Below are 227,988 nucleotides of genomic sequence, written 5' to 3'. Positions count from 1 at the left end.
CTTGCCACCTTTCCCTCCACTTAAGCCAAATTGACTTAAGTTAGCCTCTATCAAACATCTTTGTGTAAAACCAGTGAGAATTTTTTTTGTAGTACAAGTATTACTCTGATACAGAAATTGTTGCTAGAAAAAGAATGTTCCTATGACAAAAATCCAAAATATACTTAGCATTGGTCCACTATACAGTCAAGATGGAAACTAATAATCCAAGGCTATAAAACTGGAGATTTGTGCATGCAATGACAAGACATTTTTTTAAATGGTTATTTGCAATTGCTTAAAAGGTAGATGACGTGTTTATTGACCTCATAGTACTAAGGAGAGAGGCTGGAGAATGGAATGGTGGTATTGAGTGTTGATTGTTACTCTGGACTTAACAGGGTGATGGGGGGGAAAAAATGGGATTTAGTAAAAATCTATTAGTTCGAAAGCAGAAAAAAAAAGATGAAAAAGCCATGACTTCTAGTCCCAAATAATAAGAGATAATGGACAAATGTCCACTGAGACTTCTGGGTCTACACAGACCTAAGATGTGGCATTTCCTCCTAAGCATGATAGCTTTAAGCCATGTTGGCAAATGGAAAAAATAAGTTGGGCTTGAGAATTATATTTAGGAAAGAACTTTGAAGGATACTATTAGCATATGTAAGTGAATAGATACCTCTCCCTCAAAAATAGTGGTTTGCTTTTTTGTAATGCCAACAAAATTGGAAGTCTGGATTTCAGTAGCCTTTGAATTTTCTTTCATTATGAGTGGGGGATCCCAAACTTGCTTAGAGAAGAGATGAGTTGCAAAAACTAAAGGCTCCCAGGAAAGTCAATATCCCCATCATTTATTTCAAATTTAATAATGGACCAAACAGTCTCCAGAAAGGTAGATTCAGAGCTATGAAGAACACTGTATAAGTAGTTCCTTCTAGATAGAAAAGCTGCTATCAGGAAAGTGGCCCACTACCAGAAAGAGGGATCTCAAAATGCCTGCCAGAAGGATATCATAACCAGTGCCTTCTGTGTGTCTCCCATATTCCTTTTACCAGATGGCAATTTATATCACAAACCTCCTGTCCATGCTTTATCATTGTAAATTGGGTCTGGTGGCAATAGAGAGGTTTCTGTAACTTTATTGTTAGTGCAAGTATCACTGGAACCTCAAGTGGCCATATCCAGAACTGGTGGAAAGAACCACACATTCAGAGATCTTGGCCTTTGAGCTGTTTGCAATAACTGAATGGAATTTTGAGTTTTCTCTCTTGGGGAAGGAGGGAGTATGCTTTATGAGGTAGGGCACCTGGTAACCAGAAGGACATACTATGTTAGAAACTGGCTAAGAAGTGTTCATTTAATCTATTTCTTCTTTTAGTTAGGTACCTGTCTAAATTACACTTCCCAGCCTCCTTGAAGTTGGCAAATGCTGGCCAGAAGAATGTGGGTACATGATTTTCACCTTCCCTATAGAACTTCCCAGGGAATCTCCACATTTCTCTCTTTGTTTTCCAGCTAGATGTTAAACATCTTGGGCAGCCTTACAAGACAGATTTACAAGATGGTGAAATTTCTGTTAATATCAGCCAGGGTCCCTGCTTGGTTGTATCCAGCCACCGATTGAACTTCACATGAGCAAGAGCTAAGTAAGTATTTGGTTATGTCACTGAGATTTAGAGTGTTAGCTGTTACTGCAGCTAAGAATTATTGTAAAACATATGTGTGATTGGTACCTTACTATTCTAGTTTTTCCAAAATACATATTGTTCTAATGCCTTTTGGGAATAGTTGGGTTGTCTGTCCTTCTCTACTGATTTGAAATGTCACTGTATATTCAGTCCATTGTTCATAGACTCACTCCCTTTGCTGCTTATCTGTTTCTCTGACCAAATACTGCATTTTAAATTATTATAGCCTTGTAATTTATTTAGACACTGAGTAGCTGTTTTTACTTAACAAGGTTTTTTTTTTTTTCCCCTCAGAATTTTCTTAGCAAGACTTATATCTTTTCTTTAGCAACAGATTTTAAAATCAGCTTGTAGGTTTTATTTCAAAAAATTGTCTTGGAATATTAATTTTGATTCCTTTTAGAAATTTTTTTGTAACCTGGAAGGTATTTGTATTTCAGAAGTGTTCTCATTGTTGTTCTGTAGTTATATAAAATGATGGGTCTCTTTCCATGGATGGCCCTAAAATGTGGAACTACAGGAGAAATGATATGAACAGGAGCAAGCTCAGTAGTCTTAAATATGACATCATTGTGCAGAAATTAAGTAGCCTTAAGTTGGAAACTGGAATGTTGTTTGTACTTTGAACATGAGTTTTCCCTCAAGGGAAAACTGGTTGTGAAAGAAAGTCATTCTCCATGCTGTTTTCAGGATATAATTAAAAGGATGTTTTTCAGTAAAGACAGCCAAAACTTAGAGGATCAGTGAATGGCGGAGTGTTATTTGTGTTTGTTTTTAAACTAAACATGATATGAATATTCTTTGTTTAGCTTAGCTCTCTTATGGACAGAAGTTCACAGTCTTCACATACACCAACAATAAACAATTTAGCTCAAGTCTGAAGTAAGTGTGAACTAGTTCTGATTATTTTTTAAATCATAGGTACCACCTGTGATAAAGGAGAAATTTATAAGCCCTATCAAAATTTTAAGGTCTGTATGTGCTATGTATACAATCTGAAAGTTCTTGTCCTTCCTCTTTCTAATCATCATCTTTATCAGTTTGAATTCCTACTCTGCTTTTCTCTTTCTTTTCTTTAATCTGTCCTTTTCTAAACAAAGCACTTAAAAATCTAAGAATAGAAGTTTAATTTCTCAGCATAAAAAGGAGTGTCTTACACTAATAATCCAAGTAATGCATTTCAGACTCTTTTGTTGACCATGATGGCTACTCCATTTCTTCTAAGGGAATCTTGCCCACAGTAGTAGATATAATGGTCATCTGAGTTAAATTCACCCATTCCAGTCCATTTTAGTTCGCTGATTCCTATAATGTCGACGTTCACTCTTGCCATCTTCTGTTTGACCACTTCCAATTTGCCTTGATTCATGGACCTGACATTCCAGGTTCCTATGCAATAATGCTCTTTACAGCATCAGACCTTGTGTCTATCAACAGTCACATCCTCAACTGGGTATTGCTTTTGCTTTGGCTTCATCCCTTCATTATTTCTGGAGTTATTTCTCCACTGATCTCCAGTAGCATATTGGGCACCTACCGACTGGGGGAGTTCCTCTTTCAGTATCCTATCATTTTGCCTTTTCATACTGTTCATGGGGTTCTCAAGGCAAGAAAACTGAAGTGGTTTGCCATTCCCTTCTCCAGTGGACCACATTCTGTCAGACCTCTCCAGCATGACCCTCCCATCCTGGGTGACCCCACAGGGCATGGCTTAGTTTCATTGAGTTAGACAAGGCTGTGGTCTGTGTGATCAGATTGGCTAGTTTTCCGTGATTATGGTTTTAGTGTGTCTACCCTCTGATGCCCTCTCACAACACCTACCATCTTACTTGGGAACACTGAAGAAGCTGAGGTTGAACGGTTCTATGAAGACCTACAAGACCTTTTAGAACTAACACCCAAAAAAGATGTCCTTTTCATTATAGGGGACTGGAATGCAAAAGTAGGAAGTCAAGAAACACCTGGAGTAACAGGCAAATTTGTTCTTGGAGTATGGAATGAAGCAGGGCAAAGTCTAATAGAGTTTTGCCAAGAGAATGCACTGGTCATAGCAAACACCCTCTTCCAACAACACAAGAGAAGACTCTACACATGGACATCACCAGATGGTCAACACCAAAATCAGATTGATTATATTCTTTGCAGCCAAAGATGGAGAAGCTATATAAAGTCAGCAAAAACAAGACCAGGAGCTGACTGTGGCTCAGATCATGAACTCCTTATTGCCAAATTGACACTGAAATTGAAGAAAGTAGGGAGAACCACTAGACCATCAGGTATGACCTAAATCAAATCCCTTATGATTATACAGTGGAAGTGAGAAATAGATTTAAGGGACTAGATCTGATAGCATGCCTGATGAACTATGGACGGAGGTTCGTGACATTGTACAGGAGACAGGGATCAAGACCATCCACATGGAAAACAAATGCAAAAAAGCAAAATGGCTGTCTGAGGATGCCTCACAAATAGCTGTGAAAAGAGAAGCGAAAAGAAAAGGAGAAAAGGAATGATACAAGCATCTGAATGCAGAGTTCCAAAAAATAGCAAGGAGAGATAAGAAAGCCTTCCTCAGTGATCAATGCAAAGAAATAGAGGAAAACAACAGAATGGGGAAGACTAGAGATCTCTTCAAGAAAATTAGAGACACCAAGGGAATATTTCATGGAAAGATGGGCTCAATAAAGTACAGAAATGGTATGGACCTAACAGAAGCAGAAAATATTAAGAAGAAGTGGCAAGAATACACAGGAGAACTGTACAAAAAAGAGTTTAACGACCAAGATAATCACGATGGTGTGATCACTCACCTAGAGCCAGACATTCCGGAATGTGAAGTCAAGTGGGCCTTAGAAAGCATCACTATAAACAAAGCTAGTGGAGGTGATAGAATTCCAGTTGAGCTCTTTCAAATCCTGAAAGGTAATGCTATGACAGTGCTTCACTCAATATGCCAGCAAATTTGGAAAACTCAGCAGTGGCCACAGGACTGGAAAAGGTCAGTTTTCATTCCAATCCCAAAGGCAATGCCAAAGAATGCTCAAACTACCGCACAATTGCACTCTTCTCACACACTAGTAAAGTAATGCTCAAAATTCTCCAAGTCAGGCTTCAGCAATACGTGAACTGTGAACTTCCAGATGTTCAAGCTGGTTTTAGAAAAGGCAGAGGAACCAGAGCTCAAATTGCCAACATCTGCTGGGTCATCAAAAAAGCAAGAAAGTTCCAGAAAAACATCTATTTCTGCTTTATTGACTATGCCAAAGCCTTTGACTGTGTGGATCACAATGAACTGTGGAAGATTCTTCAAGAGATGGGAATACCAGACCACCTGACCTGCCTCTTGAGAAATCTGTATGCAGGTCAGGAAGCAACAGTTAGAACTGGACATGGAACAACAAACTGGTTCCAAATAGGAAAAGGAGTTCGTCAAGGCTGTATATTGTCACCCTGTTTATTTAACTCATACACAGAGTACATCATGAGAAACGCTGGGCTGGAAAAAACACAAGCTGGAATCAAGATTGCCAGGAGAAATATCAATAACCTCAGATATGCAGATGACACCACCCTTATGGCAGAAAGTGAAGAGGAACTGATGAAAGTGAAAGAGGAGAGTGGAAAAGTTGGCTTAAAGCTCAACGTTCAGAAAACGAAGATCATGGCATCTGGTCCCATCACTTCATGGGAAATAGATGGGGAAATAGTGGAAACAGTGTCAGACTTTATTTTTTTTTGGCTCCAAGATCACTGCAGATGGTAACTGCAGCCATGAAATTAAAAGATGCTTACTCCTTGGAAGAAAAGTTGTGACCAACCTAGATAGCATATTAAAAAGCAGAGACATTACTTTGCCAACAATTGTCCGTCTAGTCAAGGCTATGGTTTTTCCAGTGGTCATGTATGGATGTGAGAGTTGGACTGTGAAGAAAGCTGAGCACCAGAGAAGATGCTTTTGAACTGTGGTGTTGGAGAAGACTCGTGAGGGTCCCTTGGACTGCAAGGAGATCTAACCAGTCCATCCTAAAGGAAATCAGTCCTGGGTGTTCATTGGAAGGACTGATGCTAAAGCTGAAACTCCAATACTTTGACCACCTCATACGAAGAGTTGACTGTAAAAGACCCTGATGCTGGGAGGGAATGGGGACAGGAGGAGAAGGGGACGACAGAGGATGGGATGGCTAAATGGCATTACCGACTCAATGGATGTGAGTTTGAGTGAACTCCGGGAGTTGGTGATGGACAGGGAAGCCTGGCGTTCTGCAATTCATGGGGTCGCAGAGAGTCAGAAGTGACTGAGGGACTGAACTGACTGACTGACACTAATAATCAGTATTTCACTTAGTGGAGAAATATTGGAAGTTAGAAACATAACAAGGATGGCTCTCATTATAGTGTTACTACATTTTCACTTATCATTGTTTTAAAAGTTGAAGCCAGTGCAGTTAGAAATGGAAAGGAAGAAATAAAATTAACATCGGTTCTACCTCTGCTTTATTTACAGTATATTTCCCATTCATTTTATTCCAGTTTTATTGTGGTTACAGTAAGGATGGTTTTGTTTGTTTTTTATCCTCATCTTCGTGTAAGGTATCCGAATTCCCTCACCCCTTTCTCCAGGAGGACCCACAAGTGTCCAGGACTGTTGAATGAGAGGTTGTGTGTGTGCTTAGTCACTCAGTTGTATCCAGCTTTTGCAACCCCATGGACTGTAGCCCTCCGCCCATGGGATTCTCCAGACAAGAACACTGGAGTAGGTTGCCATTCTCCTCTCCAGAGGATTTTCCCAACACCAGGATTGAACCTGGGTCTTCTGCATTGACAGGCATATTCTTTACCATCTGAGCCACTGGGGAAGCCTGAATGACAAGTTACCTGTAGGTAAAAAGTCAGAAAACCTTTCATGCTGCTTCCCAAAACTCTGAAAATTTTTGTTCTTCCTCTTTCTAACCATCTTCCTTATCAGTTTGAATTCCTACTCTACTTTTCTCTTTCTCCCAGACCCTGTTTTATTTGAGGCCAGAGAAAACAGCCCTACAAGTATGGCTATAAGAACTCATCAGGCACTTTAGGAGTAAGGTTTTTTTGAATGTTTGTTCCTAAGTGAATATGAACTGGGAGTAAAGAAATGACCAATTGAGGCTAAGTGAGAAAGAAAAGGTGAGAAAAAGCCTGAAAACAACAAAATAAATACTTCATGGATTGCATACATACTATATAGGGTTTCTTGGCAGGCACTCAGTAAATAATAACTATTAGTTCTTGAGAAACTCATCTGACTGCTGATTAATCATTTATAAACATTGTCAATCTTTTAGTCACTTTGCTGACAATTAACATTTTAGGGAGAAGGTGTCTTTTAATTCATTCAACATGGGATCTGGAGCTGTGTCCTGCTTGATGTAGGATATCATGGTTAGCAATGCCATGTGGGCAAAGTATTCTCCCCCAAAGGAAATCAAGGCGCTAATATCTCTTAAATAGTAGAAAGACATGGTGTTAGCCAAGAAAGAGTAGCTGTCCTGTACAAGTCTAGTAAGAGACCATGAATATATGTGAATCTGTTAATAGAAAGAAATGAAACACCTTAAGAGAGAAGTAAACTCCCCATGTGTACCCCAGGGAAGTACTTGACTCCTGGAGAGACAGGAGGAGTAAGGGGAATAATCAGTTGTCCAGTTTGGTTACAGAAGAGAATGCAGAAAAGTGGTAGATATGAAACTGATGAACTGGAGAATTAAGGCTAAAGGAAGGCCTTGAATGTCATTTAAGGTTCTTGAAATTTAATTTACAGGAAATTGAGAAACTCAATTGGAAATTGAAAAATCTGAGGATGGAGAAAGCTATGTACTTGTGTGAGATTTGAAGCATGTAATATAACCACCTTGCCAAGTATCCTTAGCTTTTTTGTATTTCCAGTAACTAACCTCTTTGAAAATGTTCTAAGTCAAAGTTTTCCCATGATATTTCAAATCAACAGATCATTTGTGTAAGGTTAAAATTACCTTTAACAATAATGGGAGAAAAATACACACGCACATGGGAAAAACAGCTCCAAAAACAACGTTTTGGCTTTTCTTGTGAAAGAGCACAGCACCTTGAATGTCTTTTATAAGGTTCCAGAAGTATCTCAAATTACTAAAAGGAGGGGAAATAAATATCAGTTAATAAGTTTCATGTTAAATGTTATTTAATTAGTAAAGTGCGTTAATGAAATAAACAGTCCCATTCAAATTAAAAAGCATGTATACCATTATGAAATACTCAACATTTCTTTTTTTTAGAAAATCAGCTAATATGGAAATTTGATAATAGATCTAGCAATGATCATCAATGACTGCTAAAACGAGTAGGTAAGAATCTATTGGGGATTTCTATAGTGGATGTATCAGACTGACAATGCTGAGCCCACTGATCATTTTTAACATCACAAAAAGATAGATGGTAGAGACATCCTGGGCTTCCTCGTATGATGGAGTTATGAAGATCATGATAGATGTCCTTCATAACTCCATCATACGAGGAAGCCCAGGATGTCTCTACCATCTATCCATCCATAGGTGGATCATGTCTTGTTGCACCCCCAAATCAAACCTAACCTACATCTGGTCAAGCCTCCAGATTTGATGTTTCATTGGAAATACAAGGAACAGAAGAATGTGTTAATATTAAATGACACCACCAGTATCCAGTCTTCAAAATCTAGAATGTGGAAAATTCTATAAGATAGTAGGTGTTCTATATAAAAAAAAAAAAAATTCACACACTTTAATAGCAACACAAAAAATGATAAAAGGAAATATATAGATTTTAAAAAGATTTAACTTCTATGCAGAGTACATCATGAGAAACGCTGGGCTGGAAGAAGCACAAGCTGGAATCAAGATTGCTAGGAGAAATATCAATAACCTCAGATATGCAGATGACACCACCCTTATGGCAGAAAGTGAAGAGGAACGAAAAAGCCTCTTGATGAAAGTGAAAGAGGAGAGTGAAAAAGTTGGCTTAAAGCTCAACATTCAGAAAACGAAGATCATGACATCTGGTCCCATCACTTCATGGGAAATAGATGGGGAAAGAGTGGAAACAGTGTCAGACTCTATTTTTGGGGGCTCCAAAATCACTGCAGATGGTGACTGCAGCCATGAAATTAAAAGATGCTTACTCTTGGAAGAAAAGTTATGACCAACCTAGATAGCATATTGAAAAGCAGAGACATTACTTTGCCAACAAAGGTCCGTCTAGTCAAGGCTATGGGTTTTTCCAGTGGTCATGTGTGGATGCAAGATTTGGACTGTGGAGAAAGCTGAGTGCCAAAGAATTGATGCTTTTGAACTGTGGTGTTGGAGAAAACTCTTGAGAGTCACTTGGACTGCAAGGAGATCCAACCAGTCCATTCTAAAGGAGATCAGCCCTAGAATTTCTTTGGCCACCTCATGCGAAGAGTTGACTCATTGGAAAAGACTCTGATGCTGGGAGGGATTGGGGGCAGGAGGAAAAGGGGACGACAGGATGAGATGGCTGGATGGCATCACTGACTCGATGGACGTGAGTCTGAGTGAACTCCGGGAGTTGGTGATGGACAGGGAGGCCTGCCATGCTGCGATTCATGGGGTCGCAAAGAGTCAGACACGACCGAGCGACTGAACTGAACTGAACTGAAAACACGTAATAACTAAGTCATTGTGTCCTTGTTTGATCCTGAATCAAACAAATCAACTTAAAAAAAAATTTTAAGACAATCAGTGAAATTTGAATGCTAACTAGGTATTTGATGCTATTAAGGAACTGTTACATTAATTTTACTGCAGTGAAAGGAACATTATTTATTGATGACAATCAACTTTAAATAACTTCATAATGGAAGTATTGAATGAATATCTAAAATATTCTGATAAGGCAAACTCAACCCTAAGATGTTTTTCTAAGCACATTCAAATGAGACTACTGTTTGAGGTTAAAACTCTTATTGGCCTCTTGTTGATCATCAAAAGAGAAAAAAAAAAAATCACGGAGGACCACCTGTTGCTAAATTGTGGAATCCTATACATGAAAGAGAAAAGGAGGATGACCTTTTTTTCCCATGTTTCTAATACTCAGAAGTATTCCTTTTAGAAAATTGGGGAGCAAGGGGCGGAAAATAAGGCTTTGTATGCTTAGCTCCTGATAAGCCTTCTCAAACTCTGAAAGAGTAACAGGATAACTCCCTGTGGACGAAAAGCTATCTCTGGTCAGCCTGGGCCTTGGAGAAAATCTTGACATTGTAGGTCACTTTCCAGAGAACCAGTTGCCAAAATTAGGGAAGAAGTTGCACCATTTATGTGTTTTCCATCCCATTCCTCTTACTTCATCCCCTCAGATCTCTCATCTGCAAAGCAAATTTAACCCAGTTGCTGATGCTCTTGGACTCAGGCGCAGAAACGTCAGGAATGAGTTGCGCCATTCTTGCCTCACCCCAGCATCAACCACATGTGAATTTTTCTATATCATGGATTAAAAAGTGGTGAAAACACTAAGATAATACTGCAAGAGGGAGGGGTACAGCTGACTACTGTTCCTCTCCCCCAACCCTCTCATTACAGCTGCATTTCTTCCAGAACACTAATATTTTGCTGTGTTTTTCTCTGAGGTTTTCTGCCATTGAATTGTACCCACTCTAGAGGGACTGTGACTACTTAGAATGTATGTTTGATTAATGAACTAATAATAATGAACAGTGCCTGAAACAGCGAACACTGGATGACACCAAAGTAATCGTCTTTTACACTAATACCTTTCCATGAGCAGGTGAGAAAAGCAGGAAATCGGTGGTTTCAAGTGTCGCTAATGTCCTGCTGCTGCTGCTAAGTCGCTTCAGTCATGTCTGACTCTGTGCGACCCCATAGACGGCAGCCCACCAGGCTCCCCCGTCCCTGGTACTGTCAAAAATGAAAACTGCCAGCCACAAGCCTACGTCTATTTTACCTGCAAGAGCTCCTTAAAGGTAAATTGTTTGTGGATTAATTATTCTTCTCCCAAAACACTTGCTCACAGTTTGGGGCCTGTCTGTCTTCTTAGGCTACTAGCTTCAGGTTAATCTGGTACACATTTAAATAAGGATTACTGTGATAGCAATGTTTCTCTTCATATAAATAATTTGTATCTTGAGCCAGATGTGTCCCCTGGGTGCACATATGCTCATGAGCATTTCTAAGATGCGAATCAAAACAGAGGGCAGTTATTCTTTCTGTGCCTGTTCCGCATCCTTGGAAGTGGTTGGTAATGATGACAAAAGTTAGAATCTGTTCCGGTATGATAGTTTCTTTTTAAAATATCAGCTAGATTTTTATCCATCATAGACAAGTTTCAAGTCGTGTGAGCTTGATAAACAGTTTGTTAATATAAAAGGCAATTAAGCAAAATCACCAACCATACACATGGCTTTAAGATCTTAATCTAAGTGAAATTCATATCATTTATTTATATGTAACAACAAATGACCACTCTAGACACTTGAAATCATTTATTCAAGGCATTTTTACATAATCTTGCAATCATAGTATAGGCATATAATAAAAGAATGTGCGAGTGTAAAGAAGATTATAAAGCCAGTGTCTGGGCATTTAAAATAAGAGCTCTTCAAAAAAAAAGTTAAAAATGTTTTACAACTAGTATTCCTGAAAAATTTGGAAGAAACTAAAACGTCATTAAAAACATTACAATACCAAATCACATGTTACGTAGTTCATAGCAAGCAGTTATATATTAAATGTTTATATCCTGTGAGCTAAGACAACACATTTTACATTCAAGTTGAAATAATTCAGCACCATTTTGATTAGAAGGATAAATGACATGCTTTAAGCATTCAAAAGTGGCCCAAGACTTTTGGTAGCTGGGAATGAAATGTGGCTATTGATTGTGATATATAGAAAAGGGTAGTTTTACTTATTAGTTATACTGTTAGTATCAAAACAAGTTATTTTTAAAACAAAATGTCTTCTGATCAGAAGTTCAGTATTTTAACATAATTTGGTAAAGAGGAATTCTTAGTACCATGATTTTAGTGAACTGCATTTCCTCTACAGTCTGAATATTGAGAAAGATTATGAGTGTGATGATCTCCTATGAGGTCAAGGAGAAAAAACATTTGTTCTTCATTATTAAAAATAATGTCTAGTGAATGATTAGCAATTGTGAATGTCATTATGTAAAAATATAAAGATTTCCTGGAAATAGGAAAGCTATGTGAGACTGAATCCTAGCCTTAGAAGGCAAGACCTCTTTAATACAAACTGTGGTCTGAATAATTATGAGGCCACTAATATGGCATGTGGAAGACTCACTAAGTTATCTTCCTATTTTTTTCACAGTCTGTGTTTAAAAACCAGTCTCTTTTCAGTACTCAAAATTCTTTGTTTCATTTCTACTTCCTATTTAAAAGATTTTTTTATTTAGAGTTTGGTAAGGCTGGATTATATTTTTTATTAATGGATACATTTTACCAACTAATCATTATCTGTGAGTTTTCGTGGTTATTCAGAGAAGAGATTCTTTGAGGTTCAAAAATACTGAGTGTTAAATCAATATTTGTGAGTTATTTGAGAGTGTTTAGGAGTGATTAAGGGGGGAGGAATATTTATATAAGGAATAAGTGAGAATATTTAACCTTTTAATTGAATTTTTTTCCCAAAATCAATGAAATAGTATGTGTTATATTTAAAAGGCAGAGATTTCAGGGATTAGAAAGATAGTTTTAATTATTAGTAACACATACATGCATATATGTATTCATTTTAAACTTATTTTTTAATAAAATATGGTCATGAAAAACAATAGTGCTTAAAATAGAAATTTTCTAGACATGTACTTATGATGTTAAAAATGAGATAAGTTGAACCTAATGAGTAATAATGGCATTTTGAATACTTAATGAGGTTAGGGACAGCCTTTTTCATATCGTAATGCCTAGCATGTTAGTCCCTAGCATATTTTAGGCCCTAAAATGATGGATTTACAGGCAGATGGAAGGCCAATGGAATGATAGTAAACACATCTCATACGTATCCAAAGGCCATGATATTAGCTAGCTTTTAGTATGGGGGTGAGAATCTTGATGAAATGATAGGTCGTAAATCTGTAGATGCCAGTCTGGCTCAGTATTATACTGACAGTAGTTTTTGTTTTTTAAAAAAGCAAGTATATTAAAATATCTCTATTAGAAAAGATTACAATTTTAAAGGATCATTCTACAATCTTAAAACTAAAAGCAATCGAAGGCAAAGAGGTACATCAAAGAAGCTATTCCATAGCTCAGATACTAGCTCAATGGAAATTCTGGGTCTCTATCAAGCTGTCTGTATTGTCTCATGGTAAGTGTGTGCCTGGCAGATGAGGCTCCTGCAGCCCGCTCTATCTCCCCTGACGACTGCCCACCTCTAGCCCTTCTTACAGTGCAGAGCACTCGGTGAGTGAAGAATGGTTGGTAGTTGGTGCTAACTTTACAACTGTATGACACAATATAGGGATGCCACTCATTTTAAAATTCTACCTAATGTGTCTTGGCACTGGAAATACCTTGCTTGGGATTTGAATACTGGTTGAGAGAGGAAAACTTCTGCTTCAGCACCACTAACTTAAAAACTGTAATTTGATCTCTTTCTACATCTTTTGAATCTAGGAAAAAAAGAAATTCTCCAAATTCTGATGTGGCACATGGTTTCACAGTTTAAAATAAAATCACAGCTGTCTCATTATGCAACACACTCCTTGGTTTTGCAGAAAGCTGTTCTCTTTTGGTCCCCCTTATTCACCAACGTCTCAAGTATGTAATGCTATGTGCTTTGCTAGTTTGTATTATATTTCAGATACACACACAAAAAACACAGATGACTGATTCCTAGATGACCTAGAATAAGGTTTGTGTATTCATATACATTATGTCATCTATTCTGGATAATTTAAAAAATGTTAGTCTTACTCTTTTTAAAGCTGATCATTTAAAAAAGTGTAGAAAAGTTGAAAATCCTAAGTTTCTCACTAATATTCCTAAGTATTTTAGAGACAGTTGTGGTCTGGGGGACTTTTTTGTATGATTTTTATGTCAGCAAGGGCATTTTTTTGGCTAATAGTTAAAGATACTAAAGTGCATACTGTCTTTGAATGTATCACATCTATCATCAGAACGACTTCCCATTGATACAGTTGTCCTATGTCTAGCAGATCCCCAGAACAGTAATTTTAAGAATGTCACTGAAAAGGTCTCTGCCCATAGAAAGATTAAAGAATAGAGGGGCGCATCAACAAATGTCAGACACAAGTTGGGCAGCTCAATTACTTAATTTGTTCCACAACAAAAGCTGACTTAAGTCAGAATGAACTTGTACACTTGACAGAAAGAAAGGAGTTTATCTACTAATTTTTAAAATGTAAACAAATTTTATATAGGGATGTAACTATCTGAATACATACATTGCCATTTCTCTGCTATATAGTAACATTTCTTGACACCAATGGTAACCTGTTTATTCCTCCCTCAGTACCAAATGTGTCCATATCTATTTAAACAGTAGGAGCTTCATTTCTAAAGTGATCTATGCTAGGACATATATAAGCCAGTTATTATTAAGGTTCACTAAAGTTTTAGAACTTTAGAAAATTCTCAGTTTAAAATAATTTTGACTCATTCATCGAATTTTTTTTTCCTTTTGCACTATAATTTCAGAAGAAGCATAAGAAATTTGGATTTCTCAGAAAGAGCCAAGTGTGCAATTACAGAATTGAAACACTGTGTTAATTCACAAAGTAATGTGAATAATAATATTAAAAATTTCCCAAATAATGCCGATTGAAATGTTCAAAATCCAGTTATGTGCTTTGTTATAAAACAGTCCAAACAAAAATTCTTTTGTTGTTTTCTGTTCTCTCTTTCAAAATACATAAATCCTACTGAAGTTAATCTATTTTTTTCCACTTCAGAACACCAGGCACTGATATATCCTTTGGGAGTTTTGGCTTGCTTTCTAATACCTAGATTAAGAAAACAAAATAAAACAAGTTATTAACCTGATAATACTCTGAATGAGTATAGTAGACAAGTTTAAAGTCATCTTAAAAAAAAATATATATATATATATGACAATTTCCCTCCACCTATGCAACAGTCACCTTCTGAAATTATCCATTAATACATTATTTAATACATGATTTGAAGATGGTGACTATGTCAATAGGAGAAAGTTTATGCCTGATACCTACAAACTTGATGTTTAGAGTTAAAAGAAACACCCTCTGAAACATGTAAGAATAAAGCAGGGCTTACAGGACCACCAGCCCTGGCCAAGTGAATTCACTCTGTGCAGCTAGTGTGGCAGGCCCACCAAGAAGCAGGTTCATGACCTCCATACTGTCCGGCATTGGTTGTTTCCCAGCAAGGTTCTGGATGTAGAATGTTACACTAATAGGCCAAGACTGGGTCAAAGCCAATAAATCAAATACTGTATTTATACTGTGATCACAGATCCCTATGTACATGAAATAAGAATCACTTAGTCCAGATTATAAACCATCAGTTTCCAAATAATTTCTGTGAATTTATTCCCAAGTAGTTTCTGTGAAGAAAGAACTTAATGATGGTATCTTAGAACTGAGCTGGGCCACAGAGTCACCTGGGTCATTCACTGGGTTTACAGAAAGGAAAATGAGAGAGAGGGGATACACCCAAGGCACACACTTTTTTACACACCGATACCTAGTGGCTCAGATGGTAAAGAATCTTCCTGCAATGCAGGAGACCCAGGTTCAATTTCTAGGTCATGAAGATCCCCTGGAGAAGGAAATGGCAACCTACTCCAGTATTTTTGCCTGGGAAATCCCATGGACAGAGGAGCCTGGCGGGCTATAGTCCATAGGGTCACAAAGAGTTGGACATGACTGAAGCGACGAACACAAACACACACATGCGCTCAGATATTTGATTAGCATGAAAAACAACCAGTGAACTAAGAGATGATATGTCTTTAAGAGTTTTGTTTTTTTTTAATTACAATAACATTACCAAGGGAATCACACACACACTGCTGCTTACAGAGTCACTGAGCGACCACATGGCTTTAGGCAAGATACACACCTTGCTCAAGAAACCTCAGAGACTCCCCATGGTCACTAGGATGAAGCTGAGACTTTTCAGCTTGCTCTTCAGTGCTCACTTTGATCTCGTCCCAACTTTTCCATTCTTTTTGCCCATGAAATTTATGCCTTAGCCAGGCTAACTTGCTTTTCCAAACATGCCCTGCAATTTCTTCTTGCCATGTAGTTGCGGGTGATGTTGACTCCTCCTAGCATGGCCCTCCTTAACCCTCTCCAGTGCAGTCCTCCTCAGCCCTCAAGGCCCAATTCAAGTGCTGTCCTAAAGCTATAGCCAGAGAAAATTTCTTCCTCTGAACTCTGATCCCTATCAAGGGAGGTGGAACTGAGAGCCAATATAAGAGGCGAGCATCATTCTCCTGAAGGTGGGGGTTTAAGTCAAGGTTTTTGTACTTTTCCCATTATTTTCCATTCATAGATATGTATGAGATTGTTATTTAATTACAAATCACTACCCATGCGTCCTTTAACTTTTGCATATTTTCATCTGATCCGTATTGGTCATTAAAGTTTTTCATCAACCACTCTTAAAATTTACAGTCAATGACAACTGGCTAAAATGAAAAAAAGAGAAAGAAACTCTCTGCTGGAACAGAGTAACAGTTTTTATTTGCTCTAAATGTCTGTCAATATCCAACCCAATGGATTCTACTGATGATAAACAAGCAAGTCACTTTCTATACAACAATAGAATCACCTCTCAGACTTTTTCCTCATAGGAGATCAGCAGTTGTACCTGAGAGTCACTTAGCTTATCATCATAGAGGTCCTCCTGTTTCTAATGCATTTTATTTTAGCACCCCCCCATGCAATTTAAGCATTATATCAAAAAGTGCCAGTGAATAATGAGTGAATAAATTATGGAATTATAAAAATTAAGAGAAATTAATAATTTTAAATTAAGTTATATTCCTTTTCTGGGGATTTTCAGTTATACTGTGATCAGTTCCACACAGTGTGGGCCATAAACCCTGCCAGGTTTTCTGTATTTCAGGCATGTTCAGAAGAATTTACTTGATAATCTTCTTTCAGTCCTACACCTTTGTTTGTCATAGACTACATATGTCTCTAATGCTATAATGACACTTAAAAAACACAGGTTTTGCTCCTTCATGGAAATAAGGAGCATAAGGAAATAATTTCCTTCATGGAAATTCACCTCTCCAAGGTGAATGTAGCCCAGTCCACAGTGCACAGCATGGGCTGCTTTAAGCTCCATCTTTCCCTTGGCTATTAGCCCCCGAGTAGTTGACAAAATATGCACAACCAGACAGGTTCATGTGGAGTTTGGAAAGCCCACAAACTACAGGTCCATGTGCAGTAATCATTGCCCTGGTTTGTGTAACAGGGAAAATTTTCTATTATGTTTCCAGTGTGGTTCTGTTAGACACCTTTCTACTAACTCATGCCTCTCTCACATCACAGCAAACCTGGCTTGTGTTCAGTATCACTCTAATGGTATTCTTATTGTTGGGAAGGTATCCCTCCCAGGTGGCATATGAGTTAGAATCTATAACCCAGCATCACTGGGGCAGGCAGTGCCACAGGTCAGGGTGGGACAGAGACACAAGAAGGCAAAACTGCCCAACTTTCTTTCATTACTCTCGTCAAAGCACCATGTCTATAGTAACTGCTGGGATTCCTTCTAAAATTTCATCCAAAGAAGGGCTTTTGGACTAGAAAAATTATGAAGGCATCTCCACACAGCCCTTCTTTTGAAAGGTATTTCCCTATTACTTGTGTTTGTAGAACTCAAATATGTGGAATCTTGATTTCTACAGAACAGGTGGTCTGACCTCTTCAGTTGTTTACTTTAAGGTAGTGACTTTCAAAATGTATTTTGAAGAATTCTAGGAATTTTTTCAGGGCTCCTTCATGGACTATGAGGAAGAGGCCAGAAACCCAACTCTTTGGGCTCCCACAAGGTCACCCACACTGCATATTTTACAGATTCAGCTGCCACACAGGCTTTGTGGGTAAATACATGTGTTCTGTGTCTTGTCTTAAAAGCTAAGTTTCAGGGTGATTAAAAACCTGAGCATATCTGCTCCTCCATCCTCTTGTTTTTGTTTAGTCCATTAAGTTGTATCCATCTCTTTTGTAATCCCATGGACTATATAGCTCACCAGGCTCCTCTGTCCATTGGATCTCCCACTCAAGAATACTGGAATGGGTTGCCATTTCCTTCTCCAGGAGATCTTCCAGGGATCAAATCTGTGACTCTGTTTTCTAGCATTATCAAAAAAGGATCAGCTCCCATTATATGATAGTGCAGACTCGCTATCATTTTCTACCTTTGACCTATTTTACAAGGAAGCTGCAGTAGTAGTGAAAACAGATGTATGTGTAGAATGCCTATCAATGAATTGAAACTCATCGTCAAGAGAATTACTTAGCTAGGCAAATGGGACTCACGGTGAAATTGTGCAGCCCGAGGCATATGCGTGATGTCCTGTGTAGCGAATTTCACAGCGGACGACATTGTTGGAATAATCCGACTCAGGCACCAAATAGCTGGGATTCACACTGACCTAGGCAAAACAGACATCATCTGTGTTTCAGATTTCATCAGCAGTGTTTACTGGTTAATTTTTTTCCTCTTTCCAGAATGGAGGCTAAAATAGAGACAGCATAATTCAACTAAATCAGGCAAGGAAGAGGGTGTAAGTTAGGCATGTGTTTCAACTCTGGAGTTTTTGAAGGAGGCTGGATCTTTTTCCATAAAGTTCTTTCAAATAAGAATTTTTAAAATATATCTAGGTTGGTTTAGAAGTAGTTTTAGAAGATGTATAATTGTTTGCAGGACCATGAATATTTAACATTTGACTCCAGAGAATAAGCCCACTGAGTCACAATTGAAATACATTATGGGTATATGTTCAAAGTTCTCTACCTTGAGAATATAGTTTCCAGGTTTGACATCAGTGATATCAATCCATTGGCAGTCTATGTCTGCATTATAGGTATCATAGCAGCCAGGACTCAAGCCCTGAAACAAATAAAATTCAAAAATTAAAAGGATGGTATATGGTTAGAGTATGCTAAAGAATATGCTTAGTATTTGCAAATTAAATTTTAATTTAGTACTTACAAGAGTTTGACATAAAACTATACTTATATTGCATCTCCTTTGAGAAGTATATATTACTCAGCCTTATAGCACCTCCAGCTAAAAAAAATACAGGACTAATATAAGTAGTAGTACATCTCGCTTAAAAGTGTAATAAATCACTAGTGATAAATACAATCTTAAGTGACAAAATAGGCCTCCACCAAAATCCTTGAATATTACCAGTTCAGGAATAAAGGCCACATAATAATTTAGCTCAAATGTCTTGTCATCGGTGGAACTCTCTCCAATTTCTGTTCTTGGAAATTACCTTCCTATACTGTGAAAGCCCATGATACACAATTTGTGTATACATTTTATGCTATTTATCCTTCTATTCTCTATATTAAAATCATCCTATGTAAGAATGAATCTACTAGAGATTGTAAGCTCCCTAAGGATGGAGTCTTACTGCATTTTTGAATAGTTAACCCTTATGAAGTATGTATTATGTGCCAGGAGCAATTTTAAGCATGTTATATATATATATATAAATTTAATTCTCACAACTACACAAGGGAGAGGGTAGTATTAACACATTTTATGAATGAAGAAACTAAGGCTGTATAAGGTCAAATAGCTCATCCGAGAATAAATAGCTGGTAAGTGGCTGAGCTGGTTTTGAGTTCAGGCATTTGGGGTCCAGGGTCCCTGTTTGTAACCACCACGCTGTAATCTTTCTCACGTCGTCACTGAATATTTTGTTGTTGTGTTAAAGGGATGAATGCCACGTCAACTCTACTTGCTCAGATACTCACTTCAGTAGTAAATGAGTGCCTTCTAGCGGCTGAGAGGAGAAAAACACCACTAAAATATGGTTCTTGCCCTCCAGCAAGTTAGTCTGGAGAAATTTGCTCAAAGTGGAATCCATAGGTATATTCTTGATTCCACTGGTTCTTTATCAGAAGTTTTCACTGTTGTATTTTCATTCTAATACTAATCAAAGTAAATTTAAAAGAATAGGCTGCAGTCCTTTAAACTCGATATTGTTTGGTGCTTAAGATCACCTTGGCCACCAGAGAGAGGGCAGAATCATCTGGAGCATGCTGTGCCAGTGCTGGTTTGTGGGGGAGCACTGTGTTCTCATATAGTACGCAATAGTACAGACAGGCCAAACTCAGAAAGGACCTGTGCCACTGCAGTGAGAAGTGTTTTCCCATGCTGGTCCATACCAACCTGCAATCATTCATTAACCTTATGCTGCGTAGTCAATATATTGTGAAGAATTTTCAGTTTCTGATTCCCAGCACATAATTCTTACTCTGGCACAGAGCATATACTCAGTGTTAGCTACTATCGTTGCTACTTCTACTACTAGTACCACCTTCATGGCACTGTAAGGGATTCACCAAATTAGATACCTATTTAAGACTGGTTTCAATAATGCTTATCTTACCCTCAAGTGAACAAGAGCACTTTAAAGAATGCTGACATTGGCACTCTACCTTACTCAGATGGCAGAATTTAAGTATAAGTTTTGATTATTTGAACTGGCAAACAAAAAAAAAGGGTTTTTCAGGGCAGTAAGCAAACAGGCATTTCCTGTATTCAAACTTGAAAAACTTAAAAAATGTAGAACCACAGCCAAGACTACATAAATTATTTGGTTTTAGCCAAATGTAACTATTACATGAATGAGGTTAATGTAATTTCTAGCTTCATATATATTTAATATGCAAATTCTTTGCAGCCCCATGGATTATACAGTCCATGGAATTCTCCAGGCCAGAATACTGAAGTGGGTAGCCTTTCCCTTCTCCACGGGATCTTCTCAGCTCAAGGATCGAACCCAGGTCTCCCACATTGCAGGCAGATTCTTTACCAGCTGAGGGAAGGGAAGCCCAAGAATTTATATGAGAGTATAAATATAAAGAAGTTATATCTAATTTTATATTTGGATACATTTAAAAGGGTCATAATATAACTAAGTCAACACTGGGGCTTTGTGAAAATTTTTTTTCCCTTTAAAGGAAGCCCGTGTTCAAGAGACAACCAGTGTAGTGAAAAACACAAATACATTAGTCATTTGCAGTGCAAGATCTAGTGAACAGTGGTTAAACAGGATATAAAATGGAGGGTAATTAATCAGAAAGCTACCACATAAAATGAAGTAGGGTCACCAGCCAAGGAGTTGGGGGATTCACATGCTGCCTATAGTCTTAGATTCAAATACTTCAGCACTGAGCTGTTCAGAGTGCCTCTTTTCCTAAGTTAAGAGAGTAAACTCAAGGTACCCTGCACTGGCAGGTGCTGTGGGACTTGGGGATCACTGTGTGAAAAGGGAATCTACACAAACATACGTGTAATGTGAGGTTACATCTTCTTGTTCTTAGAGTAAGCGCTGCCCCAGGTGAGAGGAACTGAACCTTTTGCCTTCCAATTGCTATGATGTTTTAAGTCCAGAGAAAGAAGCAGTGATAATATTTAGGTCACCAGAAAGCTTCCTGCCACAGGCCTGGAATTTGCTTCCCAAGATGCCAGCTGCTGATCTTTGTGCCCTGAGTTACATATATTCACTACTCCCTGCCAAGATTTCTGCTGGAGTAAAATTATAATGTCCTTTTACAAATTAGGGTTTCTTATGGAAATACTGGCGCGGCTTTTAACTGACACACATTTTCCCATTATAAGACATACAAACTGCTTAGGACAGCACTATTTTTAAAAATCCATCCAAAGAACATCTGACATCAATTATACCGTAGGTTTAAATATATATGCATGGAGAAAGAAACTGTCCTTCTGCTCTTCTCTGCATGATTAAAAGAGACATTTTTTTAAGTGCTCTTTAAGAAACTTATTTCTGTCCTTTTGTTAACCCCAACCACCATTCTGTTTTTAGCTCAGATGGAGAGAGAGTTTTACAGGTGACAAAACATCTCTCTCCTACAGTTACTTACCAGTTGAGTTGAGTGCAAAAATGGGAAACCCTTCCGATCTTTTCAGATAATAGACTACTGCTCTTCATTGTGGAACATACCAAATATACACCTTGACCTTCTGTGATGATGGAATACTTTTTAAAAGTAATTTGGATCATCAAGCCATCACTTTCCTTTTCCCAATAGTTTACCGTTTGGACTAGATGACCCCCCGAGTAAACTAGTTTTTCACAAAGATGGGCAGGAGGAAAGAAGATAGATGGCTGTTTTCTCTCTGAAGCGTGTGGGTTGCCATCCTACCTGTGTGTGTGCAGTACATGCAAATCGCCTGTGGTAGCCGTAGTCACACGATGTGTCCTCAAGACAGAAACTCGCTTTATGGCCCTCAGCCACTCTCCTCTGGGTGCTGGCATCAAGCAGGTCATAGTGGCTGAATTCATCCATGCTGTGGTAATGCCTAATGTCCCACACGACACAGAGACAGCAGTCAGTAACATACAGAGACAGCAGTGAGGATTCTAGATGACCCCCCACACACATACACTGCTTCCCACGTTTGTTTTTGCATCAAAATTGGGATCAAGTTGAGCTGCTTAAAGCTAGATTCATGCTAGATTTTTTTTTTTCCAGGACAAAAATCTATCAAAATGGTAAGGCTTTAGCTTTGTATGTGGGGAAAAAAGACTTATTTTGAGTATTCTGCTTTTTTATTTCACCCTGTTTTATCTTTGAAGATTAAATAGAGATAGATGGTAAATTATCTTTGTTAAGTGAAACTCGTCATATGTTCTCTAGTATATCTCCTTTGGCTGCTACTACTCATATTTCATTCCAAAAGAGAAGAGCACTTTTCTCTTGGGAGGTTCCTATGAAATTTTTAAAAATTGTATTCTCATGCATTTTAATCTATACTAAAATGCAAAGGAGAAATAAAAGCATGTTTTATCCACCATTCTTATCTAACTAGTATAAACTTTTATTTATAAATCTACTTTATCAGCAAAGTAGTTGCTCACATTTATTTCTTTTTTCATTTAAGTGAAGGTGCTGAACTGTTCATTTTCTCATAAAAGAACAAAAAGTGATGGCTCAAACTGTAGAAATTTTAAGAACATAAAACAGGATTTCCTGGCAATGAACACCTAAGCAAGTTACCAAGTCATACTGTAGAATTGGTGGTGGTGGTGTAGTTGCTAAGACATGTCCAACTCTTTGCGGCCCCATGGACTGCAACCCGCCAGGCTCCTCTGTCCATGGGACTTCGAAAGCAACAATACTGGAGTGGGTTGCCATTTCCTTCTCCAGGGGATCTTAACAACCCAGGGATTGAGCCCAAGTCTCCTGCATTGCAGGTAGATCTTTACCAATGACCACCAGGAAGCGCTACCTGTAGTATACTGGGATAAAATTCTAGTGAAGCTAACTGATGTAATCTTATCAACAGTTTTAATAAGCTGGGCTTAAAAGAGTTTCCAGTTTAAAAGATAACAATATATAGTAACTGATGTATTATCCTAAAGATAGATTTCCTTGATTATGTCAAATTATATAGAGAAATTCTAGTGTAAATAACAGCAATTTTCTTCCTTTGTGTAAGGATTTGTCATGTCAAGAATCACCTGTAATTTAGAAAATGAACTACGGTTGCCAGGGGAGGAAGGGATAGTTAGGGAGTTTGGGATGGTCATGTACACACTGCTATATTTAAAATGGATGACCAGCAAGGACCTGTTGTATAGCACATGGAACCCTGCTCAGTAGTATGTGGCAGCTTAGATAGGAGGGGTTTTGGGGGAAGAATAGATACATGTATATGTATGGCTGAGTCCCTTCGCTGTTTACCAGAAACTATCACAACACTGTTAATCGGCTATACCCTACTACAAAATAAAAAGTTCAAAACAAAAAGTTAACTCTTAAAAAACATAAAAAGAATCACCTGTAAAGTGAAAAAGCAACTCAAAAGTACCCAAGCATCCCATCCACTTACTGGTGACAACTGTGCCATTCCCAGGAATATCTTGGTCGACTTGGTAGGAAATCAGATGTCCCTTGGTTTTTCACTCTCTGGGGAAATCTTAGCAGCACCCTGTGATCATAATCTCTGACATCTCCCCTGTATGCTGAGCTGTGATTTTACAGAGAGAAACATTATGATTTTCACAGAATATGAAACTAAAGACAAAACTACAAGCAAAACCTTCCAAGAGTTCACTGCCCTCGTCTCCCAACGAGGTTATCAGTTCCAAAAGACTAGAGCATTTTGCATACATTTTTTTCCCACCCAGTTAAAGAAGATGTAAATTGGGGAAATAATCCTGATAGAGTATACCCAGATAAGATAAATAATTTAGTAACTTTAAAACAATGGCATTACTGTAAGACTACCATAGGGAATGCAATGGTGTATGATGCAAGACTCTAGTAGAATGAAAATGATGAGCTTGGATTTCTTCTCTTCTTTTAGCCTGACAGTTATAAAGGAAGTGGAAGAAATTGACTATATAAACATTTCTGTCTTGTAAAATATTTTGTGTGAATATATATTCAAATACTATCGATGACCTTATTTTACATTAAAAAAAATTGTGTGTCTTATCAAAACATCTTTTACTCCCTCTGCTGGTTTCCCAGCAGCAAACTCAGGGAATTCCATTCCCCAAACTGCTAAGATTTTATTGTAGGACTAATGCTTTTAATGCAAAAGCAAAGCTCTTGCTCCTGATCTTATCCTGGCTAAAGTAATGCCAAAACAACTAAGTTAATTGTGACTTCAAACAGAAGAAAACAGTGCCATCCATCGGAGGGGTGACACACTGGCCAAGTGGCCCCCGATGTTTTGAGGGGGTTTTAACAAGCTCTTCCATCACAGTATTTTTTCCACGGTATAGTAGTTTAATAGAACGTCATTGGAAACAGTTGGCTCCAAAGTTTAAGGATCTTGGAAAAAGAATAGGAGACCTCCAGTCTCCAGGCTAAGGGTTTGCTTAATCTCCCTGATTTATGCCACGGTTTGAAAGTCAGAACCCACAGAAATATTCCAAATTTTAATTCTCCACCCAGGTCAGCATGCCCGAGAGATCACGTTCCACTTCCCAACCCTTGTCTGCACAGAACAAGAGTGGTCAGGACCAAGCACCTGAGGAGCCCCCTGGAACCAAGACGAGGGAGCTAGGCCGAGGAGATCCCAGCTGGTACCTGGCCAAGCAGTTTTCCTCCGCAGCGCATCTAAGGTTGTACATGGCCATCTTTTGCACGTATGTGGACGCCTGGATGTAGTAGGGATCGGGCACCAGGTCCGGAAGACCTAAACGTCAGCAGGCGATGGGCAAAGCAGTGAGACAATTTAGCGGCCCCCACCCTGGCTCCGGGTCCCTCCATGTGCCTTACTCCTCACCCTTCAGTCAACTGGGCTGCGGTGTTGGGCTGCGGGTAGCAGAAGAATGGGGACGCCCGGGGCTGCAAAGTAAAGTGGAAACGAAGCAGGAGGGGCCAGGCGCGCGCGGTTTGCACCAAATTCCAGGGCTGCCTCGGCCGGCGCAGGGGGAGGGATTGGATCTGCACGGACCAAGGCCCGCCGCGCCCAGGCAGCCACGTCGGGGAGACGCGGAGCTGGGGAGACGGTGCACGGGGGTTAGTGGAGACTTGGGGTGCTTACCATACTGGAAGTAGCCGGTGCCGTATCCGGGCCGGTACCTGCTCCCAGGCCTGGGCCTTTCATACGTGTCGTAATAGTTGTAATAGGGGTTGTCGTCGGTGTACTTATAGGGGTTGTACGGGTCGTCGCCCACCATGCCGTCCACGTCCACGCGGTTGGGCGGTCGCAGGTTACTGAGCGTCGGGACCTCTCCCGGTGCCGTCTGGTTATCAGCGCGCGAGGTCCCAGCGTCGTGGGCCCCGGACGTCGAGTAGCCAGCTTGGAACCAGTGGCGGGCGGCGGGCCTGGGGCGGCCAGCTGCGGCCGCAGAGGGGCCGGCCGTCCGCACTCGCGCCGCCGCGGTGCGGTTGTTGCGGAGCAGCAGGATTGGTGTGCGCATCTGTGGGGCGGTGGCGTTGGCGGCCCCCGGGGCGGTGGCGCCGGGGTCCCGTCGCCGTTGCGGCTGGTACTGCGAGCCCAGGCTCAGCAGGCTGAACACCTGCCCGTTGTTCTCCCATTGGATCTTCTGGCGCCAGGCGCCGGGAGCCGCCGCCTGTTCGCGAGGGGGCTGCCGGTGGCTGGCGGCCGGCGGGGCGCAGCGCACGAGTGCGCAGAGCTGCAGCGACCCGAGGAGTGCGGTCCAGGCGAAGCGCATCGCTCCCTTTCCTGGACTGTCCCCACTCCGGGAAGACGTAGCTCGGAGGGGGGGAAAAAAAAAAAAAAACGGGGCTCAAGTCACGTGAGGGAGGGAGAACTCTTCAACCGAGGAGGCGGGCTGGACGCCCGGGTATCTCAGTCCCTACCAAGCAGTGCCTAGGGTGGGCTGCAGACCCTCTCCAGTAAAGGCGGCTGGTGAGACGTGGCACTCTCCTCTCTTCTCTTTCTCAGTCCTTCTGGAAGGCGACGGGGAGCGGCGTGGCGGCCCCGGCGAACGGGCAGTGTCTGGAGTGAAGGAAGGAGGAGAGATTTTTAAACTTTCTGGCACATTTGCAAAGTTACACAAGCCGTTCTGGCCCGGCCGCCCCTCTGCTATTTGTTCACGTAATGTGATTGGAAACGTGCAAGGCGGACAGCTCCTCGCCTCTGCCCCTCCCTCCCCTCCCCTCCCCGTCTTGTCCTCCTCCCCCCAGACACGTTGCACAGGGAGCGTTAAGGGGAAAGAACAAAACGGAACACACATCCTGAGACACACTCGGCTTAATCTGGGGCGAACATGCAGGAATTTCAAAAGACTCAGACAGGCAAAGGCAGCCAGGCCGTGGGGCGACGCCAAAATATGCATGAAGAAAAATGCTATTAGGTCACCAGCCCTGGAGAGGCGGGAAGTCGGGAGGTGGAGAGGGTGCTGGGGGCGAGAGTCGGGAAAGGGGGGATGGGGTGGGCGGAGGAAAGGTTGTGACTAATTTATCCATAAGGAGTTAACCAGACACGTTTCCCAATGCACACCCCTTGCTTTTATGGGAAGCGCCCTCAGCAAATAAACCCCAAGATATCAAATTTTGTTTTTCTGTGTGTAGGTAATATGAGAAATGGATTACAAATTTATTTCCTACAGTGAATATTTTAATAACCAAAAGTAAAATTTTACAGGGAGCAAAGCCAGCTAACGCTGAAGTGATGAATAAACCTGTCGCTTTCAAAATGCCGGCCTGATTTGTACTTTGGAAGTGAAGAACCATCTTTCCTTTCCACAGTGTCTCTCAGGAAGTTTCAGCAAAGGGGACTAGAGCAAATTCTGCCTCAGAGAGCACTCAGAAGGCAATTTCAAATAAGCATTTCATCTGCTTTTATTTTTTCTCTTTGTATGTCTAATAAGGAGGTTTGACTTTGAATTAAAAAAAAAAAACTTAACCATTTGTTAAATGTTGATAAGTCAGTGAAGAATCTTGTGGTGTTTAATTGATCTTCCAAGCTAAACAAAGCGGTTGCTGAAGAAACAGTCTTGGGCTTCAGATTTGGGTGAAGACAAAGGAATGAGGGTGGCCAGGGGATAATGAGTGGGAGGATGTGGGTAGGAGGTAGGTAACTGACTGAAAAGAGATGTTTAGTGGACCAGTTGCTCATATGCCACTCAGGGTTTCAGCATTGCTGGAAGCATTTCAAAGGAAAAATTAAAATTAACAGCTTGATTTAAACTAGACTTGGACCCAGGTTTTATTCACCTATCACTCTTGGTCTCTGCCTCTGGATGTTTAACCACCACATTTTGGTTGTGTTGTGAACCTCTGCTGATTTGACTTCCCAACATCCACTTCACTATTTTCTGGTTGGAACAACTGTGTTTTCATTTTAGAAACTTCCCCTACCCAGTTGCCTTGATGATATCAGTGCAGAACTTCAAGTTCACCACATCAAGCGGTGGACATGAGATTCAAGCTTGGCTCATCAAACCGTCTCGGTAGAATTCACCTCTTGAGCAGAAGTACACAAAGGTCAGAAATGTTGGAGCCCACTCTTCCTGCTAGTAAAGAAAGTTCCTGTGAGTTCTTGCTACCGATTCCCCTTAAGCTGTTTTAGGCCAGTATCTTCAAAGAGCTGATTCTTCAGCTTTTCCTTTCATTTTTCCACTGCATTCCTTTGTGGCTGAGTGTGGTCTGCTGCTGCTAAGTCACTTCAGTCGTGTCCGACTCTGTGCGACCCCATAGACAGCAGCCCACCAGGCTCCCCCGTCCCTGGGATTCTCCAGGCAAGAACACAGGAGTGGGTTGCCATTTCCTTCTCCAATGCATGAAAGAGAAAAGTGAAAGTGAAGGCACTCAGTTGTTTCCAACTCTTAGCGACCCCATGGACTGCAGCCCACCAGGCTCCTCCATCCATGGGATTTTCCAGGCAAGAGTACTGGAGTGGGGTGCCGTTGCCTTCTCCCTATTGTTTTCTACCCAAGAGCCCTGACTGACACTAAGGCGAAGGTGGGATGGTTCTCTTAGCTAATCAGATCTAGTGATTCTGAATCCAAGGTGATTGATTTGACTGTTACTCAGTCAAGCTAGATTTGCTATGACCCTGACCACACACCATCCTTGATCACAAACAGGTGTCAGGTGAAAACTTTCTGGTATTGCCAAATGTCTTATATGATGAAGATAAAAGTTCAAGGGCAAATCCCATGAATGGCAGGTCAGCCATGCTATCCCTCTGTATGAAGTTCAGAGGCATCTCTGTCTATCATTTTATGAACTTACTGCAGGACTTAAACTACTCAATTCCCTAAACCCACTAAGAGAAGGAATAAAAAGAAGAAGCAGGTGTATATAATTTGGATGGACAGGCCAAATTATAGGAGAAGCAGGAAGGGAGAGAGTGTAATTATCTGTCATCAGAAGAATGCTCTGTATTCACCCAGGACGAGCTCATTCCCCAGGAAAGAGAAGCCCACAACCACTAGGGTTTGACCACACAGTGCTGAGGGAAGAACTCTGCCATAGAGTTCAGACTGTCAGTGTGGCAGACCAGAGTGGCCCTTAATGGAAGGGTAGGAAAGTTTTCCTGAATCTTGGATAAAATACTCTAGCTTCTAATCCTGGTGTTTACATAAAAAGCTGTGTATCTTTGGACAGCTGACTTACTTTTCCTGACTCTTAGTTATATGCAGGATTCAAGGATTAACCCAAATCCTTTCTAAAGCATTTTCCCTCTTTTAAAACCACTGACTTTTGTGAATATCCAAGTAATTCCATTTACTTTCATGTAACTGGAATTTTCTGGTCACGACAACTGTATTTTCCTTTTGGAAACTTCCCCAACCCAGTTGCACAGTGGGGCTGACTGAGCTTTGTTGAAACTTCCCCTACTTCAAGCGGTGGGGGAAGAAAACCAGCTAAACATATCATTCATCAGCTCTTTCATTCACTATAGTTTTTCTTTATGATTATTAATATTTAATTGAATAACTACTTTAGTTGGACTTTGCAACTTTAGATGTATTCAATGTATGAGAGTGTGCAGGTGGCCATTTTCCATTTTTACATATTTCCCACCAGAAATTGGAAAAGGAAATGGCAACCCACTCCAGTGTTCTTGCCTGGAGAATCCCAGGGACGGGAGAGCCTGGTGGGCTGCCGTATATGGGGTCGCACAGAGTCGGACACGACTGAAGTGACTTAGCAGCAGCAGCAACAGCACCAGAAATTGAATATACATTTGATTTACAAATTTCTTGAATCTTGTGATACTGTGAAGTGTAGTATACTATAATGGTGATTTGCACACCTGAGCACTCAATGAATGTCAGTTGATTAACTCATTATCAAAATTTATGGCTGAATGAAGTTCGTTTTTTTTTTTATCAAATTTACTCCAACAGACTTTAAAAAAAAAGTCAGAATAAAGCAACTAGAATAGCAATGTGTACACTTTATTTTCTTTTAAACACACACAACACTGCCTTGTTGGGGGCGAGGGGAAACCTTTTGTTATACTTCCTAATAAATGCTTAGTTGATTTTCTTTCTCTTCCACTTTCTCTAAACTCTCTGCCTTACGACTCAGCCAGCTGAAAACAAACATGTGGCTTGCACATTGGGGAAGATTGAAAGTATTTGCAAATGCTACAAGACACAGTCTAGCCACACATTGTGCCTTCTGTTCAGTGACAAAACTATTACTCACAAAATTGGAGAAACAACAGTTCCTTCTACTCATCACTGAAATAATCAGTAACAACTGTAACTACATCAAGATACCTTTACTTTTAGCTTTAGTAAGATCCATAACTGATTCCACTTTGACCTTAAGACCTTCTTTTGTGGACAGTTCTGCAGTATGTAGCATAAGAGGAAGAGAGGTGGAATAATGCTATTTTTCAAGGGTCTGTCAATAGAATATCAATATCAAAAATTTAAACTGCAATGTCTGCCCCATTAAGAACTGAACATTGTTATAAGGCTGTGTTCTGATATTTGTAAACTGTATTCACATGTTTAGGATGTGCTTAGTCGTTCCATCATGTCCGACTCTTTGCCACCCCATGGACTGCACCCCACCAGGCTCCTCTGTCCATGGGGATTCTCCAGGCAAGAATACTGGAGTCAGTTGCCATGCCCTCCTACAGGGGATCTTCCCAACCCAGGGACTGAACCCAGGCCTCCTGCACCATAGGCAGATGCTTATTGTCTGAGCCACCAGGGAAGCCCTATATGTGGGATAATTCGTATAAACGGAAAGTCGAGTTACACAGAAAACCAGAATACTTAGGCCTTCGTCAAAGGACCCTGAGTAGAGCACAGAGTTGATCATTCTTTAGTCTGGGGCTCAGGAAGCTCATAAAAATGTTCATTGATAGACTAATGCTCATATATGCTTTGGTGTCATGTAGTTTGAACGTGTCATAGAGAATAAAATCAACAAAGGCAGTGGGAAGTTGGAGATGTATAAGTGAGAAATGATTGAGAAAAGAGGTCAGTATCATATCTAACACAAGGGAGATGTGTTGAGAGGGGAATGAAGACACTGAGTGCATTTTTGAAAGTAATTTAGAAGGGAATATAGCATGAACCAGAAGTATTTGAACCAGCAATCTTCTTACTTGGGGTAAAATGGAGGAGAGGAGCGAGTTGGTTTTGACATTAACAATGTGCTTGTGTTCTCTTCACCTCATTCTTTTCTTCTACCACATACCACTTCCAGGTACTTCCCCAAATATAAAAAGTAGACAGTTAGTACACACTTGTCTCTGTGTCAAGACCAAAATGAAAAAAAAAAAAAAGTCTGTAAACAGACCAGAAGAATCCCAGAAATAATGAATTTTAAGTATATCTTGTTTGGTTACTTATCCCCTCAGGCCAGCTAGGAAGTGGAGCTTAACCCCAGGGAATGGAAAAGTATTTTTCCTAGTATCTTAATGCATATTCATATGTGATTAAGTAAATATTGTTAGTCACTATAACAAAGTGGGAAAATGAGAAGGGGTAAAGTTATGACAGGAGAATGAGTCTTTGAAATTCAGTTAATCAAAGTTCAAAGTAATTTGGCTGTATCGACCACAAAAATAAGGGGTCAGCCAGTTGGCAAAACTGCCTACAAGTGAACTCCAAGTGATTCGATTGGACGTGATGGGCTGTCCAATGACAAAGAGTCAACTGTTCTTCGTGCTGTGAGATATACTAGGGTCATTCCTGCTTGTAATTGACACAGTGAAGTGTGTCCTTTGGTCCATGTCTTGCCTTATTTGCTGCTTCTCAGCTCTTCCTGGATTCAGCTTCACTGTCTCAGAACCCTAAAAGTTGTTTACTGTTACCTGGATTTGATCCTCTGAGATGGTGGGATAGAGGTCAGAAGAACATTTATGCTTAACTAAGGTGTCTCCATCTACTTGTAACATGCTATGATTGCATTCCACCATCAGCTTGTCTTCCCCTTGTTTTAACTTAGCCCAAAGAGCATTGCCTTCATTTAGTGTCCAGGAGAACTAAGACCACGGATTACTGACAACATAATGCAAATTAAATGGAGTTTTGCATTTTTTGCTCTCTCCTGTGAAACAGTAGTTAGACCATTTGAGAGTATTTTGATATTCAAAGTAGAGGCAGAGTGAAGAAAGATCTTGATGGGGTTCTAAAGGTAAAAATCTATCTACTAATACTTGCTTGAGATGAGCTTTGAGAATCATTGTTCTTTCTCTTTCTGATATCATTAGAATACCACTTATTTAGCCATCCCATTTCTTCTTGATTATATAGCACCTTAATCAAAGACTACTATATTATTATGGCCCTTAAAGTTGTGAGAATTTTTTAAAGCAGGCCCAGTCAGTTATGTAGCTATGACATTGTTGTAAACATGGGTTCTTTGACTTCTACATATTTTCTTTTCCTACTTTTCAGCTATTTCATGGATCACAGTCATCTCTTCCAGAAAGTAGGAGATAAAAAAGAGAAAAATGGAAACTCATACTGCTTGTGGGAACTCTGTCCCCTATAGGTCACATAATGGCAGTGACTAGTTTGACCACTATTCTGGGCGACTGATGGGAACAAGACAGGTTTTTCCAATGACATCTCTTATACTTCATTCTCAACAGTTTGTATAAGTTTTGGCAAATAGTTAATACAAGAGCCTATGATGCCATACATACTTGAAAATATTAAATTGATTAAATGAAGATCTTCAATTAAGTGACGCTAGTAAATGAATGTATACAACTTCAAAATAATCTGTGACAAAGGAATCTCTCATGACCAAATAATGAGTTGAGTACACAGGGCCTTTCTTTTCAAGCTTGCTAAATAGATGCTTGGTAGAGGAAGGAAGTAATTAAAAAAATGAGCAATAATAAGAAAAATAAGCAACTTAATCACTCTCTTTAAAGGACAATACCTGTCCACTCATTAATAATAAGCCGTTCTATTTCTTGTCACTTGCTTTGTTCCTGGCACAGTACAATGTGTTTAAATGTATTACCTCGTTTTATCCTCCCAACAACCCTGTGAACTAGTTATTTATACTTCCATCTTATGGATAGAAAGTTGAAACTGATTAAGCAACATGCTCAGTTAAAAATGGACAGAACTAGTCCTTGAACCTTAGGTTTATCCTGTTATAAACACTATATTACTCTTGCCACATGAAGTAGAAAAAAAGGTATTAGTCTCTCTCATTTTCTTTCTTTGTTTTAATTATTGGAATATTAGGCTTAGTGACTCACTGAAGTTTATTTACATAACAAAGAGATTTTGACCAGGCCAATTAAATGGGAAGACTAGCAATGGCTGTTTAGCTGATGCCTATGAGTAAATAGCTTTGGGATGAGTGTGACATGCAAGTTAACTGGTTGATGGAGACAGACAGCTCTTAGATAACTGTTACCTCTACTATTTACTAACAGGGAGCTCTTGGATAAATTAATTCTTTTTAGACTAAGTTTCCCAAACAAATATAAGATAATAGACTTATGCAGAATTGTTATAAGTATATGGCAGAGAATCCAGCTTATTTTAGGCAGTAAGGAGATAATAACTATTGTTATTGCTTGGTACTTGGACATTGCAGTTTAAAAGTTAACAAGATTATGTATGTAAACAATCATGCAGCAAGGCATTTTCTCTAAACACGGGAAAAGGGACATTATTTAATTTTTAAAATGCTTATTTTGTTATGTTGAGGCAAGAAGATTCTTTAAAAAATAAATCAACTTTATTTAGATGTAATTTACATAAAATAAGATGTGTAACTTTCAAGTACACAGTTTTAACAAATGTATATGCCTTTGTAATCAGTACAGCAATCAAGATTATTTCCATCATTCCATGAAGTCTCCGTGAACCCACTGCACCCCTGCCCCAGGAAACCACAGTTCTGATTTTTCCCCCTACATTACTTTTCCTGGTGGCTCAGATGGTAAAGCATCTGCCTGCAATGCAGAAGACCTGGGCTTGATCCCTGGGTTGAGGAGATCCCCTCCTGGAGAAGGGAATGGCAACCCATTCACTCAGTATTCTTGCCTGGAGATTCCAAGGACAGAGAAGCCTGGCAGGCTATAGTCCGTGGGATCTCAAAAGAGTCGGACACAACTGAGCGATTACCACACACACATACAGCAAATATCCTTTAGTGTCTGTTCTTCTGCTCAGCATGTCTAAGATCCATGCATGTGTTGCTCAGTCAGAGGTTCATTTGTTCAGTTCAGTTCAGTTACTCAGTTGTGTCTGACTCTTTCCAACCACATGAACTGCAACACGCCAGCTTCCCTGTCGATCACCAACTCCCAGAGCTTATTCAGACTCATGTCCATTGAGTTGGTGATGCCATCCAAACATCTCATCCTCTATTGTCCCCTTCTCTTCCCACCTTCAATTGTTCCCAGGATCAGGGTCTTTTCCAATGAGTCAGTTCTTCGCATCAGGTGGTCAAAGTATTGGAGTTTCAGCTTCAGCATCGGTACTTCCAGTGAACATTCAGGACTGATTTCCTTCAGGATTGACTGGTTGGATCTCCTTGCAGTCCAAGGGACTCTCAGGAGTCTTTTCCAACATCACAGTTCAAAAGCATCAATTCTTCAGTGCTTAGCTTTCTTTATAATCCAACTCTCACATCAAAAGCTTCAACTAGTCAGATCTTTGTTGACCAAGTGATGCCTCTGCTTTTTAATATGCTGTCTAGGTTGGTCATAACTTTTCTTCCAAGGAGTAAACGTCTTTTAATTTCATGGCTGCAGTCACCATCTGCAGTGATTTTGGAGCCCCAAAAAATAAAGTCTCTCACTGTTTCCATTGTTTCCCCATCTATTTGCCATGAAGTGATTGGACCAGATGCCATGATCTTAGTTTTCTGAATGTTGAGTTTTAAGTCAACTTTTTCACTCTCCTCTTTCACTTTCATCAAAAGGCTCTTTAGTTCTTTTTTGCTTTCTGCTATAAGTGTGGTGTCATCTGCATATCTGAGATAACTGATATTTCTCCTGGCAATCTTGATTCCAACTTGTGCTTCATCCAGTCCAGCATTTCTCTTGATGTACTCTGCATATAAGTTAAATAAGCAGGGTGACAACATACAGCCTTGACGTACACCTTTCCCTATTTGCAACCAGTCTGTTGTTCCATGTCCAGTTCTAACTGTTGCTTCCTGACCTGCATACAGATTTCTCAAGAGGCAGATCAGGTAGTCTGGTATTCCCATCTCTTGAAGAATTTTCCACAGTTTGTTGTGATCCACACAGTCAAAGGCTTCGACATAATCAATAAAGCAGGTCTGAAATTCTCTTGCTTTTTCAGTGATCCAATGGATATTAGCAATTGGATCTCTGGTTCTTCTGCCTTTTCTAAATCCAGCTTGAACATCTGGAAGTTCATGGTTCATACACTGTTGAAGCCTGGGTTGGAGAATTTTGAGCATTACTTTGCTAGCATGTGAGATGAATGCAATTGTGCAGTAGTTTGAGCATTCTTTGGCATTGCCTTTTTTGGGATTGGAATGAAAACTGACTTTTTCCAGTCCTGCTGAGTTTTTCAGATTTGCTGGCATATTGAGTGCAGCACTTTCACACCATCATCTTTTAGGATTTGAAATAACTCAACTGGAATTCCATCACCTCCACTAGCTTTGTTCGTAGTGATGCCTCCTAAGGCCCACTTGACTTCGCATTCCAGGATGTCTGGCTCTAGGTCAGTGATCACACCATCATGGTTATCTGGATCATGAAGATCTTTTTTTGTATAATTCTTCTGTGTATTCTTGCCACCTCTTCTTAATATCTTCTGCTTCTGTTAGGCCCATACCATTTCTATCCTTTATTGTGCCCTCTTTGCATGATATGTTCCCTTAGTATCCCTAATTTTCTTGAAGAGATCTCTAGCCTTTTCCATTCTATTGTTTTCCTCTTATTTCTTTGCACTGATCACTAAGGAAGGCTTTCTTATCTCTCCTTGCTATTCTTTGGAGCTCTGCATTCAAATGGGTATGTCTTTCCTTTTCTCCTTTGCCTTTCGCTTCTCTTCTTTTCAGAACTATTTGTAAGGCCTCCTCAGACAACTATTTTGCCTTTCTGCATTTCTTCTTCTTGGTCTTGATCACTGCCTCATACAATATCACAAACCTTCATCCATAGTTCTTCAGGCACCCTGTCTATCAGATCTAATCCCTTGAATCTATTTCTCACTTCCACTGTATAATCATAAGGGATTTGATTTAGGTCATACCTGAATCGTCTAGTAGTTCCCCTACTTTCTTCATTTTAAGTCTGAATTTGGCAATAAGGAATTCATGATTGGAGTCACAGTCAGCTCCCCGTCTCGTTTTTGCTGACTGTATAGAGCTTCTCCATCTTTGGCTACAGAGGATACTATTTTACATTCACAGCAGCTTCATACAGAGATTCCTTTGTTCTACATCTTTGCCAACCCCTGATATTCCAGTCTTTTTCCATTTTAGCCGTTTAGATGTAATTTTAATTTGCATCTCTTTAATGACTTACGATTTTGAGCATTACTTTCATATGCTACTTTTCTGTGTACTGCACATTTGTGAAATAAATACTCAATTTTTTGCCGTTTTTTTCTTATATTCTTATTAAGGAATATGAGTTTTTAATACATTCTGGAAACAAGACTTAAGTGAGACATATGCATTAGAAATATTTTCTTCATCCATGGGTTTACCTTTTCGTTTTCTTAATGTCTTTTGAAGAACAGGTTTTGTAATTTTGATAAAATCCAATTGATCAATTTATTTTCATTCTGCATCTTGTCTAAGAAATCTTTTTCTAATTCAAATTGATAAAATTTTGTTCCACTTTTTTTCTAGAAATTTTCTAATTTTAGCTTTATGTTTAGTCTGTGGTCCATTTAAAAATACTTTAGGTACAGCTAAGGCAGGAGTTGAGGTTTTTTTCACATGGATATCCAGTTGATTGAGCAAAATTTGTTGAAAAGACTATGTCTCCAAGACACTCCTTGGTATCTACCAAAAATCAGTTGGCGTATATATTCAGATCTATTTCTGGGCATCATATTCCTTTTTACTGACACGTTTATTCTCATGTCATTACCACACTGTCTTGATTATTACTTCATAGTGAAACTGAAAGTTTCTCATCGTAGCCATCCCTTTGTGACCCCATGGACTATGCAGTCCATGGAATTCTCCAGGCCAGAGTACTGGAACAGGTAGCCTTTCCCTTCTCCAGGGGATCTTCCCAAGCCAGGGATCAAACCCAGGTCTCCTACATTGCAGACAGATTCTTTACAAGCTGAGCCACAAGGGAAGCCCAAGAATGCTGGAGTGGATAGCCTATCCTTCTCCAGTGGATCTTCCTGACCCAGGAGTCAAACCGGGTTCTCCTGCATTGCAGGCGAATTCTTTACCAACTGAGCTATCAGGGAAGCCCTATTACTTTATAGTCAGTCTTGAAATCAGATAGTGAAAGTTCTCCAAAAATATTTTGACTGTTTTTGATTTTTTTCTTTTCCATATACATTTTAGAAACAACCTGACAATTTCTACCTAGAAACCTGTTGTAAGCTGCATTGAATCTGTATATCAGTACAGAGACAATTTATACTTTAACAGTATGAATCTTCCAATCCATGAACATGGTATACACTCCACTTATTCCAGTCTTTAATATCTTTCAGCAGTGTTTTGTAATGTTCAATGGAGAAAATTTGCATCTCATTTGTTAAATTTATTTATGAGTATTTTATGTGTTTTTGAGATTATTTATAAATGAAAATGAAGTGAAAAGTGTTACTAGCTCAGTCATGTCCAACTCTTTGTGACCCAATGGACGGTAGCCTGCCAGGCACCTCTGTCCATGGAATTCTCTAGGCAAGAATACTGGAGAGGATAGCCATTCCCTTCCCCATGGGATCTTCCCAACCCAGGGATTGAACCTGGGCCTCCTGGATTGCAGGCAGATTCTTTACCATCTGAGCCACCAGAGAAGCCCTCATAAATGAAAATATTTAAACTTAATTCTCTTGTTGTTTAGTGCTAGTTTATAGAGATCAGCCCTGGGTGTTCTTTGGAAGGAATGACGCTAAAGCTGAAACTCCAGTACTTTGGCCACCTCATGCGAAGAGTTGACTCATTGGAAAAGACTCTGATGCTGAGAGGGATTGGGGGGAGGAGGATGAGGGGACGATAGAGGATGAGATGGCTGGATGGCATCACTGACTCGATTCACGTGAGTTTGAGTGAACTCCAGGAGATGGTGTTGGACAGGGAGGCCTGGCATGCTGCAATTCATGGGGTCGCAAAGAATCAGACACGACTGAGCGACTGAACTGAACTGATAGAAACACAATTGATTTTATAAACTGACTTTATAACCTCTTAAAAACTTTTTTTTTAAATTGAGATTTAAAGAGGAAAATAAGAGACTGCAAAAGAAATCTGATGGATGCCAAGAAGGGAAGAAAAAATAATGATTCTGTATGATTACAAGGAATGATTATATATGGACAGTTTTAGAAGGTAGGTAATGAAAAAATAGTACCGTATCTGTTAACTATTGCTATATAACAGATCATCCCAAAACCTGGCGCCTCAAATGATATACATAGTATTATTTCACAATCCACTGGGTCAGCTGAAGGCTTATTCTGTTTCCACCTGGGCTCCCTCATAGAGATACACTCAACTGTACCTTTGTCTCAGAAACATGCATGGTACATACTTTATTCTATCTGTGATTGAATCAGTTTATTGACCAATCAGACAATTTGACCATAAAAAAATGAAACGAGATGCCAGTCCAGGTTCGATGCACGATACTGGATGCTTGGGGCTAGTGCACTGGGACAACCCAGAGGGATGGTATGGGGAGGGAGGAGGGAGGAGGGTTCAGGATGGGGAACACATGTATACCTGTGGTGGATTCATTCTGATATTTGGCAAAACTAATACAATTATGTAAAGTTTAAAAATAAAATAAAAAAAATAAAGTAGGTAGTAAAAAAAAAAAAATCTATTGAAAGGAACATGAATAATTCATTTCACCTATTTATAATATTGAAGATAATCAGATACTATCAAAATTTTACTTACTAATTAATATAAAATATTAATACTTCTCAAATAATTTTGATGATTCATAAAGAATCAAAATAAAAAAGCAAAATGGAAGCATGATGTATTCTATTTACTTCTGAAATAAATGTCACCCATCACAGAATCTGTAAAATATTTACATAAGAGGAATCAGGAGCAGCATTTGTATATATGAAAGTTGGTTGTTTAATCATGGATGTAAAGGAAATATTTTAAAATCAATGTTAATAATCCATATTTATACAGTACAATTCTTTTTTGTTTATCTTTTTTTAATTATGAAAATATGTAATACATTTACAGAAGTCTTATAAAATACAGTTACATATGGTTCCACTATATTTGCAATTTTTTAAGTAGATAAATTAAGATTTTTAGTTGGAATTTCAATATCAGACTCTCAAAAATTAATAGAACGGATAGAAAAGTAGAAGGAGATAGTAGACCTGAAAAGCACTATGAACCAATTCAACATAATTAAGATTTATACATTTTTCACACAACAGCAGGATACAAATTCTATTCACATTCCCATAGACTATACACCAGGAGACACTGGAACATATCCAGGGTATGGTCCAATATTTTTAATATATAGTAAATATGTCCAAAACTGATTATTTTTCTTTATTCTTTTTTATCATAGTAGCTATAACTTCAGCTGGCTAGTCCAGAAACCAGGTGATCACCCCTCAACTCACCCTATCCTTTACCCTAACATACAACCCATATTAAAATATGGTTCACTGGACCTCCTTTAATATTTCTACTTCTCCCTATCTCCATTTCAAACACCCTGACAGAGTTACCACTTATCTCTCACTTGGGCAATAACCTTCTAGCCAGTTTCCCCACATTCACCCATGCTCACCCTCATATATTCCATACTGCTACAAGGGTGATTCTTTTTACAAGCACACAGATGACCGTGTCATTCCTGTCATCAAAACAATTTAGGAGAATCACACTTCCCTTAGAATAAAGTAGAAAATCCCTACTATGGCCTAATGGACTCTGCTGTTGCCAGCTTCTACAGGTTCAATGCCACCACCACCTCCACCTCTCCACAGTTCTGCCTCCTTTGTGATTGCTACTATTCATTGCAGTTTCCAGATGTAACTGTCATATCCTCTCCCATCAGAGTCTTTTTTGCATGAATCACTATTTCCTCTATTCTTTAGCTAGCCAACTTTATCTCATTCTTCAAGCTTCAGTACAGATTTCTTTCTGGAGACTTTCCTTTAACCCCCAAGACAAGGTCAACTCCTTCTTCTTTGCACATACATAATATACTGTACTTTTTAAAAAAAACTAGCCTCATCTATAATTATGTGTTCAATGTCTGTCTTCTCAATTGAACTATAGTTTCTGTAAGGATATAAGTTTAATCAATAATATATTCATCCAATTTGTTTATTCCTATCTGTAGGAATGATGGCTTCCTTTAGGTATTATGTCTGGACAAAGTACAATATCTGTTCTCAATACAAATTATTAAGTAGTAATAATAAAAATACTTTGTCCTAACTTAGCATGGTTTCAACAAATACGTATTAGACTCCTGGAAGCAGTGTGCCAAATGAAAAGTCACTTCAGCTGTCTCAGCATGGGAACTTAAGTATTTATTCACTTGGGAGAGAAATGGGCTTAACTTAACCAGAATAGCAGAGCGTCTGCTCCAGAGAGGTCTTGGGCCTAAGCAGTTGGAACCTTAATCTCGCTAAAATGACAAGGTCTTGGCGGAGGTGAATGGGGAATCTTGCCCAATACTTGACCACACCAAACTGGCTTTAGTCAGGCCCTCACATTTCATGTACCAAAATCTACTTGTTTCTTAATTTTAAAAGGGTAAGGGTAACATAATTGTAGACAAAGTAGTTTTATAGTAGACTAAATAGTTTTAGAGTTATCCCATTTAAATTTTCATTTGTAAATTGAATAATTCATTTAACTGAGCAGTTATTCACATTTTATTAGGACTCTGGTTTTTATGAGCTGTCTTTTGTTGAGAATGGTGTTTCGGCATCTCAACAATGAATGCATAGTGAACTGTGGATGAGATTAGAAGAAATACTTTAAGGTGATCTAACACTGAATTACAAGGTTAATGTGGCAGAATGCGTGCATGAGCATTGAAATAGAGTTCTTAAAAATTCTGACTTGTTCTTAGAAATAACAGGGTTCCAGGTAAGAGGAACTCCAGCTGCAATCCAAATAGTAATATTTTTATGTGCTGCTGTAAATGATCATTTAGTGATTTTTTAAAGCAAACCACAGAGGAAATTCACAAATTACTATACCACACTTTGCTTATATTGACACTTAAGTACACAGTCAAATAGTCTTTTCTCTAAGTGTCTCCATTAAAGGCTTACTTTCACAAAAGAAAATATTCCCTGCAACTAGCTATAGGAACAAAGAACAAAGAAACAGAAGTTACTGTTTTATTTATCAATACATTTTTACTATGCTATAGCTCTATACTATTAATCAGCTGTACTAATAGTTAGCTGTCTAAGTGATTAGTGAGAAAATTAGCACAGTTTACTCATTCCCTTATGAATAAATGGATATTATCAAATTGATTATTTCTGGAAGTAAATAACATATTTTTGTGTGTGATATTAGGCAACCACTAATAAACTACTGCTAAATATACTGCATATATTTAATCATATTTCACATTGATTTCATTATATTTAATTATATTTATCTTTCACAAAAGGTACATCCTTCATGATGGTTTAGTTCAGTTCAGTCGCTCAGTTGTGTCTGACTCTTTGCAACCCCATGAACCATAGCACACCAGGCCTCCCTGTCAATCACCAACTCCCGAAGTTTACCCAAACTCATGTCCATTTAGTCGGTGATGCCATCCAACCATCTCATCCTCTGTCGTCCCCTTCTCCTCCTGCCCTCAATCTTTCCCAGCATCAGGGTCTTTTCAAATGAGTCAGCTCTTCGCATCAGGTGGCCAAAGTATTGGAGTTTCAGCTTCAACATAAGTCCATTAGGACTCATCTCCTTTAGGATGGACTGATTGGATCTCCTTGCAGTCCAAGGGACTCTCGAGAGTCTTCTCCAACACCACAGTTCAAAAGCATCAATTCTTTAGCACTCAGCTTTCTTTATAGTCCAACTCTCACATCCATACATGACTACTGGAAAAACCATAGCCTTGACTAGACAGACCTTTGTTGACAAAGTATTGTCTCTGCTTTTGAATATGCTGTCTAGGTTGGTCATAATTTTCCTTCCAAGGAGTAAGTGTCTTTTAATTTTATCTGCAATCACCATCTGCAGTGATTTTGGAGCCCAGAAAAATAAAGTCTGACACTGTTTCCACTGTTTCCCCATCTATTTGCCATGAAGTGATGAGACTGGATGCCATGATCTTAGTTTTCTGAATGTTGAGCTTTAAGCCAACTTTTTCACTCTCCACTTTCACTTTCATCAAGAGGCTCTTTAGTTCTTCTTCACTTTCTGCCATAAGGGTCGTGTCGTCTGCATATCTAAGGTTGTTGATATTTCTCACGGCAATCTTGATTCCAGCTTGTGCTTTCTCTATCCCAGCGTTTCTCATGATGTACTCTGCATATAAGTTAAATAAGCAGGGTGATAGTATACAGCCTTGACATACTCCTTTTCCTATTTGGAACCAGTCTGTTCCATGTCCAGTTCTAACTGTTGCTTCCTGACCTGCATACAGGTTTCTCAAGAGGCAGGTCAGGTGGTCTGGTATTCCTATCTCTTGAAGAATGTCCACAGTTTGTTGTGATCCACACAGTCAAAGGCTTTGCCATAGTCAATAAAGCCAATAGTGATGGTACTCCAACTTAATTTCTGCATGGCTCTACAGCACTTTGTAAGAGAATGGAGATATATCTTAAATATTCAATGTTTATTTCACACTGGCTAGATATTGAGACTAAATGTGAGGTCTGAAGACTTTTTTGTTTTGTTTTAAGAAAACTGACTGTCTTAAGTATGTGCTCTCTATTTTGGTGTTTTCCTTGGAGACTGAGTGAAGTTTCTAATTGCTTAATTACTATTAGGATGATTGACCATTGTTTATTGAATTGACATCCTGGTGGGTTGGTATGAATTACATTTGAGTTACATTGAGTTAGGGACTACTTTTTGTGATTTTGAGCCTAGAGTATAATAATTGCTAGAACTAAACACTTACCAAACTATTAACAGAATAGATATAAAGAAGAGGATGGTCTGAGAACAAGTGCCAGTGGGTTTTAGAATAATACTAAAAACCAGTGAAAGGTTGTGAAGATGCACTGAAGCAAAAACGTCAATTTTGGGAACTGGATGTTTTAAAAATAGGACTTGATTTATGCAGAATTGTACTGCGGGTATCTATGAGCTTGATTTATAATCTGTTCTCAACAGACTCTCAATTTCTTGGAATTTTTCTGGGTTTTTGGTTGTAATTCCTAAAAGGGGGGGAAAAAAGATGATAGCAAACATGTGCTTATTAGTTTAGTGTCTCCACTCCTAGTCCCAAAACCTCATGTCCTCTGAATATGGCTTCCATCGAGAGACTTGAAATCAGTTTCTGGATTTACTGATACAGGCCACTTGCTACTAGGAATTTGAGAAATTCATGGGAGGTGTCTCACCAAGAACCCAAGAAGTGGAATTTTAGGTGTGGTTAGCAAATGACTTAAATCTACTTTAGTAGACCTCCCTGGAGATAGAAAAAATATTGTCTATAGGTCTGGTGGACTCAAAGCCACACAGTTTTTTTCCTTTTTGTAGTGAACTTTCTGCTCCAGAATGAGTATATGGAAGGATGGAGTTTTATGGAATTCATGTGTCAGGTTCAGAACTATGAATGGGTAAAAAACTCTGCTTTTGCATTCCTACAGAAAACCACTAAAATGAGTCATCCTCTAGGGGGCAATAGAGTATGATACAGACTCATCATTTTCTGGATCAAGTTCCTGAGGCAATGATTGATAGTGAAGACTAATTACTCTTAGACTTGAGAAAACCTTAAATAGGCTTTCACTTTATTTTAGTGCCCCTGAATCTCCTCAGATTTTTGTGGCTAGTGAAGCTAAACAGTACTGAGGTGGACCAACTGATGAATGAAACTGCCCTGCAGGAGAATTGTAGATGAATGAACCCCAAACCTGAGATCTGCAGAATACTTGAAGAGGAAGGGAAGGAGCAAGACTGACTCAGTCTCTTGAAGTGCGATGAACTACAGTGAGGTTTCTGACCCTGAGTAGCACCTGTTTTGCCAAAGGAGTGCTGGGGTGGGAAGTGTCCCCCTTTATTTAACTCCAGTATGATTTTTTTTTCAGCTAACTCTCTACATTTTATAGTACCCAAGATAGGAGGAAATTTTTTCTGGACTGCTTCTGATTTCCCCAAACTCTGATTATTCAGCTTGGTCCCATCCTTCCTCAGTTATGTTTGTGCATGTCATCTAATAGTCAACTGCCTAGGTAATGGAAGGAATTCTGTGAAATTACCTTCATCCTCTTGTTATGAAAACAAGGATGCCAGGAGAGTAGGTAGGCATTAAAATCCTAATGCTGATCCATTTCCTTTCTAATTTTCTAGAAGAAAGTTAGATAGACACAGGTATGGTACACTTTGCAGAGTGCCTGATGGAAAGCATGTCTGACCATACTGAAGAAGGAGAAAGGCATTTTGGAATATGAGTGGTGGTGTGGTGGTGAGTTGTACAAACACACATGGCATTCTCCTTTTGGTTATGATCTTCTGAGGAAGAGTAACAGAGGAATAGAATTACTTTGCAAGTATCAATCACTTCTCTCACCCCTTTGTTTTCTCCCAAGAAGAAAAAAATGCTACTAGCTGGATCTCATTTTGTATGCAGAATTTTAGTGATGAGATAGTTCTTAGGAGAAAAGCAGGCAAAGCCTAGGTTGGGAATAAACTTGACAGAGGGCTGCATGTAATAGGGAAAGTCTCTGTAGGCAGCTGAAGCTATTGGTAATAGGGAACTGATAGGCAGATCGCTCCTCTGGAAGGAGGAGGATGAGAGAGAAAGTAGAAATGGGAGGACCATGTTAAGGGACTGAGCTGAATATTGTAAAGAGATGAGGAACAAGAAAACTATCCAAAACAAAAAAAAAAGTAAAGTCATGTGGCTTATATTAAGAACACCATCCGTTTTCAGGCATTTTTCCCCCACCAAGAGACTTAGCACAGATTCCAATTGCTTTTATTTACTACTTGAGAATAGGCCATCTGGGGACAAGGATTCAATTATATTTAGGTTACAATTAAATAGTATATAGATTTGGAATATCATTATGTATTTATTAACCTAAGTTACTTCTTTTTAGCTCTTTTTTCACTTTATATTTTGATAACACACTTTCCTAAGCAGCCATAAATCTGAAAAATATTTTAAAAATGTATTTTAAAATCAACAACACACAAAAAACGTTCTAGCTGGGTATTACCAGGCTTCCTGCCAAGTACAGTAATTGTTACTTGTGGAATTTTCTTAGAATGGCCAAGGCATTTGACTCAATAACTATAACTCTGGAATGAGTAGCTGGGTGGAGGCATTAGTCTGTTGGAAAGTTGGGGGGTTAGTTCAAGCCCATATGCTGGAAGAAGAGATTTATCGATGGATTCACACAGGAGATCCAAGAAATACATGGTGTATGTTTTCTGCAAAGCTAACACTGAATTTCGGTAACCTGGGCTATTGGTTCCTCTTTTAACAGATTGCATCCTTTTTCCTACTCTTCTTGCCTTTTTTGTTTTTTATACCACACTAATAAATCATTTATTAAATTCTACTCTTTTTGGATATATAAGTACAAAGGCCACACTTAGGTCATGTTAAGAAGGGTGGGTTCGTCTATTTCAGAGCACATATTGACTGGAAACAACCACAAAGTATGAGGAACTAGAGCAAAATAGGAACCAGAGGACAACTGCACCACTGCTCAGCCAAGCAACACAGAACGCTCAGTTCCCAGCCATGAGGTCCAGGTCTGGATTTTCACATTCTTCTTTCACTGAATTTGAGTAGAGACTGAATTTCCATGTTGTTCTATCCAAGTTGACAATGTGTGGAGCGAATATATGGAAACTTACTTAGAATATAAATATAAGCATTTTATTTCAGTTGAACATATTTGTACACAGTTCATTTTTGCTTTTAAACTTCAAACCATTAGCATAAACAGTTACATAGTATAAAATTGTTCTACTCTTTGATTTGTCCATGTGTTAAAAACACTAAATCATAAGGTGGCTGTGCAGATCTCATCTGAGACTTTGCACGTGTGTGGTTCTATTTGCCGTGGGCCTCCTGTTGTATGGGCTTCCCAGGTGGCCCTAGAGATAAAGAACCCGCCTACCAATTCAGGAGAAGTAAGAGACTCGAGTTCAATCCCTGGGTCGAGAAAATCCCCTGGAGGAGAGCATGGAAACCCACTCCAGTATTTTTGCCTGGAGGATCCCATGGACAGAGGAGCCTGGCGGGCTTCAGTCCTTGGGCCGCAAAGTGCCATACACGACTGAGTGACTAATACACACACACACACACACACACACACATGCACACACACACACACACACACCTGCTGCATAGGGATGTCTGTGTGCTCAGGGTTCTCATTCATTGTTTTCACCTTGCACACAAGTCATTTTCATAGTCTTTATTTTAGAAAGTTACTGTACCTTATCAACTGGAGAAGGAAATGGCAACCCACTCCAGTGTTCTTGCCTGGAGAATCCCAGGGACAGGAAAGCCTGGTGGGCTGCTGTCTGTGGGGTCGCACAGAGTCGGACATGACTGAAGTGACTTAGCAGTACCTTATCAGGATATAATTTGCCTTCTCTGTCAGTTAATGTAAGTAAAAAGATAACTGAATTTTCTAAGGAAAAAAAAGCTACTCAAGGAGACAATATTCCTCTGTTATACCTATAGTATCTGAAATGTTTCCCTACCCCTTCCACGGATACATATGAAACTTTACCCCAGAACTTCTTTAAACAAATTTAAACATTGTTTAATAGGATATTTATAGAACCTTTCAGTTCATAAATCCCTAGAAGTTAGTTTGCATTGCTTAGAATTCAACCCCCAACCACATGAGGGAAGGAAGTTCAAGTAGTATAGTCCCAACTCATTGGAGGTTAGCTGGGAAAAACACTGTGCCTAAGTGATTTTAGGCTCAGAATGTAGCTCATTAACATTTTGTAAATATGATGCATCCAAGAACCACATTTATTACAAATCCAAGAATAAGTGAGGTCATCTGTTTCAAGCTTGTTAGAACTTTGCTTCAAGACTTTATGGGGATGTGGTCCGCCTCATGTGACTTCCTGAATGGCAGAGGTGAGAAAGCTAAAATCTGAACCTCTCAGAGTCTGTTGAAGCCAAGGTTGAAGGATTAGGTTCTGAGATCAGATGGGAGGCACAAAATAGAAACTTAAGTGAGGCGGCGGTTCTCCTTCAATTTCTGCTGCCTTTGCTGGTAAGCATGATTGCTCACCAGTTCGGATTCCCTGCTTCAAGAAAAGTTAGAGGTCTATTCAGTAGTTCTGCAGGGCCAGGGTATAGTACAGAGCCAAGCAGGTACAGGCTGGCTCTAGAGCTGACAGCTCCATCTTCCATATCCCTGGATTACAGCTAAGGTAAGTGTTCCCAGAGCAATAGTTCCAGGGACAGCTTCCAGATTTCCAGCTTCCCTAAACATGGTCAAGGTAACAGCTCCGTTAGTGAGCCAGAATAAGTCTGAAACTGTTTCTAGAATCCAGTTCCCCATTTCTTTAAATGATTTTATAAGTACCTAATTCCCAGATTTGTGACTTCCTGGTTGAAATAGACTGTTTTCTGTTATCTGTGTCTGAATTCTGACTGATGATAATGTTTGAGGCACTGGGTTAGGTTTGAAGGATGTAGGATTGACCTACCATTAAATAATGGAATAATAATAACCTATGGTGGCTGGTGGTGAAATAGTTACTTAATTTGTTACCTGTATTCACCTGGCTTGAGGTGTCTATAGGAAACTTGGCTTTGTTAACTGAGTGATAAGGTGGCACAGTATGAAGACTTGATGAGTAGGCATAAACTGGTTGCTGCATGTTGTGCTAGAGAGATTAAGAAGAAACATGAAAAACTCAGTGCTTTAAATTATCCACTCAATGTGGTTAGAAAACCAGAAGATTTTTAGCTTTAAAAGAGTCTTCTTGCTTGTGGCTGTTGGTAGCGAGAAACCAGAGTCTGACCCTATAGCTTGTTAAATTACAACATAGATGAATTCAAAGACTTGTCAGGTTTCTTATGTGAAAGTGCATGAAAATACATATCTTGGGGAAAAGTAAGATTTTGGAATTTGGAGAGGTGATCCTGCGAAGGATTTGGATAATTCTGTTTACAGCAAAACTAAACCCATTGAACTTCCGTTGAGAGCAAAGATAGCCCCTTCTATCCTGTGTTCTAGTCTTTCCTTTTCTTTAAAAAGCCATGGTGACTTTTAGTGAAGTTGTCACCTAACCTAGGGATACTAATTTGCCTCATGTTTCATCCTACTTAAAGCATTTCTTTTTGACCTATAAGTAGAATCTGATCTTCAGTTCAGTTCAGTTCAGTTCAGTCACTCAGTTGTGTCCAACTCTTTGCAACCCCATGAACTGCAGCACGCCAGGCCTCCCTGTCCATCACCAAATCCCGGAGTTCACTCAAACTCACATCCATTGAGTCGGTGATGCCTTCCAGCCATCTCATCCTCTGTCATCCCCTTTTCCTCCTGCCCCCAATCCCTCCCAGCATTGGAGTCTTTTCCAATGAGTCAACTCTTTGCATCAGGTGGCCAAAGTACTGGAGTTTCAGCTTTAGCATCATTCCTTCCAAAGAAATCCCAGGGCTGATCTCCTTTAGAATGGACTGGTTGGATCTCCTTGCAGTCCAAGGGACTCTCAAGAGTCTTCTCCAACACCACAGTTCAAAAGCATCAATTCTTTGGCACTCAGCTTTCTTCACAGTCCAACTCTCACATCCATACATGACCACTGGAAAAACCATAGCCTTGACTAGACGGACCTTTATTGGCAAAGTAATGTCTCTGCTTTTGAATATGCTATCTAGGTTGGTCATAACTTTCCTTCCAAAGAGTAAGCATCTTTTAATTTCATGGCTGCAGTCACCATCTGCAGTGATTTTGGAGCCCCAAAAAAGAATCTGATCCAAAAAAAAAAGAATCTGATCCTGCTGGGACCCAATTACGAAGACACACATGAAAGGCAAATATGTTGTACTTCAAAACATTGAAAAATATTGCAAAAAGAAGTAAAGAAAGGTGCTGATTCTCACAAGGTTTGTAGTTCTTACTGTGTACCTCATTGCACAAAAGCAGCCAGCCTCGTCAAATAATGAAATGACATATTAAAGACAGCACTTATGATGCTAGGTAGAAGTCAGCTTCTTGTAAGTTGGGGTCCACAGAGAACATGGAATCTGTTTTCAACCAGTGAGTAGTGTGTATATGGGTCTGGGCAGGAAGAGGTGCAACTAGGAATATCACTCTTCATGGTATGCTGGTATCAGTTTTGCCAAACTGTTGCTTCTGCCTTATACGTTTAGGGATACCAAGATCTCCGTGGCCAGGTCTAAGTTAAACGTCAACCCTCAGTGTCAAGTATCAGGTCCACTCAAAGCAAATGGTTTGAGAAGTGGGCAGATGGTAGTTCTCCAAAGGAATATCTGAATATGATTGCCAGAGGAAGGGAAGGGAAATCTGGGTAGCAAAAGAACTGTCATGTTCTTTTGCTGTCATCTAGGAAGCTACTGCCCCATCATAAAGCCTAAAAATCCACCACAAACAAATAATTACCATTATTTAAAATTTGCCCTTTTAAAAATGGCAAATGTTTTCTACTCAGGGAATTATCTTCATTGTAAAGATGATGAAAGATTAAGTAATCTGTCTATAGTGGTAGAAATGGGACTTCATATAGAGCTGTTTGACCATAAAGCCCCTACTCTTAAAGAAAATGAAGTAAGCAAATTATGCATATGCTATATAACATTTAAAAGGTACAGTTAAGGAATATATAGTAAAAAGTAAATTTCCCTCTCATCCCTGCCCCTCAAATACCAGTTTACTTGGGGTGTCTGTTACTGTACCAGTTTCTTATTTAATCCCTTATGTATGGATCTGTACTCAGTTGCTTCAGTCGTGTCCAACCCCATGCGACCCCGTGGACTGTAGCTCCTCGCCCCCGGCCCCCAGGCTCCTCTGTTCATGGGATTCTCCAGGCAAGAATATAGTGGGTTGCCATGCCCTCCTCCCCCTGTGTATATGTACATATATATACAAGCATACACAAATATTTATCCTAAAAACACAAAAAGATATTGTCATAAGATTATTTTATGCTTTTTAAAAAATATATCCATTTGACTGTTTTGGCAACCATTACATATTTGTAAAGTAGTGTGGTCTTGTTGATTTTGCTCTTATCTGAAAGTGAAAGTCACTCAGTCATGTCTGACTCTTTGCATCCCCCATGGACTATACAGTCCAAGGAATTCTCCATGCCAGAATACTGGAATGGGTATCCTTTCTCTAGGGGATCTTCCCAACCCAGGGATTGAACCCAGGTCTCCCACATTGCAGGCAGATTTTTACCAGCTGAGCCACAAGGGAAGCCCAAGAATAATCGAGTGGGTAGCCTGTCCCTTCTCCAGCGGATCTTCCCGACCCAGGAATTGAACCGGGGTCTCCTGCATTGCAGGTAGATTCTTTACCAACTGAGCTATCAGGAAAGCCTTGCTGTTACCTGTATAGTGTTTATTGTCATATAGAGCTTTATTTGTGTAACTAGCCTTACTTATACATCTTTAAGTTCTTTCCAACTTTAAAAATGCTGCAATGAATAAATACCCTCGTATAGAAAGCTTTTTGCTCATATTGGATTATATATGCAGGATATAGTCCTAAAAAGAGAATTTTTTGAATAAAAGGATATGCGTGCTTTTAATGTGTTAGTTACTGCCAAATTGCCTTCCAAAAGTATAATTTTGGGTTTTATTACTATCAGCCATGTATGAAAGCACTTATTTTCTTGTACTATCCTGCTCAACTCAGGGTTTTATCATTTTAATCTTTATCAACCTGATAAATGAAAATTCTTATTTTCCTTATAGGTTTCATTTGCTTTTCTTTTTTTGTTGTTAAAAAACTATCCATTTGATTTTTGGTTGCACTGAGTCTTGCTTGCTGTGTGCAGGCTTTCTCTGGTTGCAGAGTGGGGGCTACTCTTTGTTGTGGTGCAGGCTTCTCACTGCAACGGCTGCCCTTGCTGCAGAGCACAGGCTCGAGAGCCGGCAGTCTTTGGTAGCTGTGGCCAGTGGGCTTCGCTGCTGTGCAGCATGTGGGATCTTTCTGGACCAGGGATCAGACCTATGTCCCTTGCATTGGCAGGCAAATTCTTGTCCGCTGTGCACCAGGGAAGTCCTAATTTGCTTTTCTTTTATTATAGGTGATTTTGAACATCTGAAGTCTAAAAGTAATATTTCCAGTCATAAGTGTGTGCATATCCTTTATCTCCTGAGTTGTTAATCCTTTCACTTTGATTTATGCTAGTTAATTAAAGATTCATGAAATAAGCTTTATTTTGTTCTGTTACTAATACTATCCTCATTTGTTTGAAGTGAAGTTGCTCAGTCGTGTCTGACTCTTTACGACCCCATGGACATAGCCTGAAGGGCTCCTCCATCCATGGGATTTTCCACACAAGAATACTGGAGTGGGTTGCCATTTCCTTCTCCAGAGGATCTTTCTGACCCAGGGATTGAACCCAGGTCTACCGCATTGCAGGCAGACTCTTACCGTCCGAGCCACCAGGGAATCCCTCAGTATTTGTTTACAAAACTGTTATTCGAGGCAGAATCTTGTTTTCAGTTCACTTATAGTTTCTATTGCTGCATTTTAAAACATGGTGGACTTTTTGGTGTAAAGAGTGAGATTAGGACTCCCACTTTCCTTTCCTTTCTAGATTAACAAAAAAAAAAAAAAAACTTCCCATTTCAGCAAATATGCAGTGTTGCTTTCTTGAGAAGATAATAATTTAAGAGTTCTGTCTGCCTTGTGTCTCTCACAGTCCAGTAATTTATCAGTGCCTTTCAAGCTGCTTCCTCAGAGTCAAGCTTTATTATTCTCTTATTATTAATTAATGTATTATTTGTATTGATTTGCTTTGTTGTATAACTTAAACTTATACAATGCTACATCTCACTTCTATATTGCATAAAGTATGAAGCTCAGCCAAGAGGCAAAGTCATTTCCGCTGTCACAGAGAGTAAATACAGAAGCTGGGGTTGAAACAGCTCTACTGATTGATATTTGATGCTGATTGACAGCAGGGGTGAAGCCCGAAGGTAGTGGTTGGGGCTTCAGAAGTCATAGGTCTCAGAGGTGAGCAAGTGGGATGAGAGGACTGAGGGAGCCCTGCCACTCAGGTGACTTGGGCTGAGTCCTCGCTGGGCATATCTCCCCACAGAAAGCTCTCTCTCTTTTCCACCCCACAAGCAACCCCAGTATAGAGGACAGAGCTGGGGTGTGAGTGGCACAGAATGTGGTAGATTCCTTCCCTAAAGACACTGGGATAGTCATTGGAGAGAACACGTAGACTGCCTGGCCAGAGGGGGAATGCAAGTTCCCACCAGCTAGGCAGTGCCTGCACCATCTCCGGCTGAAATACCAGGACCTAATCCAGGGTCCACAAGGAGGCAGGGAGACATTCAGGGAAGGCTGGGTCATGCCTCTGCTTGGGCACACAAGCACTCTGACACACACAGCAGCCTTGTATGCAGGCTCTTTCAACACATGGATCAGATTACAGGTCTCTCGGCTACAATCCATGCGAAAGGGACAGAACCAGGCAGAGGGGTTAGTCTGAGATGGTTTAGGGCTCCCAGAAATCTATCCTCTGGGTATTTTCCCCAAAGCTCAGCTGGTCTTGAATACTCCTGCCAAGGAATGGCTTAGGCTACCAGTGACCACGTGGAAAACCTTGCCTGTTGTTTTGAAGCTGATGGCTCTCAGGAAGATGGCAGCTACGTTAAAGGATTGTATGCCCTTCTGAGGTTCTATGTACCTGATCTTTTAAAAAGAAGCCCTAGATTTTCTAAAGCTTGTTATATCACCTAGTTGAAACTTGGCAAAGTATGTGAAAGTGATTTTAAAAAACCATGTGGGTCTCTGAATGTGAGTGCATACAGGATATTTGAGAGAATCTGCTTCAGTTCAGTTCAGTTCAGTTCAGTCACTCAGTCGTGTCCGACTCTCTGTGACCCCGTGAATTGCAGCACACCAGGCCTCCGTGTCCATCACTAACTCCCAGAGTTCACTCAGACTCACGTCCATCGAGTCGGTGATGCCATCCAGCCATCTCATCCTCTGTTGTCCCCTTCTCCTCCTGCCCCCAATCCCTCCCAGCATCAGAGTATCCTTCTGAAATCTATACTTTTATTCAGATTACTGTATATTGTTGTTTCAAGAACTTGATTGTTAGATCATTAAGTATTATATCCAACAACAAGATTTTAACCTTGGTTTACAATGAAATAAATAAGTCGACAAAGTGCCTTAATATTGATTAATAACAAGATCTCTTAGAAAATATATGTAGCAGCATGTTCTCAGCCTAGTAATAGAGGTATACTTTTTATAGGAAGAATTCTTAGTCTTTTTGGATTCTTGCCAGATGCAATACAAAATTATTTCACTGTGTAATCCCTTTCTGCCAAAAATTGAAAAATAAAAACTCAAGAAAGTAGTTAGTGTTACTAGAAAGCGAAAATGACATTTATGTTTCAATTTGGTAAAATAATGTATGCAATTTAGAAAAATGAGGCATGGTAGAGACAGCAAGGGTTAGGAGTCAACACCATTGCACCAGTTCTGCCTCTGCCTCTAAGGCTCTATATTTAGGGACGCCTCTGAGGGGGCTTCCCAGATGGCCCAGTGGTAGAGAACCCACCTGCCAAGCGAGTTCAGTCCCTGTGTGGTGAAGAGCCCCTGGAGAAGAAAATGGCCACCCACTCCAGTATTCTTGCCTGGAGAATCCCATGAACAGAGGAGCCTCGTGGGCTTCAGTCCCTAGTTCGCAAAGAATCAGACAGCACTGAGCACCTAAACGGCAGCAACAACATCTATGAGCTCCCACTGTCTTTTCTTTTGTAAAATGGGGACGATAAATACTATCTTAGAAGGTAGCTGCAAGGATAATGGCACAAAGTATTTGCTCAGTAATGGTATCGTTTATTATTAAAGACATAGGGAGTGAATTGTCAATCAAGAGCAAAATGTACTTCCTTTGACTCAGAATTAGGTTCCCAAACTGAAATCGGTTACAGTTACTAAATGTAAATTAAACCATAATCTCTTTGGATTATAAACATTTCTTTATTTCTAGTAGGACAGGAACAGTTTGAAATTTCTAGGCAACTTTATAGTATAAAAATTAATGTCTCATGGGTGGAAATATTACCCCAAAGTTGGAAACACTGTATGTCCATGAGCAAATCTCTCAGCTACTCTCAGCCAGTGTTATTATTTCTAAAATACTTGTGATGAGGAGCCACTTTCAGGCTAAAATTAAAAGATATATAATGGCTTTGTTTTGGAGAAATAAATTCATCAATATTTTTCCATGGCTATAAAAAGTATTTGAAAATGAAATGAAACAAAGTATTAAAAATATCTTGGTATGTATTTTTTCCTTGGATAATGAGGTACTCATTCAAGTCCTCTTGGAAAAGATTATTTTGTGCTCTGGTCAAGGTGGCCTACTTTCTTTTTGTGTTGAAGGATTTTGAAATTAGAAGTTATTTGTATTTTCCCAGGGAGTGTCCACTTTGGGAAGAAAGAAAATTATATGCCTGAAGAGCATGGTTGGCCAATTTATTGTTGTTTGTCTGTGGTAGCCTAAAAGTAAATACATAGAATTCAAGTCTTTTTTCCCCCCTCAGGAAACAGCGTTTCATTTTGTTTTATGATAGAATAGTATTCTTTCCCTTGTTTTGGTGTCTTCAATGGTGAATTCTTTGGGCTCAAAATCTGAACTGAACCACCTATACATGTAAGAGACAGAGGAAAGAGAATATATATCAGAAGTCTTTCCTTAAAGGGTTTCAATAAGTATATGTTTTCCTTCTTCTGAAAAAAATTGCTCACATTTTGGCTCCTCTAAAGTCTTCATTTTGAGAAATTATCTACAAAAGTAAATTCCTTTCTTTGACATTTTTTCATATTCATATGAACTTGTTTCTATGTCTTCTATGGAAAAATGAGTATCTCAGCCACCTGGGGTATTATAAATTTGGGGACTCTCATCAAGAGGAAGGCAGAATTGCAATTATCCTTAGATCAAAAACAGTTTGCCATGGACACACATAAAATAAATTGACTTGTTAGGTACAGATGGTAAAGTCAGAGAGGAACTTTTAAAACCAGGTGTTGGCAGAATTATTTCATTCATTTGTGCTAAGTGCCCTCTCCTGGTCACTGTGGGTAACTTGCAGAAGCTTATTCTTTCTCTAGACCTGCTCTTCTATGAAACATGGTTTGTGCAACTGTGCTTCCCTGGTGGCTCAGTGGAAGAGAATCCGCCTGCGAAGGCAGGAGACATGGTTTGATCCCTGGGTTGGGAAGATCCCCCTGGAGAAGGGAATGGCAACCCACTCAGTATTCTTGCCTGAAAAATCTAATGGACAGAGGAGCCTGACCGTCTGCAGTTCATGGGTCGTGAAAGAGACAGATATGGCTTAGCAACTAAACAACAACATTGTGCAATTATACATGAACTCCGTGCTGGGCTTCCTATATGAGGAAAGAAATCTTAAGAAAAGTGACTCTCGACCTTACAGGAGTTAGAGTCTTCTTTCCCTCACTCACCCTAGTACCTTTGACCATCAAACAATATTTAACTAGCCTTGGATGGGAGAATAATACTTTTATTACCCGGTGTGCTCTTCTCTTTTTCTCATGACTTCACCATCAATCCCAAGGAATCCTGCATATGGCCTGATTGCACATGACAGGAATGATGTGTGAAACAGGAAGGCAGCCTCGAGCCTAAGCAGGTGAGGAAATGAACACCCTCCTCCCTCCCGTGCTCACTCCTACAACAGCAGCCTTTGTGTAAGCCCTACAAGCATCAGACCTCAGAGAAAGGGGGCAGCCCAATGTCATTGAGTGTTAAATAGCTGTGAAATCACTGAGTTTTACTTTCAGTTTTTGCCATCAGGTAGAATGCACAGGGGCTTCCCTGGTGGCTCAGACAGTAAAAAAAAAAAATCCCTGGGTAGGGAAGATCCCCTGGAGGAGGGTATGGCAACCCACTCCAGCATTCTTGCCTGGAGAATCCCCATGGACAGAGGAGCCTGGCAGGCTCGAAAAGAGTTGGGCATGACTGAGTGACTAAGCACACACACAGAGAATGTGGGGGGTGGGGGGAATCTCAGAATGAGAAATTATATGAAACATATTACTGAAAAATTTTATCTTCTACTGTTGTTGTTTAGTCACTCATTCGTGTCTGACTCTTCACATCCCCATGGACTGTAGCCTTCCAGGCTCCTCTGTCCATGGGATTTCCCAGGCAAGAATACTAGAGAGGTAGCCATTCCCTTCTCCAGGGAATCTTCCCAACCCAAGGATCAAACCCATGTCTCCTGCCTTGGCAGGCAGAGTCTTTAATATGAAGCCATCAGGAATCCTATTTATCTGTTTAAAAATTGTGATTGAAGTAGGAATTCTTTGGCCTAATGACTTTAACTTTCTTAAAGAGATGGAGGTACCAGAGCACCTGACCTGCATCCTGAGAAACCTGTATGCAGGTCAAGAAGCAACAGTTAGAACTGGACATGGAACAACAGACTGCTTCCAAATAGGGAAAGGTGTACATCAAGGCTGTATATTGTCACCCTGCTTATTTAACTTCTATGCAGATTACATCAAGAGACATGCTGGGCTGTATGAAGCACAAACTGGAATCAAGATTTCTGGGAGAAATATCAATGACCTCAGATATGCAGATGACACCATCCTTATGGCATAAAGCGAAGAAGATCTAAAGAGCCTCTTGATGAAAATGAAAGAGGAGAATGAAAAAGTCAGCTTAAAACTCAGCATTCAGAAAACTAAGATCATGGCATCTGGTCTCATCACTTCATGGCAAATAGATGGGGAAACAGTGCAAACAGTGAGAGACTTTATTTTGGGGGCTCCAAAATCACTGCAGATGGCGACTGCAGCCTTGAAATTAAAAGACACTTACTCTTTGGAAGAAAAGTTATGACCAACCTAGACAGCATATTAAAAAGCAGAGACATTACATTGCCAACAAAGGTCTGTCTAGTCAAAGCTTTGGTTTTTCCAGTAGTCATGTATGGATGTGAGATTTGGACTATAAGGAAAGCTGAGTGCCAAAGAATTGATGCTTTTAAACTGTGGTGTTAGAGAAGAATCTTGAGAGTCCCTTGGACTGTAAGGAGATCCAACCAGTCCATCCTAAAGGAAATCAGTCCTGAATGTTCACTGGAAGGACTGATGCTAAAGCTGAAACTCCAATACTTTGGCTACCTGATGCAAAGAACTGACTCATTGGAAGAGACCCTGATGCTGGGAAAGATTGAGGGTGGGAGAAGGGGATGACAGAGAATGAGATGGTTGGATGGCATCACCAACTCAGTGTACGTGACTTTGAGTAAGCTCCGGGACTTGGTAATGGACAGGGAAGCCTGGTGTGCTGCAATCCATGGAGTCGCAAAGAGTCAGACACAACTGGGTGACTGATTTTCAATCAGAGAGACAAGCATATCAGAGTTGGGTGTGACCAGAAATGTCACCTAACCTAGTTTCTAGTTTAAGATATAATTAGACTTTTGATCTCTTCTGTGAGAAGAGGTAAGTATATTTCCCCAGATAAAGAATAGGCTTGCTTATTGTTTGTTCAAAAAACAATAGATTCCTCAAGGTCAGTGTACTTTAGCTGTGATGCAAACCCACCATGTGCATCAGATCAGTCTGAGCATATTGGTTATATGTTGATTGGCTTTGGGGACAAGGGAAACCCAGGGATTGGTAAATATGCTGACACTCATACTCCTTGCTGTTCCATGAGTAATAGAGTTCTGTGTTTCTAATCAAAGAGTCTTGTGTCTTCAGCCAGAATCCATGAAACAGTAACAGGCTAATTTATTAGTTTGTAAGTAGAGCAAAATCAAATCCCAGACCTGACAGTAGCCTCCCACCCAGCTGAAAGTATTTTTTTTTTTTTTTTGGACTGTAGCATTCTATAATTAATATTTTAAACCAGTTCCAAAAACTAATTCATTTATCTTATTCATCTATCACAGTGTGATAATAAACTATTTATAGAAATCAATAAATTTTAAAAATACTCTGATCAATGAGGGGTTACTATCCAAAATATATAAAAATTTTATACAGCTCAGTATCAAAATATGAACAACTTAATTAAAAATGGGAAGTAGACCTGAATAGACATTTTTCCAAAGAAAGTATAAGATGGTTTACAGGCATATGGAAAGATGTTCAACATCACTAATCATCAGAGAAATGTAGATCAAAACCACAATGATGTATCACCTCATACCTGTCAGAATGGCTATCATCAAAAAGGCTATAAACAACTTATATGTTGGCGAGGATGTGAAGGAAAGGGAATCCTGGCACACTGTTGCTGGAATGTAAATTGGTGCAGCCACTGTGGAAAACAATCTGCAGGTTCCTCGAGAAACTAAAAATAGAACTACCATATGACTGAGTAATTTCATTTCTTGGTATATATCTGAAGAAAATGAAAACACTATTTCAAAACGGTACATATATCCTAATGATCATAGCAGCATTATTTACAATTGCCATAATATGGAAGCAACTTTAAGTGTATTTCAATAAATGAATGGATAAAGTGGTGACACATACACATATATGTATCAGTTCAGTTCAGTTCAGTCGCTCAGTCGTGTCCGACTCTTTGTAACCCCATGAATCGCAGCACGCCAGGCCTCCCTGTCCATCACCAACTCCCGGAGTTCACTCAGACTCACGTCCATCGAGTCAGTGATGCCATCCAGCCATCTCATCCTCTGTCACCCCCTTCTCCTCCTGCCCCCAATCCCTCCCAGCATCAGAGTCTTTTCCAATGAGTCAACTCTTCCCATGAGGTGGCCAAAGTACTGGAGTTTCAGCTTTAGCATCATTCCTTCCAAAGAAATCCCAGGGCTGATCTCCTTCAGAATGGACTGGTTGGATCTCCTTGCAGTCCAAGGGACTCTCAAGAGTCTTCTCCAACACCACAGTTCAAAAGCATCAATTCTTCGGTGCTCAGCTTTCTTTACATTCCAACTCTCACATCCATACATGACCACAGGAAAAACCATAGCCTTGACTAGACGGACCTTTGTTGGCAAAGTAATGTCTCTGCTTTTCAATATGCTATCTAGGTTAGTCATAACTTTTCTTCCAAGGAGTAAGCGTCTTTTAATTTCATGGCTGCAGTATACATATACATATATACAATGGAATATTGTATATATGTATGTGTAGACATACAGACACATATATACAATGGAATATTATTCAGCCATAAGAAAGAGTGAAAGTTTGCCATTTATAACAATATAGATGGACCTAGAGCATATTATGGGCTTCCCTGGTGGCTCAAATGGTAAAGAATCCACCTGCAATGTGGGAGACCTGGGTTTGATCCCTGGGATGGGAAGATTCCCTGGAGGAGGGCATGGAAACCCATTCCGGTATTCTTGCCTGGAGAATCTCCATGGACAGAGGAGCCTGGAGAGCTACAGTCCATGGATCGCAAAGAGTTGGACATAACTGAGTGACTAAACACAGCACAGAGCATATTATACTGAGGGAAATGTCAGAAACAGAAAGACAAATACTGTATGTCATCACTTATATGTGGAATCTGAAAAAAATTAATATAACAAAGCAGAAACATACTTACAGATATAAATAACAAACTAGCGGCTACTGTGAGGAGAGGAAGGGGGAGGGGCAAGGTAGGGGGAGGGGATTAAGAGATAGAAACTGCTATGTGCAAAATAAATAAGCAATGAGAATAAATTGTACAGCACAGGGACATATAGCCATTATTTTGTAATAATTTTAAATAGAGTATAATCTGTGAGAGTATTTTATCACTATGCTGTACACCTGGAACTAATATAGTATTGTAAGTCAAATATACTTCAGTATAAGAAAAAAATAATCAGAATATAAAATTATATTATTCTTACAAATAGTATTTTTTTATTAGAAAGCAAAACTTTAGCAAAATTTTAATGAGGCATGCTGTATACCTTGTTCCCCAAAACAGGAAAATATAGCTAAATCCAGCACAAAGTTGATAATTGTCTGTTTTCCTCACCAAGATTTTGACTGAATATATATTCAGTCACCACAGAAAACCCTAGAGCCCTCTGCACTGCTCATGTGTATGCAGAAGGTGCTCAATTAATATTTTTAAATGAATAAATAGCACTACTTTTTAAGACTAACAGTGATATGAAAGACTTGCATAAACTTTCTTAGGGTTTCTCTTTCATGTATCCTTTCATGTTTGAAAAATAGAACAAGTTTCTAATTCTCTTGTCCTTTCCCTTATGTGAAAGTGTGAGAAGGTGAACTAATTCAACAAAGCCTCACCATCTGTGTTTACTTGTTCCAGGAGATTCTTCTTGTGCAGAAGGCAGAGCATCATTTGCTCAGAGAAGGGAGTAAGTCTGACCCCGGGAGATTGCAGGCATCTGTATCACTCTGGAGCTCTCTCTCTGCATAATTCTGCTTTAGGAGTGACTGCTAAAACTTAGGAATGTGTAGTGCAGCGAGGGGAGTGGTTGAACTATATACACCAAGATTCAAATCTGCAACAGATTGTAATATCTTAATTTTCTAAAACAGATCTCATCCTGCCTCAGAAACCCTGTTCCTGCTGATGGCAAAAAAATAATCACTTTCTATAGCATATTGAAAAGCAGAGACATTACTTTGCCAACAAAGGTCCGTCTAGTCAAGGCTATGGTTTTTCCAGTAGTCATGTATGGATGTGAGAGTTGGAATGTGAAGAAAGCTGAGCACTGAAGAATTGATGCTTTTGAACTGTGGTGTTGGAGAAGACTCTTGAGAGTCCCTTGGACTGCAAGGAGATCCAGCCAGTCCATTCTGAAGGAGATCAGCCCTGGGATTTCTTTGGAAGGAATGATGCTAAAGCTGAAATTCCAGTACTTTGGCCACCTCATGGGAAGAGTTGACTCATTGGAAAAGACTCTGATGCTGGGAGGGATTGGGGGCAGGAGGAGAAGGGGACGACAGAGGATGAGATGGCTGGATGGCATCACTGACTCGATGGACGTGAGTCTGAGTGAACTCCGGGAGTTGGTGATGGACGGGGAGGCCTGGCGTGCTGCGATTCATGGGGTCGCAAAGAGTCAGACACGACTGAGCAACTGAACTGAACTGAATGAAAGGCAAGTTATTCTCTTAAAATTCAAATTTATTTTGAAGATTATAAATTCTGATTTATTATTTTCAAGGTTTTTACTCCCTTTCTTTCTGCTCAAATTGGTGTTCAGGTATTAGGGGAAGCTCTAGCGGCCTTAGAGCTTTGAGGGAAGCAGTCTCTTTCTCTCTAGCCTTTAATGAGATGCTCTCATTTTGCCTTGAGCCTGTGAGGGCTGTGCCTGGTGCCCGGTGAGTTGTGGCTGGTCTTACCTAGACTGATTCTGTAGTACTGTGCTGGCATTCGCAGGTCAGTGGTCATAGATTTAGCCACTGCCTTTATGTACAATGACCTATGCTCTAGGCCTCCTTGGTCTATTGGTCCTATACATGAGTGCCCCACCAGGAAGCGCCAGGACCTTTGACTGCTTCGCCATGCCTGACTGTGGGATACAGGATTCTGTGGGACAGCTCAAGACCCCTCACTTAGCCATTGCTATTCTGCCCATATGAGCCCTGTTGCTGCAACACCAAACTGGATATGGGATTTTGCTGTCTCGTTTTAGAAACATAGACCACTAGCTCCCATGCTTTTGAAGTATCCCTCAACCTGTTTGATATCTTCCCTCCTCTCACCCTGGGACTTCCCTGGTGTTTCAGATGGTAAAGAACCTGCCTGTAATCCAGGAGACCCAAGTTTGATGCCTGGATCAAGAAGATCCCCTGGAGAAGGGAATGGCAACTCACGCCAGTATTCTTCCCTGGAGAATCCCATGGACAGAGGAGCCTGGCAGGTTACAGTCCATGGGGATGCAAAGAGTCAGGACATGACTGAGTGACTAACGTTCCTCTCACCCCAGGGACATTGACCCCGGGAGAGGAGCTAGATATCCTTGCATAGGACCACTTGCCCCACACCCATCCTTCTAGGCTCCACTCCATAGAAATTAGAAAAATCTTTTCTTATTTCTGTTGGATGGAGTCTTCCTTTACAATTATCTTCATTTTTCTCTTTACTGTGGCTTACAATAAATATTCTCAGACCCTCATGTTTTGTTCTTGATATATAAAGGGAAGTTTAGAATCTGTTTTTTTAAAGACTTTGTTTCAGTGAGGTCTGGATTTCAGAAAGAAGTCAAAACAGTCAGTTTTTATACTCAAATCTGAACAATGGCATTTTTGGTCTAGGGAATATCTGTCTATTACTCCTTCCATGGGACAGTAAAACTCTGGGTCTAGTTTTAATTGCTCAAGGGCAATAGTGGAAGGTGAAAAACTGGATTACTGTGAGAAAAAAATATATTAGGTAGTATTTTTTAAATGCTTATTCTTCCCAGGTAAAATATTACCTCCTGCCTTCTTCCAGCCCTGTTGTTTCTGTCTGGGTACATACCTTCCCAAAGACATTCCATGTTCTTATCCAAGGAATAGCAATCAAAGACCTCTGGGAAGCTGGGTTCCTGGGTGAACTAAAGGTATTTAGAAAATTGAGTAATAAAAACTCCAAAAAGAAGCATATATCCAAATCTGATCCAGCCCATTGATTATGAAAGAAATAGAACTCACATAATCTTTCTAGTTAAAAGATTGGGAAAACAGGCTAACATTATTTACCCTTGATTCTCAGCATGTCCCCCTCACTCTGCCACACTAACCTCATGCATCTCTTCCAAGTGTAAAGCACAGAGTAGCTTTAATAATCTCTTCTTGGTCTCCTTTACCCATTAAAGCACAGATATAAAGGAAACATACAGATATAAACATTCATACAGATATGTAACTCACCAGGCTCCTCTGTCCCTGGGATTCTCCAGGCAATGATACTGGAGTGGATTGCCATGCCCTCCTCACCAATAGCCCTACATAATATAAAATTTTAAAGGAAGCCTCTCAGAAAGAAAATAACAGTAGTGGAAATATAGAATACACAAAAGAAGAGCACCAAAAAGATGCAAGTATATATGGACAAATATTATTATATGATTTTTCCTTATGATTTGAATTTATTTACAAGATAATTATCATTATTTTTTAAAGAATATATGTGTAATAAAAATGTATGAAAACCATAGTATAAAGTCCCTGGGGAAAAAAGAAGTATATTATTTTAGTGTTATTAAATTACATACAAAGTAGTATAATATCACTTGACAGACTGTGACAAGTAAAGGTGTTATGCTGTAAACCTGAAACCACTAAAGGATCAAAGCAAAAGATATAAGCAAAAAAAAAGATGAAATTGGAACCATAAAAATATTTAATTCTAAAGAAGGCAGAGAAATATTAAATATGACTGCAAAGCAAGCAATATATGATCAGGTCAGTTCAGTTGAATCACTCAGTCGTGTCCAGCTCTTTGCGGCCCCATGGACTGCAGCACGCCAGGCTTCCCTGTCCGTCACCAACTCCCAGGGTTTACTTAAACTCAGGTCCATCGAGTCAGTGATGCCGTCCAACCGTCTCATCCTCTGTCATCCCCTTCTCCTCCTGCCTTCAATCTTTCCCGCATCAGGGTCTTTTCCAATGAGTCAGTTCTTCGCATCAGGTGGCCAAAGTATTGGAGTTTCAGCTTCAGCATCAGGTCAGTAGACACAGAGCAATCATTTACAAAATTCAGCATCCATTCCTGGTTAAAAGCAAACAAGTCTCCAAAACTTTAGCAGGCAGGTAGAGAAGGAGACTTATTCAACCTGAGAAAGGGTATCTATTCGATGCATGATACTGGATGCTTGGGGCTAGTGCACTGGGACGACCCAGAGGGATGGTATGGGGAGGGAGGAGGGAGGAGGGTTCAGGATGGGGAACACATGTATACCTGTGGTGGATTCATTTTGATATTTGGCAAAACTAATACAATTATGTAAAGTTTAAAAATAAAATAAAATTTAAAAAAAAGAAAACAAAAACTATAGCTAATATTTTAATGGTGAAATACTGAATTTTCAAAGATCAGCAACAAAGAAGGAAGTCTGCTCTCACCATGTCTATTCACCATTATACTAGAAGATCTAGCTAATTCAATAAAGCAGGAAAAAACAAAAGCATCCAGTTTGGAAAGGAATGAAGGAAACTGCATTCACAGACAACATGATTATCTTTGTAGAAGATTTATTGGAATACACAAAAAAGTTCAAGAGCTAATAAGTGAGTTTAACCAGGCTGTAGGATTCTGAATCAGTAGACAGAAATCAGCTGTATTTCTATGCTAGCAACAATCACTAAGCAACTGAAAGTAAAAAACAATATTATTTCTAATATCCTTAGATAATATGAGATACTTAGGGGTAAATCTAACAACATATATACAAGTCCCATTCACTAGAAACTATAAAACAGTGTTGAATGAAATTAAAGAGGACCTAAATTAATGCTGAAGCCGAATGCCAATACTTTGGCCACCTGATGCAAAGAACTGATTCATTGGAAAAGACCCTGATGCTGGGAATGATGAAGGCAGGAGGAGACAGGGACGACAGAGGATGAGTTAGTTGGATGGCATCACTGACTTAATGGACATGAATTTGAGCAAATTCCGAGAGTTGGTGATGGACTGGGAAGCCTGGCGTGCTGTAGTCCACAGGGTCACAAAGAGTCAGACACTACTGAGCGACTGAACTGAACTGAAATTAATGCGGAAACATTGCTTGTTCATAGGTTAGAAGATTCTCTGCAATTGATCTATATGTTCAGCTCAATCGGGAAAAAAAAAAAAAAAAAAAACCTCAACAGGCTGTTTTGTAGAAATTGACAAGCTGATGCTAAAATTCATGCAGAAATGAAAAAAAGACAATATAGTCACAACACTTTTGAAAAAATAGAACAAGTCAAGAGATCAAACACTACCTGACTTGAAGACTTCTAAAGCTACAGAAAGCAAGGCAATATGATACTGCTTTAAAGACTGACCAGTTTACCAATGTAAGTGAGTACAGAGTCCAGAAGCAGACCCACACGTATATGGTCAATTGATTTTCAATAATATGCAAAGGCAACTGGGTGAAGAAAGGATGCCTTTTCCACAGATGGTTCTAGAACAAATGGCTATTCATATGCAGACAAATTTCAATCCATATCTCACACCACATACAAAAATGAACTCAAATAGAGAATCTAAAACTGTAAAATTTCCAGAAGAAAGCACAGGATAAAAGTGTGTGTGTGTTTTGCCTTGGTTTATGCAGAGATCATAAGTACAATAACAAAAGCAGGACCTGCACACATACACAAAAATGATAAATTGGACTCTATCAAAATTAAAACTTCTGAGAATTAAGACAAGTCAGAGATGAGGAAAACTATTTGTAAATCATATATCTGATAAAGGGCTTATATGCAAATTGTATAAGGAACTCTCAAAAATGAAAAAATGGGTGAACAGTCAAAAAATTTAACTTGGAAAATATTTTAACAGACTCTTCACTAAAAAGACCTATGAATAGCAAATGAGCACCTGAACAGATGTTAAAAATCCTTAGTCATTAGGAAATGCAAGCAACACCACAAATACAAGATACAACTCTACACTTATTAGAGTAGCTGGAATTAAGGGACTCGTCATATAATGGGTTGGCGAGGATGTAGAGGACCTTAAAGACTCATATATTGCTGTTTGCTATATAAAATGATACAACTGCTTTAGAAAGCAATTTGGAAGTCCCTTAAAAAGTTAAATACACACCAATTACAATCCAACTTCTATACTTTAGACATTTACTCAAGAGGAGTGAAAGCATATGTCCATACAAAGACAGATAAATAGATAAACATTCATAGCGGCTTTATTTGTAATGGTAAAAAAAACTGGAAACAACCCAAATATCTGTGAAACATGAGTGGATGAACAAAATTTGGTGTATCCATAGAATGGAATACTACTCAGCAATTAAAAAAAACTGAGCCATTTGTGAACACACAACATGAGTGAATCTCAAAATTGTTCTGTTGAATGAAAGAAGGTAAACACAAGAGCATATGTTCTATATGATTCCATTTACATAAAATTCCAGCAAATGAAGACCATAGTGTCAGAAGATTAGCACTAATTGTCTGGGGATAGTAATTCAGGGTGAGTGGGGGGCAGGAGGGAACCATACAAAGGGGACAAGGAAATTATTAGAAGTGATGACATGTTCACTATTGCAATTATGGCATTGATTTCATGTGTGTATATATATATTTATGTTTGATGCATCATTATGATAAAAAATCAACAAAAATGTATTAAGGCCTGTTAGGTACAATCTATCATCAGATCAGATCAGATCAGTCGCTCAGTCGTGTCTGACTCTTTGCGACCCCATGAATCACAGCATGCCAGGCCTCACTATCCATCACCAACTCCCGGAGTTCACTCAGACTCACGTCCAATCTATCATACTAAGAATTGTTTAGCAAACAAATAAATGTAAAAATCTAACTTTTCCAGTAAATATTATGAAGTTCTAAATGAGAGAAATTACAAAGAATAAAAATTTTAAATAACTTTTTATTAAAAGTGGAAGAGGTACCTCTTCTAAGGCAGTGCATAGTTAAGTGTCCAATGAACCTTCCAGACAATGGTTGCCATGGGAAATCAGAAGTTCATCAAAATCTGGGATACTTGGAGAAGCTTTTCTTGAAAGAAGTATGACTGAAGTTTGGTCTTGGAGGGTTGTATAACATGCACCAAATGTTTGGCTAGACCTAAGAAGCACACAATTGCTTTTAATAAATTGTTGGGCTGTTGTCCTCTGTTCAGAGAGTCAATATGTTCAGGGAATGCACTCTGCCAGTAAAAAGCCTGTCCCTTTAGATGCTGACGACCCTGCCAGCAGGTCACCTTTTTCCCAGGCCAAACACACAGTGTGACTGAAGTCTAAAAGGGAAGAGGGCAGTCAGAAATAGCCCTCTTGTCGGAACTGGGATGTGTTTGTGGAACTGTGTGGAAGCACCTGTACCCACCCATGTCTGGATGTAGTTATTAGTCCTTCATTTTCCCAAGTGGTAAACTTGTTCACAGATGTTACTGGAGGGAAAGAAAATGTTTAGTGTTTATGCAGCAAATCTGCTCTGAAGAAACCATTCTGTTCAACTGAGGAAATACCACAGTTATTTTGGTATTCCTTTAATTTTGGAAGTCTGCATTATTTGCAGGGCTGACCAAAAGACTTTTTAAAAAATCCACAAATAAACATCAAATTCCTGTTTAATATGGTGAATGTTATTGGTTTTTGAAAAACAAAAGAACAGTCAGTCACTCTTGCACCCAACCCAAAAGCTAGCGGACTTTCTGGTGTTGGCAACCCAGAAACCTCATGACATAAGCCTTATTTTATTTCTGAGTTGGAACGTCACCCAGAGAGTAGGCCCTGCACGAAGGCCCTTTCTATTCTTAATGTTTCTAAAGCTGGTAGCAAAGAGTAGACAGAGACAGAATAAAGCTAAGAGGAAGTTTCCAAAGTTGACCCCTCATCAACAAGCAAGGAATTCCCACCTTGAAAAAAAAAGTATTTTTTTCTTTTTAACTTAAGCCTTTCTCAGCTGGATAAATGGATAAAAATGCATTGGGATTCTTTGTTTTATCCCTCTTATTGCCTAAGAAAAGGCTTATTGTCTCAGAAGATAAAGACAAACAATGATAGTTTATGGTTTTTTTCACACGTGTGTTATAACCTGTGTCATTTGGCAAACTGAAGTAATTCTAGGGTCAGTTGGAATTAGCTGTCCTTTGATTAGTTTCAATAAAAGTTGACAGAAGCCCCCACTCTAAGCGTTCTTGGGGATAGTTTGGAATAAGAGGAAGGGAATGTCTTTTTTTTTTTTTTTTTTTTTGTCTTTCTTCTTAAGTTCCTACTTCTATTGAATTTCTAATCTCCACGTTTTCATTTCACCTTAACTCTGTGACACTAACTTATCTTCCCCTAAATAATACTGCTGGCGAGGTGGGTACAGGGCAGAGAATGTCCTGAAGATTTGGAACAAAGGGTAAGGGTGGGATCAAGTGGAGTACTTAATACTGAATGTTAGCTGTGTTTGTAAAAATACTCCAGACAATAGCCAACAGGACCTCTTTTCAAATAAGGACCTTGCCTCTCCCACACTGCAGCTTCCACTCCCACTCTTCAGATCTCCTTGTCCCCTCTTTAGAAATTTCCTGGTCCCTCAAATCTAATATTCCTATAGAATAGTTTCTCTCTTAAACTTCCCCTAAATCAGCACTATCCAACCCTGGTGATGGAAACGTTCTATAATCTGTGCTATACAATCTGTTAGTCACAAGTGCCTACCGAGCACTTGAAATGAATTAAGTATCACATTTAATTTTAATTAATTTATGTTAACATTCAACAGCTACATGTGTCTATTATAATGGTTATTAAATTGGATACCACAGCTCCCAATCATTCAATATTGAGCAAGAGGCCACTATTTTAGAACTGGACAGACTTATTAAAGTGTTTCTCAACACAGATATTTTAAAACAGGAATATAAAAAACAGGATTTTTTTCTTTCCACTTGCTAAGTATCTAATATGGTCTGTGTCCATGTGCATGAAACCTAGCCATAAAAATACTGGAAAAGGTGGAAAAAAACGTCAATTTAAGCCTTATGATTCTATTGCCCCAGTCTTGCTCTCTTAAATACATCCCTTTAAAAAACGCTCATGTATCCATTCAGTGCTAGTGTCCAAATATAAATTGATAAATCGTGATTCTGTGTTGAAGTTCCTAACAAATAGCTTCTTAGGGTAGCCAAACAGTGTAATATATCTAAGTCATGGCTTTAAGATGTGCAATTTGTGTTTCTAATTTTTAGAATGCACTCCAGTTACATGTTTTTGCTTTAGTCATTTGCATCTAAGGAAGTTTGGCATACTAAACAGTGGGATCATGTGTTTGATTCGCAGCTTAATAGACTTTCCTCTCAGAGAACTAAATATGCCTCTGTTAACATTGTGCATCTAATTGTTATTTCTTTTGGTATAAAGAATAAGCTCTGGAGCACCGCAGTTCTTTTGAAGGAAGTATTACTTATCCCAAGAGTGTAGATTTCATTTTCGAGTATATATGCCTTCTATAGTCTTTTCTTTAACATGTTTATTGCAAATGTTGATTTTAAACAGATGGCTTTGTTTTGTGATAGAGTGGATTGAGTATGCATTTAATAGATGCTGTGAACACTTCTCTCCACAAGAAAACCATTTACTTTTGAGCCAAAGACTGACAGGATATTTCCTCTCTGAAACACTCCCTTGCTTAGCTATTTGCTTGTTCCACCTTTCCATTTCTTCTGCTTTTGGCGCCCAATTGTTCAGGTGTTGCACGTAAAAATTTAGCATTTCTATTTACAAAGATCAGACAAGAATTATACACGAGCACTTCCTGTTATGATTAGCATTGCCTCCTTCCAGCGGTGCCTTCCTCCCTGCTTGGCAAAGCGATGCAGCTGCCTTCATTCTACTGGGTAAAAAGTTCTGCCACAGGAACATCTGTTATCAAATTTGGAATTTATTTTCTTTTAATTTGTCAAACTAAGTAAACTCTCTACATTTTCCCAGTCAGTATTAATTTCCATCATTAGCATCTTGTCTTTCAAACTTTGAATCACAATGATCAGCCAAACTGTTATTTTGTCACCCATTATGTATATTGATTTGCTTTGAAAGTCACATGTATCTTTATTACATAGTTTAGTTATAAAAGTAACATAGTCATGTGAATTAAAATATGAACTGAAGGAAAAGATAGCATTTTCCTACAATCCACCACTTTAATACAATCATTAATCTCCTTATTTCCCCATGCATGTTTTCACATAGCTATGATAATAATGTCCATAACAATTTAGTGTCTTAATTTATAATCATTTAACACTTTATCGTGAGGCTTTTCCATGTTATGACATAGTCTGCTCAAACCTTTCTTTTATAATCATCATTTCAGTGGTTGTATAATATTCCATTCAACAGCACACTATAATTTATTTGAATAATCCCCTATTGGTGACCATATGAAATAAATCTGATATTTAAGTTTGATAAACAAGGATCTTAAGAGCATCTTTGAGCTTATACTTTTTAAAATATTTTGCTTAACCTAATGGGGTATTATTTATCTATTCCTAATGGCAACCCACTCCAGTACTCTTGCATAGGTGGAGGAACCTGGTGGGCTGCAGTCCATGGGGTCGCTAAGAGTCAGACACGACCGAGCGACTTCACTCACTTTTCACTTTCATGCATTGGAGAAGGAAATGGCAACCCACTCCCGTGTTCTTGCCTGGAGAATCCCAGGGACGGGGGAGCCTGGTGGGCTGCCGTCTATGGGGTCGCACAGAGTCGGACACGACTGAAGCGACTTAGCAGCAGCAGCAGCAGACTATTAATTTGCCTAAGTCTATATCTAAAGAGTGTATCTGTCTCTATTTATTACTGATTTACTACAATAGTTAAATGTTGTAGCCCTACTATCAGGCATGGGTACAACCAATCAGTGTATTAGGAAGAGATCATTTTCTGCAATTTAAATATATTAATTTACTCAAAATATCCTTTTTGAACAGTATGTCAAGTACTATTCCTGATACATTAGAGAGACACCACCCCTGTCCTAATAAAGCTTTCTTTATTATGGATGCTGCAGACAGATCTATAGAAGAGACAGTGCTTTGACAGGGACACAGACATACTATAAAAACACATAGATGAGGTTCAGTCCTCTCATTCCAGAGCCTTATAGGGCTTCCTAGAAGAAGTAACATTTAAATAAAGAATACAGGCCTAATCAGCAAAAATGTCAGGTGGGATAGAGAAAGAGGGTGATACACTCCAAGCTCTGCTAATGGCATGTGAAAACCCGCAGAAACAAGGGAATGTACGTGGTGAACAACTCCCTGAAAGAAAGCAGCATGCCTGCAGAAGGGCTCACGTGTAGGAATATTTGAATGTTTCTTTTGCATTTTGCTTAACATTCATTAGCAATCAGATTCAAACCTTGAAATATCTGTTGAGTTGATCATCCAAGTTTCCTTTCCAGCCAAAGTCATCCTATTCTGATACAAAGCATTGTATTAGAGGGCCCAGTATACTGCACACTTGCCAGCATCAGATGGTATCATTTGGGTTATTTTAGTAGAAGGAGAATGAAAAAGATATTATGTTTTTAGTATCATTTCAAGGTCGATGGAGTGAGTTGAGGGAAACCCTCAAGGGAAGCTCTATTCAACAAGTTATGCCATAATTCTTTTCCTAAACACTGAAATTCCTAGTGCTTCTCTTTCCTTCGGCTTCAAATATTGAAAGCCCATGTTAATTTGTAAATTTTCTAATGTAAAGGGTCACATATTCTGTTCCTTTTGACCATGAACACTTTATAATACATTATTTTTTTCATATTGATTAGCAAAGATGTGTGTCATTAAAGAAATGGGTCACAGTAGAGTCAAATTTTAATTGTGAATGATTTGAACAGTTCCTAATAAGGGTTTCTCTTTAGAAAACTGAAAACTTAAGTGTGAATCATGGACTTGTAGAAGACTTGGAATATAGGAGTAGGGAGTAGAAAGAAAGTATATCCCCAAACAATAATGAAATGGCTCCAAATCATACCCCATTCACAAATTTTCCTACTCTGAACCCTGTCCACTGTAACCATTCAAGAGGAAAGTTGGAAATACTTTTAAAATGTAACGTATTTTAAACATCAGATATGAAACCTTTTTTGTTGCATGGCCAACTTTCCAATGTAATGTAGACCAAAAGAATCATGGCTTCCTAAAGGAAAATAAAGGAAATAAAAATACTGTTTGGCTGTTAGGTCATACGTTAGTAGGCACAACCTGTACTTAGGGAGTCATGCAGAGTTCTGCTAAGTGAGGAGAATAATAATGAAATTATTAGCTCCAAAATTAGGTGGAATAATTTAATTTTGATTTGCTTATAACAAGCATCACTAATTTCTCTATTATTATATGACATCTGTAATTCACTGTTTAAGTACTGTGGCAGTCAGTTGACTGTTATATTCTGATTCTCCTCCTTCTTGGAACACGGTCGTTATTTTCATTCCTTGTCCTCCTTAAAGCTGTAACTCACTTTGGGCAGTAGAATGGGAATGAAAGTGATGTGCATCTCTTTCAGATGGGAGCAGTAGCTGGTGGAAGATGGAATCAAACAGGCATGCTTTGAACCATATCCATACAATAGCCATTGGGAAATGTGGAATTGTGAGAAGTATTGAATGAAGAATTAACTTTCATAATCATAGCAAGAGGAAAACAGACAACTACAAATCAGTTTTTTCTAGCTACATGTTACCTGCTTTGTGGAAAGGCTGCTGCTGCTGCTAAGTCGCTTCAGTCGTGTCCGACTCTGTGCGACCCCATAGACGGCAGCCCACCAGGCTCCCCTGTCCCTGGGATTCTCCAGGCAAGAACACTGGAGTGGGTTGCCATTTCCTTCTCCAATGCATGAAAGTGAAAAGTGAAAGTGAAGTCACTCAGTCGTGTCCGACTCTTTGCGACCCCATGGACTGCAGCCCACCAGCCTCCTCCATCCATGGGATTTTCCAGGCAAGAGTACTGGAGTGGGGTGCCATTGCCTTCTCCATGTGGAAATGCTGCTGCTGCTGCTGCTGCCAAGTTGCTCCAGTTGTATCCGACTCTGTGCAACCCAATAGATGGCAGCCCACCAGGCTCCCCAGTCCCTGGGATTCTCCAGGCAAGAACACTGGAGTGGGTTGCCATTTCCTTCTCCATGTGGAAATGCTAGTAGCATTCAAATGCTTCCCAAGTAGTCTGCAGCCGCATCCTTTGACTGCAGTGTGCCATCTGTGATCTTCTCTTTAGCCCCAAATCACTATGGCAATGAACACAGCAGCCGCTCTTTTAACAATGCACAGCGGAGCTGTTTCTACTGTACAGCAGTTGCTGAGCCAAGATGGCAGTGTCATAAGCCAATGACAATGCCACCTAAACCAAAGCTCTGACTCTTGCAGTTAATACAAATGACCCCTCACATTGTCACGTAAACTTCTAACATCTTATAGCAATGCCACAAACTCTCAACAATACTGTTTGTGTTATTTTTTTTTCTGCATTTTTTTTCTATTACAGTCCTCTTTGTCTTGAGCTCAAGTATGAGATCATGGTGGCTAGACCACAGTTACAGACATAAATGGGGTTATGCTTAGAATCATCCTTATCCTTCTGTCCTGGCACTGAGTACCCCCAAACAAAGCAATACATCTAAAAGATTGCTTCTTCTCTTCAGAAAATTTCTTTCCTGGGAGTTTCCATAGGCCCTTTAGAACACAATGATTTATAGACTCAGCCTGCCATCCTCCACATTTATCTTAAGGTGATCATTGATTAAGCCCAAGATGTGTCAGTTCAGTTCAGTTCAGTTCAGTCGCTCAGTCGTGTCCGATTCTTTGTGACCCCAGGGATCACAGCACACTAGGCCTCCCTGTCCATCACCAACTCCCGGAGTTTACCCAAACTCATGTCCATTGAGTCGGTGATGCCATCCAGCCATCTCATCCTCTGTCATCCCCTTCTCCTCCTGCCCCCAATCCCTCCCAGCATCAGGGTCTTTTCCAGTGAGTCAACTCTTCACATGATGTAGCCAAAGTATTGGAGTTTCAGCTTCAGCATTCACCTACAAATACTTTTCAAGCTTGAGGAGTTTCTTTGATTGTATTGACAAGGATGTGGATATAAAAAGATTCTGAACTAAAATTGAGTTAGAGTTAAATGGAGACCAAGAAAATAATTAACAATACCTGGACACTTTCCATTCTTCTACTTTGCACTGCTCTGTGGAATTCCATCCTTCTTGAATACACGATAGCTCATACAGCCCCACACCTACCTCCTCCTTCAATTCTATTCAAAGCAGGAAGCTGAAGGGAAGGACAGGAAGTAGCTTTCTCTTTGCACACCTCTCTCCAAATCAAGGAGGAAAGTCCTTGCCAGATGCCCTCTAACACCTTGGTACCCAAACATTCCAGGTCCCATCCTGATTACTGATTTGGATTCTGCATTTTACCAAGATCCCCAGATAATTCTTACCCATAGTAAAGTTTTAGCAGCACTGCCCTTTATCAACTTTTTCTAATGTCATTTTAACCACAACTTAGTGATATAGCTATCCCCAGGTGCAAGGGAGGATGGGAAAGTAATCTTCCTTTTTTAAGCCTCTTTAGTGGGAAAGTGGAAATGAAGCAGGGAATAACTTTTGGTGGGATCGCTCCTAGAATCTGCCATGATATTTTTCTGGAGAAGTGGTGATACAGAATGCCACACCCTCTGTCATTCAGCGTGACCCACAGTGGCTCTCTGAGTTCACGTAACCCATGAAACCTTCCCAGAGAAGGAAGCACTGGCCTCATCAGTAGTTATTTTTAACAGCAAGTTGAGACTTTACTCATGTGATTTTGAAAAGGCTTCTTGTTTTTATTCTTGAGGTTTAAGAGTTCTGTACAACCCATGGGAATTCAAGGGAAAAATATTAAAGCTAGCATGATTGAAGGGAAGGTGAAAATTGTAAAATAGCAGGTTTCTTTTCTCTTCTGGTTGGCATGAGACATTTTCTTCACTGAGAGAAGCTAATAAAATTTATTTCATGTACTTTTTTCTTTGTTATATTAGTTTTCTGGCCTTAATGAAAATTTGTTAAGAAAGCTGTTTATAAATATGAAAAAGATGGCTTAGAGGGTTTTAGTTTAATTTTTTTAAATGAGAATTGTGCTGTTTCAGTGTTGACCCATTAATAATTTAACTCTTCTTAATTATTTCATAAAGTAAAATTCTAAGTTTTCCCATCATTCCAAGTAATAAAACACAAGGATAAAATGGCCCATAGAAAAAGTAATAAAGGAAAAATGTGAAAGACCTCTCAATCATGGGACAAGGACCTTGTAAACTCAAATTTCAGCCCATTTTGGTTTGCCTTCCTAGTGATTATGTGATGATTTATGTATGGTAGTATAGAAATGAAAGATGTCCTTTTTTGTCTCAGAATACCTCTACATACTCTTTTGAAGCCTCCTAAATCTGTGATCTTCCCCCACTGGTTATTTAAAGGACATTCTGAGAATCGGGTTGGGCTACATTCCTTTCCTTCCCAAGCACATCTTTATTTTGTTTCATTCCATGGAAAATGTATATTCCTAGTGAACCCATTCTCCTATTGCCTTACCTGTTTGATATGATAGAATAAATTGGATGTAACTCCAGAGAAACAGAAACCTTGAAGAAAAAAAAAAAAAAGAATCTTCAATATGGAGATGGCTGCTTGATTTCAGAAATGCTGCAGACACACTCGAGAGCACGTCCTTAAATGCAAAGTACAAATGAGTCAGTGGTCGTGCACCGACGAGCAAGGAGTTGGAGGGCAGGTCAGTTCTTACAACACTTGGCATGTTTTAGGTGCACATAGTTCTCATCAAATTGGCTGGGAGGCCCCAATAGAGGTCTCTTGGGAGACTGTGGTGCCCACTAAAACAACTGTGACTTTCAATAAAAATTTATGCTGTGGATGCCAAAACAAACTTGTGAAAATTGTTCACTTTCAGGCGATCTGGACAAAATCCTTAGGAGGGCTGGAGTCACCATTTGAAAGGCTCTCTATAAGAGCCAAGAGAAATGTATCCTTGATTTATTCGAATACAGGTTCTAGTAAATGGCATATCTACAGTCAGCCAAATTTGTATTTCATACCTGGAGCCTGGATTTGGCTCAGCCTCATTTTGCCAGTGAAAACAGTGAGGCTCCTTCGTCCCTCTGAGCCACTAAATAGAGATTTTAGGAATGGAGTGAAATTGAATCTTAAATTTAAAGATTTGGTGATTAATTGGAGGTTCAGGGGAAGTCTTGTTTTTGTTCCTTCAGACAGACTGTGTTCATTGAACCAAGAGGAAAATAATATTTTCAACAAAGCCAAAAAAGCAAGTTTGATTACGAAACTGGAAGCCTTAAGGAAATATATATTTTTTTTCTTTTTGGTATTTGAATTTCAGATTCTCGTCAAATGTGAGTCGTAGTCAGTCTGCTTAGTAGTAAATCAGAATGTCACCACTTGACCTTGGCAGAGTTACCTGGTAATGAGGATGAAAGGTGTATGGAACAATTTGTGTCTGAGTCACCAAGTTTTCCTTCAACAGGACAAATGTGTCATCTGTTTTGTCACAGCTGGTCTTGAGCAATAGAAGCTGCAGTGGCCGTAGAGAGGAATGGGAAGGACACCAGCCTGCAGGTCAGAAGGTGACATGCATGCATAAGTGTACTTCTGTAAATGCACAGACACTCTGAAAGAATCCACAAGAAACTGTAACAGAGGCTGCTGCTGCGGTAGGTCCTGAAGTGGAAACCTGGTGAGTCAGGGTGGGGAAAAAATATTTTGTGTGTGTATACCCTTTCTTAAATTTAAAAATTTTATATATATGCATATCTATATACCCCTTTAAGAAAATGAATAATAGTGTCCAAAGACAGAGTGAGGAAGAATACATATGAATGTGTGTGTTTGACTCTTCATTAAATTAGGTGGATCATTTTCTCCCTCCAGACCTTAGAAGCCTCTTTTCTAAACTGAAGTGGGCTAGAGGTTAGATGGTTAGATAGCATCACAGATTCAATGGACATGAACTTGGCTCTGGGAGATAGTGAGGGACAGGGAGGCCTGGCATGCTGCAGTCCATGGGGTCACAAAGAGTTGGGTTAGGGTTAGCGACACACCTTAGCAACAGAACAATAAAAAGAGTTTAGACTAGAGACATAGTTAATATTTGTTAAATCAGGGACTCCACAATTATAGAAAATAAAAATCTTCATCTGATTCTGACAGTGGAGAGAGATAACATATGTAGTTAATAATAGCAATATGAATCAAAAGCCATATCTTGCTAGCCATGAAGTTCAAAATTCAGTGGTTATATACTGAGCAGCTGCTCTGAGAAGGAGCACTCAGGAAGTAAGAGGGGAAGGGAGAAATTGCTTCTTATTGGGTGGACGCTGTGGGGGACTAGAGGGCAAAATATCTAGTAGCCCAAAGGGCAGTACAAAACAGCATGTTCATGGGCATAATGGCCTAAGACCATGGTCACCTAACTGCAATTATGACTTCACAAGAGCCTCTGTCTGTCCTTTCTTTATCTAGGAGCAAACTATGGTGTGTCTGCCTTTGACCAGCCCAGTTGATGGTGTCTTATAGGTTTCCTGTAACTAGGCTCTATACTCATCCCTCAGGGTCTTTGCTTGCCCACGCTTCAGACATCTCCTAGCTTTATTCTCGCCCACTCTAATTCCATTACAGCTTTCACCAGTGAAGACTCAGCTCACGTCTCTGGCCCTGCACTTTCTTTAGCTGGTTTTTGAATGGCAGAAGTGATTTCACCCTTAGTCATGTAAGACTGAATGTCTGCCACCTAACTTGGGCCAGAGCATGTGGAAAAGAGCCTAAGCTTCAAAGCCCGTCAGGCCAGACTTACATTCACATTTTAAAGGTGTCCTCACTTGGCCATAGAAATATGACTCAGCTGCTTAAAATCTCCATGCCTGCTGCTTCATTTGTAATGTAATCCCTTAGTTATGCACCATGAATCTGGAAAGATCCATTAACACAGGCTCTTCTGGATAAAAGCACCCTTATTTGAACACGTGGAGAATCTAGAGCACAAGCCTCAACCTTGGCACTGTCAACTTTTTGAACCAGATCATTCTTCGCTGTGGAGGGCTGGTGTATGTTGTAGGATTTTTAGCAGCATCCCTAGCCTGTACCCACTAGATGCTGGTAGCAGTGCCCCAAATCCATATGTGACAACCAGTAAGCAACTAGACATTGCCAAATGTAGTGTCTCTGGGGGTGGACATTTAGTAATCACTACAAGTTGAACACTACTGATTCAGAGGATTATCTTCCTATCAAGTTTCATTTTGGTTTGTACAGAGTCAGACTAGGGTGGGTGTCTGAACAATACTGTCTTTTTCTGACGTTCCCTTCTTTGTGTCTTCAATCCAGCTTCATTAGGCAGCTCTCTAGGGCAGTGGGGACTTGGTTGCCTCAAGAGTTCACTTAAGGCTTTCAGAATTCAGGGAGAGCCTTGACAAGGCAAACAAACTTGGTCTTGCTGATATTGACCAACTCTTAGGTAAAGCTTCCACATGTTTTTACTGTAACCAAGTTTCTATCTTGGTGAAGCTCAGCAGGAAAGCAGGGAATAAGGACAGACAGAAAATTCCAAGAGTCATCTCTCCTCTTTCTTTCATTCTTTCTTTCTAGGATTCAGAATACAGTGCTTCCTGCCAACCAGCTGCCATCTCTCTCCCCACTCAATCAGACTGGTGACCAACAGCATCCACATCAAAATCTATAGGCTGTGACTTAGGTTTTGGACTCTGCTTGGATTGATTATAGTCATCAGGTCTTGAAGTCAGTCTGAGGAATTTGTACTCTCAATGGGATGGTTGAGAGAGGAGAACATTTCTATGGTGGGAGGGTAACAGTGTTAAGTGCATCAAAGTCATTGTGGGCGATGGGAACCAAGGAACCCTTCTAGACGAGTTGATCAAGATGGCACTCATGATGTTCTAAGATGATGCTCCAGTGAGAAAAGAGGGTAGGAACCAGACGATAGGCTAGAGAAAGTGTTTAAAATGAAAGGAGATATGAGGAGAATGGGGGCAGTGGCTTAGACTCATCTTTATCAAGAAGAAGGTAGGTGCCCACAACATAGATTGGTTTCTTTTAATTAATTTATTTTAATAGGAGGATAATTACTTTACAATATTGTGATGGTTTCTTGCCATACATCAACATGAATCAGCCACAGGTATACATTTGTCCCCCCGCCGATCCTGAACCCCCCTCCCACCTCTCTTCCCATCTTACCCCTCTAGGTTGTCCCAGAGCACCAGCTTTGGGTGCCCTGCTTCATGCATCAAACTCGCACTGGTCATCTATTTTACATGTGGTAATGTATACATTTCATTGCTATTCTCTCAATGTTTTTAAGACAGAGGATACCTGAGACTCTGACAGTGGAGGGTAAGAAGCCAGAAGAACAAAAGAAATTAGATGTTGTAGAAAGGAGACACCAACCAGGGGAGCAAAATTTCAGAGAAGAAACATGCATCCCCTGGAGACCTATGGAAAGAATTAGAGGGAATCCCCTTATAATTTACTGTTTTCAATTAAGAGGCTAAAATGCCCTTCATAAAATACACATGAAAAGGTAAAGTATTAGACTGTTATCAGCTGGGAACACTCTAATTTAAACCAGCTTTAGAAATCTGTGGGTAATAACACTAATGATTAAATATTTATTAAACATTTATCATTCACATGCCCTAAGGATTTGGACTTCTGCCAGTTCTCTGGAAAGGCAAACTTATTTCAAAATGTTTACATTATATTACATAGAAAACTTTGACTATTAATCTGGACTTAACATCTTGTAACTTCTTGTCATCTTCAGCCAAACTGGTCACTGTTATCTCTCATAACAAAAAAGGTGTGTGCCCAGTTTAGTGGGCTAATGTTGGCTGAGTGCCTGCAATTCACAAGTACTGTGTTTCAGACCTGGCTTGGTGGCTGTTGGGAAGAAGGTGGAGTAGCAGGGTGGGGAGCTGAGCCAGGACGCCTGGAGGGCCAGAGCTGTGATGACTCCTCCAGACTCACAGCTAGAATCTCAGGCCCTTGAAACAAGGAGGTTTTACAGCACAGTATATACAAAATATTTTATTATTGGTAGAGTACTAGATATCAGTACTGAAGAAATATCCTCTGTCCTTAGGAAAGGGGATCAAAAGAAAGAAACCCTTCTCTTTGGCCTGCCAATGTTTTCACTGTGTCAGAGATAAAGCAGGGGAGTCCTTTGACTAATTTTTTTATTGGAGTCTGAGTTTTAATCTGTGGCCCATAAACAAATAACTTAATGTCCTCAGCTTAGATGCCTCATCAGTTTAAAATAGACCAATAATATCTTCTTGCCTGCAGACAGTTGGCTGCGCTGGATGCTATTTTAAAGCCCACTTGAGCTCTAAGAGTTCTATTTCTATGACAAAGCCACTCAGATGCATAGAAAATATAGTGTGTTTATTGCCCCTTTTCAAAAAGTCCATTTTTCTCTTGAACACAGTTAGGGACAATTTACTGTGCTTTTTAGTTCTGGTAATTTAGGAAGGGTTTCCATGGTTTCTGTGGTCTCCTGGTCAGTTTTTCTGTGCATCAGCTTGACGATAGATTATCTGAGGCCAACATTGTCAGCTCTTTGGATGAATGTCTCCCAGGCATGTATTCCCCCAAGGGGCAGTAAAAATTGGCTTGGAGGGTGATGTAATCTTAGATAATATGTTGGTTTGTAGGCCACCAAAGGGCTGCAATACATAATCAGATATAAGGCATATCTATGGTATTAAAATTTGATGGTGATGAAATCCAGGAGAATTAGGAAAAAAAAATATAAAAATACTTGGAAAGTGAAAGTGTTAGTCGCTCAGTTGTGTCCGACTCTTTATAACCCCATGGACTGTAGCCCGCCAGGCTCCTCTGTTCATGGAACTCTCCAGGCAAGAATACTGGAGTGGGTAGCCATTCCCTTCTCTGGGGAATCTTTCCAACCCAGTGATCGAACCCAGGTCTCCCACATTGTGGCAGATTCTTTACCATCTGAGCCACCAGGAAAGCCAAAAATACTTGGAGGGGGAGCAATAATAATAATAAATTTTAAAAGTGTTGAGAAATACTGCCCTGGGCAAAGAGTCCTGAGGGAGGGTAGGGTTATAAGATCTGTTGGGTTAGGATCCCATCACATACAACACATTTTTTTATTTTTTTAAAAGTTTTTGAAGTCTGTATTTAAAGTCTATCTTCCCCCTTTCTTTCTAATCTCCTACAGGACAAATTTTGCAATGGTTTAAATTTAGACATTTTCAAATTTACTTTACATAAAGACTTTTCTTGTGACAAAAGCCACATCTTGAAAAACGACTGTCTCTTTTGAGGTCGGACTGTTCTGTCTGGCAGTCTAGCAGAGAGGCTGTGCAGGAGGCAGAGGAAGGAGAGTTGCTGAGTAAGAGAAAGACACATGTTTCGATCCCAGATTTGCTTTGGGTTAGCCTTGCAATTAGGGGAAAGCCCAGGAAAGCCCTGGAAGCCCAGTTTCCTCATCTGTTTAAAAAAAAAAAAAAAGGCTGCTAATGCTTCCTGCTGCAGCGTTCTTGAAGGTTTTGAGACAACTGATAGGTGGTTTGGTGCTGGCCGTTTCTGAGTTAGGCAGTAAGGCAAGGGGCAGAAGAAGACAGTAACTGGCAAGAAGAGGACATGATGCCCAGTTTACCTATTTTGTGAAACTTCACAAACATCCTGTTTGAGTTCTTTCTGCTGCTGTTATAAAAAAAAAAATTTTCTTCCACACAGCATGTGGCCCCTGCCCAATTTAAATAAACTCAAAAGGACTATTAGTAACTTTCAGAGTTAAGATTTGGGCTTTGCATCAATCAAGAGACATCAGGACAGTCAGAGATACCAGCAAGGAACAGCGTTTCTCTTGGTCTATAAAATCACGGTGATTTATCCTTTTAATGAAAAAAAAAAAGGGGGGGGGCGGGGGGCTTGCTGAGGCACAACAGCTGTGGTTTTATGAGGGGAAAGTAATCCAGAATTCCTTTTGGGGGGTCTGTTGCCACAAGGGGTCAGTTCTGGATTATTGGTGTAGGCTGGCATCATCCTACAGCGACACAAACTTGACTGTACATCCAATAGCTTGAAATAACTTGCAGTTGTTTTAGGCGAGGAAAGCTCAAGCAGTACCAGACTTGACTAGCTCCGTTTAAGTAAGGGCTTCAGTATTATTGATCTGAGGTCGACTTGAATGTCTGGAGCGGGAACAGGAGAAGGCTAACACCATTATTTTTAAGCTTGCACTGGTTTCTGGTTGCCCACTTAGCACATGTGAGCAGTTTAACTGTCGCCATGAATCAAGGGCTTCCCCCACTCCCAAGGTTATAAATAGAGATGGATAAATATTTTGGATCTATCAGCCTCCAAGTATTCTTCAGATGTTTTGGGTTCAACCAAACAGAATACATTGTGCTGAGCACATTCTCCCTTGATTTTTTGAGGATTGTGTATGATTTATGGGAAATGGAATCCATATGTTTCTGCTTCATTTACACTTAAATCATCAAAAGATTGTGTTGTAAAGCTGTGTGATGTCCAAGATAGCTTTTGAGCTTGATTTTTAAAAAAATAAGCTGCTTCAGAGTTTTTGTTCCTTTAAAAGTTAGAGAGGGAGAAGAGAAAGAGAGATACCTAGGAAGGCCTATTTAGCCAAGATTAAATAAATTTGAACACCAGGAAGTTCAATTTAAGCTGAAACTACAAACCGAAGAATTTCAAGTGGGTCCAGAACTGGGGAAAATACAAAGGTTCCTCTTCTCTCACTTTCCGACGCGTCTCCAACGAATGCAGAAAAGCAGCTGGCCACTCAGCAGCTGCGCTGAGGGAAGGGAGGGCTGTGACTGCGTGGTCAGTGACCCAGCTAACTCATGTGCCCACTGCCCCGAGAGCTGTTGTTCTCGGGCCTCCTGAGAGCAGTCCCTCCCGTCCAGATAAAGAACTCTTTGCCCTATTTTAGCATGGAAATATCTGCTCTCCTGGTGTTTTCCCGGGGTTGTCCTGTCCCACGCCAGCATTTCCTGTTTGTTCTTCTGCCATCTGGCTCAAATAGCTGGCCACTGGACTGAATACTGTGTGTGCACTTGGGGTGGTGTTTACTTATTGGGCTAAATGAGAAATATCTCATTTAGCTCACAATAGGGCCAAGAAGGCATGCAGTTTGTATAAAGTACAAAATATGTTAACTAGAGACCTACAAGTTTGTAAGAAGCCAAATGTAAGACTAAGTTTTCTTTCCCCATCTCAATAGTCACTGTCATAGCAGCTGTTTAGTTATTTTAGGTATGCTTTATCATCTATGTATGGTCTCTTTTGAACGGTTTTGGTAGAAAAGCATCCAAATTAGAACTATTTTATGTGATAGTATAATTGAAATATCTTTAAATCTCTGTCGAGGACACATCTGCTCATCTCTAGAGCATTATCTAGTGTTAGAATATGGAACTTCATTATCCAGTGAGGTCTTTAGACTGTGTGGTCTGAAGTTATTTCAACAGAATTAGTAGTCCTGTGAATTACCTGTATATCCCAAAAGTTATCTGGGGGTGAAGGATAGGATTTTGGAATCTAGAAGGTTAGAATTTTCTCGCTAATTCCTAGCCCTAAGGAAGATTTAATAAAATGTTTCTTAAGGTCATTATCCAGTGATAACTGCTGTTAACATTTTTGTATATGTTCTTGAAGCACATGTATGTGGACATGTGTGCATACACACATACACAGAGTTTAATGAGATCATATTTATTCTGCTTTGTAGTTTCTCTTTTTCACTTAGAAACATATTATGGACTTCTTCCTAAGTTAGTAAACTGTTTGACCTTATGAGTTTTTAATATTTACAGAATTAGAAAATAATTTCTTAGAATTGTACCATGATTAGCCTAATATCTCAGAGTATTTTTAAATGTAGGGTTTTAAAAAATATTTTAGAGACATTTTTTAAATGTTGACCTTAGTTTTTAGCAATGGTTTCTATATCTTAAGACACATTAGAAAATAATTATCTTCTATCTCTTGCATTTTTGTTATATTTCACACCAACACATCCTTTGAGAACCATGGAGAATATCCATTTCCTTTTAGAAGAGGTCAAGGTCTCCTATTTTTAAACATTCTAGAAAAGATCAATAGAATAATCAGTATTTTTTTTTCTTCTTTAGGAAAAAAGAAGTGTTTCTCCATTCCATTGCCAAGAATGGCTTAAATCAATCTGCATCCCTTTTTGTGATGCTTAGTCCACTGGTAAAACTCCCAGAGTCAACTTCAAAGAAAGCTGAGGTCCATACCTATTTTGCCATCCGTTTCTGAGTTTCTTCTCCCCTTGTTTTGGAGTTTCCAATCTGTTACTATAGAACTCAGTCCTGTTCGTTTTGTTGACAGGTTGCCAGGATACATCCAGGCGACAAAGGCAGGGGTTCCTGCTCCTGGCAGCCAGCCTCACCTCCTAAAAGAACTCCTGCAAGAGGGGATGTGAATTCTGGAGCTCCCAGCTGTTCTACTCCTGTTTCCACCAGCTACCCCACCAAGGGATTCAGCAAGCCATGACAAAAGCCGAAATAGAAAAATAAAGAACGAGTATTACAAGGTGAGGCTCCCAGAAGGTGTGTTCTTTCTCTGTTGTCTGGTAGCTAATCAGTCTCAAGTCTTATCTTTCAACTAGCAATAATGACCTTAATCTCTTCCACTTCCTTCTCACCACTATGTAGGGATACTTGCTTGCTATAGAAAAGGAATCCAAAGAAAAGTAATCCATTCTTGAGTTAAAAAAATAACCCTCAAGTACTATTAAACAAATGAACAAATACGGTTTTACTTCACTGGATGATTTTGGCAATAATGTGAACTATGAATTAAATGTTTTAATTACTAAAAGAATCAAATTCCACTTAAGGGGTCGATATTTAAAATTTTCTTCAAAGAAAAGTTGATAAAATACATTTTTAACATTTATCAGAATTATATAGCCCAGAAAGTTTCCTCACAGGCCTTCCAGTCAATCCCCCTTCCATAGGCAACCACACTTCTCATTTCTATTACTATGAGAATAATTTGGCTGTTCATGAGTTCTATATGAGTAGAATCATTCAGTGTATATTCTTGTATCTGACTTCATTGGCTCAGAAGAATGTTTCTGAAACGGTTCCTGTTGCTATGTATATAAGCAGTTCAATTCCTTGTATAGATGAGTATTATAGCATTATAGAATTATTATATAGCTGTTTATCGATTTTCTTATTAATTGATATTTGGTTTGTTTCCAGGTTGGGGCTCCTATAACTAAAGCTGCTCTAAACATTCTCGCACAAGTCTTTTGGTGGACATGTGTTTTCATTTATCTTGGGTTCAAACCTAGGACTAAAATTGATGGATGATAGGGTAGATGTATGCTTAACTTTATAAGGAATATGAAATGATATGGCACTGTGGTTATAATTTATATTTCCTTCATGACTAAAAATTAGTTAAGCATTTTTTACACGAGCTTGTTAGAGACTTGTATCTCTCTTTTGTTAACTATCTATTCATATTTCTTGTCCCGTTTAAATGTTTCTTCTTTTTATATCATCTTCATTGATATATAATTCACATACAATAAAATACACTCATTTTAAGTACACAGTTTAATGAGTTTTGAAGAGTGATTTTATCCATTTTATCACCAATGATACAATATAAGAACATGTCCATTAACCTTTGTAGTTCATTCTCTGCCCACCCAGCCACTAAGTAATCACTGGTCTACTTTCTGTCACCTACAGATTAGCATTACCTGTTTAGAATTTTATATAAATGAAATAATTCATACATTCTCTTTTGCATATGATCTTTTATTTGGCATAATATTTTTGAAAGAGATCTATGTCATTGTATGTGATTTGTTTATTTGTATTGTGGAGTAATATTCTGTTATATGAATGCATCATAGATGATTTATCCATTCACCTGTTAACCTGTGTTTATGTCATTTGTAATTATTTAGGAATAGAATGTCCATGTTATCAGCTAGATATAGATTTGACTTTATGAGAAACTGCCCAAAGGTTCTACAGAATGGTTGTAATATTTCATACTCCTATCAGGCATATATGAGAGTTTCTGTTTTTTTCACATCCTAACACTTGGTATTGACAATTTAAAGTTTTTTAGCCATTCTAATAACAGGAAAATGCAAATTAATTTTTTTAGTTTAATTTACTATTATTTGTAGCTTCCCTGTTGGCTCAGACAGTAAAGTGTCTGCCTGCAATGTGGGAGACCCGGGTTCCATCCCTGGGTTGGGAAGATCTCCTAGAGAAGGAAATGGCAACCCACTCCAGTACACTTGCCTGGAGAATCCCACGGATGGAGGAGCCTGGTAGGCTACAGTCCATGGGGTCACAAAGAGTCGGACACGACTGAGCGACTTCACTTTCTTTCACTATTATTTCATGAGCTTATTGATATTTTATACATTTTCTTGTTGTTGTGAATAGTCTATTCAAAGCTCTTGCCTGTCTTGGGCAACCCATGTTGGGTTGCTTGCCACATATGTGTCAAATACATGCATTGCAAAAAATTCTTCCCAGTCTGTGGCTTATCTTTTAGTTTTCTTAATGATATTTTTTAAAGGATAGATGTTTCTAATTTACATGAAGTACAATTTTAAATTCTTTTATGTTTAGTGCCATTTGGTTTCTTTGTCTAAGAAATCTTTGCAAATATTGAGATCATAAAGTATTTTCCTATACTTTCTTCTAGAAGCTTTATAGTTTTAGTTTTTATATGTAGTTCTGTGATTCACCTTGAGTTAGTTTCTGCGTTTGGTGACAGTAGATAGTTGATACTAATTTTTCTGCCACATGAATCCAGTTGTTCCACCATTATTTGTTTAAAAGATTTTCCTCTCTTTATTGAATTATCTTGGCATCTTTGTCAATATGAATTGACCACATATGTGGATCGACCATTTATTTCTAGACTCTATTCCATTACATCAATCTAAACAAAACTTGATAGGATTATAGTTGCACTGATGTCTTTATTGGCATCATTAATTTTTAATAAGCCAGTTATCTTGGCTTGTGTGTATGAAAAGTGTTCATCGCTGTTGCATCCAACTTCAAAACAGATATACACGTTGAGTGCTTCCATGACTGTTTGCCAGTGGAACCATGCATAAGAGTTTAAAGCAGGTTGGGCATTCTGTCTCTTATGTTTTCCAAATCTCCTCCTAGACAGTAATCTGATCTTAAGCTTTTCTGTGGTAAGCAAAAACCAAAAATATACGGTTATAAATTTAATCAAGAATGATAATCCCAGTAAAAGGGATGCATTTTTCAAACCCATTTGTACAAAATGTGGCTTGAACTTAATTTTCATTCATTCATTCATTCAATAATTTATTGTCTACTGTTTTTCAGACACTGGTCTAAACAAGGAAAGAGGGGAGAAAAATATTTGTTCATAATTTCTACAAGGAAACAATACTTATAATCTCTACTCTCTTGCCTATTTAACAGCGTATACCTCACAATTATAGAGAAAAAAAACCTATGCCTGATAAAATAAACATTGGATAGAATGTTTTTACGCATTCCTATGAATTTACAGAAAATTATCAGCACTCAGAAGTTTACTAAAGAAAAATACTTCCTCAGGCTTTTCAAGTTTGCTATCCCTGTCATAAAACATCCATTTCTTTTAAGCCCGAGAATGTAAACTATCCCTTCTATCCATTTGAATTTTCCAACCTGTTTTGGAAGTTGAATCTTATATATTATTTCTAAGAGAAATTTGTTCAGAAACTGGACTTTAATATGACCATTTCTTCTCTGGATTTGTATAATTTAAATGAATATTATTTTATTCTAATATTATTATTTTAAAAAATTTCCCCAGACTCCCTGGTGAATGAAACATTTTTAGGCATTTTGCAGTTCAAGAGATAAGTCGTAAGTGGTGAAGAATGTGAGCAATTCCAGAGCACCCTTCCTGAGGCAGCAGAGGAGATTCCTGTGGAGTCTTAAAGCCGTAGAGAAACTTTTTCTAAATTACAGCATACAAGTACAGCAGAATGCACACACGGTGTTGGGGGCAACAGGAAGGGAAATGTAAAGGAGGCACATTGTTAGCAGGTTAAAAGTGACGACAACGCAAATAGAATGTCCAGAGTCAGTGCAGCCAAACATTTATTTCAGAGAATTCTAAAAGGAGGCCTATGGAGTTCTCGCAAACAAAACTTGTTAGGATTGTGGTTGCACCGAGTGCTATTTTGTACATTCACATTGATGAATAATTGGATGTTTCACTGTTAAAATGGAGTGTTCTCGTTTGTGTGCTCTAATTCAGAGGTTAGGAAACTTTTCCTATAAATGGCCATATAATAAATAATTTAGGCCTCGTAGTCTGTCTGCTCTGCAGTGGTTAAGACAAAAACAATCAAGACAAATACACCAATGAACAAGCATGGCTCTGTGCCAGTAAAACCTTATTTACAAGAAAAATAAAAAGATGGACAGCTGGCCAGGTTTGACCAGGGAACCCTAGACTGTCGACCCTTGTTCTAATCTTCAAGGAATTCTAATGAAATACTTTGCAAAATTGTATATTGACATATAAAGAACCATGGCCTTGAAACTATTCTTCCTCTGAGTGCCCGGTACTATAGGGCTATGTTCAAAGAAAATATGACTTCCAAGGAGAATTAAGCTTTGAAAGTCATCTGCATTCAGAATGCATGTGGTCAAAAGAAACAATATACGAATTAAATCAGTTAAGGAAAACCTAACTTTGTTTCTCCTTCAGTTTTTTTCCTAGTCCTACAGCACCTAATACATGTGTCTACCTAGTCATAAAGCCACCTCTGATGTGCTTGTCTAGCTCTGTTCTTGGGAGGAGCTTCATGCCATAGATGCAGGTAGCTCATTTCTTGTTGAATAGTCTTTACCATGGGGTATAGGGCTTGGTTCAGTACACAGTCCTTGGCTGGATTCTCATTTCTATTGGATTTGGTATATAGGTAATCCAGCCTCAAGATCCTTGGGCAGTTGGGTCCAGGACTGCCTACTGAAACCAAAATCTGTGGATCCTCAAGTCTCTTATACAAAATGGCATCACATCAGATCAGATCAGATCAGTTGCTCAGTCATGTCCGACTCTTTGCAACCCCATGAATCGCAGCACACCAGGCCTCCCTGTCCATCACCAACTCCCGGGGTTCACTCAGACTCATGTCCATCGAGTCAGTGATGCCATCCAGGCATCTCATCCTCTGTCGTCCCCTTCTCCTCTTGCCCCCAATCCCTCCCAGCATCAGAGTCTTTTCCAGTGAGTCAACTCTTCGCATGAGGTGGCCAAAGTACTGGAGTTTCAGCTTTAGCATCATTCCTTCCAAAGAAATCCCAGGGCTGATCTCCTTTAGAATAGACTGGTTGGATCTCCTTGCAGTCCAAGGACTTTCAAGAGTCTTCTCCAACACCACAGTTCAAAAGCATCAATTCTTCGGTGCTCAGCTTTCTTCACAGTCCAACTCTCACATCCATACATGACCACAGGAAAACCATAGCCTTGACTAGACGAACCTTTGTTGGCAAAGTAATGTCTCTGCTTTAGAATATGCTATCTAGGTTGGTCATAACTTTCCTTCCAAGGAGTAAGCGTCTTTTAATTTCATAGCTGCAGTCACCATCTGCAGTGATTTTGGAGCCCAAAAAAATAAAGTCTGACACTGTTTCCCCATCTATTTCCCATGAAGTGGTGGGACTGGGTGCCATGATCTTCGTTTCCTGAATGTTGAGCTTTAAGCCAACTTTTTCACTCTCCACTTTCACCTTCATCAAGAGGCTTTTTAGTTCCTCTTCACTTTCTGCCATAAGGGTGGTGTCATCTGCATATCTGAGGTTATTGATATTTCTCCCAGCAATCTTGATTCCAGCTTGTGTTTCTTCCAGTCCAGCGTTTCTCATGATGTACTCTGCATATAAGTTAAATAAGCAGGATGACAATGTACAGCCTTGACGTACTCCCTTTCCTATTTGGAACCAGTCTGTTGTTTCATGTCCAGTTCTAAATGTTGCTTCCTGACCTGCATAAAAATTTCTCAAGAGGCAGATCAGGTAGTCTGGTATTCCCATGTCTTGAAGAATTTTCCACAGTTTATTGTGGTCCACACTGTCAAAGGCTTTGGCATAGTCAATAAAGCAGAAATAGATGTTTTTCTGGAACTCTCTTGCTTTTTCCATGATCCAGCGGATGTTGGCAATTTGATCTCTGGTTCCTCTGCCTTTTCTAAAACCAGCTTGAACATCAGGAAGTTCACAGTTCACATATTGCTGAAGCCTGGCTTGGAGAATTTTAAGCATTACTTTACTAGCGTGTGAGATGAGTGCAATTGTGCGGTAGTTTGAGCATTCTTTGGCATTGCCTTTCTTTGGGATTGGAATGAAAACTGACCTTCTCCAGTCCTGTGCCACTGCTGAGTTTTCCAGTTTGCTGGCATATTGAGTGCAGCACTTTCACAGCATCATCTTTCAGGACCTGGAACAGCTCAACTGGAATTCCATCACCTCCACTAGCTTTGTTCGTAGTGATGCTTTCTAAGACCCACTTCACATTCCAGGATGTCTGGCTCTAGGTCAGTGATCACACCATCGTGATTATCTGGGTCATGAAGATCTTTTTTGTACAGTTCTTCTGTGTATTCTTGCCACAAAATGGTATAGTATTTACATATGACCTACACTCATCCTCCAGTATAGTTTTAAATCCTCTCTGGATTGCTTGTAATACCTAATACAAAGTAAATGCTGTGTAAATAGTTGCCAGTGTATGGCAAATTCGAGTTATGTTTTTCTAGAACTTTCTGGACTTTTAAAAAATATTTTTGATCTGATGTTGGTTGATTCTGCAGATGCAAAACCTGAAGATACAAGTGACTGACTACAGTTACACTTGGAAGTCCAGAATGATAATTCCTTTAAAAAGCTATTGAAATATAGGTGATTTACAACACTGTGCTAGTTTCAGGTGTACAACTCAATTATACATGTATTCCTTCTTTTATTGTTCCTTTACCCTTATAGGTTATCACAGAATACTGAGTAGAGTTCCCTGTGTTATACAGGTGATCCTTGTTGGTTATATATTTTATATATAGTATATTAACCCAAAGCTCCTGATTTATTCCTCCCCCCATCCTCACATTTCCCCTATGGTAACCGTAAGTTTGTTTTCAAAATCTGTGACACTGTTTTATAAATAAGTTCATTTGTATCATTTTTAAAAATTAGATTCCACATATGAATGATATCATATGGTATTTGTCCCTTTTTGTCTGTCACTTACTATTACACTCTCTAGGTTCATTCATGTTGCTGCAAATGGCATTGTTTCATTCTTTTTTATGACTGAATAATATGCCTTTGTATATATGTATCACATCTTCTTTATCCATTTATGTATCACATCTTCGTTATCCATTCATCTGTTGATAGACATTTATTAATAGAGTGTTTGCATGTCTTGGCTATTGTTAATAGTGCTGCTGTGAACACTGGGGTGCATGTATTTTTTCGAAGCATTGCTTTCTGCAGATGTATACCCAGGAGTGGGATTGACGAATCATATGGTGGTTCTGGTTTTAGATTTTAAAAAACCTCCATACTGTTCTCCATAGTGGTTGTACCAGTTTACATTCCCATCAGCAAAGTATGTGGGTTCCCTCCACACCCTCTCCAGCATTTATTGTTTGTAGACTTTTTGATGATAGCCATTCTGATCAGTGTGAGGTGATAGCTCATTGCAGTTTTAACTTGCATTTCTCCTATAATTAGTAATGCTGAGCATCTTTTCATGTGCTTTTCTGGCCACCTGTATGTCTTCTTTAGAGAAATTTCTATTTAGATCAGCCCTTTTTTGATTAGTTTGTTTGTTTTATTAATATTGAGCTGCATAAGCTATTTGTATATTTTGGAGATTAATCCCTTGTCATTCGCTTTCTTTGCAAATATTTTCTCCCATTCTGTTTGTTGTCTTTTCATTTTGTTTATGGTTTCTTTTGCTGTACAAAAGCTTTTAAGTTTCATTAGGCCTCATTTGTTTACTTTTTTTAAAATTTTCGTTACTCTAGGAGTTAGATTCAAAAAGATTTCTGCAAAATACTAATCCCTTGAGTTAGTATTATTAGGAAGATTAAACAAGGGTTAGATGCTCAGATATCCCTAATACTTGAGAAAACACCACAAAAGTAGTTTTTAATCCTTTTTCTACAAAAGTCCTTTTCTGTTTTTATTCTTCTGTTTAATTAATGGGCTTGATTTTTGTTTTCAAAATCTGTTTAAAATCAAGCTAATCTTACTCGGCTCATTCAACATGCAGCAGTTTTTTGTTAGTGCCCGCAATGTGCTTGGCACTGGACTAGTTGCTTGGGATGTGACTATGCGGAGAGCAAATAAGACCCTAATGTTCACAGAGGTTACGTTCAAGTAAAGGAAACCAATACTGCACATGTAAACAGACAAACAATGATAATATATGCTGTAAGAGCTGGGAAAAAAATAAATAGCACTGTCATAAGTGTGCACATAACTGTGAGAGTGGTGGTGGCGTGGTACACACGTACATGAGTGTGTTCACGTGTCTGTATGGTGCACATACACAGGTATGTTCATGTGTATGTGCATGTGTGCACATGCGTCTGTGTAGGTGCATGAGTGTCTATGTGCCCTTGTGTGTTTCTCTGTGTGTGTGTGTGTGTTTTAGGAAGAGACAAAGAAGTTACCTGAGAAAGAGTAGTCAGGAAGGGTCTGTCTGTTGGAGTTGACATTTCAACAGAGATCTGGAAAATAAAATAAGAAAGCTACCCAAAGCGCTGGGGGAAGATTCTAGGCAGTAGCAAGAGCATGTGCAAAGCTCCTTTTCCATCTCTCCCCTAACCTGGACCAAGAATGAGTGGTTTATTTGAGGAACCGAGAGGTGAACAAGGATGCAGCACAGCACAGACGGGAGAGAGTTAAGGGAGCCCAGAGTAGAGGCTTAGGGAGGCACCAGTTATAGAAGTTCCAGCGTTTGGCCTTTATTTTGAGAACAGTGCCACAACCGTGGTACGTTTAGTTGGGGGAGGTTGAGGATTTGTTTTAGAACTTTAGTAGATGACTATGTCTGCTCTGAAAAAGAAGGATTAGACAGTAGGAGTAATTTTTCTCCTGCTGTGCCTGAAAGAGCATGTGGACAACAAGGCCCATCCCTTTACCTGCAAGGCAGTAAACTTAAGAGAGTGCGCAAAACATCCAAATGGGATAAACTGGCTACATTAGAGACAGATGTGAAGAATGTTTGTATGTGAATTAATATAGTATCATGAGGTTATCCAGCATCACTAGAAGAATGGAGACAGGAGTGAAAGAATAGGGAAAGAAGAGACACTAACACACACAAAAGCTGAGGACAGGAGGGGAGAAAGTGAGCAGAAAGAAAATATAAGGTGACTGGTGTAAAATGAGATGTTTACTTTCCTGTGGAATCATTCAAAGGCACTTACATGGGGATAAAAAATGCTAAATCTATTTTTAGAGTATCCGTGCCTAATTGTTCAGTCGTGTCCAACTCTTTGAGACCTTGTGGACTATAGCCCTCAAGGCTCCTCTATCCAGACAAGAATACTGGAGTAAGTTGCCATGCCCTCCTCCAGGAGATCTTCCCGACCCAGGGACTGAACCCAGGTCTCACACATTGCAGATGAATATTTAGAGTGTCTACTAGTTCCTTTTACCTTTTTTCTTGTTCTCCTCTCCCAACCCCACATCTCCCGTACAAGCCCACAAGAAGATCAAGAAGTTAGTTGTAGAGCTGGGGCAAAGGAAGGTTTCCTCATGATCATTTCCCCTGCCTTCACCACTAAGTAGGACCTCTCCCAGGTCAAAAGATGTGGTCAAAGGTTATTTCAGTAAAATTATTGTGAAATGTACAAAGTGAAAGTAGTGAGGATTGGAAATAGAAATCCATGGTTGGAGAAAGACTCAGAATTCAATGTTTAGCCAACTGTTGTTCTTATTAGTATCATCTGACCTAGTTACAATCCAGCATATCATTACCAATTACATGCTACATGGACTGGAATCCTGGCATGGATTCGTTGTCAAATGAAGATTATGACAAGGGTTATCAGTCTGTTCTCTTGACCTAGAAGGGATATGGAGGAAAATGTATAGAGGGGGATGTGTGTATGTGTGTGTGACCAGTTAGAAAGAGAGTGTTCAGCGTAGTTATGATAAATAGAGCTAATAAGATTCCAGCCTCTTGCCAAGTGTATATATTCACTGAAAGGATGGAAATACATACATTTAGTTTGTGAAAAATTATTTATATTGTAGCTCTTTGCAAAATGTGTAGTAAGAAATTAGTTTTTACATTATTTGAATCACTTTGTGGCATTTCCTCTCAAAAATACCAAATGATTGTGCAATATTAAAATAATGATAAATCTTGGACTGCTCTATCTGTTCAGTTCCAAGTGAACCATAGTATATATGAAACACATGACATTTCAGTCAGCAAAAATTAAGACCACATTTTCCTCTTCAGTTAGCCTCTTTCCTATGTCGAATACTGTGTCAAGTGGAGTTTAATTATTTTAGCTGTTGGGGTGTTTATGAGTAACAAAAAGTTTCCAAATAAACTTTTCAACAGAGACTCCCAGGAAAAGCTTACTGGTAAGTAGCACAAGAACACTGTTCTAGCTGTAATTTCTGAAATGGACACTATCCGTTGTGTGTCTAAATAAAATAGGTAATGTTGTGATTCACCAACAGTTTAATAACTTTTAGTGTTAGTCTTAATTTTGTGACTGGAATTTTATAATTAATCAATAGAGAAAAATCTGTAGCCTGAAATTGTGTCATCCTTCCACATGGTATTTATGAAACAGATTTAAAATCTATACATTTTCAAATACTGATTTCATAATGTCTTGAGATATTTCAGCCTATTTAATCTTCCCATATAATTGTGGTATTATAAGATTCAAAAAATCAGAAAAGTGAAAAACTATGAACAAACAGCTACAACACTTAAGTGGAAGCTTCAGGAGGCTACAGGGAGAAAAGAACAATGAACAGAAAAAGTAAAAACCAAGAAATTTATAAAGCCCACTGAAAGCAAATGAGGACTAAGTGCATCTCATCTGTACCTTTCCACCCTAGGGTCCAGAATAATGAAATAATTCTCAAGATATGGAGGAAGGAAAAGCCTGTTTAGTCACCATAGGAGTGAATTGCCATATATGTCTTTGAGTGGAGTGGCCTTTGCTGATGAGACTTCTGGGCCTCAAAGAGCAGGAAAGGTAAAAGAGGAGAACAAAAGGAAGATGTTCATGATGACTCTTGTTAGTGTCCCATGGACCTTGGCTGATGGCAGTCTCTAATAAGTTCCCCTGGAGGTTGGGTTAACCACCAACCTTCACAGAAAAACCACATAGAAAAAAGAGTTCCGCTAGACCCTAGGAATGGTCCATCTGTCCTATACGAAGATAGTATTTAGAATCATATAATGCAAATAATTTCATCGTAATAGTGTAGTAGTTGCATCCGTGAAGGAAAGGCCAAGACTATCACTGAAGCCTTGGTATTATTGAGAATCTGATTGCTTTTTTCAAAAAATCCTTCTTACTTAGGTAAAAAGTTATGCCTCTGTTTCTTTAAGTGATTAGAATAGGAGTATTTTTATTAAAAGTGATACACAAACCTTTTTTTCTTTTTCTTTAATTGATTTTTAATTGGAGGATAATTGCTTTACAAGGTTGTGTTGGTTTCTGCTGTACAACAATGTGAATCAGCCATAAGTATACACATATCCCCACCTACCTTGAACCTCCCTCCCACCTCCACCCCATCCCACCCCTTTAGGTTGTCACAGAGCACCAGACTGCACTTCTTGTGTTATATAGCAACTTCCCACTAGCTATCGATTTTACATGTGGTAATGTATATATTTCATTGCTGCTCTCTCAGTTCTTCCCACCTTCTTCTTCCCTCACTGTATCCACAAGTCAGTTCTCTCTGTCTGCATCTCTATTCCTGCCCTGCAAATAGGTTCATCAGTACCATCTTTCTAGTCGCTCAGTCATGTCTGACTCTTTGTGACCCCATGGACTGTAGTCTAGGAGAAGGCAATGGCACCCCACTCCAGTACTCTTGCCTGGAGAATCCCATGGATGGAGGAGCCTACAGTCCATGGGGTCTCGAAGAGTCGGACACGACTGAGCGACTTCACTTTCACTTTCCACTTTCATGCATTGGAGAAGGAAATGGCAACCCACTCCAGTGTTCTTGCCTGGAGAATTCCAGGGACGGGGGAGCCTGGTGGGCTGCCGTCTATGGGGTTGCACAGAGTCGGACATGACTGACGCGACTTAGCAGCAGCAGCAGCAGGACTGTAGTCTGCCAGGCTTCTCTGTCCATGGGGATTCTCCAAGCAAGAATACTGGAGTGGGTTGCCATGCCTTCCTCCAGGGGATCTTTACAGCCCATGGATTGAACCCAGGTCTCCCTCATTGCAGGCTGATTCTTTACCATCTGAGCCACCAGGTAAGTCCCTAGACTCTCTATATATGTGTTAATATACAATATTTGTTTATCTTTTTATGACTTTTAATATTTCACTTTGTATAACAGGCTGTAGATTTGCCCACCTCAGTTCAACTGACTCAGATTCACAACACACAATCCTAACAGGTATATAGATGAAGTAAATGTATTGTAGTAGTCTGTTAGTTAACTCATAGATGGAAGGGTTGGATTATTTGGAAATATGTATAACCGTGGTTGTGGTAATGGGAACTCAAAAATTATATCACAAAATATCTGTTCTAGGCTCTTCTAGGCTCTGCTCTAGGCTCTAGAGGCAGCATTCTGGGCTGAATGAATTATTAAATAAATCCAACTCCACCCAGGCCTTCTTAGGGGACTCAAGTGTACTTAGGGCATTTATTATAAGGTTACACAGGGGACTCAAACAACCAGACCTCACAAAGGGCAAGAACTACCTGTTCCAGAGAAATTCCTAGCCAAAGAGTTAAGTGGATTCTGTTCTCCAGGCCAAACACCAAAATAATTAGTAAGTAATTTTTATAAAAGCTTCAGAATTATAGAGGAAAGTCAAAAGAGTTTCTCAACTAAGTTCTTTTTTATTTATGCTGATTATTCAGGATTAACAGTCAGATATTATCCCCATTGGCTTTTCAGCCCTATCAGTTCAGTTGAGTTCAGTCACTCAGTTGTGTCCGACTCTGTGACCCCATGAACCACAGCACACCAGGCCTCCCTGACCATCACCAACTGCCAGAGTCTACCCAAACCCATGTCCATTGAGTTGGTGATGCCATCCAACCATCTCATCCTCTGTTGTCCCCTTCTCCTCCTGCCCTCAATCTTTCCCAGCATCAGGGTCTTTTCAAATGAGTCAGCTCTTCGCATCAGGTGGCCAAAGTGTTGGAGTTTCAGCTTCAACATCAGTCCTTCCAATGAACACCCAGGACTGATCTCCTTTAGGATGGAGTGGTCGGATCTCCTTGCAGTCCAAGGGACTCTCAAGAGTTTTCTCCAACACCACAGTTCAGAAGCATCAATTCTTCGGCACTTAGCTTTCTTCACAGTCCAACTCTCACATCCATACATGACTACTGGAAAAACCACAGCCTTGACTAGACGGACCTTTGTTGACAAAGTAATGTCTCGGCTTTTTAATATGCTGTCATATTAAAAAGTTATTGGAAAGTTATTGGTCATAACTTTCCTTCCAAGGAGTAAGCATCTTTTAATTTCATGGCTACAATCACCTTTCAGCCCTATACTATGCCTCTATTCAGCCCTATAGTAGGCCTCTTTCTGAGTAGAACTAAAGCCCCACCCTGTTTTCCTTTTTAGGAGAGATGAAGAAAGAGCCCTATCCACAGTCAAACTCTGCAACCCTGACCTGGTCACTACTTTCCCACTTGTGAGGTGGCCTGCTTTCTCTTTATACTTTAGTCATATCTGAACATAATCTCTCATTTCTTCTTTGGGACATTGTGACAGAGGTTTCTTCCATTCTCCAATAGAATTATAAAGTTCCAGGAGTGCACATATTTTCCAGACATACTGCGAGACATAAAGACGAAAGAATATCGTGCGTCTTCTGCACCCAGGTAGCAGTGGCAGCCCTCGTGGCTGCTCACCTGAGTGCTCCATCATTAGCCAATTCCCATGCTCTACCCTGTTTCATCCACAGTCATTCCATCTCCTTCTTTTCTGTCTTTTTCTTCTTTATTTTAATCTTTAAAAATTGAAATGTAGTTGATTTACAGTTGTATTACAATAGTTGTGTTAGTTTCAGGTGTGCAGCAAGGTGATTCGTGTGTGTGTGTGTGTGTGTATTATACATACACATATTCTTTTTCAGATACTTTCCATTATAGGTTATTATAAGATATTGAATATAGTTTCCTATCCCATACAATATATCCTTATTGTTTATTTTATATAGAGTGGTATGTATCTGTTAATCCCAGATTCCTACTTTATCTGCCACTCCCCTCCCCCATTTTCCCTTTGGTAACCATAATTTTGTTTTCTATATCTGTGGATCTCTTTCTGTTTTGTAAATAGTTTCATTTGTATCATTTTTAAAGATTCCATATATAAGTTATATCATATGATATTTGTCTTTACCTGACTTACTTTGTATAATAATCTCTAGGTCCATCCATGTTGCTATAAATGACATTATTTCATTTTTTATGACTGAGTAATATTCCATTGTATATATATTCCACAGCTTCTTCATCTATTCATCTGTCCATGGACATTTAGGTTGCTTGCTATTGTAAATATTGCTTCTGTGAACATTGGGGTGCATATATCTTTTCATATTAGAGTTTTCTCTGGGTATATGCTCGGGAATGGTATTGCAGGATCATTCATGTTTGTGTGATAAGGCGCTTCAATCACATCCAACTCTTTACAACCCTCTGGACCACAGGTCATCAGGCTCCTCTGTCCATGGGATTCTCTAGGCAAGAATACTGGAGGGGGTTGCCATTGCCTTCTCCAGGGGATCTTTCTGACCCAAGGATAGAATCCATGTCTCCTGCATTGGCAGGATCTATAAAGGCAGATTCTTTACCACTGGTGCCACCTGGGAAGCCCATTGCAGGATCATATGTAACTCTATTTTTATTTGGTTAGAGATCCTCCATACTGTTCTCCACAGTGGATGTACTAGTTTACATCCCTACCAACAGTGTAGGAGGGTTCCCCTTTCTCTACATGCTCTTCAGCTTTTATTATTTATAGTCTTTTTGATGATGGCCATTCTTACTGGTGTGAGTGCTATCTCACTGTAGATTCGATTTACATTTCTCTAGTAATTAGTGACGGAGAAGACAGTGGCACCCCACTGCAGTACTCTTGCCTGGAAAACCCCATGGATGGAGGAGCCTAGAAGGCTGCAGTCCATGGGGTCACTGAGCGGACACAACTGAGCGACTTCACTTTCACTTTTCACTTTCATGCATTGGAGAATGAAATGGCAACCCACTCCAGTGTTCTTGCCTGGAGAATCCCAGGGACGGGGGAGCCTGGTGGGCTGCCATCTGTGGGATCACACAGAGTCAGACACAACTGAAGCGACTTAGCAGCAGCAGAGAAATATTTAGCTCTTCTACATATTCTGTCTTCTTAAGCATAATTTACTTTCTGTGATGTTTCATGCTTCTGTTCTCCAACTTCACAACTCTTTCTTATTTTCTTTTCTGCTTTAGCAGCCATTGCTGTTATCCTTCCGAAGAGACTAAGTGTGATTAAATCAGTTCATCTGTTCATGTCCAGCCATGTCATAGACTACTGCTGATGAGCCTATGATGGATAGGTTTGTCCAGTGCCCAAGCTCTGATATAATCAGCTTGGGGATTGGGAGTTGAATAATATGCTACCAAATGTGACCACCCAGGGCCATTGGTCCAGAGGAGAAGGGGCAGGTTTCTTTAGCAGGGGCTATCAGTATGACAAGCACCATAATTGAAATATTTCATACTGCTTTGATCTGATAACTTTAGAAAATGTAGTGATGTTTCTCAAAATTTTTCAGTATTTTTTTCCTTTTCAGGACTACAGGTTGGAGTGTCTTTTAATGAAAAATGAATAAAATGTTCTTTGAATTAGCTACAGAATAAAAACTTAGGACTTCCTCAGACTATTTTTAAACAGGAAGAATAATTTTAAAAATCTATAGTCACCTAATTACATTTTTAAGCCTGCAGTGTTATTATTGAAAATATGGGAAAGAAGACCTATTAAAACCATATAGTAACAATTATGATATCATATTTATCCCCTACCAGACTCTGTGCTAAGCATTTTATCTTACTTTTAATCCTCACAATAACTCTGCAAGGTATCAATCATTCTTTCAAAATGTAAGTGAAACTGAGGCATAGAGAAATTACATATCCCAAGATTCCATAGCTGATAGACATTTTGGAGCCAGTGTTTAAAATAGACCTGAATTTGTTGCAAAAGTACTTTAAAGTGGAAACTAAAAGAGTATTACTGAATTCTTGGCTGAGTTGCTTTTTCTGCTCTTACTTAGCAAATTAGACTGTACCAGTGTATTTCAGAATTTGCTTGAACTTTAACTTTGTTTCCCAGATGTGTAAGTGAAACCTTGATTAATATCTGAATAACCTGAGCCTATCACACACAGAAAGAGGAGTGGGAATTGATTTAGCATTTAGAGGGAAGATACTGTTGGAGATAAATTCTTTCATTCTTGAAGCTCTGTCTAAATGCAGCAAAATTTTATAGCAGAAGTTTGCTATCTAGGCCAGAAGTATTTGTCAAGATTTTCAGCAAAAATGTTTAGACGTATGTCAGCTACTAGCAACATAAGATGGGACATGGTGGCAACTGTTTGAAGCAACATTAAACAGAAATTCAGAATTGGAAGGAATAGACAAGTCTGGCAGTGTGTAGTATACATAGTCTCAAGAAGTTAGGTATAAAGTACATTTTGTAAATCAGAGGGATCTATTTTCCTACTAAAAGTGTGCTTTTAGAGTAAACTCTGTAATGGATCCTGTTAGGAAACCAAAGAACTTCCTTTCCCTAGTCTCTGAATGTTAAATGTTGATGTTCTCAACATTTCTTCACTTGTCATCTTTTTTCAATTGTATGTTATACATGTTATAAGAAAATATAAAATTTCCCCATTTTCTATAGGGAAATCAACATTCTTGTTGTTGTTCAGTCGCTAAGTCATGTCTGACTCTTTGCAACCCCATGGACTGCAGCATGCCAGGCTGCCTTGATCTTTGCTATCTCCCAGAGTTGGCTCAAATTTATGTCCATTGAGTTGTTGATACCATCCTACCACCTCATCCTCTGCTGCCTCCTTCCCCTTTTGTCTTCTAACTTTCCCAGCATCAGGGTCTTTTCCAACTCTTTGTATCAGGTGACCAAAGTATTAGAGCTTCAGCTTTAACATCAGTCCTTCCAATGAATATTTGGGGTTGATTTCCTTTAGGACTGAGGATGGTCAAAGGATAGGTGTGGGCATGTACATGAATGTGAGTGGATGGGTGTGGGGTGAGTGTATAGATAGATGTATGAATTGTTAGATGTGGTATGAGTATGGATGTAAGTGAATGGGTAGGTGTACATGGGTGTCAGTGATTGGGTGTGTATATATAGGTGTGAGTGGATGCATGTTAGTGTGAAGGTGTGTGGGTGTGAGTGAGTAGATAAATTTGAGTATGTAAATAGATGTGTATGTATGACTTTGTAGATGGATGTGAGTGGTTGTATGTGTGTGCATGTATGTGGTAAGATAGATGTGGGTGAAATGAGAAAGGAAAAATAATGGTGAATAATTGATATAGATAATTGTGAAGGTACACTGGGAACAAATCTCAACATTCTTGAGACTAGTTATAAGGCTTTTCATGATTTGAAGGGAAAGCTTATGCATGTGGCACTTTGACAAGAAATGTAGTCAATTAACCTGGAGCAGAATGTAGTAAAATCAGGTTTCTAAACACTGGGCTGGAGGAAGCACAAGCTGGAATCAAGATTCCTGGGAGAAATATCAATAACCTCAGATATGCAGATGACACCACCCTTATGGCAGAAAGTGAAGAAGAACTGAAGAGCCTCTTGATGAAAGTGAAAGAGGAGAGTGAAAATGTTGGCTTAAAGCTCAACATTCAGAAAACTAAGATCATGGCATCCAGTCCCATTGCTTCCTGGCAAATAGATGGGGAAACAGTGGAAACTGGCTGCCTTATTTTTTGGGGTTCCAAAATCACTGCAGATGGTGATTGCAGCCATGAAATTAAAAGATGCTTACTCCTTGGAAGGAAAGTTATGATCAACCTAGACAGCATATTAAAAAGCAGAGACATTACTTTGTCAACAAAGGTCCGTCTAGTCAAGGCTATGGTTTTTCCAGTGGTCATGTATGGATGTGAGAGTTGGACTGTGAAGAAAGCTGAGCACTGAAGAATTGATGCTCTTGAACTGTAGTGTTGGAAAAGACTCTCGAGAGTCCCTTGGACTGCAAAGAGATCCAACCACTCCATCCTAAAGGAGATCAGTCCTGGGTGTTCGTTGGAAGGACTGATGCTAAAGCTGAAATTCCAATACTTTGGCCACCTGATGCGAAGAGCTGACTCATTTGAAAAGACCCTGATGCTGGGAAAGATTGAGGGCAGGAGGAGAAGGGGACGACAGAGGATGAGATGGCTGGATGGCATCACCGACTTGATGGACATGGGTTTGGGTAGACTTGGGCTGGTGATGGACAGGGAGGCCTGGCATGCTGCGGTTCATGGGGTCACAAAGAGTTGGACATGACTGAACTGAACTGAACTACCAGTTGCAAATGTGCAGATACCAAAACAAAGAATACAGTCAAAGAGGACAGGGAAGAGCAAGCTTGACTTGTGGTCAGAAAAGCCAGACCACACTGAAGAGAATGCAAAATCTGAAGGATTATTTCTTTAGCCACACTGGTTGAGGGTTCTCATAAGAGTTAGACAGAGATCCTTGAACCCACTCTATAACGTTATGTGAATATTTATGTTTTGTTACTCTAGAATGAATTGTACTGTAATTCTCATTATAGAGAGGTAACTGGGGCTTCTCAACAAGGCCCCTGGAAAGGAGTCATTCTGGTGGTATTTCCAGTGGAGACTAAAGCTGGGTGTGACCCTGAGCTGACTATTAATTTTCTGGGTCATAGGATGGCCAAAACTTAGGTGAGCAATAGTTTTCAGAAGGCTGCATTCACAGTGCTGATATTTTTCTCTTGGGGTGTTTTAGTCTTCTATTACTGCTATAGCAAATACCATAAAATAAGCAGCTTTAAAGAAAGCCAGCTCATCTTATCATTTTATAAGTCAGAAGCCCAACATGGGTGCCCTGGGGTAAAATCAAGGTGTCAGCAGGTGATGTCCGTTCGGAAACCCTGTGGGTGTTTCCTTGCCCTCCCCAGTTTCTAGAGCCACCCACATTGCTTACACATAGCCCCAGTCCTCCACTTTTGCATCAGCAATGGCTCCTTGCGTCCCTTTTTCCTTCCATTGTCCTGTCTCTGTCACCAGATGGATAGGTTCTCCACTTTTGAGAACTCGCGTGATTAGGCGGGGCCTATCACTTCTCATCCTGTTTTCTCCAGAATATAGTGGAGTTGAAATGTAAGACATGCTTGACTAGTGTTGAGTCAGTCTGTGTTGTCTTACCCGTCTAGAGCAAATTAGCAGTGGGGTCAACCACAGGATGCCACATCCTTCACTCCCTTGCAGATGGCACCTTGTCCTTAATGCCATTGGGTTGTTTTTCTAGACTTAAAGTGGAGACAGACCAACATTTGAAATAATGAAACAAAGAGAAAGCACAGGCAGTGGAAGGAGAAAAAGCCCACTAGAAACACAAGCAAGAGGAGAAAATAGCATTCAAAGAGTTGATTTTAAATTGAATTATTTTAATCAAATATTCCAATCTTTCCATCCTAGGTGTAACTTAAAATACATACAGGTCTTCTTTTTGTTTACTAAAGGAAAAGAGAACAAAGCAGTTGACACTCTCACTGACTTCCTTGCTATTTGATAGTTATTGGGCGTGGGGTGGAAGGAGGCTCTCAGTAAACTTGAAACCGCAAAATATTTAAACTACAAGCTAAGAACGTTTGCAAGTAAAGAGCTGTCAACCACATTATATGTTTGGCCTGGGCTCTGGGGACACGGAGAAGGAACACATTTCTCGTAGACACCAGCAGCCTCTTTTTAGTGGTTTTCTCCAGCCGGGGATCGGCTCGGTAAGATTTCCTGGGCAATAAGAGGTTGGAGTGGAGGATTCTACCCATCAACAAGCTCAAACCATCTGGTCTGTGAAAGAGTTTCTTGTTCACAACACTCAGAGATGTCAAATGAATAACAATAGCTTTTTAATGACTTCTGTATACATAGGAGGATGAGCGATGCAGGGAGCAGAGCAACAAAAAGCCCCTATTCAGAAACAGTCTTCAGCTGGTGGATGTACCTAAATGACCCAGTCTCCAGAGTCACCTCCAGAGAAGACATGCTACACGTATCAGAAAATAGAAGCGCATTCATTCACACACAGCAGAAACTCAGCCCGCCTTATGGGCTCTGCCCTGTTTTTGACTTCCTTCCCAGTGACTTTCCTCAGAAACAGCTTTGGGTGGAGAGAGCATTATTAACAAAGGGTGTTGATGTCTGTAATGAACGGTAATGATGATCAATTTAAGCATTAGCCAGGCTTTGGGAGGCACCGACCTCCTGGAGGCGGGTAGAGCTAAGGCACAACTTTGAGGCTTTTGGAGGGTAAGAGGGTGATGTGGTTAAAAAAGTTTCCTCTGGGATACTGTGAGGCCCATCTGTCTCGGCCAGGAATGTCCCATCAAGGGCAGCTGTATTCTTCGTTGTGTTTGTTTCAACCTGGAGACACTAGTCTAGTGACTGTACTTCTGACACTAACACTGTGGCTTGGAAGTCTTTGCCAAAGATACTGCACTGAGTTAGCCCTCTGAGACAGTAAATCAAGAGCGTGAAGGCAATGGGAACTGTGTGCAAGCATATCACATGACGGGAACTAGTAAACAATGAATCTATTTCTAAGTCTCTTTAAAATTTAATACTAAAACAAGAGTATCCGTAGTTCTCCCCCCCCTCCATGTTTTTATCAATAGATCAGATTTAAACACTTCATGGATATTGAATATGTCATTCTTTATTGAAAAGGAATTACTGTGCTGTTCTTAACCATTTTCAGTTTAAACTAACATAGATGGTACTTGATGAAGTGGTCAACTTGGCAGAAAGAAAAAAGTCATCAAATTCTAAAATCCCTACAAGGAAGTATAAGTCTCTTAGGAAGTATTTCCAGCCCAAATCTTGGAAAGGCAACAATAGTCTTTATTATTAGTAGCTTACTTATGGTTCTTCTTATTGACTGATTCTTTCTGTATCTAATAACTTAAGATATCCAACATTCTCCATCTGGGGAATCATTTAATGGTAAATCAGGGGCTGCTGTCTAAAGCAGAAGAGTAGCTCTTATTATATCAATGAATAACTAAACAATTATGGGAATGTTTCCAAGAAATTCCGATGGTCTCCACATACACATTTCTTGCCTGTTTGTGTTTTTCTTTTTCCTTTCTTTCTTTTTTCCCCCTTTTTTATCATCTCCCTTGTGGTTGATCCAAACACAGGCTTCTTGATTTTTTTTTTTCTTTCCAAAACTAGGTTCATCATTTCCTGTGGCCCTTTAATAATGTATGAAAATTCCTTCTCAGGTCACTGATTCTTTCTTTTTTGCCCTGGATATTTCCCTACCTCCTTGAACCAAGTATTTCATCCTGATTCAATTTTTACTAGGAAGTTTCCCTTCTGAATTTTTACCAATAAATATGTCATGTTTTTAGTAATTATCTCCATTAGAAAAGACTTCAGCTGGGTTCTCAGTTTTCTGGGAGCAAGTGCTCCTTAAAATGATTTTCAAATATTCAATTGAGAAGAAAAATGGAGGAAAGGGACATGTTAAAGTGAGAATCACAAAAGGTCACAAACTGAAATGAGTCTGAGAATCAAGCATGAATTGTGAATTGAACAAGCGGCTGATGAGCAACTTTTCAAGAGTAAAGCTTGGCTGTCTGATCTACAGTTTCAACCTTGCTCCGTATCCCAGCAATGTTGCCACACTGGTAGATGGCCTCTGGGCCAGATCTTCCGCTTTTTCAAGAGAAACTCCCAGTAACAATTTTGTGTGACATTTGTAAATTTTAAAATAATGGCAACTAGCTCAAACATTTTAAACTCTATCCAGGCCAAAAAGAGCATATCTGTGAGCCATAGATGGCCTATGAACTATTTCTTTAAAGTCTTGAAAAAAACTATTGGAATAGTTATGTTATTGGGATAGAACTATCCTAGGTGTCAGAAAAAAATGTTATGTGGATTTGTTTGTTATTCAGTGGCCTGACTCTCCCACTGTCTAGCCTTTGAATTTCTGTACAGTATAGGCCTCTAATGCAACTGTCCTGGTGGTTTCCAGAACCAGTTCTCCACCACTCCAAATGTCAATATTGCAATTACACGGTCATACCTGTGTGGCATTTATGACTCTTGAGTACTCTGTGATTTGAATACTCAATATAGAGTGAAAATTGCAGGCTTGGTCTAACAATAGCTTTCATGGGGTGGTATTATGAGCCTTAACATAAAATGTCTTTGCAGAAGTTTCTACTTAGAGGCATAAAGAATGCATTTCTCCCATTTTTGGTTTTCATAGCTTTCCTAACACCATAGACTATGGCTACACCTGACAATTAGATGGAATAAAAGTGAAAGAACTTATATCTTGGTTTAAAGTTCTTCATAGTGAAGGAGAGACAAGGAAGGGGAAATTTTTCATTAATTATTCAAAATTAGCCTGGGAATATCAATATGGACAGCCAGATTCCATCAAAATCATGCCTCAGACTAAATGGCTTTTCTGAAAGTGTTTCCATTTTTTACCTTTCAGACACTGCTCCTGTCTTTCCCAAACCATACCACCTCCAGTTCCCAGTTGCTGTCCACGTACATCAAAATTACTGGGAACTGCAAATGCTGCTGGCCCAGGTGCTTCATCCAGAAGGGAGTGTAGGGAACCAGCCAGACTGAAAAGTTATTGATCTCCCCTCAACACTTCTCAGTCATCCTTGATCTATGACTGGGATTGATATACTCTGTAACTCCCTCTATGGCAGTGGGGGCCTCATGGCTAGGTAGTCAGTGGAGGAAAAGTATAATATAAACTTAAGAAAAACACAAATATGCTTAAAATGGCAGATTTCCCCTTATGATTTTATTCAGTTGATCACAAATGGAGGAACAACATTTTCTAGCTTTTGGAAGCTAGTGGTTATGTAAACATTATACAGGTGTGTTTTCAGTGGTCTGAATGAGTTGAGAGTTGAATATTAAGCATCATGGTTTCTGAGACACTATGAAATAATTAGTTTATATTTATTGCAATAGTAAGCTAATATGAAGCTTGAACATCACAGATTTTTATTACTTATATTCTAAGAGTAGTTGTATCTGTCAGGAGACAGAAACCATACTAGTCATTTAAACAGAGAGAATTTAATATAAAGAATTGTTGACCAGGAATGAAGTTGTTACCTAGGTAACTAGCAGAGTTAAAAAAAAAAAAAAACACTGCTATAGAAAGGAAGCAGCAGCTACCTACCATTCCTAGTGCTGAAGGACAAAGGGAAGAGGTTTGAATTATTAGGACTTAGAAATTTAGAAGAAGCACCTTAGGGAGCCAAAAATCTTATTTCCACAGAGGAAGAACAGACTGGCTGATGGTGCTGCCTGGTGGGGGAGGGGAAATTCAGTTTGATTTGCAAATATTGGAAAAACTGTAAACTGGTTTCAGGTGCTGCTTCAGGAAAGAACTGCTTTTGCTGGGATAAAGAAGTATTGCTGGGATAATACAGGAACAAAAGCAGACAGGAAACCCTTTAAAAAGATGCAAGTCTTCTCTCTCCTCTAACCTCACCTTTTTTCTCCAGTACTGGTATTAGTAAATCATAATGCAGAGCTGACTGGCTAAGCAGAAATGGGGCGTGCGGTGTCCCAGTGCCAGCATCACAAAGCTGGATATAGAAGAGAGAGTATAGAATACAGAGACAGTGCATTAACAGCTGGCACAACAATGATGCCTTCTCAGTCTTTCAAAAGCTCATGGGGAAAATAAGGTTCTATTCTCCTGAGATAAATGTCATTAATTTTTTTCTAAAAAAATAATTCTGAAAAAGTATCGTGAATCAGTTTCTTAAGAACCATTGGCTCAGTATTTACAGTTCCAAGCTTTTTCATTTCTGATTTTTAGGGGAAAATATATACTTAATAAGTCAATTTTGCCCTATAAACCCTTTCAACTTTTTTTCTCATCAAAAAAAAGATCTTGAAGTTTGAAATACCACTGTTTTAATTCATTTTGTGCCTAGCTCCATGTTAACTATTAAACTATAACTCAATTAGTATTAGATTTTCATATGAGTTAAAGACTCTTTTAAAAAGTGACTAAAATACAAAAAAAAAAAAAAAAAACCCACCAAAAAACATTTATTTCTCTTATGTAAATAAAGCCCAAGGAAGTCACTCCAGAGTTTCTAAGATGGCTGTAGCATTTTCAAGGACCCAAATTCATCCATATCTCTACTCTGTCGTGTTAAGTGTTACATGAATATAATCTGCCCCAAGACGGCTGCTAGAGTTCCAGCCATCAGTCATCAGAACGAAGGAAAAGAAGAGGAGTAGATTGGTCCCCTACTTTTCAAGAAGAGTTTTTACAAGTGCCACACAGTACTTCCACTAGCTACAAAGAAGCCTGTAGACTTTTGACTAGGAAATCATGTGCCAGCTAGAAAGTGGGGCTCTATTAACTTGAGGGAGTTTGGGCAGAATAACTATTAATAGGAAACTAGCCATCTCTGCCAGACTCTGGGAGGGATATTACCTCATCAATTGTAAGCCTTAGTGTATCAGCTCTGTTTTGAAAGCAAGATTTCATCAGTAAGAAGACTAGAGTGTATATGAGGGTACTGAGCAGGGGAGGCTACTGAATGGGGTCGAAGGAGGACATGGAAGACAAACTTTCTCTATTTTATCATTTTTCTCAGAGGCAGCATAAAACCCAAGTCTACCTTTCTTATTTATTCATTTTTATTCATCTGTCCGTTTAAAGGATTTGGATTCTATACTAGCGGAGAAGGGATCATGTATCACCATATAATTCAAAGAACTAAATTATTTTTTAGAAGGGGTCATGTATCACCATATAATTTAAAGAACTAAATTATTTTTTAGAAGACCACATACTTCTACTTGTGTTCTTTCCCCTCTCTTTTAGAGAAATTCCCCCTAATGCTAAGATAGTTTTTGGATTTTCATGGTTATTATATTCATCCTCGTGAGTTTGTCTCGCCCTTCCCATGAAGTCCAAAGGGCATGGAAAAATGGCATCATATTGATAAAACATGATGCCTTCCAAGACATTCTTTAAATGGCCTATGTGCAAATATGGTCAAAATGAATAATTCAGGCCAATTGGAGTGAATATTTCTTCATGGATGCTTGGGGTGAAATTGGCTGGCTTTGCAAAGTGGTTCTCTTTATAAACTAGCAACGTTGCTTTATAATGTGTCTGGGTGACAGGCCAAATTCTTAAGTGATTTAAGTATATGTAGTTAGTATTTTCTAGCACTTTCACTTTTAGAACTTATAGGATAGAGCAACTGACCATGCTGTGCCTTGTCGCATTGCCTTAGCAGAATCGTTGACAGAAATATCATAAATTTTTCTAGTAAACACCTCAGTCTCCCCAAATTTCACTTGGTCCTAGCTACCTCATTTTCCATACATTGATACCTTTAATCACAATAAGACAGTTTTCAGGAGGACATTGAAGGAGGAATGAGGATGATTAAAAAAGAAAAGATGAAGATTCAATGGAAATGTTATGATTCTTTGTCATTTTTTGCTGCAGAGAAAATGCGTGAATGCCTTCATGCATAAAGATCCATCCCTAATCAAAGTAGCGACAGGGCTGCAGACTGAATGCCAATCTGACCTCTTTGGGCAGCCTTCACTTTCACTCTGCACCCACTATTGCACCCCAATTCCCCTCACCCACCCTCTGTGGCTAGTAGTACAGATTTTTCTTAAGGATACTGATGAGATCAGGAAAGGGTATGTTTTGCACATCATACAGAGAATAACTTCTTCTAGAAAATTATTCACAGCAAAATAAAATGATCCCTGTTGCTTTAAGGAGAAACGCTGTCTTCCTTTAGTAACCCTGATTTCTCACCTGCTTTTTCCATCTCAAAGATTTCTCTTCTTCTGTGCCCTATTCCCCTCCTCTCTCTCACCCCTTCCTTCTTCTAAAGGGGAGCATAAAAGCGGGTGAGAGCTTAGTTACCTTCATAAACCCATGGGGCATATGAATTGTACATTAAAATAGGGATAAAAACTTAAGAAGCTCTGTCGGTGGAATTTTAGACAGAATGAATAATGGAAAGAGTCAAGGACTGAAGCCAAAGAGAGCTGGAATTGATTCCCAGTTCTGTCATTTAGAAACTGACTGTCTTGGGCAAGTTACTTGTCTTTTCTGAGTCATAGTTTATTCATTTGTAAAAATTAAAATAATAATACCTGTCTGATAATCATTTGAGAATTAAGTATAATTATGTACATAAAAATTAGTACAATGGCTGATGCATAGTTAGCATTAAATAAATATTAGTTATCTTTAACATAAAAGAGATGGACGAATTATTGGGGCAAGTCATGGGGCTTTCTCAGAATTCTCATCTGCGGGGAGCAGCGTGGTGAAGAGGGAAGATTGTAAGCAAGTTTAGGGAAGTTTCACAAGTTTAGTTTATTTGATTGCAGTAATTTTTCCTATTGGTCTCCTTAAATACTTTTGCTATCTGCAACTTCTTGGTATCAAGGAAAATGGGAAACTAAAACAGGAAGTCCTTGATTAATAATAAATCAGAACCAACAAAGCAGAATGGTTTGGGGGATTATTTTACCCATGTGCTGTTTAAAATCTAATGAAATAATTTTACTGGATTCTTTGTGTTCTCTAGAGCCACTTTCTCTTTTGGATGGTGATGATCAAGTGATAAATTTTGTTTCTCCAAGCCTCATTTTCTGTGTTGGTCATTCTGTTTGGGGCCAGCACATTCTTATGTCACATGTGTTAATATCACTGTCTTAGGATCTGTCAAAATGAAGAATAACTTCCTTTTCTGTGCCAGAGCTGATTTGATAGCCTTAATTGCAAAGATTCACACTTCTCTTGGCACCAAAATGCAGGAACTGAGTGCAGATCTCACAGCTTTTTGTCCCTTGTCAACCGCAGTGCCTGAACAGTGTTCTGATACAACCAGCACAGCCGTCCTTGGTGCGCTTGAACTCAAGTGCCTGCCGTGGGCTGTTGGGTCTAGCTTCAGATCAGGTGCCGCTCCCTCTGTGAATGGGAGCCAATGCTAAAGAACCCCTAATCCAGAGTGAGGTCATCCTTCAGGAAATGAAGAAGGTCCTAAGACTTTTGAAGATAATCTTTCTTGAGCTGGGTTGTAGACCGGGATAAAACTGACTCATGCCTTTCCCCAAGGTAAAAACTCCTTTGGCTTCTGACTGTAATGAGATCTTATCAGCCCTTTCTTCTAGTTTAGGAAAATTGCTGGCCATGTGTTTATTTAAAAAAAAGATAGTTTGACAAGTAGATTGATGTCTATAAGAAGATATATCTGTATAAAACAAGAACATGAATACAACATCTGTTAAAGGAACATCAACTGAAGTCTGAGCATCTTCATCCTAGGGAAGGTGTACAGATAGACCACCAGGAAGAATAGAGCCCAAGGTTGCATTCTTGGCTTGACAATTACAGCCATAATTTATTAATACTCCAGTCCCATAATAAAGAAGAGTGGATACCTGGTAGGTTACAAGAAGCTTAACTCACTCTGAAGGCTTCCTGATAATCTTCCTGTTCAAGCTTTAATTACTTCTGCTGGTTCTTAATCTTAGACTCATGGACACTCAAAAAGTCTGGCCTGTGACTATAGCTCAAGTAAAAGAGAAATCACAACTAAAAATATTTGATAAATTATTTCAATAAAATTCATTTCACTTGTACTAGTAAGAATTTTATATTTTTCTTTTAAAATTATTATTCTGGGAAGAGGTCCATAGGCTTCAAAGAACTGACAAAGGGATCCATGGCACTAAAAAGAATCCCTAAGGTAATGGAACGTCTTTTGTACTTGATCCGCAGTTTCATTAATCTAGTTTTCAGAAGCCTCGGTTCTCTCCTGCATGATCTCACCACCATGCCTCTTGGTTCATACCATATGTGTCGAGATGTGCAATAATTGTCCATCTTCCTTTGCAGTATCGAATGTTTGATACGGTAACAGTGCTGTTCATAACAGAAATGTTTTTCATATTTATTCCAACATTTACTGAACAAATCCTATGTGTAGTTATTATGATAGCCAAAGAGGATGCTCAGTCAAAAAAAGCACTGCTCTTTATCAACTTAAAATATGTGTGTGTGCGCACGTGAATGTGTGTGTGTGAATGTGTGTGTATGCAATAACTTGTTGATTTATATTTCCCCTGCAGATCTTGGAGGCATCTGAGGTTTCATGGGGACTTTCCAGCATTCCAGACTGCTACCCTGCAATGAAGCTCTGAGTCACAGTCTTTGGGTCTAAGGTACTGGCTACGATGTGGAACCCCAAGACAGCCAACCTGACTAACCTTCACTCTAAGCAGAAGCCCAAAATGCGTCTGGCCTGAAATCAGAGCAAGCCTTAGAGAAAGCCTTCTTTGTTAATGGAAAGAGAAGAGGAGAAAAGGGTTTCCACATTGCAACAGTCTTTCCACCATTCCAAAGAGCCCACCTTTCTTATAAACCAAGCTGTTCTATTTGGTGAGTCCCATCCTAGCTTCTTGCCAGAAATAGAGCGTGACAATCGGGGTGAAAAAATAAAGACGAACCCTCGGAAAAACAGACCTGGAACTGTAATTCTCTCAAAGCAGTCCAGTAGGAGGATTATGTCTGGAAGTCAGCCCAGGCCCCCCGTGATCCCATCCCGCAGGCCCGGGTTCCGGGTATGCTATATCTGTGGCCGAGAATTTGGGTCCCAATCCCTTGGCATTCACGAACCCCAGTGCCTGGAGAAGTGGCGTGTTGAAAACAGCAAGTTGCCCAAGCACCTGAGGAGGCCAGAACCTTCCAAACCACCTCCTTTCAGCGGAAGTGGGTCCTACAGTCTTCAGGCAGCGAATGAGGCCGCCTTCCAGAGTTCCCAGGCTCAGCTGCTGCCCTGTGAGACCTGCGGCCGCACATTCTTGCCAGACCGGCTTCTTGTTCATCAGAGAAGCTGCAAGCAGAAGGTTGAGGGGCCCAGGGCACCAAGCCTGGACAGATCTGATGATCTTGCCGGTCTCAAGAAAGTTTCCAGTGGCATCACAACGCGACCAAGGACTGTCATCTGCTACATCTGTGGGAGGGAATTTGGTACCCTGTCCCTTCCTATCCATGAGCCCAAATGCCTGGAAAAGTGGAAAGTAGAGAATGACCGACTCCCCAGGGAGTTCCGCCAGCCACTCCCACAGAAGCCTCAGCCCGTTCTCACTGGACAGCCCAAACACGCAGGGCCACGTCAAGGCCAGCTCGTGTCCTGCCCAAACTGTAGTCAGACCTTTGCCCCCGACCGCCTTCCAGTACACCAGAGAAGTTGTAAAGCTCAACCTAGTGGGCCAAAAGTTCAGGATTTGACATTAGGGAGTAGAGGTGGCCTGAAAGAGTCCACTAATCCCAAGCCTCAGAGGAACATGGCAGCACCCCCTGTGACTGATAAGGTAATTTGTGCCACATGATATGCATTGGGTAGCCTGGGGATGCATTCTACCTCCAGGGGAATGAGAGAAAAATGCCCCCAGAATCAGCTGCCTCATCCCCTAGGATGGTGTTCTTTCAATGCCCATTTCTGCCTCAGTGAAACCTAAGTTGACCCCCTCTTGGACTCTGGGGCTATATCTCCATTGGCACAGCAGATATAAAAACATCCTTGCCCAGTGGGTCCCTGGTCCTCTTTCATTCTGCTGCCTAAAAGAGAGATGGACTTCTTTCTTCTCTGAATCCCTCATACCAATAATCCTTGGGAGAGATTGTTATTTGAAAATGAGTCAGTAATGCTGTGTCTACATTACAGAGATATAATTCCCATTCCAACAGCCAATATTTATTACTGGTTTATTTTAGTAATCTACCTTAGGAATTCATTTTTGGCAACACTGGGTTATGCTGAGTTTATCGTACTAAAATAGAATCTGTGTCAAAAACCCCAAATGACTTTAGCAGTAATTAAACACTGGAGCACTTGTAGAACTAAACACGCTCTAAAGTGCAGCATGGTTTCTTTTAATGCTTACATGGCTATAGTATATGGGGAATTAACTCCCACACAGACCAAGAGTCACCTAGGTGTGTTCATGGATCTGGGAAATACTCAGTTCCTGCTGCTGCTCTGTACCCCATGTTTGGGTCAGACACCAGGCTGTGACCCCTGATTTGGGCAGTTGTAAATAAGCATGACCCTAGGGGTCCCCAGCCTATATAGTGAAGTGTCACTGGGTCTTGACCTGAAATTTCATCATCAACCAGGATTGGGGAAGGTTGCTTATGAGGGTGGCTACCTGCAAGATAAAGTGTGGTCCATGTGCTTCATTCTGCTGTGAAGCCAGGATAGTGGTTGTCCTGCCACGTGTCACACTTTACAGAACATCAAATCATGAGAGATAGGAGGAGGTCAAGGTCTTTTCTCTATGACTTGCTGCTTGAAACACCCCACCTGTAGAGGTTCTTTAAGTGAACTATTTTCAGGAAACTAAGGTAACCCAACGGAGAAGGCAATGGCACCCCACTCCAGCACTCTTGCCTGGAAAATCCCATGGATGGAGGAGCCTGGAAGGCTGCAGTCCATGGGGTCGTGAAGAGTCGGACACGACTGAGCAACTTCACTTTCACTTTTCACTTTCGTGCATTGGAGAAGGAAATGGCAACTCACTCCAGTGTTCTTGCCTGGAGAATCCCAGGGACGGGGGGGGGGGGGTGGTGGGCCTCATGGGCTGCCATCTCTGGGGTCACACAGAGTCGGACACGAATGAAGCGACTTAGCAGCAGCAGAAGCAAGGTAACCCAAGCTAATGTAAACAGTTAAACCAGACTGACTGGGGGGTGGGAAGACATCTTTTATTTTTAATCCAGTTGTTCTTCATTACTTTTTTATTTTTTTATTGCATTACTTGGGCAAAAGTCAGGTACTTTTTCCAAACTTCCATGTTTAAAATGAAATGATCTTTCACTTGCTGGTTTAGAGATTCCAAAACAATGATCCTAAAGCCGAAGAGTCAGACTAATGGGCATATTTTCCGATGAACTTGAAGAAAGAACAGCTAGTTTCTTTGCCGAATGAAAACCCAAACTCGTAAGTGTGGCATGGGCTTCAGGCTGGTCTCATAAACATGAACTGTTTTTCTCATCTTTTGGCTGTTGCTTTTCTTCCAAAACGTGTGGGGTCTGGATTCAGCGAGCAAAAGAATCCATGTCTTAGAGCCACAAATCAAGAACTCCCGTTAGTGTTCTGACATTCAGCACTGTTTCCTGATTGTATGCATTTTCTTTAAATGTTCTCAGTACAGAACTTGAGATAGGGGAGAGTGTGGTCAGAATGCTCATGCTTGTTGTTGTAACCCAGACTTTGTGCTTCCAAGAGTGGAGCCAGCAGGCTGAGCATAGCATGTTCTCAGTCACAACTGCTAAAAGAGGCTGGCCGGGGCCTCCGGCTTCACAGGAGGACACCTCCTGACTCACTGAGTCATCTGGAGAGGAGACTGTCAGGACAGGAGGCCAGTGATGGCTGTCAGTGACTTTCACGTTTAGATCAGAGGGAGTCCGTCAAAACAAAGGCATCAAGAGGACACGACAGCTATGTCAGAGCACAGCCAACTCTGCTCCTGACCTGAAAAGGCACGTGTCAGTGAGGAACTGGCACCCACCACCGTCAGATGTGCCTTGGCCTGTTTGGGGACCACACAGGCTTTAGTGGAGGGCATGGTAAGGTCATCCAACCTAGGGTCCCTTCAGCTGCCAGATCTGGAGCAAGCTAGGGTTCATTAAAATGGAGAAAACTCCTAGGCTTCCAAGAGGAATAAGACCTCTTGAACCAACAGACTTTATTCCTTCCCTTGAAAAGACATTTGCCACTGCGTTGCGCTTTCGGCAGAAAGCCTCTCCTGGGGAACGTAGTTTTCTGTTGCAGTTGTTATTAGACTCTGTCTATTGCTGTTTTTCTTTTCTTTGTATTATGTAAGATTTAGATAGTGCAGTGAATCGTTCATTTCCATAAAGAAAACGCCCTGTGCATTATTGGATTTCAGAATTTTGTCTGCCTGTGGCGGCCGACTTTTGGCTGACTGTGAGACACACGCACGGTTTTTTCAGTTCAGATGTTTGCTTCCTTTTCCCTTATGCCAGTTAGAACAATTTCCCCCTAGAATCCTTGATCTGAACTCATGTTAGAATCAGCGACCTTGCCCAGTGTTTTCAGGGGGCTCAATCTCGAAGCGAACTCAGGTGAGAAAAACATTTTCAGAATTATGACCACAGAACTTGGAAACAGTTCACTGCAGTTGGGCAACAATGACTGTGTCGCTGGCAGAGTGAGTTACCCTCCGCTCAGAGTGTTCCTCCTGCATAGACTGGCTCCGTTCTCTGATGACAAATGCTCCTGTTACCCTTCAGTCAAATCTAAACAAAGAAACAATGCTGAGATCCCTAAGACAATCCCCCCAACCCAAGTCATCAATGGGCATTCTGCACCAGCTCTGCTTTGCCGCTCACCACAGGATGGGTTTGAACTTGTCCCATTGCTTGTCATCCAAAATCTAAGACTGAATTCACTCTCTCTGATTTCACAGTGACATTGTGAAAGACCCCAAGCAGTATGAAAGAAGAATGACATCCACAAAGCAGATTTTTATTTAAAAGGGTTTGTTCTACTGTTATGTGATTTCAGAGCAGCACCGCACTCCCCCTTTTCCCTCTAGAAGAAGGAAAGCCTGAGCAAGCAATATCCAGTTTAGCAAGATTTTAAAAGTCATGTTACTTGCAGATGAAATTTGATGCATAATGTGGGAAACTAGAGATTATCAGTTTAAAGTTTAATTTGGAGCTTAATGTGATCCTTTGATTTCTATTTTAGCAAGCAGTGTCCTAAGTGATGCTGGAAGTGCAAGAATGGAGGTCACTATTGACCCTTATTTTAATATGAGTGAACACATTTTAATATTTGCCTTTAATATTTGGGAAAAAGTTTGCCCTTTTCCATAAGCTGATAGTATTTCAGTCTTTGACTTAAGGCCTTTCTGGCTAACTGAAACACAGATTGACAGTTAATTAAGTATAACTACAACCCAGAATGAACGCTTTGTTTAACTATCTTTTATTAATTACATAATGCTTGGGGTTATTTTCTTAGTATTTTGATGATAACATGTGAAACACTATTTCTAAAAATCTGATACTATGTTATAAAATAGGCATTATTTTTCTTCAGGGAGATCTGTCTTTTTCTTTTTTTAACAAAGGTTTGTCTCTCTGAATGTAGTTTTAAGCTATACTTCACTTTCACTTTTCACTTTCATGCATTGGAGAAGGAAATGGCAACCCACTCCAGTATTCTTGCCTAGAGAATCCCAGGGATGGGGGAGCCTGGTGGGCTGCCATCTATGGAGTCGCACAGTCGGACACAACTGAAGTGACTTAGCAACAGCAGCAGCAGCAGCATCCTAGAGTTCTGAGCTACAATCCCATAAGGCACATCTCTAGCATCTGGTGCTGCCATCTGGTGTTTTCTTTTAGAGTAATGCCTTCTACACTCAAAAATATTATTTACTGCCTTTCTCTTTGTGTTACCTCCAAATATATTTGAGAATGTGCCCTTATAATACAAATTCTATTTATTTAGGACTACCATTATGTATTTGGTTTAATATCATCAGTGCTGTTCCATTGCTAAGTATCTCATTCTCCAAAAGCAAACCTCCTAGTTAGAAGGTCACAATCAGAGACTCAGAAAGACTCAGAAGGGCAGAGTGAATGGGCTCACGTCGTGAAACACTGTTAAGGTGTGTGTGTGGTAAAAAGTGCTTGTGCTCTGTGCTTAGTCGCTCAGTAGTGTCCAATTCTTGGTGACCCCGTGGACGGTAGCCCACCAGGTTCCTCTGTCCATGGAATTTTCCAGGCAAGAACACAGGAGTGGGTGCCAACTTCCCAACCCAGGTAAAAAGTGTTTGGAGCTTATTAGGAGGCATGCAATACAGGGAGATAACCTGTACTGAATGCATCTATGGCCAGTGCTTTATGTCCATGTCCTCATTTTAATCTTCATAATATTACTATAAGACAGATACTATCTCCCTACTTTCCAAGTGGAAAAACTGAGGTTAAGCACCTAACCCAGAGTCACACAGTGGGTTCAGTTGTGGGTGTCAGAGCCAGATGTGTCTAACTCCAGAGACCCACACCTTTTTATGTTGCTAAAGAGAGAAGCATATGTGTTATACAAAAAGGGTAGGGCTATGCTGCCAGGCTTATGAGTGTTAGTTAAGCAGGGTTAAGAGGACCAAAGTTTGTTCATTCAACAGATCATTCTAGTTAGGCATTCTTGAGCTTCCATAGTGGCTCAGACGGTAAAGCATCTGCCTGCAATGTGAGAGATCTGGGTTTGATCCCTGGGTCGGGAAGATCCCCTGGAGAAAGAAATGGCAACCCACTCCAGTACTCTTGCCTGGAAAATCCTGGACAGTGGAGCCTGGTGGGCTACAGTCCATTGGGTCGCAAAGAATTGGACATGACTAAACGACTTCACTTACTTTGCACTAAGTACTAAATGTAGAATCATTAAAAAGACACAGTTCTTGATCTTGTGGTTTTTAGCCATATGGAAGAAATGACATGAAGTAAATAAAAATAAATATAAAATTTCAAGTTGTAATGTGACAGTGTCTAATGGTGGGAGGTGGACATTCAGGTTCTTGGTTAGAGAAAACCTCTGGGAGGAAGTGACATTTCAGCTGAGACATGGAAGGTGTGAAAACATTAGCCAAGAGGATGTTGGGGGAAGAGAAGGGCAGAAGGAGGAGACATTCTGTGCGAAGGCCTTGAGGTAAGAAAGATCTTAAAATGGAACTAAAAAGTCCACAAGTAGTTAGAATCAAATGAAGGAAGGGGCAGGTACACATGATAAAGCTGTGGAAACAGCACAGTTGCCCAGTGGACATAGGGACACCCGTTATTTGGCTGTTGCAGGAATCCAGGTGAAAGTGGATGAAAGCCTAGCCTAGTTTGGTATCAGAGATAGAAAAAAAGGGACAGTGGGCAGAACCTGGTAATAGTTGGGATGTGGAAGGGTGTGGAAGAGTAAGGAAGAGGGTTGAGGATGACTCCCAGATTTCTAAACTGAGCAACTGTACCAGTTCTATCACTTTCTAAGATGGGAAAAACTTAAGAAGGCTGTTGTGGATGAAGACCAATTGTTCCATTCTGGACATAACTGAGTTCACAACACTTGTGAGAGACATTTTAAATAGATCTGAAAGAATGGTGAAATTTCTACAGTGGGTGGGATTGGGTAAGCACAGAACATATGTGTAACCAGTGAGCAGTAGAAGGACAGTTTTATTTGTGATGACTGTATATGTCTTAAGTTATTAAACACAACAGACATTGACAGAGGAAGATTTGAGCCAAGATAATATCTTAAGACAGTGCAAGCAGATGGAGATCTATTTATACTATATCATTCATTGAAAATCATTCTTGGTTATGGTCATTTGTAACTATAAGACTTTATTCTTTTCTTCCCAAATAGAAAATAAAATTTCTATAAGACTGGCAAAAAAATGCTTGTGAGACATCTAATTAGATAAGTCAGGCTAAATATATAAGTTTGAATCTCAAAAGAGGAATTGGGCTGGGAAATATATTTGTGCATGGTTAATATATATTTAAAGTCATCAGAATGAGTGTAGGACTCGAAAAATCAACCCAGGACTGACCATGAAGCATCACAGTATTTAGGGGTTAGAGAAGAAGAAGCTGGAGAATGACTGACTGGAAATGCTGGATAAATGACTTGAGAGTATGGTGCCCTGAGCACTGTGACAAGAGAAAATGTGGAGAATAAGGGTGTGGGGAACAGTACGCAATTCAGAGGTAGGATGAAGGATGGAACGAGGTGAATGCCAGAAAATCTATTTGATTTGGCCATGTGGATTTAGTTTGACAAACTTGGAGAGAACACATTCAGAGTCATGATGGGGGCTGCAGAGTGTATGGGTGATATTGGACATGTTTTGAGAAATTTGGCTTAGAGATCGGGAGAGAGATAATAGGTAGGCTAGAAATAGAGATTTTCGGTTAAGAGAGGCTCCCTTAAAAGATGGGAGCTTGTAGACTATATTTGATTATTTTGGATGAGGAGCCAGTAGAGAGAGGAAGGTTAAAAAAAGCAGGAGAAGTGATAAGAGCAAATGTAAAACCTGAAGGAGCAACGGGAACCAGGACTGGGGTTCCATGCTGTGAAGTGGAGGGGTTTAGTACCAGGGGATGTTTCTCTATTTCAGGAGGAGGTTGAATGCAAATGAATGCAAAGCTACAGTCTGTTAGCTTATATTTTCTCAGTGAAATACCCAGTAGGCTTATGAGGACTATCAGATGAGGAGGAGAGATGTATAAAGAGAGAGAGAAAAGTGAATCTTAAGGGTCATCTTAGTCCTTTGTCTGTTCATGCCTTCGGTTAAACTAAGTTTCTGAAATCAAGACTAAGGCTCCTAGAACCATTTGCCTCCGGTTCCTAAACACAAGAATGACTTGGAACTCTTTGGAAGTGGTAGGAAAAAGTTCAGTGTGATCCTTCTGGTGGTTCCTACTCATATATTCATCTTCAGTGACCCTAGTTCACCTACTCAGACTCATCAGTGCTGATGTCATGAAAACTAGGCTCAACCTCACAAACCACCCCTTGATGATGCTGCCAGCTGGGCCACTAATAACCAGCTCCACATGTCATTTCCTCATCTTTTCTTGGTGCCAACCATGCCTGCGTATCAGGGCAGCATTCTAGGATCCCACGGCTCTCAGGTGAACTAAGCACAACTTTAAGGTAACAAGACCATTCTCTTCTGCACTAATGGCTCTTGAAGCCAAACCAAAGGACTCTTACGTGTGTATATAGTGTGTGTGAAATATGTGTTGAGGGTGAGAGTTACACATTTTAGAGCAACAGCATCATCAATGAAAGTTGATATATAGCTTCCTGACATAGAAATTGGAAAACAATACTCACCTATACAAATTATACTCTTAACATATTCATTTTTTAAATTTAATTTTATTTTTTATTATATTTATTTTTTAATTGAAGGATAATTGCTTTACAGAATTGTTTTGGTTTCTGCCAAACATATTCATTTCTAAAAGTAAGCCTCAAATTATAATTATATATCATATATCCATAGAGAGACCATAATAGCTACCTCTCTCAGAGCCCAAAGATGAACGCAACAATAGATGGTCCTGCCTTGGTGCTCCAGTAGGCACCTTTCTGCTCCAGTATGTATCTTTCTGCTTCTCTGAAAATAAAAATACCAATTGTAACCTCTGTGAAAGGAGAGGATACATATTACAAGTTCAAATATTATTTAAAGCCTAAAATGAACAGAACTACCATATGCTGTACTCTCAAGGAATTTATCTAGCTTAAACAATTTCATGTGCCTTCCTAAGCCTCCTCTCCATGTTACCCTCATCTCCCTTCTTCCAGTCCCAAACACACACATCCACATTTTCTAGTGATAGATGCTTAGGAAACCTTTACGTAATGACTGAACAGATATACATAGTTCTTAGAAATCCACATTCCAAGGTCAACAATTAAAATCTCTCCCCAAATTCTTAGAACTCCACCAAAAACAGTGTGACACAACCTTGAAAAAGTCCCATTGAAATGGAGGCAATTGTCCTATGAACAGGCCCTCAATGCTAGATGTGAGGACAAATGCAACTTTATGAAGAGCGAGATCATTGACAGAATTTGACATAAGGCTAATTCTTTTACTTTCCCTTTTTATTCTGTAACTCATCTCCTTCTTACAATCCATTGCCTTTTTCACATCTTTACCTCTCTGAGGGTCTTATAGGCAGAGAAGCTTTATTGTTTAGTCACTAAGTCATGTCTGACTCTTTTGTGACTTCATGGACTATAGCCTGCCATGCTCTTCTGTCCATGGGATTTCCCAGGCAAGAGTTACTGGAGTGGGTTGCCATCTCCTTCTCCAGAGCATCTTCCCAACATAGATATCAAACCTGTGTCTCTTGCATTGGCAGGCAGATTCTTTACCACTAAGCTACCAGGGAAGCCCTATAGGGAAAAAGAGGTCCTGCAAATTAAAGAAGGGTCTCAACAAATTTCCAATAATCCTACTCCAAGCATCAACTCTGATGCCATGATCCTGTCATTAAAAGTCCCTAAGCAGCTTTCACATCTACCTTTGTTTAAGCAGAGAAGGTAAAAACAGAGAGATCACTTGTCCCAAACTAAAGCTTCAGGAAATTAGAGGTTGAGGGAAGAGAGAGGAAAGGGAAAAATGGGAACCAAAAACTCTGATAAGAAAGGAGAAGATGACAAACAAATAACAAAATTGTTTCTTAAGGATAGAATCCTTTCTGTCTTATATCCAAGATGAAATTTTTCTTCTTTTCATTGGAAAACTTCTTTCCTGGGCCTTTCCCAGAGCTGGGGGCCCTCTAGTATACAAGCTGTATCAAAGCAGGCCCTGCTCCCATGTTCCAGGTCACATAGTGCCCCTGCTGTCCTTTTTTTTTTCTCTCTAGAAGCTGGAAAAACTGAGTGCCTGCCACAATTATTAGGTTTTTCCTGTCTTCCCCCATTGCTTCATTTTACCCGTGACCCGGAAGCTATCTGAATATGAAGGTCAGGCCTGGAGCCAAACTGAAGAGCACAGGAACACACACCAGGGCCACACCCATTTTATTCAGGGAAAGTTGTTCTTACCAGAATTTGCCAAGAGGTTGAATCCATACCAAAAACACCTCACTTTCCAACCAATAGCTTTCCAAGGGATCAGAAAAAAAAAAAAAAAAACTTTCATCTCCAAATGTGAAAAGAAAAAAGAAAAGGAAAAACCTTAGCTAAGAAACTGTATTCCTTTCATAAACAGACACTTTCATTTGGATTTCATTCTTTGACTTCTGTTTTTCAGCCTTTGTTATCTCAGGACTAGCAAGTAAATAACTAAAATGCCAAGCATATATTCAAAATACCAATAGTTTGTTTTTAAAAATCAGGTACATGAAAATCCTCTAATGTTAACAGCATTTCCAAGTGAATGGCCAAGTCTGTCTTATTGTTAAAAGGAGCAAAACAAATCCCCAGATCACATGTAGCAGAGTCTTTAATAGTTGGCCAATAGACAGGCTGGATTGGAAAATTCCTTTACGTGGCATCCAGTGATTTCCAAAAACAATTTAATTTCAAACAACGATCCTTCCAGATGTGACATTTGGGTAGAATTGTTTGAAAACACTAGAAGTAAACGTGAAATACCAGTGGTTTTGAGACAATCAAACTGCAATTGTTGAGGTTTGAGACTGAACTACACAGTTACTCCTATATAGTAAAATGCTATTGATACTTTTTCTGCATATGTAGGACATGCCTGGGGGGAATGGAAACTTGATTATACACTTTCAAGCTCAGTCAGTTTGCTTGAAATTGTTTTAAATGGCCACAGGCAAAGTTCTGACTTTGGGAACGGCTTTGGGTCACCTGGATCTCCTTTCCCTTTCATCACTTTCAGCATCCCCTTCTCCCCGTCACAACCCCCGTCCCTTGATATTGTTGGAAGGGGGTTGGGGAAATATGATAAAATCCTTCATAGAAAACTCTCATAGGACTATTTGCATTTTGAAAGAGGATCTGGGACAAAGCAGTTTAATCCAAAGGAATGAATTTTTGAGGTAGTCCAGAGAACAGAAGTAGGAATTTTGTGGATTTCTCTCAAATCCCATACAATGGCTGACTCTGTGAACCCATAATGCAGAGCATGATAGTCAGCTGACCACAGATGACCTTCCCCTTCATGTTTCTAGAAGCTGCTGAAATCAAACAGATCTGGAATCAGATGACAAATGCACAGTGAAATCACATCTCTCTGAACAAATGATTTCTCCCTACCTCAGTTCCTCACAGCAAGAGATTCAGTTCAGTCACTCGGTCATGTCCGACTCTTTGTGACCCCATAAACCGCAGCACGCCAGGCCTCCCTGTTCATCACCAACTCCCAGACTCCACCCAAACCCATGTCCATTGAGTCAGTGATGCCATCCAACCATCTCATCCTCTGTCGTCCCCTTCTCCTCCTGCCTTCAATCTTTCCCAGCATCAGGGTTTTTTCCAACGAGTCAGCTCTTTGAATCAGGTGGCCAAAGTATTGGAATTTCAGCTTCAACATCAGTCCTTCCAATGAACACTCAGGACTCATCTCCTTTAGGATGGACTGGTTGGATCTCCTTGCAGTCCAAGGGACTCTCAAGAGTCTTTTTCAACACCACAGTTCAACACATCAATTCTTCTGTGCTCAGCTTTCTTTATAGTCCACCTCTCACATCCATACATGACTACTGGAAAAACCATAGCCTTGACTAGATGTACCTTTGTTGGCAAAGTAATGTCTCTGCTTTTTAATATGCTGTCTAGGTTGGTCATAACTTTCCTTCCAAGGAGTAAGCGTCTTTTATTTTCATGGCTGCAGTCACCATCTGCAGTGATTTTGGAGCCCAGAAAAATAAAGTCAGCCACTGTTTCCACTGTTTCCCCATCTGTTTCCCATGAAGTGATGGGACCAGATCCCATGATCTTAGTTTTCTGAACGTTGAGCTTTAAGCCAACTTTTTCACTCTCCTCTTTCACTTTCATCAAGAGGCTCTTTAGTTCCTCTTCACTTTCTGCCATAAGGGTGGTGTCATCTGCATATCTGAGGTTATTGATATTTTTCCCAGCAATCTTGATTCCAGCTTGTGCTTCTTCCAGCCCAGCGTTTCTCATGATGTACTCTGCATAGAAGTTAAATAAGCAGGGTGACAGTATACAGCCTTGGTGTACTCCTTTTCCCATTTGGAACCAGTCTGTTGTTCCATGTTCAGTTCTAACTGTTGCTTCCTGACCTGCATATAGATTTCTCAAGAGGCAGATCAGGTAGTCTGGTATTCCCATCTCTTTAAGAATTGTCCAGTTTATTGTGATCCACACAGTCAGAGTTAAACATGAGAATACCTGCAAAGAACCCGGGATCATGTCTGACAAACAACCACATGTCAGTACGTCCCTATTTGCTTCGCAGTGGCAGTGCAGGCAGCCTGAAGACCTAATGTCTGGGTGAAAAGCAACTCTACCATTTACTAACAGCTCAGTACCTCAGTCTCCTGGTTTGTAAAATGGGAATACTGCATTTTATCCAGAGGATTATTGTGAGAAGTATTAAGATAAAGCATCTTAAGTGCTTACTGCAGGGACTGGCACTTAGAAAGTGCCTCGTAATTGTTAGCTGCCTCTTGGTCGGACATTTTTGATATTGGAATATACACAAGGATTTCTTTCTATTTTATATTGGAGTATGGTTGCTTTCGCAGTGGCACTAGTGGTAAAGAATCCACCTGCCAATGCAGGAGACACGAGAGTTGCGGATTCTATCCCTGGGATGGGGCAATCCCCGGGAGGAGGGCATGGCAACACAGTCTAGTATTCTTGACTGGAGAATCCCGTGGACAGAGGAGCTTGACTGGCTACCGTGCATGGGGCCGCAGAGAGTCAGACACTACTGAGCGACTGAGCCCTCAACAAGCATAGTTGCTTTACAATATTGTGTTAATTTCTGCTATACAGCAAAGTGAATCAGCTATATGTATACATACATCCCCTCTTCCTTGGTTTTCCTTCCCCTTTAGTTCACCACAGAACATTGAGCAGAGGTCCTCGTGCTGTACAATCCGTCCTCAGTTATCTATTTTATACATAGTATGCATATATGCCAGTCTCAGTCTCCCAATCCATCCCAACCCCTCATCCATACTTCTGTTCTCCATGTCTTACACAAGAATTTCTAAGAGGTTTTGCTCTTTTTTCCTCAAGTATAGGGAAGAAAAACTTTCCCTCTTATTTCCCCATCTGACCTTACTGCATGCTATGATATGTCTTCTGCACTCACCACAAACATTTCAATTATTTGGCCTAATAGAAGGGATAAGGAGTGTGGAAAATCTAAAACAGAAGCTATGGCCCAAATTCTTTATGTTCATTTTGTCAAGCAGAAAGAGGAACACTGTGAAAAATCCTCCAGCAAGTAAATGACTTGAGGGTTGTGCACAGTTACTGGGTGCTCTTGTGCTCTTGGACTCTCCTCCCTTCACAGAGGGGCTTCTTTTGCCTATGGATAGGTTTCTAGCCTCCTGTCAAGCTCTGTTCAAATTGCCTAAGTGCTTATAATCAAAGAGAGCAGGGACATTTCAGTGTGACAATCACTAATATATTGCTGCCTACTTGTTTTCTAAAGTGCCTGCCCTACTTCTTAAATTCCAGAGCCAGAGGTTCATTCCTTTGACTCAAAGCACTGATTCCATAGGAAATCCCAGCTAAAATGCAAAGATCCCCTAGATACGGAGCAAACCATGTCTAGCCACTGGCACATTCATGCAAATTAACTAAGTTTAGCTCATTTCTTAGAAATTAAATATAAGGCAAATACCTTTTGTTGAGGAGATAAGTGGGGCACCCTGAGTATTCACTGAAAGGACTGATGCTGAAGCTGAAGTTCCAATACTTTGGCCACCTGATGCAAAGAGCCGACTTATTGGAAAAGACTCTGATGCTGGGAAAGATTGAGGGCAGGAGGAGAAGGGGGCGACAGAGGCTGAGATGGTTGGATGGCGTCACCAACTCAATGGACATGAGTTTGAGCAAACTCCGGAAATGGTAAAGGACAGGGAAGCCTGGTGTGCTGCAGTCCATGGGTTTGCAAAGAGTTGGACACGACTGAGTGACTGAACACAACAAAGTTGAAGAGAGAGTGGGAAAAATAGGCTGCTCAGTCACAAGCTCATATACTTTCAGAGTTTGGCAGCTGCATGTAGGGCCATAGGGAGTGGTGGAGAGTACAGTATCCGTAAGAGTAAGTCCCACCTAAGGATATTCACATTTGAAACTTCTAAGAGCATCATGCCAGTCAAATAAAACATGAATGTCCATTGGCTGAAATTGTGCTGAGTCCATCAGTTTGCAGTCTGAAATCCAGAATATGAAGCAGAGAGGAGGTAGTTCTATGGTGTAGCCTGGGTAAGATGCTGTAAAGAGGATAGCCTGGTCACGAAGGACCCATGATATGACCCACAGAGTTGTGTAGTAGTCGAACACAGGGACCAGGCACACAGGCTTCATGCCAGGGCTGAGGGTAACTCATGCCAGCTGCCAAACACCATCTGGATCACCTGTGGGAGACTCCAGAACAGTGAGGCCTTTCTTGTGGGTCAGATATCTGGGAGCCAAAGCTTCTAAAATTTTTAAGGACCACAAAAAAGTCCAGGATCCTAGAACAGTTTCCCATCTGGAAAACAATCACCAGAACTAATCAGTGTGAGTTCAAACACATCAATGGGCAGAGAGGTCAAGAAGGCTTACTCCACATGGCAAGTCCCTTTCTTCCCTTGTTTCTTGACTAATTTCAAGGGGAATGGGCTCTGTACACCCCACTTAGGGGTCTGTCAACCTGACTTACTGCCTCAGGCAAAGAGCTTAGGAAAAAAATTAAAAATATTTCCCAAATAAAGGTGGTGAATTTAAGTACAATCATCCCCACCGTTAGGGCTAGTTCTGCTTCTGTCCCTAGCACGGTGCCTGGCACATGGCCTGTAATCGGAGTGTTCTTCCTGAACAGCAGCATCTGGGCTACACTTGAACCACCTCCTGAGTGGTGGAACCACTCCTGAGGAGGTGGAACCACCTCCTGAGTGGCCCTTTCCTCCCAGTGCATTTCCAGTTAGTCAGTCTCATCTGCTGACTGAGTCTCATCCGTGTTTTCAGCAGAGGTCTCTGGTTTCTTTCTGCTCACAGTGCAACTTCAATATCGATATTTAGAACAATTGCTTTATTGGCTTTCATGAAATTGAAATGTCTGTGATTCAACCCAGATGTGTGCAGAAATGACCATACTATGCTCATGACCACCAACAGACAGGGCCGATTCTAGGCCATGTCCTGACACAGGAGGGCAAGGATTGTCCTGTATGCTTTCCCATGGTCACCATTTTAAAATATTATATCTCGTGATTTGCATCATTACAGATTAATGATCACAACTAAGATGGTTTGAAAGTGTCTTCAGGTGGGGCACTTTTTCCTATTTGACTCAAAGTGGTGGTTCGGGGCACAAGGACTGTTTCCTTTTCAGGACGTTCCCACACTTCTGGTTTCCCTGATCTCTTTTTGACTCAGGTTAATCAGTGTCCACAAATGAACACAGCATGAGGCTGTGTTGTTACAGGGATGTTATCATACAACCTAAAAGGGGAAAAAAGGGCCATTCAAGTTGCAGTAGTGTTTGTTTCTAAGTAATGTATGAAACATGTTACCTGGGGGAAAGAGCCAGGCCTTTTATTTACATACATATTTGGTAATAAAGACATCTTTTACATTTCGATATGGCTGCTTTGGCCTAGCCCCACTAAAATAGCCTCTCCAAAACCAGCAAGCCAGATACTTCAGTGACAGCAAATAAATCCAGCTAACTGCAGCCTTCCCATGTGCAAACGTGGGAGGCTTACTTTGTTCCCTGGTAACAGGTAGATAATTATACCTGTGACCTTTTAGAGGCACAGGATGGGGAAGCATTTGGGAGGCTGAATGTTAGACAATGATTTCTCAGTCCAGCCACAGTCGGCAACATAGGCCCCAAGGAATGGTTCAGTCCATGCATCCCCCAAACCAACTTTTTAGCTGTCACTTTTCAACACAAGATGCTTCATACCTTACAAGTCTCATCCAGTTATTTGTGAATTCATTTTTTGGTGACTGCAAGCAAGCCAGGGAAACAAGTCTGAATAAAATAAAACTATCAGGAAGAGCTATCTTATGTTATGGTGGAAACAGACTTGTGCTAAATCCTGTGTTCAGATTATTTTTCCAGGCCTTTGTAGCTGAATTCTAGGATTTCAGTTAAGTTGCATCAGGCAAGCATTTAGCTAATACATTCAATGATAAACAATTGACAAAATAAGATAGCATTATTGGGATAATGTAATTTAAGATAGTCAATACTTTCATTTTGTATTGTATATTGATTTTATTCTATGCAAAGCTGAATTCATTCCTAATGTTAATTTTAATGCCAATTACTAATTGGTTCTATTACTAAACTGTATTATATACAACACCTTAAATATCATCATCATCAGTCGTTTCAGAAAGTAATTTGGACTCCACTTGATTTTTCCTTTTAGAACTGATTTTATTACCTAATCTCGGCCTAAGTTTTGACTCTGAAGTTGATATTTTTTATTGCTTTATTATTCTTATAAAAATGACACAAGTTCATTATAAAAATTCAAGCTGTTATAAAAGTATAAAATTAGCATAAAAATTGTCAACCACAATTTAGGTTGACCTTAGTGAATATTGTTCCAAACATCTATGTAAATAACATATTGACATGCATATTTTCATTGAAATGAGGTCATCTTATCAAAGTTATTATTGATGAAGATAATATATTTAATTTTACTTGAATTCGACAATAGGAGCCAAATGAAACTTCATTTGGCTGAAGTTCATTGCTGAAATTCAGAAAAATATTTCTTCACTAAAAGAGTGTTAGTTTTTAAAGGACCCACCAACGTTAAAAAACAAAGATAAATTATTAAAGAATTTAAGTTTTCACTCCATATTTTAATGTTACACTGATTTAATTGACTGTTTGCCATGAAAGTTGGAGAATTTAGTATCATTAGCATCCTTTCACCCTTCCCTCCGTCATCAATTTTTGTAAGGTATTTTTGTCAAGACATGTTGCTTTTCTATTCTCTTTTCTAACCATAGTTTCTGTAGTCATTTTACCTTAGTTCTGTGTTTAAATGGATTCATTGCCAGTCTTATAAATTCATATTTCTCAATATGGTTTCACAGTTTCAATATTTCTAAGTTTATTTTTGCTGTTTTGGTTTCATCTCTTGATTGCTTATATATTATGAATTGATGTTTTTCAAAAGTGTCTGTGTAGTTTATTGACCAAACAGGGACATTTCAGAGAGTAAAAGAGGACACTATTAATATTAGTCAAGACAACAGATACAGTAGGGACTGTTTTATACAAAGCAGAACTTAAGATCTTCCTAAAGCCAGAGGTGGTATATTTCACAAGTTCTTGAAGGCTTCCACTCAGTACTTTTTGAGGCATTTCAGATCAGATCAAATCAGTCACTCAGTCATGTCCAACTTTTTGCGACCCCATGAATTGCAGCACACCAGGCCTCCCTGTCCATCACCAACTCCCAGAGTTCAGACTCACGTCCATCGAGTCAGTGATGCCATCCAGCCATCTCATCCTCTGTCGTCCCCTTCTCCTCCTGCCCCCAATCCCTCCCAGCATCAGAGTCTTTTCCAATGAGTCAACTCTTCGCATCAGGTGGCCAAAGTACTGGAGTTTCAGCCTTAGCATCATTCCTTCCAAAGAAATCCCAGGGCTGATCTCCTTCAGAATGGACTGGTTGGATCTCCTTGCAGTCCAAGGGACTCTCAAGAGTCTTCTCCAACACCACAGTTCAAAAGCACCAATTCTTCGGTGCTCAGCTTTCTTCACAGTCCAACTCTCACATCCATACATGACCACAGGAAAAACCATAGCCTTGACTAGACGGACCTTTGTTGGCAAAGTAATGTCTCTGCTTTTGAATATACTATCTAGGTTGGTCATAACTTTCCTTCCAAGGAGTAAGCGTCTTTTAATTTCATGGCTGCAGTCACCATCTGCAGTGATTTTGGACCCCAGAAAAATAAAGTCTGATACTGTTTCCACTGTTTCCCATCTATTTCCCATGAAGTGATGGGACCAGATGCCATGATCATCGTTTTCTGAATGTTGAGCTTTAAGCCAACTTTTTCACTCTCCACTTTCACTTTCATCAAGAGGCTTTTGAGTTCCTCTTCACTTTCTGCCATAAGGGTGGTGTCATCTGCATATCTGAGGTTATTGATATTTCTCCCAGCAATCTTGATTCCAGCTTGTGTTTCTTCCAGTCCAGCGTTTCTCATGATGTACTCTGCATATAAGTTAAATAAACAGGGTGACAATATACAGCCTTGACGAACTCCTTTTCCTATTTGGAACCAGTCTGTTGTTCCATGTCCAGTTGTAACTGTTGCTTCCTGACCTGCATACAAATTTCTCAATAGGCAGATCAGGTGGTCTGGTATTCCCATCTCTTTCAGAATTTTCCACAGTTTATTGTGATCCACACAGTCAAAGGCTTTGAGGCATTTAAATGGTGCCAAATGATGCCTTGCACAAAGGAGCATCTATTTGAAAGGAAAAGTTTGGCTCTGACTAAAGGCCCAACAGTTCCCTTCATGGGACTAATGCATGGGCTCTAGGGAGTCCACCAGTCATTCTAAGTCATATCCATGGTTCTCCATGCATGTACAATTTCTGGGGAGATGGCCATTCCACCATTAGATTTTCAAAGGGGCTAATGCCTGGAAAATCCCATGGATGGAGGAGCCTGGTAGGCTGCAGTCTATGGGGTCGCTGAGAGTCGGACACGACTGAGCAACTTCACTTTCACTTTTCACTTCCATGCATTGGAGAAGGAAAGGCAACCCACTCCAGTGTTCTTGCCTGGAGAATCCCAGGGACGGGGGATCCTGGTGGGCTGCCATCTATGGGGTTGCACAGAGTCGGACACAACTGAAGCGACTTAGCAGCAGCAGCAGCAGCAATGGCTCCATATATGTTACTAATTGATATTTCACAACATATCTCCCCAAAGTTACATCATTGGAGAACGTTCTCCAAACTTTCCTATAAATAACACCACACAACTATAATTTCACTTATTACTACTTAGTATTTATTGTGCGATTAATATAAGAAATGACCGAGTATAGAGTGTTTCTGATCCTCTGTAAAACTGCTAGTAATAAATTTGTGTGTGTGCTGTGTGCTCAGTCGTGTCCAACTCTTTGCGACCCCGGACTGTAGCCCGCCAGGCTCCTCTGTCCATGGAATTTCCCAGGCGAGAATACTAGAGTGGGTTGCCATTTCCTACCCCAAGGGATCTTCCCAACCCAGGGATCAAACCAGCATCGCTCGCATCTCCTGCATTGGCAGGTGGACTCTTTACCACTGTGCCACCTGGAAAGCCTCAATAATAACTTCCACTTTAGTTTTTAATATCTCTTTCATTAAGGTTCATGCAATAGTATTTAATGTTAGGACTATTTTTTCCTTCTGACCAGTAATTATATGTCCTTTTATAAGCTCTATTAGCTATTTAGTTGTGTGGTTCACTGTGGTTTTCTTTCTGCCTGAACACTTAGGGAGGTCATTGAAAGCTATTTGAAATTATTTGAAATAGGTATTCTAGTCTAGGTTTTCTGAAACTATGTCCATTCCTCTTCTATCAACACCTCTCAAGGTTATCCACTAAACCACTCTCTTTTCTAGATCCTTATTCTTTCCTTTTTGACTCAATGGTGATATTGCAAACTAAAAACAAGTGGATGGATGACAGGTCATCTACACTGATTAGGAGGAAAGCTATTAAATGTCCACTTCCCTTTGCATTGCATAGTCTTGGCTTAAAAGATGGAACATGAGGCATTCCTGACAGAGAAAAGACATTAACTAAAGAGAAAAAAAATGCTGCATGGAAAATAGAATAATAATTCCAATAGTGGCCAGCAAAATGATTAAAAACATATGAAGGTTAGTTGAAAGAAATATACACATATGAAAACTTCCCCTGAAGTGTTCAATTGCTTCTGGCTACATCCAACCTAAATAGACTTTCCCAGGACACTTAAACAACAAGAACAAAATGCAATGAGCCCTAATAAACTTGCTGTGTAGGGGCATTTATCAGTAGTTGCCCCCCCTAAAACAGTTCACATCAGATTCATCAATTCAGATCGATTCAGAGATTAACTTTTTAAAGTATCTTTTTACCCTGCTGTTAAAAAAAATAGTGCCTTATCCCCAAAATACGATCTGAGATGTTGACAGGAAAACTGTTAATCTAATCCTTTGCTTTGCAGAAAATTTAGACAGCTTGGCTTCCTCTTTACCACACTCCCCCTTTCATGACACTTCGTAGAATTGGCTGGCCCTGGCAGTACCCATGTATACAAGCCCCCTGGGCACACCTTCCCACACCCTTACCTCGCTCAGCTATACCAGTCACAGTAGCACACTAGCCAAGAAGGGGCCTTCTACTCTTTCCACCTATGATTTGGTCTTTTCTTCGTCTCTTCTTAATCCCCCACACATGGACTTCCATCTGAAAACATAAGGAGGTTGGAGAGTAAAACCTTAGCAAATAGGGCAGCGGCAGTAACCACAAGTTGATTTTTCAGCTTTCTCTGAAATTTCAGACTGACAGTTGTGAAATTAATGAACAGTAAGAGGGTCTCTTATCTCCATTCAGACCCATGGGGATGGATTTTTCTCTTCAGCTGTATGTCTGGGTCGCTTGCACTTCCCTGGAGCATTGCTTTAAGAGTAAAATTCTCGAAACTTAAGAATATGGAGTATGTTGCAAGTTCAACTGCAGTTCAACCGCAAATATAGAGCATGGGGCAGGCTTTGGAAAATACAATACAGGACATCTTAGCCTTGTTATGGTATTAATTTTCTCCCACATCCCTGTAAGTTATTTTATGCATGTCTTCTAGCCTCTGTGTCTGCCTGTTTTCTTTTAATTTTTCCTTACAGAAGAAATCTTATGACAATGTGACATGAATGTCTCATTTATGACCCATACCATTTATTTTGCTTACATGCTTGGTTAAGGTTCATACTTTACATATGTAATTTTAATAAATTCATTATTCTCAAAGTCAAAAGAATAACTCTCATTTTAAAACTTAAAAAAACTGCATTTGTCTTTCAAGTAAATATATACAAATAGTAAGGAAGTTTTGGCTGTTTTTTCTGCTTTATTCTTTCTCTTAGGTCTTGAATTCTTCAAATATTTTTAAAGTCACTTTTCAAGTGTTAGGCTTTGCTACATGGCTAATAAGAGAAGGATAAAGAACTATTTTATTATTTTGATTAACATAGTATTTTCACATAGGTCAGTATAGAAAGATAGAATAAAAATATATTTCCTCAAATAATGTGCTTTTTTAAAGACTCGGATCATCCAGGAAGTAACTCCACTTTCCATTTCGCTTGGTCTGTATTCACTACAGATTTACTCATCTCAAATCTGTTATTTCTGCTTGAGCATTCAGAAATATAAATGTGTTTCCTTCTGATGTTGATCTCTCCCTGTGCTTTTTCCACTGCAGGTGTAACCCCCAACAATCTTGTTAAAAGCAAGCTGATTGTAAAACACGCACACACTCTACCACATTTTATTTCCCCATGGAGACCACACCACCAACTTAATTTGGTTCTGCTTTCATGCTACCCAGTGCTACTTGAGAAATATTGAAAAAAGCCATTAAATTCACTGAAATTTCTTGCAGCTCAACTTATCTGGCCCTTTTCCATTATTCAGTGAGTACTCTTCCCTAACTGAGTCACTATAACATTTCCCACAGTGCTTAATCCCATAGTATTTTTCACTATCCCATTTCCCAGGATTGGAATCGCTTCATTCTCTGAAGATTGCTTTGCCTCATACTTAGAAGAGTACATTCATTTTATATTAGCTCCACTAGTGCCTCCCTTCTCTACAATAACCTTTCTCTAAATCCATCTATTTTATTTTTCTTCCTTTTTCCCTTTCCCATTTCTACACCCTTGATCCCGTCTCCACACCCTTGATCCCATCTCCTCCTATCTCCTCAGAGACTTTTTCTATTGGTTATCTCTTTTCTCTTAGGACCACAGTTTCTTGCTCTCCTCTCCAAATACTCCTGTCCTAACAACAACAACAAAGCTGATCTTTAACTCTATTTCTTTTTCAAATATCCTTTCTGCAAACCTTTTGAACGTGTACTTTTCTTCTTGACCTAATCTTTATCTCCTAACAGTTTAGTTTTTATCCTTTATCACCCCATTGGAACTAAATTATCAAAAGTCACTGGCTCATAACCTACTGGCCACCACATTTAACTGCCTTCCTCAACCATCCATTACTTCTGGAGCATTTGACAGACTCAATGATACCAACTTCTGGAACCAGAAGCGTTCCAGAATTGTGAATGGAGTCTTTTGTCTCCATACCCTGCTTCTTTAACTTTGAACTTGAACCTTTATCTCTTTAGGCTTCAATTTCCCCTGCTCAATCTCCTTATTGTAGATATTCTCCCAGGAATTTTTCTCTACTTACTATCTATATATTCCTCTTCTGGAATTTTTATGGTTTTAAACCTCTTCTCTGTGCAAATAGTTCTGAATCCCACTAATGCCAAAGTATAGGCTTCTGTTTCTTATTTTGGCTGGGCTTATTCGTGTTTAAATTCCACTAATATGTCTAACTCAACAGTTCCAAGACAGCATCTCTTTTCTCTCCTTCCCCAACCTGTCTTTTCCAATTTATCCCTTTCTGTAACTGACATCACCATCTTCCCTGTCATCTAGAATAAAACATTGGTGTTTTCTTGGACCCATGATTTATTTGGGCTTCCTTGGTGACTCAGTTGGTAAAGAATCAACCTGCAATGCGGGAGACCTGGGTTCAGTCCCTAGGTTGGGAAGATCCCCTGAAGAAGGGAACAGGCTACCCACGACAGTATTCTGGCTTGGAGAATTCCATGGACTATTTCATGGGGTCACAAAGAGTCAGACATGACTGAGCAACTTTCACTTCACAGAGCAATGAATGCTCAAGCTCTCATAGATACGCTGCCCTGTTAGTTCTTTTAGATACTTTACAGACACACAAACTTTCCTGAATTGAAATTACAGGCTATTTCCCTGCCTCTCTGCTTCCTATCACTTACAAAACAAAATCCAGATCTTATCATGGCATTCAAAGTTGTTCACAGCGTGGCTGCAGCCTACTTGTTTGGTTCTAGTTCTCAGTGCTAGACTGAGCATCAGGCAAACTGAATTATTCGCTATTCTCTGTAATCACTTCCAGATTTCTGTCCATGGGGCTTTGCTCATGCTGTCTTTGCTCAGCATCCAAAAGTTTTCTCCATCCTTTCCAGTCTTTTTTCTTTTTTTAACTTTATTTATTTTTGGTTGCACTGAGTCCTTGTTGCTGCCCAGGCTTTCTCTAGTTGTGGCGAGCTGTGGCTACTCTTTGCTGCAGTGTACAGGCTTCTTGTTGCCGTCTCTTTTCTTGTTGTGGAGCATAGGCTTTAGGCACACAGGCTCCACTGTTGCAGCATTAGGGCTCAGTAGTTACAGCTCATGGGCTCTAGAGCACAGACTCAGTACTTGTGGCACATGAGCCTAGCTGCTCCACAGCATGTGGAGTCTTCCTGGACCAGAGATCAAACCTATATCCCTTGCACTGGTAGGCAGACTCCTATACACTGTACCACCAGGGAAGACCCTTCCCAGTCGTTATGATCTAAATTTTGCTCATTCTTCAAATGGTACCTCCTTAAAGCTTTTCCTGATCTTCACAACTAGAAGAAGAGTTCCAACATTTCCAAACTCGGAATTTAATACATTTTAATAATATAATCATACTCTTTTCATTGGCTTAGTGTTTATATGAAAAAGTTTCCCTTCCTTTTACTTGTAATCTGTTTGTGTCTTTATGTTTATAAAATGTGTTTCTTATAAACAACATATAATTGAATGTTGCTTTGTTTTATCTAGTCTGTCAACTCGTGCCTTTTATACCTGTGTTCTTTGGTCCGCCTTTTTTCTTTCCTTCTTTTTTTTCTATTTTTATTTTTAGATCCTCTGTTCCTCTCTTCTTATCTTTGTTTTGGTCATGGTTAACCCATCAATCCTTAAAAAATATATTCTCTCGTCTCATTGATTTTTTTACTTATGCCTCTTAGCATGATTTTGTACTTTAGTGGTTATTATAGACACTAAAACATGCATCTTTAGCACAGCACATTCTATGATTTAAAAAATTAAGAAAAATATCTAAGAATTCTACGACAATCTATTTCCAATTTTAGTCCCTATAATTTGTGTTCTTGTTTACTCTGACTTTATACAAAAGAGAATATAAATTCCATATTCTTTTATTATTTTTCTTTAAAGAGGCCGTGGTCGAAAGCAATTTTGTCATATATATGTACAAAAATACACACACATATGTATCATATATATGTATTTTGTGATGTATATGTATAGTACACTGCTTTTATCTGGGATTAGTACATGGCCTAATTCTCTAGCTTTACCATCACAGTGAGGCAGGCCCCATTTCCTGAATTGGTGAGGGTTTCTCTCAATGCTCCTGGCTCTCTCTGGTGTTGGACTGTCACCCCATTACTAGGTGTAAGACCCAGTGGGTGGGAAAGTTTATATAGATGGTACCCGTATGCTGCACATCAGAAGAGCTCATACAGCTGTCCTGCCCTTATTTCTGTGGCAGAGGACTGTTGTTTCTAATTCCTGTCAAGTTGGAGTGTGGGAGGTTTTCTTTTCTTTCTGCTGATCCACTCTCAAACTGAGGCAGTGTTTTTTGGTTCATTAGTTTACCTTGCAACTTTGAGTATCTAATGGCTCAAAAATTTCTGATTTGTTCTCATTGTTGAAGTGGCAGAAGTGTTTCTTGTAATGTTCTATATCCTAGACAGAAGCAGAAACTCCCTATTGAGTTATATACGTATATCTTCCTTAGATTTGGTTCTTCCAGAAACAAAGGTTAAGAGAGGGCAGGTGATCCTAGGAACCTCAGTCAAGTAGTGAAAGAAGAAACAGGGAAGAGAAGGAAGTGAGTTAATGAGTAACTATGGTGCAATCCCACTGAGGACTTCTGGAGGAGACAGCCTAAGTGGGCAAGCTGGGTCTTTATCCACCAACTCCCATCTGTAATTGATTAGTTGTCCTGTCTCTAGGTGAAGTCTATGCCAGATCCAAAAAGGCAGAGAGTCACAGGTGCAGCAGAAGCATTTTACATGAAGGAACGAGAGAGAGGCTACAACAGTGTCTGTTAAAAACTCTCTCTGTGCCTGTAAGGACATTTATTACTTTATTTCTCAGGCATATTGATGTACTGAGAAGACGATTCATACCTGATTTATCTTTGTATTCTCCCAGCATGGAGAATAGTCAGAAGACAATCAATCAGTATTTATTAAATGAGAAAATACCTTTTATAAAGTACCAATATGTAAAATTCTGGCTAGTTCTTCATTTCCTATTCTCCTCCCAAAGCAACATCCTCACCCCCACCTCAATCACTCAGACAATATATTTTTATCTCAACTGCTAAAAAGGTTAATCTCACCAGAATGTTTAGATTTTTTTAAATTTATTGATTTTTCTAGTTAATTTAAATGTAGTATAATGTAAAGGTATAATTTCAAAACCTGCTAACAGGCATTTTGTATTACTTGCAGCCAACAATGATAAGACGTCCACCAACCATTGTTTGCTATATTTGTGGTCGTGAATATGGAACAAAATCGATTGCCATTCATGAGCCACAATGTCTGAAAAAATGGCACAATGAAAACAACTTGTTGCCTAAAGAGCTAAGGAGACCAGAACCAAAGAAACCAGAAGTCAGGACCATTACTGGTAAGTTTTTGGAAAACAAAAGACTTGATTGTATAAGGGAAGACTCTTCTCTCTAATGGAGAACGCAATGGCAACCCACTCCAGTACTCTTGCCCAGAAAATCCCATGGATGGAGGAGCCTGGTAGGTTGCAGTCCATGGGGTCACTAAGAGTCAGATATGACTAAATGACTTCACTTTCACTTTTCACTTTCATGCATTGGAGAAGGAAATGGCAACCCACTCCAGTGTTCTTGCCTGGAGAATCCCAGGGACGCGGGATCCTGGTGGGCTGCCGTCTATGGGGTCGCACAGAGTCGGACATGACTGAAGTGACTTAGCAGTTAGCAGTTTCTCTCTAAACTTAAAAGAGTAGAGGTATTCTTTTATTACTTGCTCAAGCAACTGACATCAGCAACATTTACTGTCTTGGCCACAAAACAGTGGCCAATAGAAAAAACAGTTCCAAAATGCCTGACCAAAGGGTTGTTTTCAGATGCTGAGACACAAAGACACTGTATCCTGGCAAACTGTGCAAGGAGAGGGACTCACTGAAAACTGCTGTATTTCCCAAAAGTTACATTCATATGTTATCAAACACAATACTGTAAAAATGTGAAGCTTAACCTTTGGGGACATCTAGAAACATGTTTTCAAATATGAATGTGTCTTAGTGTTCAAAGAGCAGGGGTTCCTAAGTGAAATGCTTACAAGGTCCACTGGTCAGATTCCACAATTGAGCACATTTGTCCACGTGTGGAAAAAGGGAAGGTGGGAACCATGGGGAACTGAGAGCACTGCCTCTCTCCAAGGATACGGCTGCTACCCAATTCCAGCTGGTGTTATCCTTAAGAAACTTAGCCTTAACTTCACTGTGATGTATCTTCCAATAATACAAAAGAAATTGGAAATCTTGACTTCTATATGAAATGTCCAGATTTTTAAAATTTTGCAGTGAATACTTTGTAAAGCACTGCACAGGCCATATGAAACCTGAACTTCATAAACTGTCGTGTGCGGCCTCATTTCAGAGCCTTATACTTACTCATTCAGGGAGAGAATGAAGTAGTTCAGAGAATTTGCCATGCCAGCTCACACTTGGTCATTGTCATTTTATCAGTTGATCCCATGATTCCTCTCAAAGGAAAACCATTCTTGGTTTTAAGAGAAGTATCATTCAGTTAATTGATTCTCTTTATGTAAGAGAATCATAGATTTACATATCCAGAAGGTATCTTGGAAGCCATTTAGTACCAATTATCTCAGAACACTCTTTTAGACATGTGACCCAAAGAGAGTTTTCTAATAGCCCACAGAGTGGAATCTAGGTTGTCATGATAAAGTTCTAGGCTACCAGAACTCAACTATTCAAAGCCCTTGCCAAATGGAGAACTCTGCATGCAGATGGGAAGAGAGCTCGAGATGAAAATACCCATCTATTGAAATTAGAGCATTTGCTCACAAAGAGATTGTTTCCCTCTTTGAGACTCTCTTCCCGTCATTTCTCAACTGATAAAAAATCTGTTTCCTTCACTCCTTATCTCCATCATTTTCCCTGCTTGAGCAGAGTTATCACAATTATAGAAGAGAAGAGAAACTACTGGTTTGAAAGCCCTGGAGGGTTCACCAGTCTTGATTGGCTACAGATGGAAAAGCCAGGTCCTGTCATTGCACTTGCTGCAGTTTTCCTCTTGGCTCCATGGTACTGTTCTTTCTGAGGGTGCCCTTCCTCTCTGGGTGAAGACACTTCCCACTTTAAAGTAAAGGCACTAAAACTTTTAGAAATGTAATGACTCATCTTCAACTCTCCATGAATACTTGGGAATTTTTGAGCCCATATTAAAACTCATGAGTAAGGTGAAAGTCAGTACCATTCTTTTTTTAACTGGTTTAAAGCACTCAAAATATACATTCATATCCTGCATATATAGTGACACTCCCTTTATCCAAGGGAGAAATACTAGATGGTCCTGTTGTGCTAGAGTTTAATTTCCCATGGAGGATAAAAAGAAAAAGAACATTAGTAGACTTGTTAAAGAATCCAACATTGGCTACGTTTGTATGAGCCACTAGATAGAAAAATCATATATGAGAACTACCTGGGCTTTAATGAAAACAATATATGCTGTGAAAATAATTTTCTAAAAACTATGTGATATATTTTTGAGTACCTGGCTATATTTGTGGGGGGTGGGGGGGTGCTTTTTTGGGGAAATTCTAAGACAGTCAATTTAGTGTACCAAAGCCATTCTATTTAAATAAGTTTTATTAAAGTTAAATCCCACACTGTTTCTCTAAAATAAACCCATATGCCCTTTTTCCTATGCTCTGTCAATGAAAATTATACATCTCTCAGCTGTCTTTGTTGCTTTCTTAAGGACACTTCTTTTTGTCAGCTTAACTATCCTGTTTGCATTCTTCACTTTAATTACTTAAAGAATCTCTGAGTTTATGGCCATAAAGAGATGATAAATTTTTAGGATATAATTTGTCTTAAATTCACTCTCAATTGTCAGTTGTGGCCTCTAAATACATTCTGAAAGATTACAGAAGAGGAAAATAGAGACATGTTCTTTTTCTTTTGAAAGCTTATAGAGTCAACTGAAAGAAAGCCAAAAGTCATATTTTCAAGATAATGTGTAAACAAAGATGTTAATAATTAGTGAAGAATGCATATCACAACACATAAAACAATGTCTTCCCCTTTTTAAAATTCAAGGACTGAAAAACCTCTGATTCAGAGCTAACGGTTCTCAGCCCTTAAAAGATTGAGCAGCACTTTTTTTTTTTTTGGCAAAAGTAATATAATTTGTTTAAAAGCCTCAGTCAACAGGTATTTCCTGAAAATACTTTCCATAAAAAGTAGAGTATGGTTCTCCAGAATGAAAACTGATCCATTTTCCCATTTTCTTTTTCTTTTCTTTCTTTGTTCTTTTTTTTCCCCTCTGTTTTTCTTTAACTTTTCAGCCAAGGGTTTCTATGATCTCGATGCCTTAAACGAAGCTGCTTGGACAAGCGCCCAGAGCCAGTTGGTTCCCTGTAATATTTGTGGGCGTACCTTCCTGCCAGACAGACTGATTGTTCACCAACGATCCTGTAAACCAAAAGTCGCCAAGTAAAGCCCTTTCTTCCTACGAAAGAGTTACTGCATTAAATCCTTGGGAAAGAGTTGGGTTATGGTGGGAAGGAGGAAAAGTGGGGGTGGAGTTGGGGAAGGAGAACTGGAATTGACCAAAGGCCATGGAGCACAGGACGCCCAGCTCAGTGCTCTGGTGGCCTGCCTTGACCGCTGTGTCACCGCTTTTAACAAGCAGCCGCGTGCGTGTGCCTAGACACGCCGCGCGCCTCTCATGAGACACGGTGATCGGACAGAATGACACGTGGCCGCGCCTCTTCAGAGCTGGCATTTTTATCTCCAGGAAATCTCTGAGCCAGCTGTTGCCATTTTTTCATCTGGTCTGTTTTCCCTGAACAGGATTCTGAACCTCACCGCTTAGGACTATTATTCAGTGAACAGAGATTTTAGTGGGGGGTGACTTCAGGCAACTCTTCGGTCCCGAGAAAAACTGGCTTCCCTCCCATCCCTGTGCTTTCTGAAGTAACGTGCCCCTCCCTGCTTTTTCTGATCCAGGGAAATGTTTTTAATCGACTCAGTGACTGGAATTCTTCTTTTCTGTACAAAATTGTTCAACAGGAGAGATATATCAAAAAAGAGCTAAGGGCTTAAAACACTAGAACCGTACAGTACTGTTACTCCCTCGGTGAGAAATGCTACAAAGAAGATTCAGGATCAACACCGGCCTCGTATGCTGCGAGACCGCTGTGTGTGATTAATCACCTGGTGGAAACCGGCTCCCTCCACCTAGCGAAAAAGTCCAGCAAGAGTTCCTTTCCTCTGCCCTCCTCGGGCCTCATAGGTGCTTTATTGTTGAGGTCTAAAAGCCTGCCAGCAAGTTCTGTGCCTCTCCACCCAGGGTCCATGCACAGAAAGTGGCTTGTGCAGCTGCTCTGGATTTGAGTCCTTGAACGTGTATTTAGAGAGGCGGAGCTCTCCTGGGAGGAGGCCAGTGCCCGGGAGTGGCTCTGCCCAGGAAATTCTGCTCCCCCGGGCAGCGCGGCTTTGCTTGGACTCCCAGCAGTTTTGCTTGATCTCTTTGTTCATTTAATGGCTGAATTTCAGGGCCATTCCGGATCCACCAGGTTCCTGCAACCCTTGCATTCATGACCTTACACAGCACAGTTAATTCCAAATTATATACAGGCACGTTTATTTCACCTAATAATTTGGTCATACATCTGCCTATTGTAAAAGGCTAGGTTAGGAAAATTGTGCTAATTATTCTGTTTTTCCTGCCTGTTCTGAAGGAAGCAAGAGATAAACTTTTTTTTAAGGCATTTAGATATCCCCCAAAGATTAGCATCTTGTAAAAGAGACCCTTCAATGACTTGTAGTTGATGCTTTAGTTCATTTTGTTAACAAAAATGACAATAACATCTAATATGTAGAGCATGTACTGTGGATCAGGCAGTGTGTCTAGTGCTTTCTGTATATCACTTTATATAAATCTCACAGCAACCCTTCAGGTAGATATAATCCTTATTTTACACATGAGAAAATTGATACTTAGACTAAAAGAGCCAACTCAAGGTCACACTGAACTTGAGTTAAGGGTTGGAGTCAGGAAGCAGACTTGAGACTGCTGGACTTCCAAACCCCAAATCTTATCCATTGCCATTTGAGTGCCACGTGCCACCATTAATAAGATGAACTATTCCAACACAAATGATCTGACACATGGAGAAAGTTTGTACAATGCTTAGGAACTAAGGGAATTAGGATGTTTGCAGTTTAGCTGCTAGTCTGAATTTATCTTAAACTGAGGTGAAAACAGTTTGCAGAATTCAGAGTGCAGTTTCAATTGCATTGTATTCCAATTGCATTCTGCTAATCATGTTCAGAAGTCAGATAGCAAGGGAAATAAAGGACAAGTTTTGGCCTCAACTTTAAAATGAGTGGCCATTGGGGTCATAAAGGTTCTTGGGCCCTTTGCTTTCAAAAGCTTGAGAAAAATAAAACTACTTCATCTGTAGGAATTATTAAACTGAGTTCTTGAAGTGGTTGAAAGAAATGAGCTCTTATAGAAAGCACTGCTCCCACAAGGAAAAGCTTGAGGAACATCAAAATGCTGACCGAGGGGCTTCCACCTGCTCCACCTGAGCTGGCCTGCAAATGTTGCAGGGTATCAAATGTGGAGAAAGTTGACATCAATCCAAGGGTTCCTGTCTTTCACCAAGTCACATCATTGAAGTCTCGCCATCAACAGGAAAGAGCTCACCTACTCTTTGCCATTGGCCCTCCCCTCAACTCATTCACAGCTGTGCAGGTACTTGTACTCAAAGAGAAATGATCTCTTTAACAATGGTTGGTGCATCTGTGAGCTGTGAATTTGACCCTTGAAATGGTTCCCATAGACAGTCTCCTAGCTGATGAAAAAACATACTAGATGAAGGTCCTTGGAGCTCTTACACTGGCTCAGGCAGTTATTGGTCTGGGATGCTGGGATGTGATGGTATTCCGGGCATCAATAACAATACAGTTCCCTTTCAGCTCTGGCAACTGGTGCTGCACAATCTCTAATTGAATTCCCCTCTAGTTGAGATTATGGGAAGAATTCCAAGATTTCTTGATGCTCACTTGCACATTGAACCCACATTAGTGTTGCAGGGCATGTATTATCAGAAGGGAACCCTGGAGGTGGAACAAGCCTGTCCTAGTAAGGGGTTTGGAGGGGGCGATGCTCCTCCGGTGAGTAAACATGGAGATCTGTTAGAGCTCCATTGTGGGACCTCCTCTTCAGGCAACCTTGGAAGTATTTCCAATTGGAGTCCCAGAATCTCCAAGGAAGCTCCCAGATGACACCAGATGACATCAGCCTGGGGAATACTGGCCTGAGTCTCAGAAAAAGAAGCTGCGACCAACAGGCAGATCCATTTGTGAGCAGGGAAGAGAAAGAGGGCAAATATCCAAAGTCTTCCTTCTCCTAAAAACCTGAAAACAGCCCTTGGTTTCTCTGAACTTGTCTGCTTCTGACATTAGCGGTGTTTCTTCTTTACACCCCATCTAAACCAATTCATATGGCTTTAATCCCATACCAGGCCAGGACAGGAAGTTCAGCCCTTTCCTTCCTCAACCCTGAGGGGGCCCTTCCCTTGCTCTGGCGATGGTCCACCCTCCTTTATCATTTATTACTTCCCTCCTGACTCTCTGTCTGGCCCACATGAGAGGCCGTGCCTGTTTCTGCTGGCCCTGCCCGCTCTCTGTGAGTACTGTGGCCAGAGATGGAAATGAGGTTTTCCTGCACTTGGAAGAAACAGCACACATGAGAAGCAGTTGAGGTTCCAGCGGGGGTCAAATTGGGTAGAAAAAATTACACCAGGAAAAGCACTGCTAATTTAGCATAGGATGGTACAGTTTTATGCTTAGTTCTTTTAAATTTTTATTATGAAAATATTCAATAGATAACACTTGCAGGGAAAAGTATAATGAAGTCTTCTATCCTCCACACCCAGGTAAACTTAGTTGAAAACCTGCTAAGATTGAATCCTAATGGTCTATGTTTCAACTACTGTTCTTTTGGATATGTGATGGGGAGAGGTGCTGGGAACACAAGATTCCAGAGTACCTCTGATGCCTTTTAATTCTACTTCCGGAAATATGAGATTAAACCCACATGGCTATAAACAACTACAGTGAAAAAATGAAAACTGGCCTAGACATCATGCAGGCTAGGTTCCATCATTGATTCACATTGATCAGCTATAGACCAATGTTTTTCAGGTGATACTTAACTGAGTGTGTGTTCAGCAAAGTAATGGCCCCAAAGATGTTGGCCCCTAGTCCTCCAAACTTATGAATATATTACATGTTACCTTTGCAGATGTAGTTAAGGTTACGCACCTCGTCATGGGGAGAGTATCTCGGATCATCCGGATGGGCCCAATATTATCATGTCATTAATAGTAGGATAAGAAAGAAAGACGATAAGAGAGATGACAGCATAAGAAGTATCCAAAACCCTGTGGCTTGTTCTGAGATGTGGCAAGCTATGTGCAGCGACCAGAGAGAAGCTTCTCCAAGTTAAGGGTAGTCCCAGCAGGCAGCCAGCAAAGAAACTGGAACCTCTGTCCTATAACCGCAGGAACTGGAGTCTGCCAACAACCTGAATCTGGAACCTTCAGCAAGAAACACAGCCCCACCAACAATGTGTTTTTATCTGGTGAGTCCAGGGTTGAACGTCTGACCTACAAAAGTGTAAGAAAATAAAGGTGTGCGGCTTAATACATTAAGCTTGTAATCTATTATGGCAGCAACAGACAACTAATAGAAACATCTACAGGGAGATCTCAGAGATATTGTGCATTTTGGTTCCAGACCACCACAATAAAGTGACTATCACAATAAAGCAAATTACAGAAGTTTTTTGGTTTTTTCATGCATAGAAAAATTTGTTTACATTGTAGTCTATAAGTGTACAGTAGTATATCTAAAAAAGCAATGTACATATTCGATATTTTTAAAATACCCAAATGCCAAAACAATCACAATAAAAACATCAAAGGTCATTGGCCACAGATCACTAGAACAATAATTTTTTAAAGTAATAATTTTTAAAAGTTTGAAATATTGCAAAAATTACCAGAACACGACACAGAGACACAAAGTGAGCAAACGCTGTTGGAAAAATGGCAGCAATAGACTCACTTGACACAGGGTTGACACAAGCTCTTAACTTGTAAAACAAAACAAAAATGCAATATCTGAGAAGTAAAATATGCGAAGCACACTAAAATGAGGTGTTCCTGTATGTGACATAGGGTAGGACTCCCAAACCTCCTATTGAGAAGTAGAGTCCGTAAATTCATGCAGGACACTGGCCATCTCCACTACGTGCATTCGTGAGAGGGCACCGTAACCAAAGCCAATAGGGTCAGAGCCCAGTGAAAACTGGCTCCAAGATTTGTCACTCCTGAAATACACAGCTATTTCACAACATGCTCAAAAACTGGATGCCAATTTTTAATGTTCTGTCAATATTTTAAATCATAAAAGTGACTCTGGTATATGTACACACTTGTTCAAAAAATAATAAATGGACAAATGCAGTTGAATTATTTGGCAATTGACTTTTCACGCCAATGACCCTATGACCTTGTCCTTTCCATGAACATGAAAAGAAAATACTTGTATAATCTGAAATGATAGAAGTTTGTAGTTATGGGAATCTCTAAATAAGGCACTAACTGAAGAACAGTCAAAATGTTCACATGCTAAAAGTGCATGTATGGCTTAAATCTCAACGTTCTCTTATGATCTTTACCGGGACTTTTCTGAGGGGCCATGGGCAGATCTTAAGAGCAGGCTGAACTGTCAAAGGAGTGTGCTCCAAGTACCTGATTCGAGGACCGGCATTCAGCCAAATCGTCAAGCAAGAGGTTTGCCTTAAGTGCCTTCATGTCCTGTCTTGGAACATCTTGAACTCTTTCCTCCTAATCCTTTCACGTTTTCTCCTGGATCTTGCTGTCTAATCTCCCACCCGTGACTGCTGGGACTTCTGTTTCTGTTAGAGGAAAAAAAACCCAGGTGCTCCACCCTCCAGATATCCCTCCATTTCTCCCGGTCTACCTTTCCACATTCCTCTCCCGTATCCCCTACTCGACTTTTCACCAGCTATTTCACTGGAAAGAAACTTGAGAAAGTCGTCCATACTAAGGGATTCACGGAGGCTGATGGTTTAATGTGCTATCTCCTTCAGATGACATGGTTATTTTAAAAGACGTTTCCTAGAAGTATGTCTTTATCCAAAGTAATGAAATCCATGTGGTGAAATTTTAGACAAAATGTTGGAATGGAAGTCAAAAGGGCATGGGGGTTGGGCGGGCTGCTCCTTGCCCATAATGACCCTTCCCAACCACACAGACCTCTGTTAACTCCACACCTGGGTAGAGGCACCTCTAACTAGATTTCTGCTTAGAGCTGGTATTAAGGTAGGCTAAGTGCCGTAACAAACAGACCAAAATATTCTAATAGCTAGAATAAGATAAGTTTATTTTGTGCTTTAAAAAGAGCCCTGGGCAAGTGAGCAGTTTAGTGGGGTGTCCCTCCTTCATGACATCATTCAGGATCCCAGGCTGATGAAATCTCTGCCACTTTCAACATGTGACATACAAGTTGCCGTGGGAGGTCCTCTCTTTTCAGCTCAGCCATGGCGAGAAAGGGGCTTCCCAGGTGCTGCAGAACCTGCCTACCAATGCAGGAGACGTAAGAGACCCTAGTTCGATCCCTGGGTAGGGAAGATCCCCTAGAGGAGGGCATGGCAATCCACTCCATTATTCTTGCCCAGAGAATTCCAGGGACAGAGGAGCCTGGCAGGTCCATAGGCTTGCAAAGAGTTGGCACGAGTGAAGCGACTTAACCTGCAAGCACGCACATGAGGAGAAAAAGCGAGGAGTTACCCAATCAGCCTGGAAGAAGTCCTCAGCGTCTGAATCTCGGCCACATGGCTGCAGCTAAGTGCAAGGAGGTCTGGACACTGTGTTCTCACTGCACAGCAGGAGGAAGAGTGACCAGGGACTGGGGGGGAGTAATTAGGAGTTTCTGTCATGAGCTCAAGCATAAATCCCTTCCTGGCTTCTTGTTAGGGAACCACATTCCCTCTTGTGGGAAACTGACAGTATTTGGGCTGAAATTGTGGGACAAGAAGTTGTTCTTACCATCAAGGCAGACAAGGTTGGTAAATAAGGCCAAAAAAAAAAAAAAAAAGAACTTAAAAAATTATAGCCTTTTTCACAGACCAGAAATAGCAGCATCATTTAATATTTGAAGAAAACATTGCTCTTTTTTTAATATTTGAGGAAACAATTTAAAAGGCATTCTTGATATGAAAATATTATTCTCATATGGGTAGTTGGGGCAAAGAAAATTTTGCTAAAGAATATCAATGGCCATTTTTACAGTGGACAGAGCTCAAACTTTGAGGAAGTATTATTGAGTACACTGATTTTTCATTCTCCTTGACCAAAAAAAAAAAAAAAATTGGAATTTTGGGCTCAGAACCAAGTTGAGAGGAACTCCCACCTGTTGGGAGTTCTGAACCACAGCAACACCTCTGCCAGACAGCAGGTAGGGGTCACCCTACATGGAGACAAGGCTGGTGGACGGAGGTGCAGTGATCACTGCTACTGAATTTGAAATGTCCCTTTCCTGCACTCTAATTCTGTATGTTATCTTGAAACCTTCACTTTGTCTCACCTCAGCTGTGCTGGGGTGCTGGGTGGAGTTGTGAAATGAAAGGGGAGCCAGTGTCTACACACGGATAACCATGGAGCTTCAAGGAGCACCCAGGGAGCAGTAAGGAGCCACAGATGGCAAGCAACAGCCAAGACAGGTGTGTAGTCTTCTTTAATCCTAAAATCACCAGAGGAGAGGACCAGGATGCCTGACAACATTTAATAGTGACTTTCAATTCAGTTCAGTTGCTCAGTCATATCCGACTCTTTGCAACCCCATGAATCGCAGCACGCCGGGCCTCCCTGTCCATCACCAACTCCCGGAGTTCACTCAGACTCACGTCCATCGAGTCAGTGATGCCATCCAGCCATCTCATCCTCTGTTGTCCCCTTCTCCTCCTGCCCCCAATCCCTCCCAGCATCAGAGTCTTTTCCAATGAGTCAACTCTTCGCATCAGGTGGCCAAAGTACTGGAGTTTCAGCTTTAGCATCATTCCTTCCAAAGAAATCCCAGGGCTGATCTCCTTCAGAATGGACTGGTTGGATCTCCTTGCAGTCCAAGGGACTCTCAAGAGTCTTCTCCAACACCACAGTTCAAAAGCATCAATTCTTCGGTGCTCAGCCTTCTTCACAGTCCAACTCTCACATCCATACATGACCACAGGAAAAACCATAGCCTTGACTAGACGGACCTTTGTTGGCAAAGTAATGTCTCTGCTTTTGAATATGCCATCTAGGTTAGTCATAACTTTCCTTCCAAGGAGTAAGCGTCTTTTAATTTCATGGCTGCAGTCACCATCTTCAGTGATTTGGGACCCCAAAAAATAAAGTCTGACACTGTTTCCACTGTTTCCCCATCTATTTCCCATGAAGTGGTGGGACAGGATGCCATGATCGTCGTTTTCTGAATGTTGAGCTTTAAGCCAACTTTTTCACTCTCCACTTTCACCTTCATCAAGAGGCTTTTTAGTTCCTCTTCACTTTCTGCCATAAGGGTGGTGTCATCTGCATATCTGAGGTTATTGATATTTCTCCCAGAAATCTTGATTTCAGCTTGTGCTTCTTCCAGTCCAGCTTTTCTCATGATGTACTCTGCATATAAGTTAAATAAGCAGGGTGACAATATACAGCCTTGACGAACTCCTTTTCCTATTTGGAACCAGTCTGTTGTTCCATGTCCAGTTCTAAATGTTGCTTCCTGACCTGCATACACATTTCTCAAGAGGCAGGTCAGGTGGTCTGGTATTCCCATCTCTTTCAGAATTTTCCACAGTTTATTGTGATCCACACAGTCAAAGACTTTGGCATAGTCAATAAAGCAGAAATAGATGTTTTTCTGGAACTCTCTTGCTTTTTCCATGATCCAGTGGATGTTGGCAATTTGATCTGTGGTTCCTCTGCCTTTTCTAAAACCAGCTTGAACATCAGCAAGTTCATGGTTCACATATTGCTGAAGCCTGGCTTGGAGAATTTTGAGCATTACTTTACTAGCGTGTGAGATGAGTGCAATTGTGTGGTAGTTTGAGCATTCTCTGGCATTGCCTTTCTTTGGGATTGGAATGAAAACTGACCTTTTCCAGTCCTGTGGCCACTGCTGAGTTTTCCAAATTTGCTGGCATATTGAGTGCAGCACTTTCACAGCATCATCTTTCAGGATTTGAAATAGCTCAACTGGAATTCCATCACCTCCACTAGCTTTGTTTGTAGTGATGCTTTCTAAGGCCCACTTGACTTCACATTCCAGGATGTCTGGCTCTAGGTCAGTGATCACACCATCATGATTATTTGGGTTGTGAAGATCTTTTTTGTACAGTTCTCTGTGTATTCTTGCCATCTCTTCTTAATATCTTCTGCTCTGTTAGGTCCATACCATTTCTGTCCTTTATTGTGCCCATCTTTGCATGAAATGTTCCCTTGGTATCTCTAATTTTCTTGCAGAGATCTCTAGTCTTTCCCATTCTGTTGTTTTCCTCTATTTCTTTGTACTGATTGCTGAGGAAGGCTTTCTTATCTCTTCTTGCTATTCTTTGGAACTCTGCATTCAGATGCTTATATCTTTCCTTTGCCCCTTTGCTTTTTGCTTCTTTTCTTTTCACAGCTATTTGTAAGGCTTCCCCAGACAGCCATTTTGCTGTTTTGCATTTCTTTTCCATGGGGATGGTCTTGATCCCTGTCTCCTGTACAATGTCATGAACCTCATTCCATAGTTCATCAGGCACTCTGTCTATCAGATCTGGGTCCTTAAATCTATTTCTCACTTCCACTGTATAATCATAAGGGATTTGATTTAGGTCATACCTGTATGGTCTAGTGGTTTTCCCTACTTTCTTCAATTTAAGTCTGAATTTGGCAATAAGGAGTTCATGATCTGAGCCACAGTCAGCTCCTGGTCTTGTTTTTGCTGACTGTATAGAGCTTCTCCATCTTTGGCTGCAAAGAATATAATCAATCTGATTTCGGTGTTGACCATCTGGTGATGTCCATGTGTAGAGTCTTCTCTTGTGTTTTTGGAAGAGGGTGTTTGTTATGATCAGTGCATTTTCTTTTAAAACTCTATTAGTCTTTGCCCTGCTTCATTCCGTATTCCAAGGCCAAATTTGCCTGTTACTCCAGGTGTTTCTTGACTTCCTACTTTTGCATTCCAGTCCCCTAGAGTGAAAAGGACATCTTTTTTGGGTGTTAGTTCTAAAAGGTCTTGTAGGTCTTCATAGAACCATTCAACTTCAGCTTCTTCAGCATTACTGGTTGGGGCATAGACTTGGATTACTGTGATATTGAATGGTTTGCCTTGGAAATGAACAGAGATCATTCTGTCGTTTTTGAGATTGCATCCAAGTACTGCATTTCGGACTCTTTTGTTGACCATGATGGCTACTCCATTTCTTCTGAGGGATTCCTGCCCGCAGTAGTAGATATACTGGCCATCTGAGTTAAATTCACCCATTCCAGTCCATTTTAGTTCGCTGATCCCTAGAATGTCGACATTCACTCTTGCCATCTCTTGTTTGACCACTTCCAATTTGCCTTGATTCATGGACCTGACATTCCAGGTTCCTATGCAATATTGCTCTTTACAGCATCAGACCTTGCTTCTATCACCAGTCACATCCACAGCTGGGTATTGTTTTTGCTTTGGCTCCATCCCTTCATTCTTTCTGGAGTTATTTCTCCACTGATCTCCAGTAGCATATTGGGCACCTACTGACCTGGGGGCATCAGAGGGCAGACACACTGAAACCATAATCGTGGAAAACTAGTCAATCTGATCACACTAGGACCACAGCCTTGTCTAACTCAATGAAACTAAGCCATGCCCATGGGGCAATCCAAAATGGGCGGGTCATGGTGGAGAGATCTGACAGAATGTGGTCCACTGGAGAAGGGAATGGCAAACCACTTCAGTATTCTTGCCTTGAGAACCCATGAACAGTATGAATAGTGACTTTAGAGCCTGGTTATTCAGGTAGCAAAGGGGCAAGCAACCCTAAAAGGCCAGGGAACATGGGTATATGGTTAAATATGCTTCAATATAGCATCAGCAAGGGCTTCCTGGATAGCTTAGCTGGTAAAGAATCTGCCTGCAATGCAGGAGAAAATGAAAAAGTGTAAGTGAAATCGCTCAGTCGTGTCCGACTCTTTGCGACCCCATGGACTGTAGCCTACCAGGCTCCTCTGTCCATGGGATTTTCCAGGCAATAGTACTGGAGTGGATTGCCATTTCCTTCTCCAGGGGATCTTCCTGTCCCAGGGATCAAACCCAGGTCTCCCGCATTGTAGACAGATGCTTTACTGTCTGAGCCACCAGAGAAGTCATGCAGTGCAGGAGACCCTGGTTCAATTCCTGGGTCGAGAAGTTCCCCTGGAGAAGGGATAGGCTACCCACGCCAGTATTCTTGGGCTTCCCTGGTGGCTCAGATGGTAAACAATCCTCTTGCAGTGCGGGAGACCTGGGTTTGATCCCTGGGTTGGGAAGATCCGCTGGAGGAAGGCATGGCAACCCATTCCAGTATTCTTGCTTGGAGAATCCCCACGGACAGAAGAGCCTGACAGGCTACAGTCCATGGGGTTGCAAAGAGTCGGACATGACTGAGTGACTAAGCACAGCGCATAGCATCAGCAAACAACGTGAAAGACTGCATGGTACGGTGACGGGAGGTACACAGGCTCTGACCCCTGCAGCCAAAGCAGATGGGAGGACAGGCATCATTATGAAGACCTCACAGCAGAGAGAATTCAGAGCTGGAAGGATGAACAAGTGGAGGCAGCTGGGGGCACTAAAGGACGCCCCAGGGAAGAAGCTCACAAACTGTGGTCTACTCCGGGAATGGTAGAGTTGGATATGTTTGTTTGTTTTCTACCCTAATTAGTTTTCTTTGTCACTGCCTGCGGTGTGTCCACAGGATTTTCCTGATAACTTCATAAGGCATGTTACTTTGCCTTAATCTGTTGTATTTTCCAGACACTGGTATGCCCTCTGTTGATTCCTGTGGGTGAGGAGTCTGGCAGGCTTTAATCCATGCGGTCACAAAGAGCTGGACACAACTGAGTAACTAAGCACAGCACAGACGTGCTAACGCTTGCGTCCCGTTGGCTGTAGCCCTTTGGCTGTCGGCCTGGGCCTGTGGTGGTCACCTCCAGGTGTGAGTGGCCTCAGTGATACACACTCTGTGTAATACTAATATCAGCGTTTTCCAAGTGAAACATGGGCGGAAGTTCTAAATCTTTTATGTTTTTCACATTTATTTTTTATTTTATATTGGAGTATAGTTGATTTACAATGTCCTTATACCCTTTATGTTGATAGGGATTGTGACCATGGGGAAGACAAGAGCCTTTAGACTGTGGGACTGATCATAAAAGAAGTTATTAAGGTTCATGGCTGAGTAATGTGTTCTGGATAAAGCTGCTATTTCTCTTTCTCTTTCTTTCTTTCTTTCTTTTTTTTTTTTTTTAACATGCTTCCTGCCCAGCTTCTGTCACCAACGGGGTATTTTCCAAAAATGAAGAACCCAGATCCAGGAGGTGGTGAAACATTTGCACAGAGGGTTAGAAGAGACCTTATTTATAGATGGGCAAACGTGGCAGGCCCGTGTGGTGGGGTGGGTTCAAGAGCAGGCCTATTGTGCCTGGGGGTTCTCTAGAAGACCAACAGTGGACAGCAAGTCAGAGGAAGAGGTGAGTGCAGACGAGGGGCAGGTAGAGGAATTTTGTGCAAGAAATGTGAGGGGCGATGACAAGGCAGAGACCAGGATGGTCATGGATTCATTCTTCCAAACCCGCAACTTGAGGTTGTTGTTGCTGTTCAGTCACCAAGTTGTGTCTGGCTCTTTGTGAGCCCGTGAACTGCAGTATGCCTGGCTTCCCTGTCAAAGCAAACCAGAAGGAATGTACCATCGTCTGTTTTTGTTCGGGAGGGCACTGGACAAGATGATATACAGAGGAAAAAGGAGGTGAGTGAACACAAAGGCGAGGAGGGGTATAAATCTGCCTTTCCTGTTTTGTTTCCACCTTACCGTTTTTCCCCTTTGTTTCTCTCACAGTATCAGTGTCTCTGGCTCCCAATTCCTTCTCCCTTCCTGAGGGGGCTCATTTCGCACAGCTCTAGCAGTAAGCACGCTCTGCCAGGAGAGGGCAGCATTGGGAAGCCATGAGCAGAAGCGCCCTCACTGCACAGACCCAAGTACCACGTGGCAGAGACAGGGTCTGGTTTTCTGTTTATTCTAGCAGCAATCTCTGACAAGAAACATGAATTTATCCCTGAAGTCCCATCACATGACTCCTTCGTCTCCTCTCCCTCCCAGCTTCTTAAAGGAATAATCATAGATATTTAGGCTATAGATACCTAACAGGCTATGTTTGGGTCCATTTTCTGACAAAATTTAGAATACAGAATGCAAATACCTACATACTGTGAGTGATTCGGGCCAAAGAGGCACTTTGCTTAAAGTATATAGACTCTTACTATGCAACTAGCAAGTTGAATTTGTATTCTACCCAGTTTATTTTTTTCAAATGATTGTACAAGACATGCATGAACTTTCTCAACACATATTTCTTGAGCATCTGTCTGGACAAAGGGGAGTTCCATAGATACCCAGGTGGTGTAGATGGATGATGTGGGATTGAAAGAAACTGGATTTTTGAAGAAGGAAGGGGAAGTTCTAAAAAGCAAAAGCAGTAGTGAGTACAGATGACAGGTGCCCCATCCCCAGCACTGATATGCGGGACATGAGGGCCTGACAGTGTCCTCGGGGGACAGCCTAGATTTACTTAGAATAAGCAGAATTCTTTTGAATATTTAAAGAGGAGATTGGGGCTACAGGTAAATACAGATAAATTGCTGATAACAGTATTAGGCAATACAGAAGGTGTTTGGAATAAGAAACACAGGCTATATAACCTGTGTATCACGTGGAGCCCAACACTTAGAAGGCCCCCATGCTTCCCTCAGAGAAGGCAATGGCACCCCACTCCAGTACTCTTGCCTGGAAAATCCCATGGACGGAGGAGCCTGGTAGGCTGCAGTCCGGGGGTCGCTAAGAGTTGGACACGACTGAGCGACTTCACTTTCACTTTTCACTTTCATGCATTGGAGAAGGAAATGGCAACCCACTCCAGTGTTCTTGCCTGGAGAATCCCAGGGACAGGAGGAGCCTGGTGGGCTGCCATCTATGGGGTTGCACAGAGTTGGACACGACTGAAGCGACTTAGCAGCAGCAGCATGCTTCCTTAGTGGCTCAGATGTTAAAGATGTAGTGCAGGAGACCCAGGTTCGATCCCTGGGGTCAAGAGGATCTTCTGGAGGAGGAAATGGCTACCCAACCCAGTATTTTTGCCTGGAGAATTTCATGAACAGAGGAGCCTGGCAGGCTACAGTCCACGGAGTCTCAAAGAGTTAAACACAACTGAGTGACTAACACTTAGGCTTGATTTAATGCCTTGTTACCAATAGGAAATTGTTACTAATTTTTGAACAGGAATCGCCATTTTCTTTTCACATTAGGCTCTGTAACTTGTATAGCTTGGAGGTGCGGGGGAGTATGTGGAAATTTGGATTAAGTACGACTAGGGAATTTACAGATCTGCCTGTGACTAAGAGTTTTCCCTGATGCCCTGGGAAGCTTGAATTTCTAGTGGTGTTGAAAGTAAACAGGGGTGTAATTCCCAATGAGATTAGTGCTAATGATCTTTTGGGGAGAGATGGGTCACAGTTGTAATGAAGTTGGGATGTCTGAAGTTACTGATTTGAGAGGCCTTCTTGTTCTGTGGGTCTGGAAAGTGGGTCTACTTAGAGCACGCGGGGCCTTACTTAGGTTTGCGGGTGCCTGGCACATAGTCATTTCCTTGCTAGGCTGTAGCGTAAGGTGTGGGATACGTGAGATTTGTGGCCCTTCCTTAAATCCCACTGTAGGCAATGCTGTATCTGGAAGAAAGACATCTTTTTAGGAGTCTGAGAGCCAGTTAAACATCTGAGTGTGGTGAAGTAGGTTAGGCTTTTCCTGTGTGCCTATATTATTAAATACCAAACCAAAACCTTGTCCATTTGCACAAGTACGGTAAGGCCAATCTACTGACCCTGGGCTGTAGTGAAGAAAAGTGCAGAGTTTATTGGAGGGTATCGAACAAGGAGTCCAGTGCAACTAGTGTTTAAAAGACCTGAACTCACTAAAGTCTTTCAGGGAGAGGTTTTTAAAGACAGGGTGAGGGAGGGTATTGTGGGGTGTGTGATCAGCTCATAGACGTTCTTTTGATTGGTTGGTAGTGAGGCAATTGAGAGTCAACATCATCAAGCTTCTGGTTCTAACTGGTCTGGGGTCCATCTGCTTGTGGGCAGCATAAAGTTAACTTCTTCCACTTGGTGAAGGTTTCAGGATCTGCAAAACAGCTCAAAGGACACCTGGGTCAGAATGTTATCTGTAGATCTTGAGAAGGAACTAAAGGTCCTTGACTTTTTTAATGGCTCAACTTTTATTAAGGGTCTGGTTTGACTGTTTTACTTTCTGCATGTTCTTGCTTCTATGATTAATTTTATCCTTTGACTAAAATTTTTCTGCAGACAAAAAAGGCACGCAGAGGGCATGGAACAGAGGTGGTAGGGGGGCTTTTTGTTCTGGGAAGGCCCCACAGGGTCCTGCTCACTTACATTTTCTGAGTATGATGTGTAATTTCAAGAGCCTTTTCCCTTGCCAAGACTCTATAGTTTCTTATATTTCTTCTAACAATTTCCAGTTTCTACATTTAGCCTTTAATTCCTCTGAAATTTCGTAGCTGTATGTTGCATCGGTTCAGTTCAGTCTCTCAGTCGTGTCCAACTCCTTGCAACCCAATGGACTACAGTATGCCAGGCTTACTTGTCCATCACCAACTCCCAGAGCTTGCTCAAACCCATGTCCATTGAATCGGTGATGCTATCCAACCATCTCATCCTCTGTTGTCCCCTTCTCCTCCTGCTTTCAATATTTCCCAGCATCAGGGTCTTTTCCAATGAGTCAGTTCTTCACATCAGGTGGCCAAAGTATTAGAGCTTCAGCTTCAGCATCAGTCCTTCCAATGAATATTCAGGACTGATTTCTTTTAGGATGGACTGGTTGGATCTCCTTTCAGTCCAAGGGACTCTCAAGAGTCTTCTCCAACACCACAGTTCAGAAGCATCAATTCTTCAGTGCTCAGTTTTCTTTATGGTCCACCTCTCACATCCATACATGACTACTGGAAAGAACCATAGCTTTGACTAGACAGACTTTTGTCGGCAAAGTAATGTCTCTGCTTTTTAACATGCTGCCTAGATTGGTCATAGCTTTTCTTCCAAGGAGCAAGCACTTTTAATTTCATGGCTGCAGTAACAAACTGCAGTGATTGTGGAGCCCAAGAAAATAAAGTCTCTCACTGTTTCCATTATTTTCCCATCTATTTGCCATGAAGTGATGGGACCGGATGCCATGATCTTAGTTTTTTGAATGTTGAGTTTCAAGCCAACTTTTTCACTCTCCTCTTTCACTTTCATCAAAAGGCTCTTCAGTTCCTCACACTTTCTGCCATAAGGGTGGTGTCATCTGTGTATCTGATGTTATCCCTGCAATCTTGATTCCAGCTTATGCTTCATCCAGTCCAGCATTTCACATGATGTACTCTGCATATAAGTTAAATTAGCAAGGTGACAATATATACCCCTGATGTACTCCTTTCCCAATTTGGAACCAGTCCATTCTTCCATGTCTGGTTGTAACTATTGCTTCTTGACCTGCATACAGGTCTCTCAGAAGGCAGCTAAGGTGGTCTTGGTATTCCCATCTCTTTCAGAATTTTCCACAGTTTATTGTGATCCACACAGTCAAGGTTTTAGCATAGTCAATGAAGCAGACATAGATGTTTTTCTGGAATTCTCCTGCCTTTTCTATGATCCAATCGATGTTGGCAATTTGATCTCTGGTTCCTCTGCCTTTCCTAAATCCAGCTTGTACATCTGGAAGTTTTTGGTTCATGTACTGTTGAAGCCTGGCTTGGAGAATTTTGAACATTACTTTACTAGTGTGTGAGATGAGTGCAATTGTGCGGTAGTTTGAGCATTCTTTGGCATTGCCTTTTTGGGGATTGGAATGAAAACTGACCTTTTCCAGTCCTGTGACCACTGCTAAGTTTTCCAAATTTGCTGGCACATTGAGTGTGCACTTTAACAACATCATCTTTTATGATTTGAAACAGCTCAGCTGGAATTCCATCACCTTCACTAGCTTTGTTTGTAACAATGCTTCCTAAGGCCCACTTGACTTCACATTCCAAGATGTCTGGCTCTAGGTGAGTGATCACACCATCGTGGTTGTCTGGGTCATTAAGATCTTTTCTGTATCATTCTTTTGTGTTTTCTTGCTACCTCTTTATAATATCTTCTGCTTCTGTTAGGTCCATACCGTTTCTGTACTTTATTGTGCCCATCTTTGCATGAAATGTTCCCTTGGTATCTCTAATTTTCTTGAAGAGATGAGTCTTTCCCATTTTATTATTTTCCTCTATTTCTTTGCATTGATCACTTAGGAAGGCTTTCTTACCTCTCCTTTCTATCTTTGGAACTCTGCATTCAGATGGATATATCTTTCCTTTTCTCCTTTGCCTTTAGCTTCTTTTCTTTTCTCAGCTACTTGTAAGGCCTCCTCAGACCTCCATTTTACCTTTTTGTATTTCTTCTTCTTGGGGATGGTTTTGATCACCACCTCCTGTATAATATTGCAAACCTCTATCCATTGTTCTTCAGGCACTCTGTCTGTCAGATCTAGTCCCTTGAATCTATTTGTCACTTCCACTGTATAATCATAAGGGATTTGATTTAGGCCATACCTGAATGGTCTAGTGGTTTTCCCTACTTTCTTCAATATGAGTTTGCATTTTGCAATAAAGAGTTCATGGTCTGAGCCATAGTCAGCTCCTTGTCTTGTTTTTGCTGACTACATAGAGTTTCTCCATCTTTGACTGCAAAGAATATAATCAATCTGATTTCAGTATTGACCATCTGGTGATGTCTATGTGTAGAGTTGGCTCTTGTGTTGTTGAAAGAGGGTGTTTGCTATGACTAGTGGGCTCTCTTGGCAAAACTCTGTCAGCCTTTGCCCTGCTTCATTTTGTACTTCAAGGCCAAACTTGCCTGTTACTCCAGGTATCTCTTGACTTTCTACTTTTGCATTCCCATCCCCTATGATGAAAAGGACATCTTTTTTTTTTTTTTGGTGTTAGTTCTAGAAGATTTTGTAGGTCTTTATAGAACTGTTCAACTTCAGCTTCTTCAGCATTTCTGGTCAGGGCATAGACTTGGATCACTGTGATATTGAATAGTTTGCCTCCGAAACAAACAGAGCATTCTGTCATTTTTGAGACTGCACCCACGTGCTGGATTTTGAACTCTTTTGTAGACTGTGAGGGCTACTCCATTTCTTCTAAGGGATTCTTGCCTATAGTAGTGTTAAATTCACCCGTTCCAGTCCATTTTAGTTCACTGATTCCTAAAATGTTGATGTTCAATCTTGCCGTATCCTGTATGACCACTTCCAATTTAGCTTGATTCATGGACTTAACATTCCAGGTTCCTGTACAACGCTGGTTTTTATAGCATCAGACTTTACTTGCTTCACCAGTCACATATGCACATATGGTGCATAGTCAGGATCTAACTTTTTTTTTCTTCCCTGAAGTTTCCCCATATCAAACAGATTAGTGTTCTGTTGATCTGTTTTCCTATCTCTGAAACATTATCACATGTTTTACATGCTGTATCTTTAGAGTACACATTTATATGATATGGAAAAGGTATTTTTTTAATTGACTTTTCTTACCTATTTTTTAGATGAATTCTACAATCAAGCATGTCAAATAAATAATGCTGCTAGGATTTTGATCTGTATTGAATCAAATTGATAAAAATTTTTAGGAAGAATTAGAGTTTTTACAAAATGGACTCTTTCCATTCAGGAACACTATGTAGTTTGTGTTTAAAAATTATAAATCTTCAGTCCTGAATTCCATTCACCCACTCTTGCTAATTTGTTTCAGCAGTAACAATCATTTTGCATCTTTTCTACTAATTTGTGAACCCCTTGGCATCTCCATTTTCCCAGCCATGTATTTACAAATAACTCTGAGTGACAGTGAATATATAAGGAATGGAGAATTTGGGGACAGCAAAAGATCACACTCAGAAAATTTCTAAATACTGGGAACTTTTGTTCATTTCTTAAATCTATCTGATTAAATTGAAACATTTATTCTCTTAAACACTCCAGAAAAGACTTAGAAAATTTAGCTTTAGACCCTGAAGATGTCCATATCAATAGTTTCTCTATAATCAGATAGCTAAAATACAAAGCTGTATGAAATTAAATGCCAAAAATCATTACAAATCAATATACAACTGGAAAAGCACTCTAACAGCTCACTATATTTTTCAGGAAACCAAAACCTTCAGCAATACCCACCTTGTAAAATGAGGATATTCACAAAGAAGAAAGTTATTTTTATTCAGCCAATTTATTTATTCTACCAACCAAGGCTAATCAAGGCATGTAGTTAATAATCCCTTTAAATTGCATCCTGGGAAGTGTTTTCAGTTAGATTTAATGAAAAGGTCTTGGAAGCAACTGAATGCTGTGGAGACATGGTTAGTTATTATCCTTGCATCACCGATTCAATGGACGTGAGTCTGGGTGAACTCCGGGAGTTGGTGATGGACAGGGAGGTCTGGCGTGCTGCGATTCATGGGGTCGCAAAGAGTCCGACACGACTAGGCGACTGAACTGAACTGAAAGAGTAGTTGATGCTTAAAGCTAAAGTTTGTATTTATTTTTCGTAACAATGTTCCATCCAAACTGAAACAGAGAGATTGACAAACGTCAGAGGGCATTTAGTTTGCAAAAGAAGCCAGAAGCTAGAGATTTGGTATCAGGGACTGATAGTGGTGGGACTGGGTAGTCGGATACAAACCGTGGAGCCCAGCAGGTGGCGATAGAGGCTCTTCTCTCACCTAGTGTGGGCATCTCAAGCTGTTTCAGCTTGTTAACCCATCGTTCAGTTCAGTTCAGTTCAGTCGCTCAGTTGTGTCCGACTCTTTGCGATCCCATGAACCGCAGCAGGCCAGGCCTCCCTGTCCATCACCAACTCCCGGAGTTACCCAAACTCATGTCCATCAAGTCATTAAGGCAGACCTAATTTCAATTATCTATGGTCTCTTGGTTCTCATGCAAACAAGAATAAGAGGAGTCAGGGTAGTATAGGAGGAACGAGAAAACTTGTATATAAACCTAAGCCCTGGCGAAGGACTTTGCTTTCCTGTCACTTGAAGTGCATGCTCACTTGCTTCAGTCATGTCCAACTCTGCAAACCTATGGATTGTAGCCTGCCAGGCTCCTCTGTTCAAGGGATTCTCCAGGCAAGAATACTGGAGTGGGTTGCCATGCCCGCCTCCAGGGTATCTTTCCCACCCAGGGATCGAACCCGCGTCTCTTACATCTCCTGCATTGGCAGGTGAGTTCTTTACCACTAGCACCACCTGGGAAGCTCTGTCACTGAAGACTCCTATTCATAAAACATGTCTGTTTCTATAGTCTGTTACCATCGTAAGGATTTTGGGAGGAACAGACAATAAAATTTTAATCATCAATGGTTTCAGCTTAATAGTAAGGTTCTTGACAGACTTTGGTATGACTTTTTAGTTCAAAGGGAGCTTTTTGAAAGGGTTGAACTACTAATGATGGTTATAAACAGCAACAATTTAAAAAGTGTTTTCAAGCACAGCACATAGAGGACTAGGCTTCCCTGGTGGCTCAGACAATAAAAAGTCTGCCTGCAATGCAGGAGACCTGAGTTCAATCCCTGGGTCAAGAAGATCCCCTGGAGAAGGGAATGGCAACCCACTCCGGTAGCCTGGTGGGCTACAGTCCATGGGGTCGCAAAGACTCGGACACTGCTGACAGACTAACACTTGCTTATAGAGGAGTGAGATGTCACAAGCGGAGCTGGAAGGTCAAAGGAGCCTTTTGTCATGTTAGTGAGATGACCTTTGGAAAGCGTCCAAGGATGCTAACTGGTAACCAGAAGAACCAAACTGTGATTAGAGGGCTGGAACTTTCCCCAGTGGCTCAGGGGGTAAAGAACCCGCCTGCAATGCAGGAGACACAGGAGACCCAGGTTCAATCCCTGATTCCCTGGAGAAGGAAATGGCAACCCACTTCAGTATTCTTGCCTGAAAAATCCCATGGATGGAGGAGCCTGGGGGGCTACAGACCATGGAGTTGAAAAGAGTAGGACACCACTGAGCGATTAAGCACACACTTTCAGCCCCAATCCCTGACCTCAGGGGAGGGGAGAGACCTTGGAGACTTAAATGATTTTATCAATCATGTCTGTGTAATGGAGCCTCCCAGAAAAACCCCAAGATGGCATTCAGGGAGCTATCAGGTTGGTGAATGCATGAAGAAATGGGGAGAATGGTTTTAGCCTCTGCCTTGGTGGGGGGAGGGTTCCTTTACCATTAGAGTTGGTTTGAGCCCCCAAATAAGGAAATCAAAGCTAATTTGGACACAGCACAAGCTTTACTCAGTGGCCAAAGAATGGAAGAGGGGAACTAAGTTCTTATATCAACTTCTTGTCCACGTGGTGAGAAGAATTTAATTTTGAAGAGTAAAGACAAAGCCGGGGGGGTTGCTAATGATGGGGTGGCATATGCACTAGTTAGCTAGGGAAGGAGTAGCTTTTTCCCAGGGAGTAGGGTGCCACCCTCTATTTATTGGTTTTTGGCCCTTAAAATGAAAGTGAAAGTCACTCAGTCGTGTCTGACTCTTTGTGACCCCATGGACAGTCCATGGGATTCTCCAGGCCAGAATACTGGAGTGAGTTGCCACTCCCTTCTCCAGGGGATATTCCTGGCCCAGGGATGGAACCTGGCTCTCCCACATTGCATTCTTTACCATCTGAGCCACCAGGGCTTGTCATCACACACTAGCCATTAAACTAGGAAGCACAAAGAATGCGAATTCATTATATATCTTTATTTTCAAGTAACTGCTCATCAACATTGAAGGCAGATTCTTTACCAAATGAGCCACAAGGGAAGACCTTTGGCCTTTAATGTCTGGTTGTGGTTGATGGTGTGTCATTTAATATGCTAATATAGTGAAATCAGTGTATAATGAGACTGTTGGAGGTCAAATCTGTCACCCTCTAGGTCCCAGCTGGTTCCATCTGTTGTTTTTTTTTGTTTGTTTGTTTGTAGCTTCCTTTATTATCTCTACACCCTTTAACTTAAAAGGAAAGGGAAAGGGAAAGTGTTAGTTTCTGAGACGTGTTGAACTCAACCCCACAGACTGTAGTCCGCCAGGCTCCTCCATCCATGAGATTTTCCAGGCAAGAATACTGGAGTGGGTTGCCATTTTCTTCTCCAGCTTTAACTCAAGAGATTTCTGTTAACTCCTGCTAAGTGGCCTAGGTGAGGAGTAGGGGGATGTTGGACAATTGGAGCAGAGACCTAGGGCAGCTAGGCAACAGCTCCACGGCCTCCTTGCCCTATGCATCTCTTCTATCTGGCTGTTCCTGAGTTTTGTATACATTCTGATGTAAAAACAAACAAACAAACAAAAAACCTAGTAATCTAGTAAGTAAAATGTTTCTCTGAGTTCCCTGAGCTGCTCCAGCGAATTAACTGACCCAGGGAAGGGGTTATTGGAAACTCCAATCTGTAACAGGAGCACAGGTGATTATCTGGCTTTGCAATTGGCCTCTGAGTTGGAGGGGGGGCGGAGGGGGGAGCAGTCTTGTAGGACTGAGCCCTTAACCTGGGAAATCGGATGCTTTGTTCAGGTAGACAGTGTCAGAATGTGGTTGAATTGCAGGACACCCAGCTGGGGTCTGAGAACAATTCTTGATGTGGACCCTCCTCCACAGTGGAATAATTGGATAAAACTCTCTCAGCACTTAGAACAGCACTGTCGCAAAGAAGTTCTCAACAGACCCTGGCTATTATGACAGAGACAGTTGGTGCTTGGTGCTTATTTATTCCTTCCATTACACTCCTCGGTCTCCCTTGCAGTTAGTTAAAGGCCAGGTGCCTAATTATACTTCATGAACTAGAGCAGAAGGGATGAGGCAGTAAAGAACCAGTGCCTTGAGAGGTCTCTTTCCCTGTTGAAGAGGACTGGGAGGCCGTGAGTTCAAGCTGGCAGAGCTTCATGATGGGGTGCCACCCCATCCTCATCAGAGTGCAGTAAGAGTACAAATTTATGCTATATCACTGACATTTCCAGGTTAATTCATTGCCTCAAGATGTCTTCACTAGGTAAGGAAGACATATGACTTTAATGTTAGAGTTTTTTTACAAGTATTAATTCTAGATAATGATTGATAAAATGTTAAAATAAGTAACTGACTTCCAGTTCTTAATCAGTGTCAGGTCAGCATGCATGCTCAGTCATGTCTGACTCCTTGTGACTCCATGGACTGTAGCCCGCCCGGCTCCTCTGTTCATGGGATTCTCCAGCCAAGACTACTGGAGTGGGTTGTTGCCATTTCCTCCTCAGGAGATCTTTCCGACCCAGGGGTCAAACCCGAGTCTCCTGCACGGACAGGCGAATTCTTTGCCACTGAGTCACTTGGAAAGCCCCTCCAGTTCTTAACAAGCAGAATGCAATCTCCTTGAGATTACCTTTATCTTATCTACAATCGAAACCCCAGTGCATAGAGTGCTGCTTGCTTGGCACATAATTAGGTGCTAAATATATACTTTTTGTGGAGGTACTGTGAATTTTCAATATGCACAGCACTCTTCATATGTTGTATAGTACACAAGAAGTTAAACTGTGGTATTTACCCTCAAGGAGTACATCATCCAAGTGAGGAGAAAATATACATTTTCTTCCCTTGCTTCCTGCCCCCTCACCCCCAGGCACATGAACCAATGACATTGGTGCTTCAACTAAAAGACACTGTATATATTTTGAAATTTATGTTTAATTGGAGGATGATTGCTTTGCAATATTGTGTTGGATTCTGCCGTACATCAACATGAATCAGCCATAGGTATACGTATGTCCCCTCCCTCTTGAACCTCCTTCCCACCCCATCCCACCCCTCTAGGCTGTCACAGAGCTCCCAGCATCATACAGCAAATTCCCACTGGCTATCTAATTTTATATATGATAAAGTCTATGTTTCAGTGCTACTCTCTCAGTTTGTCCCACCCTCTCCTTTCCCCCTCCCCGCCACTCCGTCCACACATCTTCTCTATGTCCGTGTCTCCATTGCTGCCCTGCAAACAGGTTCAGCAGTACTGTCTTTCTAGATTCCATACATATGCATTAATATACAATATTTGTCTTTCTCTTTCTGACTTACTTCACTCTTTATAATAGGCTCTAGGTTCATCCACCTCGTTAGAACTGGTCAAATGTGTTCCTTTTCATGGCTGAGTAATGTTCCACTGAAGACACTATTTAAGTGCTAATTTATGCCACAGGTGGAAGGAGTTCAGCAGAGTGCTCAGCAAGAGCAGCAAACAACTGGGACCTGAAGAAGAGATAATATCTCAGGAGAGAAAGAGAGACTCAGATGCGTGAAACAGAGGTTAGTGGCTTATTGGGAGGAAAAGCCCAGGGTTCTGGATATGAGACTACAGATGTTGATGAGACAGAGCTGATCTGGGAGAAAAATGGGCATGGAGAGGAGAAAGAAAAACCATGGATGGTAGATGCCATAATAGGCCCTCAGACCCCCGCTCCGGACTTGCCACTCATTCCTCTCGCTGCTGGGACTGTTGATGGATGATGTCTCTCAGCTGAGAGCCCTCAGAGGAGAGCTGAGGGACAAGATCCCATTCTCTTTCCCAGCACAATGTGTGTCCAGTCATTTATTGATGCAAAGGCTGGGCCTTATGGCCGCAGTGAAGGTTTCTGCAGGGCGTCCTGGCTCCAGGCCTCCAGTGGGATACAAAGGCCTCTCTTGTGATTGTATCATAGCCTGGCATCTCTCTCTCTGCCCAATCTTGCATTCCCTCCTTCCCCATGGGTATCACTTACCAAAGTAGGCCCTATATTTCCTGCCTGCAGATCTCCACCTCAAAAATCTGCTCAGGGACAGTTTATAAGGGTAGCACAAAGTGATGGAGTGTCCCACAAGCCAGGAAGAGCTTAGACTTGTTGGAGTTGATGAAGAGTCTCTAATGACGTCTGAAGAGGGGGATAAACGTCTAGGAAGGATTTGGCTGGTGATGAGATGGAGGGTTGGTGGAGGAGAAGATCCTGTGTTTGCAAAGGCAGAATTCACTTGGACAGATTCTGCTCCATGGTCTATGCAACCCTTCAGTGAAATTCCATTGTCTAGACCCCAGAATATTTCCTTGGTATTTGTCTAGAATTTTGAAGTTCATTTAGGACTCTGAGCTCCAAGACTGAATAAAAGGGAGTGGAATTCCTTCCTTAGGTCCACTTGAAGTAGGATTACGTGACTAGAGTGAGTGTGAGAAAGAGCCAAAGTTAAAGGTGAATTCTCAGTTTCTTGAAGAAAATGTCAGCATATTGTGACCTTTCTCAATATAGAATTGGGATTGTGAGGGAGTGAGCAACTGAAAGGTAGACAGCATCCTTATGTGAGAAAGCTGACCCCAGCTGCCTCATTCTTACTGCTCAGACCTTAGCGTTCTGCAGTAGGACTGGCAATAGGACTGAAAAAAAAAAGAGCTCATAGGAGTATTCTGTCAGGACAGAGAGAGAAGCCAGGGCAGACAGCCAAGAGGAGCTAAGTCCACTTAAAAAGCTATGGAAAATAGTGATAAATGAATATCGTTAATTGTTTGATGTGGTAACATTTTCAGACACAAGTTATGTAACATTTAGTGATTGTGTACATTTTTCTCTATTCTGATCGCTACTAGGATGATGCTCATTTCACAGAAACCATGTGCAGCTCTAATATGTGGTATCAATGGAGTCTTAGAAAACTATTATTTTGATTGGAGAAGTTCTAGAAGTGTTGATGGAATATTTAAATAAGAACTTGGGGGTAAAAAAAAAAAAAACTTGTAAAATGTTTGTATAATGGGGCCATTAGTTCAAGTGAGTTTGGCATCCTGTCCTGGTCATCCTAGATGGATGGAGCAGTTGTTGGAAGGTAAAAATGTGAGGATTTATGGATTCAGATGACAGAACAAAGATGGGACATCCTGAGGCAGGACATGTGCAATGAGTGGTTTTGATGCTAATGAGCCCAGTAGAATGGGAATTACCTGCTTTCTAATTTTCCTCAACAAATATTTCTCGAGCCTCTACCTGGGCCAAGCACTTCATGGGAATGTATTTGGCAAACTGATGAAAAATCAGAACCGTTAAGGCCTTCTGAAGTCAGAAAGAGGAGGGAAAAGGTAAAAGAGACAAAGGGTTGAGGAAAGGACTGGAGCTTGGAATTAGGTAAATGAGGAGAGCTAAGTCTGGACTGAGTGGCCACTGTGAGAAACGACTGCTCAGTCAGATTCCCACGTGTGTCCATGGAATCACCAGCTGGATCTGTGATCCTGTGACTTCTGGAAGCAGAGGTGTCTGTGGCGTTAGGGAGAGGACAAGTCTGTTCCGGAGGCAGGCTACCTGAGGTGCCATCTCAGATCTAGCACCACAGCTATGGGATTTGGCTAATTCTTTAATCTCTCCATCCTCAATCCTCTATCCTCCCCCTCCTCTAGCCTCCATCCCTCCATCTGTACAATGAAGTTAATAACAGGACCTCGTGGGATTGTTGCTAGAAGTTGATAATCCGTGGAGGGCACTCTGCACAGGGCCTTGCACTCTGTCATGATGCTTGAATAGGTTTGCTCCTGCTCTGCGACAGCGTACATACTGTGTGTGGGCAGAGAGGCAACTTGAGAAATGGAAAGGGCACCTGCCCTTGGGATGTGGTCCTTGCAAACACCCTCCCTCTCTGAGCTCCCTGGGGGATGAGGATGGACAAATCAGCCAACGCAGCAAGCAGCTTGAGGAATAAAGCTGGGATACATTCTCTGTGGAGTCATTCATCTCACCACAGACATCCACAGAGACACGCAATTTCTCTTCTCTTACGTTTATAGCTTATGGAGTGTCTTAGCTTCTGATGGACTACAGGTACCTTCTGGTGAGACTTAAGCAATTTTCTCAATTTTTGTTTAATAAGAGTAATTCACTCTACGTGCCAAGGTCTGCATAAATAGTTTCTGACAGATGAAACAGTTTATAAATCCTCAAGAGCTTTTTATTATCCTTGAAAAAACCTTTACACTTACTATCTGCGTGCCCTGAGGGCTTGAAGGACTTTCTAAAGAACAAAAGCAGGCATTTATTTATTTATTTATTTTTTACAGAACAAACATATTGTCCTGCACAGCTAAGGCTTCCTCCAATTCCAAACCTTGGAAATCCTGTTTGTTTTTAACCTAAATGCTCCAGTAGGAGCAGGACTAGGCCAGATTCTCAGGATTTCTATGTCAGCAGTGTTGGGTCCTTGTGTGACAGGTGACAAATGGCTTTTCTTCTTTTTCTTTCACCCTGGCAACTCCTGGAATATCTGAACTCTCATCCTTGGGTCTCTTCTGGCCTTTGAGGATAACAAAGCCGCTGTGTGTTAAGTGGAGCTAAAACAGCCTTTAAAGGGCTAGTCTGGCTTTCATAAACTCTACGTCATAATAAAATAAGGAGAAATGATGTAACTTGCACCCAAGACAATAGGTTCTGACAGGAGAGCAGAATAGCTTATTGGAGTTTTTCCTCATCTCTGTTCTCTGCATCAACTCGTGACTCGCGTCTGATACCCTAAAGCCAGTTGATAGATTGGGTGCTCGTCTCCTGCCCTCTTTCTTAGTTGACCATGTGGTTTTGTAGACCTTCACTCACTTTTGTTCCACCTTCTGACAGTAGTGTGTGTGTGTGTGTGTGTGTGTGTGTGTATGAGAGAGAGAGAGAGCCATATAGAGTGCTGGAGGATATTTTTGTGTGTATCTTTGTGCCCACCCCTGTATATTTATTAATATACTGAAGGCCCAGGGGTGGGGGGAAATCTTTCAGAGGCATGGTGTTAGTTGACAATTGTCCATGAGTCTCACATGCACATCTTAAAATGGACATACTGACTGTTCTTTCTTCTTGACTGTTTTCTGAGGATGTGTACCAGTGGACAGCCTTGGGAAACAGCATCTCCCTGCTCCCTGCCCGTCATAAAAGATTCAGGTTCCCTAAGCTTGGGGCTCCCCTCCTGGGGTGCAACTATTTCCTGCATGGGTTTAGTATGGTTTTCCTCCCAGTGCCCTAGGGTTCAGTGACTAGCATAGAAATGTTACTGCTCTTGCTGTGTATAACAAACTGTTCTGTGTCTCTGATCCAGAGGTCCTCTATGAAACTGGGCTTCCCTAGTAGCGCAGATGGTTAAAAATCCGCTTCGAATGTGGGAGACCTGGGTTTGATCCCTGGGTTGGGAAGATCCCCTTGAGGAGGGCATGGCAACCCACTCCAGTATTCTTGCCTGGAGAATCCCCATAGACAGAGAAGCCTGGTGGGCTGCAGTCTGTGGGGTCGCTAAGAGTCAGTCAGACATAACTGAGCGACTAAGCACATGAAACTGCAAACTAATTCATCTGTATATAAGTTAAAATCTCAGTCCTTTTCTCAGTTCTTGATACATAGTTCGAAATTTAAAATGGTTCTGAGAGATTTACTGATGTACAAAACTTCTGATAAGGATTCTTTAAAAAAATTTTTTTAATTATTTATTTATTTTTGTACAATTTTAAAGGTTACTTTCCCTCTATAGTGCTTCCGCAATGTTGGCTATATTCCCTGTGTTGTAAACACATCCTTGAGCTTATCTTACACCCCGTAGTTTATGCTTCCCTTTACCCATATGTTGCCCCTCCCCCCCACTGGTACCCACTGCTTTGTTCTCTGTATCTGTGCGTCTGCTACTTGCTAGTTTGCTTTGCGTTTTAGATTCCACATGTAAGTGATGGCATACAGTATTCTGACAAGGATTCCAGTGTGTTAACCACTATGACACTACACGAAACTGCTCAGTGTCTCGCTGCTTCCTCAAATTCTCAGAGACTCATGCTTTGTACGTGCGACATAGCTTCACTCAATCACTGTTCTCCTTCATTATTTTGGCAGCATTTTACGAAGTGACAAAACAGCATTTAGCTCTCAGACCATTTTCTAAATATTATCAGATCTTTGATCTATGCACTAAGGATTGACTTCCTGTAAATGGCCTGGACAGTTCGTGATTAGCTAAAATGCAAACACTGTCTCTGTCCCTACTGTATAGATGGCTCAGTTTTTCAGACACATTCATTTTTCCAATTAAATTTATGCATTAACTTACATTTCACAGAGGCAAGTAAGACAGGCAAATTCTCCTGCCTTCTTGGAACTTGTAGGTTAATGAGAAATAACGTATTACAAATATTTACATAAAATTATTTGATAAATAATAAGTAACATAAATGAAATAAACACTGAAGAACTATAAAGTACAATAAAGGATTTAATAAAGATCTTTTTTGTTCTCTCAAATTTTAAATGTAGTATAGATTAGCAAATAACTGCTACAAAAGTACAAATTTTTTTAAACGATTGAGATCTTTTTTCCTTTTTTTGTGTGCTGGAACTTACAGATAAGTAAGAAATAAGAACTAAAATGTATATATTCTTTAAAATTTTACACAAATAAAGTAACATTTCCCCCTGGATAAAGTGAATTTGGGATAGGTTCCATGATTTATTTTAAGAAAGATGTTGCTCTATTGACAATCTTGGAGGATAACTCAAAATTTGCTGACAATTATGTGGAAATTAGAAGCTGAAGGGAGCGTGAGACTAAAAAGGCACATTTCACGTCTCAAACCGACAGGCAGACCAAAGACCTGAAAGAACTTTTTCACTTTACCCAGAAATGTTTTCTTCCCGGGTGGCTCAGTGGTAAAGAACCCACCTACTAATGCAGGAGATGCAAGTTTGGTCCCTGGGCTGGGAAGTTGCCCTGAAGTAGGAAATGGCAACCCCCTCCAGTATTCTTACCTGGAAAATCCCAAGGACAGAGGAGCCGGGTTGGCTATAGTCCACAGGGTCAGAAAGAGACACGACTAAGAGACTGAGCATGCCTCCATGCATAGGTGACTACAGCCTGTGATGATAAGCACCTAATCTGTTAAATTTTAAAATAAGTTTTTTGAAATTATGAGGAGAAGGGAGACACATACAAAAGAATTCTTAGTTAAAAACATTTTCAATTAAAATTTTGGAAAAGCAGAAACTTTCACAAGGTTCTAGGCGATGCTCACCTTCATTCAATTCACAGGTTGATTTGAGCAGAAAAATTGCACAATGGCAGGATCACCCAGCACTCTGGAGCTATATGGAATAGTGTGTGTTTCATATCTGTCTGTCTCTGTCTCTTTCTCTTTGCATGCATGTGATTTATATTTATCTCCCCAGTTTTCAGAATAATTCAAACATTGTGTTTTAATTTGTAACTTATGCCAAATAATGCAGATAATTGACCAAAGTCTGTACTTTTGCCTAGTCTTGGCAAGGTGAAATCATAAAATCCAAGATATAAAAGCTATTTTTAAGTGGGAATGAAGAAAGCATGTGATAGGGATTTGACTGAGGAATGGTTAAAAAAAGAAGGTATTATTATGTTCATATAGATTAAAGGAATGTAATCCCATTGAAATTTTTCTTTTAAGGTGGTGCCAGAAAGGAATTTATTTTTCTTTGTAGTAATACTAGGACTTGAAATAACTTACCTACTAATGAGTTACTTCGTGGGAAAGAAAAAGCTCATTTGTGTTTGCATTGCTAAACATGAAGGCAAAGAAGCCAAGATGTGGTAGACCAGTTCTCTTCGTCTATCAGCAATGGCAGTTGTTTATTTCTGTTTTCACTGAATGATGCATGGATACCTGGATGAGGCTGAGTTTCTGCCATACCAGGCAGAGATGATCCTTGAATCCAGCAAACCACATGGCTCCCAGATATTGCTTCTGGCTTAGTGACCTTCACTACACTACCAGCTCATTTTGCACAGGGATTGTTTAGTGCGATTGCCCCTTGCTCCTAAAAGCAAATACATTACAAACTGGTGTCAGACGCCTTGTTTCGTTTCAGGGCATTGGAGAGTGAGTGTGTTTTCTCCAACTCTGTTGGTAGCACAAATGCCCACTCCTTCAATGTTTTAATTTTATGACAACTTCAACCCTGTGGCACTAGTGGTAAAGAACCTTCCTGCCAATGCAGTGAGATGTAAGAGACGTGGGTTTGATCCCTGAGTCAGGAAGATCTCCTGGAGAGGGGAATGGCAACCCACTCCAGCATTTTGCCTAGAGAATCCCCATGGACAGAGGAGCCTGGTGGGCTACAGTCCAGGGGATCACAGAGTCGGACACGACTGAATTGACTTAGCACAACCCTGCCATCAAACAAAAGTTCAAAAGCTGCAACCCTTTCTTTCATTTCTTCATCCCTGTGAGGAGGAGGGACTCCTGGGATGAGGTATGGATGGGGGTAAAAAGCCGTTTTGTGTAAGATTCAAGATCTTATTATATTGCCTGTATTTGGAAATACCAACATGGAAATATCCACATGGAGTTCAATTTATTTCTTCACATCTGACTCTGGCAGTTTCTGGCATCTAACAGTAACATTTTGGTGTTTCCTGAAAGACTCCTGGTAACTGGTTCTATTTTATCTGAATTATAGCTTATAAAATAATAGAAGAAACAAACTCATATTGTATTCATAAAGGAAATTCTCCTGCTAGATCCAAGTCAATCTTACAATATCTAAATAGAAAACAACTGTAGTGAGTTTATAAATGGAATTCTTAGTTCTGTCTACTTCTATGAGACAATCCAAGTGACGCTGTCTTGAAAATTTTGCTCAGTGTAAGCCATTTCCATTTAATGACCACTGAAGCTAAAACAAATATTTTCCTTTTTAGAAAGTTATCTTCCAGAAATTCCCACTGACAATTTGAAGCATAGCAATTCAATGAGGGATTATAGAAGCCATATCTTGGGATGTTTGTGTGTGTGTGTGTGTATTTAAGCTTTTAATTTTATATTGGAGTGTAGCCAATTAACAAACAATATTGTGACAGTTTCAGGTGAACAGGGAAGGGACTCAGCAACACATATACATGTATCCATTCTCCCCCAAACTCCCCTCGCATCCAGGCTGCCACATACCATTGAGCAGAGTTCCCTGTGCTATACAGTAGGTCCTTGTTGGTTATCCATTTTAAATATAGCAGAGTGTACATGTCCATCCCAAACTTCCTATCTCTTTCCCTCATCCTTCTCCCGCTATATCTATAAGTTCATTCTCTAAGTCTTTCCTGTTTTGTAAATAAGTTCATTTGTATCAATTCTTTTTAGATTCAGCATATAAGGGATGTCATTTGATATTTCTCCTTTTCTGTTTGGCTTACACTCAGCATAACAATCTCTAAGTCCATCCATGTGCTACAAATGGCATTATTTCATTCTTTTTAATGGCTTAGTAATATTTCCTTGTATATAATGTACCGATCTTCTTTATCCATTCATCTGCAAGATGCTGGATTTTTTCCTTTTTCTAAACGTTAAAAATTTGTTATAGAAATTTCAAACATGAGAAAGTTGAGAGAATAGTATAGTGAATTCCTTTGAACCCCTATTCAGATCCAACAGTTATCAATTTATGGTCAGTCTTTTCTTCACCTCCACTTGTGTTCTCTTGCTTGGTTCTTTTAAAACAAATTCAAATGTCATATAGTTTCAAGTGTGTTAGTCGCTCAGTCATGTCCGACTCTTTGTGACCCCACGGACTGTATAGACTGTAGCCCGCCAGGCTTCTCTGTCCATGAAATTCTCCAGGCAAGAATGCTGGAGTGGGTTGTCATCTCCTTCTCCATGGTTGTATTTTTAAGTTGGATAGACTAGGGACTCTTGCTGATCTGTACATTTCCCTGTATGTCCTAGGGTTGTAAGTATAGAGACATTTACCCTGAGAACTGGTTTTTGGACTAGCTACATCATCATCAGTTAGATAACTTTAAAAATAATGCAGATTTGAAGACACCAGTCCCAGGGATTCTTATTCAATTGGCCTGAAGCAAAGCTTTAGAATCAGTTTTATTTATAAGTTTCTTATTCAATTTTAAGTTATGCCATGTGTGGGAAACAGTTTTTAAATCCATAAGCTACTTCGCTTTTTCCTGTAATGCTTTTTCATGAAAGCGTGAAGAAAGAAAATAACTTCTGATGATGCCAAACTAAATGTCCCAGTGCTTTTCTTTGTTTGACTCTCTCTTTTTAAAGAAAATGTTGTGATGGCAAAACACTAGGTTGTTCAGGAAGAGCCAACTCGGGCAAGCTTACACAATGTGTCAAACATGTTTTAAATCCTCTTGGGCCCTATGGTTGCATAGGTGTCTGTACCAGTCAGGATAAATTAGGTTATACTGTAGAAACGAACAGCCCCCAAATCTCAGTGGCTTAATATAGCAAAGTTTATTTACTATACATGCCACAGATCCACATGATCGATGGTGGCTTTGCTCCACAGCATTTTCTCTGGGGCTCAGGCTGACAGAGCCGCCTCTGTCTAGAACATCACTGGTGATTGTGGTGGAGCAGCAAACAAGGCATGCTGAGCTGTGTGCCGGCTCTTAAAGCTTCTGTCCAGGGAGGGTGCCTCAGCCATGTCTGAATCCCGCAGGGAAGATGGAGAAGTAGGAGGGGATAGCAAACATTTGAGAATTAGAGTGAACCACACAATTCTCGTTAGAAAACAACTAGTGCTGAAATAAATAAACGAGCAGAGAGCAAGTGTTTATTGAGTACCTACCATGTTCCAGGCACTGAGACCATAACAGTAAATGGGAAACATAAAATCCTGGAACTCCTGGGTCTTTCATTGACAGAGTGGAAGGGGGAATAAAATAAACATTTTTCTTTGAAGAAGAACAAGACAGAATAGGAGACTAAGAATGATGAGCATGTTGGGAGTTCTATTTAGACAAGGTCATCAGGGAAGTGTCTTGTGAGATATTTGAGCATAAAATTGAGAAGTGACTGCGGTCCTTTCCAAGGCCTGGGGATGGAGACTACTGACACAGTAGGGGCAGCGATTGCGAAGGGCCAATGGTAGGAACATGTGTGGCCTGACAGGCACCACAAGAAGGTCAGAGTAAACAGATGCTTCCATCTCAAAGGGGAGAAATAGGAAAGACAAAAAGGGATAAAAGGCCCCAAATAAGTCCAAACTCTAAGACATGTTCCATGAGATCTAAGGCTTGAGTACAATCCTCTTTGGCTTGATGCTCTGCCCTCCAGGTCTAGGTGGAACAAAGGTCTCACCTTCCAGGCACTAGGGCAGAAGTTCCATCTCGTAGCCCCACTTTGGGGGTGGGGGGGGATGGTCTTGCCCCTGAAGCTTTGCCAGGGCTGGGTGGGACCCCCAGGTTGCTCTGGGAAACCCCACCCCCAGGGCTTTGAGCAGAGGCTATCTGTCCTTTCAAAAGTGAGGTGATTGTCTCCTTTTGAAACCAAGAGGGTGACCCTGTTGATCTCTGAATTGTCTTCAGGGTTATTATTCCCTTGTCTCAAAGAACAATGCACATTCATGATCAAATATTTCTAGTGTTTCATCCTGTAAAATTCCAGAAGTCCGGCCATCTGATCTTCCTTCATCCTTCCTCTCCTTCCTCCTCAGCTCAAACTGGTAGCTTTCCTGCCAAGGTTGCTGATGAAATCCATGGTGCAAATACACACCAATCTCCTTATCAAAGAGATGCTTGACCACATCCTTAGTGCTCTCTCCCGAACACACTTTTTCAATTTTTGCAATATGGGTAGGCTGAGAATGTGTCCATTCTCTAAGTTCTGCTTCCTTTTGGCAGGACAATTCCATCTTCAAGTCATTTCTCTCTTTTCACATTGTCCTATGGGCATTCAGAAGGATCCAAGCCTCATCTTCAGTGCTCTGCTTAGAAATTGCTTCAGCTAAATATTCTATTTCATGGTTTGCAAATTCTACCTTCCACGAAACACCAGAACAGGAGCACAGTTCAGTCAAGGTATTAGACACTTTATTACAAGGATTATCTTTTCTCCAGTTTTTAGTAGCAAGCTCTTCATTTCTGTCTGAGACCTCATCAGAATGACCTTTATGGTTCACATTTCTACCAGTGTCCTGGTCAGGATTACTCAGGTATTCTCTAAGAAAAATGAGGCTCTCCTCTCCTGAATCACCCTTCCCAGAACAGCTCTTACCAGAATCACCCTTAATGGTCTGTTCATAGCAATGTAAGACTTTTCTAGCATGTAAGACTTTTCTAGCATGCACCTCAAAACTCTTCCAACCTTCACTCATTACCAAGTTCTAAAACTACTTCTATACTTTTAAGTTTAGTCAGTCAGTTGTGTCTGACTCTTTGCGACCCCATGGACTTTAGCACGCCAGGCTGCCCTGTCCATCACCAACTCTTAGAGCTTGCTCAGACTCATGTATATCAAGTTGGTGATGCCATCCAACCATCGCATCCTCTGTTGCCCACTTCTCCTCCCATCTTCAGTCTTTCCCAGCATCAGGGTCTTTTCCAATGAGTTTTGGGCCTTTGTTATAGCAACACCTAACTTTTGCTACCAATTTCTCTCTTAGTCCATTCAAGCTAAGACAGAATACCATATAATGAGCGCCTTATAAACAACATATATAAGATGTTTATATTTCACCAGAGAATTTGGAAAGCAGATATAGACTCTTTTAAGTGGTTTCACTGTGAATGAGAACAGGTGGCTAGGGATCACTGCTTTGTGGTTCCTTTTTTCTCCCTGTAATTACACCATTTTTGTTCTTGGCAGCAGTACTATAAGAGTTCTAGTTTTGCCACATTTTTACTAACTCTTGGTATGGCCAGTTTTTTAAAAAATCTTAGTCATTCTAAAGAATATATAGTTATATCTCATTGTAATATTTGCTTGATGACTAATGATGTTATTGATTATCATTTCATGCCCTTATTAGATGTTTGTATAGCCTCTTTTGTAAAGTAGCTCTTCAAATTTTCCATTTTCTTTTTAGGTTTTAGTCTTTATAGTTGAGTTACAAGTGATTTATGTCTTCTGGATACATGTCCTTTGTCTGATATCTAGTTTGCCAATAGTTTCTTTCATCATCCATGACTTGCCTTTTTGTTGTCTCATTGGCATCTGTCAATAAGAAAAGGTTTTCAATTTTTGAAGACTTTTGACTAATCAATTTTCCCCTCATGTATCATGCTTTCAATATTCTATCTAGGATAGAAAACTACCCTAACATTGCAAAGATATTTTCTTCTAGTTTGTCCTTTTGTATATTGTATTTGTATCTGTGGCCCTTTTGGAGTTACATGTTGGGTGTCATATGATGTGAGGACTGATGCTTGTTTTTCCCCCTGTGGATATCCATTTGATTCAGCACTGTTAGTTTAAAAAAAAATTCTTTTTCCCATTGAATTGCATTGGCAATGTTGCCAAAGAGCAATTGAACATACAAACTCTCTTTACTAAACTGTTGGGAAGTGATTCCTCCTCCTCTAATTTTCACTATATTTGAATAAGATTGGCATGTTATTTCTTTCTTCAGTGTTTTATAGAATTCACCAGTAAATTTATCTAGACCTGAACTTGTTCTTCTTAAGAAGGTTTTGATAACAAAGTTAATTGCTTTAATAAATATAGAGCTATTTATATCATTTTTTTTCTTAAGTCAATTTTGATATGTTGTATTTTTTAGGAAATGTATTCATTTCAATATTCCTATTTTGGCATAAAGTTATTCCTAGCATTATTATTGTTCTTTAATATCTGCAGTGTTGATAACACCTTTTCATTGCTCATATGGATGACATTATTTCTCTTCCTCTTTTTTTCTTTATGATCAGTCTAGCTAGAGCTTTGTCCATTTTGTTGATTTTTTCATAGAACCAGTTTTTGCTTTGCTAAGCAGTTTCTCTATTGTTCATTTTCCTTTCATTGATTTCTGTTCATTATTATTTCTTTCCTTCTCCCTACTTTGGGTTTATTTTGCTCTTCATTTTCTTGAAGTGAGACTCTGGTCTTTGCTATTAGATCTTCCTTCTTTCTAATATAACTGTTTAAAGCAATGTTTCCTCTCACCACTGCTCTAGCAGCATCCCACAGATTTTGATATGTTGTATTTTCATTGTCATTTGATTCAAAATATTTTCTAACTATCCTTCTGATTTCATCTTTAACCTGTGACTATTACTTAATTTCCAAATATTTAGTGTTTTCCTAAGATACATTATTAATCTTGATTTCTAATTTCCACTGTGGTCAGCAAATTCACTTTGTATAATGTTCATCCTTTAAATTTGATAAAAACATGTTATATATGGCCCTGAAGGAAATGGCAACCCACTCCAGTGTTCTTGCCTAGAGAATCCCAGGGACCGGGGAGCCTGGTGGGCTGCCGTCTATAGGGTCACACAGAGTCCGACACGACTGAAGCGGCTTAGCAGCAGCAGCACCATACAGTCTATCATCGTCAGTGTTCTATGAACACTTGGGGGGAAAATGTGTAGAATTCTCTAGTTTTTGAATGCAGTGTTCTATAAATTAGATCAAGATGGCTGAGAGTGTTGTTCAGACTGTCTGCATCTGTACAGGGGTTTTCTCTCCTTGTCCTATCATGTGGTGAGAGACGGGTATTAACATCTTCCATCCGTCAGGGCTGAACCTGACGTTGTACAGTGCCGGTTCGCACTGAGAATCCGGGCACGTTCCTCTCTAGGTCGTCCCTCTGGGATTCTCCTTTCACTCTCCAGTCCCTGGACACTCATTTTCCTCATTCCTCTGGCCAGAAATACAGGATGTTCCTTGGAGTTTTAGCCACTTACAGTATTGCCGCTCCTGCAGCACTCTAAGACTTTGCGGAGGGGGCAAAGCCACAAGAGAAAAGAGGGACAAAAGCAAAACAATGAGAATCTTATCCCTGTGCAGTCACTTCTCCAAGTTATGACTCCTTTCTACAATCTGCCTATTTTTGTCTACTTTTCAGTCTTCAAGTTGTTTTGTATTTTGCCCAGAATTTTCAGTCAGTGAGAGAAATGGGGTATATGTGGATGGAGCTTTTGTGTCATGCCAATAACAAAACATCCAAAAAGGTTCATAAGTTTTATATAGAAAAACTTTTGTCTTTTCATCAGGAATTCTGATTTTTTGTGTTTTTTTTTTAAAGAAGTATTCTTTATCGAAAGATTATATACATATAAAATGGCTCAGAAGGTAAAGAATCTGCCTATAATGCAGGAGACTTGGGTTTGATCCCTGGGTCAGGAAGATCCCCTGGAGAAGGAAATGGCAACCTGCTCCAGTATTCTTGGCTGGAGAATCCCATGGACAGAGGAGCCTGGCAAGCTACAGTCCATGGGGTTGAAAAGAGTTGGACTTTCAAAGTTCTTTTGTTTGTCTTTTTGTTTTGTTTTAACCTTACTTATTAAGCAAACTAAAATTCATTTTTTATTTTTTTTTAGCATTGGATAAAATAGAGATCTAACTTTACTTTTTTTTCTACTTTAAATATTGTTGTTCAGTCGCTCAGTCATGTCTGACTCTTTCGACCCCATGGACTGCAGCATTGCCAGGCTTCCCTGTCCTTCACTATCTTCTAGAGTTTGCTCAAGCTCATTTCCATTGAGTCGATGATGCCATCCAACCATCTCAACCTCTGTCATCCCCTTCTCCTCCTGCCTTCAGTCTTTCCCAGCATCAGGGTCTTTTCCAATGAGTCAGTTCTTCACACTAGGTAGCCTAAGTATTGGAGCTTCAACTTCAGCATCAGTCCTCCCAATGAATATTTAAGGTTGATTTCCTTTAGGATTGACTGGTTTGATCTACTTGCTGTCCAAGGAACTCTCAAGAGTCTTCTCCAGCACAAGAATTTGAAAGCATCAGTTCTTCGGTGCTCAGTCTTTTTATGGTCCAGCTCTCACATCCTTACATGACTACTGGAAAAATCATAGCTTTGACTATATGAACCTTTGTCAACAGGGCTTCCCTGGTGGCTCAGATGTTAAAGAATGTGCCAGCAATGTGGGAAACCTGGGTTCGATCTCTTTGTCAGGAAGATCCCCAGGAAGAGGGCATGGCAACCCACTTCAGTATTCTTGCCTGGAGAATCCCCATGGACAGAGGCACCTGATGGGCTGCAGTCCACAGGGTTGCAAAGAGTTGGACACAACTGAGCGATTAAGCACAGCATAGTACCATTGTCGGCAAAGTGATGTCTTTTCTTTTTAATATGCTGTCTAGGTTTGTCATAGCTTTTTTCCCAAAGAGCAAGCGTCTTTTAATTACATGGCTGTAGTCACCATCCATAGTGATTTTGGAGCCCAAGAAAATAGTCTGTCACTTTTTCCATTTTTCTCCTATTTGCATGAAGTGATGGGACCAGATGCCATGATCTTAGTTTTTTGAATGTTGAGCTTTAAGCCAACTTTTTCACTCTCCTCTTTCACTTTCATCAAGAGGCTCTAGTTCCTCATCACTTTCCACCGTAAGGGTGGTGTCATCTGAATATCTGAGGCTGTTGATATTTCTCCCGACAATCTTGATGCCAGCTTGTGCTTCATCCAGCCTGGCATTTCTCATGATGTCCTCTGTATATAAGTCAAGAAAACAGGTAACAATATACAGCTTTGATGAACTCCTTTCCCAGTTCGGAACCAGTCCATTGTTCCATGTCTAGTTGTAACTGTTGCTTCTTGCCCTGCATACACATTTCCTCAGGAGGCAGGCAAGGTGATCTGGTATTCCCATCTCTTGAAGAATTTTCCAGTTTGTTGAAATCCACAGTCAAAGGCTTTAGTGTAGTCAATGAAGCAGAAGTAGATGTTTTTCTGGAATTCTCTTGCTTTGTCTATGATCCAACAGATGTTGGCAATTTGATCTCTGGTTCCTCTGCCTTTTTTAAATCCAGTTTGTACATCTGGAAGTTCTCAGGTCAGGTACTGTTAAAGCCTAGCTTGGAAGATTTTGAGTATGACCTTGCTGGCATGTGAAATGAGAACAGTTGTGTGGTAGTTTGCATATTCTTTGTCATTGCCCATTTTTGAGATTGGAATGAAAATAGACCTTTTCCAGTCCTGTGGCCACTGCTGAGTTTTTCAAATTTGTTGGCATATTGAGTGCAGCACTTTCACAGCATCACCTTTTGGGATTTGAAATAGGTCAGTGGAAACTTCATCACCTCCACTAGCTTTGTTCATAGTAATGCTTCCTAAGGTCCACTTGACTTCACACTCCAGGATGTTTAATTATTTAAGCACCATTTATTAGATAGTACATATTTGATATATATATACATATTTGATGTATATTACATCATGATGTATATAGTACATCATTTTTCATAAGAATTTGTTTCTGAATTGCCCATTTTTTTCTATCAATCAATTTGATTATTAATTTTCCAATATCTGGCATTATTACTTTAATATTTTTTGGTCATAATATATATTATTCTTGTTTTATACTTGTTATTCAAATTGAATTTTCAAAAATTGTCTGAAGTATGAATCTAACCTTTTTTTAAGGACAGTCAGTTGTCCCAACACCACTTTTTGCCTACTCCATTGTAGGCATACACAAATAAATGCATTTCTGGATTCTGGATTCCTTATACTGTTCCATTGATGCGTTTATCTATCACTTTTCCAATATTTAGCAATACTGTGTTAAACCCTTTTTGATCATGATATATATTATTATTTTAATGAAATTCTTTACTAAGAGTGCTGATTCCTTTTACAATTGTAGGTGGTGACAGATGGGCTTCCCGGGTGGTGCTAGTGGTAAAGAATCCGCCTGCCAATGCAAGAGACATAAGAGATGTGGTTTCGATCCCTGGGTCAGGAAGATCCCCTGGAGGAGGGCATGGCAACCCACTCCAGTATTCTTGCCTGGAGAATCCCCATGGACAGAGGAGCCTGGAGGTCTACAGTCCATAGGATTGCAAAGAGCCGAATGCAACTGAAGCGACTAAGCATGCATGCACGTAGGGTGACAAACGTCACTTATTGTGGTGACCATTTTGCAATATATACAAATATTAAATCATGTTGTACATCTGAAACTAAACAATATTCTATGTGAATTGTACCTCAAAAAAATGCTGATATTATATTGAAGGATTTTTTCATCTAGCTTTATAAGAGTTCCACTTTGGCAGTCTCTCAATAGTCTGGTCTGATTTTGTAGAATCTATCTATAAAATGTTTTGGTCCTGGATTTTGTCTATATTTTACATTTGTCTATTGCTGCTGGTCAGAGAAGGCAATGGCACCCCACTCCAGTACTCTTGCCTGGAAAATCCCACAGACGGAGGAGCCTGGTGGGCTGCAGTCCACGGGGTCGCGAAGAGTCGGAGATGACTGAGCGACTTCACTTTCACTTTTCACTTACATACATTGAAGGAGGAAATGGCAACCCACTCCAGTGTTCTTGCCTGGAGAATCCCAGGGACGGGGAGCCTGGTGGGCTGCCGTCTATGGGGTCGCACAGAGTCGGACACGACTGAAGCGACTTAGCAGCATTGCTGCTGGTCTATTCTGTTTTTAACTTCACTGAAATTTTATTTTTTTTATGGAAAAGCCATTCATTCCAATTTTAAAAGCTACTTTGTAAAAATGTTCTCTTATTAAAAAAAAATCTGTAATTACAGTTTCCTATTTTTTTAATTCTTGATCTGGTTACAAAAGGGTTGTTTATTGGTATTTTCAGAGAGTTGACATTTGACATTAAATATATATTCTATTGTGCTTTTAATTGTTTCTTTTGACTCCTCTTATACTTTCTTTGGGTGTGTATTTTGTTCTTTTTCTGGTTTGTATTTACTAGTTCATTTATATTTAATTTTTACCTTATTAAATACTTTTAAGCCTATATTTATTATTACTATTGCTTTTGTATGTGTTTTTAAATTTCAAAGTAGTTAGTTTTTTGTTTTTTTTGTCTTGGTTTCTTTCCTTTTTCTATCCCATATAAGAATTTTTTGTTTGCTTTGCTTTATTTTATCTACTTATATTTCTGAAGTTTGTTAAAGTCTTCCAAAATTCAGATACTCTTTTGTTGCTAAACTAGTCACAGAATATACCTCCCCAAATACCTGTGGACTGCACTTTCCATAACATCTGGAACCAGTTCAGGGTTTCAGAGGGAGAGAGATAGGAAGACAATACCTGAAAGTCCTTAATGCAATGGCTGTTGCATCATCTCTTCACTTCCCTAGTGAGAGCCAAATCAGCAGTACTCTTGACAAGCCAAATCTTCTTTCTGGAGGTAACCGTATGTAATTAATGAGCAAAGCACTCTATATATATATGACATTATTTATAAGATTTCCTTGATGTGATGAAGGAAATTGGGAATTCTCTGGGGAAAGTCTGTGTATACACTCTGAGTTGTCATTCAGCTCCATGAGGTATAAATGTCTAAACTGTTAAACAACCAACCAATCTGGACAAGAGTACCTCCTTTGGAAAGGAGGGAAGTTTGATTTGTAAAGAGACTGGAAATGTCATGGCTTCAGAGAAATGTTTCTAAAGTAAATTAAAATTAAAGTTTATTATAGTATATAGAGTATTTTCTTATCCACTAGATAACTTTATACTAGCAATGATCCTGTGACACAAGTAAAAAAGATGTGACTATCATCACCATCCTGATAGACACCACTGAATACAAAGAATGGGAAGTGACTCACCCAAAGTTATACAACTAGAACATGATGACATCAGTATTGGAATACACATCTTAAGACAACACACATCTATTTACTTATACTTTACTGTAATAATCCCCTACACCTAAAGATTCAATTTTCATGGGAAATTCTTGGATTCCAATTCATGTAAATGATGAAATCTTGGAAATGAGGAATTCCTCACATGTAGTCATTGAATAGATATTGGTTGATTTTAATAGCATTGTGCTAAATGTCTTGCAGTTGCCCTTTACCCTTTCTGTCATGCTCTACACACCAGGGGCTGACTTAAACCTCAGCATTACAGGCTCTCTTGCCCTCTGAGATCTGGTAGTGTTGACCAGTGGGAGCACCATCAGGAGACTGGAGGGAAAGAAGAGAATGAGGTTCAGGCATTTACTTCCATTTCCTCCCTGCAGGCTGATTTGGGCTGGCCATGTTACTTAACTGAAAATCTCAGTGCTTGTAAGAGGCCTTCTTTACCCCTTCATTTTTCCCCTGTTCCAGTAGCAATGTCCCCCTTGCCTTCTCAGGCCTGGGGTACCACGCCATTCCTTCTGGTTTCTCTGTACCTCTGCTTATACCTTTGTAAAGGTCTCTTTTTAAGTGATCCTCAAGTTATCTGACTTGAATGTGCCAGCTATTTCTTTCAAGGACCCTGATAAAGGAGACAAATTACTCTGAAAGTTTATAGCTTAAGTAAAAAAAGATGGGATAAAGAGACATGTTTTCTAGCCAAGCCAAAAGCTATTCATATACTAACATCTGATTATACAGTTTTGGAAAAGAGTTGACTCTTTTAATATATTCTTCATTGGGGATTATACATTTTCTGGACCAAAATCATAATCAGATCCAAAAGGTTTCTAATACTTTATATATAGTTAATAAAATTTAACAGTAACAGGAAAAAAGATAAAAGGGAACAACCCTTTCAGTTTCCAAAGCAGAGAGAAAAAACAGGGCATTGCTCCTAAATCACTCTGTTGCCGTGCAAACTTCTTAGCCATACCACGCTGAAACATCCCTTAGAAGAGTCAGTCTCCCAATTCTGATTCTTTGGCTAATTAAAGCAGACGTGGGGCACTACAATGGCTCACTTTCCAAAATTCAGTGTGAGAAGAGTGGGAATGTTGATTACATGTGAACAGAGGGATTGAAACAATACATTTCCTGTAGGCATCTATGTACACATAAGGATTCTTTCTCTCTCTCTCTCTCACTCTCTCTCTCTCACCCACACACACACAGCCAGAAAGGTAAACCCACAGAGAAAAAGGTGTGATTGTCAGAATTCATTCTGCTGCTTGGAGACTAGACAGGACCAAAGGCTATTACTTTCGTTCTGAGTCAAAGCAGGGTGACATGCTGACATGTTCAATATTTTCTGCCAGTTGGTCACAATTTGGGTAGGTGGGAAAATATACTTCATTCCTATTCTCTCCCTTATCCCCTGCCATGAGTTAATTTTTAATATAATGCCATAAGAAATATTACAATTCAAAAAATAAGAAAGGAACCAAGCTACATCATTGCTTAATCAACATAGGATAGGTTTCCACTGTCAAAGTCGAATGGAGCATTATCCTCCAGTGGTTTTGTTTTGTTGTTTGTACAGGAATAAGGCTGATTACATTTTCCTCTTTTGAATTTTAATGAGAAGGGGGACTGTGAACTAAAATATATTGGCTACAGCCACTGAAAGCTACAAGGTGGCACAAAATAAGAGTGGGTCATTCATACTAACAATTTTTTCAGTTTTGAAACAGTGCCTTTTGTCAGGCAAGGTAATGAGGCAAAGTGACCAATCAGAAATATGTTATAAAATTTGTGTATTTGAACGATGGTTGCAGTTGCTAGTCCCTTGTCTCTGTTTTCAGCAGCATAATAGGTATTTCTTCAGACCACCAACTTGGAGGTAAAATTACTGCACAAGTTAATAATAAAACAATTTGTGTATCAGCCATTCTAAGTTTAGAGCAAGAGAAATGAGAGTAAGGACTTAGAAACAAAAATGATGATTGTCAAAATTAACATTTATTTCTTAATTGCTCAAAGTGAGGATAAATAATTGTACTGTAAATGAAAGTTGATATATTGAGAACTGTAGATTTAAGCAAATTATTTAAAACTAACCACAACTGCTTTTTGAATTTAAAATTGTCCGTATATTTTTTCAAACATCAAAGAAGAAGGTAGCAAATAAAGGAGATGCAAGACATTAAAAGCAGAAAAGACCATTGGTATGAAAAAACTCTAATATGTTAGCTTGATGATAAAAGTAAACAGCATAATACTCTACTAAATAAACAAAATGCTGACAGGAAACTTTATACTAATATCAAGCAGAAGTGAATGCAAACTAAAAGACTCATGTTACTTGATGTAGGTTAAAATACAAAGAGAAATTATAATTATTCCTTATGAGCAAAAATATGAATAAAATATAAAATTACTGAAGATAAATGATATATTTCTAAGAACACAACAATAATAAAAGGCAACACTTCACTTTCTGTACTTTATGGATAATAAAGAAAAAAGAAAATATAGCAGATTGAATAGCAATATGTATAATAGTATTTAATAAATATGTAGATATCTAATATCAAACCCTAGAAACAAAGAAAAGCATCATTTTTTCAAGGACCCATGCTGCTGCTGCTAAGTTACTTCAGTCGTGTCAAACTCTGTGCAACCCCATAGACAGCAGCCCACCAGGCTCCCCCATCCCTGGGATTCTCCAGGCAAGAACATTAGAGTGGGTTGCCATTTCCTTCTCCAGTGCAGGAAAATGAAAAGTGAAAGTGAAGTCACTCAGTCGTGTCCGACTCTTCGAAGGACCCATAGATATTCACAAATATTTATCAAACCTTTAAAAAAAAAAAATACTAAGTTCCCCAAAGTAGAAATACTATAAGCAAAATTCTCCAACAAAAAATACATTCAGTGCTAGAATCAAATAAGAAAATTAGGAACAAAACAAATTTTTTTATATAAAATTGTCCTCACATAAAGTAAATAATAACATCACAATTACAGGGTGTCTGAAAAATAAGTGAGAAAAAGATTTAACTATATATATTACTAAAAGAATGGAAATAAGCAAATAATGTGCCACTTGTTATGTTAGAAAAATAAATCCAAAATAAACTTTAGAAATACACAAGGAAAAAAATTTTTTTAATGAGAAGCAAAAATCTATGAGAAAAATGATAGAAATCATAAATTAATTCAAGACTTGGTTCTAAGTGGATGGGAGAATCAAACACAATAAAATAAATAATTTACCACTACAAAATATGAGCAAGAACACAAGAGAATGAATTCATAAAATAAATAAATGAAAAGGAGAAATGACTATAATAAAGAGAAAATCATCGTAAGAAAATATTTTGCACAACTTTATATTAGTAAATTTTAAAACTTCAATTTTAGAGGAAATAGACTATAAATTGTGCAAGAAATTGTGAATGTTGTTAAAGTTCTCCAAAAAGCTTCTGACACAGAAGGTATTTTTGGAAATTATTTTCATTCTTCCAAGGGACAGATTACTCCAACATGATTTGAATTTGTTCCAGAGCAACACAAAATAAGGAATTCTCTTCAAATTCTTTTATGACCCTAGCATATGTGTGATAGTTACATCAAACAAATTCTTTCCCCTCTCTCTTCCCCTCTCTCTTTCCTCACCAAAACTGTGAATGATATTTCAGTTCAGTTCAGTTCAGTTCAGTCGCTCAGTCATATCTGACTCTTTGCAACCCCATGGACTGCAGCACGCCAGGCCTCCCTGTCCCTCACCAACTCCCGGAGTTTACCCAAACTCATGTCCATTGTGTCGGTGATGCCATCCAACCATCTCATCCTCTGTTGTCCCCTTCTCCTCCTGCCCCCAATCCTTCCCAGCATCAGGGTCTTTTCAAATGAGTCAGCTCTTCACATCAGGTGGCCAAGTATTGGAGTTTCAGCTTCAACATCAGTCCTGCCAATGAACACCCAGGACTGATCTCCTTTAGGATGGACTGGTTGGATCTCCTTGCAGTCCAAGGGACTCTCAAGAGTTTTCTCCAACACCACAGTTGAAAAGCATCAATTCTTCGGCGCTCAGCCTTCTTCACAGTCCAACTCTCACATCCATACATGACCACTGGAAAAACCATAGCCTTGACTAGACTAACCTTTGTTGGCAAAGTAATGTCTCTGCTTTTGAATATGCTATCTAGGTTGGTCAGAACTTTCCTTCCAAGGAGTAAGCGTCTTTTAATTTCATGGCTGCAGTCACCATCTGCAGTGATTTTGGAGCCCAGAAAAATAAAGTCTGACACTGTTCCCACTGTTTCCCCATCTATTTCCCATGACGTGATGGGACCGGATGCCATGATCTTCGTTTTCTGAATGTTGAGCTTTAAGCCAACTTTTTCACTCTTCACTTTCACTTTCATCAAGAGGCTTTTGAGTTCCTCTTCACTTTCTGCCATAAGGGTGGTGTCATCTGCATATCTGAGGTTATTGATATTTCTCCCAGTAATCTTGATTCCAGCTTGTGCTTCATCCAGCCCAGCATTTCTGATGATGTACTCTGCATATAAGTTAAATAAGCAGGGTGACAATATACAGCCTGGATGTACTCCTTTCCCAATTTACAACCAGTCTGTTGTTCCATGTCCAGTTCTAACTGTTGCTTCCTGACCTGCATACAGATTTCTCAAGAGGCAGGTCAGGTGGTCTGGTATTCCCATCTCTTTCAGAATTTTCCACAGTTTATTGTGATCCACACAGTCAAAGACTTTGGTATTATATATATATATATATATATATATATATATATATATTGGCATGATAATGATATATTAGCAGAGAGAATAAGCAGTACATCAAAAGATTAATACAATATAACCAAGTGAGATGAACTCCAAGAACATATTCAATTCAGTATTGGCAAATACATTGATTTCTTTCAATGAGTCAAGTCCCAATAGATGTTAAAACATATTTGATTAAATTTAAGACCTATACCTGACTTTAAAATATTGTTTTAAATCTCCCAGAAACTGTAAATAAGAAGATATTCTTCATATAATAATTATCCAAATTTGTCAAAAAAGTTAAGTATTAAAAATAGTAGTAAAAACATAAAAATAAAATATGTAGGAATAAACTGGTTAAGAAATATCCTTAATCAGGTATATAAAAGAAAACTAAAATATTCTTAAGAACATTAAATATAATTTAAATAAATGCAAATGCATGCCATGTTTTGGTTACCAATACTTAATATTTTACTATCATTCACTTTCTTCAAAATAATCTATAATATCCATGTATTTTTATTCAATATTGAAGTACTGTTTCTTTAGAAACTTTTCAGCTATTCTGAAGTTAATTTTAAAAAGAGATAAATGAAAATGCTAAGAAAATTTGGAAGGATTTAAAAATGTAAGAATACTTATCCTGCTGCTACTGCTGAGTCGCTTCAGTCATGTCTGACTCTGTGCAACCCCACAGACGGCAGCCCACCAGGCTCCCCTATCCCTGGGATTCTCCAGGCAAGAGTACTGGAGTGGGTTGCCATTTCCTTCTCCAATGCATGAAAGTGAAAAGTGAAAGTGAAGTCACTCAGTCATGTCCGACTCTTAGTGACCCCATGGACTGCAGCCCACCAGGCTCCTCCACCCATGGGATTTTCCAGGCAAGAGTACTGGAGTGGGGTGCCATTGCCTTCTCCAATACTTATCCTAGTAGATATTAAATTTATAAATTATAATGTCTGACACAAAACTGCCTCAGGAGGCAGAAACAGTCTGAACTGAAACATAATAAAGCAGCCAGAAGTAGACCCAAGGATATATGGTAGTCAGTTATATGAGAAAGATGGCAGGCATTTCAACTGGTGAGATGATGAATAGAATTTCTGGTAAATAGCATTGGGATTACCAGCTAGACATTTGGGGAAAAGAAAGCTGAATTCCTATGGTAAAATAACCTCTAGATGGATCAAAGAGTTAAATGTACACAAAAAGATAAGAAAAACAAAGAGAGAAACCAGAAACTACTAGAATAAAATAGGGGACAATATTTCTAATCAGTATAAGTAATACAAGTTCCACAATTAAATTTTGATAAATTTGGTTACATAGTAATGTAACATTTCTCTGCCATGAAATAAGCTTTTAAGTTAAATCAAAATACAAGCTGGTATATATATGAAAAAGATTAATACGCTTAATATATAAAGAGTTCCAGCATACCAATAAGGCAGTCAAACACCCCAACAGAAACATGGGTAAAAAAATAATAGGTAGTTCACAAGTGGAGAAATGCAAGGATTAACAAACATGTGGAACATAGTCACTCTCAGTAGTAGAGCAGTGGAAAAGAAATTACATATATTATTTTTCACTCATGAAATTAGCAGATGTTTATGTGACTGTAGGGAACACTGAATTGTCCAAGTCATATTGATGTAAATGTAATTCTACAGATTTTTGTAAAGCAGTGTGGGAGTGTGTATAAAGTCTTAAATTAGATACCTTTGGCCTAATAACTCCACTCCAGAAATTTATCCCAAAGAGATCTTGTGTAGGCTAAACTAATATATTTGAGGTTCTTTTTCATGTATATAAATAATCTGTAAATATCCTTCAGTATGAAACTGATGATTAATTATAATATAAATTATAAGATATCCCGTATCCAATAAAACAGCAATATAGATCTGAATTTCTTTGCTCAGAAAGATGTTCATGATTTTTTGGGGGGTTAAGAAAAGCAGGTTAAAATAGTAGGTAAGGAATGAATTGAACATGCAGTTGTAAATAATAAGGTCCATCTATGTAGCTGTGCACGTAGAAATATACAGACATGTATTAGTTATATTTCCCTGGAATACAAGTGACAGAATCTCAATCTAATTTAAGCAAAAGAGGAATCTGGGGGCTTAGATAGTTGAAAAGTGCAGAGTTTTGGTCTGCTTTTAGACACATCTTTTCCAGGGCTTCAAACAAGGTCATCATGAACAGCCAGTTTTCCCCTGTTTCCAAGTTTCTGCCCTACTTTCTCTGTGGCTTTGTCTTCAGAACAGTATCTCCCCTCATGGTGACAAGGAGGCTGCCACAGCTTTTGCCTCTTCTCCTGTCCGTATCAGCCCTGGCAAGGAAGAGAGAAAGTCTTTTCCTAATTACTCAGTTGAAAGCTCTGGGTTCACCAGACTTGGCTGGTTAATTTGGGATTTGTGCTTTGTTATTGTTCAGCTGGACACGATTGAAGCAACTTAGCAGCAGCAGCAGCATTGTTCAGTCACTAAGTCGTTTGTGTCTGACTCTTTGTGACCCCATGGACTGCAGCATGCGAGGCTCCTCTGTCCTTCACTGTCTCCCGGAGGTCACTCAAACTCGTGTTCATTGAGTTGGTGATACTGTCCAACCATCCTCTGCTGCCTCCTTTCCTTTTGCCTTCAATCTTTCCCAGCATCAGAATCTTTTTGCATCAGGTAGCCGAAGTATTGGAATTTCAGGTTCAGTACCTGTCCTTTCAATGAGTGTTAAGGACTGATTTCCTTTAAGATTTCCTGGTTTGATCTTGCAGTCCAAGGGACTCTCAAAAGTCTTCTCCAGAACCACAGTTTAAAAGCATCAATTCTTCAGTGCTCAGGCTTCTTTATGGTCCAGTTTTCACATCCATACCTGACTACTGGAAAAACCATAGCTTTGACTGTACGGATCTTTGTCGGCAAAGTGATGTCTCTGCTTTTTAATATGCTGTCTAGATTTGTCGTAACTTTCCTTCCAAGGAGCAAACGTCTTTTAGTTTCATGGCTGCAGTCACTATCCACAGTGAGTTTGGAGCCCAAGAAAATAAAATCTGTGCTTATACCCAAACCAACACTCTGATCTAGAGAACAGCAGTTCTGACTGGCTTAGGCCTGTATGCTGTGTCAGACTTTCCACTGTATCTCCACCATATCCAAAGGTAATCTAGGATAATACCTATAGTGTGTGGCCTGAGAATCAGCTGAGGCAGGGGGAGAGAGGAGGGATCTCAGTTTAGGAAAATTGATGGGGTAATTATCTGACAATGGGTAAGTGGATGCTGGGCCACTGAAAGAACAAAAGACATTTCTCCCTTCATGATGATGTTTTTGGACACCACTGTTTTATGTATTATTTGAGAATTTGCAATCTTTTAATTAGCAAAACTTATTCGAGACTATTAGTATGCCTTCTTTTAGATAATCTATTTGCAATATAAATAAAATACATAGATATTTGTTTCTCTCACTCATGATATTTTTGCTTGTATTTTGTATTTATGCCATGTCTTTAACTTATTTTTCTTTCCTATAAATCTCTCAGTATTGCTTCTTTCTGTTGTCATACCATAGCTGTTATTCAAGCTTCCAAAGTCACAGGTGAAACAATCCATGCAAAAAGGGAAGGTATTTACCCTAGGAAGTATTTCAGAGAAAGAAGAAAAGTAAAGAAATAGGTGGTGGCTCCTGAATGTTTGAAGAGGGTTCTAGGGGACTGACTCGTTTTGAAGTTTTGTTTGCAGAACAAACTTGATTTTTACTTTGTTTGCAAGTTTATATACAGTGCTGGAGGAAAAGGTGACTTTCTAAAGCCTCCCTGAAAAGCCTTTCAATTTGAATGTGCTCAGTTGCTAAGTTGTGTCTGACTCTTTGGGACCCCTTGTAGCCTGCCAGGTTCCTCTGTCCATGGAATTTCCTAGGCAAGAGTACTCAAGCGGGTTGCCATTTCCTCCTCCAGGGAATCTTCCCAGCGCAGGGATAGAACCCAAATTTCCTGTGCCCCCTACACTGGCAAGAGTATTCTTTTACCACTGAGCCACCTGGGAAGCCTTTGGTGAATGGTTAATTCAGATCAGTGCTTCAAAAAGTTTGTGTACACATAAGTCACCTCAGATCAGAACAGATCAGTCGCTCAGTCGTGTCCGACTGTTTGCGACTCTGAATCGCAGCACACCAGGCTTCCCTGTCCATCACCAACTCCCAGAGTTCACTCAGACTCACGTCCATCGAGTCAGTGATGCCATCCAGCCATCTCATCCGCTGTCATCCCCTTCTCCTCCTGCCCCCAATCCCTCCCAGCATCAGAGTCTTTTCCAATAAGTCAACTCTTCGCATGAAGTGGCCAAAGTACTGGAGTTTCAGCTTCAGCATCATTCCTTCCAAAGAAATCCCAGGGCTGATCTCCTTCAAAATGGACCTAGTGATCTGTTAAAATGTAGATTGTAATACAGTGTGACCATATCGGGGCCCACAGTTCTCCATTTCTCAAAGCTCCCAAGTGATATTCATCCTGCAAGTCTGTGGGCCATTCTTTGAGAAGGAAAGATTTGGATAATATTTTCTACCTATTAAGCAAAACTTAAGCCAGTCATAATCTGCATACTTTTTCTTAAAATTGGAAGTATATTAAAATAGACTTGTGACTATTCTGGGTTTTTTGTATATGCTACTATATTTCTATTGAAGGCTACATTTTTAAAAATCAACAGAACTTTATCTTGTGGTCATTCATCCTAAAAGAAGGTAAATACTTTCATTCTCTCTCCTGCTTTCTAATATAAAATCCCATATCTGTTTTTACATTAATTCCATAAGAAAGAATGCTTTCTTGTGCCATCTTAAATGCTATTTTTCTCGTGAAACCACCAAAGAGTACTCAATTTAACTTTGAATCAAACTGTGATTGTGAAAAATCCTTTCCTGTTTGAGCATTTGATGATGTGCTCTGTCAAGGGCAAACTCAGAAGCCATGGGTTTTTACTTTATTGCTGCCAGCTAGTGTGATTTGCAAGGCAGAAGGAGCACAGGGCAAAAAACTTCTCTTGGAGAAAAAGCGTTGAAACCTTAGATGCCCACCCATGCAGAATGGTGGCTGCTCCTCTTCTCTGTGGGTCCATGTGAAATGGGGCAGCAGACATAGCCCAGCTCTGGTTTCAATACTGGTCAGGATGGACAGCCCAAGCCATTTAACCTGTTAGAGTCTGTGTATGAACGTGTGGCTGAATTCACTTTGGGTTACCAACACTTTTAATAATTTTGAATAATGTATATGCTTTTAAACTCACATACCCTCTCCAGCTCCAGGCCCTTTGCCAGTTCCTCTTGGCTGTGCTCAGATGGGTGGAATCTGGGAACCAGCATCAAAAGCAGACGTCTGCTCTACCCAAGAGCGATGTGCGCGTGTAAAGCAGAAACACCCCTCCCCGCACCTCCGCTGGCTTGAGTGCCTTTCTTTAGCTTACCCCAGGAGCCACACTTGCTCTGGGGACTCTAATAAGCAATTCCAAATGGTAGCTCTGCTGTAAATTTTACTTCTGTGCCAGCATCTCACTCACCTTTTGGGTTCCTGGCCCTGTTTTTGAACATGGCGTCCCTGCTGGGTGAGCCCTGATGCAGTCTCCTCTGAGCGCCCTTGTTGCTGTCCTGACTGCCTGCACAGGTTACCTTGTCTTGTGGGAATTTATTTGGACTTTCAGACTGAACTCAGCACCTACAACTATCTATGTTCTCTGACTCATATTGAGGCCCACTGGTTAGGTGTTTGTTACATTCCCACTTCTTTGGCTATGATTCTGTGAAAGTTACTGGTATTTGCTAAGAAGAGAGTGATCATAGTAACATAAGCATTTATAATAACATTAAAGCCTGCTGATGAAACGTTATCACAACCTACATGTACTTTTTTCCAGAGACAGAGGCCTTTAGAAACCAAAGAAATATGTTTTATAAAGGCATCTACACAGTAAACAACTTCTTTTTACTGTAAAATCATGACACATTGGATAATGAATGTTGGGTTGACCATTGGTGCAAGTTTGGCCTTTAGCTATGCCATTGTGGTTGTAAGGAAAGAGACCTCACAGTGCACTTCTGTGGCTTGGCCATCCCCCTCACACTTGCTTCTCTGAGCCTCAAGGGACCCTATAGGACTTGTGGAGTTCATGTCTCTAGCATTTTGCATAGACAAGAAAAAAAGAGTCTTACATATGCATGTGACTCAGTTTTAAATGTATAAGGAGAAAATTATGTTTTAAGTTCATTAGTCTTTCAGTGCCAAACTTAAGCTATGGATGAAAACAAAAAGGATTCAAATATGTTTTGAATAATCATTTACTCTAGAGCATCTGGCAAACATAAACTTGGATATATGGAAGAACCTCCGTATTAACAATGGCCACTTTCCAAAGAACAGTAAAGAGACATATATTAAAACAACAACAACAACAAAAAAGCCCAAACCACAGTCATCTGCCGCAGAAGTAATGATTGCAGGAATTATAAAGGATGGTGATAATAAGCGGAAGGTTATGCCTTTAAGTCCTGCCAATGAAATCCAGTTTGATGAAATGAGGGTTTAATTATAAAAACAAGGATGACTTTCACTTCTATTTTTAATTTTATGGATGAAAAGTAAGCCTCAGAAATATGAAAGAACCAAATAAAGGCATCAAATAAGAATAACTTAAACTCCTTTTCTTATCCTGGTTTGTGGGGGGTTGGGGCATTTGAGAGCAAAGGATTGTTTGGCAGGCAATAGATAAATATAAACAAACTGAAAGTCCTTGACTTTGCCTTAAGTGGTGAAATGCATGATGAAGACAAGACTGAAAGGGTCTGAGTTGATAAACATGAAGGCAAGTTTTGTTCTTGTTTATTGGCTTATGAAGCACATCTTGCTTAATACAAGGTGCTGGGCTAGCAATCAGAAAGGCTGTTGAAACCCCAAAGTAGATCTATTCTGAGAGTTTAATTCCTGCAGAGATATTTTCATTTACTTCAGAAAATAAAGTATCTTACATATAGCTGGAGCTGTGTGTACCAAAGAGTTTCTCTGAATAAGGATTATAGTTCCTAAGTGAATGCTGTACTATATGCCAGGATGGCAAAATAGTATGTTGAACCCAAATGAAGAACTTAGGCTAAAGCATTAAAACAGATTGGCATTTTAAATCAAATTATTCTTATTATTTTAAAACTTTTTTTCTGGATGAGGGGTGGTGAGGAGAGGCCCAGAAAGAGTTACATAAGGACAAATGCCACGTTTAAGTAAAAGTTGGTTTTAATTCAGAGCTACTCAGTGGGAGGTCTATATCATATTTTTTACATTTTGTAATAAGCCCAAAATTGTATGGGTCTTTTCTCCCCCTAAACTGGCAACTTTATGTGGCTATGTTCATCTATACCCAGTCTAAGTGGGCATACACACAAACCAAAAAGTTTTAAAAATATATTGCCTGTCTCCAGGACATTTAAAAACTATTTTACTTTACATCATCATTAAGGAAGATGATTTAAACAGAGACACAGTCTACTTTTTCAATATCCTAACCCTGGGACTAAAATTAGCAACTAAACCTTTGAATTCAAACCATTCCAAGTTGTGGAATCAATTGCATTAACCTTTCTACCAGTTTTCCTGCTCAGTTTAATCCGATAGCCCCAAGAGATGGGTTCTGAAGGAGTGCCTGAGCTCTTGGGGGAGGAAGTGGTTAAGAAGGAAGAAGTACATTTCTGGGCAGGGTGTCTGAGCATGCAATGACTTTACTCACGGCTGGAGTAGACAGTGTCTAAATATCAAGTGTCATTTAGAGATGTCAAAAGGCTTACTGGCTCTAAAATACCTGATGATCCCACCATAAATTCACTCAATAAGGATGCATTCATTAATTAAACATTTGGGGATAGAAGGCACCTATCGTGCACCATCTTGTGTTTGGCATTTATGCGTGATTAACAGAGGGGAATAGGACGTGTCTTTGATTCTGAGACCCACCTCATATTTTCCAGGCCCTGTCAAGAGTGCAAATGGAAGCCCACATGCCATGTGTCTGAATATTTTAAGGCCATTAATTAAAATGTTATACAAGTTTAAGTGTTAGTCACTCAGTCATGTCCAATTCTCTGCGACCCCATGGATTGTAGCCCATCAGCCTCCTCTGTCCATGGAATTCTCCAGGCAAGAATACTGGAATGGGTTGTCATTCCCTTCTCCAGGGTGACCCAGGGATTGAACCTGGGTCTCCTGCACTGCAGGCAGATGGTTTACCAACTGAGCCACCAGGGAAGCAGCATTTACATATATCTTTGACATATAAAAATTGTGTGTGTTTAAAGGCTACAACATGATGTTGTGATAATGTGTACACTGTAAAGGGTTTCCCTGGTAGTTCAGCTGGTAAAGAGTCCACCTGCAATGCCGTAGGCCCTGGTTTGAATCCTGGGTTCAGAAGATTCCCTGGAGAAGGAATAGGCTACCCACTCCAGTATTCATGGGCTTCCATTGTAGCTCAGACAGTAAATAATCCACCTGCAATGCAGGAGAACTGGCTTTGATCCCTGGGTTGGGAAGATCCCCTGGAGGGCGACATGGCAACCTACTCCAGTATTCTTGCCTGCATAATCCCCATGGACAGAGGAACCTGGCGGGTGACAGTCCATGGGGTTGCAAAGAGTCAGACACAACTGAGCAAGTAAGCACAGCACGGCATATGTTGTAAAAAGACCACCGTAATCAAGCTAAATAACTTATGCCTTCAATTTTATATTATGTGTATGTGTGTGTGTGTGTGTGTGTGTGTGTGTTGAGAAGGTTTAAGATCCATCCTCTTAGCAAGTTTCAGGAATACAGTACAGTATTGTTAATTCTGGTTACCATGCTGTACATTATACCTCCAGAACCCATTTATCTTGCAAAGTGAAACTTTGCACCCTTGCCCAACATCTCCTTATTTTCTCCTTTCTATTCTGATCTTTGGAAACCACCAAAGATCTGCTTCTATGAGTTGACTATTTTACATTCCAAGTATGAAGAAGACTTGTCTTTCTGTGTCTGGTTTATTTCACTTAGCGTAATGTCCTCCAGGTGTTCTCTTTTTTAAGATTGAATAATATTTCATGGGGGGAGGGAGCGAGAGAAAGGAAAGAGGATGAAGTTTAGAGAGAGAAATATCACATTTTCTTCATTTATCTGTTAAAAGACTTTTCATTTGTTTCTGTATCTTGGCTACTGTGAATAATGCTACAATAAACATGGGAATGAAGATCTCTTAAAGATCCAGATTTCAATTCCTTTGGGTAGATACCCAGAAATGAGCTTGCTGGATCATATGTTAGTTCTATTTTTAATTTTTTGAAGAACCTCTATACTGTTTTCCGTGATAGCTACACCAGTTTACATTCCCACGGAGTGTATAAGGGTTCCTTTTTTTCCACATCCCTGGCAACCCTTACCTTTCATCTTTTTAATGACAGCCATTCCAACAGGTGTGAGGTGGTATCTTATTATGGTTTTGATATGAATTTCTGTGATAATTAATAATGTTGAGCACTTTTTAATATATTTGTTTACCATTTGTATGTCTTCTTTTGAGAAATGTCTATTCACATCTTTGCCCATTTAAAATCAGATTTTTAATTTGCTTTGTTATGGAGGCTGTATGGGTCCTTTATATGTTTTGGATATTAACTATTTATCAAATATATAGTTTATAAATATATTTTCCCAATCCATAGGTTGTCTCTTCATTTTGATGATTGTTTCCTTGGCTGAGCAGAAACTTCTTAGTTCGATATAATCTCATTTGTCTGTTTTTGCTTGTGTTACCTTTGCTTTTGATGTCATAAGAAAAAACATTATTGCCTTGACCAATGTCAGTAAGCTTTTTCTCTGTGTTTTCTGCCCATGTGCTTACCACTTCAGATCTCAGTTGATGTTTGCATATGGTGGGATAAAGACCCAATTTCATATGAATATCCAGTTTTCCTAACACCAATTATTGAAGAGCCTATCCTTTCCCAGTCTGTGTTCTTAGCCCACTTTCAAGGGTTAGCTGACTGTACATGCATGGATTGATTTCTGGGCCCTCTATTCTATTTCATTAGTTTATATGACAGTTTGTATGCCAGTACCACGCTGCTTCTGACATGCACAGTGGAACAGCCAGCTAACCTTTAGAACATTCAAATGCAGTCACCTTTGTTTTGAGCACATAAAACAAATAAGGACAACAACATTCGCTGAATCTGAACAGTTTAGTCAGAAGAGCTGTTGTTTTCGGGTGACACACACTACATTGTGCCATTCTTCGTGGTGGAATCTGAAGTGACCCATGAATCCTTTAACAAATTTAGGATCGGGATGTTTGTGACACACAGGGCTTGCTAAAGAATAGATCCTGGAGCACAGGCTCTTGTCTGGGCCAAGGATGGTTCTACCATGGAGCCTATAATTTAGTAAGAGAAAGAGACAAGAAATCCTGAATTATAGTAGGAGACTAAATGAAAGAGTGCTGTGATAAAAGAATAACAATAACTGGCTTTTACTGGCTCCCTGTGTCCCACTCTTAGATGTGCTTTATATATATTATTTCATTTGAACCTTAGGAGTAGTAAGTGAAGATTGCAAAATACAGAACTGAGACACAGAAATATTAGGTAACCTGTCCACATATGTGAATGTCAGTCAGAGGCCACATTTTAAGTAGGATTTGCCAGATATAGTAGTTTGCCAAATTTTATTTTAACTTTTAAAATAGGTGTCCATGAAAGGCATTTTTTTTTCATTATCATTATGCTCTTGTCTGGTTTTCCATTCTCAAGAAAAATAGTTCAGCTCTGTGTGAGTGTATGTGTGTATTTTTCTAGAACTAGGGTCTTTGGTTTTGATCAGCTAACTCTAAAACATATATGGAAATGGCAAAGGCCAAAAATAGCCATGAAACTCTTGTGGAAGAACAAGGTTGGAAGATTTACAATAGGGGATATTAAGACATATCATAAATCTACAGTTATTAAAACAATACAGTATTCAGAAAAGGAGAAACAAATCAAGGGGATGTTGCAGAGAATTTAGAAACAGGCCTATACCCAAAAGGAATTGTGATTTATGATACAAATGATTCTGTTTAGGGTGGAGGGAGGGCAGCCTTTTCAGTAATGATGATGGGTCACTGGATATTCGTATATAAAAATAAATGAAATGTTATTCTCATCGCATATCACATCCAAACATCAATTCCAGGTGGGTTGTAGTTCTAAATGTGAAAGTGCTTTTAGAAGATAGTATGTGAAAATATCTTTCTGACCTTAAGTGATGAAAAGGTATTTTTAAAACAAAAGTAAAAGCAATAATCATAAAGAAAAACATTTACAAATTAGACTACATCAAAATTAAGAAGTTTTGTTTATCAAAAGACATCATTAATGGAGTGAAAAGTCAAGCCAGAATGTGGCAGAAGACATTTCAATACATATGTCTATGTATGTCTGGATGCATATCCAGAATATATAAAGAACTCTTACAAATCAGTAAAAAAAAAAAAAAAAAAGACAAGATTACACAATAGGAAAAAATGGGCAAGGAATTTGAGAAGGCACTTCATAAAAGAGACTTATCCAAATGACCAACAAACATGAGCATGTGTTAAACTTTATTAATCATGAGGGAAATGCAAGTGAAAACCTTAATGAGATATAACAGCATGTTCACCAAAGTGGCTGAATTTTTATAAATGATCACCAATACCAAATGTCGATATGTTTTTTGGCATCTTGTACTTTGGTGATACAAGTGTCAATTGATCCAGTCACTCTGGAGAATTTACTTGCAATATATGTTAAACCTGAAAAATCGTTCAGTGATCTAGTAATTGAACTTCTATACCCAGGAGAAGTGCACCAAAACAATGGACCTCATGGTCATAGCTGTATTGTTTGTAGTAGGCCTAAATTGTCCATCAGTGGTGACATAGATAAATATATCATGGTATACTTATACAATGAATGATGTTCAGCAATGAAATGAATGAATGAACTATTATAAGCAACATCTGGGTGAGTTTCATCAGTATTATATTGTATGGCACCCCACTCCAGTACTCTTGCCTGGAAAATCCCATGGATGGAGGAGCCTGGTGGGCTGCAGTCCATGGGGTCGCTAAGAGTCGGACACGACCGAGCGACTTCACTTTCACTTTTCACTTTCATGCATTGGAGAAGGAAATGGCAACCCACTCCAGTGTTCTTGCCTGGAGAATCCCAGGGACGGCGGAGCCTGGTGGGCTGCCGTCTATGGGGTTGCACAGAGTTGGACACGACTGAAGTGACTTAGCAGTGAAAGAGCATACTCTATAATGTTGAAAAACATGCAAACTAGTCTGTAGGGCAGATTTTAGGATGGTGGCTATCTTTGGGATGAAAGAGGAATAATGATCCAAGGCGGGCACGAGGTGGGTCCCTCGGAAGAGGGCAGGTTACACTTCTAAGTCCAAGAAGGCCACCGTGTAGAAATCTATCAAGTTGTGCAGTTATGATTTATATACTTTCCAGTGAACTTTAATACTGTGAATACACATGTGTTAACACTGTGAAGGAACTAAACAATGATGGACTAGAGAATAGAGGAGGGAGGTCAGGGAAGGGCTTCTGAGGAGGTTATGTGTCTTAAGTTCTAGAAGACAATCAATATGCATATGGCTGGGGAAAACCCTACTTTTGCCCTATGCAAAAGTGAGTACATTACCTCACTCTCACATGGATGGGGTGGTTGTACACTGAATTCAATAGTACTTTCACCATCTATGAAAGAGAAAGACCCTATGGCAGAAAATAGATGCGTTTTGATGGACTGCAGAACTAGGGAAGATTCAGAAATAGGAGATGCTTCCCAAAGGATGTACATGTGTAGGGAAAACATAGATGAGAAGAGAGACCCCTGAGGTATCAGCCCTGAAGGGACTGATCCAACGAGAGGAAGGAAAGACTGGAGAAATGACAAGGAAAGAAGGGAGCATACTGAACCCAATCAGCTTCCTTCCTTCAGTACTTCACCTGTCCTGATCTCAGACATCAAGTAGTAGAATCAGGGCTGAAAAATTAAGGAAAAAAAAAAAAAGAGTGTGTGTGTAGACTTGTTTGAGCGAACATCAGCAAACCTACATGAGGGAACTGAGCAAATAGGACATGCCCAAGTAGGGGGGTCAGGAAGGTGAGAGGGAAAAGAGAGGCTCCACTGATAAAGATAATGTGAAAGTTACATACAGAGGTTTGCTTGACATCTTTGGGGGAAAAATCAACTGTTTTATAGGCAACTTCTCACCTTTTAACAAAATTATTTCATGAACAAAACTTAAGAACTGATGGGCCAGAAGAGAAATGCAAAGGGAAAAAAAAGCCCTCTGAATGCCTGCCTATGTACCATATTTGACATTATGAAGGATTGAATGAGAATCACATTCAGAAACCATGACAATGCTCAAAGAAGAAGAAAAAAAAATTTCTGGCCTTCACCAACATTTTTACATTATGTGGAAAGTAAATATTGATGTTACTCCTCTGTATAAATAGATTTTACATACAAATCTTGAAGATGGGCATGTTCATGGCTTAGGCTAAAACGTATAGACTAAAGAAAGTAGAGTCCAAACTTCTGAGCATCATAGTAACGCAAAGATTTACACGTTCACACACAGCTAAGTCTGGCTCGTATTTGAGAGAACGCCACTGTAATTAATCAGTTCTCTCCAACGTTTACTTCAACAATTTGTTGTGCACAAAATGGCTTAAATTAGTTTTGGTAGTAGAAATAGTCTGAAATAAAATATAATATCCAAAGACAGCTCATATTACAGTTCTAAAATTATCACAGTGCAACAGTGTAAAGTTTACTTGTCCAGGTGTGAGCCATATGCTATAAGATTATTGCAAGGTACCTTCTCTTTTGCAAGATTTTCTTTTCAACACACTCTCAAAGATTACATAGTGATGATTCACACTTGTGTTGAACACATTCCAAATTGCCTATGTAGGAGTTATTTCTAACAAAACCAAGCAAAGACTTTTGAAGATTTCAAGCGGTGTTTTATTGGGAATCATTTATTTTCTAGCATTTCAGGAGAACAATCTGAAAACAAAACATAGCAGGATATTAAAATTATTAAAAAGTAGTCAGAGATGTTAACTTAGAGTTTGTAAAGAGTGGGAAAAAAAAGGAATAAGGCATATTTTTATTTATAGAACCCTTATTACATGAAGTAATATCCAGCTCATTACAATATGAAACTTTCTCTTGGGATAAACAGGTATGAAATAGTTGGGAAAAGAAATCTGACATCATAAAATATACAAATGACAAACCCCAGTGTCTTTAGTAAACTTACATATAGTCCAAACATAACAAAGAGATTAATAAATACATAATATGCATTTCATGGTCCAGATGAACAGAAATAAATTTAATTTTATTACACAATAGGTAAAACTAAGGAAATATTTGGACTTCTTTCCCAAAATTTCCCACTAGGGCTATGTTCTAAAAATAAATATTAGAAAAATACAGTGTACATTTATCATACAGAAAACACAGAGTTGTGAGTGAGGCTGTGACCAATATTGTCATGTCACAGCAGGGGTTCTGGTGTAAATCCTGAATGAGAGAAAGCCCTTGAGGTACATTAGTATGTCCTGCAGTGGCTGAAATTCCACTATGGGAGAAGTAATGGGGAGTTTTCAAGGCTACTCAAGATGTGACAATACTGTAGGAGAAGTCTCCCTCTGACTGTATGTACTAGTCTCCAATGACTACAGCAGAGAAATTTCACCTTGTGGCTTTTCCTACTCTACGAAAGCAACATATCTCAGGAGCACAGCCCTGGCTCTAAGCTAATTTCATCCATGCCAGTGATGCATTTGCCAGACATGCTGGGGAGAAGCTCCTGTAGGCCATCTACCATGCAGTTATCGTGACCTCATTAGACAAAACCTCCAGGTCCACAGCCGTGATGACCCCCGCAGTATAAACACCACCAACCTCACCCCTCTGGCTTTTACCGTTCCCCCTTCTCTGCTTCCTCCCCACCTGGGCTCTTCCTCACACCCCCATTTCCACATCTTACTAGGTTATTCTTTTCTCAGCTCTCCTTTTCCTCCCCATCTTGCTTTCTCCCTCTTTTCCTCTATTTTCTCCATTGTCCCCATTTCTTCCCGCCCCGCTTCTTTTCCATTCCCTCTCCCCTGATCCCTCTTTTATCCTGCCTTCCCTTCTCTCTAGTTCCCTCATCTCTCTCAGCTACTTGGGGCTATCCTTTTGGGATCTGGAGGGGTGGATTCTTCAGGGACTGATGCCTCTCTGAGCATATCCTCTATGGAGCCTATTTCAGCAGCTGTCCTCTGCGTCACATCCTTCACTCCACTACACATCTCATGCTTGACCCAATCTGGCCCTTTGTGACCCAAACACGTTATTCCTTTGGGGAGGTAGAGTGATGACAGAGGCAAACGCCTTATAGGAAATCAAAATCCTACTGGTTTATTGCTGTCAGCAACATGTTTAGGCCAGATTGTCAAGGGCCCACTCTTTTCTGGGTACCCTATTTTTCAGGCTTTTGACCGATTTATGCTTAAAATTCATAAATTGTTTTCTGCAATATAAGAGGTAAAAAGGCAATTTTGTGTTGCTAAAATGGAAACTATTCCTTTGAAAATCTGACCAGAAATGTTGGTGGAATTGTTCTATTTAGCAAGACTCAAAAGACCGAGAACAGTTATCCTTAGGAGAAAAAAACAAAAAACAAACAAATAAAAAATCCACAAGTTCTGTGGCTACAATCTAATGGTTTAGATCAGGAGTCCCTGACCCCAACCCCCAATCTCAGATCTAATGCCCAATGATCTGAGGTGGAGCTGATGTAACAATAATAGAAATAAAGTGCACAATAAATGTAATGTTCTTGAATCATCCTGAAACCATTTCCCAGGTCCATGGAAAAACTGTCTTACACAAAATTGGTCCCTGGGGCCAGAAAGGTTGGGGAACCCTGGATTGGACAGAAGATGTCAGAGTCAGCAACTGAGGTCCCTATGATGGGTTGCCAGGGCTTGCATATGGAAAATTCAACGGTTCAGGTAAACTAAGCCTATAATCACACAAATATATCATCTTAGTACTATTTTAACATATGTAGGAAACAGTTCACAGTCAGACTCAGGAAAGAAAGCCCCTTGGAGCTCTGTTGGGTGCTCTGCTCATGAAGCGAATGCCAACATGGGCCCAGGCATCAACAATCTCGGGATGTAGATTCCCTCATCCACAACAATATTAGTAACTGTCTGATAATAAAAACTGAGCTAATGGTTTATGTACCTACTCTTCCTTCTTTCAAAATAACTAACTGTTTGATGCTGACACTATGAATTCTTTAGGATAAAAGTAGAAGTTAAAAATAGTGCTTGTCTGTGTTGTTTTTGACAAAATTTTAGATGAAGTCAGATTCTCTCGTCTTGCTGGAATCAGACAAGAAGTTAGCACCCGTATGTTTCCTTACTGAATCCCATTAGCTGTTTCATGATTCAGTATTTAATGCGTGATCAGGGACTTCTTTTCTGTGATTAACCAAAATTAAAGTTTACATTATCTGCTCTTTTTCAGATTTTCTTACTGGATGAAAGAAAACATACTTAGCATTCAGTGGGAATTATGATAATGAAAATGATTGTAGCCAGTCATCCTGGCGTTAAAAATATGTGGTTTTGCTAATTACGAAGGGGAAAAAAGCCTTTATGTCATATTAAAATCTTTGTCTCTTAATGGGTAGCAAGCTCAGAGTTTCTTTGTCTGAAGGACATTTTCAAATCAAATTTCAAATCAAATCAAATTTTCTCTTTGTATCCAGGTACAAGTACTGTACTTTTGTTACAGAAAAAAATTCAATGGAAATTTTAGCAATATAAGAAATATTTTTAAATGGAAAATAAAAAGAATGCTAGTTAATTGTTTAAAGTGCATAAGGATTTAGTTTCAAGTTATACACACACACACACACACATATATATATATATATATATATAAAATCTCATGACACTTAAAATTTTCTCAGGTGATCATAAAATGTTCACACTGAGCAGGACTTTGGAGATCATCCAGTGGTTCTCAAGTTTAGGTCACATCAGAAACACCTGGAAGGCTTGTTACAAAACAGATGGTAGGCTCACCCCTCATAGTTCCTAATTTAGCAGAATTTGCATTTGCAACAAGTACAGATTATACTGTTGCTGCTGGTCCAGGGACCACAATGTGAGACTCTTTGAGCCAGGCCAACTCTCTTGATTTGTAGACTGACGCAACTTAGCAGCAGCAGCAGCAGCAGCAACCTGCAGTTTCAATACGTTGTCCAATGCTAACCAACATGAGTGGATGTGAACTGGATGAGACCTGGCTCTTCTTGCTCCTACTTTCATTCTTAATCTTCTATGTGAGTGTTTCTCTAACTCTAACGTTCACACAAATGACCTGGGGAACATGTTAAAACACAGACTGTGGTTCAGTGGGTCTGGGGACATACTTGGGCTTCTGCATTTCTAACAAGCTCTCAGGCACTGTCCCGGCAGCTGGTTCACAGATATATTTTAAGTAGCTACATCTTGCACTGTTATACAATACTGCTGTCATCTTTATGTTAATTACTTACACACAAAAAAATATAGAAGACATATTCTTTTTCCCTAATAAATTTTAGAGTAGTTTTAGGGTCATAGCAAAATTGAGCATAGAATACAAAGAATTCTCCTATACAATGGCGCTCGTAGTAAAGAACCCACCTGCCAATGCAGGAGACATAAGAGACGTGGGTTCCATCCCTGGGTTGGGAAGATCCCCTAGAGAAAGGCATGGCAACCCACTCCAGTATTCTTGCCTAGAGAATCCCATGGACAGAGGAGCATGGTGGCTTATAGTCCATAAGGCGCAGAGAGTCAGATACGCCTGAAACAGCTGAGCATACATGCATGCACATACTCCCCTCTCCCCTTCTTCCCCACTGCCCCTTACACAACCTTGCCCACTGTCAACATCTTGCACCAGAGCTGTTGCAATTGATGAACCTACATTAATGCAACATCATCACTGCAAGTCCAAAATTTACATTAAGGTTCACAATTTAAGTTCTGTGAGTTTTTGACAAATGTATAATAGCATTTATCCACTATTACAGTATCATACAGAACTGTTTCACTGCCCTAAAATATCCTCTGTGTTCTGTCTACTCATCTACCTCTCCCTTTGGCAAGTGCTAAACTTTTCACCATTGCCACTGTTTTGCCTGTTTTAGACTGTCATGTAGCTGGGATCATGTAGTATGTAGACTTTTCAGATTGACTTCTTTCATTTCAGTTCCTCCACGTCTTTTTGTGGCTTGATGGCTTATTTCTATATAATACTGAATAATGATGAAATATTTCATTCTCTGGATATAGCACTTTGGAGAGCATGAATTTATTTGCTTAATGGCTGTCTTGAAAAGTAGGTGCTTAGACTTAAAGGAGCCATGATCTTCTAATACTTCGGACTTTAAACAAATGCTAGGATGTGTCTGTAGATTTTAGATTTTATTGTTATGGCTACATCTGACATCCACCCAAACATTCTACTTTTAGTTTGACCAAATTTAGATTTGATCAGTTTTCTAGTGTGATAAACGTATATTTCCAAATGTCTATTTATCCTTTAGTATATGCTACTCCAATAGTTTTCTTTAAATCAGTATTATCTTTTTCAAATATTATCTACACAGTTTATTTCAATGTTTTCTTTTTCAAATATAGATAAATACCTCTCTGTTATAATTAAACATTGCCTCATTTCCCATTGCCTGTACAATAAACTATTAATGCTATATACTGGCCCTGTTTTAAAAATGGATATACCCATTCAAATACTGAAGGACTTCTTAGATGCTTCCAAGTTTTGGAAACTATGAATAAAACTTCTAATAAATATCCATGTCTAGGTTTTTGTGTGGATATAAGTCTTCAAGTTCTTGGGGTAAATACCAAGAAATACAATTGCTGGATCACATGGGAAATTATGCTTACTCTAGTGAGAAAACACCCAACTGTCTTCCAATGTAGCTGTACCATTTTTCATTGCTGCCAGCAACAAACAGGAGTTCTGTTGCTCTGCGTCTTCACTGACATTCTGTGTTGTCAGTGGTCTAGACTTTGACATTCTAATAGGTATGTAGTGAAGTGAAGTCGCTTCGTCGTGTCCAACTCTTTGCGACCCTATGGACTGTACCCCACCAGGCTCCTCTGTCCACAGGATTTTCCAGGCAAGAATATTGGAATAGATTGCCATTTCCTTCTCCAAATAGGTACGTATTCAGTTCAGTTCAGTCGCTCAGTCGTGTCTGACTCTTTGCGACCCCATGAATTGCAGCACGCCAGGCCTCCCTGTCCTTCACCAACTCCTGGAGTTCACCCAGACTCATGTCCATCGAGTCAGTGATGCCATCCAGCCATCTCGTCCTCTGTCGTCCCCTTCTCCTCCCACCCCCAATCCCTCCCAGCGTCAGAGTCTTTTCCAATGAGTCAACTCTTCACCTCAGGTGGCCAAAGTACTGGAGTTTCAGCTTTAGCATCATTCCTTCCAAAGAAATCCCAGGGCTGATCTCCTTTAGGATGGACTGGTTGGATCTCCTTGCAGTCCAAGGGACTCTCAAGAGTCTTTTCCAACACCACAGTTCAAAAGCACCAATTCTTCGGCGCTCAGCCTTCTTCACAGTCCAACTCTCACATCCATACATGACCACTGGAAAAACCATAGCCTTGACTAGAGGAATCTTTGTTGGCAAAGTAATGTCTCTGCTTTTCAATATGCTACCTAGGTTAGTCATAACTTTCCTTCCAAGGAGTAAGCGTCTTTTAATTTCAGCCATTCCTTCTCCAAGGGATCTTCCTAGCCTAGGGATCCAACCTGGGTCTCCTGCATTGCAGGCAGATTCTTTACTATCTGAGCCACCAGGAAAGCCCTATCAGCTCTATAGTCTACAGGAAACCCAACACACTGTTAGCTCAAAGGACTCATTGCTAAGGCAGACACACACTGGCTAAACTTCAGGGATTCGTAGAAGTTTAAAAGTTGTAATAATTAAAACACTACCTCTCTTAAGCAATTAAAAATGTAAACTAATACATGAACATCTATTTTAAATGTGATATACTTTAAAGCAATCCAATATAACAGAATCTATTGGTTAGACTGCAAGCTTTAGGAGGGCAGGGACTATGAATTAATTTCATAAGCTCCTAAAGTTTATTTAACTAGTATTTTTACTTCTAATCTTGGCCTTTACTTCTTTTTAAAATGTATATATAGATTTTTTTTTTTTAAGAAAAATCTTTCTTTTCTCTTTACATTTATTCTCAACTTAGCTCAGTTGCAAACCCTGTACTTTTGGCAGCTCACTTCTCTTTAGGGAGCGATCTTTCTCTGACTCAGACATTTCTGCCTTTTCCCTACTCTCATGTAAGACCTCTACCTACATTTTCCAGCTATATTTCAGCTAAAATATCCCTTCTTTCCTGTGTGGATAATTCATTTCTCTTCAGTTTATTTTCTACCCTATAGTTTCCCCATCTTTCCTTGGAAGAAAGACATTTTATAGAACTTTCTTACCTCTCAACATATCTTGTACAGTGATTTAGAGTTATATTGCAAATTTTCCTCCAATAGGATATTTTTTAGATCGAGATGGAATACTTGTAAGTATCCAGAATCTCTGCAAATGAAAACTTAAGACTTGAATTTATTATGTGCCAATTAATGAATCTTCCTGTTTTCTCTCTAAACTTTTGTCACTATAAACAGTTCAATACTAAACATTGTTACCAATTTAAAGCTTATTCTGTATTTAACAGCTAAAATCATGGTTATGGACTGGCTATTATGTCAATTCAAAAATCACTAGCTATAAAAGATAATAGATATAAAAATAAACTTTTGACACCATCCAGCAGAAGAAAAGAAATAATGATGATAAGCATATTAATTAATGGAATTGAAAATAGAAAAAGTAGAGAACAATGGGACAAAAAGCTGGTTCTTTGAAAAATTCAATAAAATTGATAAATCTCTAGAAAGACTAACAAAGATAAAAAGAGAAAGAAGGTACAAATCACCAATAGTAGAAATAAAACAGAGGTTATTGATACAGATACTGCAGACATCAAAATGATAAAGGAATAATGCAAGCAACTTTACACTCATAATTTGGCAACTTTGAAGAAATGGACTTGAAAATCACAAGCTCCAAAACTTAATTCAGGCAAAATAGGCAACCTAGGATAGTCCTACAAGCACTAAATTGAATTAGAAATTTAAAGCCTCCTAAAAAAGAGAAATATCAATAACCTCAGATATGCAGATGACACCACCCTTATGGCAGAAAGTAAAGAGGAACTCAAAAGTCTCTTGATGAAAGTGAAAGTGGAGAGTGAAAAAGTTGGCTTAAAGCTCAACATTCAGAAAACGAAGATCATGGCATCCGGTCCCATCATTTCATGGGAAATAGATGGGGAAACAATGGAAACAGTGTCAGATTTTTATCTTTTTGGGCTCCAAAATCACTACAGATGGTGACTGCAGCCATGAAATTAAAAGACGCTTACTTCTTGGAAGAAAAGTTATGACCAAACTAGATAGCATATTGAAAAGCTGAGACATTACTTTGCCAACAAAGGTCCGTCTAGTCAAGGCTATGGTTTTTCCAGTGGTCATGTATGGATGTGAGAGTTGGATTGTGAAGAAAGCTGAGCACCAAAGAATTGATGCTTTTGAACTGTGGTGTTGGAGAAGACTCTTGAGAGTCCCTTGGACTGCAAGGAGATCCAACCAGTCCATTCTGAAGGAGATCAGCCCTGGGATTTCTTTGGAAGGAATGATGCTAAAGCTGAAACTCCAGTACTTTGGCCACCTGATGCGAAGAGTTGACTCATTGGAAAAGACTCTGATGCTGGGAGGGATTGGGGGCAGGAGGAGAAGGGGACGATAGGGGATGAGATGACTGGATTGCATCATTGACTCGATGAATGTGAGTCTGGGTGAACTCTGGGAGTTGGTGATGGACAGGGAGGCCTGGCGTGCTGCAATTCATGGGGTCGCAAAGAGTCGGACACGACTGAGCGACTGAACTGAACTGAACTGAAAAAAGAGATCTCTAAGCACAGACAATTTCACTGAAGAATTCTACCAAACATTTAAGTAATTACCACCAATTTCACACAATCTCTTCCAGAAAATAGAAGAGAAGGGAAGACTTTTCAGCTCATTTTATGAGGCTAATACTACCCTGATACCAAAATCACACGAAGAGAATACAGAAAGAGAAGACTAAAGGCCAATATCTCTCATGACGTTAAATGCAAAAATCCTCAACAAAATATTAGCAAATGAAATGCAGCAATGAATAAAAATATTTATATACTAGGACCAAGTGGGATTTATTCCAGGCATGCAAAACTGATTTAGCATTTGAAAATCAGTATAATCCACCATATCAACAGGATGAAGAAGAAACTCACATGATCATAAAGCATTTGACAAAATCCAACACTCAGGGATAATTTTAAAAAACCTCAGCAAACTAGGAATAGAGGGGGAAACTTCAACTGGTTAAAATGTATCTACAAAACACCTTTAAATAATATACTTAATGGTGAAAGACTCAAGGCAAAGATGTTTCACCATTCTCATTCAACATAGTACTGGAAAGTTCTAGCTGCTGCAATGAGACAAAAGAAAGGAAAGAAAGAAGGAAGGGAAGAAAGAAGACAAAGAAAAACATTATACACATTAAAAAAATAAAACTGTCTCTGTTTCAAAATAGCATGGTTATGTAGAAAATCCTAAGGAATCTACACACGAAAAAATCCCTAAAACTGGTAAGTTGAGCAATGTTTTGGGAAAAAGATCAACACACAAAAATAAATCACGTTTCAATAAATAAACAAGGAATATGCTGAAACCAAAATTAAAATCACAATATCATTAATAATCTTTCCAAAGAAAATAAAATACTTAGGTAAAACCGAAAAATCATACACAGCATCTGTATGCTGAAAGTTATAAATTACCAATGAAAGAAATTAAAGACTAAATAGGCAGACATTCCTATTCATGCTTTCATGTTTTGGAAGTCTCAGTCTAATAGAGATATCAGTTATCCTCCAATAAATCTGTAGGTTCAAAATAATTCCTACCAAAATTCCAGCAAGGATTTTTGTAAGCACAGATAAGACAAGCCTATCCTAATATTTACATGAAAAGACAAAGCACATAGAAAAGCTAAAATAATCTTGAAAAAGGAATAAAGTAGAAGGAATAAGTCTACCCAAAACTAAGGGCCACTGTGTAGACATAGTATCAAGCCACTGTGATAATGGTGCAAAAGTAGACATAAGGGTCAATGGCACAATATAGAGAACCCAGAAACAGATCCCCACAAAACATGCTCAACTAATACTTAACAGAAGTCCAAAAGGAATTCAATGGAGAAATGTCAGCTTTCTTAATACATGATTCTGGAGTACTCTACAGGAAAAAAATGTTATACAAATGAAGAACAGATTACTGGTTGCCAGTGTGCAGTGTGCAGAGGTGGGGGTAGGTGATTGTGGCTATAAAAAGCAACAAGAGGGAACTTTGCCTGTAGTAATATCAATATGCTGAGGAAGGCTTTCTTATCTCTCCTTGTTATTCTTTGGAACTCTGCATTCAAATGGGTGTATCTTTCCTTTTCTTCTTTGCTTTTCTCTTCTCTTCTTTTCACAGCCATTTATAAGGCCTCCTCAGACAGCCATTTTGCTCTTTTGCATTTCTTTTTCTTGGGGATGGTCTTGTTCCCTGTCTCCTGTACAGTGTCACGAACCTCCATCCGTAGTTCATCAGGCACTCTGTCTATCAGATATAGTCCCTTAAATCTATTTCTCACTTCCACTCTATAATCATAAGGGATTTGATTTAGATCATACCTGAATGGTCTAGTGGTTTTCCCCAGTTTCTTCAATTCTTTATTCCTCAGCAATCAATGCAAAGAAGTAGAAGAAAACAATAGAATGGGAAGGACTAGAGAGCTCTTAAAGAAAATGAGAGATACCAAAGGAACATTTCATGCAAAGATGGGCTTGATAAAGGACAGAAATGGTATGGACCTAACAGAAGCAGAAGATATTAATAGAAGAGGTGGCAAGAATACACAGAAAAACTGTACAAAAAAGAGCTTCATGACCCAGATGATCATGATGGTGTGATCACTGACCTAGAGCCAGACATCCTGGAATGTGAAGTCAAGTGGGCCTTAGGAAGCATCACTATGAATAAAGCTAGTGGAGGTGATGGAATTCCAGTTGAGCTATTTCAAATCCTGAAAGATGATGCTGTGAAAGTGCTGCATTCAATATGCCAGCAAATTTGGAAAACTCAGCAGTGGCCACAGGCCTGGAAAAGGTCAGTTTTCATTCTGATCCAAAAGAAAGGCAATGCCAAAGAATGCTCAAACTACCACACAATTGCACTCATCTCACACGCTAGTAAAGTAATGCTCAAAATTCTCCAAGCCAGGCTTTAGCAATATATGAACCATGAACTTGCTGATGTTCAAGCTGGTTTTAGAAAAGGCAGAGGAACCAGAGATCAAATTGCCAACATCTGCTGGATCATGGAAAAAGCAAGCGAGTTCCAGAAAAACATCTATTTCTGCTTTATTGACTATGCCAAAGCCTTTGACTGTGTGGATCACAATAAACTTCAATGATGGGAATACCAGACCACCTGACCTGCCTCTTGGGAAACCTGTATGCAGATCAGGAAGCAACACTTAGAACTGGACATGGAATAACAGACTGGTTCCAAATAAGACAAGGAGTATGTCAAGGCTGTATATTGTCACCCTGCTTATTTGACTTATGTGCAGAGTACATCATGAGAAACACTGGGCAGGAAGAAGCACAAGTTGGAATCAAGATTTCTGGGAGAAATATCAGTAACCTCAGATATACAGATGACACACCCTTATGGCAGAAAGTGAAGAAGAACTAAAGAGCCTCTTGATGAAAGTCAAAGAGAAGAGTGAAAAAGTTGGCTTAAAGCTCAACATTCAGAAAACGAAGATCATGGCATCTGGTCCCATCACTTCATGGGAAATAGATGGGGAAACAGTGGAAACAGTGGCAGACTTTGTTTTTTTGAGCTCCAAAATCACTGCAGATGGTGATTGCAGCCATGAAATTAAAAGACGCTTCCTCCTTGGAAGGAAAGTTATGACCAACCTAGACACTATATCAAAAAGCAGAGATGTTGCTTTGTCAGCAAAGGTCATCTAGTCAAGGCTATGTTTTTTCCAGTAGTCATGTATGGATGTGAGAGTTGGACTTTAAAGAAAGCTGAGCACCGAAGAATTGATGCTTTTGAACTGTGGTGTTGAGAAGACTCTTGAGAGTCCCTTGGACTGCAAGGAGATCCAACCAGTCCATCCTAAAGGAGATCAGTCCTGGGTATTCATTGGCAGGACTGATGTTGAAGCTGAAGCTCCAATACTTGGCCACCTGATGCGAAGAGCTGACTCATTTGAAAAGACCCTGATGCTGGGAAAGATTGAGGGCAGGAGGAGAAGGGGACTACAGAGAATGAGATGGTTGGATGGCATCACCAACTCAATGGACATGGGTTTGGGTAAACTCCAGCAGTTGGTGATGGACAGGGAGGCCTGGCGTGCTGCAGTTCATGGGGTCGCAAAGAGTCAGACATGACTGAGCGACTGAACTGAATATCAATTTTGCTAGTTGACATATTGGCATGTAGTTTTGTAAGATGTTACCACTGAGGGAAACTGGGTAACAAGTACACAGATCTCTGAATTATTTCTTCAAACTGCATGTGAACCTCTAATTATCTCAAAAGTTGAATTTAAAAAATAAGTTTAAGTCTTTTCCTATCTTCTAATTATTTAATAATTTATTATCAATGTTATAGTAATAAAGACATAAAGATATAGAAATGAAGACAAAAAAAGACATAGGAATCAAATTACAATCTTATGGAGAGAAAAAGGAATAATTAATTATGGGATATTAACTAATACTTCATAATAATAATTATCTTTGTTGTGAACCTAAATCCTCATATGGGATATTGCAAGAGAAAAAGAATATGGCATTGTTTCCTCAGATCTTACTTGGAACAAGGTGGTGGATTAAAAGCCAAAAATATTTTGGATGTGAATACAAGCTAAGATTTTACAATTAACAAAATAGCATTTCTCAATCTGCATATTATAGCTTTAAGTATTGTTTCTTCTGCCATTAATGTGCAGACTTATTGATGAGTTTTATTCTCTGATGATGGCATATTTATTAACATCAAGGTAGTGAATGTGAATTTTTTGCTTATTGGATGAGTCTATAATGCAAAATAAACATCTCTTAATTTCCCTGCAAGGAAAAATAAGTGTAAAATACAGTCTAGAAATTGAAGCGTAGGATTGGATGCTGAGGCCATGAGATTTTCTTTACTCTTTGCACCATCGTATAGGGATCTTGACTGTGTAGATAGCATGCCATTTGTGTATTGTTATTCATTAATTGATTTAATTTTATATTCATTTATTCAACTAACGTTTACTGAGAACATAGCATGTGCATAAAATTATGCTCAGCACTGAAATAGAGCAGGCAGGTAAACACCATGGGCCCTGCGGGTAGACTTGAAATTAACACACATCCGGAGTGACAGCATACATCAGAAAGTCTTAAACGCCCTAAGATACAGGCCATGTAAGCAAAGAACAGTCAGTGTTCAGGGAAAGTGAGTCTTTCCAACCCAGGGAAACTGGTGAAGGCTTTATGGAGAAAATGCTGCCTGATGGAATCTTAAAGGAGGCTAGGTTCCAAAAGCCTGAGAAAGTGAAGGTTTAGACAGAGGAGTCAAGGCCCTCTGGAATTGCTGGAGCAGTCTGAGGCCATCTACACTGATAAAAGGATGGCCTGGATTTTAACTCTGACAGCTGTCAGTCAAGCATGCTTGGATTTCCAGGGACAGGCCAGTTATTACTTTACAAGGACATTTTCTTCAGCCATTCAGTATGTTTCTGACTGGTAGCTATTTCCTTATCTATGAAATGAACTTTACAGAAATTAGGAACATACAAATATCTAAAGTACCTAAATAAATATATTTTAAAATATTTTTATTGACAGTGAAGATAGAATAAAATAAAGTTGTCACAAGGGTAGAAGTCAGATAGGAAATCATTTACAAGCATGACTTCTATGGGGGATTGGGGTTTAAGGATGGCAGCACTGAAGTTGTGTATTTCCTGGTGGGATCTAAAGAAAAAGAGAGAAATAACTGCTCATCATCCTAGGTCTGTCTATAAGGAAGAGATCTTTACCCAAGTCAGTGAGGATACATCAGATGTAAATTTCTTTCAATTTGTGGCTGTTTGTACCTGGTGAATCTCAGGCAGGTAAATTATTTGAGTGCATATATTGTTGTTCAGTTGCTAAGTCATGTCCAAATCTTTGCGACCCCATAGTCTGCAGCAAACCAGGCTTCCCTGTCCTTCACTATCTCCCTGAATTTACTCACACTCATGTCCATTGAGTCAGTTATGCCATCCAACCATCTCATCGTCTGGCTCCCCTTCTCCTCCAGAAGAGATGTATTGTCTACCATCCATTCTCCAAGGAGTTTAAGAGAGGTGCTGGAATTTTTTCATGTGCATATTGGTTAATTTGGGATATCCTTTTTGATGCTTATGCCTGTGTGCTCAGTCACTAAGTTGTGTCAGACTCTTTGTGACCCCATAGATGGCAACCTGCCAGGCTCCTCTGTCCATGGGATTGTCCAGGCAAGCGTAGTGGAGTGGCTTGCCATGCCCTCCTCCAAGGGGTCTTCCCTACCCAGGGATCAAACCCGAGTGTCTTGTGTCTCCTGTATTGGCAGGCGGATTCTTTACCACTGTACCACCTGGGAAGCATCTATACACTTTCATATTAGATGGTTAGTAAAGTCTTAATGTCAGGCAGTATCTGCCCTCACATTTTTCTCTTTCTCTATTCCCTAGAATCTGGACACCCTGACACCCCGGGGTGTGTATGTATGTGTGTTATGGTCAGGAGAAAAGAATGTATAAATCAAGGAAGGTGACCATGTCACATATGAGCTATTGGAAAACTGATCTGAAGTTTCTTTTAACCCCCAAGAACCACTTTAACCAGGAAATTTTTTCATTTTAGTAAAAAGTAGCTAAGTCAAATTTAACAAGCCTTGTGATTTTAAAAGTGTGTCCAATGTGACTTGTTGATTAAATCCCAAATAAAATTATCAATTTCTTCAAATAATTTTTAAAAACTCATGTTTTGACTTGGAAATGAAAATAGTTGGCCTTTGTGCCCCACCTCTAATTTGACTGATCGCTAACATAATAAGAACAACACATATGTACGGTCCTTAAACATTAGTACAAAGGCCTTTCCTGTTCCTCCTACTTTCTAATTCCATAGAGATATTGTGAATTAATACAACAGACTGGTTTGAATCAGCACTTTTCCAAAAAAGAAACATTTTCTGAGCAACAAAGAGTGTTTTTAATTTAGCCTGATGAGCTGTATTTCAAACATCCATGTAGATAGGAGGTTTAAGAGTAATTTGCTTACACACACACACACACACACACACACACACACACACACAAACCTACCCCTTTGATGATCACAAAGCAAACTCTCATAATCACCAGATTGCAGTACTGAACTTCTTGGGAGACACGACATCTAAGAACCCACAACTTCACAGAGTTTAATTACTGCATTGCCCCATGGAGCTTACCCTCAACTCTGATGAGCAGATTTCATGTTAGCCTTATAAACAAAGTGTCTAAACTATTACCGCTCAGAATTTTAAAATTGCAGTATGTTTTCTTATGGAATCAGCCCCAAAATGAAGAACTCCTCCCCTCAAAAACAAAAAACAAAAAAAAAAGTTTATGAACTGATGTGGTAATGTCAAATGCCAAATACCATGAAAAATATCCAGTATGAATTTTCTTTCCCATGTGAAGGTCTAGTTCGCTCACCTGAATAAACTGGCTTCCGATATACATTACTTCATCAGTATGAGATCAGAATTTTCTTCCTTAGATATACTTAATGTAGAAACACGTGAAGCCTGTGTTTCTTTAAATAACTGTAGTTACAATGATTTTAAAGTATGTATGGCCATTTGAGTATTATTGAGTAGAAAAGTCTTAAAGCATTGGTTCTAAACTGTGAATTGTTCCACATCAGAAAAATCACTCCACACCAAGATGCCTTGTAATTACTCTCGGAAACCAAACTGGTAACTCTTCATCCAGATACTTAGGCTTTCTCTTGAAATCTGTGATTACCTTGGGGTCCAAAGAGGAATTGAAAGGTAGTTAAAAACAATACTAAAGGCAACATAGGAGACCTAAGAATCCAAGGAAACTGATTGTTCTCTATCTGTATCTTTTACAAGTGTTAACAGATTGGAATTGTGGGTTTGTAGTTTTTGGCAAGCAAGCTTATTTTGTACTGACAGAAATATTTGGCTTTGCAAAATGTGTTTGGGTCAGGTAGACGCATAACCCAGGCCATCCATCATCGGGGCAGTGTCGGGACTAGGGGTTTGGTAGGTCAAAGAGAACAGGAATTCCCCCAGGATTTGTAGTGAAGAGCAGTCCATGGATGAGCAGGTTTCTGGGGTGGTGCCCAAAGCAACTGCAGGCCATTATCTCCTTACCTAGTTCCAGACATATATTTGCAAATTGCAGAGTGACTCAGACCTTCTCAAATGAGTTCCGTTCCATAATCACCTTGAAAAGTGGGAAGAGATCTGCTGCAGGTTTGGGCTGGCCTTGAACATTAAGATACACCCTGAGCAGGTGGGCAATTCTAACCTGTGCTGTGCTGGGCAGTCCCACAAGATGGGAGAGTATGTGCCTCCCACAGTGGTCAGGCCACACCAGCTTGGCCATTCTATTCTGATGTACAGGACAGTGCAGGGCAACAGGTCTGGCCCTGTGGTGGTTGTGAGTCGGCAGGTGAACAGAAATGACAGAACATCATTATTCCTGTCATGAACAAGCACACATTTCCCACTGTGGATTGACTGTACTCAGTGTAAACATCCAAGTCCCCAAGCTGTTCTTTCAGTCTGCCGCCAATCACTCATTAGATTAAGACTGTCTACGTACATATGCAAAAATCCTCCTTTGGAGAAGGTGGTCAGGCCAGATACCTAGTTTTAGGAAGACTAAACAACTTGTGTCAAGTGATACTGCAGTGTCACTAGGACTGAACAAGGGCAAACAGATAAAAATGCGATCCTTGTATGAACTCGACCTAGAGCACTTGATTCTAAGTCCTCTGTCCCTGCACTGACTTTCATTCAAATGACACAGCCTGGAAGGTTGGCAAGCAGCTGACACATCTGTGCCATAAAAGACAATAGTGAGGGTCGAATGCAGTATTATCTAAAATATCTCCTTCTTCTGGACCTTCACACTTTCCTTACGCTTAAAGCATGCTCAGCCTTTCATGTATATCCTGGTACTTTGGGGGACAAACTCCTGATGTCATTTTCCAGACATTTTGGATCGTGGTAAAATCCTTTCACCAGGTCCTTTAACTGTTTCAAAGGCATTTGTTTTTGAACTACCTAGTTTCTTATGTAGTGTGGAAGCTTTGTATAATATTTTCACAGTTTATGAATTTAAACACTTCTTCATGGTGACCTATGCCCACCCTGGCACCTAGTCCTTCAAGCACAGGAGAATAAGGATTCTCCACTATTTCTCTGAGAGTCAGACCCTTTTTTGTGTGTTTTTAGGCTGGATGTTGAAGGGAGGGGGGGCGTTCCTATTAATAGATGAAAGATGAATTTAATAGAGCAACTATTTAAAGATAAGCCCTTGCAGCACACACATTAAGCTGGCGCTTGAGTTCCTGGTTTTGGAGCGTCTGGGATCAGGAGGAATGCTAGAGCCCCAGCTGCTTCTTATTTGGCTCTCCATGAAAACCTCCCCCCACTGAAATGCCTGCTTTTTAGGTGTCACATGGTTCTTACAGCTGAACCAGCCTTTCTCTAACTTGACTGTTTTACATGCAAAATATTTTAAGTCAGATACACGTTAAGTTAGAGTACCTTAATTTCAATCTTTTAAGCTAAAACATTAAAAGACTTGTTTTCTTTTATTGAAATAGGGAGAGGCTCCCTGTAGGGACAATGGGGTCAGAAGATTTCCTTTCCTCCATTGTTCAGTGATTTTTCTTTCTGATTATCTTATGTTTTCAGGGTCTTGTTGTTCAGTCACTAAGTTGTGTCCGACTCTTTGTGACCCCATGAACTGCAGCACTCCAGGCTTCTCTGTAGATCACTATCTCCCTGAGTTCACTCAAACTCATGTCCATTGAATCAGTGATGCCATCTAACCATCTCATCTTCTGCCACCCCTTTCTCATCTTACCCTCATTTTTCCCAGCATCAGGGTCTTCTCCAATGAGTCAGTTCTTCACATCAGGTAGCCAACATATTGGTGCTTCAGCTTCAGCATCAGTCCTTCCAATGAATATTTAGGACTGATTAGATCAGCCCTGGGATTTCTTTGGAAGGAATGATGCTAAAGCTGAAACTCCAGTACTTTGGCCACCTCATGGGAAGAGTTGACTCATTAGAAAAGACTCTGATGCTGGGAGGGATTGGGGGCAGGAGGAGAAGGGGACGACAGAGGATGAGATGGCTGGATGGCATCAGTGACTCGATGGACCTGAGTCTGAGTGAACTCTGGGAGTTGGTGATGGACAGGGAGGCCTGGTGTGCTGTGATTCATGGAGTCGCAAAGAGTCGGACACGACTGAGCGACTGATCTGATCTGATCCCTTAGGATTGACAGGTTTGATCTCCTTGCTATCCAAGGGATTCTCAAGAGTCTTCTCCAGCATGACAGTTTGAAAGCATCAGTTCTTCGGGGCTCAGATGTCCTTATGGTCCAACTCTCACATCCATACATGACTACTGGAAAAACCACAGCTTTGACTATACAGACCTTTGTTGGCAAAGTGATGTCTCTGCTTTTTAATACACTGCCTACATTTGTCATAGGTATTTTTCCAAGGAGCAAGCATCTTTTAATTTTGTGGCTGCAGTCACCTTCTGCATTGATTTTGGAGCCCAAGAAAATGAAATCTGACACTGTTCCCACATTGTCCCCATCTATTTGCCACGAAGTGATAGGACCAGATGCCATGATCTTAGTTTTTTGAATGTTGAGTTTTAAGCCAGCTTTTTTACTCTCCTCTTTCATCTTTATCAAGTGGCTCTTTACTTCCTCTTTGCTTTCTGCCTTTAAAGTGGTATCATCTGCATATCTGAGGTTGTTGCTATTTCTCCCAGCAGTCTTGATTCCAGCTTGTGATACATCCAGCTCAGCATTTCACATGATGCATTCTGCATATTAGTTAAGTAAGCAGGGTGAAAATATACAGCCTTGATGTACTCCTTTCCCAATTTGGAACCAGTCTGTTGTTCCATATCTAGTTCTAACTCTTGCTTTCTGACCTGCATACAGGTTTCTCTGAGGCAGGTCAGGTGGTCTGGTATTCCCAACACTTTAAGAATATTCCACAGTTTGTTGTGATCCACAGTCAAAGACTTTAGCATAGTCAGTGAAACAGAAGTAGATTTTCCCCCCCTGCTTTTTCTATGATCCAGCGTATGTTGGCAATTTGATCTTTGCTTGCTCTGCCTTTTCTAAATCCAGCTTGTACATTGGTCCATGTACTGCTGAAGCCTAGCTTGAAAGATATTGAGCATAATCTTGCTGGCATGTGAAATGAGTACAATTGTATGATTTAAAAATTCTTTGACATTGCCTTTCTTTGGAACTAGAATGAAAACTGATCTTTTCCAGTCCTGTGGCTATTGCTGAGTTTTCCAAATTTGCTGGCAAAATGAGTATAGCATTTTAATAGCATCATCTCTTAAGATTTGAAATAGCTCAGCTGGAATTCCTCCATCACCTCCACTAGCTTTGTTTGTAGCAATGCTTCCTAAGGCCCACTTCACTTCACACTCCAGGATGTCTGGCTCTAGGTGAGTTACCACATCATCATGATTATCTGGGTCATTAAGAGGTGTTTTGTACAGTTCTGTGTTTTCTTGCCACCTTTTCTTAGCTTCTTCTGCTTCTGTTAAGTTCTTACCATCTCTGTCCTTTATTGTGCCTGTCTTTGTATGAAATTCTCCCTTGCTATCTCCAATTTTCTTAAAGAGATCTCTAGTCTTTCCCACTCTATTGTTTTCCTCTTTTTCTTTCCATTGGTCACCTAAGAAGGCTTTCTTACCTCTCCTTGTTATTCTCTGGAGCTCTGCATTCATTTGGTATATCTTTCCCTTTCTCCTTTGCCTTTCATTTCTCTTCCTATCTCAGCTATTTGTACGGCCTCCTCAGACAACCACTTTGCTTTCTTGCATTTCTTTTTCTTGAAGATGGTTTTGATTATCACCTCCTGTACAATATTATGAACCTCCATCTGTAGTTCTTCAAGCCCTCTGTTTACCAGATCTATTCCCTTGAATCTCTTCATCGCCTCCACTGTATAATCATAAGGGATTTGATCTAGGCCATACCTGAATGGCCTAGTGGTTTTCCCTATTTTCTTCCATTTGAGACTGAATTTTGCAGTAAGGAGCTGATGATCTAGCTAAGGGTCTAGGCAGTTTAATACATAAGAAACAAAAACTAAACTTTGGGAAAAATTATGTTAGAAAGAAAAAAGCAAACATTACATACCTTTCAACCCTTTCCTGAGTATAAATATTTAACTCAAATTTATTACATACATATTTTAATGAACTCTACACAGTGTCAATTTTCAGATTTCTGCTCTTAGACAGGAGAACCAACTCTTTGGCTTTAGAAATATGCTGAGATAAACAGCAGGGGAGGACATGGCTTCCCAGGTGATGCTATGGTAAAGAACCCACCTGCCAATGCAGGTGACATAAGAGACATAGGTTCGATCCCTGGACTGGGAAGATCCCCCGGAGAAGGAAATGGCAACCCACTCCAGTAGTCTTGCTTGGAGAATCTCATGGACAGAGGAGCCATGGTGTTGCAAAGACTGAAGTGACTTAGCGTGCACACAATCACATCACAGGTGGGGAATCCTTTTAGATGAGACTGGAGGAGTGGAGAGGCTCAACTTTCATAGCCAAACAGGCTCAGGTCATTAAGGTATTTTCTAGAAGAAAAAAAAAAATTCTTGAAAAGAATTCTGCCTTCTTTGTAAGCCTTTGCCTTCAGATGCTAAAATAACTGATATTTTTATTGTCTTTACAGATGGTTTGAGGAGAAAGGAGGGAAGGATGAGTTGAGACCTTACGGATGATTTAGGACTGTGGCAAAGCCCCAAACTGAAAGCCTGAAATCCCCAAATTCATCTCCTATTTGCTACTTCACTATATATTCACCCTTTCCCAGACTAGAACAAGAGGGAGATGCTTTTAGATGGTTGTATAGAAATAAATTTTTCTTATCTACCCGATGTCAGCCAGTTGTTTACCTTATTGATTTGAAAATCTCCCTCCTGCCCTAGGTCTTCCTTACATTGCCAATTAGCTTCTTTCTAATGTCCTGTCACCATTAAGATCCCCTGATTAGGGATTTACAACTGCAATCTCATTTTATTATATACATATATAAAGTTTTCCCCTACCATGTAATTCTTCTCTCTTGAGCATGAACATATTTAACTGAGTGAACAGTAAATAAATATTCCTTTTATAATTGATTTATGAACACTTAATGCAATTCAAATCAAAGCCTTCAATTTTCCTTTATCCTTCACATAGCTTCTTCATTGAATATGAAATTAACTAAGGTGATATTTATAAATTTTCTTCATGTTGTGCTAAAGTTCAAGTAAATTGAACAAAGGGCAACACCTATGGAAAAATTAGAAAGCACTGTATTTAGATATAACTATATCCAAAATGCTTAAGTGGTCAAGAAGACTTACTCCTGGTAAAACAATATTGTTGTCTATTCCAAACTGCCTCATTAAAGAACACAGTGAAACTAGAAGGGTTAACCAAAGACTAATAACTGAATTTAGGGAAATACTCAGAGGAAACATTACAGTCTGTGAAATAAACTTTTACTTAAAGAAATACGGAAAAATAGTCTACTTTCTTGATAAGAACCTTAGATTAATTTCTCTTCCCTATGATCTTAATAAAAAGCCAGTTATATTACACACTGCATTTTCATTTGCTTCTTAGAAAATGAGATTGAAATACTATATATAATCTATACTCTTCAAAGAAAAAGCAATTATATGAAATAGAAATTTGAAGGTATCAGAGAAGATGGGACCAAACTGAAAAGATGAGAGACAGAAGTAATAATTGAATGTTTTGTTCAGTTGGAACAGTGATGTCTTCTTTATCCCAGTTTGACCCCATGTGTGTTTCGAGTTCCCTCATTGAACATAACATGGTAGGCATTTCAGTGTGGTTCTGTAGAAGCAGTGAGCACATTTAGTCATGCAGGTGTCCTCTAAAAGCCTGGGCAGATGAGCCAGAGAGGAGGAGAGAGATAAGTGTGAGAAAAGAGAGCAGTGAAATCCATGTGTTTCAAACAAGATCTTTAACTGCCTCTCTTATAGAATGTCAGAAAGCTGCCTTATGTCAGAGAATGTTCCCTGGCAGAGCTCTCTTCCCCTGCTGTGGGGAGGAGACCGAAGGATTGCTAAGTTATAATTGCTGCTGTGTTAGGACAGCCCATCAAGTTTCCTGTCAAAATGGCAGAAGGCAGGAGGCCAGGCTAAGTTTTTGTGGTAGGGGGCTGCCTATTCTTGTGCTTTGAGGAGTTTCTAAATCACCTCTGTCTGAAAATCTCCCCTAAGAAAATGCCTTAAAGCCCCACCATTATATTCATTCCTTTTGCATAAAGATTCCCAACCAGATTCAGGGGGAACCCCTTGGCTGCACATACTTCCCAAGAGATGCATCCACAAGTGACCTTCAGTTATATGGATTTATTGGCTTCACTCCCTTGCATTAGGAAATGGCAACCCACTCCAGTGTTCTTGCCTGGAAAATCCCAGGGACAGAGGAGCCTGGTGGGCTACAGTTCATTGGGTCACAAAAAGTTGGACACAACTGAGTGCATGGCACATGGCACATAGGCTTCACTACAGATCCTATTAGGATCCAGAGGGAGTGGGATACAAGGCAAGTGTATTTTGGTGGCAAGTGTGGAGTGGAGACAGAAAAGTCTGAGATGTGATACACAGCCCAGATCTAAGAATCAAGTCTGGTCCCAGGAAGTCCAGCCCCTAAAGATAGTAGATTTCTATTTTGAAAAATGGAGAGGAGTTGAAAAGTGAGGTGGTTGGTACCCAACATAAACTTGACCTACCCAAATCTGCAGGCAAGTCCTGGCCTTGAGTAAGGAAAGGACCCTGTTAGGATGTCAACCAGTTATGACTCATTGGTAATTGCCAAACGGTAAAGTAAAAGCCCTTCCAGGAGTTGGGTTGCCTTGGGCCTCATTTCATTTCACTTCCCTGCATTTCATTGTTGAACCAGGAATCTGCCGTCAGGAGCTTCTCTTCCTTGTCAGTAGAGAGGCAGGGCTTGCTGTTTTAACTGGCCATTGTTCTTTGACATGTAATCTGCTGCAATCAGAGATTTCCTTAAAAATCGCCTCATGTTATTGGGTTGGCCATAATATTCATTCAGGATTTTCCATAATGTGTTATGAAAAACCCAAGTGAACTTTTTGTCCACCCCAATATTTTCTTACTTTCAACAACAGTAGTGAAGAGACAATGAAACAGAAGTGAGAGTGGGGTCACAGGCAAGGCACCTGCGCTTCCTGTTCTGCTCAGGTTATCTGAGAACCAGTGCTACACATGAGCCAGGACATTTCACTCCCCTGCTTTCAGACACAAAAAGGTCAGTGTAAAGAAAAGTAAGCCAGGTGATAAACCACCACAAGAAGGGGTCATTTTTTCATGTTTCCTAGCCTGGAGAAGGTAGAGGAAAATATTACAAGTAATTGGGTCAGGCTTCAGTAACCTAAAGTGCCATAAACAACACCCCTTCTCACTGCCAAAAAAAGCAGGGGTGGGGGCTAATACTGTCTGAATGTTTGGTAATGATACACAAGCTAAAAGAAAAGACTGAACTATTTTTTAAAAACTCTCGAACTATTTTTAAAAACTCTCGAAGTTTCCTTGGAAAAAAATTCAAAGCAGAAGGTAAAATAAGTGAGTCCTGTCCACTGGGCTGATTAAAGAGTAGCAATTATATTGTCAATCCTGCCAGGAATAAATACACCCACAGAATTCAGAATTCAGTTCAGTTCACTTCAGTCACTCAGTCGTGTCCGACTCTTTGCGACCCCATGAACTGCAGCACGCCAGGCCTCCCTGTCCATCACCAACTCCCGGAGTTCACCCAGACTCATGTCCATCGAGGCAGTGATGCCATCCAGCCATCTCATCCTCTGTCATCTCCTTCTCCTCCTGCCCCTAATCCCTCCCAGCATCAGAGTCTTTTCCAATGAGTCAACTCTTCGCATGAAGTGGCCAAAGTTCTGGAGTTTCAGCTTCAGCATCATTCCCTCCAAAGAAATCCCAGGCTGATCTCCTTCAGAATGGACTGGTTGGATCTCCTTGCAGTCCAAGGGACTCTCAAGAGTCTTCTCCTACACCACAGTTCAAAAGTATCAATTCTTCAGCGTTCAGCCTTCTTCACAGTCCACCTCTCACATCCATACATGACCACAGGAAAAAACCATAGCCTTGACTAGATGGACCTTTGTTGGCAAAGTAATGTCTCTGCTTTTCAATATGCTATCTAGGTTGGCCATAACTTTTCTTCCAAGGAGTAAGCGTCTTTTAATTTCATGGCTGCAATCACCATCTGCAGTGATTTCGGAGCCCCCCAAAATAAAGTCTGACACTGTTTCCACTGTTTCCCCATCTATTTCCCATGAAGTGATGGGACCAGATGCCATGATCTTCGTTTTCTGAATGTGGAGCTTTAAGCCAACTTTTTCACTCTCCTCTTTCACTTTCATCAATTAGAGGTGCTTATAAGGCTCTTGATCTAGACAAATGGACCACAGATATCTGCCTAAAGGTAAAGAGCTGTTTTACTAACTGTCTTGTGTGATAACGGACAGAAGCTGACAGTGAAAATGGCAGAGATGGTAGATGAAGAGGTCAGTCATCTGCCAAGACCTGTAGGCCTGGAGTGTGATTTGAAGGTTACAACAAGAGGAAAGTCAACTTGCGCATGTGTGATTGTGGGTGTAGACTTCACCGGTCCTGGGTCACCTC

General features: G+C 40.0%; 2 protein-coding genes and 2 long non-coding RNA genes across 7 annotated transcripts; 3 read left to right on the top strand and 1 right to left on the bottom strand.

Moving 5' to 3' along the window:
- Positions 1-11,157: 11,157 nt before the first annotated feature.
- Positions 11,158-26,095, bottom strand: LOX (lysyl oxidase). Its single transcript, XM_086410709.1, has 7 exons — positions 25,444-26,095; positions 24,984-25,092; positions 23,776-23,913; positions 22,086-22,242; positions 18,688-18,783; positions 18,210-18,325; positions 11,158-14,678 (listed from the first exon to the last, which is right to left on the bottom strand). The coding sequence occupies exons 1-7, from the start codon at positions 26,075-26,077 to the stop codon at positions 14,672-14,674; spliced, it is 1,257 nt and encodes a 418-aa protein (XP_086266835.1). The 5' UTR covers positions 26,078-26,095; the 3' UTR covers positions 11,158-14,671.
- LOC147369002 (uncharacterized) lies at positions 25,340-27,278 on the top strand. 2 transcript variants are annotated; one of them, XR_015167064.1, is made up of 2 exons: positions 25,340-25,418; positions 27,013-27,278. It is a non-coding gene; the product is annotated as an uncharacterized LOC147369002 (long non-coding RNA). The 2 variants fall into 2 exon arrangements; XR_015167063.1 differs by lacking the exon at positions 25,340-25,418 and adding an exon at positions 26,311-26,722.
- Positions 27,279-36,981: 9,703 nt separating this feature from the next.
- LOC147369001 (uncharacterized) lies at positions 36,982-46,043 on the top strand. Its single transcript, XR_015167062.1, has 2 exons — positions 36,982-38,327; positions 45,778-46,043. It is a non-coding gene; the product is annotated as an uncharacterized LOC147369001 (long non-coding RNA).
- A 38,472-nt stretch (positions 46,044-84,515) lies between these two features.
- Positions 84,516-224,181, top strand: LOC147369000 (zinc finger protein 474). Of its 3 annotated transcripts, none has more exons than XM_086410708.1 (5): positions 84,516-84,661; positions 112,802-114,046; positions 139,021-139,201; positions 166,454-166,560; positions 223,977-224,181. In XM_086410708.1, the coding sequence occupies exons 2-4, from the start codon at positions 113,015-113,017 to the stop codon at positions 166,516-166,518; spliced, it is 1,278 nt and encodes a 425-aa protein (XP_086266834.1). In that variant the 5' UTR covers positions 84,516-84,661; positions 112,802-113,014; the 3' UTR covers positions 166,519-166,560; positions 223,977-224,181. The 3 variants fall into 3 exon arrangements, with proteins under 3 accessions (XP_086266834.1, XP_086266833.1, XP_086266832.1); XM_086410707.1 differs by lacking the exon at positions 223,977-224,181 and adding an exon at positions 182,816-182,952; XM_086410706.1 differs by lacking the exons at positions 166,454-166,560; positions 223,977-224,181 and adding an exon at positions 142,147-142,318.
- Positions 224,182-227,988: the final 3,807 nt, after the last annotated feature.

The sequence above is a fragment of the Bos grunniens genome, chromosome 7 (assembly GCF_055505025.1).
Source record: "Bos grunniens cultivar Pamir isolate PY7600 chromosome 7, Bosgru_T2T1.0, whole genome shotgun sequence".
NCBI classification, from domain to species: domain Eukaryota; kingdom Metazoa; phylum Chordata; class Mammalia; order Artiodactyla; family Bovidae; genus Bos; species Bos grunniens.
This window is presented reverse-complemented; position numbering and strand designations above follow the sequence as displayed.

Excerpts from the sequence above, each read along its gene's own strand:
- LOX (XM_086410709.1), bottom strand. The coding sequence starts at position 26,077 with ATGCGCTTCGCCTGGACCGCACTCCTCGGGTCGCTGCAGCTCTGCGCA. Across the intron at positions 25,093-25,443 it reads CACCGGCTACTTCCAGTATG|GTCTTCCGGACCTGGTGCCC; the intron begins GTAAGCACCCCA and ends GCTGACGTTTAG. Across the intron at positions 22,243-23,775 it reads GAATGGCACAGTTGTCACCA|GCATTACCACAGCATGGATG; the intron begins GTAAGTGGATGG and ends GTGGGACATTAG.
- LOC147369000 (XM_086410706.1), top strand. The coding sequence starts at position 113,015 with ATGGAAAGAGAAGAGGAGAAAAGGGTTTCCACATTGCAACAGTCTTTC. Across the intron at positions 114,047-139,020 it reads CACCCCCTGTGACTGATAAG|CCAACAATGATAAGACGTCC; the intron begins GTAATTTGTGCC and ends TATTACTTGCAG. Across the intron at positions 139,202-142,146 it reads AGAAGTCAGGACCATTACTG|CCAAGGGTTTCTATGATCTC; the intron begins GTAAGTTTTTGG and ends TTAACTTTTCAG.